This window comes from Phoxinus phoxinus, assembly GCF_949152265.1.
Source record: "Phoxinus phoxinus genome assembly, chromosome: 22".
Lineage (NCBI taxonomy): Eukaryota > Metazoa > Chordata > Actinopteri > Cypriniformes > Leuciscidae > Phoxinus > Phoxinus phoxinus.
In genome coordinates, this window is record NC_136897.1 from 10,085,225 (window position 1) to 10,301,218 (window position 215,994).

Below are 215,994 nucleotides of genomic sequence, written 5' to 3' on the forward strand. Positions count from 1 at the left end.
CTAACATACTGATAACTGTGCGTAGCTCAGCAGAATGACTCTCTTAAACTAGAGGAGGCCAAACGACACTCAGCCCTAAAAACAGTTAACCGAGGAGGCACTTAAAGAGCCTACAACTTCAGTGCTACTGTCTGTAGTAGCTCTCTCTAAGAGCGGAGGCCTCCGAAAAATTACCTTCTAAAACGAGAGGAAACCTAACTACACTCTACGCCAGAAATTCTATTTGAGTTAGTTGGTATTGAGGCCAACCAAAATTACTCTTTATAACAAGAAGAGGCATAACTTCAGACACTTAACTCTGAAGACAGTACGGATTTTCCTGTGTTACTATCTGTGCAGAGTTCTAAGAATGGAAGCCTAAAAAACGACTGATAAATGAGAGTAGGGCTAACTTTACTCTACACTGAAGACCATCTACCAGGGAGGCTCATAAAAAGCTCCACATCTTGAAAAACTTCCTATGCAGAGCTACGGGGAGCAGGGGCCTCAACAGAACGACTCTCTAAAATAAGAGGAAGCCTTCACAACTCGACACACCTACACAAAAAGGATAACCTCTGAGGCTCTCAAGAGAACTCTAACACTAACTGTATCAAGCTATGGGCTAAAGACAGTTTCCCCAAGGAGGCTCACAAAGAGACTTACTTCTTGATTGTCCTGTCTAAATGGAGCTCTAGGGGGAGGGGGTATGTGTCCTGCCATTCAGGAGTGATGTAGTATCATAAAGACCTAACTGGGAGGATCAGAGCCTTCAATGAGGCCTCAACCAATGAAAAATAGTATGGAGGCATTGACATCTCCATGATCACACAATCCCTTCGCATTTGGGTTGAGCCCTTAACCCTAACCAAGCTTTTTATTGAGAAATCTTCACAATGCGCGCAATCAGCTCTCTTGGGAACAAAACAAGCATGCTCCTTCACACGTACTTCAAACAAACGGATCCTGAAGACAAAGAAGAGGATGACGTTTTCCTCAGGCGCCCTTTGATACTCACGGTCACACCAGTAATGACGTCATAGGTTGTCGCCGGCCAATGCAGTTGTCCCGTTTAGATACGCGATTCAGACACCGGTAATGCCGGATGCATTCCCCATAGTGTCCTCTAGAGGACACAGTGCTACTACCCAATCGAAAGGGAACTTTTTCTATTCTTCAAAGATGTCCCTTTGTTGAAAACAAAAGCACTATGATGTTGGATATAAGAGGAGCCTTCTTACAATAAATCTAAGTAATATATGTATATAACAGAAAAGAAAAAAAAGGGGTGGGGTGGGATGGTCTTGGGATGGGGGTGGGGGTGGGATGGTGGTGGGATGGTGCTGAAGGCTAAAATATTATTTTGAGCACTCTACCTACCAACAATAAATTTTGCACTATGGGAAGTAAATGGCAAGAGAAATCATGTTGTTGTCTCCATTTGTATTTTACCTTTTCAAGCACAAGAATTTGTAGATGGATTTTAGGGTCCAGACATACTGTATCTGTTTTTATCCTCTTTGAAATCATTTTGCTGAAGCAGCGACTAGTAGTTTCCCCCCTCAAACCATATCTAAAATGTCAAAACTGGTCTAAGCATGGAGTTTAAAGAGGTTCTGTTTAGAACCTGTTTAGAACCTCTCTGTATATTTCTTTAGAAAATCCATAAAACTAATGCTGCGTTCACACCAAACGCGAATAGAGCATCAAATTGGCGTCTAGTTTGACGCTTGAACATTTTGAATGCATTCGCGCGTCTAAAGCGAAATTGTATCTTGTTGGAGGGTCAAGTGCTAGGCGGTGGTCTGTTTGCAAGAAAGGCCGCAAAATTGTAAAATACTACTGTTATTGTGTCACGAAATGTAGTTTTAATAGTTGTTATAATAGTTGTCGAGAATGTAGTTGTTTAAAGCTCAAATCTGTGGTTTATTTATAAAGATAGCGACAATTAAAAAAATTTGATCTGACGTTTTCGGAGTTGTGAGATCCAGGCGATCAGTGGGTGGGGGTGGGGGATCACTGGGTGGGGGATCACTGGGTGCTCAGCGCTTATGTAACCCGCCTGGAACAGCCTTACCTCGGCTAGTCCTCCTGACGTTTGCCGCTGGTAAACGAGAAATGTTTAAATTCACAATCTATAGCTTCGGTTATATTATATGAAACATACGTTAAAATACATTAATGACTCGTTATAACGTAGGTCAAACGACTTCTTTAATTATGTTTAATTAAGTTTTTCTTCATCTCATTCAGAAATGTATGACTGCAAGTGTTCAGTGTCACATTCATAGTTAACATATAGCTGAACAATGTCATTCCTTCTTTCACGCAGGCATTTAGTCATATTACAAAATAATTTATTGGGGCCAAACATATAAAATAAGTTATTGAGGCCAAACATTTAAAATTACATTATAAACTGAAAAGTTAACCTGCCCCCGTTTATCACGTCACTTCACCACGTGACAGCAGCAAGCAGGCTCCTGATTGGTTAACGCGGCGCGAATTGACGCCAAAGATAAAAATTTTCAACTCGGGGGTTAGACGCGAATTCTCGTCAAACGCGTAAATGCATAAAGCACCACTTGCGCGTATCGCACCAGACGCTCAATTCGCCTCATTCGCAATTCAATTCGCGTCTACCGTGCCGCGCTAAAGGCCTCATTTGCGCCGCAGGACCTCCAGACGTGCGTAAACGCGTCTTTACATTGACTTAACATTGAAATCACTCGCGCCAGATGCTCTATTCGCATTTGGTGTGAACGCAGCATAAAGCCTTAGCACACTAAATGACACCTCATTAAGTTCTAAAGTTTCAGCAACTAATGTTTGTGGCTCAAATAAAAGTGGCCATGCACCATGAGAATGCAGGTAACAAAAGTGACTAACAATTTGTTTTTAACTTTGTTCAGAATAGAAACAAGGTTATATGGGCCAGTAATGATCAGTTAGTCATTTTCAGTCAGTAATTATCTCTACTGCAAACTAAATCAATCACAAAATAAGTAAAAACTACCTCATCAAACAGTTTTAAGTCTTGCTATAAAATAAAAATTTTATCAATTTTATAATATCTCAAGAGCCAAAATACTCTATTTTAATGGTCAAAATACAAATGCATGTAATCACATCATCATTTTTTTACTCTTGCCATTTCAGTTCTGTCAATGTTGTTAAAAACATAATGACTACTCTGTCAATGTTTTTTAGAACAATATTATTTGAACGATGTACAAGTCTTCTAAAATACTACAGGGTCTCTATATTAAAGTCCTTTAAGGACACAAAGAAAGTATGGTAAGTATATTGAGATCACAAGCCATCACCCTAAGTTTTACGATTTGAAAACTCTGTATAATATAATGTTCTCAATGTTTTTTGTCATACAATATGTGTGTGTGGGGGGTGGGGGTGGGGTGGGGATCTGAATTGTGATCTGTAAATGTGAGAAAAAAAAATCCAAATGAAAACATTTTACATTACATAGTGTTGAAATACTCTCTGCTTTGAAGATTTACCTACTCTTTTCATTCGTGTTCAGCCACTCTTTATATTGTGTAGAGAAATTAATTATAAAGTAGTTTGGTTTTCATTGCAAATAAGAAAACTTGTTCATCATTATTTCTGTCCTTGTTTGTTGTTTGATCACTTTTTTGTACAATAAATACTTTATTTAGCTTACAAAAGGACTGCTCCTTTTTTATATACTGTACTATGCCAACATTTATGGCCAACATATATGCATCTGACAAGCTAGGAAAAGACATCCAGAGGATTATGTCTCACTTTAATGAGCAATTCATTTATTACAGTATTTATTAATATTTTGAATGTTTATTTAATAAAAATACAACTGTTCATTGTTTGTTCATGTCATCTCATATCCATTAAATAATGTTAAAAAATACAACTTTTAATTTTAGTAATGTATTAGTAAATGCTGAAATTAACATTAACCATGATTAATAATTCGTTACATTTATATAGCGCTTTTCTCACTCAAAGCGCTTCACATGGAAGGGGGAATCTCCTCAAACACCACCAATGTGCAGCATCCACCTGGATGATGCGAATTGCAGCCATACTGCACCAGAACCCCCTCCACAAACCTGCTTACTGGTGGAGAGGAGACAGTGATGAAGCCAATCAGTATATGGTGATGATTAGGAGGCCATGATGGACAGGGGCCAAGGGTCAAATTTGGCCAGGATTGCACTGTTATGTCCCGTGACGTAACATCTAGTGTGTATGTTGTGCTGGTGATTTTTTCTCCCCTCTCTCTCTCTCTCTCTCTCTCTCTCTCTCTCTCTCTCTCTCTCTCTCTCTCTCTCTCTCTCTCTCTCTCTCTCTCTCTCTCTCTCTCTCTCTCTCTCTCATGCAGCACTCCAAACCATCTGCAGCTGATGTTAAGGAGCGTGGCTTTTCTGTTGGCAGCGTGTATAAAGCAGCAAAGAAACTGTGATCAGGAGGAATCCCTCTTCAGCTATCCCAGACATGTTGTTGTGTTAACCGTTGGTGAAAATGTTTTTATAATCTGTGAAATCTGTTGTCTGAGTGCAACAACCATTTAGACTGTGCGAGTTTAAAATATTAAACTGTGTAGGTGACTGGCGGCAATTTGTTTGGGGTATCCACTCCTAAACTTTATTTTTTAGTTTAGTCAGGGAGAGAGGTACGATAACGTACTCGGCTACTAACGTAACCTCGGTTCTCTCTAGAAGAGGAACGAGTACTGCATCGAAGACGCTATGGGAAAGATTCTTTCTCGAGATATTGAAGCCAAAAGAGTAATCCCTAATTTTGTATTAATGTAAAACGCTTTGCAGCAGCATACAGCCTCAGGCGGAACAGCTTGCATTGGCTGCTCTGCAGCAAACAGCCTATTGGCTGCTCTGCAGCAAAAGCAGCAGACTATGTGAGGCCTCTCATGACGCTTGACCCAATGAGGGTGCTTCAAGCCCCCTGCGTCATGTCCCGCCAGAACAACCGTGGCCTAGGCCTATAAATATCCGAGCACGGCTGTCATAGTCTGATTTTCATCGCCGAAGCGACACAGAGTATGATGCAGGCACGGCACAGAGACGCAGTACTCGTTCCTCTTCTAGATAGAACCGAGGTTACGTTAGTAACCGAGTACGTTCTCTTACGAGAGTTCTCTCGTACTGCGTCGAAGACGCTATTGGAACTCAGTGTAAAACGCCGTGCATGCTGAGACCCGACACCAGACACCCCAGACACTCACGGGGCACACATAGTGTATGATCACCAGAAAAAACTCACACAGTGTTCCAGGAAAGAGAGGCTAGAATAGCATCATTCCTTTATAATTAGTGCCCTGAGGGGCATTTTCAGCATATATATATATATGTATATAAATATATATTGTAGGAAGGCCAACCAGTTGGAGTGGAAAAGGGAAATGACATGCTGTACAAAAAGGTTGATGCAAAATCCAAAAATGGTGGTTTATTGTTGTAACGGTGGTGGCCGCCCTAACTCCAATAAACAATTCTAAAGAAAATATTCGGGCGCCAGACAAGATTAAACTTGTCACAAATTAAACTAACCCAGGATAGCAAAAAAATATATCCACCTGTTACACAACAAATTATAATAATCAAGAAAAAATAATTTTCCTTTCACAGAGGATATTTATTTTTCTTCACATGTTCATAGTCATACTTCACATAAAAAAAAGAAAGCAAAAAGTAAAAAGAAAGAAGGGCACACTAGCGGTCTCAGCTGATCTGTTGCGATCATATAACTGGTCGGGATCCGTGCCGGAAACCAACCGCGTCACGCTAATCCACAGATTCGCGTCCACAATGAATCACAAAAAGGTCCATAAAAGAAAAGAGAAGAAGCAAACAAAGCATTGGATGAACATCTCATTCATTCAGTGGTAAATCATCATTACAACAACAGCAACATTAATTTTAACGGCGAACACTAATTATAAACACAACTCAGAATACACAGAATGTGTGAACGTGAAAATTATGCGAGTATGTGTGTGCGTAGTAGCGTGTGTAATGGCGGCGCAGGTGTACTGACCGGTTTTCAGAGAATCAAAAGGCACCAATAAGTTTATGGGTCACCAGACACCAGGAACCAGGATAAGTGGATGGGCAGTTGCCTTGTCTTCAGCTACCTGACACTAGTTGGTCTGGATTGCGAAACTTCAGCCGACCTTCATGCTCGCACCAGACATACACGCAGCAGCTGCTTGACACAAAGCCTCTTTCCACCGTAAATCCCTCTCACAACGGGTAACCTCGGATGCAACCAACCGGATGACGCTTCTGACTGAAGGTAAGAAAACACTCCCTTTACATAGACCTTCCTTCCGTCGTTAATTTGACACTCCACCCCTAATTACACTAAACTGAAAGTGAAAGTAAACAAATGTTTTTCCCGGGACAGATCCTCTTGTCTGCCACACTCTCCCCCCCTTGAAGAAAACAACCTATGGTTGTTTAAAAGAGAGATAAGAGATTAAAAACCTAGAAAATCCTCATCATCAGAGGACTCTTGAAATATCTCAAGGAGTTTTCCCTTTTCCTGTACCTCCAATTCTGCAGCCGTTGGGTAACACATTTTCAAGTTGCACACGTGAGCTGTCCGTACATCCTCTCCAGTGTCTTCAAGGGCTATTTGATAGTTCAATGGACCCAGCTGCTTGATAATGCGGTAAGGACCTTTCCATTTTTGGGCTAGTTTTGCGCTAAATTTACGTTGTGCATTAGATTGTGGGGTCCCACTTTATATTAAGTGGCCCTAATACCTGTGAACTAACATGGTAACTACATGTGTACATAGTATGTAACTACAGTGTAAGTACACATTGGTACATAGTATCTACAACTGTATTATTAGTGTAACTACACGTATGTAACAACCCACGTAATGGTATGTGTAAGTACAAATGTGTAACAGGACATTGGTAACAACACTTTTTCAGTGTAACAGGAATTATGTAACTACATTTTGTAACAACATGTAGCCTATTTGTTGTTCCACTTCCACATGCAGTCTTAGATACTGCAGTTACCAGTTGATGTACACAACAATTACCTTAACAATTACACTTTATATTAAGTGGACAGTTCCTGAGGAGTTACCATGTAACACTGGTATCACAAGGTGAAACTTTAGTTGTAATTCAACATTAGTCCTGCCAGTCATAAATACATGTATTCCAACTGGTAACTGCAGTATCTAAAACTGCATGTGGAAGTGGAACAACAAATAGGCTACATATTGTTGTTACAAAATGTAGTTACATAATTACTGTTACACATGTGTACTTACTGAAGTGAAAAATTTGGTAACACTTTATTTTACGGTGCCCGTGATACAGAGTAATTACATAATTAAGTACTTAGTAGTAGATGTTGTAATAACATGTAACTACATGTACTTAACATGTAATTAAGTTATGGAACAGCCTGTACTTACACATTGTAATTACACACATGTAATAGGCAGATACTGTTACACATATGTAACAAGCCGGGTCAGTTACATATGTGTTACCAACTTGGTACAATGTAATTATATAAGAAAGTACTTAGTACTACACAATGTATCAAAAAGTGTATCAAGACTGTACTTAAGTGTACTTCATGTGTATCTACATACCTTATCCATCTGTACTGTAGTTTGGATTAACTCACTAGTTCACAGCATAAATACATGTAGTAGCTTCCTAATTACATTGCAATTACATAATATTACACAGGGATAAGCTACGTAAAATAAAGTGTATCACGAATGTACTTAAGTGTACTTCATGTGTATCTACATACCTTATCTGTACTGTAGTTTGGATAAACTCAGTTCACAGCATAAATAGGCTACATGTAGTAGCTTCCTAATTACATTGTAAGTACACAATATTACACAGGGATAAGCTACGTAAGGTAACACTTTATTTTACGGTGCCCGTGATACAGAGTAATTACATAATTAAGTACTTAGTAGTAGATGTTGTAATAACATGTAACTACATGTACTTAACATGTAATTAAGTTATGGAACAGCCTGTACTTACACATTGTAATTACACACATGTAATAGGCAGCTACTGTTACACATATGTAACAAGCCGGGTCAGTTACATATGTGTTACCAACTTGGTACAATGTAATTATATAAGAAAGTACTTAGTACTACACAATGTATCAAAAAGTGTATCAAGACTGTACTTAAGTGTACTTCATGTGTATCTACATACCTTATCCATCTGTACACATGAAGTACACTTAAGTACAGTCTTGATACACTTTATTTTACGTAGCTTATCCCTGTGTAATATTGTGTAATTGCAATGTAATTTGGAAGCTACTACATGTATTTATGCTGTGAACTAGTGAGTTCATCCAAACTACAGTACAGATAAGGTATGTAGATACACATGAAGTACACTTAAGTACAGTCTTGATACACTTTATTTTACGTAGCTTATCCCTGTGTAATATTATGTAATTGCAATGTAATTAGGAAGCTACTACATGTAGCCTATTTATGCTGTGAACTGAGTTTATCCAAACTACAGTACAGATAAGGTATGTAGATACACATGAAGTACACTTAAGTACATTCTTGATACACTTTATTTTACGTAGCTTATCCCTGTGTAATATTATGTAATTGCAATGTAATTAGGAAGCTACTACATGTATTTATGCTGTGAACTAGTGAGTTAATCCAAACTACAGTACAGATGGATAAGGTATGTAGATACACATGAAGTACACTTAAGTACAGTCTTGATACACTTTTTGATACATTGTGTAGTACTAAGTACTTTCTTATATAATTACATTGTACCAAGTTGGTAACACATATGTAACTGACCCGGCTTGTTACATATGTGTAACAGTAGCTGCCTATTACATGTGTGTAATTACAATGTGTAAGTACAGGCTGTTCCATAACTTAATTACATGTTAAGTACATGTAGTTACATGTTATTACAACATCTACTACTAAGTACTTAATTATGTAATTACTCTGTATCACGGGCACCGTAAAATAAAGTGTTACCTTACGTAGCTTATCCCTGTGTAATATTGTGTACTTACAATGTAATTAGGAAGCTACTACATGTAGCCTATTTATGCTGTAAACTGAGTTTATCCAAACTACAGTACAGATAAGGTATGTAGATACACATGAAGTACACTTAAGTACATTCGTGATACACTTTATTTTACGTAGCTTATCCCTGTGTAATATTATGTAATTGCAATGTAATTAGGAAGCTACTACATGTATTTATGCTGTGAACTAGTGAGTTAATCCAAACTACAGTACAGATGGATAAGGTATGTAGATACACATGAAGTACACTTAAGTACAGTCTTGATACACTTTTTGATACATTGTGTAGTACTAAGTACTTTCTTATACAATTACATTGTACCAAGTTGGTAACACATATGTAACTGACCCGGCTTGTTACATATGTGTAACAGTAGCTGCCTATTACATGTGTGTAATTACAATGTGTAAGTACAGGCTGTTCCATAACTTAATTACATGTTAAGTACATGTAGTTACATGTTATTACAACATCTACTACTAAGTACTTAATTATGTAATTACTCTGTATCACGGGCACCGTAAAATAAAGTGTTACCCAAATTTTTACCAATGTCCTGTTACACATTTGTACTTACACATACCATTCTGAGGGTTGTTACATATGTGTAGTTACGCAAATGTTACAGCTGTAGATACTATGTACTAATGTGTACTTACACTGTAGTTACATACTATGTACACATGTAGTTACCATGTAAGTTCACAGGTATTAGGGCCACTTAATATAAAGTGGGACCCTCAGTTGTCTCATTTTTGCTCTCTTGCTGTTTTCCTTGGCTTGAGATTGCAGATGATGAAGATGGTGCACTATGTCATAGGAGGCAGCATCTGGGGTTAGATTAGGCCCAGAGAGTATTTTATCCATTGGACTTTGGAGTTTCCTACCAAGCTGAAGTTCTGCTGGGGTTAGTGCAGTGGTCTCTTGAACGGCGGAATTAAGGGCGAATCTGAATTCAGGTAAGAAATGGTCCCACCTCTGATGATTGTCATCCACATAGGCTGCCATCATGCTTTTGAGATTCCGATTAATCCTCTCTGTCATGTTAGTCTGTGGGTGATAGGCTGTAGTTAATTTAGGATTAACACTCCAGTTCTCACATAACTCTCTGAACATAGATGAAACAAACTGAGCGCCTCTGTCGGAAAGAACGAAGTCTGGTACACCCCACCGTGTCAAGATGTCTTTTCTGAAGATGGAGGCAACAGTCTGGGCTGTAGCAACCCGGAGGGGAAACAACTCGACCCATCGAGTATAGTAATCAACAAAGACCAGCAGGTATTCATTTCGAGTGGTGCTACGGGGCAATGGACCCATGAGGTCGACTCCCAGCATTTGGTTTGGGCGGCTGGTTGTGATTTGCTGTAGTTTGCCAGCAGGTTTTATGTTATCACTCTTCAGAGTTTGACATTTAACACAGGTTCTCACATGCTTTTTTACTTCTGTCCACATACCTGGCCAAAACGCTACTTCCTGAAGTCGTTTGTAGGTCTTGTAGATTCCTCCATGGCCACTGATGGGAGCGGAGTGATAGTACTGGAGAAGAGTGGATCTGAGACTGCTGGGAACGTAGATTCTATAATGAAACTGGTTATTTGTCAGGTATGTTTTGTGGTACAATTTGTCCTCAATTATTTCGTACTGATCCATCAGACTGGCACACTTATCTGCAACTGCTTGTAGTAATTTTGTAACTTCAGGGTCTTTGTGCTGTTCTTCCCACAGGATAACGTCTGATACAGGCAGTGCTGGATCTTTCCCGCTGGTGTACAAGTTACATCCTGGGGTAACAGAAGACCTGGATAGAGCATCTGGAGCTACATTTAGCTTCCCTTTTCTGTACTCAATAACAAAATCAAATTTTGGCTTCGGTCTTACATGGATCTGCTGAAATGCCTTTGACACTTACAACATGTCCTAGGAAGGTGAGTTCTTGAAGACAGAATTTGCTTTTCTTCAAGTTTATGGTGAGACCAGCAGTTTCTAGTCTATGGAGGACAGTCTGGAGGTCACGGAAATGCTGGGTGACTGAAGGAGAGTACACAATGTTGTCATCAATGTACACTAAGCATATTTTTCTCCGTAGTTCTCCCAGAACTGTCTCCATTAGCCTCTGGAAAGTTGCGGGAGCATTCTTTAACCCAAAAGGCATGACATTAAATTGAAAGAGACCTGCAGGAGTGATGAATGCTGTCTTGGTTTTGCTGGTGGCGTCCATGGTCACCTGCCAATACCCACTGTTCAAATCAATAGTGGAGAAGATGGCGGCCCCGGAGAGTGATTCCAGAATTTCTGTGATAATGGGAAGAGGGTAATCGTCACTTTCTGTTACAGAATTAACTTTCCTATAATCTACTCAGAATCTAAATGTGCCGTCTTTTTTAGGTACTAAAACTACCGGTGATGCCCAACCAGAGTGAGATGGTTCAACTATTCCTTGCCTCAGCATTTCCTCAAGTTGCTCATCTAGTGCCAGTTGCTTGATGGGAGACAACCGGTATGGCCGTTGTTTGATGGGGACTTGGTTGGTGGAGTAGATATGGTGTTCAAGAACCTCAGTACGTCCAGTACGGTGAGTACATACCTGAGGGTTTTCGGTCAGGATTTGTAGTAACTGTAGTTTACCATCAATGGGTAAATGAGCAGCATCCACAGCATTTTTGATCAATGTCTTTTCATCAATACTGTCAAGGTTTTGAATTTGTAATAGTGGTGGAGGGGGTACAGACGTTAATAAGGAAAGGTTTTGAATTTCTCCCTTAAACTGACACCTCTCTTTTTGGGGATTTACATTTGGCCCACTTAGATTTCCTGGTTGAAAAGGGTACTCTTTTGAAGGATCAAGCTTGAAGGAGTATTTTTGATCAATGACATTTAGTTGCAGCCCACTAAAGAAAATAAAGTCCAACCCCAGGACTATAGCATAGGCGAGAGCTTGGGATGAAAGTACAGCAGTAGGTAAGGTAAATGCTTGGTCATGTAAATGAATGGTGGTATTTAGCCATCCTAATGGGATCTCTGCTTTCCCATTTGCCAGATAAAGAGGACCTCTGCACCATGGCTGCAGCTGAGCTGGTGATGTAAACTGCCTCATAAGATTCTCATTGATGAGTGTGTAGCTTGCACCAGTGTCCATAATGGCCTTACCTGACCAGGAATCGATACAAAGGGGAACAACTAGTTGTTGAGGTACAGCTACATGTTCAATAGAGCTTGTAGTGGAGGAGGTTTTCTGGTTTGCTGGTTTTGACTTGTGAATTCTTGTTGCAGAAACAGAGTTGTTGGAAGGGTGACCACTTGACTTGGGGTTATAAAGTTGTTTGCCCCCGGTAGAATACTGTGGACCAGTCAGCGGGGACTGGGGAGAGGTATAGTGTGGACATTTTCCTGGAGGATGCTGTCCTCTACATCTCCAACACTGAACTGGGATCTCACCAGGTTGGTTTTGGGAGGGTCTTTATGATGTGGCTTGATGTTTAGGGCCCAGTCGACCACAATCATAACGAAGCTGTTGTTCATAATCTTTTTCCAGTTGATGTCCTAATTTGACCAGCTCTTCCACGGTATTCACCCGGCTGCGCAATTGACTTGCAAGGTATGGCTTGATATTCTTGAGTATCATCTTCACAATTTCACCCTCTGTAAAATCTGCCTTCCATCTTTTACAGAGAGCTCTGTAAGAAAATGCAAAGTCTCTAATAGATTCCGTATCTCTTTGAATCCTAGTACGGACACGTTCTGCTAGTTCATCCTCGTAATCTTCAGAAAGGAAAGCAGATAAAAAGGCAGTCTCAAACTCATTCCAAGTATTTATGGTGGACCGTCTGACTTCCCACCAGTCACGTGCTGTCCCGTATAAGACAGTACGGAAGGTAGCCAGAATGTCTCCATCTGTCAAGGGATGTATAGCCAAAAAATCCTGACATTTTGTTAAGTATAATAAGGGGTCTGCATCGTCGGAAGGCCTTCCAAATGTGGGAAAAGTTAATTTGATATGGTCACTTTTAACCACTGATGTTACAGGAGGTGTTGAAGTAGTTGAAGTAGTCACTGGAGCAGAATGAGATGGCTACGATGAAGAACTTGCCGTGCTGGGAACTGGTGGTGTCAATACACTTAACTGTTCTGCACTTTTCCTGGCACTTTGAAATCCTTTATCCACTTCTTGTTTCAACTCTTGGAAACTGGTGAGACATTGATCAGTTTGGGTAACACATATTTGAAGTTGTGAAGTTATCTTGCCATGGCTTGTTTGGAAGGTGTTTTGAATACTTTTGATGTCCTGCTGAACCTCTGCTTGGAGTTGATCAACCATGAACCGTAGTTCAGACACCAAGGTAGTTTCCACTTTCTGGAGTTCTTCTTTAATCATTAACTTCATTGCTTTTGTCAGGTTATCCACTTCAGATTCTTCTTGTTTCTTAGTGGTAGTCAGCAGTGTTAATACTTGAGTTTTGTTATCTTCCACTTTTGCAGCAAGATCCACCATCTGGTTCTTGTGATGAGAAGAAATATCTTTCATCTCCTGGGTAAGTGTGTGCATGGTCTTTTCTTGTCTTGTCATTAAGTCAAACAAGGTATCCCAATTCCCTTGTACCTGAGCGGTGACTTCTCTAATTTCCCTTCCAGGAGTTGGAAGACTGTTGGGCAGGTCATGTTGTGTCCCTTCAGAAGAGGTGCACATCTGCATGCTTTCCAATGATGGTGCCCAGGTGAGAGTTTGCACTGGAGTGCTCCTAGCCAGAGCAGGAGAGGATGTGTGCACACGGGTTCCAGGATGAACAGGGCTGAGTGGAGTGGGATTATTGTAGAACACAGGAGCACATGGAGGTGGCACCAGAGGCATCCACGGTTGCAGTGCAGGTGTCCATACTGGAGTTGAGATGTCTGGTGGAGGCTCTATGTCTATCAACGTAGATGAGGAAGGGGAAGTGTGTGCCATGACTTCTGTGATTTTGTAATAATGTTAAGTGGGATCAAATAAATAGTCAGTAAATGAAATGTATGTCAGTTTGTCCCTAAAACACTATTACTAAACAACATCATACACTTTGTCACAACTGTTCAATCAGTATTCTCAAAATCATCAATTAAATTAGCACCCACAAGCCCCCAAAGTAGGTCACCTTCACTTATGTCAAAAATTATTATTTTTTCCTTCTTTCAATAATAATACATTTCTGTGACACAAGCGAATACTCATTCAGTTAGTGTTCAAAATGTACAAAAGAAAACTTGTTTTCCAAAAAAAAAAAAAAACTTTACAAAGTTAATTCAGACAATTTTAACTAACTTTCCAAAAAAAAAAAAATCTACCATTCACAACATTTCGGAGTTTTTTTTTTCTTCCAAGTGTTCAATAGTCCATATGCACTTTTCAGACAATTAAATGCTCAAATTTCATGAGTTCAAATGGGTTTCAAGTCCGTCCCTGTTCGGGCGCCACTCTGTAACGGTGGTGGCCGCCCTAACTCCAATAAACAATTCTAAAGAAAATATTCGGGCGCCAGACAAGATTAAACTTGTCACAAATTAAATTAACCCAGGATAGCAAAAAAATATATCCACCTGTTACACAACAAATTATAATAATCAAGAAAAAATAATTTTCCTTTCACAGAGGATATTTTATTTTTCTTCACATGTTCATAGTCATACTTCACATAAAAAAAAGAAAGCAAAAAATAAAAAGAAATAAGGGCACACTAGCGGTTTCAGCTGATCTGTTGCGATCATATAACTGGTCGGGATCCGTGCCGGAAACCAACCGCGTCACGCTAATCCACAGATTCCGTCCACAATGAATCACAAAAAGGTCCATAAAAGAAAAGAGAAAAAGCAAACAAAACATTGGATGAACATCTCATTCATTCAGTGGTAAATCATCATTACAACAACAGCAACATTAATTTTAACGGCGAACACTAATTATAAACACAACTCAGAATACACAGAATGTGTGAACGTGAAAATTATGCGAGTATGTGTGTGCGTAGTAGCGTGTGTAATGGCGGCGCAGGTGTACTGACCGGTTTTCAGAGAATCAAAAGGCACCAATAAGTTTATGGGTCACCAGACACCAGGAACCAGGATAAGTGGATGGGCAGTTGCCTTGTCTTCAGCTACCTGACACTAGTTGGTCTGGATTGCGAAACTTCAGCCGACCTTCATGCTCGCACCAGACATACACGCAGCAGCTGCTTGACACAAAGCCTCTTTCCACCGTAAATCCCTCTCACAACGGGTAACCTCGGATGCAACCAACCGGATGACGCTTTTGACTGAAGGTAAGAAAACACTCCCTTTACATAGACCTTCCTTCCGTCGTTAATTTGACACTCCACCCCTAATTACACTAAACTGAAAGTGAAAGTAAACAAATGTTTTTCCCGGGACAGATCCTCTTGTCTGCCACATTGTAAGGTGCTAAAATATTCACAGTGCATGAGAAGACAAAAAATAAATAAAAACTGTACAAAAAGAAAAGAAAACCGCAACAATGTGCTAATTTTGGCTAAACCAAATGGCCCAAGATCGCAACACTGCTCAGTATGAGCTTTCTCTGAGTCCACAATCAGAACTAGTATCCTTTCAGACAGCAAGCCTTTTTATAGGCTGAAGCCCCACCTATAGGGCATACCAACTACAGGTACAAACTAAAACATTTGTAACAATCAAATTAAATAATCTAAACACCCAACACAACACTTAAACCTTCCAAACAGCTAAAACAACAACCATTAACAGAGAAAGAGTTTAACAACAAATTAAATATCAAAACAGCTGTTTCTAAATCCTCCCCCCCTCTGACATCACACCAAAATGGTATCTTCCACAGGAAGTGATGTGGCGGTTGCTTTAAAAGACAGTTTAACCTGGATTATGGGTTTGGTTGTACAGAGTGTGAACCGGGAAGTTTAACTGCAATAAGGTTTGTGGGAAATAGGTGGAAAAATTAAGGTAATTATCATATGAATTATTGTGGTTTCTGGCATTCTGTTATTATAGACAGATAATGACAAACTTTAAGAAAAACTATAAAGAGTTGAAACTATAACAGAACACAACAGTAACAAACTTTAGACTGAACAAAACAAAAACTTCATAACACCTTCCTGATGTGTACACAGATGTTGATATTGCCGGCAATGCACAGTATCAGTGAAATGGGTGTATGTATGTAAGTCCAAGTTTATAAAGTCACCAGGTTAACCTGTGACATATATGGTGGGTCATTACATTGCTCATAAGACATAAATGTCAGTGAGTGATGCTTAAACATTTTGGCAATCTGGGCCGTAATAGAACAGGGCAGAAAACACCATATGTGTCTATTTTAGATCGAGAGCAGTCTGGCCTGCAAGGCGGGAACCTCTAGGTTATAAAACCTTATAAATGTAGACAGGGAGGCCCAGCCTGCCGCCACACAGATATCTTGCAATGAGATTCCACTAGACCAAGCCCACGAGGAGGCCATGCCCCTCGTAGAATGTGCTCTGATGCCCAACGGGCACGGCAGTCCTTTTGATGCCTAGGCTAGCGCTATGGCATCCACTACCCATCTGGACAGGCTCTGTTTCGACGCAGCTTGTCCCTTGGAATGTCCGCTGAACGAAACGAAGAGCTGCTCCGTCTGTCTAAAAGCAGCGGAGCGGGACACGTAAGCTCTTAACGCCCTAACCGTGCAAAGGTAGCTAGCGTCGTCCTTTTCCTCGGAGGCCGGCAGAGCCGACAGGGAGATAACCTGAGCCCTGAACGGTGTGTTGAGGGACTTAGGCACATAACCATGTTTCGGCTTTAGTACGACTTTTGACTCATTAGGCCTGAACTCCATACACTACGCTCTTACCGAGAGCGCTTGTAAATCCCCCACACGCTTTACTGAAGCGAGAGCCAGAAGAAACACTGTCTTGAAAGACAAGTGCTTCATGTCAACTGAGTGCACAGGCTCAAACGGGGCACCCTCCATGGCATCCAATACCGTAGAAAGGTCCCAGACGGGGACTGAAGGAGGTCTGGGAGGATTCAGTCTCCTAGCTCCTTTAAGGAAACAAACAACCAGGTCGTTCCTACCAAGTGACCGGCCAAGCGTTGGATTGACGAACGCTGCTATAGCCGCCACGTAAACTTTGAGCGTGGATGGGGTCCTTACCCTTATCCAGCAGCTCCTGTAGGAAGGAGAGAACCTCCGTTTCCCCACACTGCAGGGGTGGTACGCCCTGGGCTGAGCACCAGCCAGAGAACACAGACCATTGAGAGGAATAGAGCCGTCTAGTGGACGGGGCTCTAGCCTGCTCGATCGTGTCTAATACTCCCTTTGCGAGGTTAGCGGGTACCCGTTGATGGCCCACACATGTAGGGACCAAAGCTCCGGGCGAGGATGCAGAATCGAGCCCCGCATCAGTACTGGAAACCAAGCTTGGTTTGTCCAGAACGGAGCCACAAGTAGCAATGAGCATCCGCTTTTCCTGATTCGCTCTAATACCTGAGGTAGAAGCGAGACAGGAGGAAAAGCATAGAGCGGGCAGCGGGGCCAGACGTGGGCCAGCGCGTCCTTGCTCTTGGAGAAAAATTTCGGACGTATCTTCAGATTCGGAAAAATCTGAAGTATCGCCTGTGACGTGACACAATTTGTATTTGGAAATACGCGTCTTTCAGATCTATTGACATAAACCAGTCCCCTCGGCGAATCTGCGCAAGGATTTTTCTGGTCGTGAGCAATCTGAACTTGCGCTTCACAGGCACTTTGTTCAGCTGCCTCAGATCTAAAATGGGTCTGAGACCCCCGTCTTTCTTTGGCACCAGGAAATATCTGCTGTACAAACCCCCTTCGCTCTGAGCTTGAGATAAAAGCTCTATGGCCCCTTTGCTCAATAGCTTCGCTATTTCGGCTCGAAGTAGATGTGCTACTTCTGTTTTTACCGTAGTTTCGACCCTCGCCGTGTAACGGTGGGGGCGTCGCGAGAACTGTAGTGAATAGCCTCTTTTTATAATGTTTCAGCACCCACTCTGAAATCCCGGGAAGTTTTTCCCATGCATTCGCATGAGTAACTAGGGGTAGAATGAAATCTGGGCCCTGGTCGCGAAATGGCGGCGACGCGAGAGCAACCGTGTGCTGTAACATGGACGCTGTGTTTGCAGCGTTTGAGGCATGGGGGCGCGCTTAATCGAGCGGGCAGCCTGTGCACGCTCCGCTCTCTCAGCTGAGAGAGAGCGCGGGGCAAGCCCCGTAGGGCTCGTCATGTCTGGGAATACATGTGGGTGCGTGATAGCGGGCACATTTATAGCACTGGGAGTACTGTCTATTAGAACTGACTGACCGTGCATTGGTTTCGTTTTTACAGAAACCATGCGACATGCAGTGTGTAGTGATTGTGGGCACTGAATAGCGGGCACGTTCACTACATGTGATGTACAATCGACATGAGTCGATTTTATGTGTGCAAGCCCTGTATTGTGTAGGGCTGTGCTTGTGTGTACAAATGGGCACTGAGTTGTGGGCATTACAGTTACACACATTACACCATCGGCCGTGGCTGGGACACCAGAAAATACACTATTTTTCTGATTTATCTGGATCGCCGCAAAAACGGCGTTTGTGTGCAGGCAAACGGGCCGTGATAACGATTTGTTGACTGCTGAATACACTGGCACGGTCGCGTGTGTTGGAACTGTGTGAGCGAAAAGTTTTGGTGGAAATCCGGCCACAGCGGGACTTGAACACCGTCGTTTTCCTAGTAGCTAGGAAGGCGCGGAGGCCTCGGGCTTGATTACGATCTTTAGTCGGCGGGTGGCGGTGTCCAGCTGAGCGAGAGCGCGGTCTCGGGCCTGTCGCTGCTGAGGCGCGGCGGCGGGCGCGGACCATTGCTGAGTGCGAGCAGGTGGCTGTTTAGGGCGACCTGTCGCAGAGCTGGAGCGCTTGAGCAGAAAGTGTCTCATGGCTTGCGACGTTTTCTGTACCTCGGCGAATCGATCCGCAAAATCCTTGACGGACGATCCGAAGAGGCCAGCAGTCGAGATGGGAGCGTCGAGGAACGCAGCACGCTCTGACTCCGCCATCTAAGAGAGCGTCAGCCAAAGATGTCTCTCTGCCACGGTGACAGAGGCAACGCCTCTGCCGTCCAGCAGAGGGCGGGCAAAGGTGAGTCGCTACAGCCTCTTCCACCAGAGGGAGGGACTGGTATCCTTTGTCTCTAGCACCGTCCACTACGGAGAATGCTGCTGAGGCAGAAGTACGCACCCTGGCTGAAAATGGAGCTTTCCAGGACTTCGCTACTTCTTCGTGAAGCTCAGGAAGAAAGGGCGCGAGTTGTGAGGACGGCAGAAAGCAGCCATCCAGCCGGTTGGCGAGGAGAGAACAGCAGTCGTCCTCCACAGAAGCGGCTTCACCCACATCGTCCATAACGGACGCGGCGGCAGACAGCGGCCGTTGTCCGTTGGTCAGAGAGTCTAGCGAAGCAGGCGGAGAAGCTGGCGGCGGCAGCGGCGAGCTCCTCGTGGTGGAGGGAGGTTCCGGGTTCCGCTGAGCACGGCGCTTTTTACGGCGCGGCACTGTAGCGGGCGGAAGTGCAGCTTCAGCGAACGAAGCCAGGTGAGTCCGAAGAGTCACCATAGACATCGTCTCACAGTGATGGCAGCCGCCATCAACGAGAGCTAAAGCTGCGTGGTCCTCACCCAGGCAGGAAACACAAATCACGTGGTGTTCCCCGTCGCTGAGTGGAGCTCTACACGAGCCACAGTTGCGAGGCATCTTTAAAAAGACGCTCGGCTCTTTTAGTGTGGGGAAAAAATGTGTGACGCGCTGGCGAACACACACACAAAACACACACACTACTGAAAAGGATATAAGTATTCCACGCCGGATAGCGAAGCGCCCTCATTGGGTCAAGCGTCATGAGAGGCCTTGCATAGGCTGCTGCTTTTGCTGCAGAGCAGCCAATAGGCGCGCAAGCTGTTCCGCCTGTGGCTGTATGCTGCTGCAAAGCGTTCTACATTAATACAAAATTAAGGATTAATTTTTTGGCTTCAATATCTCGAAGAAATTATCTTTCCGGTAGCGTCTTCGACGCAGTATACTGATCTTTGTTTATTTTATAAATATATATTGTCTAAGCCTTTAATAAAGGAAAAACTCATTAAGCATACTCTTTCAGTTTCCTTTTGTGACCAGGTGTTAGTCAAAGGGTGTTGTGTAAACCTTTTGGACCTCGGTTTAACGTCTCATCCGAAGGACGGTGCTCTTTTGGCAGTATAGTGTCCCCGTCACTATACTACTGGGGCATTAGGACCCACACAGACCACAGGGTGAGTACCCCCTACTGGCCTCACTAACACCTCTTCCAGCAGCAACCATGGTTTTCTCAGGAGGTCTCCCATCCAGCTACTCACCAGGCTCAGCCCTGCTTATGCCTAGTTCACACTTCCGGAATTTAGGCCCATTTGCAAGTTAAGCCCAATAAATTGAGCTTTTTCATTATAAACATGTTTTATTCACCATCAACTCTCCCTGTAGCAAAGACATGGACGGCGCTAGCAGGTGCTTCAGCACCCCCAAGAAAGACCAAAGCACCCCGATAGCACCCCCAAAAATAATTTCTGCAAGTAATTCTATATCATATATCTATAAATATAATTATATATCAACATATCTGTTATTTCGACATAATATCTGTTATTTCGATATATCTCATTATTTCGACATAATAACTCGTTATTTCGACATAATAACTCGTTATTTCGATATAATAAGGTGACATTCTAATCTGCATTAAGCCACATTAAGCATTCTTATAATGGTTTTCTATGGGAGGAAAATGCTTAATGTGTAATTAGACGCGTTGCGTTCATGGGCTCATCTGATTTTTTGCACATAGCTAACTTTATTATGATTTTAGTATCATAATGATTAATAAATGCACACACAATTATCCGTGAACTTGATAAATGTTGCAGATATGTTTTACTATGCACAAACTAATGCCTTTCAACGTATGTGCAAAATTTGAATTAAATGAATGCGCAGCAATTTGTTCAAATTAAAAGTCTGTAGGCTTAATACATGTTGTAGCAATTAGATAAGCGCATTTAGTTTCGTATTTGTTATAATACTATGATGTTATTTTTTCCCATCTATGTTGATTATGAAAAGTGAACAGCATGAGTAAGATAGGATGCGCAATAAACCAGGAGACATATGGGTCAGACATGATTTTGACCACTTCATTAAGTTTCGTTTTGTAGAAAGCCTTTCTTTAACCCTCTGGGGTCTGAGGTGTTTTCTGGGTCCTGGAGGTGTTCTGACATGCTCTAACATTTGCGCTTATTTCTGTTACTGGTGACATTTTCATGGCTAAGGTCTTATTACACTGTATTTAGCACCATCTCTGCTACAATAATATGTCAGCAGCATGTATGTAAAAGTTTGTAGTTTTGAGATAATAACATTTATGCGTGGTTTGTGAAAATGACAATAAATAATGTCACTGAAATAAGGTCAAGAAACCCAAGCTGATTATTTCTACACAAGACTTTTGAAAATTGTATCACGTAGCCTAGAATATGTGCTCCAAAACTATTTGAAAATCATTCTGAATACTCATTCAGATTTAAAATTTGAATGACATGTCTTGTGTAAGAAAGCTTTATGCGAGTAGGCGTTAACCACCATAAATATGGAGTGTTTCACACCTGAGAGAGACAAAGACCCTCCCATAATGGCCCTATTGGGAGCTCTCAGGCACTATCATTACATTACCTTGCACAAAGAATGAGGAGATTTAAAAAATAATGGCTTTTTGATTGTTTGGATTTATTTACAACACAACATAATCCAAAGATACACAACAAATGGCAAACAAAGCACATTAGCCAGTCACACACCTTTGTGCCATTCCTGAAACACAGTACATACCTGTAATTTCCAATGTTTATGGGAATACATTTTAGATTTGTTCTGGTTAAAATTCCTTTTTAAAATTTACAAAATACTTGATTATCATATGTTACTTCAAATGTTTACAATTGTTATGATGTTATGAAATGAGATTGGAGTAAAAACATGCGTTTTACTTTTCAAACAGACAGCGCGACTGACTCAAACAGACAGCAAGAGAACATTTTAAGAGAAGTTTATGGAACAATAACACTAACTAATATAATTCAGAATTATTTCTTACCTTAAAATCTTTGTCTTCAAATCGCGTTTGTTGAAGATTTTATTATTTAGGAAATAAGTAATTCAGCTATATATTTGTACACCATTATTTCCTCTCTGTGTGTCTTTGGTTTGACTTTTGGGGGGCTTACAGAAAGGTCAAAATGCTGATGCAGCAGATGATTCTATTTAAGTGTGTCACATGGTGCAAGACCCTATCTATAGGATGTATGACCATTTTTGGAAGTGATGTGGGTATATATGTGAAGCTGACCACATGACTGGAGCGTCTTTTTCTGCAGAGGGGCGCTCGGCTTTGTTTGTGAATAAAGTCTAACATTTCTGGCATCAAAGATCTCTGAGAAGTGATTTCATAAAAAGATTGAAACCACAACATTTGGCGCCCAACGTGAAGGCTCCGTTAGAAGCTGGTGGCAAAGCCGTGACGGGCTCGACTGGACGAGCGACACAAACTAAAAGTGGCCACAGGTAAGCAGTTTTTGCTTATAAGTTTGTGTGGTTCGCCCAGATATTTGCTCGTTACGGTAAGACACTTAAAAAAGCTTCTTCAAATTCAAAGAACTAAGAAAATGTTTTGAAAAGAAAAAAAGAAAAGAAAAAAAGGGTCTTTGATTCCAGAAATGATTGCATGCATTGTGATTTCTAATATCAAGGGCTTGAGGATCTCAAAAAATTTGAAATAGCGCGGGGGAGCTCCTGGTAATACTTGCCAGTTCTTATGCAATCCTATTTGGATTGTATGGGCACTGGTACTATTAGTTTTGCGCTAAGGTTTTATCGTACGTACGAAAGGATTTGTATTTACTGATAAGGATATCAGTGGGTGATCTGTGTTTTATTTATCAAAAGGGCCATGATAGATATATAGCATGCACACAGATTAAGATTAGCCTATGGTTACCGCCTTGTTAGGTTAAACAAGGGACTGCTCAGGTAGGCTTGATCTTGTAGAATAGGATAGTTTTAGCCTATGGTTACCGCCTTGTTATGGGTTTAACAAGGGTCTGCTCGGATAGGCTAAATCCTATAGTATAGTTATCGTTTTAAAAGTATCACTGTGTTGGAGGAAGTGAATCAGTGAATCTTATAGTTAAAGAGGTAATGTTTTTGCTGTGTTGAGGAAGTGAATCAGTGAATATTTAATGTAGTGTTTAAAAAAAAAAAAAAATTTGAGAAGTAGCGAATAATTCAGATCTGACAGGGAATAGAGTACAGAATAGGGTGTGTGTGTCTATGGGATCCTGTGTCTTGCTTGACTGTGCCTGTGGGTAAAAATAGTGACCCCCTGACCCTGGTCACTTGAAAAGGGACAAAGAATGTGTGAATGAGATTTAGAGACATGAAATAAATGGTGTATTAACAAAAAGTAAAGGAAGACAATTGTTTCAAGATATTAACTCTGCAGATTATTGGAGTATGAAAAAAAGAAAGAAAAAAAAGAAGTATTTAATCAATAAATGTAGCCTAATAATATATATATATTAATAGATCAATATAAATAAGATTGCACGTGCATAATATATTATATGATATATCTGAAGACGTCTAAAATTTGTATCTCATTATCCCTGAAGACAGAGTGGAAAATTATTCCATTGCGGATTATTAAGTTTGTGTTAAGAAAAAATAAGTTGTGCAGTGTTAGGTGATCAAGATTGGGTGACTAAGTTTCATAAACATTAGGAATCTTAGAATTGTAGTAAATATTGTTGATTCAATAATTAAAAAGAAAAGATAAGAGGAATTCCTTGATGTTGGTTGAGAAAAATGTTATTCACCATGCTAGATTATTTGAACACTGCATGCAAAAATAGAATAAAGATTGAAAGCTGATTTTATGATAGGGAAAATGTAATTATACTTAGATAATCAAAGTAAGATTATTGCTGATATTGAAAAACAGAAATAGCTTGCTTTTTCCTGCAATGAAGAAGTTGCTTTACTAAAAATAGAATGGAAGAACTGCTGTTGTCAACCAGTGAGATTTTTATATAAAAGAACTAGTTAAAAAGATGGTTAAAAAGTGAAATTTAAAAGAGCTAATAACTCAGGCACAATTGGACCTAGTATTTTTAAAAGTTAAATTTGATTCATGCAGATCTCTGAGTGTTCAAATTTCAGATGGCTTCAATGACAGTTTCGAATGAGGCCAAAGGTCAAAGACACGACTGCAGAAAGAAGAAGACAGAAGTGGGTGAGGGGCTTTCAGCTCCCCCCCTGAAATTGACTTTCTGGAAAGCTCAACAAGGAGAAAGACTGATTTAATGCTGGAAAAGGTGAAACGTTCACTTGAGACTTTTCCTAAGGAAAAAGAGAAAATCCTGAGATGCAAAACTCAGGCAGGATCAACTTCAAAGCCCAAACTGAGAAGAGGCAGAGAAACAGCAGAGGCTAACACCAGGCCTTTGAGTGACAGCATCGGCTGACGACACATGAAGAGCGACAGCCAAGAAGCTTCACCACAGGTGTGGCCTCCTCAATGATCACTCAAGAGAATGCTTCAAAGTTGGTTAATTATTATATTAACTTTATTTATTTTGATTATTCACTGGTCTAAGAGCAATTCTTTATATTCTCTGCTAAACTAACCCTCTCTGCTTTTTCAGTAGGTACAAGTCCAGCCCTATAAGAAAAAGAAAATATGTTGACAGACAGAAGTGGGTGCTCAAACTCACCAAATAATTAGAACGGAGGCTGGATTTGGTATAGTGAGGGCTATTAGATTAAACAACTATAGGGCTAAAAGCATGATATAATTATTCTCTGGCAAAGAAAAAGATAGACAAAATGTCAAAGCATGATTATTATTGTAAAAGCATGATTATTATTGATTATTATTGTTGACAAAGCAATGATACTGGTCACTCCATCTTGTTTTGGTAAATTCTAGAGATAGATTGGAGGGAAAAGTTACTCCAAAAGTCCAAAATTATGAAATCACAAACGTCAAAACTGGGATAATGAGTTGGAAATGTTACTGGCCAAGAATCCAAGATTATGCAGAGATCTCCAAATTTCTTCTTAAAAGCAGCTCATGAGCAAAGACAAAAATAATATGAAAGAAAAATTGGACCAACTAGGCCTATTATTCTAAAATATAGAGGATGTTAGAGTTTATAAAAAGAAAAAAAAAGGGTTTGTACCGGTGTTAAACGAAATGATCATGGAAACTTCTCAATAGTGATTGGACATAGTTGTCTTGACCTGATCAGACCTTGTGGCATTCCACAGCTAAAATTATAAGTTCTGCATTTAGAGCAGAACCTGCTGCAGCAGTCACAGGAGTGTGTGTTGGCCAATGGGTGTGACTGGGTATGAATGGTGTGAGAGATTGTGTTTGAAGAGACACTGAGGCAAATCAATTATTTTGCCAATACAGCTGTATTGAAAATTGAATATGTGGGCCCACAGGGCAAACTCTGCCCAATAAAATAATAACCATGGATGAATTTGATTAAATTTCCTGGTTGAAACTGTAGTGGCAATAGAAAAAAATGGGAAAAAACAGTGCCACATTTTGCGCAGCGCATAACACATCTTACTTTCCTTTCAGCATATTGCGATGGAGCTGATTCTTTGTCAAAAGTATGAAATAATGTCTTGTAACTTTTGTCTTGTAAAGTGGGTTGAGTGTTGTCCAAGATGAATAGTGTGCTGATAGTGGGACTCAAAACCATGAGATAACTGAGTTGAGTTGACTAATTGTAAAAAGTACAGTTGAAATTGAATGTGAGAAAAATGTAAAGAGGGTGCAAATATGAAGATAAAAAGCCAAATTTATATAAAAAAAGGGAATATATGGGTTCAAGCCCTGCTGCTAATGAAAGGAAACCACTCAGCCCACATGACCATTCTACAGGTAACACTGAGGAGGACAATGGGCCAGATGAGCAGATGATTTAATATATGTTGTTGACACTAACAGAAATAATTAAGATTTCATTCACAGATGACAGTAGCTCACTTCCAGGAAGGTTTCTGGGATGGTTCTAACAAAGAACCAGTGACTGTGCATTGTAATCTCAGAAGAGGCTCAAAAGAGGCTTGTGCATTGAACAGCAAAGTGACATTTGAGTCCATGCCTCAACTTAAAATACACCAACAAGACTCAACCCCCTCGACAACAGAAAGTGAGGGATCAATGATCTTCCCTTGCAAATGAGAGGAAACAACCCATTGCAACAACTCACAAAGATCAACATGAATGGAAAAAGGAGACAAACTTAACCAAATTCACAGGAATGAAAAGTTGCAGAAAGTGGGAGATTCACAAGGAGTTGTGCAAAGAAGAGAAGAGTGAAAGAGATGAGTACAAGTTCAGACAATACTCAACATCAACCAAATTTTTCTAAAAATGTAATGTTATAGCCCTTGAATAGACTTAGTAGCAACCTAATAATAACCCCACCAGGAAAAATTGATTGAAGAGAGAAAATGTATGGTATGATGATAAAATGAATGTTAACGACTAATTCAAGAAATTTACATAGAATAATGGGAATTAAGACAATTCATAAAGTAAAAAAAAAAAAAGAACTGAAAGACATTTTAAAAAGATCCAAAAGGGTACTCAGATGCAACTTGTCAATACAGAAGTATACCTAATTAGTTTAAGGCTACAGTTGAAATTAAAACAAGTATTAAGACTGGCTATTAACAAATATTCGATTTCAACTTTAATTCATAAGATTATGTTATGATTCATTATGCTATTGACTAAATAAATCTATATCAAGTAGTGCTAATAGAACGACAAATTTAATTGGAAGTTAATCGAATTCAATAACAAGCAGGCTCTTAAGAACAATCTATGGTACCAGAGGAGGGTAAAAAAGATATGTGACATTCACATGAAGGACAGATTGTTACACCAACATCACTTTTGAATATTCTCAATCCAGATGCGCAATGGTTTTGACCAGTGCGCAAGGGGGGAATAAGGAGAGATTAAGAATAAGGAAAAAATGAAAATTAAATTATAAGGCAAATCTGTCCACATGTGAAATTTGTGCCAAAAAACAAAGTTAAGAAAGGAACAGCGACACAAATAGGCGAGAAAGGACTATTAAAACGCTTGATAATGGATTATGTGGACATGATATAGACGGGCACATGCAATGTTATTAGCAGAGGAGGGGCAGATGCAGAAATGAGATTTCTAACAGAGAAGTATTCCTTAGATTTGAAATGCTATCAGAAATAAGTTCAGATAATGGGTTAGCAAGTTATTCCAAGAATAGTGAAGATTAAAATGAATTGTATACGAACACTTAAATTGCACACAAGGCAGTTTTAATAATAATTAAGTTATAATGCTTTATGTTTTAAATGGTTGATATAAAAATTATGGATTAGATTTACAGAAAAAAAGAAATGTAGGCCTACATATAATCAATATGTAAGGTAGTAGAAAAGTTATTTTCTAGAGTTATTTTTTCTAATTGTCTAATGAGTTTATTGAATGACTTTTATGAGGTAAATGTAACATTGCTCTAAAGCTTTCGTAGTTTGAGTGATTACATGGGACATAACTAGTTTATTCATGATAGTTTATTTAGAAATTAGTAGAAAGGAAGAAAAGGTATTCAGTTAAGAACCGCTTGAACTGAGGAGCTCCAATGAGGAGCTATAACGCGAGATTAAAAATGTCAAAATGGTAGTTTTTGTTTGAATTTGGTAATAAAATAGACAGAATTTAAAATATGAAACTTTATAACAAAGCACAAAGCGATTTAAAGGATAGAAGGTGCACTAAAATGTTCTGTTCGTTCATCAACTAAAAATGATTGACTAAAAGATTGATTCTTCGAATTTAATAATTAATATTCCTTCATAAAAAGAAGCAAGTGAAAATGAGAAAAATAGGTATTTAACCCAGCCCTATTTTAAATCAAAATTCATATGGATCACGAAAAATAAAAACGCAGAATGAATAAATTATTTATTATAAATCAGCAGAGATTTACTGTAATGCTTTGTCTGCATTAGGAGGAAAACAATTACATGAGAAAAGTAGAAGGACTTATGTTTGAAGATCAGTGTTGCACGTTTACCAAATAATACTGCGCAGGGAGGAACATTTAGCAAATACAGGATTAAGTCAAAAAAGTTTAAGAGCAAAAAGTTAAGAAAAACTTGATTTGAAGTTTGGAGAAGTATGAACATGGTTTGCTAAATTAGGAATGTTTTCTGAAGTTGCAATATTGAAAGGTGGTTATTATTCTGTTGTGTACTTCCCATAGTAAGATCATTAGTTGTTAAAATCACTGTTAAACAAATGGAAATGCTGAAATATCAAGATAATGAAAATTAATTTTAAAGGGCAACCAATATTATTAAGATAGGGCTTATAAACTTTTAAATGTACAAAAATTGGATGTTGATTCAAGTACCTCAAATAAAGATGAAGAAGATGATTGATGAGCCAGACCCTGGGAGTCTGGGTCGAAGAGGATATCTACACCGCAAGAATACTTTTAAATGTATAAGGGATTTTTATGTTTGACATACTCTACTGTGACAATAACAGGCAATGCTGAACCAATTTTATCCACACACTTATGACAATGTTTTTTGTTTTATTAGGGAGAATTCGAAGTCTTTTACTTTCTCCATTGAATGAAAGAAAGAAAAATATATGGAGAGAGATGTTTGGCTCGAATGCTCCTCCCGAGTGTGGTTACATAATCTAGTCATTGGAAAAGAGACTGGGTGACTTGATTTAGTCACTAGTTAGCATAAGTGAGGGGGCTGGATTTTGAAACTACACTCTGGAAAAGGATACTAAAAGTGGGGCTTAGATAAGCCCCAGAGGAGGGAATGTTGAAGATTTTATTATTTAGGAAATAAGTAATTCAGCTATATATTTGTACACCATTATTTCCTCTCTGTGTGTCTTTGGTTTGACTTTTGGGGGGCTTACAGAAAGGTCAAAATGCTGATGCAGCAGATGATTCTATTTAAGTGTGTCACATGGTGCAAGACCCTATCTATAGGATGTATGACCATTTTTGGAAGTGATGTGGGTATATATGTGAAGCTGACCACATGACTGGAGCGTCTTTTTCTGCAGAGGGGCGCTCGGCTTTGTTTGTGAATAAAGTCTAACATTTCTGGCATCAAAGATCTCTGAGAAGTGATTTCATAAAAAGATTGAAACCACAACACGTTCTTCTTCTTCCAATGAGCTTGCGCGCGTCTTCCAAACTCGGCAAACAGCAGAGGACTGATGAGGTTAGGTGCTTTGTTTTTGAGGTAATGAGCGCGATTTGCATGTCTATATATTTTGCACGTGTGGGTGTGGTCACATTTAAAATAATGAGCAAGGGTTTGAGAAACTGAATATCTTGTTGGTTTTATACAAATTACTTAAACAGAGAATATTTGTTTTCTTTTTGAATCAGATCATTTAAAACTACACACTTAAATGATTATAAAGATATAGAGCTCATAAATGTGTGACAAGAATTCGCTGAGTTTTGTTTGTTTAGAGACGTGCTCAAGAAAAAAAAAGTTCACGAGACGGAGAGGCAGAAAGCACACCCTGTTCCCTTTCGTTGTCACTTCGAGTTACGTCGAATGACGACGAATGGGGTTCGCTTAGAAGCCTATCCTCTTCGAATATTAATAAAACGAGCCAATGGCAAGCAAATGCCATGGGTCTGCTGAATTTGCATAGCGTAACTCCGCCCCACTGTGTGGGTATATAAGGAAGTGAGCCGGCAACATGCAGATATGTTTTCGCTTTCGGAGCCAAGGTTATTCTTCACTCCACAAGCCATCCTGAGTTTCATCTCTGCATTCCTCTTCGAGACGAGCTTCCCTCCAGGTGTTGGTGTGATAGCGAGTTCCAGCGAGTGCACATTCCCTGCGATCTGAGCAGTGATCTGCCAGTGTGTGTGTGTTCTCTCCCTGGTCGCTTCAGCATCTGCGGGGATTTCTCTTTCTCTCTAAAAGAGCAAAGCGCGTGGCACGTCTTTTTAAAGATGCATCGCCCGTGCCCTTCTGGTTGTGGTCACTGGCTGTCTGATTTAGATGGGCACAATCGCTGTTTTGCGTGTTTGGGCTTAGAGCACGCTAAAACAGCGCTTGTGGATGACTCATGTTTTCATTGCGGAAACATGACCATCGCGACACTACGGTCGAGACTCAGTGATCTCGAAAGAGTGAGAGTCCCCTCATCCACACCCCGATCTACCAGCTCTAGTGCAAATAGAGCTGGTACTTCGGCTGGTGGCCAGGGTGACCTGAGGGTGACGGTGTGGCAACAACAACCGACGATTCGTCCTCGGGCCACATCCCCCTCTCAAGTGCCGCAACCCGCGAGCCGACCAGATGATGCGCTCGATCAGTCCCGGCCAACGGTCGGCGGCGGACCGGGCGCGCCGTCTGGCGCTCCTAATGACGATGCTATGTCGATCACAGCATCACAAGGTGGGCAGGAGTCCTCGGGAGATGAGGGGTCGGCTGTGCTGCCGCCTTCGGGCGCGTCAGCATTGCCCGATCCTGATCCTGAGCTGACGGCCATGCTTTCCCGGGCGGCCGCGAGCATCGGGTTAGAGTGCAATCCGCCACCCTGCCCCGAGCGCTCGCGTCTGGACGATTGGTTTTTGGGGGCGGCCGCCGATTCACGTCGGCGTCCAACCCCAATGCCTTTCTTCCCGGATGTGCATGAGGAGGTCTCGAGGTCCTGGAAGGCACCCTTGTCTTCCCGTGATCGCTCGGCGACCTCCTCCGCCTTTCCTCCTCTCGATCAGGCGGCTGTTTACGGGTACACTGGGGTACCTATGGTTGAACGCTCTGTTGCGATGCAACTGTGTCCACAGAGTGCTTCTTCCCGTGGTGATCCTAAGCACCCCTCCAAGGCCTGTAGGTTTTCGTCGACCCTGGTGGCGAAGACCTATAGAGCTGCGGGGCAGGCAGCCGCCTCTTTGCATGCCATGGCCACTCTGCAGGTCTACCAGGCCCAGATGCTCAGGGACATGCACGAGGGGAGGACTGACCCAGGGCTCTTCAATGAGCTGCGTGCCGCCACTGACCTCGCTCTCCGGGCGACGAAAGTGACCGCATGCTCCCTGGGCCAGGTGATGTCCACTAGTGTGGTCCAGGAGAGACACCTCTGGCTCAACCTGGCCGATATGAGGGACGCTGAGCGGACTCGTCTGCTCGACGCCCCCATATCCCAGGCTGGCCTCTTCGGCGGAGCGGTTGAAGATTTTGCCCAACAGTTTTCAACCGCCCAGAAGCAGACTGAGGCTATTAAACACATTCTGCCCCGACGGCCCGCTGCTGCCTCCACCCAGCCGTCGGTTCAGACGCCTCAGCCTGCTCGCCGCCGAGGGCGCCCTCCCGCGGCTCCCGCCCCTCCCGCACGGCCCCAGCAGCAGCCTTCACCCGGGCCGCGTCGTGGAGGATGCCACAGGCAGGCGCCTCAGCCCTCTCCAGCCCCGCGCCCCGCTAAACGCCAGGCCAAGCGGCGCTCCTGAGACGGGCTGCTCAGAGATGGCAATCAGTTTTTCACAGGAGATGGTAGCAGGACCACTCCTTCCCCCGGTGGAGGGCCGGGGGAGAATCTTTTGTTCTCCACTCCCCGCTGCTCACCCACGGGTGGGCAGCACCCTAATGTGGTTAAAGAAAGAACTGATATCCCCATCTCTGAGCCCCCAGAAGGGAATGACAGTGCGCGCCGCCCACGGGCCCCGCCGCTCTCATCCCCTTCTGTCGCCAGACCCCTGCCAGAGCACGCCCCTGTGGAACGCTGGTCCTTCCCTGGCCTCCTCTGGCAGGACGCGGCTAATGACCATGCCCCCACACCGGGCCGCTATGCCACCCACGTCCGGGCTGGTCATTCCGCTTCGCTGCACCCCCGCGGGGACGTCTGTCGTCCGCATGACCCCGCTGGCACAGTCCTTGGGAGCCTGGTTAGAGCTTCCCAACCTGTCCCGCTGGCTCGCGCGGACCATCAGGCTCGGCTATGCGATTCAGTTTGCGCGGTCTCCTCCCCGCTTCAGGGGAGTCCGCTTCACTATGGTCGGTGGCAATGCCCCTGTCATGAGAGCGGAGGTCGCCACCCTGCTGGCGAAGGGTGCGATCGAGACTGTCCCTCCAGGCGCAATGAGGTCCGGCTTCTACAGCCCCTACTTCATTGTCCCCAAGAAAACCGGTGGGTTACGACCAATCCTGGATCTGCGCGTCTTGAACCATTCCCTTCACAGGCTTCCGTTCAAGATGCTCACGGCCAAGCGCATTTTCGAATGTGTGCAGCCACAGGATTGGTTTGCAGCGATCGACCTGAAGGACGCCTACTTTCATGTCTCCATTCTTCCTCGACACAGACCGTTTCTACGGTTTGCTTTCGAGGGGCAGGCATTGAAGTACGCGGTCCTCCCATTCGGGCTGGCCCTGTCTCCTCGCGTCTTCACGAAGGTCGTCGAGGCAGCCCTTGTGCCACTACGGCAACACGGGATTCGCATCCTGAATTATCTCGACGACTGGCTAATCCTAGCTCACTCTCGGGACCAGGTTTGCGAACACAGGGACCTAGTGCTCCGGCACTTAGCCCGTCTGGGCCTTCGGGTCAACTGGGAGAAGAGCAAACTTTGCCCTGTGCAGAGGATCTCTTTTCTCGGTATGGAAATCGACTCGGTCGCCATGTGCGCGCAGCTTACGAGCGAGCGCGCGCAGTCACTGCTGACTTGCCTGAGACAAATCCAGAGCAAGAATGCGGTTCCACTGAAACTTTTTCAGAGGCTCCTGGGGCATATGGCATCTGCAGCCGCGGTAACGGCGCTCGGATTGCTTCATATGAGACCGCTTCAGCACTGGCTTCACGATCGATTACCGAGGTGGGCATGGCACCAGGGCAAGCTCCGAGTACCAGTTACTCCGACCTGCCGTCAGACCTTCTCCCCGTGGACGAACCTCAGCTTTCTACGGGCCGGAGTGCCCTTAGAACGAGTTTCCAGGCATGTTGTTGTGTCAACGGATGCCTCCTCCACGGGCTGGGGTGCCATGTGCAATGGACATGCTGCTGCGGGCTCCTGGACAGGACCCCACCGCCTATGGCATGTCAATTGCCTCGAGTTGCTGGCAGTACGTCTCGCTCTGCACCGCTTCCGGGCGCTGCTCAAGAACCAGCATGTACTAGTCCGATCAGACAATACCGCGACAGTAGCGTACATCAACCGACAAGGTGGTCTACGCTCCCGCCGTATGTCGCAACTCGCCCGCCACCTCCTCTTATGGAGTCAGAAGCATCTGAGGTCGCTTCGAGCCATTTATATTCCGGGAGACCTGAACTGTGCAGCCGACGAGCTCTCACGGCTTCAGCCTCTTCCTGGAGAATGGAGACTCCATCCCCAGGCGGTCCAGCTGATTTGGGATCAGTTCGGGGACGCACAGGTAGACCTGTTTGCCTCCCACGACTCGTCCCACTGCGCCCAGTTTTACTCCCTGACCGAGGGCACGCTCGGCACGGACGCTCTGGCCCCCAGTGAGCCTTCTTGCACAGACCCTGTGCAAGATCAGGGAGGACGAGGAGCAGGTCATATTGGTTGCGCCGCACTGGCCCACCCGAACCTGGTTCTCCGAACTTGTACTCCTCGTGACAGCACCTCCCTGGCCAATTCCTCTGATTAAGGACCTCCTTTCTCAGGGACGGGGCACCCTTTGGCACCCTCGTCCCGATCTCTGGAACCTCCACGTGTGGCTCCTGGACGGGACGAGGCAGGTTTGAGTACCCTACCACCAGCGGTGGTGGCTACCATCACTTCCGCTAGAGCGTCGTCCACTAGACATGCCTACGCGTTGAAGTGGAACCTCTTCGTCTCTTGGTGCTCTTCTCACTCAGAAGACCCCAGATCATGCCCGATCAGTGTCGTGCTTTCCTTCCTGCAGGATGGGTTGGAGCGAAGGCTGTCTCCCTCCACCCTGAAAGTATATGTTGCCGCTATCGCCGCACATCACGATGCAGTTGATGGTAAGTCCGTGGGAAAGCACGACCTGGTCATCAGGTTCCTGAGAGGAGCCCTCCTCTCGTGCCCTCTTGGGACCTCTCAGTGGTACTAACTGCCCTGCAGAGTGCTCCCTTTGAGCCTCTGCAATCAGTGGAGCTTAAGTTCCTGTCAATTAAGACAGCGCTCCTGGTTGCTTTGGCCTCCATCAAGAGGGTAGGGGACCTGCACGCATTTTCTGTAGACGAAGCGTGCCTGGAATTCGGGCCGGCCTTTTCTCACGTGATCCTGAGACCCCGGCCTGGATATGTGCCCAAGGTTCCCACCACTCCCTTCCGGGACCAGGTGGTGAACCTGCAAGCGCTGCCCCTGGAGGAGGCAGACCCAGCCTTGGCATTGCTCTGTCCAGTACGCGCCCTCCGTGCTTACGTAGACAGAACGCAGTGTTTCAGGACCTCAGACCAGCTCTTTGTCTGTTATGGTGGGAAGCTGAAGGGAAGGGCTCTCTCCAAGCAAAGGTTGTCTCACTGGATAGTGGACGCCATTGCTTTGGCTTACCAGCAGCAAGGTCGACCGTGCCCCCTTGGTGTGACGGCCCACTCCACCCGGAGTGTGGCCTCCTCTTGGGCTCTAGCGCATGGCGCCTCGCTAACAGACATCTGCAGAGCTGCAGGCTGGGCGACACCCAACACATTCGCCAGATTCTATAATCTCCGAGTGGAGCCAGTGTCCTCCCGAGTACTCGCTTCAACCAGCCGGTGCTAGGACCCGCTCAGGTGTCTTCGCTTGCTCGCCATTCCACTCCACGGACTGGATACGTGCGATATTCTCCTCAGGTGAGCCTGATAAGCCCTGAGTTCCTCCAGCGCTGTTGACGTCAACGCCAGAGTTATGCCTCCGGCAGCTTTCGCGTTGGCTAGGTGCCACCATGTGCATGGTTCCCCCGCTGGGCGACCCCCACGTGTGTATTTCCACTGTAAGCCTCCTTCGAGCATGTGTCTTTCCCTTGGCAAGCCAGTCTGCCACCCCTGGGGTTGAAATACTCCACCCTACGGGCTGGACACCCCAGTGTTCTCCGTATGCACCCCCCTCCGGGTCATATGTGTTGTCTTAAGTCCCCCCCCTTCGGGCGGGCACTGATTGCATATTTCCACTGTGATATGCTTCCCAGTGTACCTTGATATTTCTGTGTTAAGTAGGAGTCCTTCGTCCGTGCTAGTCTCACGACAGGGAGCTCAGACTTACGCAGGGCACTGGAAGACAGCCGAGGTGGCGTGATTGGACTGGGAACCCCATTCATCGTCATTCGACGTAACTCGAAGTGACAACGAAAGGGAACGTCTCGGTTACGGATGTAACCCTCGTTCCCTGAGTAGGGAACGGAGACGTTACGTCTTCCTGCCACTTCCGCTGTACCGCTGGAACAGCCTGAGTTCAGCTTGGCTCCTTCAGCGAAGAAACATATCTGCATGTTGCCGGCTCACTTCCTTATATACCCACACAGTGGGGCGGAGTTACGCTATCCAAATTCAGCAGACCCATGGCATTTGCTTGCCATTGGCTCATTTTATTAATATTCGAAGAGGATAGGCTTCTAAGCGAACCCCATTCGTCGTCATTCGACGTAACGTCTCCGTTCCCTACTCAGGGAACGAGGGTTACATCCGTAACCGAGACGTTTTTTCCCTTTATTTTACAAAAGCACAACATTTTGTTTTGATTGTTAGTGGACACATACAAAAGTAGACATCTCACAGATTCTTTTTTCATATTTCTTAAGTCTGTATGACCATACATGACGGAGAATTTTAAGTCTATGTTGCTGCTATGTAAAAAAATAAAAAACGCCCGCTCGATTGCCAACCCTAGAGGGTTAAACACTGTGTTTTGTAAAAAGTACAACTTTTAAATGTGTATTAGAAAATATAACTTTTTGTTTGATATAATTTAATACATGTTGTTTGATATAATTTCCTACTAACACATTTGGATAACTTTAAGAAAATACAATTTATCCTTTCTCAACTTGTTTTAACGATTTTACTAATGTGTGTATACCAATCGTTGTATTTTAACTTTTACACAACGTTTTTAATTACTTTTAAACACTATGTGTTTTGTGAAAAGTACAACTTTTAAACATATGTAAAACGTAAGACTATTTGTTTAATAAAAACCATGATCCCATCCCATCCCTGATTTCTGTCATCCTTATTCAATACATCTTAAAAAGCTTAAAACATTTGTTTTTAAATGTTTTTTCATCATTTTTGAACATATACATCTCAAAAATACCCATAACTCTAAAAACAGAGAAAGGAATAAAAATAAAAGCAAGGAAAATTAAAAACGGTTATAAAAAAGGAATTAAAAAGAGATAAATGATTCAATTATAAAAAGGAATTAGAGTAAAATGAATTAAAGTATAAAGATGATACATAGTATAAAACTTCTCATTTGACAAAACACTGGAAAATCTTATTTTGCATAGATATATACCTGTAATTTAAACCATCACCTCTCAACCTCTCAGCTTTGAGGGGTGTGTTTAGTGGGAGTGGCCTGAGGAGACATTGTGTAGCCTTCAATTCTGTCATTCTGGGGCGGTTTCCCGGACCAAGATTAAGCTTAGTCCTAGACTAAAATGGCCATTTAAATCAGATTAACAGAAATGTGCTTTCTCTGTCATGGTTTTAAAAAGTCTAAGACTTAGTCTGGTCCAGAATTGAATAGGCTATTTTACTGAAGGAAGACTAGAGCAACTTTAGGACTAAATTGAGGCTTAAATTAAACCTACCAGGAGGTAAGTTTAACTTCAGTTTAATTTAATTTGTAGGACACATGGATTACTTGGACTATGTCAATGATGATCAGCGCTTTCCACCAGACAGGCAAGTTCTTGCAGACAGAAGTGACCCATTGCAACGTTTTGATGAAATACGTTTTCGAGATCGTTTCCGCATGCATAAAGTAAATGCAGTGGAGATATTTTTACTCTTAGAACCCAGGTTTTCATCTGTGACCCAAAGAGGACAGCCTATTCCAGTTTGTCTCCAGGTGCTCATAACTTTAAGGTTCTTGGCATGTGGCACCTTTCATCGAGAAACTGGGGATTTATGTGGTATCAGTGAACCAACAGTATGTAAAGTCATTCACAGAGTGTGCAGGGCCATTTGTGAATTAACCCTCTGGGGACCAAGGTGTTTTTGGGGTCCCTAAGATGTTCTGACATGCCCTGACATTTGTGCTTTTTTCAGTTGCTTATAAACATATTAATGGCTAAGGTGTAATTACACTCTATTTATCACAAACAGGGCTACCATAATATGTGAGCAACATGCATGTACATGTTTGTATTTTTGAGAGAATAATGTTTATGCATGGTTATAAAAAAAAATAGTTTTAAGTGTCTGAAATAAAGCAACAAAACGCATAGTAAATATGTGTTAACAATACTTTTGAGTAATGGATGTTGTCGCCTAGAGTTTTTCCTTAGAAATTATCTGAAAATCATCCTGCCTAGTCACTCACATAAATCAATACATTGATTTACATTTTGTAAAACACTTTTTGTTTGGGAAGGCAATATGCGCAGGGGCGTCGACGATCCAACAACATCATGTATAGTAAGTGGTTCACACCTGAGAAGACAATTGCCCGCTTAATGACCCCGTATAATGAGCTTGCATAATGAGCATTTCATTCAGGTGTGTCACACAAGAAAGAATGTAAGGACAAAATAAATAAATATATATATAAATATAAATTAAAGTCAAATGCACATTTTTTGTACATAGTCATACCTGGAAACAAATCCTGTTCAAATATGAGCCATTCTACAGAATTGGTTCAAAGTTAGATTTGCAAACTTTTTTTTTTTTTTTTTTTTCACAATTTTTTTTATACATGCAAATTGTATAATATCCAAGGTAAACATTTTTAGTAATTGTGCAATTAATTCTCATGCTGTATTTTCAGAAAGTTTTGGAATACATCCTCTGCCCAAATGTGTCACTAATAAAAAACTATAATAAATAATTTAATGAGAAGGCGTATATTGACCTATAAAGATTATTTTACATCTACCTTGTAAATATGTATTTTTGCTATTTTATTAAATATTGTTCACATGTAAATCAACAACAATTACAATTTTAACAATATTTCAAGTGTAATCTTTCTTTTTTTTAAAGTATCATACATATTTCAAAGTTAAGGATTCATTAGTTTGATATAGCCTAACGTTACATTGGAACAAACACTATAACATCTATAGTTTATGAGTTTATTTTTTTGACAAAACATAACATATGAGCAGAAACTGGCTAAAAAAAGCTTATTTGATGTCTATTTTACAGTAAAAACTTTATAGTCTATCCAAAACTAGTCACAACTAGCAACAGCGTGCATATGTGCCGTTCATTCATCACACACAGAAACGCAATTCATATTTAAACAGTCTTTTTGCGGTTTACACTATTCCATATCGCGATTGCAAGTCAAGTCAAGTCAAGTCACCTTTATTTATATAGCGCTTTTTACAATACAGATTGTATGAAAGCAGCTTCACAGTGATAACACAGACCTGCCAACCTTGAAGACATTTTATGAGTACTACCCCCCCCCCCCAACCCCGCCCCCCGCGCAAACCTGATAGACCACCGCCAATGTATGCTCCACCGTTGCACACACACCTGTAAGAAACCTATGAGATACCTAACACTATAATACATACTATACACATACATTCACCAATTAAGATTTATTAGATACATTTATTAGATACATTGTGCTCAGCAATAAAGTTTGAGAAAAGTGTTTCTGCCCTGATGGTCCGTAGATCTTGATCTCCAAAAAACTTTGTGGTGATCTTAGGGACTGAGGCAATGGCACTTTCCAGTTTCTTGTGCTCTGTTCCTTCCACATGGCGTCTGCAATCTGAAAATGGAGAGGGGGGAGATAATATTCCTGCATGTTGTTACAAATATTATGAATTACGTTATTATGAACACTATGGGCCCTATTTTGACGATCTGAAACGCAAGTGTCAAAGTGCAAAGCGCAAGTAACTTTGTGGCCGGATCCCGGCGCTGTTGCTATTTTCCCAGCGCGATAAATGACTCTTGGGCCCGACGCAAATCTAAAAGGGGTTGGTCTGAAGTAGCTTCATTATTCATAGGTGTGGTTTGGGCGTAACGTGAAATAAACCATCGTCAGAGCGTCCTCTCACATTCCCTTTAAGAGCCGGCGCGCTTGTTCCGTGGCGGATCGCTATTATAACGGCGGATTTGCCGGCGCACGCCAGGAGCATTTCACAGCCGAGGAAACCGACGTTCTCGTCAGGGCTGTAAAACACAGAGAAGTGACATTGGGGATGATGGGAGAAACCCACCCAAATTAGCTTTGGTTAAACAGGCTTATAATTTGGGTAGTAAATGTGTAGCCTAATTTAGATTTTTTTTTTTTTTTTTTTTTTATCTAGATAGATCTTTTTCACATCTTCACGGACACAACAATGATTTCCCTCGTGTGTTAATATTTTTCCTTGTAATAATGTATGATTTTCAAAAATGAAAACTGCTGCATCTTTTTATATTAGAGAATCAAAGTGGATGCGCGTTAACATTATGGCCAAGCACGCGCCCTTAAAATACCATATCACTAACGCGCAACGCGCCACTGTCTTTAGACTGTTTTTTTCCTTGTCAATGGCGCAATTGCTTTCTAAAACTGGAAAATATCACCATGGAAGTTTTGCGCTTGAACACACCTTCTCTTTGCGCTGAACCGCCCCCGCGAGCGCAAGTTCATTGCCTAATTTACCGACGTGCGTCTGTGGAGGGAAAAGTCCGCTGTGCGCGGGTGCAAAATAGGAATGATGCGTCGGTGTACAAAGTCAATTGCGCTGGGTGCAAGATAGGGCCCTGTAAGTCCAAGTTATCTTTTTTTATTTGATAGAATAAAAACAGAACAAATTATGATACACCACACACACACACACGCGCGCACACACACGCAAAATTCATTCAAATGATACATGCAATTTACATTAAAATACATTGTTTGGCTCATCACTAGTACCTACTAGATTACAATAAATTATTATTACTGTGTAGAGGAATGGAGTGGATGAATGGCAGTACATGTATTAAAACAAACGTTGTCTTATATCCTGTCCAATATTTTGTGCCCATATTTTTGTTAGTCTAACCAATAGGAGGCGGAGTGAGCTAATAAATAGGCCTAAGTAGTAGCCAAATGTGTTAAAGATGAGAGTCAGACCAGGTTACACTTAGCCTTCTGAATTACACTGCTATAACCAAAAGTAATACTACCCACTGGATGAAGAAGGGTTGGTTCTCCACAAAACATAAAATATTCAGTTTTTCGTGTTCGCATTTATGAGGAAAAAACAATGTTAGGGGCGTGACAGTTCTCCGTTACGGACATGACCGCTCTGAAAGCGGCACTAACTGCTTTAAACTTTCACAAAGACCTCAAACAGAAAGCACAAAGCCTTTCTTTAAAGTGAATTTCGTTTTGTATACATTTTATCTTACTTTTAATCAATGTGTAGCAAGTGGCTCAATTTTAAAGACTACGCCACCCCAGGTTAACGGGGAAAAACAACCAAAATAAAGCACACAAATACGTTCCACCTAGGAAGGCAAGAGGCATGGGCTTCCGTACAAAATTCTCTTTTATTAAAGCTAAAAGTTGATCAACAATGATTAAAATCAATAATTCACATGAGTCATGATTGAAGTGGACAAAGCAAAGAAATAATAAACAAAAGAAATAAAGAAGGTTTTACAATGAACCTTCACAAGATTCAATAATTCACATGGATCATGATTGAAGTGAACAAAGCAAAGAAATAATAAACAAAAGAAATAGAGAAGGTTTTACAATAAACCTTCACAAGATTCACAATACAAATTCACAATAAACCTTTCACAGATTCACAATAAATCGTCACAAAACACCTTCACAGGGGCTGAGGCTTCCGGTCAGGAGCAGGCTAGTGTGCTGGCAGTCTACAAGAAGCACGCCAACTCAACGTACACCCACCCAATTCACTGCAAATAGCCAAAAATAGTGACACGGCAATAATGAAACTGCAATAACACTCTTAGTGAAGCAAAACCTGTAATGCTACAGCGCACCAGCCCACACCAGAAAGTCCTCAGCTCCTAAAGTGAAGAAAGAAAAGAAAAATAGAGAATTAATAAACTAGACAATTTAAATAAACAAAAGAAACAAAATAAACATTCAAAGTTAATTTACTAACTCTAACGTGACGAAAACCATTTACAATGCACCACGACAAACAAAATATAAGTACACTAAACACTCACATTCACATTCAAACAACAACAATAAACAAATATACCGTGACCGCGGCAGAAACTCAGACCAAATACAGAGTTAACTGCAGTAACACCTGAAAGGTGATTTCAGGCAGACAGCCACTCCGAATCAAAATAATAACAAAAAAACAAATATACCAAACACACAAAAAAAAGTAAAAGAATGGCAACTAATAATAACAAACAAAATAATCCTTCAAGCCCGCATAGACCTACTGGACTTGAACGTGTAGAAAGCAGCAGCGTGGCTTTAAAGAGCGAGTGCGGAGAGAGAGAGCGCGCGCGCGCTGTTCAATGTGACTGCTCACTTAGCCCGCTTTAACATCCATGAAGACCTTCAAAACAGTAAACAAGAAAGTTTACGACTAACAAAGTTGTCGACCAGTTACCCACCCAATAAAACAATGAAGTACTATCCCAGTTTACCTACCAGAGAATACGATAAAGTTACACTTCTAATAGCACAAGAGGATCATTTAACAGCCTTGTTGACTGCAACAGCTGGTGGTCCGATCAGTTAAGCTGTGATGCCACACCGATGGAAGCCCTGAAGGCACACCGTACTGGAACAAATTGTCACAACCCAAGTCAGGACAAAAAGAAAAACTTCCCACTACGCCCCAAGATGATACCAAGCCTACCTGGGAGTAAGCAGCAACCAACGCGCACAAACCCTCAGCAACCCAGCGGCACATTCAATCTGTGGTTACGACGGAAGGGGCGGGCTTTCAACCATGACGCACCCCAGGAGGCATGAATGAACGGTTTATATCCCCAAATGGGCGATTGCTCATTGGCCACGTACCAAATAGTGCTGACGTCACATGACTTCACTACAAATGTTTCATCAAACAATTGTCTGGATTGAATAAATAAGTAAACAAGAGATAATCACGACACGGAGGCGCCGGCGTTAACTAACGTTAGAGCTCGCCTCATAAAGCAACCGAAACTCAAGCGTCTACTTGACTCGCATACCTAGCTGCTACTTTTAAACAGAACAATTCAAAACGAAAGAAAACCGACTGCTCTCTGCTTATGTAATCCGTAAAAAATGTGCATTTCTCTCTGGCGCGTTCACTACTGCGAAGATCGCGAGACAGTATCGTCAGCATTTTCTAACTGCCAATTGTAGGATGGCCGGTTTGATAAGCTAACGTTAGCCTATTGACATGAACGTTTTTTACTCATTATGTCATCATACTTTTATTTTTAATATAATTATGTTTCTGGTGATAGGGAGTATTTGTGTGTGAGACTGTGTTCGTTACCTGTTGCCCCTTGGTGACTGATGTCGACGTCCGTCTTGCAGATGGTGCAGAACGCATGATGAGGTAGCCTGGACATCTGGAGGCAAGGCCATCTCTCACGATAGTTGTCTAAAAATCTTTGTGTTTTCCGAACTTTTTTTGTGGCGGTTCAGCCATGGCATGAAAGCCTAGGTATCTTATCCGGCTAGTTTGGCTTGCTTGAGGCACTGAATTGAGCGCTGATCGCGAAGCATGTAAACAGTAGGGGTAGGTGGGCAGCGGGTTAACATGCAGCGCTCTGATTGGCCGAAAGCTTTTCAATCCACTTAAACACTGTGGCTCAGCGGCAGAATCAGCATCATAGATTGCATAGAAACTGAAATCGGCGAAATGCGAGAAGCAACAAAATGCGTACCTAGAGAGCAGCCAATCGTACAAGCGTACTTATGGGTCAAAATGCGTGCCGAGTACGAAAAATGCGTACATGTTGGCAGGTATGATAACATGAAAATAATACAAAAAACAATTTCATCATCGTCCACCTTTAAGGCAGATCTATAATATTGTTGAATATTAAATGTCCCCAACTAAGCAAGCCAGAAGGCAAGGCAACAGCGGCAAGGAACCAAAACTCCATCAGGTGACAGAATGGAGAAAAAAACCTTGGGAGAACCCAGGCTCAGTCAGGGGCCAGTTCTCCTCTGGCCAACGAGCGAACAGTGTATGATTATGATTCAGGAGCATTACAGGTCAGAAGTCAGAATGAATCAGAGTATTTGTCCAGTTCCGGTTGGGTGAAGTCGGAGTGGAGAGGAGGAGAGACTGGTTGACACTTCAGGTCAGCGGCGTCGTCGTGTCCTGGCACTGGTCCTTCATCAGATATGGATACGGCCTGGTTCCAGTGGACAGCGGTAAACCTCGGGATAGACAGAGAGACTAATATTAGCGTAGACGCCATCCTTCTTATGATGTACCAAGTACATCAGGATTTACGGGAAGTGTTCCCGGTCCCGGCTCTTCTAAACTATGCAGCCTAATTATAGAATTCTATAATGTGTTACCTAACCGACGACAAAGACTTAACAGAGCAGCCATCAAGTGTTAGACAGTATTATAGATTATTACGTGTGGAAGTTTTTTGTCCAATAATTAGAATCTCTGTTTTTTTCTGAATTTAGTAGTAGGAAATTACTAGTCATCCAATTTTTTATATCAGCTATGCATTCCGTTAATTTTGTGAATTGGTAGGTTTCGTTAGGTTTTGAAGAAATATACAGCTGAGTATCGTTGGCATAACAGTGAAAGCTAATTCCATGTTTCCTAATGATATCTCCTAATGGTAGCATGTACAGAGTGAACAGCAGCGGTCCTAGTACTGAGCCTTGTGGTACGCCATACTGAACTTGTGATTGATAAGACATCTCTTCATTTACTGCTACAAACTGATAACGGTCAGATAAGTATGATTTAAACCATGCTAGTGCAATTCCACTAATGCCAACATAATGTTTGAGTCTATTTAAAAGGATGTTGTGGTCAATGGTGTCAAATGCAGCACTAAGATCAAGTAACACTAATAGAGAGATACAACCACGATCGGATGATAAGAGCAAATCATTTGTGACTCTAACAAGAGCTGTCTCGGTACTATGGTACGGTCTAAATCCGGACTGAAAATCCTCACAGATATAATTTCTTTCAAGAAAAGAACACAGTTGTGAGGATACTGCTTTTTCTAATATCTTTGACAAAAATGGCAGATTAGAGATCGGCCTGTAATTGACTAGTTTTGTAGGATCAAGTTGCTGTTTTTTTACAACAAAGCATATAAGAATAAACAACTTACTACTAATCCTCAACTGGATCAATTGCTCCTCGAAGTGAAACCAGCACTTCTGAGGTAAGTTTCCCAGGATTATTCCTCCTCATAGCCTCGCAAGATGACAGTACATTCATCTGTTTAAACTTGATGTGTTTTATCGAGCTGATGTGGCCGGTTTGCATGTTTGCATGTATTGCCTCAGATCATTTGCGTTTGAATAGCGCGAGCTCTCCGTGGTCGTGGTCACATTAAAAGACAACGAGCTATAATGAGCTGAAATGAGAACTCACTCTTTTTATATAGATTACATAAACAGAGAATATTTGTTTTAGTTTTGAATTATATAATTTAAAAGTGCACACTTAAATGATTGTAAATATATATTGCTCATGCCTGGGTCAATAGTATTCGCTGAGTTTTGTTTAAGTTTAGAGACGTGCACTAGAAAAAAAGTTCACGGACACGGAGAGGCAGAAAGCACACCCTGTTTATTTTCTTTATTTTACAAAAGCACAATGTTTTATTTCGATTGTAAGTGGACACATAAAAAAGTAGACATTTAACAGCTTATTTTAAGTCTATTTTAGTTAGTTAGTTTATTATTAGCCATTTCAACAAAGTTGATAGGAATTTGATTTGGATCAATGCTCACATACAGCTTAATTGACATAATACTCTGACATTACAGCGCATTCCACACATACTTCACAACAACAACAAATACACGGACATAAAAGCCTCATATTGCACATGAGATGAAATAGCCGAATGATCAGATGAAGGGTGCTTGGATAAAAGAAAGCATTCAGTATCCTAGCCTCAGACCATGTTTAGGTGACGTATGGCCTGAGGATATATCGATTTTGCTGCTATGTAAAATTTTTTTAGCAAAACGCACCGGCGCGTTTGCGGTCCCCAGAGGGTTACATTTAAATGGTCTAGCCGGCTATATGCTGTATGGTATGTAAAATGATATTTAAAAAATATTATGTATGTTTAGATTATATTTTGACTATAGTGTTTATGCTGCCACATTATAAACGAAGTGTGCGCTAGCAAATATCTGTTGTAAATGTGCTTAAAAATGCGTAAATGTGTTAATGTTTGCGGTTTGCTACCTCCGGTAATGGCATATTGACACGCAAAGCACGCATCTACTGTTATCAGTTATCAACGAAGTGTTCGCTCGCAAATATCTGTTGTAAATGTGGATAAATGTCCTGAAATGCGTAAATGAGTTGTTGAAGCGCGCACATGTGTTAATGTTTGTGGTTTGCTATCTCCGGTAATGGCACATTGACACACAAAGCACGCGTCTACCATTATCAGTTATTCATAATGGTACTATACATTGAAATATTTATGTAATAATAGTTTTCGACTTGTTTTAACCCTCTGGGTTCGGTAATCACGCCGGCCTGATCTGCTCGCTTTTTTTCTTATCAGTGCAAAAGAGATTCAAAATACTCTGTTGGTTTTGATATTATATTTAAGTGTTTTGCATCATTCGATCCAGTTAAGTTTCTATTTTTTTTGTGTATACTCACAATGAAAACAAAGTGTTGTGTCTTTCGCCAAATAAAGAAAAATAAACATGATGCGAGTTCTGCCTTCTCTCTGTCAGTGAAGTCCATTCTGAAACGCGTCTGAAAATGAACTGTAACTCAGCGAATACTTGTCACTCAGGAACGAGAGATTTGTCTTTATGAAGCTAGAATTCTCTTCTTTTAAATGAAGTAATTTATATAAAAAAACACATATTCTTAGTTTATGCAATCCGTTTGAAACCAATGAGTGGCACAGTTCCCTTTCGGAGGGGACCCAACAATACGTAATCGACGCTTTGGGGAACTCCTCAGGCGTGACAGGTGTCTGAAATCAAATATCAACTCACAGCAATCATGCTGACCGGCGACAGCCCGTGCATCATCAGCTTGAATGATGAGCGCGCAACCTGGATGTATAAAAAGGGCGCCTTGAAACCATAACAACATCCTTTTCGTCTTCAGGGACTGTTTTGTTTGCATCAACCTCATTGTAGTGGCGATCGTACCACAAAAAAAGCCACTTGAGGGAATTTGAAGTCGTCTTCAACGCGTAATGGTGCAAGAAATCAGGTCTGCCATGGCATTCGATTAACACTTTATTTTATGCAGATTAAAATGACTTACAAACACTGCTACTTGCATTGCTGATGTAAACTGAGCTCGTACACATGCAAGCAACGATAAACATGATGCTAACAGCTGACCATGACCAGATTCATCACGAACATCCACGCATGCACGCATGCACGGTTGAAAAACTGTGTGGCTTCCCCAGATCGTAATTCCCTGACGCTATTCACCTGTGACTTCCTTATGTAGTCTCCGTAACCACTGTGAAGCCCTACCTATGCCCCCTGGTGTGCAGGTGGAAGAGCGTCACCCCTATCCAATTTACCACTAACAAAAAACATATAACACGTATAAAAATTGGCTACAACACTCATCTTAAACGGTTGAAGAAGAATTAAGCGCAATCTTTAAACAGTTAACACTGATAAGCATTGTGTTTAATGTGTCACCCATGCCCAAGGTTTCTTGTAGCCAGATGACACATGAAAATTAGCTTTTTCTGTTTGGGTGAAAAAGCACGCACGACGGCTCTTGAGGGAGCTTCCTGTGCAAACTGTGAGCGTTTTTTCTATTCAGATGCTCAGCTCTCGTCTGGCTCTCTTCTCGAGGGAAGAGACCAGCATCTGAACCTTGGCGTTCTGGATCCCGCTCTTGCCAAGGCAGAGTGGTGTTTCGCTTCAGTGGGGTACCTTGCTGAGTTCGCTGATGGTCTCGAGAGGGGCGGTTCCTCTCAGACACGTCATCGACTGACGAGAATGAGCTGCAGAGGTATGAGAAAAACTTTTCCTACTGTTTCTGCAGCGAGTACAATACAGAATAAGGGAAACGCCGCAGGTATACTGTCTGGTCTGTTAGTAAAATGTTTTTGTGCAAATAACATTTCTCTCTTTTTTCTTTCAGATCGGGATGACTCTAATCTCACGTTGCCGAGGCAGCGAGTAGATTTCGGGGTCTACAGTAAAAAGAGACACGTGATCTGTGAGACAATACTGATTGGGTGGGAGGCATTCACAGTCAGCTCCTGAGGGTGCTGGCAGTGTTCAATAGAAATGTCTCGATGCGTACATAAGTTCGCTGTCGAATGTTTCAGCATCGCACCTATTGACTTTCTTCTCGAGGGATGAAAGCCAAATATATCGTAAGGTTTGAATCTTTCGCATGCCGTGGCAGCATGTAGATTACAAGACCGTAATTATATTAATCAGTATTGTTTGGAAATTATGGTTGCATTTAATTGTTTGGAAATTATGGTTGCATTTAATTCTATAAAATTTAAATGATGGAATATTATCTGACTTTAAGAAGTGAGTGTGAGTGTGAGCTGCCAAAGGTTGGCTGTCAGGTGGAAGTATGAGCTCCCACATGCTGTGGTTGTCAGGTCACAGGCCTCACCAGGCCTTCCTGAGTGTGAGGTCCCACAAACTGTGGTTATCAGGTTACAGGCCTCACCAGGCCTTCCTGGTTATGAGCTCCCACATGTCAGGTTACAGGCCTCACCAGGCCTTCCTGAATATGAGCTCCCACATACAAAAACCCCAGGTTCCTTAAAATTTTGGAGTCCTGGCATGTCTTCACTCCGCACGCTGCAGGTTGTATGTCTGTTGGAAGTAAAAATATTTTGTGCGCAATTAAAAATGTTATCTTTGTTTCAGGCGTCTCCTGTACAGAGCCTGGAGCATTTTTGGTAAGGTGGTTATGAGCTCCCACATGGTGTGGCTGTCAGGTTACAGGCCTCATCTGGCCTTCCTGTGTATAGCTGCCACTTACTGTGGTTATTATCCGGTCTTCCGGGGTGTGAGCTCCCACATACTATGGCCATCAGGTTACAGCACCCGGCACATAATGTGGCCATCAGGTTACAGGCCTCACCAGGCCTTCCTGAGTATGAGCTCCCACATGCTGTGGTCGCCAGAATACAGGCCTCACCGGCCCTCCTGAGTATTAAGCTCCCACATTCAGTGGTCACCAGGCTTCAGGCCTCATTGCCCTTCCTGGTTAAGAGCTTTCACATGTCAGGTTGCAGGCCTCACCAAGCCTTCCTGAATGGAAGTTCCTAAATGTGAACTCCCACTTACTGTGGTCGCTAGGGTATAGGCCTCACTGGTTGTGAGCTTCCACATGTCAGATTGCAGGCCTTCCTGAATGTGAGCTCTATCAGGTTACAGGCCTCATCTGGCCTTCCTGATCATGGGTTCCCACATGCTGTGGTTGCCAGGTTACAGGCCTCACCGGCCTTCCTGGATACGAGCTCCCACATTCTATGGTCGTCAGGTCACAGGCCTTACTAGGCCTTCCTGAATATAGAGTGATGAAGCACATCCACCTCTACTTCATCTATTTTTCTTTACTGAACGTCTTGTGTACTTTCTAAAATCCCTTTTTTTATGGTAAGGGTCATGCGCTGTACGCTTCGGTCCCTTCCTATGTGGCTCAGACCCTGGAAATTGTGTCCTGTTGTCAAAGTATGCTACGATGGACGCCTTTCTCTAGCCAACTTCCACATTCTGTGGTTATCAGGTAAGTCTCTCCAGGCCTTCCTGAGCATGAGCTCCCACATGCTGTGGTCGCCAGGTTAGAGGCCTCACCAGGCCTTCCTGGATTTGGAATGGCTAAGCACACGCACTTTCGTTTCGTGTACTTTCTAAAATCCATATTTATGGTAAGGGTTATGCGCTGTCCACTTCGGCCCCTTTTTTACGTGGCTCAGACTAGTGATGTATGTCTCGAGACCGGTCTTGGTCGAGACCACTTTTACATGGTCTTGTCACGGCCTTGACGGTCTTTGGTCTTGGTCTTGTCTTGGTCTCGGACCTCTCGGTCTTGTCTAGGTCTCGCTGTCTCAGACCGACATAGTGGTCGGGGGATTTAGCAATACAATACTACAATATCCACGACGACACACGTACAATATCCATAACGTTCGCAACCTTCAAATGCATGTATTTTTTTGTGACACCACCGTTTCGCCTCTTGTATATCTTAATGGTCCAGTGGTAGATCTTTCACCAACCGTGTCAGAGGTTCTGAGTTCGAATCCACACTCGTATAGTTTTTTTTTTTCTCGTATAGTTTTTTATTCTCATCAAAACCGATTATGTTCATCAGTGGTTGTATATCAAGCACGGACACGTTTGTGTGCATTATGTTTTGTGATTTCACCAGAACGAATAGAGAGTATCCGCAACGGATTGAAGCGCACTTCCGAGTGAAGACAGTGCGGCGTGTGCGCGAGCCACACGAGAAAACACTTTATCCGCGCCACTGATCGCAGCGCCGGCAACGAGCACTTTGATCACTTGATTTAAAAACCACATACTGTAGCAGTGACATGATGGGTTTTAACTTCATTCAGGAGATTTTGGGTAACTGCACAACTGACAGATGACTTTGAGCGCACGGTGTGTGTGTGTTGTTTAATTACAGTAGGCCTATTGTATTTAAGATGGTGTTAGACTAAATAAATGGTATTTTAAATATCAACTGCATATCTCCGTTGTTTTGACTAAACATTAGGCCTAATCTAAGTTTATATTTGTGTATCTTTAATTTGATGTTACGATTTCATCTACACTAAGTATAATTTCAATTGGTTATATTTCTAATTCTTAGACAGTTGTTGGAGGAGCAAGATGGTGTTTGATGTTTTGTCAGATGAACCAGTCAGTACCAGTCATGTCAGTCCTCAACAGTACACAAAAGTTAAGGGAGTCTCAATCCTCTTATAGTGCAGTAACAGCTGTCACGCAATTGCTATAGTTGATCTCACCCAGTCTGCAAAAACATTTACAGTGAGCTCACAGTCACACACATGACATGGTCTGTTTCTGTATTGTTCTGCCTGTGTAGTTGAAGTAATATGTATTGAATGTAAACTGCGGCTGAATCCTAGTATGCTGCTGTTCTTGAATTCATACAAGTTATTGCTTAGCTTCAACACTCTGTTTTCCCCCCCTCCGGTCTCGACTTGGTCTCGGTCTTGGTCTCGACTTGGTCTTGGTCTTGACTTGGTCTTGACTTGGTCTGTCTTGGTCTCGGTCTTGTCTTGGTCTCGATACCCTCTGGTCTTGGTAGTGTCTTGGTCTCGGTTTAGGCGGTCTTGACTACAAGTCTAGCTCAGACTCTGGTTCTTCACCTTGGGTCCCACTCTAGATGCGTCTTCTGTCACAATGTATTATGACAGACGCCTCCCTTTCAAGCTATCTCCCACATTCTGTGGTTACAGGCCTCATTAGGCCTTTCTGAATATGAGCTGTGGTCATCAGGTTACAGGCCTCTCCGGCCTTCCTGAATATGAGCTGTGGTCGCCAGGTTTCAGGCCTCACAGGCCTTCCTGAGTATGAGCTGTGGTCATCAGGTTACAGGCCTCTCCGGCCTTCCTGAATATGAGCTGTGGTCGCCAGGTTAGAGGCCTCACCAGGCCTTCCTGGATTTGGAATGGCTAAGCACACAACTGATTTTGTTGAAGAAAACTATCAAAGATTGTGTGATGGGAAAGAGCAGGTACCAGTGTGTACGAGTGGCTTACCCAGCGACGGGTTCAATCTTCCTTAGAGCCCAGCACAGGCCTCAAATCTAGGCCCTAGCCCGGCCCTGGCCCGAGACGCTCAGGCCCTAGCCCGGCCCGTGTCCGACAGCTCATCATAATTATCAGCCCGAGTCCGCTCCGAGCCCATTTTTTATTTTTTTTATTTTTTATACACAGCTGTAGCCTGGCTTAGGGCAAACTAGCTATTTGCAGCCATTAAAATAGGTCAGTTTTGTTAGTTATGTTTCTTTTCATTTCTTTATTAAGTTAATTTAGACAAATGTTCGGTTTCTTTTTGTTTTTTTATTGACGACCAAGCAGCCGACAGCGAGTTAAACATGTTTGATCCATTTAGCCTTTCAAATCAACACTTGGCTACAATAAAATCCATAAACACCTTAAGCATATCACACATAGACAGTTATAGTTTAAACGTTTATTATCATTTTTTAAAAGCTGAGGCAAACTGCTCTGCTGCTCACAGTCGCAACAGCGCTCGCAAACGAAATGAGCTATAGCCTAAAATCTAAACAAATCAAATAAATGCCATTAAATTAAAAATAAACATGCAGATTATCTTACCTCAAAAATCAAGTCTTCACTACAGAACATGGCCATTCTTATTTCCAATAGTTTCCAACAGTGGAAGGTTTTAATCCAGTCGTACTTTTTTCTTTAACTAGCCTATTCCAGCTGCGCTGAAGTCACACTCGCTATACTTCTGCTGCTGGCGGGGACACTAAAAACAGAGCGAGCCGGTCGCGCGAATCTTGGGTCGTGGCGCCGGGAAACCTGTGTGCGTGCGTGTGTGTGTGCGCGAGCAGACTGTCATGTGTCAGTCATATATGTCAGTGTGATAGGTTTAAAACGTCTTTCTATGTTTGTTTTTCCATCGTCAACTTCTCATATTTAATTTTAATACATGTCTGAAATAGGCTATAAAAAGAAGGATAAGCCTAAAACAGGCCCGAGGCCCGGCCCGCGTGTGAACTATGACGTGAAAATTGGCCCGAAGCCCGGCCCTAGGGCGTAAATAAGTCGGGGCCCGTCGGCTCGGGCTGAAATGCAGGGCTCTAATCTTCCTGGCCAGGGGACGACCTAACACAGGGAGGCTCACGCAATAACACTGGGCATCTCCTGATTGGAGGTGTTTTATGTGAGAAAGGTATGAGAGTTGAGCGCTGATTACTGGAGGCCACCGGGGTCAGCAGAGCACTGAGAGGGGAGATGAGCTGTGAGGAGTTACGGCAGTCTGACCCAGAAAACGTGCAGTTCCTCTATATACCACTCACCAGAAAAAAAACCCGCATTCACTGTATTGCTCCTGTCTGTCGATCGATTGCTCCTGTCTGCCTCGCTGTGACTCTGCTGCTGCTGTGAGTTTGTTTGCTGCATCTAAGCCTCGTATTAGCTTTGTATTTCTTTCTGTTTTGAACCATCATTTATTATCATTTCTAGTTGTTTATACTACTAAATACAGCTTACCCAACATCTCAGATTAACCTGACATTGCTAGCTTCCATTATTGTCAGCACAACACGCTAACTCGCTAGCCTTTTAACGCACCACCCGTGCGCTCAGTTATTTATTTTTCTCTCGCGCGCCCGTGCCTTTGAGTTCATAAAAGCCCAGGTGAGTAAGAATCAGTCAACAAACACAGTGAGTAATGTCTTGTCCTGTTATTGTCAGCTGCACTTCATGTCACATGTTTACCATAGCCTTCTCTGTCGGCAATATAGGATTTATATGTGATAAATGCAAGGAGACAGTCAGGCTGCCGGAGAAGATTTCAGAACTAGAGACACGCATCCAAACTTTAATCGAGAATAGTAAGAAGAGTGCTAGAGCTTTAGATACTGTTTTGGATGCGCCTAGCCTAGTGAATTCTTTACATGAGTCGGTTCCGGCTGAAGTAGAGCCCGTGCAGCAGGGCAGATGGGTGACAGTGAGAGATCGCTCTAGTTGCGGATCAAAAAAACACTATTCCGTTCCGATAACAAATCGATTTGCCCCGCTCAGTGAAACACCCACTGAGAAATATTCTGATTGTGCCCTGGTAATTGGTGATTCGATCACACGGAACGTGAAAATAGAGACACCAGCCACCATAGTCACATGTTTGCCGGGAGCCAGAGTGCCTGATATCAAAGCAAATTTAAAAGTGCTGGCTAATGCTAAACGTAAATTCACTAAGATTATTATTCAGGTCGGCACTAATGATGTTCGACTCCGCCAGTCGGAGATCACCAAAATTAATATTAAAACCCCTTTCTATGCATGGGGCCACCGGTGATCCTGCATTCGTGTTTTGTTAATTTCATTACTAGTTAAAACATCACACTCTTACTTAATCTGGACAATATTAGCTTTTTTAGGAAGGTTTAAAACTCCAGTTTCGATATTTGACCACTGTTTATGATTAAACTGGTTTGCAGTGACATTATTTCTTAATTTATGCCAGCTAGTGCAAAATAATTAATCTGTAACGTTCGTTATTTTGAATAGAAATCATTACTCATAAAACATTCATTCTCGTTTTCTCCGGTTTATTTGTGTTCAAATACATAAAATCTAAAGAATCCGCCAGGGCAATTATTAGAATGGTGCGCATATTTGGAGAAATAATGAATAATTATCACAATCTAGTAATCTATTTATTCATACAGAATACAAATTTCTATTCAGTTTCCAGTGATTTAAGCGATCTAAAGTGCCAAACAGCGAACGGAGCTAGATATGTGTCTCCTCTTCCTGGATCGCGTGAGATTTGACCTCGGAGCGCTATGATTTGCTGAACAGCTGTCAATCATCTCCACGTGTTCAACCTGACCTCTTCTGCATGACGCGTCCTGGACGCGTCCTGTCTATACTTCCTCATTCTGGATATCCATGATAAACAAAGCGAAAGTGAGATTTATTCACCGAAACAAGAAGCTATTAAATGCACGATTGAAGTATATGTGTTTTGTGTGTTGTTTTCGTGCGTTTCGGGGTATTTTTATATGAATAAAAAATAAAGGTGAGGCTAAGCATAGCTCATAGCTTCATATAAAATGCTAAAAATGACATATTTCAAAATCTTTTTTTGTCTTGAAACCATTTTAAACCGCGACCGGAATATGATACAAATACTCGATGGTGTTTTAAAGTGAGCTTTAAATAAAAGTGTAATATTAATAAATTAAATTGTGTCATGTAGCTGGAGGCTAACGTTAGCTACTTGTTGTGTTGCACCTGCTACACGAGCTTTCTATTCCTTATATGTATATATTTTTTAAAGAATTCGCATTTAAAGTAATAATATATTTTTGGTGTTGTTTGTTTCCTAACAAGAGTAAAGTTAATGGGTGGATTATTCGTGCACATTAGGTGTCAATGGCCAAGCATTATGCCAGAAGAACGGCTATAATCTGGCTGGATTCAAACAAAAGAATAAGGACAAAAGAATAATGAAGATTAAGTCTCATACCGGCAGAGGTGTGAAAGGTTGGTCGATTTAAATGAAAAGAACATGAATGGGGCCAGTTCTCCTCGCCAGACATTAGTCAGAGACTGTAAATGAGTGTTTATTACAGGCAATACATATTTGATGAGAATCTTTTAGCCTTCTCCAAAGTCTCCCCTGATATGGTCTCACAATAGGCTTCACAAAATGCATAATTTTAGATATATCATTCTCAGATTTGAAATGAAGCATGACCACAGTTGTGGCTACACTTTAGTTGTGGTAATAAGTTGCTATCTTAAATTCACATAATATTTTTATACATTTAATAAATATATTCTTAATATTTGTTGTTTTTGTTTTATGTTTGAGCTTATATATCTCAATATTAATAACAGTCTGGTTAATTTTGAGTCTTGAACTGTAAACTCTCAAGGGTTGGCTTTCTAAATATATGTTGGTTATGTGTCTATTCAGAATGACTTCAGAAGCTGCAACCTTTTTATTCTGGGTATGTCATGTATGCATGTATGCCAAAATTGGGGGTGCTGAGGAAGGGGTTAAAGAGGTGTGTGAACTCGCAAGTACGATGTCAAGCACTGTAATTTGCTCTGGCCCCCTTCCTGTTCGCAGGAGTGATGAGATAGTTAGTAGATTGTGTTCACTCAATGGCTGATTGTCTGGGTGGTGTCCGCAAAATAATATAGTATTCATAGACAATTGGAAAAGTTTTTGGGGCTAACCTGACCTGTTGAAAAGAGATGGTATTCATCCCTCCTGGGATGGTGCTGGTCTTCTCTCTAGTAATTTGGCTCATAGTCTTAGAGATAAAACATGACAATCTGGGGCTCAGGTCAGGAAGCAGACAGACTGGCTTAACTGACCATCTGCTAGCGGCCTCACGTTACCAAGGTCAGATAAATCCCATCACATAGAGCTTCTTTCACCTAGATATCATCATATAGAGACTGTGTCTGTTCCCCGAACTTGGAAATCCAAAAAACGTTCAAACCCATCTAAGGTTAAAAATGTAATTGATGTTCAACAAATAAAAAACAGATATAATACAGATGAGCAAATGATAAAGCTTGGGTTGCTGAATATTCGATCGCTTACTTCAAAAGTGCTAATAGTTAATGATATGATTACAGATTATAACCTAGATGTGCTGTGTTTGACAGAAACCTGGCTAACACCAAACGATTACATTGCTTTAAATGAGTCAACCCCACAAGATTACGGTTATAAACATGAACCTCGTCTGAAACGCAAAGGAGGAGGTGTTGCTGTAATTTATAGTAATATTTTCAAAACCACTAAGACATCTAGTTGTAAATATAATTCTTTTGAAGTGTTGGTGCTTAATGTAAAAATATATAGTGTAAACGATAAATCCCGTTTGAAAATTCTACTGGCTACTGTATACAGGCCACCAGGGCACCATACAGACTTTATCAAAGAATTTGCGGACTTTCTATCAGAATTAGTATTGGCTGCAGATAAAGTACTAATTGTTGGTGATTTTAATATACACGTAGATCATGAAAAAGATGCATCGGGATTGGCATTTAAAGACATTATAAACTCAATTGGAGTTAGACAACACGTGTCAGGACCTACTCATTGTCGTAATCATACTCTAGATCTAATACTATCACATGGAATAGATGTTGATGCCGTTGAAATACTGCAGCAGAGCGATGACATCTCAGATCATTATCTAGTCTCGTGTAAATTACATTTAGCCAAGGCTGCAAAGCCGACTCCGTGTTATAAATATGTTAGACCTATCAATTCTGCCACTAAAGATTGCATTATCAATAATCTTCCTAATCAGTTTCATCAACTCAGCATCCCTGATAGCTTAGAAGAACTTGATATTGCAACAGAAACTTTTAACTCTCTCTTTTCCAGCACTTTAGACACAGTTGTTCCGTTGCGCTTAACCCTCTGGGGTCTGAGGGGTTTTTGGGGCCCTTGAGAGGTTTTGACATGCCCTGACATTTGTGCTTATTTCAGCTACTTACAACATACCTTTGGCCAACACATAATTATGCTGTATTGCAGCACAAACTCTGCTACAATAATATGTGAGCAAAATGGAAGTTACATGTTTGCATTTTATAGAAAAAAAATATTATGCGTGGTTAGTAAGTTTTGGGAAAAAATTTGTCACTGCAATGAGCTCATATAACTCATACTGAATAGTTTGGCACAAGACTTTTGAGTTACCATTCTTGTAGGCTAGAATGTTTACTACAAAATGATGTGAAAATCATTCTGATCACTCTTTCACAAAACAACAATATAATGATTTAAACTTTGCAAGTCAGTTTTTGTGCCAGTACTGCTTTATGCGTAGGGGTGTTGATGGCCATGAATATGAATGAGGGGAGACAATAGACACTCCCCCATCCATGGCTAATGCCCCCATCAAGGTGCTGTGAGGCAGAGAGGAGAATCTGAGAATGAGAGGACATTCAAAGGTTTTGTTTTTTAATCTGTTTTTATTGTAATTCCTCTATGTGGAGGAACTAAATGTTGTGCCTCACAAGACCACAGTGCTACCGTACATATATAAACATATAGTACCAGTCAAACGTTTGGACACATTACCATTTTTAATATTTTTAATATTTTTGGAAGATAAATTATTAAATTATTAAATTATTTGATAAAAAATACAGAAACAACAGTAATATTGTGTAATATTATTACAATTTAAAATAATGATTTTCTATTTTAATATACTTTAAAATATAATTTATTTCTTTGATCAAAGCTGAATTTTCAGCATCCTTACTCCAGTCTTCAGTGTCACATGATCCTTCAGAAATCATTCTAATATCATGATTTGATAATCAGGTATTATCAATGTTGGAAACCGTTGTGCTGCTTAATATTTTTTTATAACCTGTGATATTTTTTTCAGGATTCACTGATTAAAAAGAAAAGCATTTATTCAAAATAGAAATCTTTCCTAACAATATAACTTAACACATCCTTTAAAAAAAGAAAGAAAGGTAGTGTATACTGTTACAAACAGACTCATGGGCGAATGTGAGTAAACAGAGGTCACTTGCGGTCCAGTTTCCCGGGCAGGAATCACGCAGTCTGTGCAACCATGTCAACATCAGTCTCGGTTTTCCATGACAGGGTGGACTTGGACCTGTTGCTTGTTTGCCATGGCTCTCTTCGGGACCGGTGCTTGGACATGTTCATTGTCACATCTGTTGATAACACAATCAAAGAAACTGTATTATTATCGTTATCAATCACTATGCCATGGATTAAGAAAAAGACAACCGATTTTGTAATTTCACACAAGAATAGGTAGGCCCTACTTGTATATTATGACGAGTATATTATGTATATTGTAAACACAATTACATTTCATCAGTAAAATATTACGTCTGTGCACTTACCATCATTCTCGATTGAGAACTGAACGACACCTGCGTGTCCCTCTGCTGTGCTGCAGAAGGAGAGCGTGATGCAAACACATTCCTAAAAAAATAAAAACAACTGTGTTAGCATACATTATCCAAAGATGGGCGATTAATGGGTATGGACGCACAATGCATGTAGTCTATATATCTGTTGATGGACCATAGGACGGAGAAATATCTATTTATGGGCCATAGATCGCGTCACCGCGAGCTGTTGATGGCCATTATCTGCGCACGCATTTAGAGCATTTCAAACATTTACACCTGGGGTCCGTTCTTCGTACGTCGCTAACTCACTTAGCTGGATTTGATTGTTGGCGATTTGGCATGATCTTGGATTGTTTGGTTCTTCGACGCTCATCCTGGACTTGCTGTCATAGCAACAGGTGCGCAATCTTAAACCTGCTCGCGAGCAGGCTTATTTCATGTTAACAGGATTAGATCCCGGCTTTATAAGCGGAGGTGATCCGGGAAGTCCTTTAGCGCAGCGCGATAGCGTACTTTTAGAGAGATAGTTTTTCTCGTGAGTGTCATTTGTATCATTAATTTGTTGAACAACACATTTAATGTCGGAGTCGGGCTTTAACAACAGCACAAACTGTGTGCATTTCCCTGAGATTCTTTGCGAGTCATACGGTGAACTTTACGATGGCTGCCCGTCGTGCCATTCACAAAGTTTACCTCGCGCTCAAGCTTTTTTTTTTAGGGGTTTTTATGGTTTTCCCAGACCCAAGGTTGTAAAGCAGATTTTTTGTTTTCTTTTGTTGTTGTTTTTTGCCAATGCAGGTACATTATATTTTTTTATGAAGATCATGCAATCATGACTTAGCCAATAAGTATGATTTACAGTAGCCTTTGTGTCAGGCTTCACTAACGTGATTCACTAAACAAGACTGTACACACGTTCCCATCAAGGCCTCAATGAAGAGGATTTTGTGAACAGTGTAAATGTGCAGGTAAGTTACTATTACAATTCTAAATATATCATATTAGTAATATTATTATATGAAAAAAAAAAAAAAAAGGAATGGAATCAAAAAGTATGCAGTTGACTGACTAAAATGTCTTGGCGGTGTGTGACACTATACCATATCAGTCACATTGTCACATGTAGCACATTATTTGAACATGGAAACGGAAAATATAAATATCAAGCACACTGTATTACATAGGCTACACGTATTCTGAGCCTAACATAACTATATTTTTTTCATTATGTAGGTGATTAGGCTACAACATGCTTGGAGACACAGGGGCTATACCTGCAGGCAGTATTTTATGACCCCATTCCCTGACCCACAGCCCGGACAATGGAGCTCTAGCCAGGACAAGGGCACAGTTTTAAATTGAGCATGGGCAACTAAAGGGAAAATTTCAGTGTCTGAAAAGGCTGAGGGTTGCACCTGACAGGGACTGTGACATTATTGTTACATGTGCCGTATTACACATCATTACACATCAGAAAGGAGAGGATCCCTGTGGTGGAGATGCAGCCTGATGATGACCTCCAGCCTGATGATGACCTCCACCAGTGCACTTGGACGGACCTAGTAGCAAAGCGGCACGGGACAGAATTGTGGGACACCATTTTTAAAATTCACTAAATGTTTAATAAAAGACAAGACAAATATGCTTAGTTTCTTTTTCATTTCAATTATTCTTTGTAAAGAAAGCAGTGATCAAGCCATCTTTTGCCTGCAATAAGAGATATTATGCAAGGTCAGCAATAGTACTCTGTGTGTTCTTTTAGAGAGATATTTTTACATTAGCCTACATGCAGTGTTCACTTTCATAAAGTAAAGCAATTCAGGCTTTAGACCAGCCATTTGGATAATAGGCCTACTTAATTTAATGCAGCAACAAATTATTTTACAGTGTACTAAGATAATTAAAAGCTCATTTACCAGTAATGAAGCTGTTGCTGCTACATGGTCCCTGCCGTGGGTCTAAGGAAGAGATGCCCCCCACAATAGGGTCAATTCACATTCAACCCAAGGGCCAGCCCTTCTGTCGGGGAGTAAGTGACCACCACCTGTTTTTTTTATTAATTTTTATAGCCTTTTTCTTGGTTGCTGCACATGAACAACACATGCACATCATTTAACGGTGTATTTTTAAAAGAGACCAAGAACAGTATAAGTAGCTTAGTAAAGATTACCATTTTCACTTTTACTTGTTCCAATGTTCTAGTGGGTGGTGGCTCTGACATTACAATGAACAAAGTAATTATGAAATTAAATTAAAATACAAAAATGTATATACTGTAACAAGTGATGGAAACATTTAACATGGTCCCCATTATTGAATTTAATTTGTTTGCTACTATTTGGCAGCCCCATCTCCTGGCTTTTACAGACTTTGATGTCTTCCCTGGCGTTTTCATTTAACATTAAAATTCCGCATAAACTTCGACTACTAGCTTTTGCTCTGCTGCGGAGAAAAAACTGTGCGTGCTCTTTGGCCACGGTGAGCCAATAGCAGCGTTGCTGATCAATGTTTCTACTATCGATACATATCCCCTTTTAAACCAGCGCATGCACGCGCATTTATCTCAGATAACTCAATCCAGCTATACTAATCATAACCGGCAGGTGTGTTCGAAGAACCCAATTAGCCAGATCATGATTAGGCCGATTATATCATCTTGGATGTCTCGTTTGATCTCGGATGTTTTAAGCAACGTACGAAGAACGGACCCCAGCATTCACAATCATCTGTGGCAATATTTTAGCGTATGTCATAGGCTAACCAAAACCGAACATTTATATATAAAAATATAATGTCTAGTATTTAGACAGTATCACATTTTACCGTAGGCTGAAATATATGTGCACGAAATCATATTTACACCTAAGCAGATATTCGCAAAAGTCAGTATTTTTAGCATGATAATCAGAGTCATAAGCTAATCAAAACGGATTGAAATATAATACAAATATGTTTAGAGAGTAATATCACATTGAAACACGACCATATACGAATGTTAGGGATATTGTAAGGCAATATTTCCTGTAAGATGTCAAAAGCTAACCAAAACTAAGCAAAATATAGTCTGAACATTCACATGAGTTCTATATAATCAGAAAAAGAATTATATAAACACTAAACAACTTACTCGAACTTGTATCCTCTGTGGGATCAATTCGCTCTTGAAAATGCAGCCGTTCTCCGTCTGAGATGCAACCGTTTCTCTGAGGAAAAGGTGAATTCTTCCTCGCTGTCCATAATCATCTGGAGGACGACTTTACCGGAGAAGCGTGCCATCCTCAAAACGCGATGAACTATCCGTGAATCTGACGAGAAACTGCGTGTTTCATGGCATTGATCGGAGGGCGTGTGCGATGCGTAATAGATCACCTCAACTATTAGCATGTGAATAGCACCGGGGGGCGTGGCGGCATCAGCTCATTAAAAATAATGAAGAGAGAACGAAAAACTGCGCCTCTCCTTGGTTTCAAACGGATTACATAAACTAAGAATATGTGTTTTTTAATATAAAATTACTTCATTTAAAAGAAGAGAATTCTAGCTTCATAAAGACAAATGTCTCGTTCCTGAGTGACAAGTATTCGCTGAGTTACAGTTCATTTTCGGACGCGTTTCAGAATGGACTTCCCTGACAGAGAGAAGGCAGAACTCGCATCATGTTTATTATTCTTTATTTGGCGAAAGACACAACACTTTGTTTTTATTGTGAGTATACACAAAAAAAATAGAAACTTAACTGGATCGAATGATGTAAAACACTTAAATGTAAGATCAAAACCAACAAAGTATTTTGAATCTCTTTTGCACTGATAAGAAAAAAAGTGAGCAGATCACGGTGGCGTGATTGCCGACCCCAGGGGGTTAAAGAAGATTAAAGAACATAGTCCAACGCCGTGGCACAACGAGCACACTCAGGCCCTTAAGAGAGCAGCCAGAAAAATGGAGCGCAACTGGAAGAAAACAAAACTAGAGGTATTTCGGATTTCATGGAAGGAGAGCTCGATTGCTTACAGAGAGGCTTTAAAAGCTGCTAGATTTGCTTATTTTTCAACCCTATTAGAAGAAAATAAACATAATCCTAGGTATTTATTTGAAACAGTGGCTAAACTAACGAAAAAGAAAGCTTCAAGCCCAGAAGTTTCCAAGCAACACAGCAGTAATGACTTTATGAACTTCTTCACTTATAAGATCGATAATATCAGGGACAAAATTATAACTATGCAACCGTCTAATACAGTATCGCATCAGGAAGTGCATTGTAGTCTTCCCGAGGGAAAATTTGATTCATTCGTTGCTATAGGTGTCACGGTTTGTAAACTCATTGTTTCCTTCTTGTCTCGTGTTACTGTTGTTTACATGTGTGTGGGTGTGCGCGAGCGGGTGTTTCCACCCGCGCTCGGTTATCAGCACCCCAGCTGATCATCATCGTCTCATCACCATCACACAGCTGCAACTCATTTGCGATCCTTATATATACTCACTGCTTATCTCCTCTCATTGTCAGATCGTTGTTTGATGTCCGTGTCTGAGATCCTGTGTTGCTCGTTGGTGTCCTGTTTCGTGTTCCTGCCTGTTCCTTGTTTCACCGCTCACGAAATCACCTGGATCACTTCTTCAACCGGACTTTTCATCACTTCTTCTGCACTGACCATCTAGTCCCTGCGTTGCCAGTTGCTGTGTGTGCTGGACTGTTGTTTGTGTGTTGAAGATTATTTGTGCTTCAATTACATTAAAATTCTGAGTTACTTGCATCTTGCTTCTATCATCCTTTACCATGACAGAACGATCTGACCCTAACATGGAAGCAGCAAGAGCTCCGTCTTCACTGGAGGAATTTGTGGGGAGCAGCATTCATCGGATGGACCAACAGGAGAAGAACCTCAATGACACAGCGAGGGCGGTTCAGGCACTGGTAACGCAGGTGTCCGAGCTCACCCAGCAAGTACAACTGTTGCGAGGTCCCGCTGCGCCTCCCACACCAGCCACCCCTCCCACACCACCAGATCGCGCCTCCCAGTCAGAACCCCGTCTGCCGGTCCCGGAGGTTTATGGAGGTGAGCCTAACTTTTGTAGAGCCTTTCTGACCCGTTGTTTGATGCATTTTGCTCTACAACCCCGCACTTTTGCCACGGAGGCTGCACGAGTGGCATTTGTCCTCACCCTGCTGACTGGGAGGGCAGCGCTATGGGGGACGGCGGTGTGGGAGAACGCCGATCCATGCTGCGAGTCGTTCCAGGCACTCTCCGTCGAGATGAGGAGGGTGTTCGATCGGGCCAACACCGGTAGAACACCCTTTTGCCTCCCTCTGCCCGGTAAAAGGGCAAGCCCGACGGTAAGTATGAGGCTACTGTCGGGCGGGATCTCTGCCAAAAAGACCTCATCTACATCAACTCTCCTCCCGGTAAGACTACGATGGTCTATTCACGAGCACGACTGTCAAGCACTGGTGGACTCGGGAGCCGAAGGTAACTTCATGGACCACTCACTAGCACTCAAGTTACAGATTCCACTCCGACCACTCACCCACCAGATTGAGGTTCATGCACTCAATGGTCAAGACCTACCTCACATTTCACACGACACTGGACCAGTCAAGCTCATCACTTCTGGCAATCACACGGAAACATTATCATTTTACATCCTGGACTCCCCCCTGGCTCCCATCGTTTTAGGACACCCTTGGCTCATCAAACACAACCCCAGAATCGATTGGCAACAGCGGACAGTATTGGAATGGAGCACTAAATGTCATGAGTCTTGTCTGGTGTCTGCCAGTTCGTCTGTTTCTGTTTCTGTGTTTCAGGAGGAGGCAGTGAATTTATCTAACGTGCCCACGGAGTACCTGGACCTGAAGGAAGTGTTCAGTAAGTCTCGGGCTGCGTCTCTACCTCCGCACCGTCCCTATGACTGTGCAATAGAGTTAATGCCAGGTAAGACTCCGCCGAAGGGCAAGTTATACTCGCTCTCTGTTCCAGAGAGGGGGGCCATGGAGAAATACATTTCTGATTCTCTAGCAACGGGGTTCATTCGTCCTTCCTCTTCTCCAGCGGGGGCGGGGTTCTTTTTTGTGGGGAAGAAGGACGGGTCTCTGCGACCTTGCATTGATTACCGAGGGCTGAATAGCATCACGGTAAAGAATACTTATCCTTTGCCGTTGATGTCTTCAGCCTTCGAGAGGTTGCAGGGAGCGTCTATCTTCACAAAATTGGATTTACGCAATGCTTATCATTTGGTCCGCATCAGGGAGGGGGATGAATGGAAGACGGCTTTTAACACCCCCAGAGGGCATTTTGAATATTTGGTTATGCCGTTCGGCTTGTCCAATAGTCCTGCAGTCTTCCAGGCGCTCGTCAATGACGTGCTGCGAGATATGGTCGATCAGTTCATATATGTCTACCTGGATGACATATTGATTTTTTCAACATCTCTCCAGGAACATGTGCAGCACGTCCGACGAGTGCTTCAAAGGTTGCTAGAGAATGGGCTTTTTGTCAAGGTGGAGAAATGCGATTTTCATGCACAGTCTGTTCCTTTTCTAGGTCACATTGTGTCGGTTGAGGGAATACGCATGGATCCTGAGAAGATTAAGGCTGTGGTAGAATGGCCAAGTCCAGATTCCCGTAAGGCCCTACAGCGGTTTCTGGGGTTCGCCAATTTCTACAGGCGTTTTATTCGCAACTTTAGCTGACTAGCCTCACCTCTGACCGCCTTGACCTCCCCCAGAACGACGTTCAGGTGGTCAGACGCAGCGGAAGCTGCGTTCACCAAACTGAAGAGTCGCTTTGTTTCGGCTCCCATCCTCACTACCCCTGATCCATCACGTCAGTTCGTGGTGGAGGTCGATGCATCAGAGGTGGGGGTAGGTGCAGTGATTTCCCAGCGTTCTCCCACAGACGACAGAATGCACCCATGCGCGTTTTTGTCTCATCGTTTGTCCCCTGCAGAACGCAATTATGACATTGGTAATAGAGAATTGTTGGCAGTCAAACTAGCGTTGGTGGAATGGCGTCACTGGTTAGAAGGGTCAGGGGTACCTTTTATCGTCTGGACCGACCACAAGAATCTGGAATACATTAAGACTGCTAAAAGACTGAACTCCAGGCAGGCTCGGTGGGCACTTTTTTTCGGACGTTTTGATTTTGTTCTCTCGTACCGCCCGGGTTCCAAAAATGTCAAACCCGACTCTTTATCGCGTATTTTTGACCGTTCCGAACGCCCGTCTACTCCCGAGTGCATTTTACCTGAGAGTCTATTTGTCTCAACACTCGTATGGGAGGTCGAATCGAAGGTCAAGAGAGCCTTACAAGGGGTAACGCCCCCGGCCGGTTGTCCACCAAACCGCTTATTTGTACCGGAGTCAGTAAGGTCCGACGTTATTCAGTGGGGGCATTGTTCCAACGTGGCTTGTCATCCAGGGGTTAGTCGCACCAATTTTTTGGTTAAACAACGATTCTGGTGGCCACTTATGGCTCATGATGTTCACGATTTTGTATTGGCTTGCTCAGCTTGCGCCACTGGTAAGACTTCCAATCGACCTCCTGATGGGCTCCTTCAACCGCTGCCAGTCCCTTCGAGACCCTGGTCCCACATTTCGCTAGATTTTATTACCGCCCTCCCACCCTCTCAGGGTAACACGGTAGTTTTGACCGTGGTGGACCGGTTCTCGAAGGCGGCTCATTTCATTCCCTTGCCCAAATTACCCTCAGCCAAGGAGACAGCGTTGGCTGTCGTTGACCACGTCTTTCGCTTACATGGCCTCCCGACAGACGTGGTTTCCGACAGGGGACCCCAGTTTGTGTCCAAATTTTGGCAAGAATTCTGTAGATTATTGGGGGCGACGGTTAGTCTGTCCTCCGGGTGCCATCCCCAGAGCAATGGCCAGACTGAGAGAGCCAACCAAGATTTAGAGAGAACGTTACGATGTCTGGTCTCTAAGAATCCTACTTCATGGAGTCAACAATTGTCTATGGTGGAGTACGCCCACAATACATTACCAGTGTCATCTACGGGCCTGTCTCCGTTTGAGTGTAGTGTAGGTTACCAGCCACCAATTTTTCCTAGTCTGGAATCCGAAGTCGCGGTTCCCTCCGCCCACGCTTTTGTCCAGAGGTGTCACCGCACATGGACTAGAGCCCGTGAGACTCTACTCCACGTGGGGGCGCGCACCAAGGTCAAAGCCGATCGCCACCGGTCTAGACCTCCCGTATACGTCGTCGGTTCCAAAGTGTGGCTTTCAACAAAGAACATTCCTCTCCGGTCCGTCTCGAATAAGCTTGCTCCCAAATTTATTGGCCCGTTCTCTGTCACCAAGATCGTTAGTCCGGTGGCAGTCCGCCTTAACCTTCCTCCAGCGTACAGGAGAGTTCATCCCGTGTTTCATGTTTCCAAAGTCAAGCCAGTGTTTTATTCCCGCATTAATCCGCCAGCCCCGGTTCCTCCACCGCCGCGTCTCGTAGATGGGGAACCATCATATTCGGTAAATCGTATTCTGGACTCGAGACGGAGGGGACGCGGATTCCAGTACTTGGTGGACTGGGAAGGTTACGGTCCGGAGGAGAGAAGTTGGGTACCTGCCCGAGACATTCTGGATCACTCCCTTATTGATGATTACAATCGACAGGTAAGGGAGTCTGGGGACGCCAGGAGGCGTTCCTAGGAGGAGGGGTACTGTCACGGTTTGTAAACTCATTGTTTCCTTGTCTCGTGTTACTGTTGTTTACATGTGTGTGGGTGTGCGCGAGCGGGCGTTTCCACCCGCGCTCGGTTATCAGCGCCCCAGCTGATCATCATCGTCTCATCACCATCACACAGCTGCAACTCATTTGCGATCCTTATATATACTCACTGCTTATCTCCTCTCATTGTCAGATCGTTGTTTGATGTCCGTGTCTGAGATCCTGTGTTGCTCGTTGGTGTCCTGTTTCGTGTTCCTGCCTGTTCCTTGTTTCACCGCTCACGAAATCACCTGGATCACTTCTTCAACCGGACTTTTCATCACTTCTTCTGCACTGACCATCTAGTCCCTAGACTAGATGGTCAGTTGCCAGTTGCTGTGTGTGCTGGACTGTTGTTTGTGTGTTGAAGATTATTTGTGCTTCAATTACATTAAAATTCTGAGTTACTTGCATCTTGCTTCTATCATCCTTTACCATGACAATAGGAGAGGAAGAATTTTGCAAACCCGCCAAATCATCTAAATCGACAACGTGTATGTTAGACCCTATACCGACTAAGCTGCTGAAAGAGATGCTTCCAGATGTCATAGATCCTCTTCTTAATATCATTAATTCATCTTTGTCTCTAGGATACGTCCCAAAAACCTTTAAGCTAGCTATGATTAAACCGCTTGTTAAAAAAACGTCAATCCTACAAAACTAGTCAATTACAGGCCGATCTCTAATCTGCCATTTCTGTCAAAGATATTAGAAAAAGCAGTTGTAGAAAGAATGAGGACACAGGAGTGCTGGTGAACTTGACTATTCATGTTGTGAACAAGCGCCCGCGAGCCGGGGCAATATAAACATGTAGTACTGACCATGAACACTAGATGGAGTATACATCCTGTAACATCTTCCTTTTTCTTAAAGAAAGTTAGGCTACTTGTCCATACCTAATAATTGAGTTATAGACTGAGGCCTATTGAATATGACAACAAAATAACATGTTCCATCATACCGGCCATAAACAAAATACAGTTGTTGTGCCTTTTCTCTCGTCTTTCTTTTTTTTTTTTTTTTACGAGCAAACAACCCTTACGGCAAACTTTAAACTACAGATTAAGTCTGTTTAGTGCCCTGGTCTGCCGACCATAGCGTGACATAGCTGGGGGCCTTGTTGGTGTGGACATTGGATCAACAGCTGAATTGTCAGCATGCCTAGGTGGGGTAGCGCATGCTTCGTGACCACCCGGCTTCTCAATCAGTGTCTCTGGCCCCTTCTGGTTTATGAGGGGTACATCCATCGGCGTGCTGCTCTGCGCCTGACCGCCCGAGTTCTGTGGTGTATTTGGCTCTGCTGCCCGAAGATCAACTCTGTTTCGGCGGTATAGTGCTCCCTCCACCTCAACCAGGTAGGACCGCGGGGCAACCCTCTGCACACAGGATCCCCGTCTCCAGATGCCTGTCCGATCACTAGGTAATGGCTTCATTCGCACCCCTTGGCCTACCGTGAGCACTGGTAGGTCCTTTGCTGAGCGGTCATAGCTTGCTTTGGAGACCTGCCTCCTGTGACGTAGCTTCTCCAACACTCCAGTCACCACACTCGGTTCCAACAGCTTGTTGGCCACCGGTAGTGCAGTCTTGAGACGCCTTGACATCAAGCGCTGCGCCGGACTGCTGTTCATTCCTTCCGTCGGTGTGTTGCGCCACTGCAGGATTGCTTTCCAGGCATCCTCGCCCTCACGGTGTGCTTTTTTGCATAAGTTCTTTGCTATCTTGACTGCAGCTTCAGCTTTGCCATTGGCCTTGGGATAATGTGGTGATGAGGTGATGTGTTCAAACTCCCACTCTGCTGCAAACCGCTTGAACTGATAAGATGAAAACTGAGAGCCGTTGTCCGAGATAACCCGGTCCGGCAGCCCGTGACGAGTGAACTGTGCTTTGCAGCGTTTGATTGTGGTCTCTGCCGAGAGATCTGGGAGGAAGTCAATCTCCCAGAAGTCTGAGTGATGATCAACTATCAGGAGAAAGTCTTTGCCATTCAGTTGGAAAAGGTCAGCGCTAACTATCTGCCATGGGCGTGTTGGCAGCTCGTGGGACATCATCGACTCTTTCTGCTGTTCAATGGCATACTCATTGCAGACTGTGCATTTGCCGACAAAATCAATGATGTCAGCTCGCATCCCTGGCCAATACAGAGTGTCGCGCGCTTGCCTGTAGCAGGCCTCGCCCCCAATGTGGCTTGAGTGTACCCTTGCTAACATCTCGGTACGCAGAGCTTTAGGAATAACAACCCTGTCTCCTCTGAACAGCACTCCATTTTGAACGCTGAGCTCCTCCTTGTAGGCCCAATATTCTCTCACCTCCAGTTCAGCATCTTCTCTGAGGTCCGGCCAGCCCCTCAGTGTCACTGACTTCACCGCCCGGAGCTGCTCATCTTTGTCCGTGTGCTGTCGAATTTGTATTGTGACATTAAGTCTCTTGTCTGTGACATTAAGATAGTCAGACTGGTTGATGTGCTCTACCTCTCTCTGCTCTGTTTCCAGACTGCAGACTGTGTGCCCACCAAGGCTGGAGTTTGTGTGTGTGTCTGACACCTTGGCTCTGCTAAGTGTGTCACTCACATACATCTCTGGGCCGGGCTTGTAGACAACTGTGAGATTATAGCCCTGAAGGGACAGCAACATGCTCTGTAGGCGCTTAGGGGCATTCAGCAGTGGCTTGCTGAAAATGGCGACGAGGGGCTTATGATCTGTCTCTGCAGTGACATTGCTGCGCCCGTACAAGTACTGATGAAAGCATTGGCATGCGAAAACAATGCTGAGGCATTCCTTCTCAATCTGGGCATAATTTTGCTCTGTTGGTGTGAGAGCTCTCGAAGCGAATGCCACAGGTTGTCCCTCCTGCAAAAGGACGCAGCCCAGGCCATGCTGGCTAGAGTCACTCTGGATTGTCACTGCCTTTGTCACGTCGTAGTACCGCAGCACAGGTGTTGTAGTCACCAGCTGCTTCACTTCCTTCACTGCTGCATCATGTTTTGGAAGCCAGTGCCACACCGCATCCTTGTCCATGAGCCTCCTCAGCGGCTCACAAACCTCTGAGAGGCGTGGTAGGAACTTGGCCAGGTACGTCACAAAGCCAACGAACCGCTGCACGGCCTTCACATCCGTCAGGAGTGGCATGTCTATGACCGCCTTCACTTTCTCCGGGTCAGCTTTCAGTCCCTTTGCCGATAGAATGTGCCCGTGAAAGTGAACCTCTGGCACTTTAAATTGGAGCTTCTTTATGCTGAGCCTTAGTTTGACCTGCCTACATCTGTCCATGAGGGCCAGCACCTTGGCATTATGGTCACGCCCAGCCTCTTCGTCAGTATCCCCACAGCCCACGATGAGGATGTCATCTGCTATGGGGTCTACTCCATTAAGCCCCAGCAGGAGTTCGTGCTGCTTTCGTTGGTATACTTCAGGGGCCACTGAAACGCCAAAGGGGAGCTTTAACCAGCGCTTGCGCCCCCAGGGTGTCCAAAAGGTGGTCATGTAGCTGCTTGCTTCGTCCAATCTGCACTGGAGAAAGGCGTCCCTTGCATCCACCAGGGTGAAGACCCTAGCCTTGGGGAGCTTGTAGAGTATGTCTTCAAGAGTTGGCATGATATAGTGTGACCGCAGCAGAGCCTGGTTGAGGTGCTTTGGATCGATGCATATCCGCAACTTGTCTGGTTTCCTGATGATCACCATATTGCTTATCCAGTCTGTCGGCTCCGTTACCGAGGTGATGTGCCCCTCCGCTTCGTATTTCTCAAGCTGAGCTTTCACTGCTGCCCTCATGGCGACTGGTACGTTGCGGGGGGCACTCTGGACTGGCTGAACCGCTGCATTTAGCTGAAAGTGCACCACCCCTGGAACGGATTCTACTGGCGCAGTGAAGACATCCTGATACCTCTCGATGAGAGCCTCCCTTTTCCAGGGCCCAGCCTGGATACTACTGTCCACCGCATTCAGGTCTGCTGGGATGGTGAACTGCATAAGACCAAGGCGCTCACATGTAGACCCAGAAAGCAGGGGCTGCTGACTGGTTTCGACTATCTCAAACTCTAAGGTGTGTCTGCGATCCCGCATGACACACTCTGTCACAAACACACCCATAGAGGTCATTAGCTGACCAGAGTAGAGCTTGAGCTTGGTGCTGCTTGGCATGAGTTTCTCTCGTGGTGCGATCCGTATCTTGTCTTTCAGGCTCATAACGTCACACGTGGCTCCTGAGTCTAGCTGGCATTTTTGCTTAACACCATTCAGTTGGAGAACAGCAAACCACTTTTTTTCTCTGGCGCCTACGGCCCCAATGCATTCGGTTGAGAAGAGATAATCTCCACTACCATCTGTTTCCTGGGCTAGCACTGGATTTTTCCATGGAGTGAATGTGTGCAGATGCCTCTGATCCCCTGGTTTTCATGCAAACGCGAGCAAAATGGTTAGCTGTACCACAGGCTTTGCACACCTTTCCGTAAGCAGGAGATTGCTCTCGCCCTCTCCCATGATGCACACCACAGTATCTGCATGCAGAGACACTGTCTGTGGCTGGGGTGCTTTTCTTCAGCTGCCTCCCTGTAGCATGGGGAAAACATTTTTTTGATGGCTGTCTGAATGCTGCATTAACGCTGTCCGTATGTGGCCTTTCTTGTTCCATGGACCTCAGTGGCATGTCCGTCAGCTCTGCAGCTCTGCATATTTCTATGGCTGTAGTTAGTGTCAGTCCTTTCTCTCTCAACAGCCGTCTACGCGTGGCTTCATTAGTAATGCCAAGTACTACTTTGTCTCTTATCAACTCATCCCTGAGAGCCCCATAATCACAGGTCGCCGCCTTTTCCCTCAAGCGGGTAAGAAAATTGTCAATGGACTCACCATCCTCCTGTTTGCAGCAGCCAAAAACATATCGCTCATATATTACATTCTTGGCCGGTTTGAAGTACTCTAACTTATCCAGAATGTTCGTCACATCTCCGCGTTCCGCTTCCGTCAACTGCAGGTTGTGCTTGTACACATGTCGACATTCTGGCCCCATTAACGTACTCAAAGTGGCAGCTTGGGCTGCCAAGTTTAGTCAGTTTAGTCCACCGCTAAACTGTAATCTTCAAATTCAGCCCTGAAAATGTCCCAGTTTGCACTCCAGTCTCCACTGAGCTTCATTGGACCGGGAGGGGGAATCGTGTGGTTGAATGCCATCATGTAAATCAATCGTCGTCAGTGAGCCACGGAGCTAAAGCTAGGTAGTTAGCTGGTAGCGCTAGCCAGTAATACTGTATTAAACTAGTGAAAACAAAATTAACTAAATATGCATAGTCACTCACTCCGTAATATTGCTGATACACTGTCCATTGGCTGTCATTTTCTCGCTTTAATTAATAGCTAAGCCACTTCTGACACCATGTAGAAAGAATGAGGACACAGGAGTGCTGGTGAACTTGACTATTCATGTTGTGAACAAGCGCCCGCGAGCCGGGGCAATATAAACATGTAGTATAAACACTAGATGGAGTACACATCCTGTAACAGCAGTATCCTCACAGCTGTGTTCTTTTCTTGAAAGAAATGATATCTGCGAGGATTTTCAGTCCGGATTTAGACCGTACCATAGTACCGAGACTAGACCCCGAAGCCATTTGTTTTGAGAATAATGGCTGGCTGATGAAGTTATTGGCTGGCTAGCCGGCTCAGCCAAAACCTAAATCCGGCGACCTAAATAACTCTGGATCCGGCGACTCAAAACGGGGGTTGGAGGTAACGGAACAAAAAAAATAAAAATAATAAATTACACTGCCTACGTAGCTTCTCTGCAGGGACAGCATGTGCTGAGTGGGTGCTGCTAGATCATTGACGGGGAGCTGCGCAAAACTTGGTCACTAAATATTTAATATTCAGTTATGTTAATGATCACAATTCAAGTTTTAATTGTATTAAATTGAACAAGCGCAACATTCAGCATTCAATCAAATAGGCCTATTCTAAAAGATGTAGGCTATTATTAATAATAATGTTATTTCAACACAATATCTCGTTATTTCGAAATAATATGTGTGCGTGCATCTGTAAATCCGGTGACGCGTGTAGGCTATTGATTTTTATTAATAAACAAGTGTTTTCTCTAAAAGTGTCGACTCGGCTGCAAAGATGAAGTTGACGATCGCCATCTCCGTGTGAACGCGCGTATAGAGAGAAATGTACATAAATAAGCCTAATAATGGATTACATAATCAGAGAGTAGCCTTTTTCTTTTTTCGTTTTGAATTATTTCGTTTAAAGACATTTCAAGCTTTGTGTATTTGATGTATTTGTCATGTCTGTGTGAGGCATACACTGAGTTTCGTTAAGTAAGTTCGCGCGCGGGCGCCTCCGTTATATATTTGTTTCGTCTGCCTATTCATTAAATACAGGCAATTGGTTGATGAAAAATGGATCAATATTAAGATACAATTTATACAAAACGAAATTCACTTTAAAGAAAGGCTTTCTATAACAACTTCAACTTCAACGGTCAAAATCATGTCTGACCCGCTCCATGTCTCATATTGCGCATCCTATCTCGGTCGTGCTGTTCACTTTTCATAAATCAACATAAATGGGGAAAAAAAATAACATTATAAAATTTTAACAAATATGAAACGCGCTTTTTTTAATGGCTAGAACAGTATAGTAGGCTTATAGCCTACTCTCTATCTGTACAAATTTCTGCACATTAATTTAATTCTGAATTTTGCACACACAAAAAAAAGTTCACGGATAATTGTGCATGCATTTATTAGCCTAATCATTATGATACTAAAATCCTAACAAATAGGCTATGTACAAAAAATCAGATGAGCGCATAATATGAACGGTTAAGCATTTTCCTCCCATAGAAAACCATTAGGCTATAATAACGCTTAATGTGGCTTAATGCAGATTAGGATGTCCCCTTATTTATGTCGAAATAACGAGATATCGATACTAGGCTACTGTGTCCACCGTGGTCTCCTTTTTGATCAGCGGAAACGATTTTTGCTTGTTTGGGATCTGACTGTCCAGCATATTTGAAAAAGTTAAGCAAACTTTCCTGTCTTTTTGACATTTTTCTCCTGAGTGAAACGATCGAGGCTAACAGCAATCTCAACTCGTACAACAAGCGCGCAAGTCATGTGTCACAAACATTGAACACTACACAAACAGTAAAAAAAAAAAAAAATCATCATTCTAGGCAATTAATTTTTAGTGACACAGGAGGTGCCGGATCCAATAAAAAAGGTTCCGGATCCAATGTCGGAGGTGACGGAACATGTTCCGGCGTGTTCCGGCTCAAATTAAGCCCTGGACACAGTGTAGTAAAATAAAGACCTAAATGTGTATTTCGGACTTTTTTTCACCACAAGTCTGAAAGAAGACATGTTATTGAAGACAAATATCCAAAAATCTCAAAATTGACCAGTAAAAAAAAAACGATGTTTTTGCCTGCCGTGTCTCGCCTTAATATAAACACACACTGTTATCAGTATTATTTTGGACAAAGTTTTGCACATTTCACTTCAATGTACACTGAAGCATGCGTCGTGAATTAGCAATGTGGAAACGGTGGTTTGTTACTGCAGTAATATCACGTTCAGTGCTATAAATCTCTCTGTTCCAGAATATTTGGTTCATAACATCAATCTTTGATTCAGGTGTTTGTGCAACCATACCCTGAAGATTTAACAAAAGTCTGGGTAGGCCTAAGTTTAAAAAAAAGTAAGTAGGAATTAGGAAAGTATGTGAGAAGGGAGATCAAAATTACCTTGCTTGCTTCTTTCCGCAATTTCACCTCAGTGCGAGAAAAAAAATGCACCGCTTCTTCTGTACGGAAAACGATCAATTTTAATTGGTCATCAATTCACTGTGAGTCTGTGTATCGTAGCAACGAGCACAAGACTGTGCTGTAATGAATCCAGTGGGAAAATAGATCTCGTGTATTGTTTTTATATTTCGTGTGTGTATGTCTCTATGTGATAGATTTATTATTTGATGCAAATAATACCGGCTCAGCCAAACTTTATCAGATGGCGGCTCAATTTGGCTTACGAAATTATTGGCTGGCGGCGGCTGAAATTCTAAATGGCGCAAATGGCAGCGCCTGGTGGCAGCTTCGGGGTCTAACCAAGACAGCTCTCGTTAGAGTCACAAATGATTTGCTCTTATCCGATCGTGGTTGTATCTCTCTATTAGTATTACTTGATCTTAGTGCTGCATTTGACACCATTGACCACAATATACTTTTAAATAGACTCGAACATTATGTTGGCATTAGTGGAATTGCACTAGCATGGTTTAAATCATACTTATCTGACCGTTATCAGTTTGTAGCAGTAAATGAAGAGATGTCTTATCAATCACAAGTTCAGTATGGCGTACCACAAGGCACAGTATTAGGACCGCTGCTGTTCACTCTGTATATGCTACCATTAGGAGATATCATTAGGAAACATGGAATTAGCTTTCACTGTTATGCCGACGATACTCAGCTGTATATTTCTTCAAAACCTAACGAAACCTACCAATTCACAAAATTAACGGAATGCATAGCTGATATAAAAAATTGGATGACTAGTAATTTCCTACTACTAAATTCAGAAAAAACAGAGATTCTAATTATTGGACATAAAACTTCCTCACGTAATAACAATTAGTTCATGCGTTCATGACCTCAAGGCTAGATTATTGTAATGCTCTACTGGGTGGTTGCCCTGCACGCTTAATAAACAAACTACAGCTGGTCCAAAACGCAGCAGCTCGAGTTCTTACCAGAACCAGGAAGTATGACCATATTAGCCCAGTTCTGTCAACACTGCATTGGCTGCCTATTAAACATTGTATAAATTTTAAAATATTGCTGATCACTTACAAAGCACTAAATGGTTTAGCTCCGCAGTACTTGAGCAAGCTCTTAACGCATTATAGTCCTTCACGTCTACTGCGATCTCAAAATTCCGGCCTGTTAATAATACCTAGAATATCAAAATCGACTGCTGGCGGTAGATCCTTTTCCTATTTAGCACCAAAACTTTGGAACAGTCTTCCTAACATTGTCCGGGAAGCAGACACACTCTGTCAGTTCAAATCTAGACTAAAAACACATCTCTTCAGCCTAGCATACACATAACCCATTATAGACTTCTATAATTCAATGTTAGGCTGCATAGTTTAGAACAGCCGGGACCGGGAACACTTCCCGTAAATCCTGATGTACTTGGTACATCATAAGAAGGATGGCGTCTACGCTAATATTAGTCTCTCTGTCTATCCCGAGGTTTACCGCTGTCCACTGGAACCAGGCCGTATCCAGATCTGATGAAGGACCAGCGCCAGGACACGACGACGCCGCTGACCTGAAGTGTCAACCAGTCTCTCCTCCTCTCCACTCCGACTTCAACCAACCGGAACTGGACAAATACTCTGATTCATTCTGACTTCTGACCTGTAATGCTCCTGAATCATAATCATACACTGTTCACTCATTGGCCAGAGAAGAAGTAAGTAAGTAAGTAAGTAAAATTTATTTATAAAGCACTTTTCACAGATAAAATCACAAAGTGCTGTACAATAGAATAGATAAAACTAACAATATAAAATATACAAATGTAAAATTAAAGTGACACTAGTGAAAACCCATCAACCAAAAGCCTTCATAAACAAATATGTTTTCAGATCCTTTTTAAAAGAGACAACAGAGTCTGCCAGACGCATGGACAAGGGCAGGGCGTTCCACAGTCTGGGAGCAATTTGCAATTTGTTCAGAGCAGACTTATTCATATAGGTGTAAACAGAGTTGCAGTAGTCGAGTCTTGTTGATATAAAAGCGTGAATTATCATTTCCAGATCTTTTTTTGACAACATTTTACGGATTTTAGAGATGTTCCTAAGATGATAAAAACTATTTCGGACGAGCTGTTTTGAGTGTGTCTCCAAAGACATGGCCTGGTCAAACACAACCCCCAGGTTTCTGATGCTGGATTTGACAGAGGAGCCCAGAGAGCCAAGATGCTGTTGGATCAACGGCATCTTATGATCTGGCGCAAAAATCAGCGTTTCAGTCTTGTTCGAATTTATCTGCAAGTAGTTAGTGGTCAGCCAATCTTTAATGGAGGACACACACTCTAGGAACAAAGACAAACGATGGAACTCAGCATCATTAAAAGAACAGTACAACTGGACATCGTCAGCGTAGAAGTGATATGAAACATCCTTGAAACAACCGATAATTTGACCTAGTGGCAAAATGTACAGTAAAAACAAAATAGGACCCAAAACAGACCCTTGTGCCACTCCGCAGGACAAATTAGACACATCAGACTGTACATTGTTTACAGCAACTTTAAAGGTTCTGTCATGAATATAGGAAGAGAACCACTGAACCCTGATAATCCCATCTCATTATGAAGCCGATTGATCAGTATACTGTGATCCACGGTGTCAAAAGCAGAAGTCAAATCAAGAAGTACAAGTACAGTGTAGCGGCCAGAGTCTGCTGCCATCATCACATCACTAGAGACTCTCATAAGGGCTGTTTCAGTGGAGTGTAATTTCAAGTTCAAGTTCAAGTTCATTTTATTTATATAGCACGTTTTATAACAGCCACCGACTGACCAAAGTGCTTTACAGAACTGCAAAATTAATAAGGCAATAATACCATGCATAACAGCATAACACATAAGTACATCAAGCTAAGAACAGCCTTAAACAGGAGTCACGAAACAGTGTCAGACTCATCCATAATAAGCAGAAATGGCAGTATCAGACTTAGATAAATAGAAAAACAGCATCGTACTCAAAGGAGAAAATAAAAATAAATAAAACATACTTATTTATAGGCCAAAGAAAACAAGTGTGTTTTTAAAAGTGACTTAAAATAGATCACAGAAGGGGCTATCCTCACTTCTATGGGCAAATTATTCCACAGCCGAGACCCAGCCACAGAAAAAGAAGATGAGATTGTGGCTTAGAGTGAAGAATGTAACATTTTGTTTAAGAGGCAGTTAGTCAAAGTGCTGACACAACACAGACTCACAGAAAGAAGATCATTGTTATATCTATTAATGTTACTATTAATTTAAAGATTCATCTCACAGAAAATAAAAATTTCACATGTTCACATCATCTCTACTTGAACATTACCTAAGGGTGAAAGGACTTTCTATTAACATAATTTGCCTCATGTTCTCCTAGAAGTGGAGATTGCAACATGTGTGTCTATTGCTCCAATCACTCGGGAATCATATCATAAGATTAACCGAATAATAATAAAAAAGATTTAAAATAATTCTTAACATGTACTGTAGTACATTTGTGAAATTTGCTTTTTGAAAGAAAAAAAATGTGTTCATGTGATGTCACCCTATCAATATAGGCTATCTTAGCGGCAATTTTATAAAAGCCGTCTTTTATGGACATGGTCGATATATGTCCGGGGAACATTATAAATTAAACTATTACTCCTGCAGAGCGAGGACCACCTTGCGAATAGTTCGACAACCCCCTATGTTCTGTGCATCACCGATCGTGCAAGTATGTAACGTTACGACTTGCAAAAAAACGCAACACAATACCATTTGCGGTACAGTAATTCTTTCTCTACGATGTGCTCGTCTAACAATTTGCGCTGAGATGTCGACAGGATTTGAAAGAAAATGTAAAGCAATTACAACAAACACTGGGAATTAGTTACGTCACCTATATGTTTCTTTGCTCACAGCTGATTGGTCAAACTTCAGTCTGAGATCTCGAATCCAGAACTTAACCTGCCCCGTAAGATACCATGGCAACGAACACCGATTAAAGCAGAGCTACTTTCATAGTACCTAAAACCCAGGGTTGGTGGAAACTAAGCTGAAACATAGCTGGCTAGCCACCTAAACCGGCTTCATGGTCTCGTCATCTAGCCCCGCCCTCCTTGTTATCCTCGTTTTGTTATTATTGCTTTACCTGTGTCACCTGTTATGTTATCATTAGTCTCCCTATTTAATCCCCTTGTGTTTGCTGTCCTGTGTCGGTTAATTGTCAAACTCTGTCTTTCGTTGCTGTCTATCTTTAGGATACCTCTGTGAGTACTTTGTCTGGAATCCTGTTATACGTTTAGTGAGAATTGTTTTGTTGTTAGTTACTGTTTAGTCATCGTCAAGTCTTAGTCATAGCTATTTACCAGATGTCTTGTTTTGCCCCCTTGTGGGTTTTGTTTTCTCTGTTTTGTCTATAATAAATTGTGTTAGAGCATTCAGTCTGCAATTGGGTTCGTTCCACTTTCATCCTCATAAGTTTATTGTATAAATGTATACAAAATGGCATGTAAAACCATATGAAATCAGGGGAAGCATGTCTTCTACAATAAACCCTGCAACTAGCCTGTTAATTTCTTTTTCTGTTACCTGTGCTCCAAGACTTGAGAAATGCTTAGCTTGTTTAGGTGCGGTCGGCTGCTGAGTGACTGCTTCAAGTGACCGGCAAGCAGGATCTTTCGCCACAAGTTTTGTATTGCCATGCTGGGCTGACAAATGCTTAGACAGGTTGCTCATTGAGCTGGCAGCAGTTGAAAGACACTTGTCGCCTGGGCATAGAGTGCATTTCACACAAATATTTTTGTCTTTTCGATCAATAAACTTAAAGTAATGAGAATATCGCCACTGGCCAAAACCCCCTGTCACCGTCTCCATTTTCCTCTCTCCTTCGCACCAGCAGTTACGTCACTCAAATCGATCTCTATGGCAACATTGCCCAGGCAAGCAAACACAGACACACACACACACACACACAGGCATGCACGCATAAACAGATCGAAATTGACACACATGCAAACACGGCATGAGTAACGCAGGAAAGCGTGCTCCTATAGTAAAGTAGTGTAGTATATTTTTAGTGTAATGCGTTAATTTACTTCGTTACCCAAAAAAGTAATATCGTTACTGTAATCCGTTACTTTGTAACTCGTTACCCCGCAACACTGGTTGGAAGACCCATCTCAGACAGCGGCAAGGATAAGAAACCAAGGCCGGTGATAATAAGATTCACTTCCAGAACAGCGAGGGACCTCACATGGAAAGGAGCAAAGGGGAATGACTTTCTTAAGAAGAACAAGATGTACTTCAAAGAGGACCTCACGTTCAAAGACAGGGCTACACGGAATCTCCTTTGGCCTTCAATCGACAAAGCACGGAAAGAGGGCAAAAGAGCCTTCTTTGTGGGAATCAAGGCAATTGTAGACGGTAAAGAAATTAAAATGTAAACCAATGCTCGTTTTATTTTGGATTCTGAATCTTATAGTATTGTAAAACGAAAAGTCTGTTAGCTGGTAGCCTAATTATCCTTTAAATATTGAAAGACTTACATATTGCGTAAGTTTTTATATGAAGTTTTATGTAACAAAGTTCGGGAGGAGCATGTTCAGGTAATCATCCAATCAGCACAAGAAGGAGCCAGTATAAATAAAGCCTTTCCTTACCTCCTGTCTCATGACTAATTTCTCAGCATCCCACCTCCACCCCTTCACCCCACATTCGGCTGGGTCCGTTCATAGATACCTATGATCTCTAAAGTTATGGGGGGAGTACTCTGGGGTCGGGCCGAATTCTGAGCTCGGAGCCCTCCCCCCGGACAGCAAGCCAAATACGCATTATAATATTACATCAGATTTCATTAACATGTAAACTCGTGAATTATTTTTGTTATGTGAAATTACTACAACAGAAGGTTGTTAATTCTTTTTGATACTCAAATTGAAGCAAAAAGGATCTCAAGGCTGGTTACTGAAATGTGACTGATTCTCGAAAAAAGATGGGAGTAAGATTACCCTTTATACACTCTCAACCGTAATTTGCTCATTGTTCACCTAATTGTTTTATTAGGGTTTTTGTTTTCTTGTTCGAGTTTGTCAATAATTTTTTCTGTTAAAGGCATACTATGTAGAAATTGTACCTTAATATAACAGCTTCAAAGTAATTTTGGTGGTAAACAAACTCATAGTAGGGTGAATTATCCTGGTAGTAAAGCTTGGGGGGGGGGGGGGGGGGGGTTGGGGAACGCCGCTGGAAAAACTAGTTCACGACTTGTTTTACGGCAACGACGTCACACATCAACAACATATGAAGCACCGGCCGCTCTGTAAGCACGAAGATACTTGCGCGCATTTCAGATGTGATACGCTACTCGACGATGAAAAAAGCTAAGAAAACGCGGTCGGAAGAGGCTAGGAAAAGGAAAAGAGAATCTGTTCCATGCCCGACGCTTCTTACGACAGTGCTAGTATTCCACAGCGACACTAGGGGTCGCTGTTTGACAAAAACGGAAAGCTGCATAGCATGCCTTTAATGCTAGGGGTATACGAGATATGCTAAAAAGGAAAGCTCTGTTTTTGTTTTGTAAAGGTAGGGAAGCAGATTTTTATTTCATTCAAGAAACTCATGCCTGCCAAGATGATGTGCTTTTTTTGAAGAACCAGTGGTTTTCTTTTGGAGCCTCAAATGGGACAGCAGGTGTCGCTATTTTAAAGGGCACCTATTATGACATTTAAAATGTTCCTAATGTTGTTTTGGGACTCCCCAACAACAGTTTTACATGCATGCAATGACAAAAAACACTTTTGTTGTCGTATAATATGCATTTATTTTTACCTGATTTGCTCACCGACTCCCAAATGATTCGTTCAACGACTCATTTTTCCAAACCCCTCCTTTGCGCGACGCTAATCTGCGTTGATTGGTCAGATGACCCAGCAGTGTTTACAGAGATAATACTTATTGTTTAACACGGAGTACAATGATGCTTTTATCAATTAAATTGTGTTATAATAATGATTATAGTCCACTGCTTTGTAGTTTGTAGTAAAAAACTAAAAATAAGATAAATAATTTAATGTTATGTTAGCGAGCATAGCCCAGAGTTCATATTGTAAAAGCACAATCAGTCTTTGTTTGCATTAGCCCGATGCATAAACATAACGTTTTTACAAAAAAAAAAATGCAGTTACGTTACGAGGTATCGTAAAACAACGACAAACACTTCACATATCTCAATACAATTGTCATCGAAGACATAGAAGCTAAACGGTGCTTACTCAACAAACAAAATAATTATTAAGCATGCTACATAAAACATAAAAGCAACAATTATTAATAACACTTACAGGTTGTGATACGGAGGAGGAAGCTGATGCAAATACACTTGGAACTGAACCTTCCTTCAATATCAGCCGGCTCGCGAATCCAAGTTTGATTGCATTTAAAAAGCAATCGTCTTCAAAATGGCGCGAACAAAGCACAAGGCTCGGACTATACTTCTGTGGTATAGTTGTATATTTGAATTGTAGCCACTTAGTCTTCAAATGCTCCTCCTTGGGCAGATGAAAAAAGTTGGCTTTTGAGTCGCACTTCAGGTTCAGAACACCGCGTCTCGTCGCCATGATGTTTTCAAGATTTCCCTGGCCTTGGAGCGCAATAAGTGGGCGTATCGTATTCAAATAACTTGACAAGTTGACGTCATCTAGTCAGAGAAAAGTTCAGTTCAGTTCAGTTCAGTAATACTTTATTAATCCCCAAGGGGAAATTCTTTGTCACAATTGCCCACAACAATAAATATTATAAAAGCATTTACATTATTTGGATATGTTATAATGAACATATTCTTTCAATCTAATGTTCCAGTGAACAAGGGAATAAATAACTAAAATATTACACATTAATTTAATAAAAACAGGTCAGATTAAGCAATTAATGTTGCACAGCAACAAAAATATTAACAATTTAAAAACTAACTGATGGTTCCTGTGTCAGACACTCAGAGGGAAGAATTATAAAGCTTAATGGCCACTGGCAGAAATGACTTCCTGTGGCGCTCAGTGGTGCATTTTGGGAGAATAAGTCTTGCACTGAAAGTGCTCCTGTGTTTGAGTAGCAGCTCATAGAGTGGATGGGAGACATTACCCAAGATGACATTCAGTTTGGACAGCATCCTCCTTTCTGACACCACCGATAAGGAGTCAAGCTCAACCCCCACCACATTACCGGCTTTACGGATCAATTTATTCAGTTTATTTGCATCTGCCACCCTCAGTCTGCTTCCCCAGCATGCGACCGCATATAGGATAGCACTAGCTACCACCGATTCGTAGAACATCTGCAGCATCCTCCTGTCAATGTTAAAGGACCTTAGCCTCCTCAAAAAATAGAGACGGCTTTGGCCCTTCTTGTAAAGTGCTTGAGTGTTCTTAGCCAAGTTCAGTTTATTGTCTATGTGCACTCCCAGGTATTTATAATCCTCCACAATGTCGACAGGGACCCCCCGGATTGAAATAGGGGTCACCGGTATATATTTTTTTCTCCTTAGATCCACAACAAGTTCTTTGGTCTTTGTCACGTTGAGCTGCATGAAAGGTAAATTTCAAAATTCCATAATAGGTGCCCTTTAAAGGACAGGTTTTCAGGGAAGGTTATAAGTCACAAAACAGATTATCAAGGTCATTGGATTGCTCTACTTATTGATATAAACCAAGCTAAAATTATTATTATATATATATAGGCCACAAAAAAAAAAAGATATTGAAGGCCATATTAATTATTTACATTCAAAATTCCCCTCAGCTGAAGAAATTTGGGGTGGTGACTTTAATACAATGTTTGATGGAAGACGAGATCGTTTGCCACCTAGAAATGACAATATGGCAAGTGAATTAACCAATGTCTGTTTACGACTGAACATAATTGACATATGGAGGTATAAAAATCCATAGTCACTTTTGTATATATTGAGTAATAGGGACAGATCTCAACAATCACGTATTGATTTTTGGCTCATTTCAGAACATATAAAAGAGAGTGTTGAATTTGTTACTATTAAACCATCAGTTTTAACAGAACACAAATGCATAACTATTAAAATTAATGTGGTAATCTGTCAATCAAATAGAGTTAAACGAGTATTGGAAGTTAAATAATAGTCTATTAAAACATAATGATTTTTGTGACCAAATTAAGAATTTAATTATTAAATATTGGCAACACGCTTCTTTGATTAGAAATTATGGCAACAAACCCAATCTGAAATGAAGAAATTTGCAATAATGTATGGAAAAACCATTAAAACAGAAAAATGAAAACGAAAACAAACTAATTAAGGAAATAAATATCCCTCTCTTGTAAAAACAACACAAATATGTCAAGCACTGAATTATTAAAGCTTGCTACATTGCAGAATGAGCTGGATAATATTTATGAAGAGAAAGCTAGGGGTGCTTTTGTTATGTCTAGACAAAAATGGATGGAAGCAGGAGAAAGAAATACAAAATATTTCTTTGGTTTAGAAAAAAGAAGTAGAGAAATAACTTCTGTAAACAAATTAATAATAAATTGACTTACTAATGATAATCTCAGGGATATTTCTTGTTTTGTTAATACATTTTATAGTAAATGATATAGTTCAAATAGTCAATTAAATGATGCAGATTGTTTTCTTAGTAATTTATCAACCAGTATTAATAAGATTACGTCAGACTATAGAAATTCATGTGATAAAGAATTAAATATTGAGGAAATTACAAATTGTATAAATAGTCTTAAAGAAAATAAATCTCCAGGGAATTATGGCTTGATGGAGTTTTATAAAAAGTTTTATAATGACCTTGCGCCCTTTTTACTTGTATTTTTTAAGGAAGCAGTTGATAAGGGAGAAATGCCTGCATCATTAAAACAAGGGGTAATTACACTTATACCGAAGCAAAACAAAGATAGGTTGTTCTTAGAAAATTGGAGACCAATTAGTTTGTTAAATAATAATACTAAAATCTTTTCTTTAATTCTTGCAAAAAGACTTAAGAAAAATCTTAATACAATAATTGATGAAGAGCAGTCAGGTTTTTTGAAAGGCCGGTACATTGGAAATAATATTAGACTATTTTTAGACTTAATTATAGACACCTTATCCCAAATGATTATTTTATATTATTTATTGATTTCTATAAAGCGTTTGACACTGTTGATCATTCTTTTATGTTCAAAGTTATTGATTTCTTTGGTTTTGGTAATTATTTTCAAAAAGCAATTTGTACGCTTTATAAGGGTTCGAATAGTTCAGTCCAGTTATCTCATGGTACCTGTCAGAGATTTGATATGGGCCGTGGGATAAGACAAGGATGTCCTATATCACCTTTTCTTTTCACATTGGTTACTCAGGTCATGGCTGCTCATATCAAAAAAGCAAGTTCTCAAGGAATTTCAGTGTTTGGAAAAGAGATTAAACTTTGCCAATTAGCGGATGATACCACAATTTTTGTTAAAAACAGTGATGAATTGGATGAAGTTTTTAAAAGGTATTGAAACATTTTCTGAAATCTCTGGATTAAAGATGAATAAGAATAAATCCACTTTATTCTCCCTTAAAGATTGTATGTTGAAATAAATTTGTGGGCTACCAATTAAAGATAATACTACATACCTTGGGATAGTGGTGTGTAAAGATTTGAATCGAAGAAGCCGATTAAATTTTGAGCCTATTATTGAGAAAATTAAAAACAGATTCAATATGTGGTTTATGAGAGATCTGTCCCTAAATGGTCGTATTCTACTTTCAAAAGCAGAAGGGATCTCAAGATCTGTTTATATATCTATGTCAGCAGATGTTCCAAAAAAATTTCTCAAGGAATTAGATAAGAATCTTTATGATTTTATTTAAAAAAAAAGAAAACACACTATTTACGGAAAGATATTCTAAATAATAATAGAGACCTTGAAGTGTTAAATTTTACAGATCTCAATAATGTGTTTAAGATAAAATGGATAATCGAATTTATTAAAAATAAAGATAGTATATGGAATGTTTTCCCAAATTATATATTTAACTCTTTGGGTGGCATCAATTTTCTTATAAAATGTAATTTTTCAGTTGAAAAATCCCTGTTAAACTGGCAAACTTTCATCAGCAGGCACTGCTGGCTTGGCAATTGATCTATAAACATAACTTTTCTCACATCGTTACTTAATATGGAATAACAAAGACATCTTGTACAAAAAAAAGTCAATATTCAATAAAACATGTTAGGACAATGGAATTATTACAGTTAATCAATTACTTAATGAACAAGGTTTACTTTTAACATATTCTGAATTTCTTAATACATTTTTGATTCCTGTGAGGCCAAACGAATATGCTAATGTTTTTGATGCAATCCCTAATAATGTTGTATCACTATTACTAAATCCTGGATTCTGTTGAATCTAATATGAATATAAATGTTGATTGTCAAACAATCTTTTGTAGTGACACAATATTTATTGGGGATATTAATACTAATAGATAAATGCAGTAACAAATATATTAGAAATACTTTAAAAACAAATTATTTGCCTTGTTCTACAGGATTTTGGTCTACTTAATATGAAAATATTAATTGGAAAAGAGTGTGGTGTATACAAAATAAGTTTTTTTATTAATAATAAAATTAGAGAGGTATTGTCATGATCCTGGCTCTCTCTCTCTCTTTGTCCCTCCTTCTGTGTTTCCCTTTGTCCTGTCCTGTCCTGTCCTGTCCTGTCCTGTCCTGTCCTGTCGTGTCGTGTCGTGTCCTGTCCTGTCGACTCGAGCTGAACTGCCTCCTGTTACTGTGTGTCTCTTTGTGCTTAACCAGCTTATCCCCGCTGAGGAGAGTAGCTGTGGGTTTGTGGTCTCGCCAGCACCCCCGCGTTTAACAACCTGACCGGACCTTGCAGACCAACGCTGTTTTCTGTTTGTTATTCCAGAGAGACGTGCTGTTATTATCTCTCGCTTTCTGTTGAACTTTATATTAATAAGAGACTTATTTTCTGTCTGCTCATCGGGTCTGCCTTGCTTCAATAAAGGAACATAATTAATCTGCTACACGCCTTTGGGTCCCATCTATCTCCACATACCTGACAGAATAATCCGACCATGGACCCAGCGAACAAGCACCCCTTTCAGGCTGCGGTTGAACTCCAAGGAGCTATGCTGGGCAGGCATGGAGAGGAGATCTCCGCCACTCGCCACGCTGTTGAATCCATAGCCGTGCAGATGACTGATCTCTCCAAACAGCTGCACCTGATCCGCATGGACTCGCTCTCAAGAACGCCCGACGCTCCTGAGCCCCGGGTGAATAATCCTCTGTGTTATGCGGGTGAGCAGACCGAGTGCCTTTCATTCCTAACCCAGTGCGAAGTCGTTTTTTCACTTCAGCCCACTACTTACATCAAGGAGAGGTCCAGAATCGCCTATATCATTTCCCTCCTCAGGGGTCGAGCATGTGAGTGGGGAACGGCGGTCTGGAATTCGGATGCTGACTGTCTCAGTTGTTACTCCTCGTTTAAGGAAGAGATGTTATGGGTATTTGATAGTTCAGTTCACGGTCCAGAGGCCTCGCGTTTGCTGTCTACGCTTAGTCAAGGAAGATGCTCTGTTGCTGACTTTTCTGTGGAATTCCGAACACTCTCAACTTCATGCGGCTGGAACGAGCCCGCGCTCGTGGCGCGTTTCATCGAGGGTCTCAATGCTGATGTCAAGGATGAGGTCCTTGCTCATGAGACTCCTTCCCTCCTCGACCCCTTGATTGACTTAGCCCTTCAGGTTGAGAAACGCTTCGATTTATGCCGCCGCGCTCGTAACATGGAATCAACTCTTCATCGACCACCACTGCCTCGCCTCTTTCTGCACCTGAGCCAGAGCCCATGCAACTGGGTGGTATTCGTATATCAGCCGAGGAACGTCAACGCCGAATCACCAATCGACTGTGTATGTACTGTGCGTCTGACAAGCACTTCGCTGCCACCTGTCAGTTAAAAGCCAAGGCTCACCGGTAGAGAGAGGGTTACTGGTGAGCGCCTCTTCTATGAACCCTCCGCCTCTCTCCCGCACTACTTTTTCTGTTCATCTTCGCTGGCCCAATTCCTCTGTTTCCTGTCAAGCTTTGTTAGACTCCGGTGCCGAGGGTATTTTTGTGGATGAGTCCTGGGCTCTTGAGCACGGTATACCCTTAGTTGATCTACTGGATCCTACGACTGTTTTTGCCCTGGATGGCAGCACCCTTGCCAGGGTACGTCTCTCTACCGTTCCGGTGAGTCTTACCGTGTCTGGTAATCACCGAGAGACTATTTCTTTTTTAGTTTTTCATTCTCCCTTTACCCCCGTTGTTTTGGGCCACCCGTGGCTTGTAGAGCATAATCCTCAGATAAACTGGTCTACAAGTTCCATTCATTCTTGGAATCTCTCTTGTCATGTTAAGTGTTTAATGTCTGCTGTTCCGCCCGTATCTTCTGTTTCTGTTTTTCAGGAGGAGCCGGGGGATTTGTCAGGGGTCCCAGAGGAATATCTCGATTTGCGAGCGGTCTTCAGTCGTTCCCGGGCCACTTCTCTACCTCCACATCGACCGTACGATTGTAGCATTGAACTTCTCCCGGGTACTACTTCATGTGCAGCACGTTCGCCAAGTTCTTCAGCGGCTCTTAGAGAACAGATTGTTTGTCAAAGCCGAGAAATGCGCATTTCATGTGTCGTCGGTCTCGTTCCTCGGTTCTGTTATTTCCGCTCAGGGAATTAGTATGGACCCTACCAAGGTTCACACGGTTACTAACTGGCCCCAGCCTGATTCAAGAGTCGCTCTCCAGCGTTTCTTGGGGTTTACCACCGCTCCTATTCTCATCACTCCCGACGTTTCAAGAAAGTTTATCGTTGAGGTCGACGCCTCGGAGGTGGGGGTGGGGGCTATCCTCTCCCAGCGTTCCCCCGCTGACGAGAGGATTCACCCCTGCACGTTTTTCTCGCATCGCCTCTCCCCATCCGAATTACCGAATTACGACGTGGGTAATCGCAAGCTTTTGGCCATTCGGCTTGCGCTAGGAGAGTGGAGGCACTGGCTAGAGGGTTCTTCGGTTCCGTTCGTCGTCTGGACGGATCACAGAAATCTTGAATACATCCGTTCGGCCAAGAGACTTAACGTTCGTCAGGCTCGTTGGGGACTTTTTTTCGATCGATTCGATTTTACTATCTCTTATCGTCCCGGCTCCAAGAATCTCAAACCAGATGCTCTCTCTCGCCAGTTCTCTCCGCCTGAAGGCGTTTCCACCGAGGAGGGGATTGTTCCTCAGGAGAGGGCGGTGGGTGCGGCTGTCTGGGGTATCGAACGTCTTGTCAAGCGCACACTTTCTCACGCCGTAACGCCCCGTCTCTGCCCTAAGGGATTATTATTTGTTCCCACCTCCGCTCGTCGCGCTGTTCTTCAATGGGGCCACTCATCTAAATTATCCGCCCATCTTGGGGTAAGAGGTACTATTGCCTCCGTTCGTCAGAGATTCTGGTGGCCTACTCGTGAACGTGACGTCCACCGCTTTGTCGCGTCATGCTCTATCTGCGCTAGCAATAGACCGTCTCCTTAGACCGTTACTCGTACTGTCTCGTCCATGGTCCCATGTCGCACTCGATTTTATTACTGGGCTTCCCTCATCTGGGGGAAACACTGTAATTCTAACAGTCGTCGATCGCTTCTCTAAAGCCGCGCCTTTCATCCCGCTGCCCAAATTGCCCTCCGCCAGGGAGACAGCTCAAATTGTCGTTGATCATGTGTTTAAGATTACGGTCTTCCTGTCAACGTTGTTTCAGATAGAGGGCCTCAATTCTCTTCCCTTTTCTGGAAAGAGTTTTGTCGCCTGATCGGCACCTCTGCCAGTCTCTCCTCCGGGTTCCATCCGCAAACCAATGGTCAGGCTGAACGAGCTAACCAAATCATTGGCCGCATTTTACGTAGTCTAGCGTATCGTAATCCAGCCTCTTCGTCCGAACAACTCCCGTGGGCAGAATACGCTCATAATTCCGCTCTGTCATCTGCCACCGGTATGTCACCGTTTCAGTGTTGCTTAGGTTACCAACCTCCACTCTTCTCATCTTAAGATTCCGATTCTAACGTTCCGTCCGTCAAGTCGTTTATCCAGCGCTGCAAGCGAACCTGGAGAAGTGTCAGGTCTGCCCTTTGCAAGTCTCGTTCACATACTTGTCGGGCCGCTAACAGACAGCGTATTCAGAGAGTATGGCTTTCCACTCTTAATCTTCCACTCCAGTCCGTCTCTCGCAAGCTGGCTACTAAATGTATTGGTCCCTTCTGCATCGGCAAGGTTCTTAGTCCAGTCTCTGTTAGGCTTAGGTTGCCTCCAGATCTTCGGCGCGTACGCCCCGTTTTTCATGTCTCTTGTCTTAAGCCCATTATTCGTGCCCCTCCTCGTCCGGTAACGGCCCCTGTCCTTTGAACACTTTATAAAAGAAATTAAACAATATGGTAATAGATTAGATAAAATCAAGAACAAAAAAGCAAGAAAGACCTATGAAGATTTTAGTTATTTTAAATTACTGTAATTTTACCCCTGGCATGGTCTAATTTTTTTTAACATTTTTTTTTTACATATTAGTATGTATGTGATTTACTACTGGTTGTGAGGTGTATATTCTTGTACAAAAATATTCTTGTTTTGTTGCAAAAAATAAAAAAATAAAAAATATATCTCTGCGATTGAAGATGAGAAGCATTTTTTGTATGACTGTTCTTTGTAAATGGATCTAGAAATATCTGAGTGATCTCACACTTGTTGGTGATGTTTGTGTTGATGTATCACAGGTTTGTGAGTCAAAGGATGCATGGAGATTAGTGCTGTACATATATCATGGAATGAAAAAAAGAGCATCTGTCATGATATTGTAATCTATCTTGGAACTATGGGCCGAGAGGCCATGTATTCCTGAATAAACTATCAGTAGATAGAAAGAAATAAAGAAAGATATATCATATAGATAGATAGAAGAAAGAAAAAGATAGATAGATAGATATATAGATAGTTGGAAGAAAGAAAAAATAAGAAAGATAGATAGATAGATAGACGAAAAAGATAGATAGATAGATAGATAGATAGATAGATAGATAGATAGATAGAAATAAAGAAAGAAAGATGAAAGAAAGAAAAAATAAGAAAGATAGATAGATAGACGAAAAAGATAGATAGATAGATAGATAGATAGATAGATAGATAGATAGATAGATAGATAGATAGATAGATAGATAGATAGATAGATAGATAGATAGATAGATAACTCAAGCGCTCTGAAAGCGCGTTCTCTGTCTACTGTTACTGAAAAGACCGTATTCACAGTAATAGGCGCGCATAATTTTTTTGGCGGCTGGCTTGACCGTGTACATTTCCAAACCTAATGATATCAGAAGCACATTCGTTATTTTGATTGAATATTCCGCTTCCCATTTGCAGCCCACAGTAAAAGCCAGAAACTGGGAGTGAGGCTGAGAGGGCGTGTGTATGTGGGCGGTTTAGCGTGTGACAGACCCCCTCCCTTTCTCCACCCCTTAAGCTACCAGCACAAACATCAGTCTGATATTTACATTAGAAACGACATTTACTTCATCTTCATCCATCTAAGTCACAATATCCATTTGCTTTTTGAGAAGCATCTGAGAAATAAGACTGTTTGTTTTTAATTCTGGCGAGGACCAAAGCAAGGAATCGTTCATCATCCTCTCGCTTGTGACATCGGGAATCGCAGGATTTGGCTATGATGTTTTCTTGTGGTGTATCGTGGGAGATTTAGGGATCTATGAGGCCATTTGGAAGCTGAAGACCCACTTTGAAAACAGCCTTTGTATTGTTTTGATCAATATTTTAGAAAACTGGGTAAAAAAAAGAAGCATTTAGGCTATCTTCTTGTAGGATATAACGTTACAGATATAGATCTATTGAAATAGACCTGATTTGGAGATCAACTCCAGCCCGCAGTGATGCTTCAGTGTCAGGTCTGACTTTTAATACGCGCACTCAGACGGAAATGGAAACCTGGATATTAAATCATTGATAGCCTAACTTGAAACAGCAGATTTATAAACATAGACTAACAAACATATACAGCTTAAGCTGACTCCCAGATGTGAAAGTGACCGAGGTTCCATGGGCTTCCCTGATCTAAGGGATTAGTTGTATTCCTTATAACAGAAGAACAGTCTTCGGAGAGTCCATCATGCCCACATCTCGGTCTGGCGCATGCACGGTGGAATATTGGGTCGATGGATCGCGCCGAGATGCGACAGTGGAGGATTTCTATAACATGGGCCAAGAATTAGGCAGGTGAGTACATTACTTCATCCAATTAACATCGGTTTTGATATTATATTGAAAATACATAGGCCTATACGGTCACACTGGGTAGGCTACACATGATTTATTACTTAATTACTTGTCGACCTATTTTGTTTTTATGACTATAGTGATACAAATTAACTGATATGCAGAACCAATTATTTTTGCTTTGTACCACAATAAGTAATCATTAGATTGCAACAATAAAAAAAGCATAACATAAATATCATTGTTAGATGTTGTTACCAATAGTTGGTCCAATCAACTGGTAACAACATCTAACAATGATATTTGTTATGCTTTTTTATTGTTGCAGCCTGATGATTACTTATTGTGGTACAAATAAGTAATGAGTACATTAGTTATCATTGTGAAATAAAACTAACTTGAAAATCTGAATAAAGAATACATTTGAATAAATAATATCGGTCAAGCCAATTATTGGTCTGTCGTTATACTTAATGTGCATTTACTGTGTGGAGCTGTTATAATAGTGTTATGCAGTTGGTTATATTATGTAAAATATAAGTGTTAACATTTGTGTTGGCTGTGTCTATATGCGAGCAGGTGTTCAGGTTTTTGTACTTTTGTTTTTGTAATTAAGGTTTTTGTACTGCTATATGTATTGTGATAGGTGGTTTCTAAACTAATTGAGCTACAATTTGATCTCCCTGTAATAAACTAATTATAATGCACGTTAAGGAAACACCAAACCTTTCCAAATGTCACCAAGTATTTTAAAATGTTATCATTACCTCCCAGGATGTGGGATGCAAAATTGTGAGCAATTGATGCTGTCACCTGATTTTAGTCTGTCATTATAGCCGTGTGACCTGGCATGAAATTCAGCTCAGAGACGGACTTCTATTGGGCTCGTTTTCACAGAATTAAATGTTTTTAATGTACACGCATATTCCTGCACATTGTATGACTGTGAGTAGTTTGATGTCTATTGCTGATTATAATGAAGACTGTTTGTCAGACACTGATGTGTTAGTGTTCGATTAACAACAAGGCAGCAGATGGAGAAATGATGGCCTTCTCTTTGAGTGCTCATCTGATTGAGTCATTCAATGACCATGAAAAGCAAAGAAAGGATCTGAGAGACAACATGAGGACCATATGGTTAGATATAACACACGTATTGTATAACATAACACAGCCATGTAAAAGGGCTTATGCACTAGAGAGGGAAGGTGATTTTGTAATACATGGCATATGTTCAGTACATCAAGCTAAATCCAGTGTGTTAAGCATTTGTATATGTGAGCATTTTAAGAGCCTTGTCTGAAGTTTAATAGGCCCATTTCATTTTTGGTCCAGTTTAATTTAGTATGTGTCATTAAATGTGTATTCCCTTTAAGATTTCATGTCCTCATGGAGACTGATTGTTTATACCAGGTGTGCCGCACAAGCCCTGAAAAGTGAAGCCAAAGTGTCTCGATCGCCCCCTGGTGACTGGTCCTAGTATAGGTCATAAACTCCCTCCTCCCCATGTTATTTAACAGCACGTGAGACCAACTAAACAATTAAATTACACTTCAAATATCTTTTTTTCCAAATATGGTTTCTGTCATTTACTGTAGTTTATATTACGCTGATGTAAGTTCAAGTGTTTGTTTTTAAAATAAGTTTGCTTTTAGTTAGTTATTTGATGCGGTGGTGTGATATCATGATTGACAGCTGTGATTGACTGGTTCTCTGAGCGAAGTAGTCCCAAACCTTGACTTGACTTGACTTTTTTTCGGGATCTTCAGAGGACTGAGGTGATTGGAGCTTTAAATTTAATATCTAAATTTCTATAATTAATAAAAAAAGTGCAGAACCGTGTGCTTGCTCTTGATTCTGCGAGAGTGAGGGCGGGTGTCAGGGTTCTGTCACTTCGGTCTGGGTTATATTCTGGTTGGTGACAGAGATCTGACATTCCTAGTTTGTCCTTATGTTTAGTCTGGTTTATTGTGAGCACATGGCTTGTCTTGTATTCCGTGTGCCATGTGCTCTCCTGCCAATTGTCTAGCCCCTCCCATCTCGTTACCTGCTAATTGATTAATCTTCCCCACCTGCTTTGTTCGTTACCCTCTTTTGTTTGCTCCCTTATGCCTAGTTCACACTACAGGATTTTGAGCTCGCCGACAGGTCGGGGTGTTATCGCGTGCAAATCGCGGGGGATTAGCGGCCGATGAACGCTCGCCAATCTGTTAGTATGAAAGAGCCAACAACGCATCAAAGATGCTCGCAGACGCCTCGCAGACGCGACGCAGAGCCCAGAAAAATATCTAGCATGCTAGATATCCGGAGCTGTCGCACAACTCAACCACATGTGATGTCATGAGCTACAGCCAATCAGAGCAAGGCATGGGTTGAGGTCACTGGGAAAATACGCGTTTTTATTTTTTTTCAGAGCAAATCATCGCGCAAACAGTTTGCAGCACTAATTTCTGTCTGACGTCCATATTCAAAAAAAGACTCGCGTGTTGTGTACTTGTGTTCTTCTTCGCTGGGTAGTGGCGCGCATGCTGTATTGCGTCATTTCCGGTTCGCAGTTTGCAGTCCTGTGCTGGTTCGTTATCCATGTTTCCATCGTGTTTCCTGTTCCCGCCTTATACCTCTCTTGTTTCTTGTTGCTTAAAGGTACAATATGTATCTGATACCTCTCTTGTTTCCCCCCACGGGGTAGTTTTTGTTTGTAGTTTTGGGTATTTACTTAATAAACATCCTTATTTTCCGCACTTGTATCCTCGCTTCACTTTTGACCATTCCGTGACAGCGGAGCCTTGATTTTGCGTCTTTACTTCCTGCTCACTACTGCACAGACTCAGGTGCCGAGATCGCTACTGCGCAGACTCGGGTCCCAAGATGTCAGCACCATATCGGGACACTGGCGGGTTCACTTCTGACCAATGGAAAAGAGCGAAGGGGCGTCGTCCATCTTTTTTTACAGTCTATGGTTAATACTCAGTTGTCATAGAAATGCATGGACATAATAGTGGTGATGGGGAAGGTAGAATGTTGGTAGGAACCTCCAAGATTAGGTGAGCGGTGGAGGTCACAGTCGTGAAATGCCAACATTTTTATTTCATCAAACTTCTTGGTTTTATTAGCATCTTCCTATATGTCACGACACTTTGTGATATGTGTTTGCGTATGGTACTTTCTATGATGCAAGTTTATAAAATTTAAGATCCTTATTTAATTATGAGTATATTACAACTGCTTTGTTTTAACCACCAGGGGTGCCACATCTGTTGTGTTTCGCTGTGAAGAGAAGCAGACTGAGAAACCTTATGCTGTGAAGGTCTTGAAGAAAACTGTAAGTTGATTGGTGATTTTATAGGAGCATATTTAAATTTTTCCTGAAATCCCAGAATGACTGTTTGAGGTTATTTTGATTGTCTCATCAACTCAGATTGACAAGAAAATTGTGAGGACAGAGATTGGAGTCCTGCTGCGTTTGTCTCATCCAAATATTGTAAGATATTATGTTCCCTGCAACGAATTGTGAAATTCTCTTCACATTGGGAATATGGATGGGCTTGCTCTGATGTGACTGTTTTTCTTTGTTTTCATTTAGATTCGTTTGAAGGAAATTTTTGAGACAGAGACCGAGATCTTTCTCATCCTTGAGCTGGTCACAGGTGGAGAGCTCTTTGACAGGTATTATGTCCTCCATTAATTAGAGGCAATTCAAATGTGATTTCGAATTCAAATCAAAAACTATGACGGAAAATGTTTGTTGACAACCTTTTGTTCCCCTGACTAAGACAAGACGATGAGAGACGACACCCACGTCATAAAACGATAACTGTGACTATATCAACACATGCAATATTGTTGACGAAAAAAGACGAGACTGAAACGTGTTTACAATTTTTTTAAACGGTTTTTGTCAAATAAAGGAGACGATAACACATTGACTGGTTTTACGAGCGTTCATGCTTACGGTTGCCAGATTTCAATAATTTAACCCCTCAGTCAAAGCTTTTCTGCAAAGAAAACGATTTTACCCAGTCTTTTCAATAGTGTCTGGCAACCATGAACTGCAGCACACAGCAATGATTCGCGAACAAATATGTGGCTTTGAAGGGATCGTGAGATTCAATGACCCGTTCATAAATAGAGCTACTTGCTTCATTACTGAATAAATGAATAACTCGATGACTTACTCATAAAGACAGTGACTTATCGCCACCCACTGGCAATTTTAATTTAATATGAATCACTTTGTGATTCTACCATCATTGGATATTTATTGAACATTGTTTTATTTGAAGCATTATTTATTTTATAAAGGTATTTATAAAGGTAAACAATTAACTGGAAAAATCGATTAAAGGGGGAAAATATTGTCCCTTAATGGAAAAGGTGTGACTGCATAAGTGGAAGAGAGGGGGTACGGCACTTTAAAACATTGGAGAACCATTGAACTAAGGAAAAGGGATATGTAGAATTGCACAAGAGCTACTGCTAAAGAGTGAAATGTCAATACAGCCTGTTACTGTTTAAAGACTACATATAAATAGCTACCAAAATGAATGTCGGTAACTGCAGTTTGACTAAAAGTTGACAAAAAATGCAATGACATTTTTTCAACTAAAACTAGACTAAAACTATGAAAGACAAAATGACTAATATGAGTCTAAGACCAATAAGCATTTTCTTCTGAAGATTAAAACTAAATAAGAAATGGCTGCCAAAATTAACACTGCGAGCCAGAGACTGTTCGCGTCGTGCCTGCCGAGCCAGACACTGTTCACGTCATGTCCGCCTCACCCGAGTGTAACCCGTCTTGTCTTTCTGCGTTGTGTTCTGGGTTGTTCTCAAGTAGACACAGAGGCACGGGCTGCCACAATGCAGTTTATTATCTGCGGTCATAAACAATATGGCAATGAGTTTTGCATGACATCAGGTTAGCATCTCAGTCAAATCCAGCATTGCTCTGACTGTATTCACATTAATCACATTTAACCTATTTTCATAAAGAAAAACTACATACATAATGTAATCAAAACAAATACAAAAAAAATATCACAGATATTCCCAATAGAAAAACACATTGTAAATTCCCCTTAGTCATACATTAATTCCATTATATAAACTACACATATATTCATTGAGTCATCTCGAACAAATATGCACAAACACCCAAAAAAAAAACATACCTGCGGTCATAAACAATATGTCAATGAGTGTTGCGTGACATCAGGTTAGCATCTAAAAAAAATAGCATCACGTCAATACAATGTTAATGGTCTGCCGAACAGCTAGCTCACCACGTGCTGCAGCAGCTACTGAACTGCATTTAACATATAAAAAACACAATATCGCGGCTCGTAGTTCATTAAGACTACTGCAAGATTCACTCATCATCATAGACACTTTTACACGGTGATGAGTCAACAAATAAGTGATAATAGCAACTTATATATCTGTTTTATTATCGGAGAGACCTGACGTGAACTCACCTCGGTCAAATCCAGCATTGCTCTGACTGAGGTCAAACTTGCGCGGCGCAAGTTCCCGGTCTGATGACGTCACACGCACGCACTGCACTAACCCGACGCGCAGGCAGAATGAACCCAAAACGAAACTCCCAGTAATACAAAAATAAATATTTTTTGGTGGAATTCATAAGTATACAAATAAATCTGCTACACGAGCCCTCGTCTCCAGCCAAGATGGCCGCCGTCTCACCCGAACCCTGTGTTTATCAGTGTTTGTATTTAATTCCTTTCAGTTCAGACAGTCTACTTAGACCGCACTAAAAAAAGGCCTCTTAAAGCCGCGATATACTCACAGCGAAGTTCTTTTTTGTTCTTTGCTTAAAGGAGAACTCCGGTCAATTTTAACATTGAGCATTTACATCCTGTTTTCGGTCGAAGTCCAAAGTAGTCGATTGTCGAGTTCACGCGCGTGATCATAGGTAACTAAACCTATGCGCGTGAACTCGGCAATCGAGTTTATACTTATACGCCACGTTTATACTTATACATATACAATATATTGCTTAAATCAAGCAGCTTTGCCGTATTAAACATGAAAAACAAAGCAGCTCTCCAGTGTGTTCATGTTCTTACTCACGGACGTCTGACTTCGACGGACTGAACAGGAGAAATGAACGGGAAAAGATTTTCACATGAAAGAAGGTCGAGCCTCAGCGCACATCTACCTATTACATAATCGCCACGGACCAATGGGAGTTCAAAGGTGTTTTACCAACCATGGCAAACTTTTCTGGAAAGTTCGTACTCCCAAAACAAACTCCAAATTAAGTTTGTTCTCCGATTTCGCTTGAAGGATATTGAGGCCTTTATGGTGGTGTCCAGCACATGAATCTCATTCAGGGCCCTATCTTGCACCCAGCGCAATTGACTTTGTACGCCGACGCATGTATCATTCCTATTTTGCGCCCGCGCACAGCGGACTTTTCCCACCACAGGCGCACATCGGTAAATTAGGGAATGAACTTGCGCTCGCGGGGGTGGTTCGGCGAAAAGAGGAGGCGTGTTCCGGCAAAAAGTTCCCTGGTGCTATTTTCCAGGTTTAGAAAGCAATTCCGCCACTGACCAGGAAAAACCCAGTCTAAAGACAGTGGCGCGTTGCGCGTTAGTCATATGGTATTTTAAGGGCGCGTGCTTGGCCATAATGTAGCGTGTTAACGCGCATACACTTTGATTCTCTAATATAAACATACGCAGCAGTTTTCATTTTTGCAAATCCTACATTATTACAAGGAAAAATATTAACACATGAGGGAAATCATTGTTGTGTCCATGAAGATGTGAATTTTTTTTTATCTAAATCTAGATTAGGCTACACATATACCCAAATTATACGCCTGTTTAACTGAAGCTAATTTGGGTGGGTTTCTCCCATCCCCATACATTGTCACTTCTCTGTGTTTTACGGTCCTGACGAGAACGTCTGTCTCCTCGGCTGTGAACCGCTCCTGGCGTGCGCTGGTAAATCCGCCGTTATAATAGCAATCCGCCATGGAACAAGCGTGCCTGCTCTTAAAGGGAATGTGAGAGGACGCTCTGATTGGTTTATTTCACGAAAATAGCAACAGCGCCGGGATCTGCCCACAAAGTTACTTGCGCTTTGCGCTTTGACACTTGCGTTTCACGTTAAAATAGGGCCCTCAGTCTTTATCATCAACAACTTTCGGCTCAGGTTCTTACAGCTCAGTGGGCTGCTCTTCTACCTATCAGTGAAACGAAATTGAATAAAACAAGGTTTCCAGTAATGGGTTTAGGGTTAGGTTTGATGCAGAGCTGGAACAGGATGTGTTTGCCTAGCCTACACACATCTACACACTGCTAAACAGAGCACTAAATGCTGCCAGACACACACACATCAGCTGTTCATATTTTAAATCATTAAAAAGTCTATAGCCTATATGTGCTATGTTTTTTTAAATGTTGTTTTTGCTGAATTTGTCTTTAAGATGGTCCTACATGAGCTGTGTGTTGTTTCAGGATTGTGGAGAGGGGCTACTACAGCGAGCGAGATGCAGCTCACGTTATCAAACAGATTCTGGAGGCTGTGGCGGTAAGAGATAGGATATAAAAATATGGTTTTCACAGACGCAGACATTTTCCATTCATGTGTGAAAGACAATAATGGTAATGTAGATGTTTTGCCTTCTAATGTTTACAATGCAAAACTGCAAAAATGGCGCATTCAGAAATCTCCATGGTTTTGATGTTATAACGAGGATCTCATTAACATATTACCGCCCAAACTTACAGGTTAATGCCTGTTTATTGTTCATCTACTTAGCACACACTAAAAAAAAATATTGTAAGGATTATGCTGACATGCAGAAGTTAGCCATTTGTAATAAAGATAATTTACATACAGATGCATTAAAGGAATATTATTGGTTCAATACAATCTTAATTGTAAATGCGTGCACTAAAAACATATTTAGTAATTTACAAATGCTTGTAATGCTGAACTTTTAATGATATTTTATTGCGTGTAGTATTCTTGTTTGTTAAATGTGTATTTGTACATCTGGGCCGCCTATCTTGGCATACAATTATATGCAATTTTACCACTTAAGGTAAGGGTTTACGCCATAAACCTTAGAATGACCGAAAATTACAAGAACCACGTTATGGCACGAATAATACTCAGAGAAGATAATGTAAGTGCTTTTATAAAATTATAAGTTTCACCATTCTGCTTTTACATTTCATTGAAAGTGCCTCATGTACCCTTGATTTCTGCTTTTCTTTGAAGATAAAAAGTGATGCATCAAAATGATATTTGTGACAATCAACATTATGCTTCATATGCTGTCGATTGCCTAAAACTAACTTTTTGCTACACTTGCCAATGGCTGGTAACTTAAGAAAATGTACAGGCCATGAAACAGTGAAGATTCACAATTCTCTACTCCAATTTCAAGACCACAGCTAAAACTACTAGCCCAACTAATATAAACTTAAAACATGATTAAAGACAAGTTGAAAAAGTCAGTAATAAAATAAGAACAGATAATCAAATAACAAGCAAAAGCACAAATAAATACAATATAACAAAAATAAAAATGAGTGCTTTTCAGGTAGGTCTAACAGTAGTTTTCAGGTACAGAAATGTAATAAAGTAAGCAAATGTAAAATAACACTGCATAGTCTTCACTGTAAATTAAACATCAACACTTATTAATTAACCTATTAATTAATAATAATTGTAAAAGTTATTCAGTCAAGTGCGTGAGTGAATTTTTCTTTGTCCTTTGTTGCTTGATTAACATTTAAAACAGACAACTGCAGGATTATTAGGCTGAGCTAATGCATGGATCTAATATACATGTTTACTTTCTCAACGGTTTACGTCCACTTAAGACATAAGCCACCATGTTTACTAGGATTCTCTGTATTTTTTTTTTTACATAATTTTGTGTGAACTTGTCTGTTTAAGCCCAAGAAGACGTGAAAGAGAGCTCAGCGGCTTTCTTTTCTGGGCGCGCTTCGGATGTTTGCGCACACAAAACTTTACACTGAGTGTGTTAAATGGAGCTCGCTTTCACGTCTTCTTGCGCTTGAAAATTTCCATTGTCAAGGCTTAAACTTTCGTGAAGATACAGCACTGGCCCGTCAACTGTCCTGAGCGTCATGCACATTTGTTCACGTTCATGTATTGTAAGAATTCATAAAAATGTTACTGGCCAACTGGTGAGCGACACCGTTTCATATACTCGCCAACGCTGATTTTGCTCACATTTTTTGTAGTAGCAGTTTTAACATTAATTGACATGGCATCTGACACACAGAAGCTAATAGGACATGTTGCTATGCTTATTGGCACATCCGGTCTTTATTGGCATGTGTCAGTGGAAAGTTGCATGTGTCACTTAAACTTGTGACATGTGCCACTGACATTATCGCGGAACACTGACACTAGCGCGATTTTCCACCATCTGACTGAACAGTTCTAAAAACAGTAAGGAACAGTTTCAGTTATGTTTCCACTTAAGCCTCGTACGGCACTGCACAATTACAAACCATTCTCTGCCCAGAATTCGCTGTACGGTTGTCTAACTGTGACGAACCGTGCTGGTAGAATGCAGGAAGTGACGTCGCAAGTCAGAATTGGTCACTTGTCTGTAGCCTGGCTACTAGGGATGGTAAAATTCATCGATTCGCATCGGTGCATCGGCATAAAAGTTAATGATGTGATGCATCGATATTGGATACATTTGTATCGCATTACATAGTTTCTAACATATTTGCATTGGTAAAAAAATTTTTTTTATACAGTATATAATTATTAGTAGATGCTCTGTACTTTTATTATTTAGAAAGTGACCAATAATTTGTGTCCAATATTTTATATGTAGATTGATTCCTACTCTTTAAAGTGTTTCTCAAGCGTGTTCTCTCATCACCGCTGCTGCCACGTGAATATTATGTTTCACAACATTACAGAGTCCTTAGAGAATAGGGGTGTGCGATATTTAGTCTGTGATAATATCGTAATTGTCAGGGTTTTGTCACTTCTGTCTAGTCTCTTTCTTGGTTCGGTGACAGAGCCCTGACACTCCTGTTTTGTCTTGTCTGTGTGCCTTGTTGCAATCGCTGCACAGACAGCAGCGATTGCATTATTGAACGGTAAATATAAAATAAAACACACACCCAAGGACTTTTTCAGCTGTTATTGCATTTTGTTAATGTCAGTTTTGCATTTGGAGAGGCAGGGTGACAAAGAAATCGTCTCAGGTTACGTATGTAACCCTGGTTCCCTGAGAGGGAACGAGACGCTGCGTTGAGACGCGGTGGGAACGCCTTGCGTGATTGCGTCGTGAAGCACATCTTAAATCAGTCCAATGGAAACGGGAGACGTCATGGGCGGGTGACGTCACCGACCAGGAAGCTATAAAGCACTCCCGCGATCAGAGAACACTAGCTTTGAAAAAGCCTGAAGCAAGATGATCACAGGTATGCAGGGAGTATGGCAAAGCAACGCAGCGTCTCGTTCCCTCTCAGGGAACCAGGGTTACATACGTAACCTGAGACGTTCCCTTTCAAGGGAACTCGAGCTGCGTTGAGACGCGGTGGGAACCCTATACCCACGACGCCATATGACAAATGCCTGTACTGTATGAAGACCATGCGCACACTAGAAACAAGCCCCCTAGACCCTGGAGTGGAGTCTAGGTCCAAGTCATAAAAAATAGACAACTGTATGCGGTAAGGACATCCTGCCGCATTACAGATGTCGTGGAGAGAAACTCCTGAATTTAAAGCCATACTCCTAGTAGAGTGGGCCCGGACAGCCAAAGGTGAAGGCTGTCCAGCCGCTACATAAGCAAGTGAGATAGCCTCAACTACTCGCTTGCTCAATATCTGTCTTTAGCTTTTCCTGATTAAGGTGGAGGACAGAAGGCCTGCAGCACAAATGACCCGCAAATTGAGTAGGGACCTAGGAATACAACCCGGCCTGGGGTGAAGAAAGACTACCACCATACCAGGTGCAAATCCAAGTACGTGCAGGCCTCAGCCTCATGTACCACGGAGAAGATGAAATAAGGATCTCTCCTCAGAGATAACCCAGCAAAGAAACATACATTGCAGAAATCAAGTACTGTACCATAGGGCAGATAGCAAGATTCAGAAGGTGTTCTGCACACCAGGCAGAGAACAGTTTACATTTCAATTTTCAGTCTTCTCGTGGAGGGAGCTCTAGACTGGAGTAAGGTCTCCACGACCTCAGTCGAGAGACCTGAATCTATGAGCTGGGCCCCCTCAGAGGCCGAGCCCACAGTATCCATGACTCCAGATGAGGGTAACTCCCGGGAGCAGAGATATCGGGAAATGCGTACAGGTGTAGCCTCGACCACACCTAATACATCGCATCCAGTCCAAGCGGAGCTGGATGCGTCAGGGATAACCGCAAAGGCAAAGTTTTAACCGAAGTTCTCCCAAAGAAGCTCCACCACCTCGGGGTGAAGTCTCCATTCCCCGGGCCTCAGCCCCTGCCTCAACAGGATATCTGCTCTGATATACGAGACCATCAGTGTGTTGTCCGGGAGGACAGGCACATGGTGACCTCTCGGTTCTGACAGGAAGTATTGAGATTCTCGGAATACCGCCATCACTTCTAGCCAATTATGTGCCAAAAGGAGATGGTCCTGCCAAAGACCCTTCGCCGAATGACCACTCATGATCACCCCCCACTTGTGAGGGAAGCATCCGTCGATAGCATAAGCGTCAACAAGAAGCCCCCAACACTGGGCCTGGGCGAGAAACCAAGGTTCTTTCACATGACCGAGGCACGTAGGCATAGCCGCGTGACCTTGATCATGCGAAAACGGATTTCCCCTCGGAGAAAACCCCTTGGTCCTGAGCCACCACTGCAGGGGTCTCATGTACAGAAGGCCAAAAGTAATTACGTTGGACGCAGCTGCCACAAGACCCAACAGTCTGAAACTGTTCCACAGTGAGTGACTGGCCTAGTTTTACCCCATTTACGGCGAATCATTTATAACACCTGGAAAAGTGGTCCTCTGAGTTGGGAGGAGCACACTCTTCTTGGCGTTGAGTCGCAACCCCAACATCTTAAATGAGACAGAACGACATCTCGATGCCGAACTGCTATCTGCTCAAATTGAGCTAGGATCAACCAATCGTCGATAGTATAATACGCAAATGCGCTGGAGTCTCAGAGGAGCCAGAGCTGCATCCACGCATATTGTAAAGGTGTGGGGTGATAAACCTAGGCCGAACGGAAGAACCCGATATTGGTATGCTTCGCCCCCGAAAGCAAACCTCAGGAACCTCCAGTGATGAGGATGGATAGATAAGCGTCCTTCACGTCTACTGTGACAGACCAGTCCTCGGGCTGAATCTGTGACACAATCATATTAGCGTAAGCATACTATGAACATGAGATTCTGAAACCTGCCGTTTAATTGACGCAGGTCTAGAATAGGACGCAACCCCTCATCCTCATTCGGAACAATGAAGAAGCGGCTGTAAAACCGTGACTGTCTGCTGGGAGGAGGAACCCCTTCTATAGCTCCTTTTTGCAAAAGTGTCAGCACTTCCTGCTCCATAACCAGAGCCTGCTCGAGGTCCAACACTGTGGGGAGGACCCCTAGAAATCTGGGCGGACGAGAACCGAACTGAATTCTGAACCCTTTTCTATAGTGTGCAGGACCCACTGAGAAATATGTGGCAGTAGTTTCCACGCTGCCAGAAATTCTGCTAAGGGCACCAGTCTCTCGAGACTGGCCTCTGGATTTGGTTGAACAGTCACTTCAGTGCCCTGAAGCGGCGAACCGGCAGGGAACAACCGAACTGACCGTTCTACGACCCTCCTCGGAGGATCGTTTGGGGACGCTGACACCTCGGTGCCCTGAACGGAGGACCGGCAGGGAACAACCGAACTGGCAGCGCTGCGACCCACCTCAAAGAGTCGCACCCCAGAGGTCGCCGAGGAGAAGCGATTTCTCAAAACCGTCCCTGCCCCGGAGGAACCTTCAGAAGCCTGATAGCCTCAGCGTCAGGACTTCTTGTCTAAGTTTTATTAGAGATAACTACAGTCCTCAGATCTTGCCTACCTCTAACTATCTTAGCTCCAACGACCCTCCTCGGAGGATCGTTGGAAAGAGCAGGCACCTCGGTGCCCTGAAACGGCGAACCGGCAGGGAAACCGAACTGACTGCTCTACGACCCTCCTCGGAGGATCGTTTGGGGACGCTGACACCTCGGTGCCCTGAACGGAGGACCGGCAGGGAACAACCGAACTGGCAGCGCTGCGACCCTCCTCAGAGAGTCGCACCCCAGAGGGCGCCGGGGAGAAGCGATTTCTCAAAACCGTTCCTGCCCCGGAGGAACCCTCAGAAGCCTGATAGCCTCAGCGTCAGGACTTCTCTTCTAAGTTTCATTAGAGATAACGACAGTCCTCAGATCTTGCCTACCTCTAACTATCTTAGCTCCAACGACCCTCCTCGGAGGATCGTTGGAAAGAGCAGGCACCTCGGTGCCCTGAAACGGCGAAACGGCCGGGAAACCGAACTGACTGCTCTACGACCCTCCTCGGAGGATCGTTTGGGGACGCTGACACCTCGGTGTCCTGAAACGGTGAACCGGCAGGAGAACCGAACTGGCAGCGTTGCGACCCTCCTCAGAGAGTCGCACCCCAGAGGGCGCCGAGGAGAAACGATTTCTCAAAACCGTCCCTACCCCGGAGGGGACCACCCTCAGAAGCCTGCAGCCTCAGCGTCAGGGCTTCTTCTTCCAAGCTATATTAGAGATAAAACAGTTCTCAGATCTTGCATATCTCTAACTGGCTAGACAGCGACCGCCACCCAGGTCCCTCTCGATTGTGGATGAGCCCGAATGGCGACGCTCTAATTTGCAGCACTTTAAGCTGCGAGGAGCTTTAGTAGGCTGAGACTGCTCCCGCCCAGCAGTCTCAGGAACATTAGATCGGTGAGGAAGACACCTCTGGAACGCCGCTGGATAGAATATATCTTCATTTTGTTGAAAGCGAAGCGTTCAGAGAACAGACATATATATATTATTATTATTTTATTTTTCCTTTATTTTTCTTAACATCAGAAAAACTTATATATATATATATCACTCCGTGGCCACCAGCAGGAAAACAACCGAACTGGCAGCGCTGCGACCCTCCTCAGAGAGTCGCCCCTCACATGCATCCATGTCCTTATATAGTTTACCCACCAATGCTGCCTAATAATATTTATCTATTATTTATGATGGCTGGTGGATAACGTCGGGGAAATGATGACGCCGACTCGGGAGAGAGATAGCTAGTAAGCGTCTCTTTAACCCGAGGCACTGTCATACTATGACATTTAATACTCAAAACATTACTTTAGTAGAAGTTTTGGGGATAAACACATAAAATAGAAACCGGTTTATTCCACGATCTCAACTCCTCAGTGTAGAGATAGGAAAAAACGGCAATCCCCGACGAGGAGGCTGAGATATAGAGATTTAATTATATTCTCACACTCATAATGTTCAGTTGGCCAGAAAACATTTAACTTGGCAATCAGCACAAAATAAAACCTCCTTTTATAAGCTCCTCTTTATACAACAGAGTTATGAGCTGACTTATTTATTTATTCATTGAAAACTCACACACATCTGCTTTATTCATATATATATATATATAGATAGGCTATAGCCTACACATATATTGTTTTTAAACACTAACGATCACCAATTCCTCGGAACTGGAGATCGCAGCACGAGAGTCTCATCGCGGGGAAAAGAAAACGCAGCGCGTGCTTCTCCCCGAGATAAGCCACTGGATTTAACACGTGAAGGCAGAGATAGGGCGCGCCCGTCTCAAACCTCGCTGTTAGATCCATTTGCGCTCCCCAAGATGCGCGTCACCGTTGTGCCTCGGCAGCAGCGGGACTCGCGCCTCGGGAAGCGCGCACCGAATCGTCCTCCTCGAAGAACGCCCGGCGGGAGCGAGGTGATTAACAGACAACCTCTCGCAACTCAGTCAGCCCCCTCGAGAACTGACTGGGTATGCTCTACTCCCAAACAAGCAACGCAAAGCTGATGCGCGTCCCCAACCGAGATAACACGAGGGTAGGGAACAACACAACGTTTTGAATTCTTGTTTCTTCATAATATATATCTAGATACTGAGACAGACAACAATAAATAGACATGGACAGACAGAGAGCGCTTGCTGAAGGCAACAAAGCTAGTGTTCTCTGATCGCGGGAGTGCTTTATAGCTTCCTGGTCGGTGACGTCACCCGCCCATGACGTCTCCCGTTTCCATTGGACTGATTTAAGATGTGCTTCACGACGCAATCACGCAAGGCGTTCCCACCGCGTCTCAACGCAGCTCGAGTTCCCTTGAAAGGGAAACTGTATATTACTTAGATTACTTAGAAGTTTTAGGCTATATTTTTAGAGGGAAAAGCTTAGTGTTCATGTTCGCATGGGTAGTAGCACTGGCTTTAGCGGCTCTAACTTAACTTTTCCAGATTAGTCATATGCCGTGGTTCATGGTTATGAAATACCAGTGTTGAACACCGGGAACAAATTGGCTGTCAATAATTTAGAAAAGGCAGACCTTCTTGCACAAACATTTGAAAGGGTTCTAGTTCATGTAATCTCACAGATGAGGCTAGGCAGTGTAGAGATAGAATCATAATGGCGAATCCCAATATAACAGAGAAAAGGGAGATGACAGGAGATCCGTTAGATCTACCGTTTAATGTTTGAGTTAAGAAGAGCAATTACGAGTGCTCGTCAGACCACTCGAGGGAAAGATGGTGTATGCTATGGAATGTTGGCACACATGGCAGATAGTGCACTGGACATGGTGTTGGGATTGTTTAATAAAGTTTGGGATATTGGCCAACTTCCTTTACCTTGGAAACAAGCAATCATAGTGCCCATTTATAAAACCTGGAAAAGATTAGTCAGACCCTTCTAGTTACAGACTTATTGCATTAACTTCACATTTATGCAAAATTATGGAACGAATGGTCACCGAGCGTTTAACATATTTTCTAGAGAGTAAAGCTCTTCTGTACCCATACCAAAGTGGGTTCCGTAGGGGTCGGAATACAATGGACTCAGTATTGTGCTTAGAATCAGACATCGGGAAAGCACAGACCAACAAAGAAATATTGATAGCTGTATTTTTTGACGTTGAAAAAGCATATGCTATGCTCTGGAATGAAGGGTTACTTATTAAGTTGAAGTCATTGGGTATTGGTGGAAGAACATATATTTGGGTTATGAACTTTTTATTTGACAGGGAAATACAAGTAAGAGTAGGCGCAGAATACTCCAGAGTATATAAGGTTGAGAATGGGATTCCGCAAGGTAGTGTGTGTAGCCCGCTGTTATTCAACATAATGATGAATGACATCTCTCAGCTTGAACAAAGCATAGGGAAATCTTTGTACGCAGATGATGGGGCTCTGTGGGTAAGAGGCTGCAATGTTTTGTACGTCAGTAAGAAAATGCAAACTGCAATTGTCATGATTCTGCCTTAGTGTCCTTGATTTTCCCTGGTCGTAAGGCAGGATCATGACAGAATCATGTTTTGTGTGCAAGCACATGGCCTTGTGTTTGGGCTGTGTGCTTGCGTTGTCTCGTTACGTAACCCCGCCCCCTTGTTATCCTCGTCTTGTCATTATTACCTAGTCAGTGTCACCTGTTCCCCTCATTAGTTTCTCCCTTTTTAATCCCCTTGTGTTTGCTGTCCTGTGCCGGTTCATTGTCATACATGGTGTGAATCTACCCGTGAGTAATGTGTTTAAAGTCCTGTCTTGAAAGAGGTATTTGATCCTGTCTAAGTTGTTAGTACATCGTCTGAGTCTTAGTCTAGTGTTGTCTATAGTGATGGCAAAATGAGGCTTCCTGAACCACTGAGACCTCGCAGCCCATTGCTTCACCAAAAGGTTCATTACTCGAAGCTTCATTCATTATTGCTCACTAGTGACACCTAGCTACTGTGCAAAGAAATAGCAGACCAATAAATGAATACTTAATCAATGACCTGAGCAGACATTTTTCCATTGCCTGTGTATCAAATAAAATATGTTTTCTCTGTCTGAATTTACATGTGCAGAGACAACTGTCACACACAGTTCATTAATTATTCATAAATTGTTTGGATAGTGACAGTAGGAACAACAAAAGTGAGACTGAGTGCAGTGCTAACGGTGGAGGGAGTGTAATAATGCAAATTGCAACAGAAAAGTGTGGGGTGGGAAATGTTAAGAATTGTTTCTGGTATGTTTTGTGCATTGACGTGTTACTAGTTTTAGTGCAGTGTTGTGCTTATGGGACTATGGATTTAGAGGAACAAACTGCAGTTTGGGGTGGGTGAAGGAAGGATCACACATTATTTTTATTGAGGAACAGAATTTTTTCAAGTGTGTTGGGGCTTAGACGATTCCTCTTCTTGGACAGAACCTCTCCAGCCTTGGAAAAGATCCTTTCGCATGGAACAGAGGATGCGGGGGAACATAAAAATGTCAGTGCCAGCTGGTATAAATGAGGATACAGATGTTTATGTTGAGCCCAATATACTAGTGGATTCTCGGATCTTGTGAGATTCACTTCGGATAAATACCGATCCACTTCTACAGTAGCATCTGCTGTTGCACTTGAGCTCATTCTACAGTGATCCACCGTGCTATCCAGCAGATGCCAAAGGTCACCTAATAATGGAGGTACAAAGAAAAAAACTCCCAGACAGGGGAGGATTTCCTCTTTCTTGCTGGCTCCATTACAAGGAAAAAGGAAGAGGTCACAAAAAGCAAACAAATCAAAAAGGGCAATCCAAATCAAAAAGCAGTCCAGTCCAAATCCAAAAACCAAAGCAATCCAAATAATCTTATCTAATTAATTTAACAATAATATAACTACTATAATTAATAATAACAATATACTATAACTAATCTAACCTGATATAATCTAATAATATACAGCCCTAACACATATATGACACAATAATGACGACGACACAACTATGTAACTGTAACTCTAACTCTCTGACTCTACTACAACTGATTCAACTACTCCTGACAACACCCACAAGGTGGCGCGAGTTTCGAACCCCCTTTATCCGGAAACGACACTCAGAACGAACCGGTGACGTATCCACACAAACCGAGGCCTCGTTTGTCATTAGTCACCGATCTAATGTTCCTGAAACTGCTGGGTGGGAGCAGTCTCAGCCTACTAAAGCTCCTCGCAGCATAAAGTGCTGCAAAACAGAGCATCGCCATTCGGGCTCATCCACAATCGAGAAGGACCTGGGTGGCGGTCGCAGTCTAGCCAGTTAGAGATATGCAAGATCTGAGGACTGTTTTATCTCTAAAATAGCTTGGAAGAAGAAGCCCTTCTGAGGGTGGTCCCCTCCTGGGTAGGGACGGTTTTTGAGAAATCGTTTCTCCTCTGCGCCGTCTGTGGTGCAACTCTCTGAGGAGGGTCGCAACGCTGCCAGTTCGGTTTTCCTGCCGGTTCGCCGTTTCAGGACACCGAGGTGTCAGCGTCCCCAAACGTAGTCAGTTCGTTTTCACTTGGTTTTCAACCGGTTCACGGTTTCAGGGCGCCGAGGTGCCTGCTTTTTCCAACGATCCTCCGAGGAGGGTCGTAGGAACTAAGCAAGTTAGAAGTAGGCAAGATCTGAGGACTGTCGTTATCTCTAATAAAACTTAGACAAGAAGTCCTGATGCTGAGGCTATCAGGTTTCTGAAGGTTCCTCTGGGGCAGGGGCGGTTTTGAGAAATCGTTTCTCCACGGCGGCCTCTGGGGTGCGACCCTTTGAGGAGGGTCACAGCGCTGCCAGTTCAGTTGTTTCCTGCCGGTTCGCCGCTTCATGGCACTGAAGTGACTGTTCAACCAAATCCAGAGGCCAGTCTCGAGAGACTGGTGTCCTTAGTAGAATTTCTGGCAGCGTGGAAACTACTGCCACATATTTCTTAGTGGGTCCTGCACACCATAGAAAAGGCTTTCAGAATTCATTTCGGTTCTCGTCCGCCCAGATTTCTAGGGGTCCTCCCCACAGTTGTGGACCCATGAGCAGGCTCTGGTTATTGAGCAGGAAGTACTGACACTTCTGCAAAAGAAGCTATAGAAGGGGTTCCTCCTCCCAGCAGACAGTCAGGGATTTTCAGCCGTTACTTCATTGTTCCGAAAGAGGATGAAGGGTTGCGTCCTATTCTAGATCTGCGTCAATTAAACAGCAGGTTTCAGAATCTCAAGTTCAAAGTATGCTTGCGCTAATATGATGGCGTCACAGATTCAGTCCGAGGACCGGTTTGTCACAATAGACTTGAAGGACGCTTACTTATCTATCCATCCTCATCACCGGAGGTTCCTGAAGTTTGCTTTCTGGGGTGAAGCATACCAGTATCGGGTTCTTCCATTCGGCCTAGGTTTATCACCCCGCACCTTTACAATATGCGTGGATGCAGCTCTGGCTCCTCTGAGACTCCTGGGCATTCGCGTATTATACTATATCGATGATTGGTTGATCCTAGCTCAATCTGAGCAGATGGCAGTTCGGCATTGAGATGTCATTCTGTCTCATTTAAAGATGTTGGGGTTGCAACTCAAGGCCAAGAAGAGTGTGCTCCTCCCAGCTCAGAGGACAACTTTTCTAGGTGTATTATGGGATTCACAACGATTCACCGTAAATGGGGTAAAACTAGGCTAGTCACTCACTGTGGAACAGTTTCAGACTGTTGGGTCTCATGGCAGCTGCGTCCAACATATTACTTTTGGCCTACTGTACATGAGACCCCTGCAGTGGGGGCTCAGGACCAAGGGGTTTTCTCCGAGGGGAAATCCTTTTTCGCATGATCAAGGTCACATGGCTATGCCTACTTAACTCTGTCATGTGGAAGAACCTTGGTTCTTCACCCAGGCCCAGTGTTGGGGGGCTTCTTGTCGACGCATAATTAGGGGTGTGAGATGTATATCGTCTGCGATAATATTGCAATTGTGGTTTTAACGATGTGCGATTTGACATTATCGAGGATAGCCTATCCCTCACACACACGCAGAGAGTGCATGCATACTCTACCAGGGGTCTCCAACAAGTCGCTCGCGAGCTACCAGTAAGCCGTGGCCTGATTTGAGGTAGCTCGCTCGCCAAGGGGGCCTTTCACATATCATTTTTTCCAGGCGCAGCGAGAACTTTTCAGAATGCCGCAAACGCACTGGAGGTCATGCGACAAGAACCAACCTATTAGCTTCACCCTTTCCGTAACAACATTGAAAGCTCAGTCAACATGAAGGAACCAAACACTACAGGTGTTTTTCTCTTCTCTGTAAATAAATCTTGTAGCAGAGCTACAGTAAGCGTTTTTCGGTGGTGGAAAACCATTAGCTACTAAAACCTCTTTATCGTTGGGGAGAGCACAGTGCATGGTTGCATAGTAACGACAGACGCCACGGGAAAATCGGACCGAATTTTACTATTAATAAAATATAAATGTGCATTGTAAATGTCAGTAATTTATCTTTTTTTGAATAATTATTTTAATAAAAAACGATTCAAATGTGAGGTTTATCGTTTTATAAAACCTATTTTTAAAACTTTATTTGAACTTGTACATGTTAGTAGATAACATGTTGCAAGACACTCTTTTAAAATCTGGCCATCATTTTTAATGTTATTATTTTAATGTTTATGTAAACAAAAGGTGCATATTGATGCTAATTTTATTTGTTATTTGCTGGTTTTCGACATAAAACTTTGTGAATTGATTTCATTGTGTAGTACTTTTTGAACAGGATTCTGTGATAAACGTGATCATTTTTGTAACTATAATCATAATGTTCGTGCCATTTCATCTCTAGTTATGATCAACTAAAATCAACTATAATTGTGTTTTTTTACAGTATAATATGCAAAACACAATTATTTTTATAATATAATTTGATAAATGCCACAACAGATGATGCATGCATATAATATGGTTTAAAAAATAGCTTTATAAAGGTAAAAATGCCCATATTAGGTAAAAATCAATTGAAACATATTAGAAAAAATATTTTCTGCCACTGCCGTGAACTGACCACCACACAGAGTATGAAGAATATCCAAAACTTAGGGAGTCGGCTGTCCACGACAGTCCTAAACCTGCCAAAGTACCAGCACAATAAACTCAGCAAAATATCGACTAATAATCGTTATCGAGAAAATCCCAGAAAATATTGAGATATAATTTTTTGTCAATATCGCACACCCCTACGCATAATGCTATCGACGGATGCTTCCCTCACAAGTGGCGGGTGATCATGAGTGGTCACTCGGCGAAGGGTCTTTGGCAGGACCATCTTCCTTTTTGCACATAATTGGCTAGAAGTAATGGTGGTATTCCGAGAATCTCAATACTTCCTGTCAGACCCGAGAGGTTTCACCCTCTTCCGGAGTTATGGATATTGTGGGTTCGGCCTCTGAGGGGGCCCAGCTCATAGATTCAGGTCTCTCGACTGAGGTCGTGGAGACCATACTCCAGTCTAGAACTCCCTCCACGAGAATACTGAATATGCATTGAAATAGAAACTGTTCTCTGCCTGGTGTGGAGAATGCCTTCTGAATCTTATCTGCCCTGATGGTACAGTACTTGATTTCTGCAATGAATGTTTTTTTGCTGGGTTATCTCTGAGGAGAGATCCTTAATTTCGTTCCTAGGTCCCTACTAAATTTGCGGGTCATTTGTGCTGCAGGCCTTCTGTCCTCCACCTAATACGACAGATCAGGAAAAACTTAAGCATCCAAAGCCCGGTCAGGGCATAACAGATTATGTCCACAGAGCTGCCCTGTGACGTATATAAGAGCACTTATTTGTCTGCTTTGGGTTACCTAAGATAGGTTGCCCTGCATCTAAACCGATAATGAGCAAGTGAGTAGTTGAGGCCATCTCACTTGCTTATGAAGCGGCCGGACAGCCTTCACCTTTGGCTGTCCGGGGCCCATTTTACAAGGACTACGGCTGCCTCTATGGCTCTAATTTTGGGAGTTTCCCTTCATGACGTTTGTAATGCGGCAGGCTGGTCCTCGCCGTGTGCGCAAGGACTTTACACAGAATGGGCATTTGTCATTATGGCGTAGTGGGTATGGGGTTCCCATAGCGTAAATGCAGTGGGAGTTCCCTTGATAGGGAACGTCTCTGGTTACGTATGTAACCTTAGTACATACGTAACCAGCCATACTTCCTGCATGCCCTGATCGACTTGCTTCAGGCTTATCAGAAGCTGACACGCTCTGCGTTCAGGGGTGCTTTATAGCTTCCTGGTCTATGATGTCACCCGCCTATGACGTCTTTCATTGGACTGATTATACACGTGCTTCATGACGCAATCACCAGGGGTGTTCTCACAGCGTAAACGCAGCGTTTCGTTCCCTCTCAGGGAACTAAGGTTACATACGTAACCAGAGACGTTTTTTACAACCATGACAAACGACTTAACCTCTGCTTTTTCATCTTACACATCACACTCCACTGTTATGGTGAACATTTCAGTAGTTTCAGCGCGTTGTGGCAGAAAGCACGCGTCTACATGAGTTAAGCCGTCATAACACATACAGTCAAGTTTTCTTGAGCATTCGCAACATTTTGTGCCATTGTAAGTTGTAATATGTTTATTTTGTGTGTGTATATATATATACATTAATCTAATATAGCATGCGTTTGGTTGAGTTAATGAACGATGCATAGCTAAAGCTCTTAATTGTACCGGTATTCATCTTTATCCTTTAGCGTGCGCAGCTCAAACAGCAATACATTTATAACTATAATTGGGACTATCATATACATGCCATTATAATGAGAACACTATTGTAATAAGTTGTGAATTATCTGGGCTTTGTTGCCGTTTCAGCACGTTGTTGTGGGAATAGCGCGTCCAGAACAGTATTACACATTCGGACCAGCACAGTCAAGTGCGCTTGTGAATTTAAATCAAACGATTTTTGTTGGGTCAGACCCATCTGCTAGAGATGGGGGGCCGAGACTGAGAGAGCTACTGTACATGGCGCTACATGGAAAAATATGCACCAAACAAGCCACCCTCCCCCTAGACTAAAAAAAGTTGGTTGACCATCCCCTCAACAAAGAATAAAAAGACATGACCCTCCCCTATTTTCCTCCAGTGGTCCATTCCATAAATTCCGAACGGTCCCTTACTATTATTATTATTATTATTTCCTGCTTAATCTCTCGTTCCACACTCCAGTCCAGTTGGTGGTGGTAATGCACTGTTAAACTGGTTTGCCAACCGGCATTATAACCTAAAAAATAAGAAGTCCTCCTGTGCTGGTTCGTCGTCATTTGTACATTGAATGTATAAGCTAAGCTTATCCGGGATGCTGAGATGATGAAACTGATTAGGAAGATTATTGATAAAGCAATCTTTAGTGGCAGAAGTGATAGGTCTAACATATTTATAACACGGAGTTGGCTTTGCAGCCTTAATACCTAGAATATCAAAATCGACTGCTGGCGGTAGATCCTTTTCCTATTTAGCACCAAAACTTTGGAACAGTCTTCCTACCATTGTCCGGGAAGCAGACACACTCTGTCAGTTCAAAGCTAGATTAAAGACACATCTCTTTGACCTAGCATTCACATAATACATTATAGACTTCTATAACTCAATGTTAGGCTGCATAGATTAGGTCAGCCGGAACTGGGAACACTTCCCTTAAATCCTGATGTACTCGTTACATCATAAGAAGAATGGCATCTACGCTAATTTTAGTGTCTTTGTTTATCCCGAGGTTTTCCCACAGCCTGCCGGATCCAGGCCAAATCCAGATCTGACGAAGGACCTTCGCCTGGACCCGATGTTAACGCAGTGCTGAAGTGCCAACTAGCCTCTCCCTATGGAGGATCCCTTTACCACTCTACAGATAAAGCATTGTGGAAAATTTGCGTATCTACCCCATAGTGATAAAATAAAATAAAATTCTGTATCAAATTTATAGGCAGGACAAGTAGTTTGTTTAGGCTTGGTTCGTAGAGAATTACAAACATGCGCACATATATTTAAACGCACATAACACGTGAACGCCATCAGCGTTTCTCACAGGTTCGCGTTTAAAGTCTGTTTAGAGAGAACGGTGTCGTCTTAGCGGCCCCTAATTTAATAACAAATTATCCTTTCGACGGAAGTGAATCAATCAAAACTAACTTTAGCTGGAAAATAACATTATTTAAGAACCGCTATAAAGCCAAAACAATCTGTTACCTTAAATTATACGTGTATCTCTGTAAAGCAGCTTTGAAACAATCTACATTGTTAAAAGCGCTATATAAATGAAGATGACGACTATTATCATTAAAAACCCATTGTTTATTATATTTTTTTTTTTAAATCAATATCAGACTCTGATTACTTTAAAATATATATATATAAGTTATACAAGATCAAACTCATTTTTTAAAAGTCAGTTTAATGTAATTTATTTTGAAATGACTTTAACAGCCAAGTTGACTGTACTTAAAAATGTAAGGCTTTCTTTTTTACAGTATACGTTTAATTGTTTAATTTAAATATCTCTAATATTGACTATTTATTTAGGATTTTGTGTCATATTTAATCAGTATAGCTGTTTAGATCATCTGTCAGTCATTACTGGAGGTGTCACAATATATGTTGACATGTTCCGTGACCTTTTCAGTGTTCCACGATAATGTCAGTGGCACATGCCATTATCCACTGGCACATCACAATTTTTAAGGAACACATGCCACTGTCCACTGACACATGCCATTGAAAACCAGATTTGCCACTGGATGTGCCAATAAGCATAGCGACATTGGTGGCATTGGCTTCTGTGCGTCAGATGTCATGTCACTTAGTGTTAATACTGCCTCTTATTTGGCGCTTGGCGAGTGTTCATTTTGGGCCCTAAGTAGGAGTCTTAAAGGTACAGTATGAAAAAAAGTTTATGTCTGAGTATCAGAGAGTAGTTGTGTAAATGTTGTGTAAAACATAATCATGACTGTTTTTGAAGCAACATTACAAGATTCGGATAAACAATAAAATATTACAAAAGGTGTATAATATGGTGCCTTTGATGTGATGTGATAATGCAAATATTATAATGGCATGATAAAATGATACGTGTCATGTGGGACAGCAGTTGCTTTAATGCATTCTCAGCCGGAGGATTATTGTGAATGTGTTGGTGTGGCTGAAAACATGTCCAGCGATGGGCTGACACTGGATAGATGTGGGTCAGTCAAAAGCGGACGGTAGAGTAAGCGGATGTATGTGTAGAGCTGCTAGTGAAAAATAATCTTCTCAGAAAAAAAAAAACATTGAAATTTTTCCCCCTCAGCTTTTAATCTCCCTGAGCAAGAGCAATGTGGAGTGGTGTTACATAACAGCTCAGCAATCTGACAATGAGGCAACAATGTGGAGGCCACATGCGCTGATTTATGTGTAGAATATGTGTGTGTGTGCAGGTCGTATCTGTTTAATACACATTGTCTATGGCATAATCTCTAGTGCTTGATTTACCTTTATAAGATACTATTTATGTTTATTTTTTATTTTATTTACCTTTATTTTACCAGGAAATAATCCCATTGAGATTCAGGATCTCTTTTTCATTGTCTCCTGGCCAAGACAGCAGAATAGTAGTTCCATATTAAAAAATAAAATAATAATAAAAAAACAATATACAAACATTTGACAGAAAAAGACATTTAGCAATTTAACATAATCTCAACATAATCACCAGCAGCACTCAGTAACAGCACATGTGCATTTAGTACTCAAATAGTCCTTTATCCTAATTTTAAACTGTCATTGTTGGTAAATAGTAACATTTTAGCTGATTCTGCAATTTATACCAGGAAAAAGGTGCAAACACTTTAAAGGCACTTTTATCGAAGACAGTACGCGTTCGTGGGATATCATGTATGATTTTCCCATATGATCGAAGATTACATTTCCTGGTAGTGACTTTAGGAGTCAGAAGAGAACATAAGTAAGAAGGCAGTTTACAAAGTAGGCCTTACAAAATGTCTTACTTTCTCATCTAGTGACAATTTGACAATCATCTTCTGTTTTCCTTGATTTAGAAAAACACATCATTTTAGTTTGATCTGAGTTTTAGTACAAGTCTCAATTTATGAAGATTCTTCTGAATAATTTAAAAAGCAGATTGCAGATCTTCTGTGGCACTTGTCAAGGATGGGGCACAAGTCAAGTCATCTTCATTTATATAGCGCTTTTAACAATGTAGATTGTTTCAAAGCTGCTTTACAGAGATAAACGTATAGTTTAAGGTAACAGATTGTTTTGGCTTTATAGCGGTTCTTGAATAATGTTATTTTCCAGCTAAAGTTAATTTTGATTGATTCACTTCCGTCAAAAGGATAATTTGTTATTAAATTTGGCGGCCGCTAAGACGACACCGCTCTCTCTAAGCAGACTTTAAACGCGAACCTTTGAGAAACGCTGATGGCGCTCACGTGCGCATCAAGAATTAATTATATAGTTATGTGCGTTTGAATATATGTGCGCATGTTTGTAATTCCCTACAAACCAAGCCTAAACGAACTACTTGTCCTGCCTATAAATTTGATACAGAATTGTATTTTATTACTACGGGGTAGATACGCAAATTTTCCACAATGCTTTATCTGTAGAGTGGTAAAGGGATCCTCCATAGGGAGAGGCTAGTTGGCACTTCAGCACTGCGTTGTCATCGGGTCCAGGCGAAGGTCCTTCGTCAGATCTGGATACGGCCTGGATCCGGCAGGCTGCGGGAAATCCTCGGGATACACAAAGACACTAAAATTAACGTAGATGCCATTCTTCTTATGATGTAGTTGTCACGGGTCTGGTGCGGGTGAAGAAAGGCAGAGGCACAAAGCTCCAATTCAAACTTTTACTATAATAAACTTATACAAAACTGGTACAGGCAGAAGGGTAACATATACAAGGACTGACCAGGACAGACTGAACAGAAGCAAACAATACAGATACAAACGAACACTAACAAGGTGAAGACAGGTGACACAGATGATGAGGACGATGAACAGGTGGATGATTGAGGAAGTGAGTTCAGGTGTGGAGACAAGAAGGATTCTGGGGAGTGTAGTGCAGACTAAGACAGACAGGTGCAGACGAAGACTGTGACAGAACGCCCCCTTCAACTCGCGCCGTAGAACATCAAAGGGGTGGGGGGTTGGGCACCCTGGAGGCTGATGAAGGGGTGGCTGATCGGGAGCAGGAAGCCTCCAGGGCGGAGCAGGACGTGCAGGCGGCCAGGGCGGAGCAGGACGTGCAGGCGGCCAGGGCGGAGCAGGACGTGCAGGCGGCCAGGGCAGAGCAGGACGTGCAGGCGGCCAGGGCGGAGCAGGACGTGCAGGCGGCCAGGGCGGGCAAGCGGCCAGGGCGGAGCAGGACGGACAGGCGGCCAGGGCGGAGCAGGCTGCCAGGGCGGAGCAGGAAGGGCAGGCGGCCAGGGCGGTGTGGACCCCTCGGGCGGCCATGGCGGTGTGGACCCTTCGGGCGGCCATGGCGGTGAGGACCCTTCGGACGGCCACGGCGGAGACCTCCCCTCGGTGGTCCAGGCGGAGGCCTATAGCCCCCCCCAAAAAAATACTTGGGTAGAGTGACAGGATTAGGAACCGGCTCAGGAACAGACACCGGCTCAGGAACAGACACCGGCTCAGGAACAGACACCAGCTCAGGAACAGACACCGGCTCAGGAACAGACACCGGCTCTGGAACAGACACCGGCTCAGGAACAGACACCGGCTCAAGTGTGTGCGCAGCCCACACACATCACATGGCTGTGGCCATAATGGCCAGTGTTGCGGTCACTGAGGGCTCAGGCGGCGCATACTTGGCGTGAACAGTCTCTGTACTGGACGGGACCAGCGGTGCAGGAAGCTCTGGGCTGGACGGGACCAGCGGCGAAGGAAGCTCTGGGGTGGATCAGGATCAGCGGGCTCTGCAGGACTGACCAGATGCATTGGCTCGGCATAGGCCATGACAGGACGAGACTCTGGAAGAGTAGGTACAGCGTGGCCCTCGTGTTCTTCTTCCACAGTAAAAGCAGAGCCACTCAGTTGCAATGCAAGTTCGATGTAAAACCCAAGGCTCCAATTAGGATCGTGCAATGGCATGACTGAACTGAGTGGCTCAGATAGCCCCCCTCTAAAAAAAATCATGAGGCATACCTCGTCCATGCCTTTCAAGTGAGACAGATCAAGAAAGTCCAGGACATAGTCCTCTATACTGCGGTCTTCTTATCGGAGAACCAGAAGTCTTACAGCTGGATCCATATTTTTATGGTCGGTCCTTCTGTCACGGGTCTGGTGCGGGTGAAGAAAGGCAGAGGCACAAAGCTCCAATTCAAACTTTTACTATAATAAACTTATACAAAACTGGTACAGGCAGAAGGGTAACATATACAAGGACCGACCAGGACAGACTGAACAGAAGCAAACTAAATACAGATACAAACGAACACTAACAAGGTGAAGAAAGGTGACACAGATGATGAGGATGATGAACAGGTGGATGATTGAGGAAGTGAGTTCAGGTGTGGAGACAAGAAGGATTCTGGGGAGTGTAGTGCAGACTAAGACAGACAGGTGCAGACGAAGACTGTGACAGTAACGAGTACATCAGGTTTTAAGGGAAGTGTTCCCAGTTCCGGCTGACCTAATCTATGCAGCCTAACATTGAGTTATAGAAGTCTATAATGTATTATGTGAATGCTAGGTCAAAGATATGTGTCTTTAATCTAGCTTTGAACTGACAGAGTGTGTCTGCTTCCCGGACAATGGTAGGAAGACTGTTCCAAAGTTTTGGTGCTAAATAGGAAAAGGATCTACCGCCAGCAGTAGATTTTGATATTCTAGGTATTATTAACTGGCCGGAATTTTGAGATCGCAATAGACGCGAAGGACTATAATGCGTTAAGAGCTCGCTCAAGTACTGCGGAGCTAAACCATTTAGTGCTTTGTAAGTAACCAGCAATATTTAAAAATGTATACGATGTTTAATAGGCAGCCAATGTGTTGACAGAACGGGGCTAATATGGTCGTACTTCCTGGTTCTGGTAAGAACTCGAGCTGCTGCGTTTTGAACTAGCTGTAGTTTGTTTGTTAAGCGTGCAGGGCAACCACCCAGTAGAGCATTACAATAATCTAGCCTTGAGGTCATGAACGCATGAACTAATTGTTCTGCATTTGTCAATGAGAGCATATGACGGAATTTAGATATATTTTTAAGATGGAAAAATGCGGTTTTACAGATACTAGACACATGACTTTCAAATGAAAGATTGGTATCAAAGAGCACACCCAGGTTCCTAACCGACGACGAAGACTTAACAGAGCAGCCATCAAGTGTTGGACAGTATTCTAGGTTATTACGTGTGGAAGTTTTTTGTCCAATAATTAGAATCTCTGTTTTTTTCTGAATTTAGTAGTAGGAAATTACTAGTCATCCAATTTTTTATATCTGCTATGCATTCCGTTAATTTTGTGAATTGGTAAGTTTCGTTAGGTTTTGAAGAAATATACAGCTGAGTATCGTTGGCATAACAGTGAAAGCTAATTCCATGTTTCCTAATGATATCTCCTAATTGTAATGTATTGACTGACTATTGCAATAGTGAGGTTCCTTTAAGAGGCTAAGAGCCTGGGGAGGGCGTGGCTGTTCCGGGGAGATATGTGTTTAGTTTTGACGGGTGTTTGCCGAACGAGATGTATGTTCTATGTTGCCTTGTTCAGTAAAGGTTCACAAGGTTACGAACGTCTCCTCCTGTTATTTGAGTATATTACACTAATGGTAGCATGTACAGAGTGAACAGCAGCGGTCCTAGTACTGAGCCTTGTGGTACGCCATACTAAACTTGTGATCGATAAGACATCTCTTAATTTACTGCTACAAACTGATAATGGTCAGATAAGTATGATTTAAACCATGCTAGTGCAATTCCACTAATGCCAACATAATGTTCGAGTCTATTTAAAACGATGTTGTGGTCAATGGTGTCGAATGCAGCACTAAGATCAAGTAATACTAATAAAGAGATACAACCACGATCGGATGATAAGAGCAAATCATTTGTGACTCTAACGAGAGCTGTCTCGGTACTATGGTACGGTCTAAATCCGGATTGAAAATCCTCGCAGATATCATTTATTTCAAGAAAGGAACACAGTTGTGAGGATACTGCTTTTTCTAATATCTTTGACAGAAAAGGGCCTGTAATTGACTAATTTTGTAGGACCAAGTTGCGTTTTTTTAACGAGCGGTTTAATCATAGCTAGCTTAAAGGTTTTGGGTACGTATCCTAGAGACAAAGATGAATTAATGATATTAAGAAGAGGATCTATGACATCTGGAAGCATCTCTTTCAGCAGCTTAGTCGGCATAGGGTCTAACATACAAGTTGTCGATTTAGATGATTTGACGAGTTTGCTAAATTCTTCCTCTCCTATAGCAATGAATGAATCAAATTTTCCCTCAGGGAGACTACAATGCACTTCCTGATGCGATACTGTATTAGACGGTTGCATAGTTATAATTTTGTCCCTGATATTATTGATCTTATAAGTGAAGAAGTTCATAAAGTCATTACTGCTGTGTTTCTTGGAAACTTCTGGGCTTGAAGCTTTCTTTTTCGTTAGTTTAGCCACTGTTTCAAATAAATACCTAGGATTATGTTTATTTTCTTCTAATAGGGTTGAAAAATAAGCAGCTTTTAAAGCCTCTCTGTAAGCAATCGAGCTCTCTTCCCATGAAATCCAAAATACCTCTAGTTCTTCTAAGTTATCCGGGATGCTGAGATGATGAAACTGATTAGGAAGATTATTGATAAAGCAATCTTTAGTAGCAGAAGTGATAGGTCTAACATATTTATAACACTGAGTCGGCTTTGCAGCCTTGGCTAAATGTAATTTACATGAGACTAGATAATGATCTGAGATGTCATCGCTCTGCTGCAGTATTTCAACGGTATCAACATCTATTCCATGTGATAGTATTAGATCTAGAGTATGATTACGGCAATGAGTAGGTCCTGACACGTTTTGTCTAACTCCAATTGAGTTTACAATGTCTTTTAATGCCAATCCCAATGCATCTTTTTCATTATCTATGTGTATATTAAAATCACCAACAATTAGCACTTTATCTGCAGCCAATACTAATTCTGATAGAAATTCTGCAAATTCTTTGATAAAGTCTATATGGTACCCTGGTGGCCTGTATACAGTAGCCAGCAGAATTTTCAAACGTGATTTATCGTTTACACTATATATTTTTACATTAAGCACCAAGGGCCCTATTTTAACGATCTGAAACGCAAGTGTCAAAGCGCAAAGCGCAAGTGTTCCAGCGGATTGCTATTATAACGGCGGGTTTGCCGGCGCACGCCAGGAGCGGTTCACAGCCGAGGAGACCGGCGTTCTCGTCAGGGCCATAAAACACAGAGTGACAATGGGGATGATGGGAGAAACCCACCCAAATTAGCTTCGGTTAAACAGGCGTATAATTTGGGTAAATTGGTAGCCTAATCTAGATTTTTTTTTTTTTTAAATCTAGATAGATCTTTTTCACATCTTCACGGACACAACAAAGATTTCCCTCGTGTGTTAATATTTTTCCTTGTAATAATGTATGATTTGCAAAAATGAAAACTGCTGCGTCTGTTTATATTAGAGAATCAAAGTGGATGCGCGTTAACACACTACATTATGGCCAAGCACGCGCCCTTAAAATACCATATCACTAACGCGCAACGCGCCACTGACTTTAGACTGTTTTTTTCCTGGTCAGTGGCGCAATTGCTTTCTAAAACTGGAAAATAGCACCAGGGAACTTTTGCGCCGGAACACGCCTCCTCTTTGCGCTGAACCGCCCCCGCGAGCGCAAGTTCATTCCCTAATTTACCGACGTGCGTCTGTGGAGGGAAAAGTCTGCTGTGCGCGGGTGCAAGGTAGGAATGATACATGCGTCTGTGTACAAAGTCAATTGCGCTGGGTGCAAGATAGGGCCCCAACACTTCAAAATAATTATATTTACAACTAGATTTCTTAGTGGTTTTGAAAATATTACTATAAATTACAGCAACACCTCCTCCTTTGCGTTTCAGATGAGGTTCATGTTTATAACCGTAGTCTTATGGGGTTGACTCATTTAAAGCAATGTAATCGTTTGGTTTTAGCCAGGTTTCTGTCAAACACAGCAGATCTAGGTTATAATCTGAAATCATATCATTAACTATTAGCGCTTTTGAAGTAAGAGATTGAATATTCAGCAACCCAAGCTTTATCATTTGCTCATCTCTATTATATCTGTTTTTTATTTGTTGAACATCAATTACATTTTTAACCTTAGATGGGTTTGAACGTTTTTTTGGATTTCCATATTCGGGGAACAGACATAGACCGGGGCTATATATGCCCCTGGTAGGGTCTCCCAAGGCAAACAGGTCCTAGGCGACGGGTCAGACTAAGAGCGGTTCAAAAATCCCTTTATGATGTACACTACAACGAGGACCGTGACGTCGCCCGGTATGGCGCAGCCGGGGCCCTACCCTGGAGCCAGGCCCGGGGTTGGGGCTCGTATGCGAGCGCCTGGTGGCCGGGCCTCCCCCCACGGGGTCCGGCCGGGCTCGGCCCGAAGGAGCGACGTGGGGCTGCCTTCCCGTGGGCTCACCACCTGCAGGAGGGGCCGTAAGGGGCCGGTGCTTAGAGGATCGGGCGGCAGTCGAAGGCGGGGGCCTCGACAACCTGATCCCTGGACACGGAAACTAGCTCTGGGGACGTGGAACGTCACCTCGCTGACAGGGAAGGAGCCTGAGATTGTGCGAGAGGTTGAGAGGTTCCGACTAGAGATAGTCGGGATCACCTCTACGCACAGCTTGGGCTCTGGAACCACCCTCCTTGAGAGAGGATGGACTCTTCACCACTCTGGAGTTGCCCATGGTGAGAGGCGGCGGGCTGGTGTGGGTTTGCTTATAGCCCCCCAGCTCAGCCGCCATGTGTTGGAGTTTACCCCGGTGAACGAGAGGGTCGTAGGCTGCGCCTACGGGTCGGGGATAGGTCTCTCACTGTCGTGTGTGCCTACGGGCCAAACGGCAGTGTAGAGTACCCGGCCTTCATGGGGTCTCTGGGAGGGGTGCTGGAAAGTGCTCCGACTGGGGACTCTGTCGTTCTACTGGGGGACTTCAACGCCAACGTGGGCAGCGACAGTGACACCTGGAGGGGCGTGATTGGGAGGAACAGCCCCCCTGATCTGAACCCGAGCGGTGTTCAGTTATTGGACTCCTGTGCCAGTTACAGTTTGTCCATAACGAACACCATGTTCAAGCATAAGGGTGTCCATCAGTACACGTGGCATCAGGACACCCTAGGCCGTAGGTCGATGATCGACTAGAGGTCGTTTCATCTGACCTCCGGCCGTATGTCTTGGACACTCGGGTGAAGAAAGGGGTGGAGCTGTCAACTGATCACCACCTGGTGGTGAGTTGGATCCGATGGCGGGGGAGGAAGCTGGACAGACTCGGCAGACCCAAGCGTACTGTAAGGGTCTGCTGGGAACGTTTGGCCGAGTCTCCTGTCAGAGAGATCTTCAACTCCCACCTCCGGCAGAGCTTCGACCAGATCCCGAGGGAGGCTGGAGATATTGAGTCCGAGTGGACCATGTTCTCCACCTCCATTGTCGACGCAGCCTCTCGGTGCTGTGGCCGTAAGGTCTCCGGTGCCTGTCGAGGCGGCAATCCCCGAAGAAGGAGTCCTATCGGGCCTGGTTGGCTTGTGGGACTCCTGAGGCAGCTGATGGTTACCGGCAGGCCAAGCGGAGTGCAGCCCGGCTGGTTGTGGAGGCAAAAACTCGGGCCTGGGAGGAGTTTGGTGAGGCCATGGAGAAGGACTATCGGCTGGCCTCGAAGAGATTCTGGCAAACCGTCCGGCGCCTCAGGAGAGGGAAGCAGTGCCCCACCAACGCTGTTTACAGTGGAGGTGGGCAGCTGTTGACCTCAACTGGGGATGTCGTCGGATGGTGGAAGGAATACTTCGAGGATCTCCTCAATCCCACCGTCACGTCTTCCATTGAGGAAGCAGAGGCCGAGGGCTCGGAGGTGGACTCGTCCATCACCCAAGCTGAAGTCACCGAGGTAGTCAAAAAACTCCTCGGTGGCAAGGCACCGGGGGTGGACGAGATCCGCCCTGAGTACCTCAAGTCTCTGGATGTTGTGGGGCTGTCTTGGCTGACACGTCTCTGCAGCATCGCGTGGCGGTTGGGACAGTACCTCTGGGATGGCAGACTGGGGTGGTGGTCCCTCTTTTTAAGAAGGGGGACCGGAGGGTGTGTTCCAACTACAGGGGGATCACACTTCTCAGCCTCCCCGGGAAAGTCTATGCCAGGGTACTGAATAAAAATAGTACAAAATAGTATCTAAAGCTCTAGCACTCTTCTTACTATTCTCGATTAAAGTTTGGATGCGTGTCTCTAGTTCTGGAATCTTCTCCGTCAGCCTGACTGTCTCCTTGCATTTATCACATATAAATCCTATATTGCCGACAGAGAAGGCTATGGTAAACGTAGTCTTAGCCTCAGACGTCACGCCCACGGAACGTTGGCTAAATGTCTGATGCATATGGTACACTTAACTGGAAACACTTCAGGAATGTCGAAGTCGCCATCTGATTGGTTGAATTTTATCGGATTTTTGGGGTGTGCGAGTGTTGCGTTTATTTTCGGTCCGCCGGGAAACAAAGCGCAGACGTGTGATTGCGGAAGAAAAACTGTTGTGTTTACATGAGTGACAATGAGCATTTATCAAGATCAGCTAAACGTAGGATTCTCAAAAGTGTGCGAGGTTCACGGCATAGACTCTTTAAGAGATGTCCAGGAGTTTTGTTTGAGGCACTTAGTGGAGACTTGTTGCACGCCGGTCTGTTGTTGTGGGGACATTTCCACGCCCCGAAACGTGACGCTGAACGAAACAAACTGTAATTGGTTGTTTGACATGTTGGTCAAACAAACGGCCTTATGGGCGGGCCTTGGCCAAAGAAGTTGTTCAGAAGCGACACCGAGGAAGAATTCAATGGATTCAGTGTTGTGGAATGAGATCGCGTGAGCTTGGTGAACTTGCTTAATGGTAACTTGCTTGTTGGACTCGCTGGCTTATGTTTATTTAGCCTATTCAGCCTCCCAGGTATATTTTCTTTATGCTATTGTGTAGCTGAATAACTGTTAATGTGTTACGTTAACATAACGGACACCTATTCAGCCTGTTGTTCTGTGTGATATTGTGTAGTTGAATAACTTGCCTTTCCAGATTAAATGTCTGTTCTTGGTCTTGGATTTTGTGAAATAAATTTCTAAATAAATGCGACTTATAGTCCAGTGCGACTTATAGTCCGGAAAATACGGTACTAAAAGTTTACCAAAGTTTGACCACTAGAAAGGTGTAATTTTAAAGATGGAGTCCAAGATGGGCAGGAAGCCCTTAAAATATCAATTTCTCCTTCGTTATTTGACCTAGATAAGTAATCTTGGTGTCTAACCCCATGTTTTCTCTGTCTAAATTGCACTGAAATGATTACCTACTTATGGAATACATGATTTTGTGAGATTTAGACTAGTCCAATGGATTCATAGAACCAGAAAATGTGGGGTTAGACACCAAGATGGAATACATGATTTTGTGAGATTACTGTAAGGTTTTATCTTTGTTTGGGGTGAACCAGAGATGTAAACGATTTAGCCTATGTCATGTAACTCCTACTCAGTACGTGTTTTTGGACACATACCCTTTTTTTTTGCTAAAACACAGACTTGACATTCAATGTAAAAGTTATTTCTAGAGATGTTCCGATTCCGATACTAGTAAAAATATAAATATATTTTATATTTATATGGTCCGATACCAATAAATATTCTGGCATCGGTATCGGCGAGTACTTGTACCCATGTACCGATCCGATACCATTTTCATAAACAATACCTAGTTATTGCACGCTAGCTTTGCTTAACGCTGAATATCGGAGATCAAGTCTTCTTCGCTGCTCTAAACAGTGGTTGCCCGCGGCAACACAGGAAGTTGTGCTGTGTCGCCAACAAGGTGGTAATCCATCCGCCGGAAACTGAAGCCTCCGCGGGCGCCGCCATTGTAGCAGAACTTCACCTGCTGTTAGCATTCCATTGACTCCCATTCATTTTTGCGTCACTTTGACAGCGAATAACTTTACATCTGAGGCGTCCAAAGACTCCATTTGTCCATTATTTATTTCTAAAGAAACTCGACAATGTATAAAAGGCTCCATTACCTTGTACCTTACGTTATGGCCCCGTAGAAGCCGTTTTTGTAAAAATAGGCTAACGATTGCGTCATAACTCACGCGACTCTCTGTCGCACTGTAGAGAAATTACCGTATAGACCGGCGGAGAAGCTCGCAGGCAATCGGGGGGACGTGGAGGCATTAAGTCCGATAAAGTGAAGGGAGTAGCCCACAGAGAGTGATAAAGTTGATCCTACTGCTAGCTCATGGACAGCTAATGCTCACGCTCTCCGTCTCTGCAAAATTCGGAAGGGAATGATTCAGATTTCTCTCCGCACAGCTACTAGAAGACTGACAGCTGTCAGACACGTTGCTCACGTGTTCAAGCTCAGTTTGAGCCTGCGCAGTTTGCCTGGCGATCAGGAAGTGAGTGCTTCAAATGGGCTTCACTTTTCTCCGTTGAAGTCTATGGGGTCGCTGTGTCCATCTTATATACTGTCTATGGTCGCCAACCACAAGCAACCACCGTTTAGAGCAGCGAAGAAGAAATTATAATGCACGCGCTAGCAGTATGTCCGCTCTTTGGCAATATAACCGACAAAATTATCGAGTTTATTGTTCTGGAGGACCAGCCACTGTCAGTCGTCAAAAACGTTGGATTTTGCCGCTTCATTGAACATTTGGACCCCCGGTACAGTTTGCCTGGTCGCAAATACATCTCTGAAGCAGCGCTCCCTAAGCTATTCGAGACAGTGCGTGAACACGGTCATGTAACGTTAAACTAAAAGATGTGCAAACAATCAGCTTTACTATCGACATATGGAGCTGTGACACGACCCCACTGTCTTTACTGAGTTTGACAAGCACAATGGGTGTGGGCACAGTGACGCCGTCATCTTTAAGTTTTAAAGAGATTATTTTCTTAAATTATTCATATATAATTTTTTTGATTCCTAGATTTATTTGTTGTACTGTTTTTTATACAGTTATATTGTAAAACTAAAATACCTTTTTCCGTTTACAGTATTAGATTTGTGGCTGCATTTGAAGTTATTTTTCACTTAAAAATAAATAATATACTTCTGTGAAATATATGTCAGATAATAAAAAATATTCTAGTTCACTGTGTGTATTTGTTCGTGTTTTATTAAGGGATCATTCTGAAGCACACCATAAAATAATTCTATAAATTCATACAGGGCTAGTATGCATTGCAGCAGTATAGATACTGTAGTATAAATGCCTCGGACTCTAGGTCCGTATGAATTAGCTCAAATTATCTATAGGGAATGTTAATAACTAATCATGAATATGATTCATATATTGCATATTACAGTTACATTAAATTATCGAAAGTGAAAGTGGATTATATGAATATATGAATAATCAATCACAACTAATTATAATTCCTCATTCATATATCAATAATCTTATTTCAGATCGATCATGAGATAATCCTTAAGGGAAATTAATGTAATTATCAAATCGGTGTTCGTCCAGCGACCAACCGTCAGATTAAATGATCAATTTCTCAATAAAGCTATCCTTTCTTACAAACTCCAAGAAATATTAACTTTCTGGCCGTGAACATTAACTTTCCTGTGTTTATAAGATTAAAACTACTTAATGTAGTAAATAATGAGCACTGGTAGCTCGGGTCGTGAATCTCATTGACTTTTGTGTTTTTACAAGCATTTTTCAGAGACACAGTCTTGAATATATGTTTTAATAAATGTAAAACTATAGAATATAAGTACTGATTATACGTCTATGTACATAACTTACAGTTAAACAATAAGACAAACGGATAACAAATGAGAGAAGGAGAGTTGGAGAGAGAGAGAGAGTGAGAGAGTGCTCTGGGGCACGCGCTCGATTTGAGTGCGGGAGAGAGAGAAATAGATCACGAATGATCATAGAATAGCAAAATCACAGACCTTTGGAGAGCCAACAAATCAAAACAAACCTTAAAACATTAAACTCGTTTGAGTTAATACTTGCAAAGTTGTTTGTGTGTATGTCTGAGAGGAGCGCGCGTTCTCGTGCTGAGGCGCGTTCTCTCGTGGAGCCTCGGACAGGGCGCGTGCTCTCGTGTCTCTGGGGCGACTTCTTGAAAGTGAAGTTGCTGAAGGAATAATTCACGCTAAATTCGTTCACTCTTAGGTGAAGGCGAACCAAGGAGAATTTGAAAATGAAACAAAAGAAACTTAGATAAAGAAAATAAAAGAAGACGGAGACTCCCAAAGGAGTTCGGAGACTTTTCACATGACGAAGCAGTGATGAAGGCAGGAAGCAGAGAGAGAGAGAGAGGAGGAGCTTTGGCTCTCTTTTTAAAGACTGTATGGGTCACGCCTTCGTTTGGCGCAAGTAGCCAATAACCTTCAGTGTTTCGAAAGCGGGAAACTTTCTTTGTCTTGTCGAGAAGACCCCCGGCTGTGTAGATTTATGACAGAGCTTTGGGCTTAGTCATTTCTACGACTGAAAAGGATTCATATAGTAATAATCATATCATTGCAGTCTATTATCGAGATTCAACTCCGTTAGGTCTCTAGATTTAAAATGATATCCAACACATCAGGTTACGGTTATAGGAATACAACGTTTGATTATTATGCATTAGTATAGACATTTAAAGTTCGATTAATGTTACACTAGGACAGTGGTTTTCAAACTGTGGGTCGCGACCCATTTGTGGGTCGCAGATTGGGGAGAGGTGGGTCGCGCAGTCACTATTGGCTGCAGCTAAATTTACGTTTCATGAATGACACACACACACACAAACATTTTGCACGATGTACCAATGTTAAATAGAAATCACTAAATTGCTTAGTAGTAGATTTTGAAGCGTGCGCGTGTAGGGCTGGGTACCGAGTGCGATACTTTTTAGGTACCGACCGAATTGCCTCGATACTATCGAGTGTCGAAAAATGACAGGTTGTTCGGTTCCAGATTTCGATACCTAAGGAGTTAACTCGTCAACGTTAGTGCTCAAACAAATACATATGAAATGCACAACAACACACAAAGTCGCTCACGCACATACACGCAAACTCTACACACACGAGACGTGCGGAACTCTCCGCGCACAAACTCGTGCGGAACTCTCCACGCGCATACTAGAGACGCGAGCACACACACACAAACTCTACGCGCACATATTCATATGAGACGCGAGCACACACATAATACCTTAAAGATTTGGAAAAGTGTGGGTACATTTCTCCAGGCTCGATGCCAACAGCGCGCGATGCAGTATTTGCGGTAAAATAATTGCTGCAAAGACCGTTACCACGACAAATATGATGAAGACCTTGACAGTGCACGGAGTAATCATAAGAGCAGAAAGTTGCTTTGTCTTCGAATGGTAAATAAAGAGATACCTTGTTGATGACCCTGACAGTGTTTATATTGCAATAAATAATAACCTAATGAAAGTACACTGTTCAAAAATGTGTAGGTTAGTCAGAATTTTTTTTCAGTAAGGATGCATTAGTTATCAAAGGTGACATTAAAACGTGTAATGTTACAAAATATTTCGTTTTTAAATAAATGCTGTTCTTTTTGATTTTTTTATTAATCAAAGAATCATGAAAAAATGTATCATAGTTTCCAAAATATTATGCAGCAAACTTTTTTTTATATTTCTGAAGGGTCATGTGACACTGAAGTAATGATTTTGAAAATTCAGCTTTGACATCACAGGAATAAATTACATTTTGAAATATATTCAAATAATATTTTAAATTGTAATACTATTTCACAATATTACTTAAGTTTTACTGTATTTTTTATTAAAACAAAAACAGCTTTGGTTAGCTGTGAGCTCTTTATAAAAAAATTGTTGTTCCTTTGTGCTTTTTTTGTTCCTTTGTGCACTGGCTAAGGAGCATGAGTCAAACTGAAAAAATAAAGCCAACGTTTTTCTGAGGTAATGTGTTATGTAATCTTGTTAAAATGGATTTCATAAAATTGGTATCGAAAAAAGTATCGTTAGGAACCGGTATCGAAAATGAGGTATCGGAATTGGCACCGGATCGAAAGATTTTGAACAATACCCAGACCCAGCCCTATGGGCGTGCGACATGTTGTGATAACAATTTTCAGCGTCTCAGAGCGGCTCGGTTCGTTAAGCAGTTCGCTGCGCATTGTCATCAAGAAGAAACACGTTTACTCCAATCACTGCTCTGAATTGGGCATGAAATCACATGAATTCTAGGTCATGGGCCTACTGTCAAATACAATTATTAGTCTATTATTTTTTTATATTCTGATTTTTTGTCATATCAAACCTTTGGCTAAGATTAGGCTTACTTAATCTTTTTCCATTTCTTTATATTTGTTCTGCCATATCTGGGTAAATCAGTTGAGGCAGCAGACAAAAACTACTTAGTATTCTTCACATTATTTCAACAGCCATTAGGCTGTTAACTCTCAAAAAAATGTATAATGTACCAAACGTTTGTATTGCAATTAAACTTATGTCATTCAAACTATGACAAGGAAAAAAACTGCTTTAAAGAGAACTAACGCCTAACATTCATGCTTTAAGATTATTTGGGTGGGTCTTGAGATAGATTATTCTTGTCTAGATGGGTCCTGGAATGGAAAAGTTTGGGAACCCCTGCACTAGGACATATATATGCTTTCCTATGGTTTATAAACACATCTTAACACAAAAAAGGGATATATTTATTACATTTAAGAGTGACTATGGTAGCAGTCCTTTTCTTTGTGTGAAGACATGTGGGTGTCTTGGTGTGAGGAATGTGGGTGTCACGTTACGTGTCTCTTTGTGTGTGTGTGTGTGTGTGTGTTGGAATGGACGAAAGAGACAACGCTCTCGTCTGGTCACACAACGAATGAAGTGTTTGCGAGAATCACGATTCACTAATTTGACAAGCAGCTGGCCGGATGTCAATGTCGCTACAATGCACATCCAGGTATCGGATCAGTACTCGGTATCGGCCGATACCCTGAGTCCAGGTATCGGAATCGGTATCGGGAAGGGAAAAAGAATATCGGAACATCTCTAAAAGTAACTTAAATTGGACTTGTATAACTCTGATCATAAATAACTCTGAATTAGCCTGAATAGAGGTGTGTGAACCCTTTAAAATGGTCACTCATTTCATTTTAAATAAGGTAATGCATATGTAATGTATCCTCTATAGATGTTTTTGAGTATAAAGGTGGCATTATACTAAAGCTCAGGTTAAATGCGCCTGTGGGGGAAAGGCGTATCAGTACCGGGTCCTTCCATTTGGTCTAGCTCTGGCTCCGCGGACGTTCTCCAAGTGCATGGATGCAGATCTGGCCCCCTTGAGGCTCCAGGGCATCCGTGTGCTAAATTATCTAGGCGACTGGCTCATTCTTGCTCATTCCACAGAGTTGGTGTGTCATCACAGGGACGTCCTTCTCCACCACTTCCGGTCTCAGGTTGAATGCTCAGAAGAGTGTCTTAACCCCTTCTCAGCAGACCACTTTCCTGGGTGTCCAACTTGATTCTCTCTCTATGCATGCCCGTCTGGCCCCTGCTTGAATTTCCAGTCATCGTGCGTGCTTGGCCCGCTTCAGGCTCGGCCATCATGTAGCGGTGGGCATATGTCGCAGGCTTCTGGGGCCCATGGCAGCAGCCTCTCTTGTGCTGCCCTTGGGTCTCCTTCATATGAGACCATTCCTGTGGTGAATGAAACTAAGGGGCATCCGCACTTCTTGGTCTGCCTTCCGCCTGCTGAGAGTGTCGCGCTGTTGCCTTCGCTCTTTGGAGGTGGAAAGTTTTGTCTGCTTCGACAGGCATGCGCACTGCCTCCTCCTTTGGGCTCAAGACAGGTTTCTTTCGCTGAGAACAGTTTACGTTCCAGGGGACCTGAACATCGCAGTGGACTTTGTCAAGACAGAAGCTCAAGTCGGGGGAATAGATGTCTAAACAGTGGCTCAAATTTAGAGCATGTTCGGTAAGGCGAACCTCTTTGCGTCGCAGAGCTCGACACAGTGCCCCCTGTGGTTTTCCCTGTCTCATCCGACGCCTCTGTGGATAGATGCCTTCGCTCATCCGTGGCTGGAGTTGAAACTGTATGCATTCCCTCCGGTCAAGCTAATCCCTGCAGTCCTTTGCAGAGTGAGGGGGTGTGGAATCCGCCTCCTTCTGGTAGCCCCATTCTGGCCATCCCAGACGTGGTTCTCGGAACGGAGCTCCCGGGTGGAGGGGTCACCTTGGCAGATATTTCTCTAAGTGGAAGGTTTTTTAGTCTTGGTGTTCGGCTCATGCAGTGGACCCAGTCAGCTGCCCGGTCAGTTCAGTGCTGGAATTCCTGCAGGATAAATGTGTGGCTGGAACATCTGCTACCACCTTGAGAGTTTATGTTTCGGCTATCGCTGCCTATCGGGAGTCAGACGAGGTCCCCTTATGGCGCTTTTCCACTACACAGTAGGCCTACCAGCTCGCCTCGGCTCACCTCGACTCGACTTTGTTTGGTTTTCCACTGTGTAAAAGTTGTACCGGTACCTGCTTGCAGGTACTTTTTTTCGTATCACCTTCAGCGAGGTTCTAAGCGAGCTGAGGCGATACTAAAATGTCACGTGACACCGGCAGACTGCTGATTGGTCAGAGAGAATCGTCACTATTCACTGTATCATCATTGCACGCGCCAGACGGAGTATCCTGAATAACCCCGACATTTTTAAATAGTTTTGCCAGAGACTGCGTGATATAGGCTACCCATCACTAATATTATGTAAAACAGCATACACTCGATTTCCTCCATTGTTCTGTGTGTGTGGGTAGCGGGTGTGTGTCGCGTCACTACGACGACCAGGTACTATTGTGGAGGTAAGCCTACTGTCTGCAATGGAAAACGGAGCGAAACGCGAGCCGAGACTAGCCGAGTTGAGTCGAGTTGAGTTGAGCTGGTACTGGTAGGCTAATGGAAAAGCGCCATTAGGTAGACACCGTCTGGTCTCCTCGTTTAAGCGTGGAGTTAGACGCTTGAGGCCTGCACGTCCCCACCTGGGATTTATCAGTTCTTCTGGAGGGGCTATTAGAACCTTCCTTTGAACCCTTGGAGTCCGCTTCGGACCGGATTCTGACTCTCAAGGTGGTACTTTTGTTAGCGTTGGCCTCTCTCAAGCGTGTGGGGGATCTGCAGGCTCTTTCTGTGAGTGAGCCTTGTAGGGAGCTTTCCCCAGGTCTTGTGAAGGTGTTTCTACGGGCCTAGACCAGGTTATGTCCCCAAAGTTTTGTCCACGTCATTCCGCTCTCAAGCAGCGCCGCTGAGGAGGCGCCCGTGCCATCAGCCAATGAATTGGCGTGATTCGATATGGGTTCAGACAATCAGCACATGCCTTCACGTGGCAGCCCTGTTTTGACTAATTTTACAGTACCACACAGTTCTAATGAATTTATTCTTTTTTGGAATGGTTATAAACCACAGAAACCACCAACACTAGGCAAAACGATGTGAGAAAGGAGAAATATACAATTACTTAAGGGAAATTTTACTTGTTTTTCACATAAATATGCTTGTAAACAATTGCTTTAATATATAATTGTAATCACTTATCTATAATGCAAATATGCTAATTAGAATATCACATGGCCAAAACATGTATCAGGCACCAGTATTCCTGGTCTAGAAGGACTACAAAGGTGTAATGGTCATTTTAAGGACCTGACGGCCGCCATTTTGAAAATGGGGCCTTTCTTGGAGTCAAACTTTGGTAAACTTTTAGTATGTTTTTAAGTACATCTGATACTACTGTAAACCACTGAGAAACCTTTTGTTAAAATTGTTTTGGGGTCAAGCCATATTTGCAGCTGACTATTAAAAAAAGCTCTACCACTTGACCATTAGGGTACCACAAGCAAATTTCATAAATCTATGAATTTATTCACTTGAAAAATCTCTGCACTAATGATATCTAATGATATATTGTATTAAAGGTAGATGTAATGATGAAACTATCTCATTAAACATGTTCCTTTGCTGATTAATTAAACCCAAATTACTATTGAAATTGTTTTCTAGACATCATCAGTGGTAAAGGTGTTTTGCCTCGTATCTCATTATCGCATAATGACATTTGTCTTTCCCATACATTACATTTTTCGTCCCTTCATTAAAAACCACAACTCGCCCCTGCGGTAAAAACTGGTCTAGACTAGATAAAGTCTTGTTTCCATTTTGTATCTTTCCGTTGAACTTGTGCCCATTCTAATGAACTACTGTATATGATATATTATGATGAAATTTCTCTTTTCTGTTTGGGACCTGTCATGTTCCGTTGGGTATATGGCGACTATACTATATAGTGACTTAAGAGCTTAACTGTGAGCCCAAGTATATTTACACCCACCAAACTTATATGACTGACTAAGAGATTTTTTATGTCAACAAAAATCAATGGAGTCAAATATTGTTTTGGACTCTGTTGACTTTCATCTATATCTATCTATGTACAAAAGACCCAGATAATGAATCACTTACAATTATTATTATATGTACACAAGTGATCTGCTACCTCTTTTATATCTCTGTTGCAGTACTTACATGAGAATGGAGTTGTTCACAGAGACCTCAAACCAGAAAATCTCCTCTATGCTGACTTGTCAATAGACGCACCTCTTAAGATAGGTAACGAACTGTATACTCATACATTTAATCCATTATGTCTTTGATGTGTGAAAAATGAGACGGAACAGTGTACTCTGTCAATAATGAATGGGCTTTTATTGATCCAATCTTTTCTGTAATGTCCACAGCGGACTTTGGCCTTTCTAAAATAATTGATGATCAAGTGACAATGAAGACAGTATGTGGGACCCCTGGCTACTGCGGTGAGTCAGAATTTAAGATAGCACATTATTTCTGTTATGATTTATTTTGTTATTTTTTAGATAAACAGATACCTCTAAAATAAACAATTTAGATGTCCACAAGTAAGCAAATTCCAGTAAATTACTTATAAAGTATTATAAGCCAGTTTATTTGCAATAATTTGCCTCTATTTTCACATCCACTCAGCTCCTGAGATCCTCAGAGGAAACGCTTATGGCCCTGAGGTTGACATGTGGTCAGTGGGAGTCATCCTTTATATTTTGTGAGTAATACATTTACATTAATGTTTATTCATTGTGACTCTTTTATCTAACTTAAGTATATGTAAAATGTTTTAAACACAAGTGCTTAATCATATGAAGTTTTTTTTAACACTTTAGTGGCATATTAAAAGTGACAATGTCAATTATATAATATAATATTTTTTAGTTATTGGATAAAAAAAACAAAAAAAAAAACTGTCATAATTATTCAACCCCTATTCAACATTGCTGTTTTTAAATTACTTAATTGTAGGGTATAAAATAGTTTTAAACACAATTAAACCTTTGGAAACACTATAACAGCACTTTAGTTGTGATGCATGCATATACAGTGCTATGCATAAGTTTAGACACCCATGCTAAAGTTGACTAAAAAGAGGAATAAAAAATTATCTTTCGGAAATTGAACTTAATGCCTTAATTAAAAAAAATAGGAAAAATCCAACCTTCAAGGACACCAATTTTCTTTGTGAATGAATAATGTATCGCAAATAAATAAATATTCTTCCTTAAAATACAGGGTGCATAAGTTTGGACACCCCTATGTTAAATTCCCATAGAGGCAGGCAGATTTTTTTTTTTAAAGGCCAGTTACTTCATGGTTTCAGGATACTATGCATCCTGATAAAGTTCCCTTGGCCTTTGGAATTAAAATAGCCCCACATCATCACACACCCTTCACCATACCTAGAGATTGGCATGGAGTACTTTCTATAAGATCATCTCTCAATGCAAATCAAACCAGCTATTAGGCTAACTGAAATAAAACCATGCCAATCTCTAGGTATGGTGAAGACTATGTGATGATGTGGGGCTATTTTAATTCCAAAGGCCAAGGGAACTTTATCAGGATGCATAGTATCCTGGATCCATGAAGTAACTGGCCTTTAAAAATAAAAATCTGCCTACCTCTATGGGGATTTAACATAGGGGTGTCCAAACTTATGCACCCTGTATTTTAAGGAAGAACATTTATGTATTTACGATACATTATTCATTCAGTCCCTTGTTTTTTTGTTAAATTATATGACTAAAGCTGTTACCTGTAAATTTAAATCATGTTTTTTTTATTAAGTACTCGGTATCGGTATCGGCGAGTACTTAATTGCAAGTAAAATTTGTATTTTAGTTACAAAAATATAATATAATATTTCAGATGGAAATTAATTAATCTTACATTTAGTACTGTAGTTTATCATTGAATACCTATAGCACACAGACTTTACCTTGGGTCAAGTATGGTGGAGATGAAGTACAGTGGGTTGGTCTCGACGTCACTGAAGCGCTTCTTGACAGTTGCCAGTAAGGTTGCTTTCATTGTCTTGACGCCATGGTCCTCGTCTGTTTCTCTGTTTAGAAGTCTCACTAGCACAGTCACAGCTGGGATGACATCAGAGGCTAGTGCTTCGTAGCTGCTCACTTTGTTAGTTAGTTCCTCAAAGGGGGAGAGGATGGCAACAGTCTTCTCCATAAGAACCCATTGGTGAGCGGTGAGATAGTCAGGGAGTTCATGCTCGGACACATACACCCCCAGCACTCGCTTTTGCTCAATGAGGGACTGGAGCATGTAATATGTGCTGTTCCAGCGCATCTGTACGTCCTGCTGCAGTCTCTTTATTGGCTGGTTGAGCTGTCCCTGAATGTCCTCGAGGCGGGAGTAGGCTAAGGCGGAATGTTTAAAATGCCCAACTATTTTCCGCCCCACTGCTATAGCATCAGCTATGCTCCTCTGTGCTAATAAGCCCTCGTGAACAGCCAGTTGGAGTGTGTGCGCGACACACGGCAGACTTGGGAGCCCTGCGTCATTCATGGCTTTAATCATGTTTTTGGCATTGTCTCGAAGCACAACATGTACTGATTCTTTAGGTATACCCCATGTCTGGAGCATTTCCTCAAACACATGCGCTATAGCCTGGCTGGTGTGCGAGCCGCGGAATTGTTTCGCATGTAATATGACTCGTTGCGGCGTGAAACTCTCGTCTATCCACTGGCAGGTTAAGCTAATTAGCGACACGGGGCTAACACTGCTTGTCCAAATATCCGTGGTGAAACTAAACGCAGAGGAGGCTTGCTGTAGGCTGTGGATATGTTTTTTCACGGAGTCGTGTAGTTTAGACAGCTCCGTGTCAGTCATGTAGCGGCGGCTTGGGACATCATATCTGGGCTCCAGAACATGGAGGAGACGCAGGAATCCCACATTTTCTACCTCCGAGAGTGGCTGGTCACTCAATGCAATGTACTCGATAATTGCCTGTGTTATTTTCACAGCACGTGGATTGTCTCTGGACATTTTCTCTCGCCTTGCAAGTGTTTGCTGCAGCGTGGATTGTGTTTGTTTAACATGGGTAAACTCTTTGTACTCGTTGTCGTGTTGGGATTTTAGGTGCTTGATTAAATTACTTGTGTTAAGTGCGCTACCTTTTGAGCCTCCTCTGGACAATTTCGCTGAGCACAATTTGCAGTCCGCCTTTGTTTTGTCGTCTTCATTCACTTTGAAATAGTTCCACACGGCTGACATGTTGTCTCGTCTCGCCTCGCCTCGCCTTCTCCCCGCTCTGAGCTGCAGCCGGGGACTGGGGGCGGGCACTCGGCGCCTGTGATTAACCCCTTACACGCCGCTCAAACATATACATTTCTCAGACCGTGGTATCAGTCCCCGGTATCGGGGGACTTTTAACGAGTACGAGTACTTTAGAAAATGTGGTATCGAGGTCGATACCAGATACCGGTATCGGTATCCGTGCATCCCCATAAATTAACTTATAGGGCCCTATCTTGCCCCCAGCGCAATTGACTTTGTACACCGATGCATGTATCATTCCTATTTTGCACCCGCGCACAGCAGAGTTTTCCCTCCACAGACGCACGTCGTTAAATTAGGGAATGAACTTGCGCTCGCGGAGGCGGTTCAGCGGCAGCGCAAAGAGGAGGCGTGTTCCGGCGCAAAAGTTCCCTGGTGCTATTTTCCAGTTTTAGAAAGCAATTGCGCCACTGACCAGGGAAAAAACAGTCTAAAGACAGTGGCGCATTGCACGTTAGTGATATGGTATTTTAAGGGCGCGTGCTTGGCCATAATGTAGCGTGTTAACTTTGATTCTCTAATATAAACAGACGCAGCAGTTTTCATTTTTGCAAATCATACATTATTACAAAGAAAAATATTAACACACGAGGGAAATCATTGTTGTGTCCGTGAAGATGTGGAAAAGAAAAAATCTAGGTTAGGCTACACATTTACCCAAATTATACGCCTGTTTAACCGAAGCTAATTTGGGTGGGTTTCTCCCATCATCCCCAATGTCACTTCTCTGTGTTTTACGGTCCTGACGAGAACATCGGTCTCCTCGGCTGTGAACCGCTCCTGGCGTGCGCTGGTAAATCCGCCGTTATATTAGCGATCCGCCATGGAACAAGCGCGCCTGCTCTTAAAGGGAATTTGAGAGGACGCTCTGATTGGTTTATTTCACGTTACACCCAAACCACACCTATGAATAATGAAGCTACTTCAGACCAACCCCTTTTAGATTTGCGGCAGGCGCAAGAGGCATTTATCCCGCCGGGAAAATAGCAACAGCGCCGGGATCCGCCCACAAAGTTACTTGCGCTTTGCGCTTTGACACTTGCGTTTCAGATCGTTAAAATAGGGCCCATAATGTATAATTTGGTGAGCCGGATTTTTTGAGGTAGAAAAACAATTCCCCCAGACAACGTCCCAGTCAATCACGGTGTTAAGTTGTCTCTCCCAGAAGTCCTCAGTCGGAATGTTCGAGTACTGTCATACCACAAGTGATTTATAAATGATGCTAACAATACCCCTTGAAGCCATACTGGAATCTATCCAGTCTATCATAGGATGAGAAGATATTTTAGTCGACCAGGGTACTCCATAAGCTTTTAGCGCAGATCTCAATCTTAGATACAAAAAGAAGGAAAATCCTGGAAGGGAGAATTCATCGTTTAGAATCTGAAAGGACTTAAGTCCATAATCACTGTACAGATCTTTCAAGGTATAAACCCCACATTTAACCCAGCATTTGGAAACAAAAGGTTTGTTACCCGTACAGAGATTACTATTATGCCAAAGGGGGGTAGAATCACAGTAGGAATCTAAAGCTCCCATGATCTTTTCTGCCATTCTCCAGGTTTTGATAGAATGGCATATAATTGAACCAAACCATTTTCTTAGGTACTCCAGTAAAAGGTAAATCCTGTAGACGCAATGGGTAAATAATATAAGCTTCTAAGGCCCACCATGGCACAGGGGAGTCAACATCCATCCAAGTCCTAAGTGGTCTCATTTGGTATGCTAAATAATATGACCAAAAATCTGGTAGCGATAAGCCTCCATGAGGTTTTAGCCTGTGCATAGATTTGAGACGAATTCTAGGTCGTTTATAATTCCATAAGAATTAATGTTACTGCAAAATTTTGTTACCCGAACAATCAAAATAGATAGTTTTGACAGCTTGCACGAAAAAAGAACCAAACCCAAAACGCTCCAGGACAGACCACAAAAAATTCCACTCAATTCTGTCGAACGCTTTCTCTGCATCCCATCTAACCCAGGGGCTTTATTACTGCTCATGGAGTCCAGGGCAGATTTCAATTCTTCAATTGTCACAGGACTGTCCAGTATATCGCGCTGAGAATCATTTAATTTGGGAAGATTTAAGTGTGTAAGGAATAAATCAAAATGTGTTGGGTCAGTGCTGGATTCTGAAGTATACAAATGTTAATAATAGGATTCAAATACTCTATTTACATCTTTAGGCTGAGTATATACTGAACCCTCATGCCTAATAGCAGATATGCTGGCCTTAGATTCACCGTCCTTCAACCTCAAAGCCAAAAGCTTTGTATGAAAAATTCAGCTCTATGCAAATATATAGATTTTAATTCGGATTTAAGGACGTTAACTTCTTTGGCTTTGATCTCAGAAAATGTAACTTTTAATTCCTTCTCTAGTAAATCAATTTGTTTTTCTCATTTGATTTTACGGCTCTCTTTACACTTTTTACTGAAGGATGAAACACGTATACATTTACCCCTTACAAAACATTTAACATTGGTTTCCACAATACTTGAGGGTTAGAAGCTGAATCCCTGTTAATCTGCAAAAACTCATTCAAAGAGCTGCGTAATTAAGCCACCTGTAGCAAGGAAGTATTAACCCTCTGGGGTCCTGGAGGTGTTCTGACATGCTCTAACATTTGCGCTTATTTCTGTTACTTGTGACATTTTCATGGCTAAAGTCTTATTACACTGCATTCAGCACAAACTCTGCTAAAATAATATGTCAGCAGCATGTATGTAAAAGTTTGTAGTTTTGAGATAATAACATTTATGCGTGGTTTGTGAAAATGACAATAAAAAATGTCTGAAACCCACTGAAACCCAAACTGATTATTGCTGCAAAACTATGTGAAAATCATCCTGAGCTCAGGTAAAGGACTAGATGTTACAATCCCGGAATCCACGTATCCCAAGATGGATATACTATAAGCAGGAAATAGGAGAGATATTGAGACAAGTGCTGAGGATCACTGGCTTCACTGGGGTCATCAGGTGGGCACCCTCCTTCACCTGGGTGGTCCCAGGTGAGCCCCCCTCGGCTTGTGATCCCCCCTTGCACAACTACGGTTACTGTCTACAGGCCTAGATACTATCCTTTCTCTTCAACCACAGCCATCGGCTGGCCTCCTCTGCTGCATTGGAAAGGGATTTCACAATCTGTTGCAGAGCCTGACCTCGCATTCCTAGGTCCTTCAAAAACCGGACTGAGGAGCGGCCGACAAACCCTCTACAGCCGACCTCCACTGGTTAGATCCTTACTTTCCACCCACGCTGCTCAGCATCAGCTGCCAGCTCTGAGTATTTTAGTCACTTACGTTCATACGCCTCCTCCACTGAGTCCTCCCATGACACTGTCAGTTCCACTAGGAAGGCCGTGCGAAGGGTGGAGGACCAAAAGACGATGTCAGGTCTAAGGTTTGTTACTGCAATCTCAATGGGGAAGTTCAACCGCTGGTTTAGATCCGCTAATAACTTCCAGTCTCGTGCTTTGTGCAGCAGGCCCGGATATGAGCTGGATCCCTGCGATCTACTTAGTGTTGTACCTGCACGAACAAAGGCCATTGATGGATACTGCTTGGCTGGCAGAGGAGGGAGGGTATTTGTGGCTGTTCGCTTGGCCTCAAGGCTGGCCGCCAAGCACCTTAGCACCTGGTTATGCCGCCATGTATAACGACCTTGTGCCAAGCTTGTTTTACAGCCAACCAAGATGTGCTTTAGGTTTGCTGAAGAGGGACACAGGGAGCAGGTGGCATCTTCCCCATACCACTGCTGAAGATTAGTTGGTGATGGTAAGACATCATAAACTGCTCGAATGAGGAAGCTGACTCGGTATGCCTCCATCCCCCACAGCTCCCTCCAGGAGAGTTTCCTCTTTTCTACGTCCTTCCAATGTGTCCATTGGCCTTGTTTCACATGTGAAACTGCCTTTGTAAGCCTCATCACCTGCTCCTGTTTGCGTACCTCTTCCACGACTAAACCTCGCCGTCGTAAAGGAGTTGCTTTGTGCCAGAATGGTACATTTTCCCCAACTCCTAGACCTTGTCTCCCCAACTGCACGCGCCCAACAATTTCTTGGTGCCTGAGAGCAGATTTTGCTTGCTCTAACGCCACAGCTGAGGACCACTTTCTTCCAGTCGATCGGGTAAGGACAGTTCTGGCAACTACAGTGTCTCGGGACTCTTTCAGAGTCATCTCAAGCCTCACCTTGGCACAATTAAACTCCTCAGTAAGGCAGGACACAGGTAGCTCTAAAACACCTTTTCCATACAGTGCTGTGTTGGTAATGCACCTGGGAAGACCAAGCCACTTCTTGGCAAAAGAGCTAACTAGCCGCTCCAGCTTTTCGACCTTGGAAAGAGGAATATCGTAGACAGTCAGTGGCCATATTAGGCGTGGGAGGAGGCCAAACTGCAGGCACCAGATTTTTAAACTGCCAGGCAAAAAGGTGCTGTCGATGCTCTTCAAGCCATTTTTGGTGACCTCTTTGAGTTGGACAACCTGCTCTGTGTCCTTCAATGAAGCGTCATACCATCGTCCGAGGCTCTTAACAGGTTTCTCTGCCACTGTTGGTATTGGTTCTCCATCAATAAAGAAACGATGCTCTGCCAACTTTCCTTTCACAATAGATACACTCCTGGACTTACAAGGCTTTATTTTCATTCGAGCCCACTTGATGGTGTTCTGAAGCTTGCCTAAGAGTCGCCGGGTACAAGCTTTGGTGGTCGTAAGAGTGGCTAGGTCATCCATGTATGCCCTGATTGGAGGGAGCCTGAGTCCGGCTGCTGAGCGCTCCCCCCCCCAACCACCCAACGTGACGCACGAATGATAACCTCCATGGCCATTGTAAAAGTCAGAGGAGAGATGGTGCATCCAGCCATTATCCCTACTTCCAAGTGCTGCCATGCAGTAGTATACTGCTCTGTTATGAGGCATAGCTGTATATCCTGAAAGTAGGACTGGACTATATTAAGGATCGGTTTTGGCACACCAAAGTAGCAAAATGCCATCCAGAGAAGATTGTGTGGGACAGATCCAAAAGCATTTGCAAGATCTAGAAAAACAACATGCAGGAACAACATGAATACTCATTCAGATAAGACAATATATTTATTTAAAATGTGTATGACATGTCTTGTGTAAGAAAGCTTTATGCGAATAAGCGTTAACCACCATGAATATTGAGTGTTTCACACCTGAGAAAGACAAGGACCCTCCCATAATGGCCCTATTAGGAGCTCTCAGGCACTATCATTACATTACCTTGAACAAAGAATGAGGAGTTTAAAAAAATAATGGCTTTTTGATTGTTTGGATTTATTTACAACACAACATAATCCAAAGATACACAACAAATGGCAAACAAAGCACATTATTTAACACACTGAACTAAAGACAGAGACTTAACCAGTCACACACCTTTGTGCCATTCCTGAAACATAGTACATACCTGTCATTTCCAAGGTGTTTGATTTTTCACTTTACCTCCTCATGCTCATGTTGAAGTCAGCAGGATGGGTACCTAAACAAAAAAATATATAAAAAACCTGTGAACATGCTGATATCAAGAGAAACTAGGGCTGCATGATTTTAGGAATACAGTTTAGAATTGTTCTGGTTAAAATTCCTTTTTAAAATTTACAAAATACACACACACACACACACACACACACACATATATATACTCTCAAACTCTCACAGCACGTGCAGGGAACATTCACTGAAGCATCGAGCAACAGTTCAATGGCAATGTGAAGTTTATGCAATAATAACACTAACTAATATAATTCAGAATTATTTCTTACCTTAAAATCGTTCTTGTCTTCAAATCGCGTTCTTCTTCTTCTGATGTAAATCCAATAATCTCACAGCGTGTCTTCCAAACTCGACGACAGCAGAGGACTGATAAAGTTTGGTGGCGCTTTGTTGTTGAGGTAATGGGCGCTTTCGCGCATGGACAAATTGCATGTATATATCTTTTGCGCGTGTGGTTGTGGTCACATTAAAACTAATGAGCAAGGCTTAGAGAAAATTGATATCTTGTTGGTTTTATACAAATTACTTAAACAGAGAATATTTGTTTTCGTTTTGAATCAGATCATTTAAAACTACACACTTAAATGTTTATAAATATCTAGAGCTCACAAATGTGTGACAAGTATTCGCTGAGTTTTGTTTATGTTTAGAGATGTGCTCAAGAAAAAAAAGTTCACGAGACGGAGAGGCAGAAAGCACACCCTGTTTAATTTCTTTATTTTACAAAAGCACGTTTTGTTTTGATTGTAAGTGGACACATACAAAAGTAGACATCTCACAGATTATTTTTTCATATTTATTAAGTCAGTCTATTATAACTGACGGAGTATTTTAAGTCTATTCAGCTGCTATGTGAAAAAAACCGCGCAAATCACACCGGTGTGATTGCCGAACCCAGAGGGTTAAATCTCCAGCGATTTTGTCTGGATCCCAACGATACAGAAGCTAAAGTAGTAATTATTGGGGAATGATCAGATAAAAGAAGTGTCAGAATATCCACTTTACTAATATAGGGAATTAGAGAAGGAGACATAAGTAAATAGTCAATCCTTGAATAGCTCTTGTGGCGAGATGTGTTAGACTGTCGTTAGAATGAGTTAAAACAACCAGAAATCCTTGCATCAGCCTTAGAAGCATGAGATCTGTCCAGCTGAGGATCCAACACATCATTAAAATCGCCCCCTAACACCATGAGACAGTCATCCAAACTCACAACTAAATGTAGTAATTCTTGAAAAAATAAGGGATCACCCTCGTTGGGTGCATATATAGACACAAAAGCGTATTTAGTATTATTTAAAGAGCCAACAGCATAGGTGATTCGGCCTTCTTTATCCCCACCAGAACGTATAATTGAAAAATTAGTAGAACGCCTAGACAATATCAGCACCCCTTTAGATTTATTGACGGCTGAAGAGGAGGAAATAATTTTAAAATTATCTATTTTGAAAGTGATGCACGTCAGCTGACTTCAAATGAGACTCTTGTATAAGGGCAAAGGAAACATTTTTACATCTTAGATAATCTAAGCATTATTGATTTCTAAAGAAACACGACAATGTATAAAAGGCTCCATTACCTTGTATCTTACATCATGGCCCCATAGAAGCAGTTATTGTAAAAATAGGCTAACGATTGCGTCATAACCACTCGACTCTCTGTCGCACAGTCGAGAAATTACCGTATAGACAGGCGGAGAAGCTCGCAAGCAATCGGGTGGACGTGGAGACGTAAAGTCCGATAAAGTCAAGGGAGAAGCCAATAGAGAGTCATAAATTTGATCTTGCTGCTAGCTCATGGACAGCTCCTACTCGCGCTCTTCGTCTCTGCGAGATTCGGAAGGGAATGATTCAGATTTCTCTTAGCACAGCTACTAGAAGACTTACAACTGTTAGACAGGTTGCTCACGTCACATCTACGTCGTCAAGTTTGAGCCTGCGCAGTACGCACAGCCATTAGGAAGTGAGTGCTTCTAATTGACTTCACTTTTCTCCGTTGAAACCTATGGGGTTGCTGTGTCCATCTTTTATATTGTCTATGGTCGTTTGTGCATTACGTTGCTCGAAGTATTGCCAGTTTACCCTGTCTTTACCGAGCGTTTCTGATACCTTGTTTGTTTGCCACGTTAATGTTTCTCTGCCTGTTCTTGACAACGGTTTTTGGATTATGGACTTGGATTAGTTTGCTGTTTGGACTGCCGCTACTTTTACCGACCCTGTGTACGTTTGTTGGATCATACTTGGTTGGTGTTACTGTGCTTAATAAAACACCACATATGAATTCAACTACTCTACTGAGTCAGTCATCATTACTATTAAGCAGCACAGCTGTTTTCAACTTTGATAATAATAATGTTAATGATAATATTTTCACCAAATCAGCATTTAAATAGAATAATAGAATAATTTATTGAGGATAATGTGACTCTGAAGACTGAAGTAATGGCTGCTGAAAATTCAACTTTGCATCACAGAAATGAATCACATTATGAATTACATTACTAAAATGGAAAACAGTTGTTTTTCATTATAATAAAAATGTCACCATATTACTGTTTTTACTGTGATCAAATAAATACAGCCTTAAATACAGAAGGTGAGCTTCTTTTAAAAACAGTAAAGAAATCTTACTCACCCAAACTGACATGTGTGTGTGAAGACTGCCACTGAATATATATATATATATATATATATATATATATATATATATATATATATATATATATATATATATATATATATATATATATATATATGTATTCATATCAGCCGATATATACATATATATATTCTGGGGCATTATGTGGATATAATTAGTGTGTTTCCCCATGCAGTTCATTGTACAAATTATAAATTGCAATTTCTCTGCCATCTGCTTCTGTTCTGTCTGTCTCCACCCTCAGGCTGTGTGGGTTTGAACCATTTTTCGATCCAAGGGGGGACCAGTACATGTACAGTCGCATTCTGAATTGTGATTATGAGTTTGTCTCCCCCTGGTGGGATGAAGTCTCTCTCAATGCAAAGGATCTGGTGAGTAATTCATGCTGCTTACATATCATTATTGTCCTTTTTGTATTGTATTGTATTTTATTGCACTGCAGATATGTTTCAAATGAGATGGGAGAGAAGAGTGTCAAAATATCAAAGGCAGATGCTAATTTGCTCTTAATAATTGTATCTAATAAGCTCTTTTTGTTTATTCATTATTAGCTGTTAGTTATCTTTTTTATGTTGTCTGTAGGTAAGTAAGCTCATTGTGCTGGACCCTCATAAACGTCTCACGGTTAAACAGGCTCTGGAACACCCATGGGTGCTTGGAAAAGCACCACGATTCTCCCACATGGACACAACACAAAGAAAACTACAGGAATTTAATGCTCGGCGCAAATTAAAGGTCAGTCATCATTAAAGGTCTGCCCTGCTATGTTTTAGTGTTCAATGAAAAAGAAAGAAAGAAAGAAAATCTTTACAAAATCTAGTCAACACACATGTGCCGAGTTCTTATAAATGTCCTTGTCCTCTTTGTATTTACATTGGTCTCATATAGTTAAAAAAAACTTTTTTACCATTAAGAAAATGTAAATGACTTGGACCTTGCATACAGAGTGTACATCATACTCTTTAAATATATATTTCAAGGTCAAAAATATTTTTAGCTGTAATTATTAATTAATAAAAAAAAGATATATATATATATATATATATATATATATATATATATATATATATATATATATATATATATATATATATATATATATATTTAAATATATAAAATTAAAGTCGCACCCATGACATGACACCACATCAGAATTGCGAGATATAAACTCACAATTGCATGATATAAAGTCATAATTGCGAGATATAAACTCACAATTGCGAGATATAAACTGATTTCCAATTCTGAATAAACTCGCAGAGTCTTGTTAGGGCCCAAAGGCCCTAAAAGGGTGAAGGCCCTATTGTTTTCCTATGGGTTATTAGGGCCCAACCCCTGAGAGGACACAGAGCCCTATTGTTTTCCTTAGGATTATTTTTTATTATTATTAGGGCCCAAGCCCTGAAAGGGCGCAGAGCCTTATTGTTTCCCTTAGGATTATTTGTTATTATTAGGGCCCAAGCCCTTAAATGGCGAAGGCCCTATTGTTTTCTTTAGGATATAAAATGTATATGTATATATATATGTCACAAATTCTCTCTCTCTCTCTCTCTCTCTCTCTCTCTCTCTCTCTCTCTCTCTCTCTCTATCGCTCTCTCTCTCTCTCTCTCTCTCTCTCTCTCTCATATATTTTGTGTGTGTGTGTGCACTGACTAACAACATAGTATTATATAATTAGATTAATAAAAACCCTTTAAAATAAATATTGTACTTATGGACAAAATACTTTTTGAGCGGCAAAAGATAACTTTGCACTAATTTCAAAGTGACCTATGACATTCCATGAAATAAAATCCATCTAAATTTAAATTATCTCATGGATCTCAGCATGATGCATTAGATGTGGCATATTCCGACAACTTAGATATGGTTCTTTATAATTTACCGGGTTTAACTTCATATTGCCCGTCGTACACAGTTATCCTAAAGGCACCGGGGTGGCGGTGCAACCGGCTTGGGCCCGTCATCGCTGCTTGCAGCTATATTTGTTATATTTATTTTATGACTTGTCTGGCACTTTTGGGGCTCTTAACATGCTCAAACTCTTGACATTTTACACACAGGTCAGCATGAAGTTAAGACATTGAGGATGATAAATTGCCAGCGGACTTTTGATATCTCAAACGGTTTGGTTGTGGCGAGGAAATTAATTTATGGTGGATAAGGGAAACAGGAAGTGTGTTATAACTTCTGCATACATTAACTGATCTTGATTAAACTTAAGCTGTGTGTTCATTGTAAGAGGCCAAACATGGATGTGACTATTGTGAGTCAAAGTTATAGCATCATCAACTGGCAGCAGGAAGTGTGTCACTTTCAAAATGCTTTGAAATCACCCTCTTATTTTTATCCGAATTGCTTAAAACTTTATCTGTATCATACGCGTAGGAGCCATATGTTTCAAAATCTAAGTTTTGTCCCACCCAACTATTTCCCAATGTAAGATTTTTTTTGCATTGCCTGCCTATCTCTGCCGATTTCGGAGTCTCCAAATGAGAGAACTAACGATAACTTGAATTTTCTGTGACCATCCTTGACCTTGTAAAAAGAAAAAGAAAAACTCGGACGACGGTTGACGTGACAACAAAACAACGACAGCATTCAGAGACTCACTTTGTCAAATGTTAGCTAATTAGCTAACTAGCTATATGCTATCAAAGCTAATGAACAGCCAAGCGTGTGTGAATGTGCCATTGATACGCGTCCATAACGTGTCCATACGTGTCCATAAACTATGTAGAAGTAACATTAGTCAAAATGTTCACATAGAGATGAGCATCCTACGGTACTTTAAGAGGAAGAGGACAGAGGAGAACGAGCTTTTAAGTTGTATGGATAGCTACATACAGTATATTCCAAAATTCACATAGTAAAAGCACTTTAGATCAGTAAAATTAGGCCAACGGCATGTCATCAGAGTTTGCATTGAAACCAGTTCTGTGTCCTGTCCTCAAACATTTGTTACTTTCCTAGACCGGAGATGAAGAGACCACAGAACAGGGAGAGTTAGGGCCAAGTGAGACACAGGTAATGGGAATATGGCAGAATGCTCATTTGTGTAGGATAACAGAATACATTGGTACTGTGTCCAGCTAATTTAACTAGTTGTTCTTATGATTATATATATTTGAATGTAAAATGAGTTCCCTTTCGTTGTCACTTCGAGTTACGTCGAATGACGACGAATGGGGTTCGCTTAGAAGCCTATCCTCTTCGAATATTAATAAAACGAGCCAATGGCAAGCAAATGCCATGGGTCTGCTGAATTTGCATAGCGTAACTCCGCCCCACTGTGTGGGTATATAAGGAAGTGAGCCGGCAACATGCAGATATGTTTTCGCTTTCGGAGCCAAGGTTATTCTTCACTCCACAAGCCATCCTGAGTTTCATCTCTGCATTCCTCTTCAAAACGAGCTTCCCTCCAGGTGTTGGTGTGACAGCGAGTTCCAGCGAGTGCACATTCCCTGCGATCTGAGCAGTGATCTGCCAGTGTGTGTGTGTTCTCTCCCTGGTCGCTTCAGCATCTGCAGGGATTTCTCCTTCTCTCTAAAAGAGCAAAGCGCGTGGCACGTCTTTTTAAAGATGCATCGCCCGTGCCCTTCTGGTTGTGGTCACTGGCTGTCTGATTTAGATTGGCACAATCGCTGTTTTGCGTGTTTGGGCTTAGAGCACGCTAAAGCAGCGCTTGTGGATGACTCATGTTTTCATTGCGGAAACATGACCATCTACGGTCGAGACTCAGTGATCTCGAAAGAGTGAGAGTCCCCTCATCCACACCCCGATCTACCAGCTCTAGTGCAAATAGAGCTGGTACTTCGGCTGGTGGCCAGGGTGACCTGAGGGTGACGGTGTGGCAACAACAACCGACGATTCGTCCTCGGGCCACATCCCCCTCTCAAGTGCCGCAACCCGCGAGCCGACCAGATGATGCGCTCGATCAGTCCCGGCCAACGGTCGGCGGCGGACCGGGCGCGCCGTCTGGCGCTCCTAATGACGATGCTATGTCGATCACAGCATCACAAGGTGGGCAGGAGTCCTCGGGAGATGAGGGGTCGGCTGTGCTGCCGCCTTCGGGCGCGTCAGCATTGCCCGATCCTGATCCTGAGCTGACGGCCATGCTTTCCCGGGCGGCCGCGAGCATCGGGTTAGAGTGCAATCCGCCACCCTGCCCCGAGCGCTCGCGTCTGGACGATTGGTTTTTGGGGGCGGCCGCCGATTCACGTCGGCGTCCAACCCCAATGCCTTTCTTCCCGGATGTGCATGAGGAGGTCTCGAGGTCCTGGAAGGCACCCTTGTCTTCCCGTGATCTCTCGGCGACCTCCTCCGCCTTTCCTCCTCTCGATCAGGCGGCTGTTTACGGGTACACTGGGGTACCTCTTGTTGAACGCTCTGTTGCGATGCAACTGTGTCCACAGAGTGCTTCTTCCCGTGGTGATCCTAAGCACCCCTCCAAGGCCTGTAGGTTTTCGTCGACCCTGGTGGCGAAGACCTATAGAGCTGCGGGGCAGGCAGCCGCCTCTTTGCATGCCATGGCCACTCTGCAGGTCTACCAGGCCCAGATGCTCAGGGACATGCACGAGGGGAGAACTGACCCAGGGCTCTTCAATGAGCTGCGTGCCGCCACTGACCTCGCTCTCCGGGCGACGAAAGTGACCGCACGCTCGCTGGGCCAGGTGATGTCCACTAGTGTGGTCCAGGAGAGACACCTCTGGCTCAACCTGGCCGATATGAGGGACGCTGAGCGGACTCGTCTGCTCGACGCCCCCATATCCCAGGCTGGCCTCTTCGGCGGAGCGGTTGAAGATTTTGCCCAACAGTTTTCAACCGCCCAGAAGCAGACTGAGGCTATCAAACACATTCTGCCCCGACGGCCCGCTGCTGCCTCCACCCAGCCGTCGGTTCAGACGCCTCAGCCTGCTCGCCGCCGAGGGCGCCCTCCCGCGGCTCCCGCCCCTCCCGCACGGCCCCAGCAGCAGCCTTCACCCGGGCCGCGTCGTGGAGGACGCCGCAGGCAGGCGCCACAGCCCTCTCCAGCCCCGCTAAACGCCAGGCCAAGCGGCGCTCCTGAGACGGGCTGCTCAGAGATGGCAATCAGTTTTTCACAGGAGATGGTAGCAGGACCACTCCATCCCCCGGTGGAGGGCCGGGGGAGAATCTTTTGTTCTCCACTCCCCGCTGCTCACCCACGGGTGGGCAGCACCCTAATGTGGTTAAAGAAAGAACTGATATCCCCATCTCTGAGCCCCCAGAAGGGAATGACAGTGCGCGCCGCCCACGGGCCCCGCCGCTCTCATCCCCTTCTGTCGCCAGACCCCTGCCAGAGCACGCCCCCGTGGAACGCTGGTCCTTCCCTGGCCTCCTCTGGCAGGACGCGGCTAATGACCGTGCCCCCACACCGGGCCGCTATGCCACCCACGTCCGGGCCGGTCATTCCGCTTCGCTGCACCCCCGCGGGGACGTCTGTCGTCCGCATGACCCCGCTGGCACAGTCCTTGGGAGCCTGGTTAGAGCTTCCCAACCTGTCCCGCTGGCTCGCGCGGACCATCAGGCTCGGCTATGCGATTCAGTTCGCGCGGTCTCCTCCCCGCTTCAGGGGAGTCCGCTTCACTATGGTCGGTGGCAATGCCCCTGTCATGAGAGCGGAGGTCGCCACCCTGCTGGCGAAGGGTGCGATCGAGACTGTCCCTCCAGCCGCAATGAGGTCCGGCTTCTACAGCCCCTACTTCATTGTCCCCAAGAAAACCGGTGGGTTACGACCAATCCTGGATCTGCGCGTCTTGAACCGTTCCCTTCACAGGCATCCGTTCAAGATGCTCACGGCCAAGCGCATTTTCGAATGTGTGCAGCCACAGGATTGGTTTGCAGCGATCGACCTGAAGGACGCCTACTTTCATGTCTCCATTCTTCCTCGACACAGACTGTTTCTATGGTTTGCTTTCGAGGGGCAGGCATACCAGTACGCGGTCCTCCCATTCGGGCTGTCCCTGTCTCCTCGCGTCTTCACGAAGGTCGTCGAGGCAGCCCTTGTGCCGCTACGGCAACACGGGGTTCGCATCCTGAATTATCTCGACGACTGGCTAATCCTAGCTCACTCTCGGGACCAGGTTTGCGAACACAGGGACCTAGTGCTCCGGCACCTAGCCCGTCTGGGCCTTCGGGTCAACTGGGAGAAGAGCAAACTTTGCCCCGTGCAGAGGATCTCTTTTCTCGGTATGGAAATCGACTCGGTCGCCATGTGCGCGCAGCTTACGAGCGAGCGCGCGCAGTCACTGCTGACTTGCCTGAGACAAATCCAGAGCAAGAGTGCGGTTCCACTGAAACTTTTTCAGAGGCTCCTGGGGCATATGGCATCTGCAGCCGCGGTAACACCGCTCGGATTGCTTCATATGAGACCGCTTCAGCACTGGCTTCACGATCGAGTCCCGAGGTGGGCATGGCACCAGGGCAAGCTCCGAGTACCAGTTACTCCGACCTGCCGTCAGACCTTCTCCCCGTGGACGAACCTCAGCTTTCTACGGGCCGGAGTGCCCTTAGAACAAGTTTCCAGGCATGTTGTTGTGTCAACGGATGCCTCCTCCACGGGCTGGGGTGCCATGTGCAATGGACATGCTGCCGCGGGCTCCTGGACAGGACCCCACCGCCTATGGCATGTCAATTGCCTCGAGTTGCTGGCAGTACGTCTCGCTCTGCACCGCTTCCGGGCGCTGCTCAAGAACCAGCACGTACTAGTCCGATCAGACAATACCGCGACAGTAGCGTACATCAACCGACAAGGTGGTCTACGCTCCCGCCGTATGTCGCAACTCGCCCGCCACCTCCTCTTATGGAGTCAGAAGCATCTGAGGTCGCTTCGAGCCATTTATATTCCGGGAGACCTGAACTGTGCAGCCGACGAGCTCTCACGGCTTCAGCCTCTTCCTGGAGAATGGAGACTCCATCCCCAGGCGGTCCAGCTGATTTGGGATCAGTTCGGGGACGCACAGGTAGACCTGTTTGCCTCCCACGACTCGTCCCACTGCGCCCAGTTTTTCTCCCTGACCGAGGGCACGCTCGGCACGGACGCTCTGGCGCACAGCTGGCCCCGGGGCCTCCGCAAGTATGCGTTTCCCCCAGTGAGCCTTCTTGCACAGACCCTGTGCAAGATCAGGGAGGACGAGGAGCAGGTCATATTGGTTGCGCCGCACTGGCCCACCCGAACCTGGTTCTCCGAAATTGTACTCCTCGCGACAGCACCTCCCTGGCCAATTCCTCTGAGGAAGGACCTCCTTTCTCAGGGACGGGGCACCCTTTGGCACCCTCGTCCCGATCTCTGGAACCTCCACGTGTGGCTCCTGGACGGGACGAGGCAGGTTTGAGTACCCTACCACCAGCGGTGGTGGCTACCATCACTTCCGCTAGAGCGTCGTCCACTAGACATGCCTACGCGTTGAAGTGGAACCTCTTCGTCTCTTGGTGCTCTTCTCACTCAGAAGACCCCAGATCATGCCCGATCAGTGTCGTGCTTTCCTTCCTGCAGGATGGGTTGGAGCGAAGGCTGTCTCCCTCCACCCTGAAAGTATATGTTGCCGCTATCGCCGCACATCACAGCGCAGTTGATGGTAAGTCCGTGGGAAAGCACGACCTGGTCATCAGGTTCCTGAGAGGAGCGAGGAGACTACAGCCTCCTCGCCCTCCTCTCGTTCTCTCTTGGGACCTCTCAGTGGTACTAACTGCCCTGCAGAGTGCTCCCTTTGAGCCTCTGCAATCAGTGGAGCTTAAGTTCCTGTCAATTAAGACAGCCCTCCTGGTTGCTCTGGCCTCCATCAAGAGGGTAGGGGACCTGCACGCATTTTCTGTAGACGAAGCGTGCCTGGAATTCGGGCCGGCCTTTTCTCACGTGATCCTGAGACCCCGGCCTGGATATGTGCCCAAGGTTCCCACCACTCCCTTCCGGGACCAGGTGGTGAACCTGCAAGCGCTGCCCCTGGAGGAGGCAGACCCAGCCTTGGCATTGCTCTGTCCAGTACGCGCCTCCGTGCTTACGTAGACAGAACGCAATGTTTCAGGACCTCAGACCAGCTCTTTGTCTGTTATGGTGGGAAGCTGAAGGGAAAGGCTCTCTCCAAGCAAAGGTTGTCTCACTGGATAGTGGACGCCATTGCTTTGGCTTACCAGCAGCAAGGTCGACCGTGCCCCCTTGGTGTGACGGCCCACTCCACCCGGAGTGTGGCCTCCTCTTGGGCTCTAGCGCATGGCGCCTCGCTAACAGACATCTGCAGAGCTGCAGGCTGGGCGACACCCAACACATTCGCCAGATTCTATAATCTCAGAGTGGAGCCAGTGTCCTCCCGAGTACTCGCTTCAACCAGCCGGTGCTAGGACCCGCTCAGGTGTCTTCGCTTGCTCGCCATTCCACTCCACGGACTGGATACGTGCGATATTCTCCTCAGGTGAGCCTGATAAGCCCTGAGTTCCTCCAGCGCTGTTGACGTCAACGCCAGAGTTATGCCTCCGGCAGCTTTCGCGTTGGCTAGGTGCCACCATGTGCATGGTTCCCCCGCTGGGCGACCCCCACGTGTGTATTCCACTGTAAGCCTCCTTCGAGCATGTGTCTTTCCCTTGGCAAGCCAGTCTGCCACCCCTGGGGTTGAAATACTCCACCCTACGGGCTGGACACCCCAGTGTTCTCCGTATGCACCCCCCTCCGGGTTATATGTGTTTTCTTAAGTCCCCCCCCTTCGGGCGGGCACTGATTGCATATTTCCACTGTGATATGCTTCCCAGTGTACCTTGGTATTCCTGTGATAAGTAGGAGTCCTTCGTCCGTGCTAGTCTCACGACAGGGAGCTCAGACTTACGCAGGGCACTGGAAGACAGCCGAGGTGGCGTGATTGGACTGGGAACCCCATTCGTCGTCATTCGACGTAACTCGAAGTGACAACGAAAGGGAACGTCTCAGTTACGGATGTAACCCTCGTTCCCTGAGTAGGGAACGGAGACGTTACGTCTTCGTGCCACTTCCGCTGTACCGCTGGAACAGCCTGAGTTCAGCTTGGCTCCTTCAGCGAAGAAACATATCTGCATGTTGCCGGCTCACTTCCTTATATACCCACACAGTGGGGCGGAGTTACGCTATGCAAATTCAGCAGACCCATGGCATTTGCTTGCCATTGGCTCGTTTTATTAATATTCGAAGAGGATAGGCTTCTAAGCGAACCCCATTCGTCGTCATTCGACGTAACGTCTCCGTTCCCTACTCAGGGAACGAGGGTTACATCCGTAACCGAGACGTTCTGTGTCCTCAAAGATTTGTTACTTTCCTAGACAGGAGATGAAGAGACCACAGAACAGGGAGAGTTAGGGCCAAGTGAGACACCGGTAATGGGAATATGACATAATGCTAATTTGCACTGCAAACCCTAACGCTTAAAATAGTTAATTGTTTTGAGTAGGACAAACTTAAATTAAACTAATTAGTTCAGTCAAATTCACTTTTATGAGTATTTTGCACTTTTTCTTTCAAGTTCACAGAACTGATATATTTTAAGTAAACTTAACTGTTTCATTGTTTTGAGTTTTATGAAATTATTTATTTTAATTTAGACGAATTTAAGTTTAACTGAAATGGCTGGGATGTCTATTTCCCAGCATGCTTTGCCGATGGCACTCGAAATGCTAAAATTAAGTGTAATATAATATTTTTGTGCAAGATTAATGTTAAGTGGGAGATTTAGTAGTGATGAATGTTTTGTTATGCTAATTTGAAAGAATTTCTGTTAATGTTGGTTTTAGGATAGTTACCATCATGGTGACAAGTGGTGCATGAGATTGAGGCCTCATCCACACTACTGCTTTTCAGTTTTGAAACGGAGAATTAAAATGAATACGATCTCCGTCCACACCAGTGTTTTAGCTGCGTATTAGAATTGATCTCCGTCCACATTAAAACGACTGAAAATGCAGATCACGTGACCATTCACCAACACTGGGCATGCGCGTGCCGGTGTTAACAAGCACATGTAGTTCAGTTATAGCATTGTAAAATGCAGAATTTACTTGCACAACAGCTGCTAGCAAAGACATCAACGTCAGTAACACTTGTAATTCGTTATACATGTTGCAGTCACTAGCGTTACGTAGTCCAGGCTGTTTTTGTATGTTTTCTTCACATTGAGATTACATGAAAGTTGTAAGTTAATTGTAGGAATTAGTGTACTCATAAATTTTAATTTTTCTCAACTTGAAATGTTTAAGTACAAAATAAAAATCTGCTAGTTCTGCTTACTTAAACTTTGAATTTCAAAACTTAAAAAATTTGAGGCAATTGATTGCCTTAAATGTTTTGAGTTCTGCCAGCTTATTCGGGTTTACAGTGGGATAAGTCAAGTCAAGTCGCCTTTATTTACATAGCGCTTTAATATTGTCTCAAAGCAGCTTCACAGTGATAACATGAAAATAATACAAAAAACAATTTCATCATTGTCCACCTTTAAGGCAGATCTATAATATTGTTGAATATTAAATGTCCCCAACTAAGCAAGCCAGAAGGCAAGGCAACAGCGGCAAGAAATCAAAACTCCATCAGGTGACAGAATGGAGAAAAAAACCTTGGGAGAACCCAGGCTCAGTCAGGGGCCAGTTCTCCTCTGGCCAATGAGTGAACAGTGTATGATTATGATTCAGGAGCATTTGTTGTGGAAAATTACTCAATATTAAAACCTGGATGAAGGAGACAAAGTCGATTCTCAAGAGATTAAACAAAGTATTTTATTTCATGCATGAAATAAGACGTTCAACATACAGACAGTGTCTAAGTATGAGAAGGCCCATGGCATTCTCACGCAGAGAGCATCTGACATGAGAAGGCGAAGGCTAGTCCCTTTCGCCAAGGTTATATACCCTAACACACCCTGTGTAAAAATCCTTTGTTACCTTAAATGGAGATGTCTTAGCTCATTATCTCATGTCCAACCCAAATTCTAACTGGTCTGAGCAACGTCATGTCTGCAAAAGTTTCCTGTTCTTTGCTGCTGCTCTCTTTCACACATCTTGTCTATCTTTAGTTCGATCAAAGCTGCGCACATATTTTTCACACATAGTCTTTCACATGACATAGTGAACATTTTGTTCCTTCAAGCTTGTTCTAACTTACATTTATAAAAACTTAGTTTTATATCTTTAATAATGTGCTTTTGATTATATTCTTTTAAATGCTTATGAGTAAAAATGAATCTTCATCGTTAATAAAAGTTGTACCCATCTAAAAGTAAAAGAAACACATCTAAATGTAAAATTTCCATAACAATCCCCCATATGTTCATTCAAAGAACATACACACATTTTTACATTTACTCTTCCATAATCATAGTAATTCACAACAGGTAAATTTTTCCATGGTTACTTAATTTCCTAGTCAAACTCATGTTCGCTCTTGTTCTCATAATCCTCATCATCATCAGCCACTAACACCTTAACTTCGTCCTCTGGTGCTCTACTTATCACTGTTGTGTATTCCCCTGGACTCATTCTCACCATTGTGGCAGTCACTGCCTTAGCAGTGATTCTAGAAATACAATTCATTAAACATGGAATCATTAAAAGAAAAATCAAAATGAAACATCCGATTGGCATAATGGTACTTATTAACAATTTCGTCCACCCCTGCAGGCCCAAGAACCAATTATCTAGTGAAGATTACATTTCATCTGGAGTGGCTACGGCCATTTTCATGTGTTCTATTATGTCTGATACTTTTTGAAAGACGTCAGTCAAATTAAAACAACAAGAGGTTACTAACATTTTGCATATTTTCAAATAAACCTCCTACATCTAAAAGTCCTGGATAACAGCACCCCATCCATTTCTTAGGAAGGGTGTGCACATACTGTTCAAGCTGTTGTCTCTCCGAGGTCATCGTCGTCACCTGGACATGTGATATTTGTACCATTAGATGTTATACATTTGTTATTATTCATGATTATCGTGGTTTTACAGTGTGCTGTACCAGCCATTATTGCCCCTTGTTGGGTCCCTAATTTACATAAACATACGTCGCCTAATTGCGGTTTCACTGCCCATACCCTGTCAAAGTCTCTAGTACTGTGTTCTGATGGGTTCTGACTTTTGACTTTCTTTGGAGATAATTTGATTTCTATAGAATTTTCACATTCAGTAATTTCTACATAGTACATGGAATTAACCCTATTAATTCTCCTAAATTTTCAGTGATTTCTTCTAATTCCAAAAACTCTGATTACCTCCGTACACATATTGCCCTTGACATGGATCCTTACAAAAATACATGGTCTTACCCCATTTTCCCTTTGTCATTTTCACCTCTATATGCTATCATCTCGTGCTAGGCTTACAGCCACACTAATTAAGAGGATAAGATTTAGTGACCTATTGCCACACATTACAACCTTGTCAGGCGAGAAAATGTTCTTGTTTGGACGATATCAGTCCCGTTTCTCGATGTATTTTTGGTCTCAGGGCAGGTCTAGTTGATATGATCAGACAGGTTATTTCAATGCCCACGCCGTTAAAGTTCCACAAAGTCCTTGATACAGTCCTGACCACTCCTGAAATTGCACAATCGTCTCTTACTATTGATTCGTCTGCTCTCCAGTGACGGTGGTTTTCAAATTGGTAACCTACGGGATGACACGCCTCTGGTTAGTCTGATCTCTGTTTGGCACTCGTTAGATTTGAGTGGGATTCTTCTTCCGTTGCAGCTACCGCATGAGCTAGATCCTCGACTTTCACCGCATTGTGAGTTGTCAGCAAAACCTGGAATGGTCCCTGTCACCTTTTCGCCTTCCAATGCTTTCGTCTCAGATCCTTTATCAACACGAACTCTCCTCGGAAGCTGTGCAGGGCCGTCTCAGCTGGCTCTGGAACTGCTGCCTGGACCTGTTTTGAGATATCACAGAACACCTTATCCAGCTCAACACAATATTGCAACATGTCATGCTCACAAATAGTGGTGTCAGGCAATGTTCGAGGATTTCGTGCCTCCCAGTCCATCTGAGGTGGGCGAGCAAACAGAATCTCAAATGATGAGAGCTGTGCGCGTCCCCTCTTTCTCATTCTCATGTAAGTTAGCTCCTCCCGCTTCCGGATGTACCCAGGAATGCTTCAACTGCTGAAATTGCACTGTTTACAAAATGTGAACCATTGTCACTTAATAATTTTTCAGGATTTGAAATTCCCATGGTGGGACAATTTCTTGTAGGAATAGTTTTGCCATTCCTTTTGAATCTGCCTTTGTTGTTGGCATGGCTTCTACCCATTCTGAAAACATGTCGACTGCCACTACGCAGTATTTCTTTTTGTCAGATTTTGATAATTCAATATAATCGAGCATTACATTTGAGAATGGTCTCTGCGGCCTGGGATGCCCCCCTGTCTCATTGCCTGACCCCTGCCCACATTGTTAATACCACAAATCAAAACATCTGCTGCAAAAATCTGCTGCCACTGTGGAAAAAAACTTTGGTAAATCAGTTATTTTGCATAATAGTAAACATCTCCATTTGTTTCTGGGGCCCCATTGTCCATTTTTATATTCACGGCCTGCCTTCTTCCATTTCTCTTTATCATAGGCAGAAGCGTTTTGTTACATCGCTTCTGTCACCTAGTTCCTCATTCAGCCGTATTGCTATGGTTATCTGAACAGGAAGTTGAGCTACAGCCTTCGCTGCTAAACTCTGACACCCTGTTTTCCTTAGAAACGTCATCACTACCCGAAGTATGAGCCTGGCACTTACAAACTGCCACTTCCTTTTTAGTGGATACTGCATTTTATTTTGCCTATTTTCAGATTTAGGCTTTATTTGAATCGGCTCACAATCTGCAATCAGACCTACATCATTTTTTATCAGTAGCCCATAAACATTTTGGAAACTCTCTCCAACCCGTCTGTTATGACAGGGAGTTGTGTTAAACTCAGTCTGTTTAGTTTCACTTCCTCATCCAACACTGTGACTGCTCCCAAACTTCTGTGTTTCATGACATGGCTATTTGGTGCCTTCACTTTGGCAGATCATTCTTTTATGATCTATTATGACCCAGTCGGTCAGTTCATGGCACCTGGCCATGAAGGGACCCGCGTCACGCCATTCAGCCTTCACTGGTTTGGCCAGCGATATGAGGCTTGTGCATTTTCCATGTCATAAAACACTGTCTGTTTGTCAGTCAATTTCACATTCAAAACACACCATTGGTCAGTCCCATACACATAGTCAGTCGTCCCAATTTCTATGTCAACATTAAATCATTGCTGCGCATATTCATCATCATGATCAGTGCTTACATGAGAAGTGCAATGTAAATCTGAGTCTCTCATAGATTCAGAAGATGGCAACACTCTATCATGAGCCGCTTTGTGGTCAGACATGTGTCAGAAATTTGCCATTCATATACAAACAGAGAAAAATCCTCTGTGCTTTCAGTTTCATGCGTCATTCTCATGTCAGCTGATAAGCCCTGATCGACACAGTAAACAAAAACACCCTACTTACAAAGTAAATCCCTTCGCATTAAATTCACTGGGCATAACTTAGTAATTTAAAAAACAATGCACATTATTATTTTATTTTTCCCCTTCAATTAAACACTCAAGTGTTTTCGAATATTGTTCTATGACCACATGACCAGTTGCACTTCTGGAAGAAGTCGTCTTCCCAGATAGTGGAACTGGTTTTTCAAACTTTGTCGCTTTAATTACCAAATTGGAAGCTCCCGTGTCAAGCAGAAATAGTAAAGATACGTCATTAACAGTCATTTCTATCAAGGGTAAAGAAAAATTAGCCTTATAGAAAACCCTAGCAAGCAAGTCTTCATTGCATAGAGCATAATCAGAAAATAAAGGTAAATTATACTCATCTGCTGGAGAGACAGGAACCCCGTCGCTCACCCCCTCCTCCTCCTTTCAATCCGCCTGATTCCTGCCTTTGCCGTGTGGGCAATCATTATACCAATGTCCTTTAAGTCCACATTTGAAACATTTGTCTGGATCATAGGGCTCTTTGCGTTGTTTTTGAAATGGTTGACAGTTTCGTCCTTTTCCACGACCACGACCTCTGCCTCTTCCTCTGCCATTGTCTCTCTGGTTCTGTTGGTGATGGTTGGAGTTGTTGTTGCCCATATACACACCTTGCATTGTCACCAGGGCCAACATGAGGTCTTTGTCTTGCTTGGCTGCGTTGATTTTTCCGCTGCGCTTTCATGATGTCTTGCGTGTTGTCTCATTTCTACTGTGGAGGCCAGTTGCCATCCGACACAGCTCTTTTGAATTGCTTTTGAACTATCACTGTCCAATCCATCCAAGAACAAAGTCTTTACTTTCATTTTCTGGAGGGCTGCAGAGTGGTGGCATGGTTCTTTGTGTGGTGCGTTAGGAACTGCGTGATCCCGTCCTTCTGCGGCTGCTGGAATCTGGTTAGGATTGCGAGGAGGTGGAAGATGAGCCGGATGAGTCCTGTCCTCCTCTCTTATTCTCACAAAACAAAAACAAACAAAAAAACAATGCCATTATAGGGAGAAGAAGAAACAATGTCAGACGTCATTTTTCAAAGATACGTCATTTTTAAGATTGCATAATGCGTTTCTCTATGTGTCTTGTCTTTCCTCTTGACAACGTGAGTAGACCAATTTTGCTTTTGTTTTTGTCAAATGTGACACGCTTAAACCCCCATTGAACCCATATTGCTCTTTTAAATACGGCACATATTCATGATACCAAATTCCTATTGCTTTGTCCATTATTTTTTATGAACCCTTCGAGAAATCAACCTGTTCTCCATCCTTCTTTTTTGAATTTTCGTTACCCATTTTTACTTAGACAATTTTGTTTGTTCAATTTCCCTATATTAATTAATTTTATTAATCCATATTTGCGTATTTTATTAATTATTTTATTACTTTATATTTACCTATACATTTTCCTCTTTCCTTCTTCTTAATCAACAGTATTTATATTTGCGTATTTAAATATCTTCCCCCGCGTGGTCACCACGCACTATATTTACTGTGTTAATTCTCCTCTCAGCGTGGCCACCACGACATGCCTAAATTCGTCAATCTAGGACTTTCAAAATTGCCTGCCTCCGTCGATGCAGGTCTTTCCCAAACAAGTGCCTCCTCTAATGTCCGAACCTTACTATCAGCTTATTTCGAACGAGCACCTTGTCTGGTGTTTGAGAAATTTTCTATCAGACCTATTCTCAAAACTCTGGCCCTTTTAGAGAAGAATTAACACATGGCATTTGAGAACTTACTTTTAGGCTTATTCTCAAACCCTGTTTGGAAACGCTTATTCCAAAACTCTGACCCTTTTAGAAAAAATATTCAATACGCAAATCATTTTCTTATCCACCATGTGAATAATTTAAATTTTCTCTCACCGTCTTGTGAGTCTCACTGTCTGTGAGTTCTTTAATTGCGTCCACCTAGGTCGTCGTGAGGAGTTGAACAATTCTCTTTCCTCAAGCTTGAGGATATCGAGCCGTAGAGTGTTCTCTCGGGATGGCCAGTCAACTGTTCCCCTCACGACGATCATCGGTTTTGCAATCGCATCCTCGTCGCCATTTGTTGTGGAAAATTACTCAATATTAAAACCTGGATGAAGGAGACAAAGTCGATTCTCAAGAGATTAAACAAAGTATTTTATTTCATGCATGAAATAAGACGTTCAACATACAGACAGTGTCTAAGTATGAGAAGGCCCATGGCATTCTCACGCAGAGAGCATCTGACATGAGAAGGCGAAGGCTAGTCCCTTTCGCCAAGGTTATATACCCTAACACACCCTGTGTAAAAATCCTTTGTTACCTTAAATGGAGATGTCTTAGCTCATTATCTCATGTCCAACCCAAATTCTAACTGGTCTGAGCAACGTCATGTCTGCAAAAGTTTCCTGTTCTTTGCTGCTGCTCTCTTTCACACATCTTGTCTATCTTTAGTTCGATCAAAGCTGCGCACATATTTTTCACACATAGTCTTCACATGACATAGTGAACATTTTGTTCCTTCAAGCTTGTTCTAACTTACATTTATAAAAACTTAGTTTTATATCTTTAATAATGTGCTTTTGATTATATTCTTTTAAATGCTTATGAGTAAAAATGAATCTTCATCGTTAATAAAAGTTGTACCCATCTAAAAGTAAAAGAAACACATCTAAATGTAAAATTTCCATAACACATTACAGGTCAGAAGTTCAGAATGAATCAGAGTATTTGTCCAGTTCCGGTTGGTTGAAGTCGGAGTGGAGAGGAAGAGAGACTGGTTGACACTTCAGGTCAGCGGTGTCGTCGTGTCCTGGCACTGGTCCTTCATCAGATCTGGATACGGCCTGGTTCCGGTGGACAGCGGTAAACCTCGGGATAGACAGAGAGACTAATATTAGCGTAGACGCCATCCTTCTTATGATGTACCAAGTACATCAGGATTTACGGGAAGTGTTCCCGGTCCCGGCTGTTCTAAACTATGCAGCCTAACATTGAATTATAGAAGTCTATAATGTGTTATGTGTATGCTAGGCCGAAGAGATGTGTTTTTAGTCTAGATTTGAACTGACAGAGTGTGTCTGCTTCCCGGACTGTTCCAAAGTTTTGGTGCTAAATAGGAAAAGGATCTACCGCCTGCAGTCGATTTTGATATTCTAGGTATTATTAACTGGCCGGAATTTTGAGATTGCAGTAGACGTGAAGGACTATAATGCGTTAAGAGCTTGCTCAAGTACTGCGGAGCTAAACCATTTAGTGCTTTGTAAGTGATCAGCAAATTTATTTTTTTAGGGCCCCAAATTCATTTATTTTAAAATTTATACGATGTTTAATAGGCAGCCAATGCAGTGTTGACAGAACGGGGCTAATATGGTCATACTTCCTGGTTCTGGTAAGAACTCGAGCTGCTGCGTTTTGGACCAGCTGTAGTTTGTTAATTAAGCGTGCAGGGCAACCACCCAGTAGAGCATTACAATAATCTAGCCTTGAGGTCATAAACGCATTAACTAATTGTTCTGCATTATTCATTGAGAGCATATGACGTAATTTAGATATATTTTTAAGATGGAAGAAAGCGGTTTTACAGATACTAGACACATGACTTTCAAATGAAAGCTTGGTATCAAAGAGCACACCCAGGTTCCTAACCGACGACGAAGACTTAACATAGCAGCCATCAAGTGTTAGACAGTACTCTAGGTTATTACGTGTGGAAGTTTTTTGTACAATAATTAGAATCTCTGTTTTTTCTGAATTTAGTAGTAGGAAATTACTAGTCATCCAATTTTTTTTATATCAGCTATGCATTCCGTTAATTTTGTGAATTGGTAGGTTTCGTTAGGTTTTGAAGATATATTCAGCTGAGTATCGTCGGTATAACAGTGAAAGCTAATTCCATGTTTCCTAATAATATCTCCTAATGGTAGCATGTACAGAGTGAACAGCAGCGGTCCTAGTACTGAGCCTTGTGATAACAGAATACATTGGTACTGTGTCCAGCTAATTTAACTAGTTGTTCTTATGATTATATATATTTGAATGTAAAATTAGTTTATCGGTGAAGCTTTATAATGATAAGCTACATGAGGCACTTTGAAATCAAGCCTAAACAAACTACTTGTCCTGCCTATAAATTTGATACAGAAATTTATTTTATTTTATCACTACGGGGTAGATACGCAAATTTTCCACAATACTTTATCTGTAGAGTGATGCCTGGGGCTAAAGCGTGCTGAGACTGTGTTTGTGGGTGGTTTGAGAAAGGTGAGACAAACAACATGCCGACGTGGTCATGCTCTCATGAGAGAACATGACCACGTCGGAATGTTGTTCATCTCACCTTTCTCGTAAAGGCTTGAGCTGCTCAGCGTGCCAAATGCTGTCGAGCTGCCGGTTGAAGCGAGGGTTGTCACGGCAACCCAGCACACGTCGTTCGGAGCTCTAGATGCACGGCTAGACTCAAGTGCCTCAAACGAGTTGGAGTCCCCTGATCTATACCCCAATCTAGTTCCTCTTCTGGTGCACCAGAAAAGGACTACTTCGTCGAATAGACAGGGTGACCTGAGGATTACAGTGAGGGCTTCCTCGCCCGGTAACCAATCCCTGTGGGCCCCTCACTCGCATTGCAAATATGCTGAGACTGCGTTCGTGGATGGTTTATGTTCTCTCATGAGAGCATGACCACATCGGCACGTTGTTCGTCTTGGCTTTCTCATAAGGGCTTGAGAATTCACGTGCTGTGTGCTGTCGAGTTTGATGGCCACGTTCATTGTCTCACATGCCTGGAAGCTTCTCGAGGGCATTGGAGGCTCATGCTGAATTTGATTCAGACTTTGACAGCCATGCTTTGCCGGGCTACTCTGGGGGACGCAATGCGTAATCGTATTTGCCCGCCCCCATGCCTTCCCGGATGTGTGTGAAATTTTTTGGCTGTATGGAATAGACTTGTAGTCAAGACCACCTAAACCGAGACCAAGACACTACCAAGACCAGAGGGCACACAAGACCAAGACCAAGACAGACCAAGTCGAGACCAAGACCGAGACCAAGTCGAGACCGGAGGGGGAAAAACAGACTAGTGTTGAAGCTAAGCAATAACTTGTATGAATTCAAGAACAGCAGCATACTAGGGTTAAGCCGCAGTTTACATTCAATACATATTAGACGGTATTACTTCAACTACATAGGCAGAACAATACAGAGACAGACCATGTCGTGTGTGTGACTGTGAGCTCACTGTAAATGTTTTTGCAGACTGGGTGAGATCAACTATGTAGCAATTGCATGACGCCTTTTACTGCACTATTGGACTCCCTTAACTTTTGTGTACTGTTGAGGACTGACATGACTGGAACTGACTGGTTCATCTGAAAAAACATCAAACATCATCTTGCTCCTCCAACAACTGTCTAAAGAATGAGAAATATGTAACCAATTGAAATTATACTTAATGTGTAATCAAATTAGGCCGAGCCCACGTAAAATTGGTCTCACATCACTAGTATGGAAGCATATTGGTGCCAATATGGCAAGCCTAACATGCCTAAATCTGCAGAAAAAGTTTCTCCTCTCTCACTACCCTCAATGATGGATCAGCTGTGCTACTGCAGACCCTAATTGTGATTGTGTGCTCACATGTTTTTCTATTAAAGGGGAAATGAAGCAGTCGATCAAGTTTACATGATTTACAAGATGGATTTCCACTATAATCAACAATTCTATAAGAAACATGACAAATGTAAACATATAAAAGAAAAAAGAAAAAACGTTATATCTTTCACGGCCAGGGTGCCACCATTGTGCAGTATTCTAACCTGTTACGTCACGGGATTGGTTGGCTTTAAAGGCTCAGTCTACACCACTGTGTTTTGACCGCAAACAACTAACGTTAGGTACAGTCATTATTAGCTAACAGCTGTAAGCATGAACTAGCTAACACTAACTTAGTGTAGTTTATTAGTACCAGACAAAAAGACGACGTCAAACATTATATATGTTAACAAACTGCACATGGAAACATTGTTCGCGATGTCTGCCATCATATCCCTTACGAAAAAGAAGTTTATTCAAGTTTGCAATTAGTATGCTTCTTTTAAACTAAAAATAAGAAAGTATACTTTCAGTCTACTTTTTATGTACTTCTCAGAAATATACTTCAAATTGCACTTAAGTATACTTGACTTATACTGACAGAAAAGTCTAAGTATATTTAGCCTATACTTGTTGATCGAGATATACTTAAAAATATAATTAAGTATTCTAAGTATTCTTGGCTTGTACATGTGTTTACTATTATGATTGAGTAGCTTATTTAAAAAAAAACATATTACACACTGTCTTATAAACTAACATGTTCAAGTTTATATAGTAACAAGCTTTCATGGTGGAATAGCTTATAGAGTAAATACAATAAGCATGGAACTGAACCTGATCTTGTACACATCGATAATAATTAATCTTACAAAGAATATGTTTATTCAAGTGTTCTATTAGTATACTTTGTTCTTTTCAACTAAAAATAGGAAAGCATACTTTCAGTCTACATTTTATATACTTCTCAGAAATATACTTAAAATTACACTTAAAGGGTTAGTTCACCCAAAAATGAAAATAATGTCATTAATGACTAACCCTCATGTCGTTCTAAGCCCGTAAGACCTCCGTTCATCTTCGGAACATCTTACAGAGCTTTCTGTCCATCCATTGAAAATGTATATACGGTATACTGTCCATGTCCAGAAAGGTAATAAAAACATCATCACAGTAGTCCATGTGACATCAGTGGGTTAGTTAGAAGTTTTTGAAGCATCTAAAATACTTTTTGGTCCAAAAATAACACAAAATAAGACTTTATTCAGCATTGTATTCTCTCCCGGGTCTGTTGTCAATCCTTCACAGTTACGCTGATGGCGTAAGACGCTGATGACGTGTTATCTGATGCGCCCGAGCTTCATTTATAGACTGAGGGAAACGCATGCTGTAAAAGTGTCTCATCCGCGACATGCACATTTACGCACCATTAAAAAAATGATATCCACGCAAACAATGTAGAATAGCTTGAATATAGCGTGCGTCTCCCTCAGACTGTAAATGAAGCTCGGGCGCACCAGAAAACACATCATCAGCGTCTTACGTCAGCAGCGTCACTGTGGAGTCCTGAACGCAGATTCACAACAGACCCGGGAGAGAATACAATGCTGAATAAAGTCTTATCTTTTGATCGAGATATACGTTGAAGGATAATTAAGTATTCAAAGTATACTTGGTGTGCAGTTGTTTTAACTCTTTTGATCGAGTAGCATATTAAATATACTTTTTTTTTTACATAGTTTTTCATATACAGTCTTATGAAACTTACCTTGTTTGAAAATATTGATATTTTTTTTTACATAAAACAGATATGTTTCTAATTCCGCGTATCTGCTTTTTTGTGTAGGCTAGTCCACTGGTAGTGTACATAGGAATTTACTTTAATTCTACTTTACTCTTTCCCTACTATTGACTGAAATTTTCAGCTATCCATTTTTTCACTGTTATACGGTAGGGGGCGCTATGACACATCTTAGTACAGAATATCCGGATCAAAACAGGAGAAGAAGAAGCTGAAACAAGTGATAGAAGATTGCTCACGCAAATGTAAAATAGCGTGATCATCAAACATTAAACAGCGTGTAAATCAAAACTGCTTAATGTTTCCAAATGAAATGAAGCGTAACACATGAAGAGAAAACGACTGTGAAGCTTTGGGGTTGTTGGACTCGATCTACTCCATCTGTGTTTTGATCATCATTCTGAATCGGATCAAGGCGTAAATTTTTTCAATATTTTTGTTTAAAATGTTGCCTTTCTTTATGAAACTTACCAACATTCAAGTGTTGATAAAAAAAGGATGCATGAAGCTAATAAAATGTTTTTAAAAGTAAAGAACAGTTAAAGGTATTTTTCAAGTATAAAACATTACATTTGAACTAGTAGTTATAGACCTACTGCAAGTGCAAAAATAATATATAAATAGTAAACTATAAGTATAATGTTATGTTCACTTGTAGTATAAAACTACTAAACTAGTAGTTTACTGAGATTTACTGAGTTTACTGATTTTTTTTATTTATTGAGCTTTTTTTTTGTCTTGCCTTTTTACATATACAAGTGATTTTACACCATTCCAGATTTTACACCAATAGGCAAAAGAAAACTAAATTTAGTACTCACGCATTGTTTTCTGTCACACACACACACACACACACACACACACACACACACACACACACACACACACACACACACACACACCACACACACACACAAAGGTAGTAGCGTTCAGACGTAGCGTTCAGACCACGGGTAATTGTGGCCCAAATCTGATATTTTTGACTCATATGTGACTCATATGTTTTCTCCTGACAGTGTGAACGGCACAAACCACTTCAGTCTGAACAGTCAAATTGGAATTAATGACTTTTACGTCACTCTAGATTAACATTCATTACAATTCTGCACTCATGTGAGTCCGATTTTACATACCAAAAGGTTTCAAGACAGTTGCAAAGTGTAGTCAGTGGAAGGACAGTGATGTGTCAGAACTCATAAGTATTACAGTGACAGCTCTTTATAGGCTACAAGAAACATAAATGTTTTAAAAAAAAATTTTTTAAAGGGGTCATGACATGTTTTTTTTTATTTTATTATTATGTTCCCTTAGGTGCAATTATAGTATTACTATAGTTTTTTTTACAAAAAACTTTTAAAATGTAGTGATTTATGACCTTTTCCCACCCTGTTTCTCATCCTCTGATTCAAACAGTCTGGTTTGGGGGTGTTTCCCCTTTAAGAGTTCAGTGTTAACGCCCACTGTTATGATTGGCTAACGTCAGTGCCTATGCATCAATTATCAACGCCCCCAGCCAGAACATTTGCAGATTCAGCGTATTTAAAAAGTAGTTTAAAGTTTTAAATACATTACTTACAGTTTGCGTCGTCGTTGTTGAGCCCAGAATAGTCGGCACGGACTTATCTTTGAGCAACAGTTTTCTGGCAAAGCCAGCATCATTTTGGGATTTGTTCTCAAAACAGTCATCCTTCAAATGTATAGAACAAACGCTTAAACTAACACTGCCGTGACTGAGACGTCCGCAAAAAATAAAGTGCATCCATTTTTCCCTGGCGACTGGATCTTTCGCAGTGTATTCAAAGATGTTGTTTGTCCACAGCCAGGAACAGCACATCTGCGGCATCGTAATTTCCCTGTACACAGACCCACTTGCTGTCCGTCGACTGAACACTTGTGAGGCGCGCAGCGCGACAAAGATACGAAATGAGCGTAGTTGTCTTGCGCTTTAAGCGTAGTTGTCTTGTGCTGGAGGCGGTCTATATGCAAACGCTGGTACGTCACTTCGTACCGTGACGTCACTTCTTACCGTGACGTCACTTCTTACCATGGATCCAGAACGAGCTGTATTTAGAGCTTGATTAAATAAATGATTCGTTTATAATGGGGAGGAAGTCTTAAGCTATGAAACTTGCAGGACGTTTTAATGGTACAAAGACCTCTTATATACCAAAAGATCAAGGCAAATTTGGTTTCTCATGTCATGACCCCTTTAATTGTTTCGCATCCTCAACTTAAAAAAAAAAAAAAAATCCTGTGCAAAAATTCACTGGCTTCCGTAGAAGATTATAAATAAATGCATAATCACTTACTTTAAAGGGGTCTTATTATGCCCTTTTACAAAGTCTTGCTTTTGTTTTTTCAGTGTACTAGAATATGTTCTCTTTCGAACGGTCAGTCGTATTGCGTCTGCTAGACGCGAGGGGGAAACTCATTTTCTCTGCTTACTGAAGCCTTTTATAAAATCACGCAGTGCTACTGCACAGCCATAACAGTGCAGTGATCTGCACACACGCTTATTGGCTGGTCAGTGGGAACTGCACGAACCTATGGCGGAGCGCCATTACTGCGCGAGCCCACCGATCCAAGTGCAGAGCCCGTGAGAAGGGACGGGGCATATGCCAATAAAAGCAGCTCATTTTGCCATAGGATTCAGATTTAATCTCCTTCAGCGACAAACACACTTCGTTGATTTTTCGAAGAAGCCTTCGAAAACAGCTGGGCCAGACAGCAGAACGAGTGTCTCCTGCAATCAGCTGAACATCGATCAGCGCACGCTCTGTCCAGCTGACTCAGCCCACTGCAGCTGATTTCACCGTCACAAAAGTAAAAAAAAGAGAAGCATAATAGAACCCCTTTAATGTCCTTCATGTTCCCTTTCGAGAAGAGTTCACTCGTATTGAGTGGCTAGACGCTATGGGAAAACTCCTTTTCTCAAGAAAATTGAAGCCTTAATTTTAAAACGCAGTGCAGCTGCACAGCGTTCTGATTGGCTGGACTGAAACCCGGCAAAATGGGCGTGACTGTGACGTCCCCGCGTGCCTCACTCTCTCCAAAAAGGTAAGTCCGAAGGCGTGGATTGGTCGGGCTCAACCGCTGACCCCCTTCTCAGTCCAGCAGAAGTTGCGCCAGGGCGAGCACAGACGCCGTCGAGGAGCTCTGCCTCGATTGGTCTTCAACAGAAGGCGGTTCGGCCACCTACGCATTAGGAGTGTCTTCGGGAGGGCAGAGGTTCTTCGCCTCAGAATACAACTGAGACAACATTCTTTTCAAAGAACAGGGATGCGCTGGCCCACGAATGGCCCAGCCGTCCTCTTTACGCATTCCCTCTGGTCTCGATGCTCCCTCAGGTCATCTAACGGATCAGGGAGAACAAGTGTGTTGTCCGCCTAATAGCCCCTCTCTGGCGGACTCAAACATGGTTCCCCGAGTTGATGCAGCTGCTAGAGACAGCTCCCTGGCCTATAACGCTGAGGAAGGACATCCTCATGCAGGCGAACAGGACAGTCTGGCACCCCCGTCCCGACTTGTGGAGTATGGCCCCTCAGCGGCTTTCCGGGGACCTCCTGGAAAGAGTCCTAAGCACTATCACCGAGGCTAGGGCTCTGTCAATGAGACGTCTCTACGCCCTTAAGTGGTCAGTGTTCACTGGCTGGTGTGCAGCTCGGAACCTACACCCCTACTCGTGTGAAGTACCACTGGTACTTTAATTTCTTCAAGAGCTGCTGGACGCGGGTTGTACCACCTCCACGCTCAAAGTATGTGTGGCGGCCATAGCAGCCTTCCATGCTCCTGTGGCCGGCCAATCCTTGGGAAGGAACGAACTGATTGTGCTCTTCCTCAAAAGGGCCAAGGGGCTTAACCAGCCTCGACCTCCCTCTATCCCCACCTGGGAGCTATCTACAGTCCTCAGGGCCCTTAAGGGGACCCCCTGTCAAGCCTCTTCCACTCAAGACCACACTCTTGCTAGCCCTAGCATTGGTCAAGCAAGTGGGAGATTTACATCCCCTAGAAGACGATAGAGAATTGAGTCTACTCTGCCCTGTTAGTGCTCTCAGAGTCTATTTAGAGCCTTCTGCCCCGTTCAGACAGTCGAAACAGCTCTTTGTATGCTTCGGCGGCCGCACCAAAGGGTCACGAAGCACAGATTGTCCCGATGGATACTGGACACTATCTCTTTAGCCTACGCCTCAATGGGCTTTCAAAACCCCATAGGCGTCAGGGCCCATTCCACAAGGGACATGGCCTCTTCATAGGCATGGTCCAGTGGCATACCAATTGAAGACATTTGTGAGGTGGCCGGCTGGTCTTCGCCGTCCACATTTGTAAGATTTTATAACTTGGAAGTGCCAGCTCTGCAGGTACGAGTCCTTTCTATATAGGAGGTGTTGGCCCCTGAAGGGTCCAAACCTCTAGGTATCCCTTCGTGGGCTCTGACATTATTTTGCTGTTTGAACAATTTATTGCTTTTTGTTAGTTTTTATTAGTTGTAATTTTTTGTTTTATTAGTTGTAATTTTGATATAAACGGGGGTCCCCGAATCCCCGAATTATATATTCGGGGGTCCCCCGAATCCTCTAGCTGCGGCACTGATCGCGCCCTGCTTCATACCACAGTCATGTTAAAAAACATGAAGGTTTCACTTAGGGGTGTGCGATATTACGATTTTTGATCGTGGACGATTAAAATGTCTCCACGATCTGCTTTTGAAGAAATATCGTAGGATCGTCCATTTTATCAGTTTGCATTTCTGGCGCCTCCGTCTCAACATACTGTACAGCGCGACGTATATCCACATGAAATGCAGAGGAACGGGACACTGTACTTCATAAAAATGAATTATTTGCATGTGCTTTAAAGCCTTGCCGGTTAAACATGTCATTCGATCGCTGCTGATGCGCTGTTCTAACGGGCGCTTTTCTGAGCGCAATAGACCCGACGCGCGCACATGCACTAAAAGCCTGTCTAACAGCACCCGTTACTGAACTAAGTTATCTTATTGCGCTAATACTGTCAAATACACACAAGGTTTACATAAACAAAGTTGGTTATGTCTAAAGTGAAAGAACAATAGAAAAAAATGTAGAAAAAATCTGCCTTGTCAAAAGCGTGTAGACTTGTTGCGCGCAGATCTTAAAGTGACAGTAGCCCTAATAGTAAACATGCTGCCGCTTGTCCTTAAAGGGACAGTAACCCAAAAATAAAAATTCTGTCATTATTTACTCACTCTCTAATGTTGTTCCAAATCTGTATTAATTTATTTCTTGTGCTGAACACAAAAGAAGATATTTTGAGGAGTGTGGCTAACGGTTGCTGGTCCCCATTGATTACCATAGTAGGAAAAAACTATTATGGAAGTCACTGGGGTACATCAACTGTTTGTTTACCCACATTCCTCCAAATAACTTTTATTTTCAACAGAAGAGGGAGACTTATTCGGGTTTAAAGCGGCTTGAGAGAATTTAAATTTTTGGGAGAACTATCCCTGTTAATAAAACAAAATACAAAGAGCATCTCACTCACTCTTGACTAAGAACTTTAATAGTAGCTTTAATAAGAATCAATGTAAAATTTAATATAGTGGATTATATAGTTTAAAAGTCGATGTTGTGTTTTATTTTCATATTTGTTCATTTAATTACTTTCTTCAATGCTGTTAAATACACCTACTATAGCTGAAAAAATAAAGCACAGTTTTTTTTATTTGTATATTAAGTTGTGTATGTGTATCTTTGTTCTTAATTTTTAATAACAAAGACAATGACAAATATTTTTTATCTTCGCCACTTTGGCCTAAATGTCTGCCATTCTTTTTTATTTTATATGTTGTTACCTAAGGCTTTGTTTTTAAAATAGGAACATTAGTTTGGCTGTGATGCTCAGTCACTTGCAAAATAGTAAAACCAACATGAAAAGGAATCGTGATAAAATCGTGAATCGTGATTTTCCTGAAAAAAATCGTGATATGATATTTTTGCCATATCGCCCACCCCTAGTTTCACTCATCCATAAACATTATTAGATTCATCGGCATGACGACAAGTTCCGTAATTCTGCTTATGTGTTATCAACCTACACCTTTGTTATTGTAAGAGGTTAGCGACCCCTAGCGGTGGAAAAAAATTACATATTGTAGCTTTAACTCTTTCCCTGGCAGTGTTTTTTTTTAAAGTTTGCCAGCCACGTCACCTTTTTTGATTAAATTTTTTTTTCAATATTTATTTAGTTGTATGAATACCTGACCATGCAATATATCAAAATAAAGAACAACAGCAAAAAAAAAAAAAAAAAAAACGTTGACTGTGGGTAAGTTTCGTAAAAAAGCTATATTTTAATCAAAAAGCGGAGGGAATAAAAGCTTTCTGGAGAGCTGGAAAATTCCATCAAAGGAGGGGGCAGAGTTGAGTTAAATGTTGCTCAATTTAGGATATTGTGCTGTTCGAGAATATTATTTATGTGCTTTTTATGAGCAAGCATTTTACTGTGCATGAGATACTCATATCTCTAAGTCAAGTCTAGTCAAGTTAAGTCTAGTCAAGTCAAGTCACAATTATTTATATAGCGCTTTTTACAATACAGATGGTTTCAAAGCAGCTTTACAGAGATAACAGGAAAATAATGCAACAAAGTTTGTTTCCAGAAGAAAATAGCATCACAGTCCAGTCCAGTAAGTTCAGTGATATTTAATTTTTGTTGTAAAAAAAGTTCTCATATAACGGTGTCAATGCAGGCAGATCAATAATTATTGTTGAATATTAAATTAAATGTTACATTTTCTATAGGCTGCAATGAAAGCGGTGGTTGCCACAAGCCGCATGCACGAGGGCTCACGGCGGCGGACGGACAGCTGCGAGATGCCCAACACAGAAAATACCTCGTGCCAGAGCAGCATACAGAAGGAAAACACTTTGGATTCTCAAAGGGAGCCCATTCCCATTAAAGAGGGATTTAAGCAGGTTGAGGATGGAGCTCAGAGTTCAAGTACCCCACTCCACCCTACCCATAAATCTAAATCTTCTGCCCTATCTGGGCCCATGCCCACTCGCCCACCCCTGATAGCAGACGGGCACAGGCAGACTTCTGTTGTACCGAAGGCTCCGGTGGTGCGGCCCAGGATGCCTAAGAAGAGCTGCTCAGTGGATCCTGGAGGCAAATATGAGCCTTTGCCAGTAAGCACCACACCACCCAGTCCCAAGAACCTCAGTAATGGTTTCTCCATGGGTGTTGAGACAGGTGGCAGTACGGCAGAATGTCCGTAGACTGGATGATCTAAATATTAGGATTCTTACAGAAGACGGAGGGCCTTGTGCAAGGAAGAGAGCAGGAGAGATGATGCTTTTAAAAAAAACACTGATAATTCCTTCTTCCCCTCTTCCATTTTTTGCCATGAGACATTTTGATACAGGACTGACACTTGATGAGCTATCTGTTTCTTAAAGCTCTTTATATTGAGGCAAGTGGCTTTCATGTCAACTTTAGGTTAGCGACGAGGCAAACATTGTTGTTTTTTCTTATTTGCACAAGCATTGTGAATAAGATTGTCTCTCCTCTGAGCTGAAATTATTTTTTCTCTTCTTTTGCTTTCATATGCAAATGTTCATGCAATCTTATTATATCTCTAAAGTGAGGATCATGTATCTGTGATGTTGTGATATTTGTTTAGGAATGACTGATAAATGACTGACCCCAGTATATGTATTTTGCCACATTTTAATTCACAGATGTTGTATTAGCAAACTGCAAACATGCTTGAAATGATTTCTAAAAGCTCAGACTAAAGGAAGGATATGACATCATGCCACAATCAAGGATAATGTTCTCCCCAGCTCTTCTTTGGCAGTTTATCTCCCATCAAATCTAATTGATGTCATTGAGGGTTACCGAACTGATGTCAAATTTCCTACGTTTCTGTTGTCATGACAAAATAAAACATCTTGCTTCACATCTGGGAAAGTTTTAGGGAAAAACACACCTAAACTGCTACACTGTACTACAAATCTTCTCTATGAGGTGGAATTAACACAACTACTATGCTTCAACCAGACTGTCTACCTCTTCTACTGTACAGGCACTTCCAGCTTCTCAAATAGTAGCTACATTTCTACTCTTATCATGGAAGAAGATAAATTTAACATGGAAGCTTAAATTGATCTGCCTCTATGAACATGCATCTCAAAATATTTCAGTATATAATATCTGCCTCTGCCTGTCATTCTACTTTATTTTGATCTTTGCAAAAAAAAAGAAAGAATGTTTTGTACATGCTGCTGACATAAACAGTAGCCCGATTAGACATCACTGGAACATTATGGCTATGTATGAATAGTACTACTTTGCATTTAAGATTAATCAGTTAATAATGTGTGTTCAATTGCAAGATAGTGTAGATGCTCTATATTTGAGCAGGAGTTTCCATGTTTCCAAAGTTAATAAATTGAAGTGAGTTTATGCTTTTTTTGGTATAGCTCATTTATGCTGACATTGACAGTTATCAGTACACATTGACCAATTGCTGAAGTGCAGGGAAATATTATATCAGTTGTCTACTTTATAAGGAGTCTAAGAAAGAGTATTGTCCTCCGTATTGTACAGTTACATTAGTAGCCTAATAATATTATAATATATAATAGCCTATCATATTAGTAAGAGAGAAATGTAAAGACGATCCTGATGTTACTAATGATTGTCACATTTATTTTAAATATTAGCCCAATTTATGTCAGATTCTGATAGTCAAATTGATTACAACAACAATCGAACAACTGTTGAAACACAAAAACAATTACAACATAAAAAATAATAATACATAGTCTAAGTAAATATCTACGTAAATTAAGTAAGAAAAATAAATCATAAAACGTACTTAAATTACAGTTAGGCTTATATATCGATACAGTGTCTGAAATGTATTACACTGTTGCATGATTTTAATTGTTTATAGGGTCGTTGTAAAGGGGGTGGGATACATACAGTTGTGTTTAAAACTACAATTCATGCTAAATTAATTTATAAAACGCGTGTTATAATACTTTGACAAACATAATCGATTGTTGCAACAACAAAAAAATAACAACAACATGGCAATGCATTAGGTCGTGTGATGTTTTGAGCTTACAGGGGTGACTCCGCAGCATCTCTTCCTCCCGGCAGGAGGAGTGGCTTCACTTCCGCTTGAATGCGACACATCCGAGCGAACCCCCGTCTTCGGTTGAGATCCGCGCGTTCGAAGTAGGTAGAGCAGATCTCCGCTTTGTTACCTAAACATTTTGTGACTCGCTCTGCCACAACGACGGTCGAAGACGAAGGACACCAAGGTATTTTTTTTTGTGCTGAAAATGATGCCATTCCTGTTATAATCTGTGAACATTATTTTCTTTAAATATGCGGACAACACGCTCTCACAAACGCACATGAGCGTTCGCTGATAGCTTTGATGGTAGCAGGCCTAAAATGAGTGGCCTGAAGCGATAAAAGTACAATTATAACTTACTAAACGAATTTAGGCAATCAAGTAACAAATATATGTGTGGATAATGGTATTATTAGAATGTTGTTACTCATGTATTTATTTATAACGATCCGTGCTGTCCATGCAGTTTAGCTTAGTTTGCAGCTTAGCTTAGCATGCATGCAAATTAGCTCCTCTTCATTGTTTTGTGTTTGTCAGGGAAAGAAGTCGACGAATAGACATTTAATTCAGTAACGTTATACATGGTGGACTTGAGTGATTTTTGTCCGTAAGCCAGTGCAAACATTGTGATTTTTTAAAATATGGTCTGTGTATAACTTTTAGTGATGTGCGGTTTGTTATAAAGCAATGTTTGTCATGGCGCTCTAGTAACGCTAGAGATGTAGCAGTATTTACGGTTTCTTATTTCTCTTTCAGACTAAAATTTTGAAGCTGTAAAGTGTCTACATGGCCGTCAGAAGAGGACACATAAGGTATTTAAAAGTGAGTATTTATTTATAAACTAACTTATTCCACACCAAATACTATCAATCTATGCAGATTATTTATGTTGCCCATTGATTTTGTTAATTACTTATTTTATTGTTAAAAATATTTGGCTGAAAAAAAGCAAAAAATGAATATAGTTTGGAGGGCCGACATCATAACAGAAACTGTGATTGTTAAAAACATCAGAGATGCTCCAATTAAACGTGCACGCAACTTGGATAAGCTACCACGGTTAAAAATGTCAGCTGTATGAATGCACTTCACCATGACCAAAAGAACTTTGCTGGGACTGGTCTAATTTATCACTTGCTAACACAATCCCCTGAACGGCATACCAAGTATAATTACGGAAATGTTATTTTTAGTTGAATTAATTTTTTTTTAAAGGTAAAATCATTTTTTGCATCAATAAATGTCTTGGGTCCTATTATTAGATTAAACTTTATTGGTATTTTACATGCAAGTATAAAGCCCAGGAATTGCAGTTAGCATCTAACCAAAACGTGCAAATAGCAGTATATTACAGTGTTGTTAGGTCCATATTTATAATGTTGCAACTGATTTGTTGCTGCAGGTTTGTGAGGTTCAGAACCAGGGTAATGACAGAGACTCACACAAGGGTGCCAGCTCAGTAAAGGTAAAATTGGCCATTATTTCTGTCTGTAGACAAATGCTGGATATTATTGATAATTGTACTTGCATTGTTTCCAAATCATCAAATTTACATTGGCACACTTAAACTTAAAAACAGCATGTTCTTCTGTGAAGCAGGAAGTATACGATATGCCGAACGGTTACGAGGACCACATGGGCGATGAGCCAAGTGATGCTAAAACCAACCTGATTGTCAACTACCTGCCCCAGAACATGAGTCAGGAGGAGCTCCGCAGTCTCTTCAGCAGCATTGGCGAGGTGGAGTCGGCCAAACTCATAAGAGACAAGATGGCAGGTATGTCTCACTGAGCTCAACACAAAGAGCCTGTGGCTTTCTCTTCTGTGATATCTGTATGTGTAGACAAAGGCAGTTTTTTTTTTTTTTTTTTTTGCATACGTTCTTGTTTATTTCCAGCTTAGTTTTTTTTTTTTTGAGGAATAGTTTATTTTCATAGTTAAGTTCTATAGGGAATGATTTTAAATATTTAAGAACTGTTGATATTAAAACAGATCTTTGAGCAGTTTATTGAAGCTTGGGTCATGGTTTGTGGCAGAATTTCACTGTCTACTGTGGTATCTTTTATGCTCTAAAACATTTTGCTCAAATTTGAATTTGTTTTGTTTTTTCCTTTATTTGAAAAGGATTTACTCAATTTTCATTGTGGTACTAGCTTGATTCAATTTCATTTAGCTTCTGATTAGACTTGGTGTCACCCCAATGTGTTGAGTCAAGCACATTTGTTTTTTTTTTCCTGTAAAGTTTTTATTTAATTTAAATTTTTTTTTAGTGTGAGACTGCAAAAAGCTCAACTCATTTGACATTTTGAAAACTTCTCAGTTTTTTAATGCTGTGGGCATCCTGTCTTGCGTGCATAGTGTACATATTTTCTTTGGTTGTTTGTTTTCCTATTGTTTGAGGACAATTATCAATTTCCAGTTGAAGTGTGGATAACCTGGAGTAGCCAAATGATGTTGGTGTGGTGCCATCTTCATGCAGCTTTGCCATTAGCTTTTATTTTTATTTCGTGCCCACAGCATCTCACTATCTGTGGATTTTATTATACTTAGAAACGTGATGTATAGTTGATGTGTTGAATGTATACATTCTGTATTTTATTTACTTGAAAATGTTTATAAATGCCTACTAATTTTTTTTTTTTTTTTTTTTTTTTAAGGAGGTGTGAAGGAAGGTATTTGTTTATTCTTAGAAACTATTCTATAAAGAGTTTTTAATGTTTGACTTTTATTTCTGTATCCTAACCATTTCCTTGTCTGATGTCAAATTTTAATTGTTTTTGATGAACATGTTACTTTTTCTTTCACAATTGTCATTCACAAGATTAGCTTGTATTATGTTTCTTTTGTCCAGAAAGAATAGTCTGCAGGATGTGGACGAACGTTTGTTATTTTTATTTTGTTTTTTTCCCCTTTTGTTTTCTCTAGGCCACAGTTTAGGGTACGGATTTGTTAACTATGTTAACCCTAGTGATGCAGAAAGGGCAATCAATACACTCAATGGCCTGAGACTACAGTCTAAAACTATCAAGGTAACGTGCTAAGAGGTGTTTTTGTATCATGTTACATTATAGATGCCATGTTAAACTAGACTAAAAGCAGTAAAGGACAACGGTCGAGTCCTGCTTGCTTTCTGTAAGGAATGATTTTTTTTTTTTTCACTTCAACTATTGTTCTTTTTCCCAAAATTTTTCTTTGTTTCATTTTTTTCTTTGTCTTGACATTTGAAAGTCTCTCGACTTTGGCCCTTATAATCTGTATGATTGGCTGTCTAAGCATGGTTTAAATTCGGTACAGAATTATACTGAAGTCAGTGACCTTTTTCATTTTAAAGTTAATTTAAAAGTTAAGTTAATTCTGTTTTATTGTGAGGTTGTGGTGTAGAAATGGAGGGGTAAAATTAAGTCAATTTCTTGAGTATGAGATTGTGCCGAACAGAAGCCCTGCGTTGAAGTCCCAGAGTTTTATTTTATTTTACTTTGAGCATTGTAGTTTAATTCAAATTGAAAGTTGTCTTTTTTGTGTGTGTGTTGGAAGCATAGACTACAACAACTGTTTAATATCTGAACTACAGAATTTTGTCTTTTTTTTTTTGTCTTTTTTTTTTTTACATTTGTCAAAGTCTAATGTGAGGTTCCGATTTGGCTGTACAATGGAACTACATTGTTCCATTAGTAATTGGGGCAAATATGATGGCTTATTTATTTTATTTTATATAATGTATCCAAGAAGAAGGGGTCTTTGATGTGATTTCTCCATTAAATCAGGTCTCGTATGCCCGGCCGAGCTCTGACAGCATCAAAGATGCCAACCTTTACATCAGTGGTTTACCCAAGACCATGACACAGAAGGATGTAGAGGACATGTTTACCCAGTATGGGCGAATCATAAACTCCCGTGTACTGGTCGATCAGGCCTCAGGTAATGATTTCTGTCCTGCATTCTGCAATTTATTATCTTGAATGTAGTCTGGGTCTCAACTAATTTTTTTTTTTTTTACCTGCATCAGGTCTGTCACGTGGAGTGGCATTCATTCGTTTTGATAAGAGGTCTGAAGCGGAGGAAGCCATCAAAGATCTTAATGGATCCAAACCAGCTGGTGCCTCTGAACCAATCACAGTGAAATTTGCTGCAAATCCAAACCAGACCAAGAATTCCCAGCTGCTTTCTCAGCTCTACAACACTCAGTCCCGTCGGTTCGGAGGACCTGTTCACCACCAGGCACAGCGCTTCAGGTGAGAAAGCGGAATACTTTAGGAAATAATTGAATATTGTCCTTCATTCTGAAGATTATCCTTTAATATTGTCCTTCATTCTATGTTGTAATTTTTGCATCGTTTTGCATGATGTTTTTTTGATACTTGGCTTTTTGGTGAGAAAAGCTTTTACCTGTCCTACTAGAGTTGCTCTCCTGATTAATCTCTTGTTTTCACAGGTTTTCACCCATGAGTGTTGATCATATGAGTGGCGTCTCCGGTATGAATGTGGCAGGCAGCTCTTCCTCTGGATGGTGTATCTTCATCTATAACTTGGGTCAAGATGCAGACGAAGGCATCCTGTGGCAAATGTTTGGTCCGTTCGGTGCGGTCACCAACGTCAAGGTCATCCGTGACTTTAACACCAACAAATGCAAAGGGTTTGGGTTTGTTACCATGCCAAATTACGAAGAGGCAGCAATGGCCATTGCCAGCCTGAATGGATACCGCCTGGGAGACAAAGTTCTACAAGTGTCGTTCAAATCCAGCAAGTCTCACAAGTAAAGGGACTTTTTTTTTTGGTCACAAGAATCTGAAAGTTAATTTATGTTTCAGTTATTGTTGACTCTCTACATAAACATACTCGTACATCTATGTTTGGGGTGAAATCGATTTGTGTTAGTGTTTTACTGTGGGGTTAAGCAAAAGCTAGAATTTTGAAAAAGTGATTTGTCCCTGATGCCTGGCATTTGTGAAACCCTGGACAGTTTAAGTCACAGATATATCGGAGGATCCTTTTTTGTTTGTGTACACTTTTGGGATACCTTAAAGATGTCATGGCATTATTGCTCTTTCCTTCTAACACCTTCCCTTAATCACAATGGACTTGTTGGTCCCATTTTCTTTATATTATAATGTGAAGGCTTTTAGCTTTTTTTGTCATTACAAACTACACATTCTCACCTCTTCTAGATCTTTGTAAATAGGCCCACCTATTCAGTGCTCCAGCTCACCCATCTGTAAGGTAAAAGAACATTGGAAGGACCAAAGAACTTGGAGTGTAAAGCATATGCCTTTAAATGTTTTAGTTTTCATGGTTGGAAGTTAAAAATTGAAACCGCAAGTATTGTCATCTATGATGTCGTGTTTTTTTTTCTCTTCGTTGCAGTTTGCTTTTTTTTAATCGCAGTTTTTTTTTTTTTTTTTCATATTAAAATTTGTTTTGCATTTAACAGCGCATTTCTTTTTATTTTTTATTTGGAAGGTGGTTAGCAGTTTTAAAATTTGGTTTTACATCTTTTTTCTTTTTCTTTTTTTAACCAGCATTGAATTCACTCCTCACTTTGTATAGTCTTGGAAGTTTCTGGATAAATGGATTAAGTCTGGTAGGAGCAGAGTTGTTAGGCACATGGCTGCAGGTTGTTAATATAGAGTTGGTTAGATCAATGTTCACTTACACATTTGCTTGCAGAATTAACAATCCATTTTAATGTAGTGTTTTACTCTGTATTTAGTCAATCTCTAAATGCAGCTTTGTACATTTTAATGTGAAATTTGGATGTGCTTGGAGACCTTGTCAAAAGTCATGTAAAGGCCACACAAAAGTGAAGAATTGTATTTAATTGTTCTCAAGATATCAGTACTAGTACACATCCGATTGCAGACCAGCACTATATTTGTGTGCATGTTCATTTATGACAATAGGTTTGACATCAGTAATTGTACACATCATGCTTTGGGTCATTATTGATAATGTGACCTAAAGTCCTGTAGCATGATGTTCCATGTATATCATTCGAATAAATACAATTGTTTTGTCATAAAAATGTATTAATTTCACTATGGTTTTACTTTTAGAGCTGAGAGTGGTTTTAATTTTACTTCTAGAGCTGAGAGTGAAAAGACCAAGTTAATTTTAACTTAATTTTCATTTTTTCTCCATGGTTATTTTGTAGAAGATGCATTTCATATTTCAGTTGTACATAGACTGAATTTTTTTTTTTTTTGATTGACATGAACTTGTGGAGTATATGAGTTTCTTTTTATGAATCTAGTCCTATGAACGTTTGCGATACTTTTTAGTAGTTTGTGGATGGAATTATTTTTCCTCATACTCAAAGAATTTTTGATTATAAAGTGTTAAAATAGGCTTGTGTTTTTAGGTGAAGCTGAGGAATTTGCGAAAGCATTGGTGGTCTTTGCAATTTGGGGGCCCCCCAATGAGAAAATAAGAAAATGCAATACGACTGCAATTACTTTATCTCGGTTATATATTTAATGTTATCTCTTTAACCAGGTAGGTTTCATTTTAGTTTGCACCAACCCTGAGTTTAATTAACATTATTGTGGTTTGGAATTGGTAAAATGTGCTTGAAAAAAATAGGTAACTATACTGATGAGAAAAAGCCAAACACATTCATGGTGCAAAACTACGGTTTATTTTGTATTAACCCTTTGATGCAAAGAGGTCACTACAGTGGACCGCTATTTAAAATTTATACTTAAATTTGCATGGGTTTTGATGGCATAGTTGCACATCAACCTCTATCAAGCCGTTGTGTGTCGATATTTTTCCCCTCCAAACCAAGATGGCCAGTCAGAAATGCCAAGTTGCTCTGAAATATCCACCCATTCCTTCTGTCCTAGGAGACTCTTGGAGGTAAAAACAACAACAAAAAAAAAACATTGTAGCATCAAGCAAGCAATATCTAATGAGTCATATCACAGTTAAATTTTCTAAGTTTTGATTTTAGATTGGGAGAAATCATCTGTCCACTATAGTGGACCTCATGCATCAATTGCTATATTTCAGCTACAATTCATACTTATGTTGTTTTTGAAAATACATAATCTGGAGTAACTTTTTTTTTACTGTAAATAAATGTATTTGTGTTAGCATGTAATGTGCATTAACATCAAAAAAGTAATGTGATTACATAATGGCTTTTAATGCATTACTTGTAACATCAAAAAGTAATCTGATTACGTAATGCACGTTACTTGTAATTAGAGGTCGACCGATAGTGAATTTTACCTATACCGATAACTAGGTTTGATAAAGATAACTTGCCGATAAAGATTAATCAGCCTATAGTTTTTAAAGTGGATACTGGATAAAAAAACAAACATAAGTTAAACAGTTATTAACTTTATTACAAAAATAAAAAGAACAGCACATGATCATGAGCATGCATTCACACTGAAACTGTGAAGAATGTGACACTAAATAAAAACAGTTCCATCCGATTTTTAAATAAAAAAGGCACTTAAAAAAACAACAAATTTGAACTGGTGAAACTAGTTCTGTTATAGACAGTGTTGGGAGTAATGCATTACAAAAGTAATGCATTAAGTCAAGTCATCATTTATATAGCGCTTTTAACAATGTAGATTGTTTCAAAGTGGTTTTACAGTAATAAACAGATAATTTAAGGTAACAAGATTGTTTTGGCTTTATAGCGGTTCTTGAATAAAGATATTTTCCAGCTAAAGTTAGTTTTTATTGATTCACTTCAGTTGCAAGGATCATTAGTTATTAAATTAAGGGCCGCTAAGACGACATTGTTCTCTCTACACAGACTATAAACGCGAACCTGTGAGAAATGCTGATGGTGCTCACGTGCGCATTAAGAATGAATTCTATAGTTATGCGCATTTGAATATACAGTGGGGAGAACAAGTATTTGATACACTGCTGATTTTGCAGGTTTTCCTACTTACAAAGCATGTAGAGGTCTGTCATTTTTTATCATAGGTACACTTCAACTGTGAGAGACGGAATCTAAAACAAAAATCCAGAAAATCACATTGTAGGATTTTTAAATAATTAATTTGCATTTTATTACATGACATTAGTATTTGATCACCTACCAACCAGTAAGAATTCCGGCTCTCACAGATGATCTGTTTGTTCTTTATTAAATAAAGTATGTTTTTGTACAGTTCATGGCATGTAGTCATTTGGTTGTAGTTATATTATATTGCTTCTCTCTGTTTTTATAATCTACCCAGTCTGTCACTGTATATTACCCTCTTACAACCAAACTAGTACAGTCTGTTCCCAAAAGTCATTAGAAATTAGCATTTAAGTGCTTTATATATAAAAAAAAAATGGGGAATTTCCCCTGAACCCCCCTAGCATTTACTGTCCCCACCAGGTTCAAAATTGCTTGTACGCCCCTGCACAGACCTGTTAGTTTTTCTTTAAGAAGCCCTCCTGTTCTCCACTCATTACCTGTATTACAACTGTCACACACAGACAACTGTCCACACACTCAATCAAACAGACTCCAACCTCTCCACAATGGTCAAGACCAGAGAGCTGTGTAAGGACATCAGGGATAAAATTGTAGATCTGCACAAGGCTGGGATGGGCTACAGGACGAAAGGCAAGCAGCTTGGTGAGAAGGCAACAACTGTTAGTGCAATTATTAGAAAATGGTAGAGAAGTTTAAGATGGTGGTCAATCTCCCTCGGTCTGGAGCACCATGCAAGATCTCACCTCGTGGGGCATCAATGATCATGAGGAAGGTGAGGGATCAGCCCAGAACTACACGGCAGGACTTGGTCAATGACCTGAAGAGAGCTGGGACCAGTCTCAAAGAAAACCATTAGTAACACACTATGCCGTCATGGATAAAAATCCTGCAGCGCACGCAAGGTCCCCCTGCTCAAGCCAGCGCATGTCCAGGCCCGTCTAAAGTTTGCCAATGACCATCTGGATGATCCAGAGGAGGAATGGGAGAAGGTCATGTGGTCTGATGAGACAAAAATAGAGCTTTTTGGTCTAAACTCCACTCACCGTGTTTGCAGGAAGAAGTAGTCAAGTCAAGTCATCTTCATTTATATAGCGCTTTTAACAATGTAGATTGTTTCAAAGCTGCTTTACAGAGATAATAAGAAGGATGAGTACAACCCCAAGAACACCATCCCAACCGTGAAGCATGGAGGTGAAAACATCATTCTTTGGGGATGCTTTTCTGCAAAGGGGACATGTGACTGCACCATATTGAGGGGAGGATGAATCTTTGGAGGGAGCTGAAAGTCTGTATTGCCCAGCGACAGCCCTGAGACCTGAAGGATCTGGAGAAGGTCTTTATGGAGGAGTGGGCCAAAATCCCTGCTGCAGTGTGTGCAAACCTGGTTAAGAACTACAGGAAACGTATGATCTATGTAATTGCAAACAAAGGTTTCTGTACCAAATATTAAATACTGCTTTTCTGATGTATCAAATAATTATGTCATGCAATAATTGCAAATTAATTGCTTAAAAATCATACAATGTGATTTTCTGGATTTTTGTTTTGGATTCTGTCACTCACAGTTGAAGTGATATGATAAAAATTACAGACTTCTACATGCTTTGTAAGTGGGAAACCTGCAAAATCGGCAGTGTATCAAATACTTGTTCTCCCCACTGCATGTGCGCAGGTTTATAATTCCCTACAAACCAAGCCTTGAACTACTTGTCTGGCCTTAAAATTTTGATACATAATTTTATCACTTCTGGGTAGATACGCGAAACCAAAATTATCCCGACAACGCTTTATCTGTAGAGTGGTAAAGGGATCCTTGACAGGGGAGAGACTAGTTGGCACTTCAGCACTGCGTTGTCATCGGGTCCAGGCGAAGGTCCTTCGTCAGATCTGGATACGGCAGACTGCGGCAAATCTTGGGATAAACAAAGATACTAAAATTAGCGTAGATGCCATTCTTCTTATGATGTAACGAGTACATCAGGATTCATGGGAAGTGTTCCCAGTTCCGGCTGACCTAATCTATGCAGCCTAACATTGAGTTATAGAAGTCTATAATGCATTATGTGAATGCTAGGTCAAAGAGATATGTCTTTAATCTAGCTGACAGAGTGTGTCTCCTTCCTGGACAATGGTAGGAAGACTGCTCCTGTAAATCAGGGCTCCAGACTAACTTTTCCACTGGTTGCACTGGTGCTATCAACTTTCTCAGTTGGTCGCACCAACACATGATTTGGTCGCACCTTTTTTTTTTTTTTTTTTGCTTCAACATAGATTAATCAATGCATGCTGATGAATAGTTGTCTCAATCTTTTCAATTTAATATGACTTATTGAAAACCAGGAAGTAACTGTGCATAATTCCTAAATTTCCTGAATTCCTAATGGACTATAAGCCAGCTCGAGCATTTCCGGTGAACATTCTGTTCACTGTACATCCACACAAAACCATCAATTATGGTTGACTTTTTAATGTTGTATTTATATTTTAATGCCGTTATCACACTTACCTAATTTGCCAATAAAGCAGTTTTATTGATTGCAATAAAGACTAATTTTGAATATTGAAGCTAATGTGAATGTTGGAATAAGAGACGGAAACTCAATGCCGTAATTGGACACACGCAAAAAATGTTCAGCACTTCAAATGTTATTTTTAATGTGATAACCAAAAACTATAAATATATCAATAAATATTATAAAATCACTAGGTTTAAAAATAAACTGTCAAAGTGAAGTATCAGGTATTCACAAAATAAATGTAACTATACTCACTAAATCTTTTTCGTTTTCAAACGAAAGTGTGAATGATGATCAAATTTAGCTGAGGAACACGTCTTTTTGTCGTCTTACATTTAAATAACTAAATGAATGCTAGATCTGACTATTTAAGTGACTATATTGTGATTATAAACTAAGTATTAAAATATTTATGCTGTTAAATCTACCTCAGGACATTGAAAATACCCACACAGCAACGGACAGACCCGTATCGGCGTCCACTTGCGCGCAACGAAGGCGGATCGCGGACCCGCCGTGGCTCCGCGCTGCATCCGCGATTAAAACCTTACCTCGGACCCGCAACGGACTCATAAAAATACTGGCTCATCTGGCTCATGTCCATCTCATTTTCAAAATCCCTTCTGTAGGATAAACTAAACTATAGGATAAAACCAAAACTATAGGCCTAGCCTAGGCTACTACAGCAATATAGAACTAAGCTTAAATCTGCACTGTAGTTTTAACCTAACAATATTGTAAATACAGAAAAGCTCCAATACAAGACATACATTTACTGTACAAAAGTAATCACTACTCAATAGAAATTTACATTTACATTTATGGAAAGTTATAGGTTATAGCCTATTCAGTTTTTGTTAAGTAGCCTATATTGGCTAGGCTAATCTACATTCATTTTGTGGTCAAAACCTAATTTAGTGCTTTATAGGCCTAGGTCGGTGCAAACATAAAATATTGTATCTATTAGGCTACAACTTCAATGAAATGCTGCACTATGCATAGCTAAAATATCTGAAAATGGATAACTGGTGAACGACAAGAGGTTTAATAAAAAGATGGTTTAATGTTCAATCATTTCTCCTATTACTCTGTTTGTGTGGATGGAGGCGGGACACGTCTCCTCGTTGCCCGATCTGCCGCCAGGTTGAACCACCTGATTGCGTGCTTGGTGACCTCCGCATCTGTGGCTGATCGTGTCACTGTGTTTTTCCTCAGAACACCTGTAATCAAACAGACAGATACAGTCATGGCCAAAATTGTTGGCACCCCTGGTAAATATGATCAAAGCTGGCTGTAAAAAATAAATCTGCATTGTTTATCCTTTTGATCTTTCATTCAAAAAATTGCCAAAATTCTAACCTTTCATTAAAGCAAGAGAATTGAAAGTGGGGCTAAATCACATTATGAAATAACTGTTTTTCTCCAAAACACGTTGGCCACAATTATTGGCACCCTTTTATTAAATACTTTTTGCAACCTCCTTTTGCCAAGATAACAGCTCTGAGTTTTCTCCTATAATGCCTGATGAGTTTGGAGAACACCTGACAAGAGATCAGAGACCATTCCTCCGTACAGAATCTCTCCAGATCCTGCAGATTCCCAGATCCATGTTGGTGCTTCTTCTCTTCAGTTCAGCCCACTCATTTTCTATAGGGTTCAGGCCAGGGACTGGGATGGCCATTGCAGATCTTGGTTTTGTGCTCAGTGACCCATTTTTGTTTTGATTTTGATATTTGTTTTTGGATCACTGTCCTGTTGGAAGATCCAAACATGGCCCGTTATAAGATTTCTAGCCCCGGCTGTTAGGTTTCGATTTTTTATCTGTTGGTATTTGATCCAATCCATGATGCCATGTATCTGAACAAGATGTCCAGGACCTCTGGCAGAAAATTAGGCCCACAGCAGTAAAGATACAGCAGAGTATTTCATTTTACACATGGGGTACTTTTTTATCCATGTGTGCACCAAACCCATCTTAAGTGTTTGCTGCCAAAAAAGCTATTTTTTTGTTTCATCTGACCATAGAACCCGTCCCGTTTGAAGTGCCAGTAGTGTCAGGTACTTTTCAAATGTTCTATGGACAGAGGAACCAAAAAAATAGCTTTTTTAGCAGCAAACACTTAAGATGGGTTTGGTGCACACAGGGATAAAAAAGTACCCCATGTGTAAAATGAAATACTCTGCTGTATCTTTACTGCTGTGGGCCTAATTTTCTGCCAGAGGTCCTGGACATCTTGTTCAGATACATGGCATCATGGATAGGATCAAATACCAACAGATAAAAAATCGAAACCTAACAGCCGGGGCTAGAAATCTTATAACGGGGCATGTTTGGATCTTCCAACAGGACAGTGATCCAAAAACAAATATCAAAATCAAAACAAAAATGGGTCACTGAGCACAAAACCAAGATCTGCAATGGCCATCCCAGTCCCTGGCCTGAACCCTAGAAAATGAGTGGGCTGAACTGAAGAGAAGAAGCACCAACATGGATCTGGGAATCTGCAGGATCTGGAGAGATTCTGTATGGAGGAATGGTCTCTAATCTCTTGTCAGGTGTTCTCCAAACTCATCAGGCATTATAGGAGAAAACTCAGAGCTGTTATCTTGGCAAAAGGAGGTTGCAAAAAGTATTTAATAAAAGGGTGTCAATAATTGTGGCCAACGTGTTTTGGAGAAAAACATTTATTTCATAATGTGATTTAGCCCCACTTTCAATTCTCTTGCTTCAATGAAAGGTTAGAATTTTGACAATTTTTTGAATGAAAGATCAAAATGATAAACAATGCAGATTTATTTTTTACAGCCAGTTTTGATCATATTTACCAGGGGTGCCAACAATTTTGGCCATGACTGTATGTTTATGTTTATGGTATGTAGCGTCCAAAGACAAGTATGCTTACACAATACAATATATGAGATGGGTATTAAGGAGATTAAATTAAAAAAGAAACACGACTTACAAAGTTAAAAACAGGGTGGTGGTTAAAATAAGAGGTGGGTAAACTATAAATTCATGATCAGGGTAAGGTGTGCAGAGCCTTTCGCTATCGGATGTTTAAAAAATCCATAATGTTCAAACAATATCAGTGGTATTAAATGGTTCCTTGATCAGAGCACATATTGTACGTGGATAAATCAGTGTGGTTTTGTAATGTTTTAAGTTTGTTAGGGTCCTATAACATTATTTGGAGGTAAACTCTTAACATTACATTACATTTACAGGTGGATAAACTATTTCTGACATTTGAGCGGTGGGTAAACTGCATTTACTTGCGTTTAGTCCTGGTTAACATTACATTACACTACATTTAGTCATTTAGCTGACACTTTTATCCAAAGCGACTTAACATTCAAGCTATATGTTGCAGCAGAGACCTTAGTGTTTAGTTAACCATTCCAAAATGAACACTAACTTAAAATACAACTCGCATGGTAATTTACAACCCAAACAAAACTGCATTCCATCAGTGTGTATTATTATTATGGAGATCCAAGACTGCTAATGTAAAAAGTTTTTTACATTAAAAACTTTGCTGTACATGAGCAAAGCTATTACAACCACCAGGCAGCCAATACGTTTGCATGCATTTACTTTGATAACATGATGGGTCTGTTGCCCACACCTGGGGTGCGTTTCTCTTGTCATGACAATCCACTGTGATTCCAATCCCTACATTTCGACCGTAGTAGCATTTTTACGCACAAGTGCAGGTATGCCACTGTTTGTGCCGGAAGTGGGCATCTCCACTTTCTAGAAGTGCACCTATGGTCAACACCGTTTACAGTGCCAGCGACAAACTGAAGGAATCAGAAGGAGGGAGTCTCACAGCAGAGGGGATCCCATTGCAATTTTTAAGATTTGCATGTCAGAAAGGTAGGCTTTTTATTATTATCATTATTGCACTGCCTGATAGTTAACAGGAATATTTTTTGTAGCCTATTTTCCCTACTAAATAAGTGACCGTGTCAGGTTTTCACTGACGTGCTAACTATTGCATTGTGTTAAACATAACATCAGGCATAGGCCTACCTGATTGAAAATTTGTGTATGCAAACATAAAGTAGCCATCAGCTGCTCAGGGAGTCATGGTCACGCTATGTTTGATTTTGAGTTACCAAAAAGGGTAACACTTTATAATAATGTTCAGTTGTAAGTCATTTATAAGTCAGTGGTTAGGTAATGATGAACTAATAATTTACAAAACATTCATAAATGATTAGCAAGTACTCTGGGGGAGTACTCTGGGTTCGGGCCGAGCTCGGAGCCCTCCCCCCGGACAGCACGCCACTCATGAAACATGTACTTGGATCACACCCTCATGGACCTGTGCCACCTTTACACACAATGTCAAACCAGTGAGATTGTCGCTCACATACAGAATCTTACCACTGCTTCAATAGAATATTTGCAATACATGGACAATCAATAAACCTAATGGCACCATTCATATTAAATAAGAAAACTCACCACTCTCTGTTGAGCTGGGCCATTTGACGGTTCCTTATTTTTTTTTTCAAATGCCTCCACTGGCTCCAATTGTTCCAGGGGAAACTGGATATTGTCAGGCATCTCAACATCTGGCCCCGGGGTGCTGTTCAGCCTGCTGCTGAGGTAGTTCACCTTTGCCACAAGCTGGTCTTGTTGCTGCTTAATGGTTTCCAGCAGGCTAAGGAGACCTCAGCCGCTGTTGACAAACATGAAATATTGCTAAAATGTAGTGTATAAAATATATCACGTTTCAGTGTTTATCCTAATTACTCATAATACTGACATTAGTTCATGACAAAAGTTATTGTCAAAGTTTGAAGAAAATATGTGATGGTTGTGGGAATTTTGTCCAAAATCTGTGGCACAGAATGTGTAAGTGTAAGTGCTTAGTGGAGAGAAGGAAAAGGGGTGGTGGAGGGATGCTGCTAAACTTTCAATGGATTGAGATGAGACTGCTGAATATATACACCTCTCCAGTATTTGTGAGTTATTGCTCACCAGAGCAGGGAATGGTATCGGCCATTCTTCCCCTCTCCATGTTGGTCTGTAGGTCAGGCTTGAACAGGGTTCCTCTGTTCGCCGCATGTTGAGGGCTGGTGCGGGGGGTGGAGGGGCTGCCGTTCCTGGCCCATAGTGAGGTGTGCGGTGTGTGAGAGGGGGACATTTTTTTATTAAATGGTAGTCATCTGTTTTTTTTTATTTTTATTTTATTTTTTTTTATTACCGAGTAAAATGACAAGACAAGCTTCAAATCCCCCACCTACCTCTCCATGCATTCATACCACAATCATCCACACATTCATAGTGTTATCACAAAAAAAATAAAAATAGAAGGAAGCACAAGGCAAATCGAATAACATAAGAAAAAAATAAACAATTAGGCTAAATAAATCAATAATACCAATCAAAACCAATAAACAAAATACCACAGAATTAGCAAAACATGTATGCCATGACACATGGCGCATCTTTAAGAAAGTACACATAATATTTATATCTCTAACTCAAGTAAGCAGACATTCCATTTATTTTCATGCTCAGTTATTCTGTTGTTATTTCCTGCTATAATTGTTTCCAGCATATACTGATGAAATACTCTATTCCTAAAATATTTTATACATAAATTTGATAAAGTTTTAGCTTTAAAAATAAAAATTTTACCCATCAAAAAAATCATGTTCAAACAGTGTATGCATTTCCCCTCAAAGACACATAACAAAACATTCTGAGGTGTGATTTGCAAAACAATATCCATAGACCTTAACCATAATTGTATACTGACCCAAAACTTAGCCACATGTGGGCAAAAATAAAATAAATGCATCAGGTCTTCCTCCTCATCCCCACAGAACCTGCAACAGGGATCCTTTTCTATTTGCCATTTGTACAGATATTTTTTTGTTGCAATCATTTTATAAAAGATTTTAAGTCGAAATATTCTGGAATATGAATCAATTGTAGTTTTATAAATTGTTCTAAAATAATCTTTCCACAAAATTGGATCATTAAATTCATCTTCCCAAAACAGGCAGGTTCTGTGTGGAAAAAGTGCAGTGCCTGTGATATTTAAATTCCAAATATATATTATTTTATTTATCTTTACACCAGACAACCATTTAAGGCATCTTATTGGTGGAAGACAAACCTTTAATTTATTTTTCTTTTCATTTTGCAGTTTCATTTCCCAAGTTTTAGGAATTGCAGAAATCAGCTGGTTGAATTGTAACTGTTTCGAGAGAAATGCTAAAAACATTTCTCAAGTTTTCATAAGAAATAAATTATCCAGATAAATCTAAAAGGTCATTGACAAAAATTTACCCATTTTTGACACATTCCTCCCACAGCAATGGCTTGTCTCCAACCGTAATGTTTGAATTCATCCATAACAACTGTGTCTGAATGTCTTGAATTGTATCTGGAGGGTGGTACTGGAAGTTCAACCAAGCTTTCAATGGATCCTTGAAGAATGGTGATAACTCTTTTAAACTTTTTTGAAATATTTTATCAATATGTATAAAGAGACAATTACGAAAATTGACCTAAAAAGACCTATAGAAGAGAGAGGAAAAAAAGAGAGAGAGAAAAAAGAAGGAACTTAACCTATACCAATATCAAAAATACCAATAAAGTATGCAGGTCAAAATGCGCCAAACTCTATTGTATACATAACTTTTTTATATAAATCAAATTACATAAATAATTTATAAGTCATACAATGCACAGCGCAAAAAAACACAACAAAAAACACAACAATATCATAAATACCAATAAAGTATGCAAGTAAAAATGCACCAAGCACTATTGTAAACATGACATAGCTTCTTTTTTATAAATCAAAATACATAAGTCAAAAATCATACAGTGTGTAAATCATATATACACAGCGCAACCCACAAAAAAAACACTATACCAATATCATACCAATAAAGTATGCAAGTCAAAATGCACAAAACACTATTGTAAACCTAACATACCTTCTTTTTTATAAATCAAAATACATATGTCAAAATTCAAAAATCATACAATGTTTTTTCCTCTGTCCTCTATAGGTCTTTTTAGGTCAATTTTCTTAATGGTCTCTTTACACAGAGTGACCAGGTGTTTGCAATTTGATTAATTAACTGTTGTTAAAAATGAACCTGAGATGTTGTTGGTTACACACACCCTGACGAAGGCATGTAAAGCCGCAACGCGTAGGTGGATCTGTCACCAATTTTAATGTTTAAGCCATCAATGAAATAAAGGCTTTTTAACTTTTTTCAACTTATTTCGAGTGCCTTGGAGTTCCTAAGTTATTATATGGGATGCTAGTTTGATAAACTTATTTTCTAAACCATCAAGTCCAGCACCACTGTTCACTTTTAATTCATTAATGACGTTACGAACTTCATCTGGTTGAATTTTCCTAAAATGAAAAGAACTGTGACTGGGCAAAGTATTTTAAAAAAAACATTACACGGATCAGATTCAGGTATTAAGGTAGAACAAACAGTAGAGAAATGGTGATTGAATGCTTGAGCAATAGATAGAGAGTCATGTAGAATTGTATTAGCAACTCGTATTTGATTAATACGATGTTTATCTGATGTATTGGCAATATTTGTAATTTTTTTCCAGAATTGTTTTGGATTCTTAAAATCTTTACTGAGGCTATCCTTATAGTAGTTGGATTTTGCATTACGGGTTTTAGTCTTGGTCATATTTCTCAGCTGTCTGTATACTTCCCAATCTACATTAGCCCTTGTACGGCGGAATATTGACCATGCTTTATCCCTCTGCCTGAAGAACCTAATAAGTTCCGAGTCAATCCAAGGGAGATGTTTACCCTTGACCCTAACTGTTTTCCAAGGAGCATGTTTGTCCAGAACATCCATAAACTCGTTATAAAAGAAATCCCAAGCGTCTTGTACATTAGGTATAAGTTGGTATCTGTCCCAATTTATAGCGATCAAATCATTGGTAAATAAATCTGAATTCAGTTTCTTATATTGTCTGATTTTGATAAGTCTTGGTGGTGATTTAGATAATTTGATTTTCCATACACAATAGACTATCAACTGATCACTAAGGCAGTCAGACATAACACCTACCCTTAGGAATCTATCTGGGTGTGAAACGAGTATCCAGTCAAGCAGGGATTGAGATGTAGGAGTGATACGTGTAGGCTCCTTAATTAGCTGTGTGATATTTAAGCTGCTAAGTAGATTTTTTACTTTATCAGATGACTTATCTAACCAGTTTTTGTTGAAATCCCCAAGCAAGATAATTTTTTTTTTTACAGGAGATGGAGTTAATAGTGGATATCAGATGATCAAAGGTTTTAGCTGGCGAAGAGGGTGGTCTATATATGCTCCCGATAATTAAACTTTTATTTTCGTGAAAAATTACCTTAACAAAAACACATTCAAAATGTAGAGGCTCGACTGTGGGTATAGTTAACTCAGATATGAACTCAGAGGAAACATATATAGCCACACCTCCACCCCTGGAAGTCAAGTCAAGTCAAGTCAAGTCACCTTTATTTATATAGCGCTTTTTACAATACAGATTGTATCAAAGCAGCTTCACAGTGATTACATGAAAATAACACAAAAAACAATTTCATCATCGTCCACCTTTAAGGCAGATCTATAATATTGTTGAATATTAAATGTCCCCAACTAAGCAAGCCAGAAGGTAAGGCAACAGCGGCAAGGAACCAAAACTCCATCAGGTGACAGAATGGAGAAAAAACCTTGGGAGAACCCAGGCTCAGTCGGGGGCCAGTTCTCCTCTGGCCAATGAGTGAACAGTGTATGAAGTTCCGAATGAATCAGAGTATTTGTCCAGTTCCGGTTGGTTGAAGTCGGAGTGGAGAGGAGAGACTGGTTGACACTTCAGGACACGTCATGTCCTGGCGCTGGTCCTTCATCAGATCTGGATACGGCCTGGTTCCGGTGGACAGCGGTAAACCTCGGGATAGACAGAGAGACTAATATTAGCGTAGACGCCATCCTTCTTATGATGTACCAAGTACATCAGGATTTACGGGAAGTGTTCCCGGTCCCGGCTGTTCTAAACTATGCAGCCTAATTATAGAAGTCTATAATGTGTTATGTGTATGCTAGGCCGAAGAGATGTGTTTTTAGTCTAGATTTGAACTGACAGAGTGTGTCTGCTTCCCGGACAATGTTAGGAAGACTGTTCCAAAGTTTTGGTGCTAAATAGGAAAAGGATCTACCGCCAGCAGTCGATTTTGATATTCTAGGTATTATTAATTGGCCGGAATTTTGAGATCGCAGTAGACGTGAAGGACTATAATGCGTTAAGAGCTCGCTCAAGTACTGCGGAGCTAAACCATTTAGTGCTTTGTAAGTGATCAGCAATATTTTAAAATTTATACGATGTTGACAGAACGGGGCTAATATGGTCATACTTCCTGGTTCTAGTAAGAACTCGAGCTGCTGCGTTTTGAACTAGCTGTAGTTTGTTTATTAAGCGTGCAGGGCAACCACCCAGTAAAGCATTACAATAATCTAGCCTTGAGGTCATAAACGCATGAACTAATTGTTCTGCATTATTCATTGAGAGCATATGACGTAATTTAGATATATTTTTAAGATGGAAGAAAGCGGTTTTACAGATACTAGACACATGATTTTCAAATGAAAGATTGGTATCAAAGAGCACACCCAGGTTCCTAACCGACGACGAAGACAGAGTAGCCATCAAGTGTTAGACAGTACTCTAGGTTATTACGTGTGGAAGTTTTTTGTCCAATAATTAGAATTTCTGTTTTTTCTGAATTTAGTAGTAGAAAATTACAAGTCATCCAATTTTTTATATCAGCTATGCATTCCGTTAATTTTGTGAATTGGTAGGTTTCGTTAGGTTTTGAAGAAATATACAGCTGAGTATCGTCGGCATAACAGTGAAAGCTAATTCCATGTTTCCTAATGATATCTCCTAATGGTAGCATATACAGAGTGAACAGCAGCGGTCCTAGTACTGAGCCTTGTGGTACGCCATACTGAACTTGTGATTGATAAGACATCTCTTCATTTACTGCTACAAACTGATAACGGTCAGATAAGTATGATTTAAACCATGCTAGTGCAATTGTCACGAGGTGACGAAAGCGAAGCGGAACTGAGTTCCCGCTGGAATTGTGTTCCGCCCGGAACGGTGTTACTGTAACACCGGCCCACTTCCGGGTTGCGCGGTATGTCGCCATAACAACACTGATTGACCGATTGACGTCTGGTGCGGAGGGTTTGATGTGGCGATCTGCGAGAGGATTATGGAGGCGGGGCAGCCCTATAAAAAGGAAGTACAGAGGCCATGGCAAGGTTGTCGATTCTTCCTGTGTGTTCTTCCCTCGGAGTGTGGTGGACTCCTCTTGTGCGTTCTTCCCTCGGATGTGGTTCTTCTTCGGGTGCTGTTCTACCCCTCGGATGTTTTGTCTTCTTCGGATGTGCTTTCCTTTGGACGTGTCCCTTGAGAGAAGTGGATTTTCCCTTGCTACTGAACTGATGTGTGAAGGTAACTGAGGATTATTGTGGGGTTGGCTGTTCGGCTGTGGAATGGATCTAGACACGATTAAATAGCCCTGAATAGAGATGTGGGAGAAGGAATGAGATGTTGTTGTGAGAGAGTCAGTGAAGACCAAGCTGCGCTTTATCCTTGGAGGATCGATAAGTACCAAGATCTGAATATTGTTTGCATATATGCACCTGCACTGAGACTGAACATTAACTGTAAAGCGAACGAAGCACGAGTGTCGCGCCTCTTGGGAGAGCGTGTATTGTGTGATTCATTGAGCTCCTGTCTTTCTCCTTGGAGTGTGGGTGAAGAAGTGCTGATTCCCCGTGCTAGTGACAGAGTACCCTGACCACCTCGCTACTGGGTGTGACCGGATCCAGCTCGACATTGGAGCTGGCGATCGTGGGGTGAGTGTTGGCCTTAATTCACCGAGTGTGGTTATGCAGTGTCTGAAGTGGAGAGTTTACACGACGATTGCTTGAAGTGGGGTGATAGAGTGGATTGAAAGTATTCATTGTCTTAATTCGCCGTACACTCACCATTCTGAAAGCCTACCACTGTCTAAATAACAACCCGGAGCCCAGTAAGAAGAAGTTTTTATTGTTATAACTTGGAGAGCTGTGCATGTTGTGTTGAATCCTGTGGTACAGAAGACGGATCCTTCTGCGAGATTTCCTTTAACTCCTGTGGAGGACAAAGAGGACATTAGCAGCATCTTTCATCGGTTTTGCCGGAGCACCCCTCTCAGCCGTAAGCCCCCACCAACGAATAAAGAGTACGTACCTGTCTTGATCCTTCCTTTTGTCTTATAGACGACTGATCTCTCTGCCGAGACATCCTGGGATGTCTACGGAGGAAAAAGGGGACGTTAGCAGCATCTTGCATCGGGTGCGCCGAAGCTTCCCTCTCAGTCGTAAGCCCCTCTTACCTGATTGGAATATACCTACCTTCGGGGTAGAAGGCCCCGTCCGGGCAAAACGGCCGCCTGCACAGTGCTACGTCCCTCCGGCCCTTCGACAGAATCCAGTTCTGCTGGAACCTCGGGAAAGGAAGACTGACCGGAATACGCGCCCACCTAGGAGGACTGTTGATCGGCTCCGCATCGTGCGACGAGGCCTGTGCGGCCCGAAGAGTGCTCCACGCCTTCCTGGGTGTCCAGGGCCCGTTCCCGTCCTGGTGTGGGGAACACGGAAGAAACTCTTGAGACTTTCCTTTTAGACTGATTTTACTTAATAAAACTTGTTCTATTTTTATCCTCTTGTCGGTCTGGTTCCTTCTGGCACGCTCCCCGGGGTGGTCCTTGGTCTCAGCAGGGGAGGGCGCAGCCTGGTTACGGAAAATCCTCGCAGATATCATTTCTTTCAAGAAAGGAACACAGTTGTGAGGATACTGCTTTTTCTAATATCTTTGACAGAAATGGCAGATTAGAGATCGGCCTGTAATTGACTAGTTTTGTAGGATCAAGTTGCTGTTTTTTAACAAGCGGTTTAATCATAGCTAGCTTAAAGGTTTTTGGTACGTATCCTAGAGACAAAGATGAATTAATGATATTAAGAAGAGGATCTATGACATCTGGAAGCATCTCTTTCAGCAGCTTAGTTGGTATAGGGTCTAACATACACGTTGTCGATTTAGATGATTTGACGAGTTTGCAAAATTCTTCCTCTCCTATAGCAATGAATGAATCAAATTTTCCCTCAGGGAGACTACAATGCACTTCCTGATGCGATACTGTATTAGACGGTTGCATAGTTATAATTTTGTCCCTGATATTATCGATCTTATAAGTGAAGAAGTTCAGAAAGTCATTACTGCTGTGTTGCTTGGAAACTTCTGGGCTTGAAGCTTTCTTTTTCGTTAGTTTAGCCACTGTTTAAAATAAATACCTAGGATTGTTTATTTTCTTCTAATAGGGTTGAAAAATAAGCAGATCTAGCAGCTTTTAAAGCCTCTCTGTAAGCAATCGAGCTCTCCTTCCATGAAATCCGAAACACCTCTAGTTTTGTTTTCTTCCAGTTGCGCTCCATTTTTCTGGCTGCTCTCTTAAGGGCCTGAGTGTGCTCGTTGTGCCACGGCGTTGGACTATGTTCTTTAATCTTCTTTAAGCGCAGCGGAGCAACGGTGTTTAAAGTGCTGAAAAAGAGAGAGTTAAAAGTTTCAGTTGCAATATCAAGTTCTTCTAAGCTATCCGGGATGCTGAGATGATGAAACTGATTAGGAAGATTATTGATAAAGCAATCTTTAGTGGCAGAAGTGATCGGTCTAACATATTTATAACACGGAGTCGGCTTTGCAGCCTTGGCTAAGTGTAATTTACACGAGACTAGATAGTGATCTGAGATGTCATCACTCTGTTGCAGTATTTCAACGGCATCAACATCTATTCCATGTGATAGTATTAGATCTAGAGTATGACTACGACAGTGAGTCGGTCCTGACACGTGTTGTCTAACTCCAATTGAGTTTATAATGTCTTTAAATGCCAATCCCAATGCATCTTTTTCATTATCTATGTGTATAATAAAGTCACCAACAATTAGTACTTTATCTGCAGCCAATACTAATTCTGATAGAAAGTCCGCAAATTCTTTGATAAAGTCTGTATGGTACACTGGTGGCCTGTATACAGTAGCCAGCAGAATTTTCAAACGTGATTTATCGTTTACACTATATATTTTTACATTAAGCACCAACACTTCAAAAGAATTATATTTACAACTAGATTTCTTAGTGGTTTTGAAAATATTACTATAAATTACAGCAACACCTCCTCCTTTGCGTTTCAGACGAGGTTCATGTTTATAACTGTAATCTTGTGGGGTTGACTCATTTAAAGCAATGTAATCGTTTGGTTTTAGCCAGGTTTCTGTTAAACACAGCACATCTAGGTTATAATCTGTAATCATATCATTAACTATTAGCGCTTTTGAAGTAAGAGATCGAATATTCAGCAACCCAAGCTTTATCATTTGCTCATCCGTATATCTGTTTTTTATTTGTTGAACATCAATAACATTTTTAACCTTAGATGGGTTTGAACGTTTTTTGGATTTCCAAGTTCGGGGAACAGACACAGTCTCTATATGATGATATCTAGGTGAAAGAGGCTCTATGTGATGGGATTTATCTGACCTTGGTGACGTGAGGCCGCTAGCAGACGGTCGGTTAAGCCAGTCTGTCTGCTCCCTGACCTGAGGCCCAGATTGTCATGTTTTATCTCTAAGACTATGAGCCAAATTACTAGAGAGAAGAGCAGCACCATCCCAGGAGGGATGAATACCATCTCTTTTCAACAGGTCAGGTTTGCCCCAAAAACTTTTCCAATTGTCTATGAATTCTATATTATTTCGTGGACACCACCCAGACAGCGAGCCATTGAGTGAACACAATCTACTAACTATCTCATCACTCCGGCGAACAGGAAGGGGGCCAGAGCAAATTACAGTGCTTGACATCGTACTTGCAAGTTCACACACCTCTTTAATATTAATTTTGGTGATCTCCGACTGGCGGAGTCGAACATCATTAGTGCCGACGTGAATAATAATCTTAGAGAATTTACGTTTAGCATTAGCCAGCACTTTCAAATTTGCTTTGATATCAGGTGCTTTAAAATAAATTTAAAAGTAGTTGGGTCCAAAAAGGTAATACACAATTATAGTGGTTGCAAGATTAATTTGATACAATAAAACAAAAACACACAACACATAAACCCACATACAAAAATAAACACAAAAAAAACACAACACCCTTCAAGAAAGACCCAGCAACCCCAGACACCATGTTCCGGAGTATTTGTGAATAAAGAACATCTATTAAACTCAAGGCTCAGTCTGCATTAATATGAAATAATGGAAAGTATAGCTCAGGAGAGAAGAAAAAAAAATCAATAATAAAAAAAAAAATCAATAATAATAAAAATAAAATAAAAAATAATAAGGAAATCAATAAAAAGGGTACTTCACAGGCAGCATTCTTACTCAAAGTTGGTAAGGGGCAATAGTAATCATACGCTAGGCTATACCAAACGGAAAAAAAAGAAGAACCATGTCAACTTGCGACAGCAGGATGTAAACAAAAACAACTGAAAGCGATCACCTATTGCATCAAACTATAACACAAGAAGATTGCCAATAACACCTCAAGAAACTATACAGTCGTGTTGTCTCATATTGTGATAAAAAAAACAAAAAATCTTGCATCAGGATGTAAACAAACAACAACTGAAAGCAATCACCTATTCTGAGATGGTAATGCAGATGCAATCTATTGATTTGAAACAGAGTGACCATTGCTGTGTTAATATGCCCCATATATGTAATGAAACACTGTATTCAATATTATTTCGGAGAACAGTGTTTACCTAGACAGTTTTCTCCAGGTTGAGGAGTAGTTACTCTGCTGCCTGGCAATCTGCGAGATGTAGCTGAAGGAATGGATACAAGGAGAGTGGAATATCTTTTGCACTAAGAATGTTAACCATATCTCTAATAATAATATTAGGATTTGTTATTTCAATGTTAAGAGATTATTCCTTACTCTGCCAGTGCAATTGGCTTGGGCTTGAGGCTTCAACTAATACACCAGGCAAGTTGGAAGGTCGTGGCATCCTCAGAGATGCAAAGTCACCATTTTCTGTCTCTTCTTTACTCTCATCAGAGTCCCCAAAACAATGACTATGTTAAGTAACCATTATGGTTATTGCAATCCCAAAATTGCCAAATATACATATAACAAGCATCTCTGGTCTATATTTGAATGGTTATGGGAAATAACCTTCCTATTACTGTAGAAACATGACAAAAACAAGACAGAACACACTTACACTGGCTTCCTGAATCTTTTCTCTGGCAGCTCACCCTCCTGCTCTGCCTCAGACTGTAGCTCAGAGGTGTTGCAGCCGTTCTGATATTGGGTCATAAGCCTATTTGCGTCTTTGTAGTTGTCTAAAATTGTATATGTTAAAATGAACATGAGTTTCAAATTAGCTGTAGAACAGCACAGAATATTATTATTATTGATGATGATGATCTATTATAATTATTATCATCATTATTTAACCAGGCTGGTCTCATTGAGAACACAAAATATCTCTTACAAGAGAGACCTGGCCAAGAATAGCATCAGTAGATATAAATGGAATATTTTAAACAATGCAAGGCAAAGACAATTTCATGTGCATTTTCAGAACATAGAAATAATACATTATTCCAAGCAGAAGGAGAAGCAACCATGAAATTATTTTTAAACAATAATTTTATGAATTGGCATACCACAAGTTCTGACGACCTTTACGTCATATCTTGGCCAGTTTGGCTCATGCTTCTCCTTGTTAGCAGCTGCCCTTTTCACGTGTTCAGTGCTCTTAAAGCTGGGCCAGTACACCATCCCGTCATCATACCAGTCAATTGGCACAACAGCAATGTCCTCGCTCGCTTGAAATTCAATTAGATGAAAAGGCATCCTTAATGTAGAAAGAAAGAAAAGGAGTATTTATTAATCATCAAAAAAAGAATAACATGGACTAAAGCATGCACAAGTGTACAGTGTACACAAATAAGCAAGTAAGATGGGCTGAAAGTTAACTTGAATGGTGCCCCAGGGTGGGAAGAAGTATAAGGAAGGAAAATGTACAGGTCATAATAGTTAGGTAGAACTTCAGCACAGCCGTGAAGTAGTACTATTGCTATTTTATTGGCAGAATGTGTTGGGGTGTTGTTTCATAATCTCAAAAAAATCATTGCATAATGCTAATAATTTAGTGGACTATGTAAAGTCCATGGTATTGAGAAAGGTGGGACATGTATCAAATTGCATGTTAAATTCAGCATAAAATATAATTTCCCCTGGCATTTTGAGGGATAATATGTCATCTCATATTTTGAAAATGTTAAATTATAGGTGTAGTGTATGGAAAAATACCAACTTTGTGAAATACTTACAGCAAATTTTCCTCCAGAGTAATGGACGTCATAGTCAGAAGTCAGTAGTCAAATATATTATTAGAGTTTTTAACTTGAACTGATTGTTTGAACTGATTGTTTGAACTGATTGATTGATTGATTGATTGATTGATTGAACTCATTATTTTTTTTTTCAATTAGTGGAGGAGGGGTATGGCCACGAAACCATCCCTGTATGGCAAGGCTACACATTTCTGTCGCAGCGCTGACACCTCAACCGACTTCAGCTCGTCAGATGCATCATTTACAACAAATATGTTAATTCTGTCTGAGTTGAAGGGGTAGATATAGAATGGAGACTGCCGGGAAAATTCAGTGTAAATAGCGTACACACCATTATCATTTTGGATAATGTTTTTGATAAGGCAGACTTTATCCCCCACCAGAAACATGTTGTCCCATGTTGGTAATTTGATGGTCCACCTTTCACCTCACATTTCCCCATTATTAACTCCCAGCATTAACTCCCATGCCAACAACAATTGGGCCCACAAAATGCTCCCTTTTCAGTGTAATGTCTGCATCAGCATCCAATTTGATAGCTGTAACCTCCGAAAGGCGCCGAATGAGTTGAGCTAAAGGGAACTCAGGTTTTCGAATGAGTTTTTTTATTTTACCGAGGTGGTTCTCATATGGGAACGCTGAAAAAGAGTACAGACAGCCATGCCTCTTCACCTCATCTGCCAGGTGGACCAGACAGTGGACATTGTACACAATCTGGTCTATCCCATATAGCTCACCAAAATGGTTTACAAAAGATTTTAGCATTTGTCCAGCATAGTCAGCAAGGTTGAGATGTTCAGGGCTTACCAAAATGGATATAGCAGTTGACAGGAGCATGAAATTGTAGTAGATGTTCCGGTCCAGGAATCCCACCAGCACCACAGGGCCAGTGTACAGTAAGAACTGTCGGAATTCAGTCACCTTCCAACGGTCCAACTCCCTAAGCGACCGTGGTCTCCTGGCAAACTCAATTGGCATGTAGGGCCTCATTGACTGGAGTTTGCCTGACATCCTGTCTACTATTAATGCCGGCAGTCTTACTGTTAACGGACCCCGGAGCCAGGTCTGGAGCAGTTTCCTTACGACGCCCAAACACACTAGATGCATATAATCCAAGGGAAACTGCGATACCATGCCAACCTTCACATTTGTAAATGTATGTGGCCCCTCGTGGTGGTGTAGTTCATCAACCATTAGGTTGAATGAGATGTCAGTTCTCTGGGGGTGCTCTGATCCAGGGAACGTCATACGCCGGTTCTGGTATTGCCCTGGGTGTAGGCACTTATCGCACCCATGGTAAGAATTATGGGCCTTTGTTTTTTTTCACAAAGGCCTGTGCAGGGGCATCACAGATTACCGTGTGAAGCTTAATTTTAAGGTTCTTATCTCCAAAGCAAAACCCAGCCACTAGTTCCTGTAGTTCATTGACAAAATCAGATAGGAACTCTGTGGCCAAACTAGGTTTTTTTGGTCCACAGTAGGCCCCAATGACAACAGGTTCCTTCATGTGGACGGTAACCAGTAAGCCAAGGATGGGCCATAGCTGTACAGTGGAACTTTTAAATAAAGGTAGACATCTATATTAATCTGCAGCCCCAATGCCATGCCCTCTGCCAGTGTTTTGGCATATTTGCTTATAGTGGCCTTCAAGGAGGAAAGTATGCCAAAGTGATGGTAGTTCCCCCCAGCCTTCCCCTGAATAGCATAATGCATTTTTGTCTTGAAAAGGGTCCTGAGGTAAGCGAGCCCTCTCAGCAATTGTCCCTCCAGATAAACGCGATTATGCGATCGCATGATTCAATGCAAAATCAGCCAAAGTCCGCATATTTATGCGGGGGGCGCATTTTTTCAAATACGGCGCACTTTCGCCGCATAAATTGCAGATTTCCGCGCTCAAAATATTATATAAATAACATTCTCTTTTTCATCAAACCGAAGTTTTTGCAAGTTCCCGCAATTTTTGCAAGTTCCCGCAATTTCATTGCATAAAATTGCATAAATATCCCGCATATTCCATCGCATTTTTTAAGAAAACGTGCCGCATAATCAAGGATTTTTGCCCGCAACAATCACAAAAAAACTTTTTCTGGAGGGACTTAATTATTAAGTTATCATGTCAGCTGTGTGGAATATATGGTATTGTATCGGTATCGATCGGTATCGACAGATACTCAAGTGTGTGGTATCGGTATCGGACATGAAAAAGTGGTATCGAGCCACCCCTACTCAACAGTGCAGTCAGGGCAACGAGGGAAATGCCAAAACTCACTGCCCAGTTGGCAATGTTATCGGAAAGTGATGTTAGGTCATCATCATTTTCAGAATCCGAAACTGATGTCCCATCCCCATCACAATACACATCATCAAAATCTGCCTCGAATCCATGTCCTCTTCAGTAAAAACTTGCACCTCTGGCATTGTATGTGCAGCTGAAGAGGGTGGGGCAGTGTTCTCAGAAAGAACTCTGTCATCTGCCCCTATTCCTGTCATGTCCATATCAGTCCCTATTCCTGTCATGTCCATATCAGTCATGCCAGTCCTAATTTGATGAAGCCTTTTTTGAACGTCTACACGTGTCCTTCGCCTTAAAGGAGAACTCCGGGCAATTTTTAAGTTAATCTTGATCGTTATACCTTTGTTACCCCTTTTCCACCAAATGCTGGTTCAGAGCTAGAGCTAGAGCCAGTTCGGAGTTGGTTCTACAACCAACTGACGGGTCTTCTAAGAACCGGTTTGCCTTTCCACAGGCTAGAGAGCCAAAACAGAGCCAGATCTTACGTCACTGTGTATACATCTCATGTTGCCCAGCAACGCTAGCGCGGCAGCGCCAAACAAAAACACACCAGGCTTGTTCGAGATGGTTCGGCTTCTCGCAGACCGATCGCCGCATGACATCAAAGCACTGCGAAAGCGATCCAAAAGCACAAGGAGTCGTATGCTCTCCACACACTCCCGGAGCTCTGATCGGTCCGCGCCGCTCCGATGCATCTCGAACAAGTCTTACATCAACAATGGCGATGTTGCGTTACTATTCATGCTCATGGCTTTGCGAACCTAACGTTACATTGGCATCCAAACACGGCGAATCAAACGTGTTCGTGCAGCTCGCCGTAACTTGCATAGACGGAGATTACAATCGAGCAGCTATTAGCTCGATTAGCAAATATTTCAAAAAATGGCGGTCACATGTTTCTTTTCGTCTTGTTGGTCACAGTAACCCCGCCCCCAGCCCCTGACGCAAGCGGTTCTTACTTCTAGCCCAGCAATGTTTTGGTGCTACTTAAGAACCACTTTTACTGGTTCAGAGCTGGTGCTTTGGTGGTCGAAAAACAAAGAACCGATTTGAAACTAGGCTCTGGCTCCGAACCAGCACCAGCTCTGCCTTGGTGGAAAAGGGGTATGTGAGTACGGTCTATAGAAAAAAAAATGAACCGGATTGGTGCTTGCAAAACGGAGCTGCTACCGCTAATGCCCAGAGCTCCCACTCAGCTAAAACGGCAGTTATGGGGGCATATTCATAAAGAGTGTTTTTGTGCCTCTTAACAGATACAAAATGCAATTAAAATGTCTGTCCAACATGAACAGGGTCCTTACATGACAACAAGATGCGTTTAGCAACTTAACCATTGTTTAAATTCACCTAAATAGTGTTTTAGACGGCTAGCTGTAGTCTCGCGCTGAACTCCCGTGGGAACTCCCGTTGTAGCCGGAAAAAGGTAAATAGAAGCGTGCAGGTGTGAGGAGCGTCGTGTGTGTGAAGAGTGTGAGGCTAGTTCTTCGTCTGTATACTCGGGTTCGAATAAATAAGGACGACCATCAAACTCAAAAGCCACTTCCATGTGTTCAAAATCTTCTATATTCTCCATAGTTACGTTACGAACGATTTCTTCTTTATTTGTGAGCATCTCCGATCATCACTCTTCACACACACGACGCTCCTATTACTATAGCACTCCGAGTACAACAGCACATGTACAAGTGACTTAAGCACTAGAAAACAAAGTCCACTAGTGTGGCAAGCCCAAAGGTTCAGAATTGTTATAGAAAAATGTTATAACTGAATCATGTTTACATCCAAAACAATCTATTTGACGGGATTTAAGGAGGTTTTAACCCTGTCAAATATGTAATTCTCATTTCAAACGCCATAAATAACGTGCGCAAGTCGACAAAAGCACAGTATTTAATAATTCGTAACATTTTTTCCATTACATTTATATAGCGCTTTTCTGGGCACTCAAAGCGCTTCATTTGATCAAATACGCCGTTTTAGTGTTAATGAAAAGCATGCGTTATTTACAATGTTTTACTTGTAGCACGGCCACGCTCACTGATTTCCACAACCAGTACAATTAAACTGTTCTCACCCAATCAAACCTTTTTACAGGACAGGATTGATGAGACTCTCGTGAACATGATTTTCCAAGAATCACAGCCTTTTATTGAACTGAGTTGGACGATGACATCACAGTTTACTCCAGAGCGGCTATATATATAGAAAAATGTTACACAAGCAGGTGAATTCAACAAAGAACTAGCACCTGGTTCAAACACTCATGCATCTAGCTGGCAGTGTCAAAACTGTGCCGGCGCCTTCAGCACCGCCCTGAACACGGTCGAGGCAACGCGGGACTAATAACAGGAAGTGATAATAATGTGCATACAACATAATGAAGCAACAAGTGTACTCGTGCATACAATATCAAATCCGTTGTTACAAGCGGGTTATACAGACAATCGGCATAAATCCGAGGGATGAGTTAAGTTCACAATAATAGGGCAGACAGCTGAAACCCCCGCATACTGAAAAGACGCAGAACACAGAAGTATGGGGTTCCATTTGTGCCAAAAATAAGTCGACTGCTTTGTGCTTTGTACTACACATTTGTCCTTGTCAACAGTCATTGTCTAGTTGTTCGAAAAAATTAGTATATGTTGATGTGTGTGTTCTCTGTTTATGTCGATCTGTTATGTCGTCCTTACTGTATTGATCCTCCTTTTTCAGAAAAAATGTTTATGTTGATGTGTATGTTCTTTGTTTATGTCGATTTGTTCTGTTGTCCTGTCATCTTGTTCTGTCTTCCGTACTGTAGTCAGCCGTCCTGTTCAGTCATCTTAACTGTCGTCCTGTTCAGTCGTCTTAACTGTCGTCCTGTTCAGTCGTCTTAACTGTCGTCCTGTTCAGTCATCTTAACTGTCGTCCTGTATAGTCGTCTTAAATGTCGTCCTAAATGTCGTCCTGTTCAGTCGTCTTAACTGTCGTCCTGTTCAGTCGTCTTAAATGTCGTCCTGTATAGTCGTCTTAAATGTCGTCCTGTATAGTCGTTTTACGAGGCTGAATCCAGCTTCTTATTCGCAGCTTCTTATTGACGCAATCCGTTCCACCTTAAATGACGCGAACTTCCGCGTTTGCTGGCTTCTTATTGACGCTCAACTTAGGGACCGTGCGGTTTAATGCAAATAACACTGATATATCAGCGAAAAATGACTGTAAAAATATAAAGGCAAATAATTAGGCTACAGTATTCTTTAATAATGTCATCAGCTCAATTTAGGGACCATGTGGTTTTTCTCTTATTTACACTTTTTAGGGACCCTGTTTATATTGTAGGCCTATCTATAGTATTTTCAGAAAATAATAATACATTATTTTGAAAAGTAAATAACAAATAATAATAACATAAAATGACTGTAAAAAATATAATGAGGCCTATACATCAATCTTTAATTATTGCATAATTAGAATGTATTTAAAAATAAATATATTGAATAGGCCTACTTTTATTTTTTTATTTTTTTATTATTATTACAAATGAAAATGTGACCAGAGATTATGCTCCAGCTTGGATCCAGCCCCTTATGAAGACTTCACAGACACATTTGAAGAGATGAAACCTACTCCTGCAAGGACTCCAGAACATCAAACATGGATGATTATAAATAAATTATAATTTTATCATTGCTTTAAACTGCACATTAATGTTGCTTAAAATGCATACGTTTGTAAATACTAATTTGTTCTATCTAATAACTGTTCTGATATCTCATTAAATCCTACTGTGGTTTTGTAACAGAAATCTGCATTTATCCTGCATCTGTGCTTGAATATAATCATGCACAATTTCAGATATTTATACTGTAGAATTTTGAAATTATGGACCCATGAAATGGGCCAAAATTACCCATTACCCATTGGGGGGATCTATCTAGACATTTTGACTGTAGCATTGTGAAGTTAGTAGAGCTACTACTCTAACGAAATCCAAATGTTAAGCATTTTTTACTGTAGAATTATTATTGTATGAATTTTTAAACACATTTCACAATGTAAAATAATCCGCCTATTGCATTTTCTGCACAATTGGCGACGCTGTTTCTCGGCAACCTCATAGGGTGCGTTAAACTGGACATTATCCCATTATAGTAGTGCTACTACTATAACGAAATCCAAATTTACAGCTGTTTTTACTTTAGAATTATTTTTGTATGAATTTTTAAACTTGGCACTTTACACAATGTACAATAATCCGCCTAATGTATTTTCTGCCCATTTCGCGGCGCTGTTTCTCAGCCGCCTCAGAGGGTGCGTTAAATTGGACATGATCCCATTATATTAGTACTACTACTCTAACTAAACCCAAATTAACTAAACTGTATAATTATTTTTGTATGAATTTTCTTTACTTGACACATTACACAATGTACAATCAGCCTATTGCATTTTCTGCACAATTCGCGGCACTGTTTCTCGGCAACCTCAGAGGGTGCGTTAAATTGGACACCGTCCCATTATAGTAGAGCTATTACTCTAACGAAATCCAAATTTTAAGCAGTTTTTACTGTGGAATAATTTTTTTATGAAGCTTTAAACTTGGCCCTTTACACAATGTACAATAATCCGCCTATTGCATTTTCTGCACAATTGAATCATTGAATGATGACTGAACAGGACGACATTTCAGACGACTGAACAGGACGACAGTTATGATGACTGAACAGGACGACAGTTAAGACGACTGAACAGGACGACAGTTATGATGACTGAACAGGACGACATTTAAGACGACTGAACAGGACGACATTTCAGACGACTGAACAGGACGACATTTCAGACGACTGAACAGGACGACAGTTATGATGACTGAACAGGACGACAGTTAAGACGACTGAACAGGACGACATTTAAGATGACTGAACAGGACGACAGTTAAGACGACTGAACAGGACGACATTTAAGATGACTGAACAGGACAACAGTTATGATGACTGAACAGGACGACAGTTATGATGACTGAACAGGACGACAGTTAAGATGACTGAACAGGACGACAGTTAAGATGACTGAACAGGACGACAGTTAAGACGACTGAACAGGACGACAGTTAAGACGACTGAACAGGACAACAGTTATGATGACTGAACAGGACGACAGTTAAGATGACTGAACAGGACGACAGTTAAGATGACTGAACAGGACGACATTTAAGAGGACTGAACAGGACAACATTTAAGAGGACTGAACAGGACAACATTTAAGAGGACTGAACAAGACGACATTTAGGATTACAAAATAAGAAGACAGTTAAGACGACTGAACAGGACGGCTGACTACAGTACGGAAGACAGAACAAGATGACAGGACAACAGAACAAATCGACATAAACAAAGAACATACACATCAACATAAACATTTTTTCTGAAAAAGGAGGATCAATACAGTAAGGACGACAGAACAGATCGACATAAACAGAGAACACACACATCAACATATACTAATTTTTTCGAACAACTAGACAATGACTGTTGACAAGGACAAATGTGTAGTACAAAGCACAAAGCAGTCGACTTATTTTTGGCACAAATGGAACCCCATACAGAAGGGAGTGAATGCATTCGTCGAGGTAGTGCAGAACGCGCTCCCCACTGAGTCTCAAAGGGGAAAGCACTGCGTTCATACTTTTAGTTAACATACAAGCAGCGCAACACCTTCGAACACGAATCTCAGGAAGCGCCTGTGATGAGGGGCTGTCTGAATGTGAAAGTGTATGCATCTTTCAGGTCCACCGCTATAAACCAATCCCTGGTTCAAATGTGCACCAGGTCTGTTTTATCATGATCACTTTGAACGCGTTTATGCCACTCACATTTTCACACCACTGTGTACCAATTGAAGATACTCTATACCGCTAGGAGGTATTGTGTCATGTCTAATGTATGAAATGATTTGCTCTTATCATCCGATCGTGGTTTTATCTTCTTTGTATCTCTAGTGTTACTCGACCTTAGTACTGAATTTGATACCAATTTACCACAACATTCTTTTAAACAGATTATGTTGGTATTAGTGGAATTGCATTAGCTTGTTTTAAATCATACTTATCTGATGTGTGTGCTGCCCATACACAAAAGTGTGGGCTTAAATACACAAGGACTAATGACTAGACAAGGAACACCTGTGAACAATGTGTAACCCTGGGATTTTCCCCTCAAAGTTAAACGGGAGTATTTAAGACCCTTACTAATAATGTTTCTTGGGTACTGAGTTAATATTTCTTTACAATGATTATACTGTATGGGTATCTACCCCTTTAAGAGCGTCATTCTGTGGTAGAGTTTGGTTGAAATTTACATGTGCAAAACGTGGGTTTTATAAGCAAGTTAGTGTTTGTCCTTTATTCATTGGTGTATAATTTAAACTCTGAAACAACTGACCGGGAGCATGAATTGTCGCGTCAGCATCAGCAAACTCAAACATGTGCAGGTAATCTTTTTTACAGTGAGTATAAGGACATGATTGGATAGATCTAATACTATCTAGATCTAATACTATCACATGGAATAGATGTTGATGCCGTTGAAATACTGCAGCAGAGCGATGACATCTCAGATCATTATCTAGTCTTGTGTAAATTACATTTAGCCAAGGCTGCAAAGCCGACTCCGTGTTATAAATATGTTAGACCTATCACTTCTGCCACTAAAGATTGCTTTATCAATAATCTTCCTAATCAGTTTCATCATCTCAGCATCCCAGGTAACTTAGAAGAACTAGAGGTATTTCGGATTTCATGGAAGGAGAGCTCGATTGCTTACAGAGAGGCTTTAAAAGCTGCTAGATCTGCTTATTTTTCAACCCTATTAGAAGAAAATAAACATAATCCTAGGTATTTATTTGAAACAGTGGCTAAACTAACGAAAAAGAAAGCTTCAAGCCCAGAAGTTTTCAAGCAACACAGCAGTAATGACTTTCTGAACTTCTTCACTTATAAGATCGATAATATCAGGGACAAAATTATAACTATGCAACCGTCTACTACAGTATCGCATCAGGAAGTGCATTGTAGTCTCCCTGAGGAAAAATTTAATTCATTCGTTGCTATAGGAGAGGAAGAATTTTGCAAACTCGTCAAATCATCTAAATCGACAACGTGTATGTTAGACCCTATACCGACTAAGCTGCTGAAAGAGATGCTTCCAGATGTCATAGATCCTCTTCTTAATATCATTAATTCATCTTTGTCTCTAGGATACGTACCAAAAACCTTAAAGCTAGCTATGATTAAACCGCTTGTTAAAAAACAGCAACTTGACCCTGCAAAACTAGTAAATTACATGGCCGATCTCTAATCTAATAAATTTTAAAATATTGCTGATCACTTACAAAGCACTAAATGGTTTAGCTCCGCAGTACTTGAGCGAGCTCTTAACGCATTATAGTCCTTCACGTCTACTGCGATCTCTATATTCCGGCCAGTTAATAATACCTAGAATATCAAAATCGACTGCTGGCGGTAGATCCTTTTCCTATTTAGCACCAAAACTTTGGAACAGTCTTCCTAACATTGTCCGGGAAGCAGACACACTCTGTCAGTTCAAATCTAGACTAAAAACACATCTCTTCGGCCTAGCATACACATAACACATTATA

General features: G+C 41.8%; 2 protein-coding genes and 2 long non-coding RNA genes across 12 annotated transcripts; 3 read left to right on the forward strand and 1 right to left on the reverse strand.

Moving 5' to 3' along the window:
* The first annotated feature begins 5,908 nt into the window (after nt 1–5,908).
* LOC306990900 lies at nt 5,909–14,065 on the forward strand. 3 transcript variants are annotated; one of them, XR_013795969.1, is made up of 15 exons: nt 5,909–6,291; nt 6,403–6,669; nt 9,878–10,044; nt 10,204–10,363; nt 10,565–10,687; nt 10,811–11,010; nt 11,172–11,396; nt 11,471–11,657; nt 11,892–12,043; nt 12,123–12,274; nt 12,356–12,523; nt 12,618–12,680; nt 12,812–13,422; nt 13,562–13,614; nt 13,715–14,065. It is a non-coding gene; the product is annotated as an uncharacterized lncRNA (long non-coding RNA). The 3 variants fall into 3 exon arrangements; XR_013795967.1 differs by having other exon boundaries at nt 10,565–11,010; XR_013795968.1 differs by lacking the exon at nt 11,892–12,043 and having other exon boundaries at nt 10,565–11,010.
* A 77,144-nt stretch (nt 14,066–91,209) lies between these two features.
* On the forward strand, nt 91,210–178,437 carry LOC306990299 (calcium/calmodulin-dependent protein kinase type IV). The gene is made up of 11 exons (XM_079596958.1): nt 91,210–91,986; nt 95,230–95,308; nt 95,405–95,467; nt 95,570–95,652; nt 99,474–99,546; nt 136,793–136,883; nt 137,012–137,086; nt 137,274–137,349; nt 148,359–148,485; nt 148,697–148,849; nt 176,773–178,437. Exons 1-11 carry the CDS (start codon nt 91,880–91,882, stop codon nt 177,247–177,249), a joined length of 1,404 nt encoding a protein of 467 aa, XP_079453084.1. The 5' UTR covers nt 91,210–91,879; the 3' UTR covers nt 177,250–178,437.
* Nucleotides 178,438–179,042: 605 nt separating this feature from the next.
* On the forward strand, nt 179,043–185,454 carry elavl1b (ELAV like RNA binding protein 1b). 7 transcript variants are annotated; one of them, XM_079596959.1, is made up of 9 exons: nt 179,047–179,304; nt 179,877–179,942; nt 180,523–180,585; nt 180,717–180,897; nt 181,778–181,792; nt 182,046–182,149; nt 182,885–183,038; nt 183,127–183,352; nt 183,553–185,175. In XM_079596959.1, exons 2-9 carry the CDS (start codon nt 179,907–179,909, stop codon nt 183,875–183,877), a joined length of 1,104 nt encoding a protein of 367 aa, XP_079453085.1. In that variant the 5' UTR covers nt 179,047–179,304; nt 179,877–179,906; the 3' UTR covers nt 183,878–185,175. The 7 variants fall into 7 exon arrangements, with proteins under 7 accessions (XP_079453089.1, XP_079453085.1, XP_079453086.1 ...); XM_079596963.1 differs by lacking the exon at nt 181,778–181,792 and having other exon boundaries at nt 179,043–179,304; nt 180,720–180,911; nt 183,553–185,454; XM_079596960.1 differs by lacking the exon at nt 181,778–181,792.
* Nucleotides 185,455–195,795: 10,341 nt separating this feature from the next.
* Nucleotides 195,796–201,374, reverse strand: LOC306990930. The gene is made up of 3 exons (XR_013795981.1): nt 201,048–201,374; nt 200,884–200,947; nt 195,796–200,784 (listed from the first exon to the last, which is right to left on the reverse strand). It is a non-coding gene; the product is annotated as an uncharacterized lncRNA (long non-coding RNA).
* Between the last annotated feature and the right edge of the window lie 14,620 nt (nt 201,375–215,994).

Excerpts from the sequence above, each read along its gene's own strand:
- LOC306990299 (XM_079596958.1), top strand. The coding sequence starts at position 91,880 with ATGCCCACATCTCGGTCTGGCGCATGCACGGTGGAATATTGGGTCGAT. Across the intron at positions 95,468-95,569 it reads GTTTGTCTCATCCAAATATT|ATTCGTTTGAAGGAAATTTT; the intron begins GTAAGATATTAT and ends GTTTTCATTTAG. Across the intron at positions 148,486-148,696 it reads CTCTCAATGCAAAGGATCTG|GTAAGTAAGCTCATTGTGCT; the intron begins GTGAGTAATTCA and ends TGTTGTCTGTAG.
- elavl1b (XM_079596959.1), top strand. The coding sequence starts at position 179,907 with ATGGCCGTCAGAAGAGGACACATAAGGTATTTAAAA. Across the intron at positions 182,150-182,884 it reads TACAGTCTAAAACTATCAAG|GTCTCGTATGCCCGGCCGAG; the intron begins GTAACGTGCTAA and ends CCATTAAATCAG. Across the intron at positions 183,353-183,552 it reads CACCAGGCACAGCGCTTCAG|GTTTTCACCCATGAGTGTTG; the intron begins GTGAGAAAGCGG and ends TTGTTTTCACAG.